Source organism: Pelophylax lessonae, assembly GCF_965119305.1.
Source record: "Pelophylax lessonae genome assembly, chromosome: 8".
Taxonomy (NCBI): Eukaryota; Metazoa; Chordata; class Amphibia; order Anura; family Ranidae; genus Pelophylax; species Pelophylax lessonae.
The window spans coordinates 142,589,353-142,854,188 of record NC_138775.1 but is presented as its reverse complement, the minus strand read 5'-3'; the positions used below and the strand labels follow the sequence as shown (position 1 = coordinate 142,854,188).

Sequence of the window (264,836 nt, the reverse complement as noted above, 5' to 3'; positions counted from 1 at the left end):
GATAAACAATATTCAGGTTTTGTTTTAGCTTCGATGTACACAAGTAAGAATGTGCGCTCATTCATGGATGGGTTAATTTAAGGTCTTTGGCCTCTTGGTGAATTAACACACCGGTATGCCTCACTGCCAATACAGAAACTATTTTAGCTGGACACACATTATTTGGTCAAATCATATAGAGTTTTTTTTTTATTTTTTTTATTCTAGATTTTATATACAGTCAGGTCCATAAATATTGGGACATCGAAACAATTCTAATCTTTTTGGCTCTCTACACAACCACAATGGATTTGAAATGAAACAAACAAGATGTGCTTTAACTGCATACTTTCAGCTTTAATTTGAGGGTATTTACATCCAAATCAGGTGAATGCTGTAGGAATTACAACAGTTTGATTATGTGTCTCCCACTTTTTAAGGGACCAAAAGTAATGAGACAGATTAACAATCATAAATCAAACTTTCACTTTTTAATACTTGGTTGCAAATCTTTTGCAGTCAATTACAGCCTGATGTCTGGAACGCATAGACATCACCAGACACTGGGTTTCATCCCTGGTGATGCTCTGACCGGGCCTCTACTGCAACTGTCTTCAGTTCCTGCTCGTTCTTGGGGCATTTTCCCTTCAGTTTTGTCTTCAGCAAGTGAAATGCATGAGCAATCGGATTCAGGTCAAGTGATTAACTTGGCCAGTGCATATCATTCCACTTCTTTCCCTTAAAAAAGATTTTGGTTGCTTAGCAGTATTCTTCGGGTTATTGTCCATCTGCACTGTGAAGCGCTGTCCAATGAGTTCTGAAGCATTTGGCTAAATATGAGCAGATAATATTGCCCAAAACACTTCAGAATTCATCCTGCTGCTTTAGTCAGCAGTCACATCATCAATAAATACAAGAGAACCAGTTCCATTGGCAGCCATACATGCCCACGCCATGACACTACCACCACCATGCTTCACTGATGAGGTGGTATGCTTTGGATCTTGAGCAGTTCCTTTCCTTCTCCATACTCTTCTCTTCCCATCACTCTGGCACAAGTTGATCTTGGTCTCATCTGTCCATAGAATGTTGTTCCAGAACTGTGAAGGCTTTTTTAGATGTTGTTTGGCAAACTCTTATCTGGCCTTCCTGTTTTTGAGGCTCACCATGGTTTACATCTTGTGGTGAACTCTCTGTATTCACTCAGGTGAAGTCTTCTCTTGATTGTTGACTTTGACACACATACACCTACCTCCTGGAGAGTGTTTTTGATCTGGCCAACTGTTGTGAAGGGTGTTTTCTTCACCAGGGAAAGAATTCTTCGGTCATCCATCACAGTTGTTTACCGTGGTCTTCCGGGTCTTTTGGTGTTGCTGAGCTCACCGGTGCGTTCTTTCTTTTTAAGGATGTTCCAAACAGTTGATTTGGCCACACCTAATGTTTTTGCTATCTCTCTGATGGGTTTGTTTTGTTTTTTTCAGCCTAATGATGGCTTGCTTCACTGATAGTGACAGCTCTTTGGATCTCATATTCAGAGTTGACAGCAACAGATTCCAAATGCAAATAGCACACTTGAAATGAACTCTGGAACTTTTATCTGCTCCTTGTAAATGGGATAATGAGGGAATAACACACACCTGGCCATGGAACAGTTGAGCAGCCAATTGTCCCATTACGTTTGGTCCCTTAAAAAGTGGGAGGCACATATAGAAACTGTTGTAATTCTAGTAATGTAATTCTGTTGTAATGCTAGCAAATGTCTGCCTATTCATAAACAGGTTTATTTAGGCAGAAAAAATTGTGCTGTTAGAGGCATCTGGCACTTTATTTTGTGCCCATGAAAGTAGCTCTAGGTTATCTAATGTGCATATGCATATTGTGTTGTTTACCGGTGTATTTTAGAGCAGAGTTCAGGGACATAAAAAAATTGCCCCAAACCTGCGTTCAGAGAGTTTTCCAGCATAATTACACATAAATGCACCTCAACGTGGGCCTGTACATTTATTCTAATGCATGGAATAAATGGATTTTTTAATACATACTTACCTGTAAAATCCATTTCTTGAAGTACATCACGGGACACAGAGCCATATATCATAACATATGGGTTATATAGCCACCTACAGGTGAAGGACACTGGTAACCAATCAGAAAGGATGTCCCCCTATATAAACCCCTCCCAAACAGGAAGTATCTCAGTTTTGTAGCAAGCAATAAAGGCCCCATAGAAGAGGGGAGGGACCTCTGTGTCCCGTGATGTACTTCAAGAAATGGCTTTTACAGGTAAGTATGTATTAAAAAAATAATTTTTTCTTTTCGTACATCACAGGACACAGAGCCATAAATCATAACATATGGGATGTCCCAAAGCAATGCATCTGAGGGGAGGGGGACACCAACAAATACAGCCATCCGACCACAAAAAGGATTACACCGTTGCCTGCAGAACACTGCGGACAAATGCAGATTCCTCCTGGGTCCCAACATCCACTCTACAGAAACGAGTAAACATATGCACCGACGACCAGGTCGCAGCCTTGCAAATCTGAGCTATAGAGGCCTACTCCTCTGGTAGAATGTGCCTTTACAGGAAAAGGTGGAACCTTCCCTTCTAAATCACACGCCTGGGTAATAACCTGGCGAATCCAATGAGAAATCGTAGACTTAGATGCTGCCAACCCCTTCCTGGGCCCTTCTGGCAGCACAAAAAAGATCTCGGTCTTACGAATCCAAGCTGATCTTTCCAAGTAAAACTTAAGTGCATGCATTACATCAAGAGAATGCAATAACTTTTCCTCCTCTGAGTGAGGATCTGGAAAAAAGTAAGGTCCTGATTCAAATGAAAGGCGGACACCACCTTGGGCAAAAAACCTGGGTGTGGACGAAGAATCATCCTATCTTGATGAAAAATCAAGAATGGCTCTTTACAAGAAAGAGCTGCTAGTTCCGATACCATTCTAGCCAAAGTTATCTCACATTTAAAAAGACCAGTTTCTTGGTCAGAAGAACCAGGGGAACATGTCCGATGGAATCAAAAGGCTGTTTTTGTAAACTGCCAGCTCCAAATTTAAATCTCATAATATGACATAATGGTGGCTTCACAGGTAGAAGCAAACGTAAGAATCCCCGGACGAAGGTCTGAACCAACGAATGGGAAGCGATCGGCTCTTGGAAGAAAACCGATAAGGCTGAAATTTGCCCTTTAATAGTGCTCAAGGCTAATTTCATATCTACCCCTGCTTGAAAGAAAGCTAGAATTCTCCCGATGATATATTTGCGGGGATGCCATTTCCTGGCTTCACACCAGGTAATGTAGGATTTCCAGATCCTGTCAAAAATGTTTCTAGACACTTGTTTCCTAGCATTTATCAGGATATAAACTGCAGGGCCAGATACGCCCCGCTCCTTCAAGATTAAGGCTTCAATAGCCAAGCCGTCAAATTTAGAGCCTGTACAGCAGGGTGGAATATTGGACCTTGAGAGAGTAGGTCCGGACACAGTGGAAGGGCCAAAGGCCTTGTCACTGCCAGCCTTTGGACTTGTGCATATCAAACCCTCCTTGGCTATGCCAGCATTACCAGGATTATTGGTTTCCCCTCTAGCTGGATCTTGCAAAACAGACGCGGTATCAGCTGTACTGGAGAAAAGGCATAAATCAGGTAATACTCCTTAAAGCAGTCATGTCCAACCTGCGGGCCGCATGCGGCCCGGGACCGCAGGCAATGCGGCCCGCCGCCCGCGCTGCCGTTATATTTTTTTTAATGGAAGGAGGAAGTCAGGCCAGGGCCACGGCGGCCGCCTATTGCATTCTGGGAGTTGTAGTCCGTCCATGCGCGCTCAAGCTTTCAGTGAGTGGAGAGCAGCACAGCTAGCAAACTACAACTCCCGAATCTCGGAGGCAGGCCAGGCAGAGGAAGGGCACGCCAGGGAGTCGGGACACATGTGACTGGCTCGGGCTGCTGGGCTGGCTGCTGGCTGCAACTGTACTTGACCCAAGGACAGGAGCATCAACCCCCCCTAGGACTGGAGGAGGCCGTGTAAGTACCTGGCACTGAGCTGGCAGCTGCCATACCCGATTTCAGAGACCCTGACATCCCCAGCTGACCCCTATCTACATGATCATCCCATCTATCTCCCTCCCCCATTTACCCTGCCCCAGTGCCCACCCAGTAACCTCAAAATAGCCCTCAACACTGTGGGTCCAGCTGGCCGCTAGCCACGGCCTGTGGGTCTTGCTGGCCGCTGGCCTGTGGGTCCAGCTGGCCGCTAGCCACGGCCTCTGGGTCACAGTCCATGGCCAGTTCCCAGCAGAACCTACAGGCCAGCGGCTAGCGGGACCATCCGATTAGTGACCAGCAAGACCCACAGGTCAGTGGCTAGCAGGACCCACAGGCCATGGCCAGCAGGACCCACAGGTTGGTGACCAGCACGACCCACAAGTCAGTGGCCAGCTGGAACCAGAGACCGTGACTAGCGGCCAGCTGGACCCACAGGTCAGTGACCAGCAGGACCCACAGGTCATGGCCAGCGACCAGCAGGACCCACTAGCTGTGGGTCAAGCTGGGAGCTGTCTGTGGACTTTTGGGTCTTGCTTGCCACTGACTTGTGGGTCCTGCTGGATGCTGGCCATGCCCTGTTTCTTCTGGAAGCTGACCATGGCCTGTGGGACCTACTGGCCACTAGCCTAGGGTGACCAGATGTCCCTAGTTTTGTCCCGCTTTGCAGGCTGATCCTGGGCATGTGCACCGCAAGCTGGGGCCCCCAGGGCCAACCCTACCATGGGTCCCACTGGACCCATTGGGCTGTTTTGGAGGGGAAGGGGGGGGGGGTGAGCACCGCCGGATTACACAGAGCGGGGATCTTCCGCTTACCCGGAGGCTGCTGTCATGCAATGTCTCGCCTCCTGGACTGGCTCCTATGATAGACAGTACTCTGTGTAATCCAGCGGCTCTCCTCTCTCTAATCCCCATGCACTGAACAGACTGCATTTATGGACACTGGTGATTCTGAGCTTATGGGCACTGATCAAGCTGCATTGATGGGCACTGTTGGGCCTGCACTGATGAGGCTGAGCTGATGGGCACTGATGAGGATGAGCTGATGGGCACTGATCAGGCTGCATTGATGGACACTGGTGAGGCTGCATTTATGGACACTGGTGAGGCTGCATTGATGGGCATTGATGGGCCAGCACTACCTGCCAGCAGTAACCGCCAGCACTACCCACCAGCATTACCCACCAGCAGTAACCACCAGCAGTACCCGCCAACACTACCTGCCAGCAGGAACTGCCAGCACTACCCACCAGCAGTAACAGCCAGCAGTAACCGACAGAAGTCATCAAAATAAGTAGAAAAGGTATGTGCATTAGCGTCTGTAAATTGTTGCAATATGTTTTTTAGTTGTGTTGTGTCATAATATGTCATGTCCTTGTTCATACATGTATGAATAAGGACATGACATTTTCTGGCTGCCTAAGTCACTTGTGCTAGGGGTGCACCTATCCCCCAGCACATAACTGTATTTATCCCAGCATGTGCAGTGTTTCTGACTCCTCCGACCATCACCACTTCAAATCACTGAAGCGGTCATGGTGGTTAGAGTGTACCATTAATATCTCTCAGAAGAAGTAAACTTAAATACTGATTTAATTTCATTTGATCATCCTCTAGTTGTGTTAAATGAGCGCGCGGGGGGGGGGGGGAGGGGGGTATCGGGCGGCGTTTTATTACTTATATACCTTAACTATAGTATATATTTTATATGCGGCCTGAGAAAATTTCTCTGCACTCAATGTGGCCCAGAGAAGCCAAAAGGTTGTACACCCATGCCTTAAAGCATCCACTCCGACTGAGAGTGGATCCCTGGTCCTGGACACAAATCTCTTTAACTTGTGGTTCAACCTGGATGCCACCAGATCTATGTGTGGAACCCTCCAGCGTAGGCAGATTGATTGAAAAATCTCAGGATGTAAGGACCATTCCCCCGGAAACATCTGTTGAGGGCTCAGAAAATCCGCCTGCCAGTTCTCTATTCCTGGAATAAAAACTGCTGTCAGGCATGGCACAAACTTCTCTGCCAAGGACAGGATGATATCTACTTCTTTCTGGGCTGACTGACTCTTTGTGCCTCCTTGATGGTTGATATAAGCCACAGCCGTGGAATTGTAGGATTGCACCCTTACATGGTGACCCCGAAGTCTGGACGTCCAGTATTTCAAAGCCTGACTGACTGCTCAAATTTCCAGAATGTTGATGGGGAGATCTAACTCTACCCAAAACAATTTTGCCTGTACAGTGGCTTCCCTCAGAACCACTCCCCAGCCAGAGAGACTGGCATCTGTAGTCACCACCTTTCAGGTTACTGGAAGAAAGGATTTCCCCTTCTCCAGATTTCTGGTCACCAACCACCAATTCAGAGTCTGACATACTCTTGGTACCAGAGACATGGACCAGTCCAGAGACTGAACCCTTCCGGTCCATGTAGACAGAATGTTATTCTGTAAGGGTCTTGCATGGAATTGAGCATAGGGAATTGCCTCGAATACGGACAACATCTTCCCCAATAACTTCATGCAAAGACGTACGGAAGGATATCTCAGCCTTAACACAGACCAGATCCTTCAAGTCTGACCTTTCTTGTTGGCAAGAATATTTTTGCCTGTACTGTGTCCACAAGAAGACCCAGATATTCCATGAGCTGGACCAGCTGTAATACTGACTTACAATCATCCAATTTTCCTCGTTGTTTCATGGCAAGTTGGACCTGAGCAAGGAAATAGTGTACGAAAATGCTTCCACAACAAAAACTTTTTTTCTGTTGTTTATAGTTTCTGATCAAGAGTAGTCTTTAGTTTCTGACTTTTCTCGTATGAAAATCGCACGAAAAGGATACACATTAAATGAAAATGGTTCGGTGTTCCCTACGAGAAAAATTTTGGCGTTTGTCCCTTCTGAAATTTTAGTTTGGAAGGTTGGAATCGGCTGTTGAAAGTTGTGTACACACTATCAGAAAATCATACTATTGTTCCTTGGCTGAAAATGTTCGCCCGATTTTAGTATAGTGTGTAGGAACCTTTAGGCTGAATATGTTCGTCAGGGCTGGGTGTGGAGAGAAGTGAGCAGGAGAGTTGGCCATGGAGCACAATAGCTGACCAGGGTAAGACCCTGTTCACATGTGGCGATTAGTTGTGTGGCATGCAGGGCCATGTGTTACCGGTATGGGGATGCAAAGATGTTCTGTACCCTACATTCCTGTTCCGGCAGTCCTTTAGATGTGTATTGGGACATGCAGCTGCATGCTGTGTCCCAAAGTGACATATAGTATATTGTCAAAAGTACTGGGACACTTGCCTTTACATGCAAATTATCTTTAATGGCATCCCAGTCTTAGTCCGTAGGTTTCAATATTGAGTTGCCCCACCCTTTGCAACTATAACAGCTTCGACTCTTCTGGGAAGGCTGTCCACAAGGTTTAGGAGTGTGTCTAAGGGAATGTTTGACTATTCTTCCACAAGTGTATTTGTGAGGTCAGGCACCAATGTTGGACGAGAAGGCTTGGCTCACAGTCTCTGCTCTATTTTATCCCAAAGGTGTTCTATCGGGTGCAGGCCAGTGGAATTCCCCCCCCCCCCCCAAACTCGCTCATCCAGTCTTTATGAACCTTGCTTTGTGCACTGGTTATTTGGTGTAGGGGCGATTATGGTGTGCGGTTGTTTTTCAGGGGTTGGGCTTGGCCCCTTAGCTCCAGTGAAGGGAACTCTTAGCATACCAGGACATGTTGAACAATTTCATGCTCCCAACTTTGTGGGAACAGTTTTGAGATAGCCTTTACTGTCCCAGCATTCCCAAAAGAGTTGAAGCTGTTATAGCTGCAAAAAGTGGGCCAACTCAATATTGAACCCTATGGACTAAGGCTGGGATGCCATTAAAGTGTGCGTGTAAAGGCAGGCTTCCCAATACTTTTGACAATATAGTGTACATGAGGGTGCGGGTGTTGGGCCCCGAACACACCCAGGGTGAGTTCGGGGACACAGGCCTGCACCCTCATGTATGTCACATTAGGAAACAGTGGCTGTATCCATGTAGCGGTGTGTCCCACTAGAAATCTATGGGACTGTGGGCACAAGGATGCATGCAACATCTGTGCATCCCAGTGCCAGTAAAAGAGCTTTTTTTAAAAAAAAAATTTTGTCGTACGACTTTTGTCGTACGTTTTCTGCTCAAACAGCAGCTCTCCGCCCCTATTTCAGCAGCACTCCACACCTTTTCCATGATAAACACCTGGCAAAAGCTGCAAAAAATGTGCAATTCTGCTCCAAAAAAACATTAAACTTGAAAAATACACTTGCAAAAACTTTGAAAACATGAAGCTTAGGTGTGAATGTAGCCTAAAGGGCCATACACACTATAAGATTTTCTGAAGACTTTTTCCTTCAGATTTACCTTTTCTATGTAGTGCAAGGGCCTGCCAGATTGCATACAAATTGAAAGTGTTTAGGTTTGACCTCATATTATATGGTTTTGGTAAGTCTAAAGGAAAAAGTCTTCAGAAAATCTTATAGTGTGTATGGCCCATAAAGCTCTGTACACACCTGGGCATTTGCGACTGCAAACATAATCGTCGCAATTCTGCCCCTGATCCCAAAGCACTCTGCAAAACTGACACATTACACCACGCCATTCATTTTCAAGGGCGCCTAAACACAGGTGCAATTGTGCCGCGATACATCACACTTCTATCGCAGAAAACTGCTCAAAAGGAGCAGGATCTTCGTTTCGGCGACAAGCTTTGTGCGATGTGGTTTGCAATAAATGCAGCGCGATAGTCACGGCAGAACTGCACCTGTGTTTAGGCGCCATTGAAAATGAATGGCACCTGAACAAGGGCGGTGCGATTTGTCAGTTTTGCAGAGCATTTTGGGATTGCTTAGGGAGACAATACAAAACAGGCACTCACAGATTTATTACAACTAGTCATAAAATTTCCCTTTTGCTGCTCAAAAGTAACACTGAACTTATATAAAAAATGGCCTGACTATTCCTAATTGTAAGTATGTTTCCAGTGAATATCGTTTAGGTCCTTGCATTACTGTCTTAGATTTCTGCACATAGGCAGTTGTAGTCGTCTCAGAATTGCAGGCGTATTATCCACTGCGTGCCCTTTTCAAAATAGGAGTAATTTGGGTTTGCACTAAAAAATGCTTGATTCTCTTGGTAACTTGCTTTATAAATTTGCCTCTTTAACATCTTTGTTGTTAGAAATATCCTATAATAAAACAGACTCCCGGTTAGTGGTGGAGACCAGAAACTACTAGTTTCAAAGTATGGACTCCTGTTTCAGGTTCTTGGGATTTTACCCATACAATTGCCATACCAATAGTTAATCTGTCATAGGTAACAGTTCTGTTCTGTGTCACCAATGGTAGCTAGAGGCAATTTTTGGCTACTTCAAAGGCCAAAGTCTAAAATGTCAGTCACTGGCATTACAAAGGTTGAAACTTAAGGCCCGTACACACGTACCGATCGTCGGCATACAAACGTCGGCGGACGAAAGATCTGCCGATTGTACGCGTGTTAGTATGGTGCCTCCGACAGATGTCTGCGCACAATCCGCGGACAAAAGTCTTTCGTGCAAACATGAAAATTTTTGTCTGCGGACACCAGAACGGACGATTGTTCGCCTGTCAGTACAGAATTCGGCCGACAGACCGCAGATTTGCAAGACTGGGCATGCTCAGAAAATTAAAAACACAGGAAAAGTTAACCATTACATTACATCACTTCTGCAGTCAGCTGAAGTCTGCAGACAAAATTCTTGTGCTGTCCTTGTGCTGTCTTTGCACTTTTCAACAGACACCGACATCCCGGGGAGAAAAGACGAACATTTGTATGCCGACGATCGGTACGTGTGTACGGGGCTTTAGCTGCACGGTTGTGTCCCTTGGTATGTCTCCAATGGTGAAGGATAGGCTATTAAGAACAAAAAATAACTGGACTTGTATAAAAGATATTGGAGAAATAGTAAACAAGGAAAACATGGAAATATGAGCATAAGTACAGAAACCAATAAATGTTACTGTAACAGTACTGGTGGGTAAAGAAAAGGTACTGCAGACCTGAAAGAAAGAGCAAGGGCCATGTTACACTAGCAATGCTATTGTTGGCAGCAACTCACCAGCAACAGGATTACTTAGATAACACTGACCTGCTCTTACCATGTTGCTTTTTGGCTGGCCAAACTAGTGAATTCTGTAAGGCCCCTTACACATGGGACAGGCTCTGTTGGATTCTGTCTGCTGATCCCCACTGAGCAGGCAGATAACTGGTCCGTGTCCACTCTGCTTATGCAGAGCAGACACAGCCCACTGTCCTCTATAGGCAGTTTGATGTAAATGGACTGCCTGTCCAATTACACCCGAAAGCCATCCAATCTGGTCCGCTAGACCAGTGGTCCTCAACTCCGGTCCTCAGGGCCCACTAACAGGCCAGATTTGAAGTATTACCTTGGGGAGATGCAGACTAGAGTACTGCAATCACTGAGCAGCAAATTATATCACCTGGGATGTATTTCAGTTATCTTGCAAACCTGGCCTGTTAGTGGGCCCTGAGGACGAGGGTTGAGGACCACTGGGCTAGACAATCCCCATCCATCTGTTTTGGATTGGATGTCGGTGGGTGCCAACGGACACATGTCTGTTGACACCCGCTGCTGCATAAAGATTGGAGGGTGGTCAAAAACTGATGGGCAGACCGTGAAAGGGCCCTAAAAGTAGAGCCATGCTAAAGTAAAACCATAGGACCAGTTGAGCACTCTGTCAGTGATCCTGTTGCTGGTGGTAACATAAAGGCTGGTGTGACATGACCCAAAGGCTGGATACAAAAGAGACCCTAATCCAGAAGCAACTGAAACAGTGCAGCTGTTTAAATGAGACTGGAGAACGAGTCCAGTAGGTTAACGCAGGTGAGCAAGACAGCAGGGGAACTGCTTTTTCCCTAAGAACTGAGAAGTGGAATAGGAGGATCCTTTAGTAATAGATTCAGGGGAAGGATGAGGTATGGAACTGAAATGTAAAGACTAGAGCTCATCATCAGGAACCTGGAGAAATATAAGAAGCCATTTAGTGACTGAAGTATAACTAAAGACAAAACATTTTTTTTAGTTTTGGAAAGGGTGGAGAGGGATAAAAACACCTATACGTTTTTTTTTTATTGCTGTCTGTGCCCCCATTCGGGAGATTCCCCATCTATATTTGCCCTGTTTACTGTTATCACTGAAACTGAAAGTAAAAGCAAATACTGTATTTTGAGTTGTCCCCTAAACTGTATTAGAAATGGAATCTTCCAATGGGGACACTTTGGAGGAATTTCTTCTCACGCAGGAAATTAATGGAAATTTCCCCAATGAGACACAGATGGCAAAAAATAAAAGGTCAGGGGCTATAACCCTTGCAAAATGAAAAAAAAGTTTTGCCTTTAGTTCTACTTTAAGGGTGTAAATTAGGTTCAGGAGGGCAATATTTTCAATAAGATTAAAAATGAATCTTAGAATTATTAACTTTTTGAAAAAGTAGTTGATGCTTTCAATAGATGTAGTGAGTCAGTCAACAGTAAGCAGAGTTGTATAAAGTACTCGAAACCCATACTTGAGTAAAAGTACAAGTGCTCGATCAAAAAGAGACTTGAGTAGAAGTGGAAGTGCTCGATCAAAAAGTGACTTGAGTAGAAGTACTAAAGTATTCAACATTTTTTGTACTTAAGTATTGCAAGTATTTTTTTTTTAAATTTTGCTACTCAAGTACTGAAAGTAAAAGTACCAGTAGTTTTGGAAAAAAAATTACTACTCAAGTACTGAAAGTAAAAGTACAAGTACTGTGTTATGTAGTTATTAAAGAAAGAAGTCAAAAGTTTGAACATCATATTGTTTTTTATTATTTCAAATGCAGCTTTTATTTATACATACAGTAGCATTTATTTTCTTATGCGCTGATAATACATATGTTTTGAGCTTCATGAAACCTGCCATCTACTGTTCTGGCAGTGGTAATTTTTATAATTGTAACTATGCAGCACAAAAAAAAAAATATCTGAGTAGAAGTATTGAAATCATTGAAAAAATGTAGTGAAGTGAAAGTGGAAGTAGGAGAAAAAAATTCTACTCCAGGAAAGTACAGATACCGCCTTTCGGTACTTAAGTACAGTAGTGAAGTAGTTCTACTTAGTTACTATACATCTCTGGCAGTAAGTGAACTCAAACATGCTTTGAACAAACATAGTTTTGTCGATAAAAAGGTAATATACTGTATACTGTATATCCTTATTTCCCAAAAAACATCCATACACATCTACTGCTTAACCACTTAAGCCCCGGAAGATTTTACCCCCATTCCGACCAGGGGGTATTTTGCGATTCGGCACTGCGTGAATTTAACGCACAATTGCGCGGTCGTGCGACGCTGAACCTAAACGAATTTGACGTCCTTTTTTTCCCACAAACAGAGCTTTCTTTTGGTGGTATTTGATCACCTGTGCGATTTTTTGATCACGCGCTATAAACAAAAAAAGAGCGTCAATTTTGCAAAAATAGCAATATTTTTCACATTTTTTTATATGAAATTCCCCCAAAAAAAAATGTAAAAATCAAAATTTTTAAAAATTTTCGGCCAATTTGTTTTATGCTACCTATGTTTGGTAAAAAAAATCGCAAAAAGCGTATTTTGATTGGTTTGCGCAAAAGTTATCGCGTTTACTAACAAAGGGAAAGATTTTTGTCATTTTTGTTGTTTTTTTTTTTAACGCGTAATGGCGGCGATCTGCGATTTTTTTTGCGGTACTGCGACATTGCGGCGGACAGATCGGACCCTTGACTGACATTTTTGACACTTTTGGGGTTACCAGTGACATTTCTACAGTAATCAGTGCTATACATATGCACTGTTACTGTAAAAATACACTGGTAGTGAAGGGGTTAACTTTATTTGGAAGGGAGGGGCTGTGTGTGTCCCTAGGGGCGTGGTTTCTACTGTGATTGGCTGTGGCTCTAGCTGTAAGGACACTGATCAACGGATCTACATACCAGATCCGTTTTATCAGTGTCTTTGCAGCGAGGAGAATGACAGGCAGTTTGTTTACACAAGCTGCCTGACATTCTCCCTCTCCCCCGCCGATCGCCGAGTGACCGGCGGACATCGGGTCCGCTGGTCACACGCGCGGGGGGGTCCGTGACCACGCGGGAGCGGGAGCGCGCCCCCGGGGGCGCGCGCTCGCTCCCTAGACCCTCACAAGCAAGCAACGTAGCCCTACGTTAGTTTGCCTGTGAGGGGCTGACCGCCGACGTAGATAGTCGTGCGGCGGTCGGCAAGTGGTTAAAGCGGTAATAAACCCCAAACCAAAAAATTTAATATATTGCAATTTACCTATCCACAGATGCAGTGGCTGTATTAGTTTTCCTTTTTTAGGCCTTTTCCCTTTGTTTTCACTTGGTGATCTGGCCTGTAACACATCTCCTATATTAGAGTGCCTACACATGAAGGAGCACAGGGGGCACCTTTGGATAACAGCATTGTCAGTCTGGGGGAGTGGAGTGTTAAACGGTTCGAATTTCAGCCATTTCAGCAGGAACCAGCCGAGACTCAAACCGTGTGTGGGCACGCTGAATGTACCAAATTAATCAAGTGGGCAGGCTTAATGTACCAAGTTGATGGATTGATTTCTACATCCTTGATCAGGTCTGTGTTACTCATTATCAGTAGGTCTAGTAACACATTGTTTCTTGTTGGTGCATTCACCATCTGACCCATGAAATTATCCTGCAAAACATTTCTAAAATGGTGAGCCTTAGACGAATGTGCAGTTCCTTCTGCCCAGACTATATCTGGATAATTAAAATCCTCCATTATAATGATATTTCCTATCCTTGCCGCCATTCCAAGCTGTGATAGGAGGTCCGCCTGCCCCTCCACCCGCTGGTTAGGGGGCCTATAGCATATGCCCAGAATTACTTTCCCTTAAGTTTCCTCTCTTTGAAGCTCTACCCATAAGGATTCCACCTCCTCCCTAGTTCCATTAGTGATACCGTCCCTTATATTCACTTGCACATCATTTTTGATATACAGTCATACCCCTTCCCCTATTTTACCCTCCTTATCTCTGCGATAAAGGGAATACCCCTAAATAGTTGCCAGCCAATCATGAGAGCTGTCAAACCAAGTCTCTAATTCTCAAAAAATCGAAATCCTCTTCATACATTAGCAGCTCCAGTTCTCCCATCGTGTTAGCCAGACTTCTAGCATTGGTAAACAAGCCTCGTAATTTTGTCCGGTCGCATCCTATATCCTTCTTAGATGCTATGAGGCTGCAATTTGGATTTGTCAACTTACTTACCTTGTGTTTTGGAATTCTGTTCACCCTACCACTAATGCCCTGAATATTGCCCACTGGACCCTGCTTGATAGCTCTACATCTGGACGCTCCACCCATCACCTAGTTTAAAACCCCCTCTAACTTTTTGGCCATCTTCTCTCCGAGTAGGGCTGCACCCTCCCCATTTAGGTGCAGTCTGTCCCTGATAAAGAGCCAATAACCGACTGAGAAGTCGACCCAGTTCTCCAGGAACCCGAACCTCTCCTTTCTACACCAGCTCCTCAGCCACTTGTTAACTTCCCTAATCTCCCGCTGCCTCTCTGGCATTGCGTATTTCTGAGAATACTACCTTCGAGGTCCTACTACTTCATTTTGCTCCTAAGTCCCTGAAATCATTTTTAATGACTCTCCATCTTCCTCTAACTTTGTCATTGGTACCCACTTGTACCATGACAGCTGGGTCCTCTCCAGCCCCACTCAATAGTCTGTCCTCCAGACCTGTGATGTGCCGAAACCAAGCGCCCGGTAAACAACATACAGTTTGGCACTTAGGGTATTTCTGACAGATTGCCCTCTCTGTCCTTCTAATAATTGATTCCCCTACCACCAGAATTTGTCTTTCCTTACCCTAAGTCTCGCTCCCACCCTCACTGGAGGAGTTCTTCCCCTGGCAGCTTGGGGCGTCTGTCTGCTCCAGGAATGCTGGTCCCTGACTGGTTTCTCCAACATCACACAACGGGGTGTATTTTTTTGGGATGTTCCAGCCCAGGACCAGCCTCCTTAACTCCTTCCCCTCTACCCTTTCTGTCACCCAGCTACTCTGCTGTGGTGCCTGCACCCTTGTATCTCCACCTGCCTATGTGCTGGCCCCTTCCGGCACCTGCCGGGTACGTTCCCAACTGTCCTTTAGTATGGAAATTCTTCTCAGAATTGCTTCCCTAGATTCAGGACCTGGGCTTCCAGGTAAGCAACGTGTTTACATTTTGTGCAGCAGTATTCGCCCTTGATCGGATGATCGAGGAACGCATACATGCCACAAGATGTGCACCGAGTCGCATCTCCACACCCGCAAGGCATCGTACCCACTAATTTACCCTAGGGGTACTACTAGGGGATTAGGAATTTTACCATGTCCAATTAACTGTTAACTAGCTTCCTGACTCTAATTTGTCAGCACCCAGTAACACAGTTACTCCTAGTGACTCAGCAGTACTCAGTTACTCCCAATCACTGAGCCCAAGTTGTCTTGCTCCCCCCCTCCCGCCCCACCTCCCTACCTGTTAAGGGACAGTGAAATGAGAAGTGGCAAGTGATGAGCTTATCTCTTTGTGGCACTTTTTTCTCTTTTTTTGAGCATGCTTCTTGTCAGCACAAGAACATATTGGCTCCTTGTGCTGCCTCATCCGCCCCCTACTGACACCATCCACTGCTCTACTGACACCATCCACTGCTCTACTGACACTGTCCATTGCTCTACTGACACTATCCATGTTTTAATACATTTTAAAATGTTTGTTTACCTTTATTGATAATATCATCAAAAATGTATTTATTTCAGTAATTTAATTTGAAAAGTGAAACTCATATATTTTATATACAGTGCTTTGCGAAAGTATTCGGCCCCCTTGAACTTTTCGACCTTTTGCCACATTTCAGGCTTCAAACATAAAGATATAAAACTGTAATTTTTTGTGAAGAATCAACAACAAGTGGGACACAATCATGAAGTGGAACAAAATTTATTGGATATTTCAAACTTTTTTAACAAATAAAAAACTGAAAAATTGGGCGTGCAAAATTATTCAGCCCCCTTAAGTTAATACTTTGTAGCGCCACCTTTACAGCTGCAAGTCGCTTGGGGTATGTCTCTATCAGTTTTGCACATCAAGAGACTGAAATTTTTGCCCATTCCTCCTTGCAAAACAGCTCGAGCTCAGTGAGTTTGGATGGAGAGCGTTTGTGAACAGCAGTTTTCAGTTCTTTCCACAGATTCTCGATTGTATTCAGGTCTGGACTTTGACTTGGCCATTCTAACACCTGGATATGTTTATTTGTGAACCATTCCATTGTAGATTTTGCTTAATTTTTTGGATCATTGTCTTGTTGGAATACAAATCTCCGTCCCAGTCTCAGGTCTTTTGCAGACTCCATCAGGTTTTCTTCCAGAATGGTCCTGTATTTGGCTCCATCCATCTTCCCATCAATTTTAACCATCTTCCCTGTCCCTGCTGAAGAAAAGCAGGCCCAAACCATGATGCTGTCACCACCATGTTTGACAGAGGGGATGATGTGTTCAGGGTGATGAGCTGTGTTGCTTTTACGCCAAACATAATGTTTTGCATTGTGGCCAAAAAGTTTAATTTAGGTTTCATCTGACCAGAGCACCTTCTTCCACATGTTTGGTGTGTCTCCCAGGTGGCTTGTGGCAAACTTTAAACAACACTTTTTATGGATATCTTTAAGAAATGGCTTTCTTCTTGCCACTCTTCCATAAAGGCCAGATTTGTGCAGTATACGACTGATTGTTGTCCTATGGACAGAGTCTCCCACCTCAGCTGTAGATCTCTGCAGTTCATCCAGAGTGATCATGGGACTGCATCTCTGATCAGTCTTCTCCTTGTATGAGCTGAAAGGTTAAAGGGACGGCCAGGTCTTTGTAGATTTGCAGTGGTCTGATACTCCTTCCATTTCAATATTATCGCTTGCACAGTGCTCATTGGGATGTTTAAAGCTTAGGAAATCTTTTTGTATCCAAATCCGGCTTTAAACTTCTCCACAACAGTATCTCGGACCTGCCTGGTGTGTTCCTTGTTCTTCATGATGCTCTCTGCGCTTTAAAGGGACCTCTGAGACTATCACAGTGCAGGTGCATTTATACAGAGACTTGATTACACACAGGTGGATTCTATTTATCATCATTAGTCATTTAGGTCAACATTGGATCATTCAGAGATCCTCACTGAACTTCTGGAGAGAGTTTGCTGCACTGAAAGTAAAGGGGCTGAATCATTTTGCACGCCCAATTTTTCAGTTTTTTATTTATTAACAAAGTTTGAAATATCCAATAAATTTCGTTCCATTTCATGATTGTGTCCCACTTGTTGTTGATTCTTCACAAAAAATTTGTTTTATATCTTTATGTTTGAAGCCTGAAATGTGGCAAAAGGTCGCAAAGTTCAAGGGGGCCGAATACTTTCGCAAGGCACTGTATAAGTGATTTATAAGGCATAATAAATTATGACAATTGATTGATCAACGAATATAGCAAGCACCTTCAGCAACCTCGATCCATACATCTAAACTTCTCACACGTAAGGCGGAACTTTCCAGGTTTGTCATAAAAATGAATGGAAAGGCTGATAAGTGCGTTATCCTTTAAAAACACTTTACTGAGATAAAAGGTTGCGCTTACATGGAGATAGATGCTATCCAGCCTTTGTACATAACACAGACAAGAGAGCCCTGCCGCCTGCAGTGTGGGCTGAGCACGATGACGATGTGGCTACTCCACCCAACGCGTTTCCCCCCAGAAGGCGTCAACTGGGATTGGAGGTGTTTGCTACATTCCTGAGGCTCAGCCTATCCTATTATATAGGACATATATTAGCACTGCGATTGCTTGGTTCTGGTAAGCAGCCACCAATTTGTTTGATCACTGTGGGGGTGCATGCATCACTTGATCCCACCAGCTGTGTTCAGTTCACTCACTGTTCACCCAGCAATACCAGCCGGACCCAATATGAACTTATTCATTTTATTGTATTTTGCTTATTCATTAATTTTTATTTAATCCTGAGCACCATTTGTGTTTTATGCACCTAAGTCGGTGGTTTGTGGACTCTCTTAGCATTTATTTTTAAGAGCAACAGTCACATTATTTTTCTGTCACTTTTTTATGTCAATCAATTGTCATAATTTATTATGCCTTATGAATCACTTATAATCAGAGCGCACTAGTCTATTTTTAACTGATTACTGTAGTAATGTCACTGGTCCCCCCAAAAGTGTAAAGAATGTCAGTTAAGGGTCCTGTCTGTCTGCCGCAATGTCGCAGTCGCCACCATTACTAGTAAAAAAAAACAATAAAAATGACATAAATCTTTCACTAGTTTGTGGACACCATAACTCTTGCGCAAAAAAATCAAATTGCGATTTTTTTTACCAAAAATATGTAGCAGAAAAAAAATTGGCCTAAAATGATGAAAAACTTTGATTTTTACATTTTTTTTTTGGGAATGTTATATAGCAGAATGTGAAAAATATTGTTTTTTTTTTTTCAGAATTGTCACTCTTTTTTTGTTTATAGAATAAAAAATAAAAATCGCACAGGTGATCAAATACCACCAAAAGAAAGCTCTATTTGTGGGGAAAAAAGATATAAATTTTATTTTGGTATAGTGTTGCATGACCGTGCACTTTTCCGTTAAATTAATCCAGTGCCGAATCGCAAAAAATGGCCTAGTCATTAGGGGGGCAAATCCTTCCGGTCCACAACTGGTTAAAGTACATTCTTCGGCTACAATGGATGCACAGCTAAAGAAAGTGTCCCTGGAAAATGTTTAACCACTTTAGGGCCGTTCACAGTGGCAGCCCTGGGTCCATCGACGTAGACCTAAGTCGCTGGACTCCTAACGGTCTCGGCGGCGCGCACATGTTTAGACACAGCGGGAGTCGGGCCAGAGGAGGAGAGGCGGCAATCACTGCCTCTCTTCCCCAATTGTCGGGGAAAGTGTGAGAAGATCCGCCCGCTTGTGTAAACAAAGCAGGCAGATCTTCTCTGTGACAGACAGGGAGAGATCACAGGGTTCAGCATTGCTGAACCTGCAATCTCTGTCTCTGTCAGAGAACCCCCTCCCCCCACACATGTCAGTAAGCATGAGGCATACATTTAACCCCTTGATCACCAACAGTGTTAACCCCTTCCCTGCCAGTGTCATTATTACAGTAACAGTGCATATTTTTAGAACTGATTACTGTAGTAATGTCACTGGCCCCCCAAAAGTGTAAAAAATGTCAGTTAGGGGTCCGATCTGTCCGCTGCAATGTCGCAGTCCCGCAAAAAAATCGCAGATCGCCGCCATTACTAGTAAAATAAAAAAAAAACAATAAAAATGAAATAAATCTTTCCCGTAGTTAGTAAACACGATAACTTTTGCGCAAACCAATCAAAATACGCTTATTGCGATTTTGTTTTACCAAAAATATGAAGCAGAAAAAAAAATTGGCCTAAAATGTTAAAAAATGTTGATTTTTAAATTTTTTTTGGGGAGGAAGTATACCCTCCTTTGACACTTTTACCTATAGGTAGGCCTATATTAAGGCTTACCTATAGGTACTGTAAATATCTCCTAAACATGTACCGTTTAGGAGATATTTACCTTACATGCAGCCAGTGACGTCACTGGCGCATGCGCTCTGAAGGAACGGCCGCTGGTGCCGTTTCTTCAGAGCCCCGTGCCGTGACTGTCGGCTCCCGCACGCGTGCGCGGGAGTGACGTCACCGCGGCTCCGGACAAAGAGATGGCCGGATGCCACGATCCCAGAAGACGGGCGACCGGACATGTCATTTTTGTTGTTTTTTTTTTAACGCGTAATGGCAGCGATCTGCGATTTTTTTGCGGTACTGTGACATTGCGGCGGACAGATCGGACCCTTGACTGACATTTTTGACACTTTTGGGGTTACCAGTGACATTACTACAGTAATCAGTGCTATACATATGCACTGTTACTGTAAAATGACACTGGTAGTGAAGGGGTTAACTTTATTTGAGAGGGAGGGGCTGTGTGTGTCCCTAGGGGCGTGATTCTAACTGTGATTGGCTGTGGCTTGAGGTGTAGGAACAGTGATCAACGGTCCTACGTAGTAGAACCGTATGATCACTGTTCCTACACAGGAGAGAATGACAGGCAGCTTGTTTACACTAGCCGCCTGCCTTTCTCCCGCTGTCACGGACGATCGTGAGTGAGCGGCGGACATCGGGTCCGCCGCTCACACGCAAGCGGGGGGGGTCTGTGACCGCGCGGGAGCGCTCGCTCCCCAGAGCCTCACAGGCTAGTGACGTACCAGTACGTCACTTTGCCTGTGAGGGGCTGACCGCCGCAGTATATGTACTTGCGGCGGTCGGCAAGCGGTTAAAGTTACGCAGTGCCGAATCGCAAAATATGGCCTGGTCAGGAATGGGGTAAAATCTTCCGGTCTTAAAGTGGATAAAAATACGCTCATTGAGAATTTTTTTTGTCAAAGACATGTAGCTTAATACATTTTGGCTTTAAATATGTAAAAAATGTAATATATTGGATATTTTTTAACAGTCAAAGTAAAAAATGTCAATTTTTCGCAAAATATTTGTTCTTTTTTTATTAATATTGCAAAAAATAAAAAGCGCAGAGGTGATCAAATACCACCAAAAGAAAGCTCTGTTTGTGGGAAAAAAAAGGATGTAAATTTTGTTTGGGTACGGCGTTGTATGACCGCGCAATTGTCAGTTAAATTTGCGCAGTGCCAAGTTGAAAAAAGTGGCCTGGTCATTAAGCAGCAAAATCTTCCAGGGCTAAAGTGGTTAAAAAAAGTTGGCAACTATGCATTCCATTCCCTATGTGTACTCTGCTGGATGTGCCCGTCTCCAGACTGCTGATATCACCAGGAATGTGGAATGGCACAATGTACAATATCCAACAAAGACACACACTTCCCTTTTTTCCTATTACATACGAAGACTTCCCCGGCTCATTGTTACACCTTTGCCCTAGAACATTACAGTATCCCTGACATTAGTTTCCTGTCACTTTGATATACGATTGGCTAAGTGGGCAGAGCGCGCAAACTTCACCGTGACTGGAACGTGTTCCGCGCCACGGATTGGTCAGCAGAGATGACGGGCTGCTTTATGCCCCGCCTCCTAAGGTAGCTCCCTCCTAGCTGTGGGCGGGATCATCCGGCCGCCTCCCTGCTTCAAACCTACATCGCTGAGGAGTTATAGTTGGTTCCCCGGCTTCTTCTGAGGTGGCAGCGATATTGTTTAAGTCTTCGGAACTCTCTGTGGCTCTTCTCCCCGGCGCCTCGTCTCAGGTACGGTCCGTGCTGTCCTCGGCTCGGTGTGCACAGTCATACCTCAGCTCATGGTTCCGGGCGCACACCTTTCCCGTGTCAGTCAGGGGGTTGGCTGGAAGTTGTATGAAGTAGCTGGTGCTGTACTTCTCCCTGGACTGGGGACGGGAGCGGCCACTCCTACAGTGGGACTCCAGGTGCTGCTCCTTCCTGAGGGGGGTGCAGAACAGTCATGGCTGGGTAGTATGTATGAGGAGGAGCGGGTAACCCGCCATGCTGCACAGCCGCCCTTGACCTCTATATGGAGGTCGTGTAGGATGGTAATGTCTCCACTTATAGAAGTGTAAACTTCATGGTGTGGCGTAGTGTTGTGTGGCGCCACTTCCTGCTCCTGTACTGTGTATGGGACGCCGTGTATGAGAGGAGGGTGGGGTGCCGGCTTCCTGTGCTCTGTCTGTGTGGCCTCAGGCTCTTCTTTCTTCTCACTATCTGAGGAGCCATCTCCACCCCAACCTCCTTCTACATACACATACCTCACTGAGGAGCCATCTCCACCCCAACCTCCTTCTACATACACATACCTCACTGAGGAGCCATCTCCACCCCAACCTCCTTCTACATACACATACCTCACTGAGGAGCCATCTCCACCCTAACCTTCATCTACATACACCTCACTATCTGAGGAGCCATCTCCACCCTAACCTTCATCTACATACACCTCACTATCTGAGGAGCCATCTCCACCCCAACCTTCATCTACATACACCTCACTATCTGAGGAGCCATCTCCACCCCAACCTCCTTCTACATACACCTCACTATCTGAGGAGCCATCTCCACCCCAACCTCCTTCTACATACACCTCACTATCTGAGGAGCCATCTCCACCCCAACCTCCTTCTACATACACCTCACTATCTGAGGAGCCATCTCCACCCCAACCTCCTTCTACATACACCTCACTATCTGAGGAGCCATCTCCACCCCAACCTCCTTCTACATACACCTCACTATCTGAGGAGCCATCTCCACCCCAACCTCCTTCTACATACACCTCACTATCTGAGGAGCCATCTCCACCCCAACCTCCTTCTACATACACCTCACTATCTGAGGAGCCATCTCCACCCCAACCTTCATCTACATACACATACCTCCAATAGCTGAGGAGCCATCTCCACCCCAACCTCCTTCTACATACACCTCACTGAGGAGCCATCTCCACCCCAACCTTCATCTACATACACATACCTCCAATAGCTGAGGAGCCATCTCCACCCCAACCTCCTTCTACATACACCTCACTGAGGAGCCATCTCCACCCCAACCTCCTTCTACATACACCTCACTGAGGAGCCATCTCCACCCCAACCTCCTTCTACATACACCTCACTGAGGAGCCATCTCCACCCCAACCTCCTTCTACATACACCTCACTATCTGAGCCATCTCCACCCCAACCTTCATCTACATACACATACCTCCAATAGCTGAGGAGCCATCTCCACCCCAACCTCCTTCTACATACACCTCAATATCTGAGGAGCCATCTCCACCCCAACCTCCTTCTACATACACCTCAATATCTGAGGAGCCATCTCCACCCCAATCTTCATCTACATACACTGCTATGTGGTGCCCGGCCTGCCCTGGCGGTGGGGGTGACCAGACTAGATTGTGAGCTATGGGGTCACCATGCACTACACCATAATATCTGGGTGTGTTGTCCATAGGTTTCTGTACAATTGGGGGGGGGGGGGATCATTCCGAATTATTGTTCTTAAGACTGGATTTTCCATACAAACCAATCAGAATAATTTCCATTTTTAAATAAGTCGGTTTTGCAAAAATTGATTTGTATGTGAATTCTGATATTTCGGAGATCTGAGTTTGTGAAGAATCGTTTGGTCAGATCATTACCTGTATGACCACCATTAGACTCTTCATATACAATCTAATTTTTAGCTCTAGTACAAGTGTCTTCCTGATATTTGATTGGATTGTTTGTATTCGTTTTAGTAAATCTGGCCATAGATTTGGTTTTTTTTTTTTTATCCTCCAGCTGAACCACTCTATATCTCGGTGCCATTGCACACAAGTTGAATGCTAACATTCATTGTATAGTCTTGGAAACTGAATAACTCAGTAAATCTCTTGTAAAGCTGCCAGATAGCTAATTGAAATAAAGGATTCCCCCATCCACATATTTGAGGTGGGTGCATTAATCCTCTCTGCTGTGTCATTGTATTCTGACATCAGGGACTCCTCTGCTGCCAGACTACGCTGATCAGTGCTCTAGCCAATGGGCAGCTGATGCGCTGATCAAACACAGATTTTCCAATAGCCCCATCCCAGAGGATCTGATCACTAGGTCGATTCCTCTTGAATAGGAATGGCCATAGATGGTTTAAAATTTGGTTGGGCCCCTGCTGTACCAGGTGAATTTCAACCCATCTATGGCCAGCTGTAGTCTGAAGGTGATTGTATAAAGATTGTAAAGTGTATGACCAGCCTATATCTAACCATAATGTAGTAAAGATGGCCTACCTTACTATAGATGCAAATTGAGTGGCTCATTTAGGTAGAACTTCTAACATTGTTTTGATCTGAACAAGATTGATTAGGGATTACACCTATAGAGCTACCACAGCTGTGTATTGGAAAGCAATCCATTTTAATTTGTATCCAGGTAGGTTGTCATACTAAATTGTTAGATCTTAGAGGTCAGCAAATGTGTAGTAGTCTTGCCATACAAAACTCTTAGATTTACCAGTGTTATGTTATAGCAGGAACTAAAGCTGGCTACACACTATACAATTTTCTTGCACTACTTCTAAGGCTATTTAAAAGTATACAGTAGTTTGTACAATCTCCTTTAGATCTGCCCTCAGATTGTAACATGTGTTCAGTCAGATTGCAAGTTGCATGACCCTTTTTAGTTCCTATTGAGTCAGGCTAGGTACTGGCCGATTATTGCTCCATAGTTTAATTTCTACAGTGCTCTTCATTTGCTCCTGTTTTCTGCAGTGGGAGTAAAGTGGCTTTAAACATTTAAAAATGGGTTAATGGAATTGCAGAAAACCTTGATATATGGACTCGTTAGATGATTATCACGAAGTTGTCTTGGAAAGTATAGTGTGTAATCAGTTCTCTGTGTACACGTCCTGCATAGAGAGCTCAGCTTGTCTACCTTTTGTGAGCACTTCCTGTAAGCAAGGTTTCCTCTACAAGCTGCCACACCCAACTTGAGTCTAAAAGCACAAGCATGACTCCTAACTATCCTTTATTTAGATGGACTGACCCTCTTATCCAAACTAATTCCTCTCCATCTTCCCTTCTTAGTTTGTCCCTCTTCTTGTAAAGAATTGACCTTCATAAATAAGTGTATTAACTACAGAGTGTTTTGTATTGCACTAAGCAATTCATCCAACCGCTGAAATATTGTATTTGATATTTTAAAGCCAGTAGAAAGGAACATGGGTATGGAAAAAAAATAGTGTGGTTAGCTATTCTTGTTGTGCTTAACTTTTCCTGGTTGGTGTAACTCAAGGCAGAGAAGGGCTGCATCCTTTATCTCCATATCTTGCCTAAAAGCCATCTATCTTTCTCATCTCAGAGTTGGGGAATTATGCATTTGCAGTGTAACTATGGACTTGTATTGTTTAGTCTGTTTTTCATTTTCTTTCTAATTTGGTAAATTGATTTCTATGGGTATCTAGTCTGTGTTCATTTTCTTTATTTTAGTAAATTGATTTGCTAGGGTAATCTAATTGTCCAGTTTGAGGAACCACACCCAGACAGCATGACCCCCCTACATAATACCCTGCTTCTAAGCTTCTCTCTAGCTCTGTAATTAAAATCATCAACTTCATTTCATCCAACCCCTTTTAAGCTCACAGGCAATTGTAATAAGGTGGACAGAAGTGCAGACAGTACTTTGTATTTTCATTATCTTTTATGATATGGGTAATGTTGGTCTTTCTGCATTCCCTTTAGGGTTCCTAAAGCCCAACTCCAGCTAGCTGGCCAGTTCATACCAGCTGGTTTCACTTTGGTTTGTTGCATGGGCTTCCTAACATTCCTAAAAATGCACCGAAAGAAGATTATTTATTTTTTTCTGTAAAACTATAGCCACCTCCGGACCTGCCATAACCCCAGTATTTTTTTTACACAGCGAGCAGTCCGCTTTAACATAAGTGGTCCCAGTGGCTGATTCGCCACCGGATCACTTTTATGGGTGGCGGGAGAGGTGTCCACTCCCCTCCTGACGCTTCCCGTTCATTTTTCCTCGCTTACCGAAGCCATCGGTAGCGGGGGAAGAGGATCAGATTCCGCACTCCTGGTGGGCAAGATGGCCCCCACTCAACTCTATGCCCTTGCAGTCAAACGTCATATTCACCCAACAGGCTTAAAGGGCCAAACTTGTCTCCTGTTTTTTTCTTTTTATTGCTTTTAAGTGTAAATGTGAGATCCGAGGTCTTTTCGACCCCCCCAGATCTCACATTCGAGGAGCTGTCCTGCTTATTTCTATTACAAGGGATGTTTACATTCCTTGTAATATAAAAATAAGTGATCAAAATATATATATTTTTTTTAAAGGGACAGTGTAAAAAATAGAAAATAAAGGAAGACAATTTAAAGTGCCCCATCCCCCGAGCTCGTGCACCGAAGCGAACGCATACTTAAGTCGCGCCCACATATGTAAAAGGTGTTCAAACCACAGAGTTATCACTGCAATCGTTGGAGCAAGAGCAATAAGTCTAGCAGTAGACCTCTGTAACCCTAAACTGGTAACTAGTAGAAAGTTTTAAAGCGTCGCCTATGGAGATTTTTAGATACTAACGTTTGTCACCATTCCACGAGAGTGCACAGTTTTAAAGCATGACCTGTTGGCTATCAATTTACTCGGCGTAACCTTATCAGAAAAATTGGGCTAACTTTACTGTTTTCCTATTTTTAATGAGAGTTTTTATTTTTTTCCCAAAAAAATTGCATTTGTAAGACCACTGTGCTAATGTGCTATGACAAAGTATTGCAACAATCTCCATTTTATTCTCTGGTGTCTCTGATTAAAAAACATTTTCGGGGTTCTAAGTAATTTTCTAGCATAAAAATACTGATTTTAAACTTGTGTCAGAAATAGGCCTGGTCCTTAAATGGTTAAAAAAAACAGCTTTTGCTGCAATACTCACCTTCTCTCCCACACTGTCCTCCATAGACTCTCTTCTCCACCCACTAGGCAGCCACTGCTGTTCTAGGTTTGACTGGTGCCAAGCATAGTTGATATGCATCTGTGATCACAGGCAGTCAATGATTCACCCCTAGGATCTGAAGTAGACAGTGACTCGCCCCCCTCCTAGGGCTTGCGTCATGGCACAGCCTGGGCTCACACTAAAATGCCATTTCCCATTAAGCTGCAAAGGCTCTCAATGGGGCTGTACATATGCTGCATCCAAGATGCCAAGTTGCATCGTAACAGTGAAAATCCCTTTTCGGGGGCTAGTGCCACCTGCTGAACATGACCTATTCAGCTGAATGGGGCTGTCTGCAACTGCATACAATGCAGTTAGTGTTGTGGTGCAGGGGGAGTCAAAACAGGCAGTTTTTTTATAGTCTCCTATGTTTTTAAGGTATTTTTTTTTGAGAATTTGCTAAAATTATGGGGAAGGAATGCTGGGGGGAGGGGTTAACTATGATTCTTTAAATATGCTCCTTGCCTTCTCCGTTAACCTGTATTAAAAAAAAAATGTACTTTTTTTTTTGGCTGGCCATGCGCTCCTGCAGTTCTGTGTTTGGAAGCACTGGCTTGTGGCTCTGAATTCTAGAAGCTGTGGTGTCACCAATAGCTCCCACAACCCAATTGCTGCTGGCGCTCCCTCTTCCCTGCTGCTGCTTTCTGACACATGATCCGAGCGAAGCTGAATAAAAATAGGGAAGTATAGAGATTTCTTCCTTTCTCCTCCAGGTATACAGGTTAGGCATGATAGGAGTGGGAGGGAACATTTTTAAAAATAGGTTTTTCTTCCACTTCAAACCTTCTGTAAATAGAATCTGGTGGTATTCTTTCAGACATAAGCCAATAATGACTATGGTTTAACAGGTTACTTATGAGCAAAGATGCTGGGATTTTGAGTTCAGCTAATTTCTTAATAGTGGGTTTATGTTAGTAATTTCAATTGTCACACTGCTTTAATTTTACTTTGCCACCCTGCCAGTTTTATCCCCAATACAGAGATGTATTAGGCACGCTGTCACCCCCCCTGGGCTTGTGCATCTGTGGCATACTTTCAGTTCAATCCTGGGGGATCCTAACAGTGCGGTTAGTTTAGAGGCAGGCAGCAACCATGGGCAGTTAAGACTGAGCTTATGAGAAGTTGAATAAACAGATATTGGATTAAGGCCGGGTCTCCAAAAAAAAAGCCTTCGGTATCTCGCACCATTAACAATGTTGATCAGCACAACACTTATTTCATTCTTTTAGATCAGTGGTCCTCAACCCTGGCCCTCAGGGCCCACTAACAGGCCAGGTTTGCAAGATAACTGAAATGCATCCCAGGTGATATAATTTGCTGCTCAGTGATTGCAGTACTCTAGTCTGCATCTCCCCAAGGTAATACTTCAAAAATATGGCCTGTTAGTGGGCCCTGAGGACCGGAGTTGAGGACCCCTGTTTTAGATCAAATGAATGTCTGTCTGGGTAGTTTAACCTCTTGTTGCTGGTTCGCTCATGCGATGCGGGAACCCTGCAAATCCACTGCAGGTTCCCGCATTGCACTCGACTCGAATTGTTGGGTGTCAATACAAAGTTAACGATGCCGCTGGATCAGTTCGCATATCGCAGTTCGAACTGTCAGTTCAGACATGAATTGGATTGGGTAGGTGTGAACACACATGCGATCAGATTCTGGTGTGGACCAAAAAAGGGTCCTGTGCGACTTTTTTATTAAGATAAAAATGTATTCCCTGAGGAAGCCACATGACCGTGACAATATGTGTCGGGATGTCAGACGATAGGCTAAATCCGGGAGTGCGGGCTACACAGACGGTGCAACACGGATGCCACTGGCGTTTGCTGTCTACTGAGATGTAAGGTACTACCTTTTTATCTTAAAAAATTTGAAAAAACACTTACACTGTACGGCGTTCCCTGTTTGTGTCTTATCTATAGTAGATACATATTCGCCAGCACACGAAGAATCTTGCAAAAGCAGTCCAAAAACTTTATTCCAGAGAAGATCACATCAAAAAATATATAGTGCAACGTTTCGGAGCCGCGCAGGACCCCTTCGTCAGGAATGTCTTATCTAACTGGAGTCTCTAGGACGTTTTATCCATCTGGAATTTACCCTAGAATTGCCAGAGTTTTCACTTCATGCTGTTGCCTTACTCGTATTGGCATATCACTCAAGTTCTATACACTATTATATATATTTATTCATCTAACTTGTATGAATTGGATATGATGCACTGTTTACCTTTATCACCTTAATGGACCATGTTTCTATGCTATTTATTCACTATTCATCATTATTGTTTGGAGTCAATTTGCTGATCAACCCGGATAGTGCTCATGTGAAAGGGGCTTATCAACTAAATAGCAGGTGCTGCTCTTTCACGTCAAAATATATTAAAGTGCAACCTGCTTAGTTTTGAAAGTAAAATAAAATTTCTATACTAATCCTAAATTGCAAAAAACCTACACAAGAGATCTTAAGCCATGACAAGAAGAAAGTAAATCCCAAAGTGAACAACCAGATGGTAAAATCAACAATGTTGCAACAAAAGTATCCAAATATCATTCTAAAGTGTTTCCCCCCCACCAACAAATATGTGCTATTTGTGTTCCTTTTTAGATCACCACTGACAATATTTGACTGCAAATTGCTACTCTTACGGGTGCTCCCACAAATACCTCTTTAGAGGGCAATGAACTTTTAGAAAGGTCCAAAGTGTTAGAGGTTGTAAACTCGTTTAAATTTTTTTTTTTTTTTTTTTTTTTTTTTTACAACCTGAAAGACACACATAATGAGCTAGTATGCATAGCATACTAGCTCATTATGAAATGCTTACACAACGAGCCCCCGCCGTGCCGCTCACTCACCTGTATGACGGGCGACATGTTCAGTCGCCCGTCTTCCGGGATCGCGGCATCCGGCCATCTGATTGGCCGGAGCCGTGGTGACGTTACTCCCGTGTGCGAGAGCCGACGGTCACTGCACGGGACTCTGAAGGAACGGTACCAGCGGCCGTTCCTTCAGAGCGCATGCGCCAGTGACGTCACTGGCTGCATGTAAGGTAAATATCTCCTAAACGGTACATGTTTAGGAGATATTTACAGTACCTATAGGTAAGCGTTAATATTAGGCTTACCTATAGGTAAAAGTTACAGAGGAGGGTTTACTTCCTCTTTAAGCTCAGTTCCAGATAAAAAAAGGTTTTCTCATGCGGTGCCTGCACTGCATTGGTCATTGGCTCGTTTTTGTCTAGGGAAGAGGAGTTTGGATGTACTTGCCTAATATGCTGATCCTCCCTGCGAAAGACTTGTGGCTCCTGCCCAACATCCACCACTGCCCACTTGTGTTGTGCTGAGGATTGTTCTGGCGTCATCACACCTGCACCCTTAGACCTGCTCTGGACGTAAAGACCGCTGGATTGTGGGGAGTGCCATTTGCTGGTGGAGTGGAGGATTCTCCAATCCCCCCCCCCCCCCCCATATAAAAACAAGCAGTTGACCCAGTGCAGTGCAGGCACTTTTCTTTCTCTGCCTGGAGCTGGACTTTAAAGCATAACTAAGCACAAAATCAATGTAGTATTGGCTTATCAATCCTTAGATGTGATGGCTGCATTTGTGGGTTTTTTTTTTAGGCTTTTTAACCTTTATTGCCTTGGTGATCCAGCCAGTAGCACACTGTCTGTCTTATGGTAGTTAGACTTGCTGCACTGTTTCTAGAAGAGGCCTCATTCACAGGGGTGTACTTAAGAGTCACTCAACTTGTAGAGAACCCCCCCCCCCCCCCTTCTGGGCTATCAATACATTGCTTCAGAATCCTGTATTTTTTTTGTTCTTAAAAAGCTGACCACTTCATGTCATTGGATACTGATTATGAATAGAAGGGACTGTCATTTTAATCTGCTGATTTTTCTTGTGGCTCTGATGGGAAAGCTGCAGTGTCTGCATCCATTTAGAAAGGATTCACCCTTTTCAAGCATCTTGCTTGTGAAGCAAATGTCTAAGCGATATATAATTGCTATATTTTTCCCCTCCAAAAGTGAAGTTGCCCTTTAAAGGAGTTGTAAAGGCAGAGGGCTTTTTATCTTAATGCATTCTATACATTAAGATAAACCTTCTGTAGGAAGCAGCCCCCCTAATACTTGCCTGAACCCCATCTCTATCCAGCGATGTCCATGAGTCCCTCGCTGTCTGGGACTCCCCCCCCCCCCCCCCCCCCCCTCCTGATTGGCTCCTGCTGCTGTCAAAATCTGTTTGCCAATACAGAGGGGGGGGGGGGGTTTGCTGAACAGCAGCTCTGTGTCTGAATGGACACATGAAGCTGCAGCTCGGCTTGGGTGCACCCATAGCAAGCTGCTCGATGTCGGGGTGTCCAACAGGAGGGAGGGGCCAGCAGCAGCAAAGAGGGACCCAAGAAGAGGACTATCCAGGCTGCCCTGTGCAACACTGTACAGAGGAGGTAAATCTAACATGTTTAAAAAAAAAACAAGACGTTACAATCACTTTAAGTGTACACCTCTGTGAGAAGCGTGTTTGTCAGCATGGAATGCACAGGTATTCTGTGCATCTACGTGTAGGCAGTCTCATTCATAATCAAGTCAGATGCAGAGACAGCTGCTGCTCCCAATTTGACATCTGTGTGGAGGCATACACCTGCATGCAACCAAACTCCTTGTCTGGGTACACAGATGTCAAAGTGAGCAGAGGCTGTGCCCGTGTCTTATTTGGTGTGGATGCGCAGAACATCTGTGTGTCCAACAAAGGCTTTAGAGGGAAGCAACAAAATAAAGCCTACCTCCATCTAAGACTTTGTAAGCAGTTGCAGGAATTTTTATTTATTTTTTTTCTTCCTATTGGGTGAGTGTTTTAGCCAAATAAAAAGCTGACAGTATGTTCCCATGTTGGTGTTAAAGGCGAAGTTTTGTGAGCATGTTTTACCTGTTTTAGGGTGGAAAATGTAACTTGTTCCCACTCCTGCATCATCTCCCTGATTAGCTGCATCTAGTGATATCCCCCCCCCCCCACTTGCTGTCACTATTTAACCACTTCTGGACCAAGTTTTTGCCCCCTTAATGACCAGGCCATTTTTTGTGATCGGCACTTGCATTAACTGACAATTGCACGGTTGTGCAACGCTGTACCCACATAAAATTGATGTTTTTTTTTTCTTTTTTCTCCACAACCACAAATGGAGCTTTCTTTTGGTGGTATTTGATTGATTGTGTGTGTGTGTGTGTTTGTGTGTGTGTGTGTTCTGCGATTTTTAGCCAGATTGCGGTGGACAGATCGGATCCCTAACTGACATTTTTGACACTTTTGAGGGGACCAGTGACATTACTACAGTAATCAGTGATAAAAATATGCACTTACTGTAGTAATGACACTGGCAGTGAAGGGGTTAACCTATGGGCAATCAAAGGGTTAAGTGTGAGCCTAGGGGAGTGTTTTCTAACTATAGGGGAGGGACTTGTGGAATCAACACAGGGACCTGTGACTAAAGAAAGAGGTCCATGTTTCTTCTTGGCATAAACACAAGGTCTCCATTTTCCACTCTGGCAGAACGGCGGTCTGCCTTGTTTACATAGGCAGACCACTGTTCTGTCTCTCCCAACAATTGCTGGGTTCCTAGTGGACATTGCGTCCGCCGGACCCACTGACAGGCTCCCGCTGTAACCAGAGCCGAAAAATAATCATGTAAAGGTACATGATTTTGTGCTTGGGAGCCACCCTGCCACAGTATATGTACATGGGGTGGTCCCTAAGCTTTTAAATGGTTTATCACAACCACCTAACTGCTATTTGTGCTTCAGTTTGCCTTATTTTCACCTGTTATGCTAGTCAGCAAGCCTTATTTTTTAACTTCTTATAATTAAGCTGTTCATCTAAAACTAGTAAATTGCAATATAAGGCCCCATGCACACAGGGCGTCATAAAAAGGGGCTGCAAAGCTATTTTTGACGCCAGGAAATAGGGGCCTCAAACGCACCTCAAGCAGCATTTTACATTGGCTTCATAACTCGTTCGGGCACGTTGGCGCTAACCAGCTTTTTTTTTTTTTTTTAAATACAACCCTCTTCTATTTGTGACAATCACATTTTTCATTTTCCACATTTTAAAAAACGCCTGATGCTGCTAAAAGCCTGATATACAGCATTTAAGCAGAGTTTAGCAGCATCTGGCATTTTTACAGCTTAACGCTGCAGCTCCAGAACGCACTGGTCCTGGGTTTTTTTTTTTTTCGCAGCTTAAAAACGCCTATGCCACTTGGAGCTCCTAAAAACCCTGTGTGCATGAGGCCATAGAATAACATGGAGGGGCTTTTTTAAGCTGCAAAAAAAAAAAATGCATGACGCTCCTAACAGCAGCTGCAAAAACGCCCTGTGTGCATGTGGCCTAATGGTTTTGTTTTTGAGTTTTTTGAGTTTAGTATTCTCCATTTATATTGAATGTTTGGAATAGTGCAGTAATTAAAATAAAGTAAAGCTTGTCAAATATTCAACACACAATCATGGATAGAAGTGCAAAGCATATTGGGTAAAATTCCGAAGGACGTTGCATATTAGCATGGGGGCTAAAGGGGAAAAATAGAGATTTGTACTTCAGAGTTTACAATATGAATGATATTGGAGTGGACAATTAACTTTCCATATAGAAAGATAATGAATACCAGTACCACAGCTTGTTAAACAGGATCAATTTGCCAGAGTATAGCAAACCTGAAGAAATGCAGTATTTTTTGGGGGTGATCCTATGGGTGACAAGGCATACCATTGTTTTGGGACAATGGCTCAAATGAGAGTACAGGAGATCAGTTGTCTTCCAAAAAAGTTGGCAGCTACAAATACTGTAGCTAGACAAAGACCAAAAAAATAAAGGAAAATCGTTGCCAGCATATTCAGCCCTTCAAACAAAAAAAACGGCGTGTGGTCTGCAGCAGGAATATCTGTGGAGACAAAACTGATATTGCAAAATGTAAATTGTCCAGCGCAATGAATACCTATAGCACTGGCCTTGACAATCCTAATAGAAACCAATAAAGTGAATAGGGAAAAAACATGGGACTTCTCAATGGTGATCAAGCTCTGGTTTGCTGACCAACTGATTTGATAATTATCTGTCTGTGAGCACCAAAGTCTGTGCTGAAAGGTTAAGGATCCATTAGTGATCCCAACTAAATGGTTAGTGTATTCCAGTGGAGACACTCAAGAGTATACAATTGTTTAGATTTGCTAATGACCAAGATGAATAAAATGGCACAGCAGAAAGTTGCATATGCAGGCAAACATAAGGGCAGTGAACAGACCTGGAGGGAAGTGTCCTCGGACCCTCTCTTGGCCAGGGAGATGGGAGGCCGCTTGAGCTGGCAGGCTGTCTTGATCCCTGCGGCTGATGGGACTGCATGCTGGCAGAGGAGCTCTCTGTAGAGCTTATGCGTGTAGTGTCACAGGGGAACCCAGGACAGGAGATCCGACAGCTGGTGCTCTCAGCCTCATGTCTTGGACAGCCTTTTAACCACCCTGGTTTGCCTACAAATGCAACTTTTTGCTGTGCCATTTTATTTACCTTGTTTGCTAGCAAGTCTTTTAATAAAACAATTGTATACTCTTGAGACTGTCTCCACTGGATCGCACTAACCATTTAGTTGGGGATCATCACTAAGGGATCCTTGACCTTTCAGCACAGACATTGGTCTGTTTGCTGAGTGACTGATTGGATAATTTTCTCAGTCTGTGAGCACCAGAGTTTGGTCACCATTGAGAACTCCCATGTGTTTTTTTTTTTTTTTTTTTTTTTTTTTTTCATGGCACTGACATGTTTAGTGTGGGAAGCTGGCTCCCTGTAGCTTGAAGGCTGTGCCCAGGGGGGTTCTAAACTTACTGTGGAATCAGCTAGGCGGTCTGACCATAAGTGGAAGTGGTTACCTACCAGACTACATGTTGTCATCCCTCCTTTTCCAAAAGGAAAGCAGGGTTGAGGACATATAGCAGAACGTCCACTTTATTGTAACATTCCACTTAAAGAATGGAGAGATGCGATTTGCTATTAAGACTGTTAGAAGACAAACTATAAAATCTTGGATCAGATGTCCTGAAATTTTTATCTGGTTTATCCTTAACTGCTTAGTGTGGGACAGCCAGTCTGTTTCTGGAATCTTGAGTCTTAAGCCTCGTACACACGTACCGATCGGCCGTCTTTTGTCCGGTGCTGTCCTGTCGGTTGAAAACTGCAAAAGACTGCACACGAATTTTGTCGGCCGACTGCAGAAGTGATGACATGTGATGGTTAACTTTCCCTGTGTTTTTTCTTCTCTGAGCATGCCCAGTCTTGCAAATCTGCTGTCTGTCGGCCAAAATCTGTACTGACTGTCGAACGATCGGCCGTTCTGGTGTTGGCCAACAAAAGTTTTAATGCCTGCACGACAGATTCTGTTCGGCCGAAAATGCGCTGTCGGAAGCATCATACTAACAAGCCTACAATCGGTCGTTGGCCGAATATTGACAATTGGTACATGTGTACAGGGCTTTATACTCTTAAGTGTTTAAGATCGTATGACAAATGTTTGTACAATTTAAGGGAGTAATGGGGTATCATGAAAAGGGTGGCGAAGAGGAGTACAGTAAACCCCGGCTCCATCGCATTTCAGTTTTTGCAGTCCCGGTATATTGCGGTTTGTTCTGTAATGTTTTACTATATAAATCATTAAAAATTAAATGGTTTTGTTTTCCACAGCTCTTGCTATGTCTCTCAGTGTCTTTTTGTGTTTAAATGAGTTTCTCTTGTTTTAAAAGTGTTTGAAGACCTTAAAATGCTTTTAAAGTGCAGTGACGGTAAAAAAAACATGCCTACAGTGTATTTTAATAGGGTTTTTTATTTCACGGGATTTTCACTTTTCGCGGCTGGGTCCAGAACGTAACCCCCGCAATGGAGGGGGGTTTACTGTATATTGGATGGGGGTTTCAATCGGTGAGGAGAATTTGTAGCACATATCCTGGGTCTTGGAGTTAATCGAAGATTCCGGGGAGAGTTCAACAATTTTCTGAAGTCGAGTTGGTGTAAACTCTGACCCCAATTCTGCCTCGGACTCCCGCACAAAATATGGGATTAGTTGAGTGACTAGCAACCAGAAGTTTATTTACGTCTGATAAGATGTTGGGGTGTCCCTGCTTGAGGCACACAGATTGACCACTTCACTTCAGTCCTGGAAGGTTTTACCCCCTTAATGACCAGGCCATTTTTTGCGATGCGGCACTGCGTTGCTTTAACTGACAATTGTGCAGTGCTGTACCCAAATAAAACTGTCCTTACCCCCCCCCCCCCCCCTCCGCATATAGCTTTCTTTTGATGGTATTTGATCAACAGTTTTTTTTTCTTGTGCTCTAAACAAAGATTGACCATTTTGAAAATTAAACAATGTTTACTTTGTTATAAAACCCATCCAATTTTAAACAAACATCAGTTTAGCCAATTTGTATTTTGCTATATATTTTTGGTAAAAAAAATCCCAAAAAGCGTATTTTGTAGCGTTTACAAACTATGGGATAGATTTATGGACTTTTTCTTTTTCCTATAAGTAATGACAGCAATCGGCGTGGTTTTTTTTTTTTTTTTTTTTTTCAGAGGCAGGTGGCTGTTCTGTCATTCTCCTTCATAATTTTGGGTTGCCAGCAGCTGCTGGACCCGCGGACTGGCACGGCTCTGGCGGCTCACGCCTCCCCTAGAGCTCTAAAACAGAATCGTGTGTATTTTGCGCTTAAGGGCCACACTATATGTGGGGGCGGTCCTTAAGTGGTTAGGGTGTCTGAGGGATAAAATTTGGGTTTTGGTGGAGAAAGTCAGTCAATTGCCTAGTTTAGGTATACTTTAAATCAAATAGTCCACCCAAGAGCCTCTGTCTTTACAATCTTCATCTCCTAAGCAATATCATAGAAAAAAAACCTTTATGAAAACTACATGTATTTTAAGACCAATGCAATCTCACCAGTGCTGTAACTTGCACTGAATTAACCCTTTTAATGCCTCTGACATAAGGCTCACGTTGAGAGTGGGGCGTTTTACACACACTCCCATCGTTTACCGCAGTATGCATCTTTCACAAGCTGACTGCCTGCAGCATGCTGAGTAAGCTGGTCAGAAATCTGGGTGAATCCTGACAATATTGTTGCTGGTCAGAAATCTGGGTGAATCCTGACAATATTGTTGGGATCCTGGCATAACCTGGCTTGAACCCTTTATTGGCTGAATCGGGGTCACAGGAGTGCAGAAATGGGGAGGTGGGAAATAGTTTAGGAGAGAAGAGTGTGATGGAGTTTTTTGTAAGGTCCAAACAAGTGCTTAACTATCGGCTAAATGGGAATAATCCTTATTTTATTAAGTCTTACCTTTTTGCTAAAGGTATACTGCTGCACTGCTTTTCCTTATGTGTTTGTAACACTAACAACATATTGCAAATCAGTATTGCTGTAACTTAATTGTCCACCTATTACCTATATCAAATGATACTTCCTTAATTGTTCCTGTAGCACTGCCCCTAGAGAGCTGCTTGAGATTTACTTTCTGGATTCCACTGGGTTACCCTTAGCAACTGGTAGCAGACAAACAGCCTTGAAAGTCCTTGGCTCAGTCAATAATCAATCCAGGGGATGTATGTTTTTGTCTTTTTATTTTGAACTGGGATAGGCGAAGGGATGAGTGGGATACTCAAACTATGCACCATCTTGAGGACGACTCACTGTAGAATGCGGCAAGGCCGCTGCTTCACCTTGCCACTGAAGTGAAGATAAGATTACTGTTCCTGCTTGAATACTCTCTTCAGGGTTATAACTTGGCACCCCCTGTCTGCTCACTCAAGCCACTGGAGTGGTCCCCTTCCTGGACAGACCCCTTGGCAAGCGTCCCTTTACTCAGACCCGGTTCTTCCAGAGTTGCTCTGCACCTCCAGTCAGCTGACCTCTGGGTTCAGCCACACTTTCCGGTCCACTAGGCCAACCGCCTGTGACCACCATCTACAGCAAACGGGAGGAGAGACAGCCGTCGCCCTGATCCTGGAACCTTGCCACATGTGCCCTTGGCTTTTATAACCTATCTGGGGATGCACCACTGTCTGTGCCAACCCCCTGGGACAGTTACAAAGCCTGTCATTGGCTGGGTTTCCTCCACTGTCCCAACAGGCTCCCCTACTGGATACAGTGGGGACACTCCCTCAGACGAGATGAATCACACATGGGACACTTGCAACAGGCCTGACTAGAAATCCTGCTCCTCTAAAAAGCAGAAGGAGATAAACTAGGTTTTAGCTGCCACTCTCCTCATAAGCATGAACATTGGAGCAGAGCACACGGTTTTCAGCACAGTTGGTGCTCTTTCCAGCACAGTTGGGGGGGGGGGGGGGGGGATCGATCTGCAGGAGGGTGACAGCTGTGCGAAGACACAGCTGTCAGTTCCCCATACATCTCTATGGGGGAATCGGATGGGAACGGACCGTCGGTCCGTTCTCATCCGATCCGCTGGACAGAAAATAGGATTTCCATCCGTCCAGATTTGACTTGTAGGATATCAGCGGACATGTCTCTGCTGACATCCGATGCCCCATAGAGATGCATGGGGGGACCGTTCAGATCCGCCAAAAAAACTCTATCAGCGTCTAAAAGAACTGACCATGCAGTGTTCTCCTGCTTGGTATAGGCAGCAGAGGGGGACTGGCAGGAACACCAGGGATTTTACACAAAGGAAATAATACGAGAACAGGATACTTTCTCCAAGTACACGGTACAGCAGGCATTATCAGGAACATTAAATGTTGGGTTTCCATATTCTTTCAAGTGATATTGGTGCTATAATTGTTTTAAAAAAAAAAAAAAACCAAAGCAAACCTGTTGTACATGCCTGCTCTGTGCAGTGGTTTTGCTAGAGCAGCCCTTATCCTTCTACTGTCCCCCCTGCTGGTGGTCTTGACTCTACGTACTTGAGTAGAGGACTGGGGCTTGGCCCTGCTTCCTCCTCACTGGCTGTGATTGACAGCTGTGGGAGCTGATTTATTCTGGCCCTTTCTATGAACGCTCAAGTGCTAAATGCGCCTACTGTTTAGGCACGTTTAGCTGTATTTGGCGTTTTTTATGACTAAAAGCTCCTCTCCTGAATGATCTTCTGCTTTCAGAAGGAGCTTTGGCTACCTCTAAACCAGGGCTCAAAATTTCAAGTCGTGAGCTACTAGCCAGGCCTTAAGGGTTACTCGCCACCAGTTGCCCCACCTATAGGAGACGCCTCCCATCATGTGACCATAAATAAGACATGTGCCTTGTAGTCCTATGAGACCCCCCCCCCCCCCCAATCATGTGGCCATAAAGACATGCTGTGCCTTGTAATCCTATATTAGACCCCCCCTCCAACCATGTGACCATAATTATGGATTGCAGCCTCAGCTGTGCAGGAGAAGAGAGGAAGAGGAAAGGCGGCCGGATAATCCGAGCGGGGATCGCTGCACTGTAACATCTTTCATTTGAATTGCCGGGTGCTCAGCTTCTCATAGTCCCGCCTCCTGCCTCGGCTCCTATGATAGACGTCACACGAACCAGCGGTGTTCTCTCTATCAAAGGAGCCGAGACAGGAGACGTGACTACATGTGAAGCTGAGCGCCCGGCAATTCAAATGAAAGATGTTACAGTGCAGCGATCCCCGCTCTGATTATCTGGCCGCCTTTCCTCTTCCTCTCCTCTCTTGTCCTTGCCCGCAATAATTTTCCACTCGCAAAATGAGAGCAGGTGAGTGGAAAATGTGAGGGCTGCTCTAAACCCTACTGCACCTAAACTCCTCTAAAAGCTGTTCGTGTTGTTTTTTTTTTTTTTTTTTTTTTTTAATGTTGTTAATTTTATAAAACTGTTTACATAGCACAACGCAGTGTGCAATGTACAAACACTCAAAAAAAAAAAACCCCATCAATAAACAATTTCTCTCTCCGCTCCTCTCCCCTGCAAGGTTATCCTGTGTGCAGTTTAGTCAGCAATTACAAAGAATGTACACAACTTCGCCTACAGTTTCACCATAAGGGCTCTTTCACACGGGCGATACGATCAGATATGCCTGTCAGTTTTTTAGGCGGATCTGATCGGATCCTCCATGCAGCTCTATGGGGCAGCGGATGTCAGCGGAGACACCTCCACTGACACCCGCTGCCGTCCGTATCCGATCCTGCCTGTGAAATCGGGACAGATGGAAACCCTATTTTTCCATCCATTCAGGGATCAGATGAGAGCGGACAGGTGGTCCGCTCTCATCTGATCCCCCATAGATAGCAGCGGGAGCTGTGACACCTCCCTCTTTGCACTGAAAGCGGAGACGGAGCTGTCATCCGCCGGCTCAGCGGGGATCGGCGGATCGATCCCCGCTGAGCAGCACGGATCCGCCTACGGAGGCGGACCGTGTGAAAGAGCCCTTAGTGTCCGTTCACACTACCGCAGCACGTCTTCAGGGGCGACCTGTGAAGTCACGTGCACCGCGACTTCGGCGTGACTTGCACGGACTTCACATAATTGAAATCAATGCAAGTCGCTCCGATGTTGCCCCGAAGTAGTACAGGAACTATTTTCTAAGTCAGAGCGACTTGAGTCGCTCCTATTGGAACGGCTACCGTAGCACAGAATGGGCCGCGACATGTCAGGCTGACAAGACGCCGTAGTGTGAAGCGGGACTAAGCAAGTATGCCATTTGTCAAAGTGTGACGTATACACATTTTTATACCTGTGGCAATTCAGGAGTAATGCCCCGTACACGCGTGCAGATTATCTGAAGACTTTTGTCTGTAGACTTACCAAAACCATATAATATGAGGTCAAACCTAAACACTTTCAATTTGTATGCAATCCGGCAGGCCCTTGCACTACATAGAAAAGGTAAATTTGAAGACAAGTCTTCAGATAATCTGCACGTGTGTATGGGGCATAAGGGTCAGAGGATAGGCAATCCAATGATCCCATATTTTGTGAAATGTTTGTTCTTTTCCTCTTCTCAAAGGTGAGCTTATAATAGCGGAAGTGAGTCATTGGCCAGTTTTAACCACAGACATCTTAAAGATATTGATCCCTTCCATGATAATAGCAGGGACTTCTTTGCAAAAAAGTAAAGAATACGGAGCAATCTCTTAGCAATCTCTTTGGCCAGATCCCCCCAAAGATACCCAGCAGACAGTTTGTAGGGTTCACAATGTTTGGCAGGCCCAGTGCAGATGAAATGAAGATGTTTCTCTCTCCAGATCTCCTGGACTAAAGGACACGTCCAGAAGCAGCGGGGAAAGTCGGCATCCCGAACCGCAACCCCTGTTTTTTTTTTTTTTTTTCCCCTGTGGAGCTGCGACATTGCGGCGGACAGATCGGACCCTTAACTGACATTTTTGACACTTTTGGGGGTACCATTGACATTACTACAGTAATCGGTGCTAAAAATCACATGGCCTCTGTCATTACTTCAGGGAGAATGACGGACGGCTGTTTACATCAGCTGTCCGTCCTTCCCTGTCAGCGGCGGGAGATCGCGAGTGGCCGGCGGCCATCGGAGCCGTCTGTCACACGCACTGGCTCCCCGGCTGACGAGCAGCTGGTGGCGTGCGGTCGCCCCCTAGAGTCTCCTGAGCGAGCGACCTAGTAAATCTGCGGTGTGTGGTCGTCAAGTGGTTGATTCTATGTACGTCTTCACACTGGTCTATTGCGTTGTACCACATCCCCAACTGAAATGTATTGAAAATGTGGCAAAAGCAGTGCTGCGTTTTTGTCACATGACCTATGGAAATTGCAGCAAAATTGCTCACATTTTTTTTATGGCTGTTATCGACACCTTTTTTCTCTATCAGCAAAATGCTGATCATTTTTGGCGGCTGATGCATCTATTCATCCCAAAAAAAGCTCTAAAAATGTCAGGCTAGGAGCTGCAGTGTGCATGAGGCTTTTAGCTGAAGTTTAGTATATACAGTAACTCACAAAAGTGAGTACACCCCTCACATTTTTGAAAATATTTTATTATCTTCATGTGACAACACTGAAGAAATTACACATTGCTACAATGTAATGTAGAGTGTACACTGTACAGCTTGTCTTAACAGTGTAAAACACAGCCATTAACCACTTTACCTCCGGCCACTGTGCTGCTACTGCGGCACAGTGGCTCGTTATCGTCCAGCGACGTAGACCCACGTCGCTGGACTCCTCCCCCTGTAGGCGGCGCTCGCGCGCCGCCGGAGGCGCGCTCCCGCTGTTTTCATTCACAGCGGGAGTCGGGCCAGGGGAGGAGCGGCGGCGATCGCTGCCGCTCTTCCCCGATCGTTGGGGAATCTAGTTTGGAGACCCGCCCGCCTGTGTAAACAGAGCGGGCGGATCTCTTAAGTGACGGAGTGACAGATCGGAGTGTTCAGCATAGCTGAACACTCCGATCTGGCTCACTCAGTCACCTCCCCCCCCCCCCCCACACACGTTAGTAAGCACCAGGCATACATTAACCCCTCCCTCTCCAATAAAATTAACCCCTTCCCTGCCAATGTCATTTTTTTTTTGGCCAAGCATGTCTCCACACCTAAACCCTACTGAGCATCTGTGGGGCATTCTCAAACTGAAGGTGGAGGAGTGCAAGGTCTCTAACATCCACCAACTCCGTGATGTCATCATTGAGTGGAAGAGGACTTCAGTGGTAACCTGTGAAGCTCTGGTGAACTCCATGTCCAAGAAGGTTAAGGCAGTGCTGGAAAATAATTGCAGCCACAAAATATTGACACTTTGGGCTCAATTTTGACATTTTCACATTTTCACTTATGGGTGTACTCCCTTGTTACCAGCGGTTTAGACATTAACCACTTTACCACCGGAGGATTTTGCTGTCTTACGTCCAGGCCACTTTTTGCGATTTGGCACTGTGCGACTTTAACTGACAATTGCGCGGTCGTGCGATGCCGTACCCAAACGAAATTTACGTCCTTTTTTTACCACAAATAGAGCTTTCTTTTGGTGGTATTTGATCACCTGTGCGATTTTTACTTTTTGAGCTATAAACAAAAAAAAGCGTTTATTTTGAAAAAAACAATATTTTTAACATTTTTTTTTTTATATGAAATTCCTTCCAAAAAAGTAAAAATCAAATTTTTTTTCTTCTACCTATGTTTGTTAAAAAAAAAAAATCACAATAAGCATATTTTGATTGGTTTGCGCAAAAGTTATTGCGTTTACTAACTAAGGGAAAGATTTGTAATTTTTTTTTTTTTTTTAACGAGCAATGGCGGCGATCTGCGATTTTTTTTTTTTTTTTTTTTTTTTGCAGGACTGCGACATTGCGGCGGGCAGATCGGACCCTTGACTGACATTTGACACTTTTGGGGGTACCAGTGACATTACTGCAGTAATCAGTGCTATATATATGCACTGTTACTGTAAAAATGACACTGGCAGGGAAGGGGTTAATTTTATTGGAGGGGTTAATGTATGCCTGGTGCTTACTGACGTGTGGGGGGGGAGGTGACTGAGTGACACAAGGACAGATCCAGGGTTCAGCTATGCTGAACCCTGCAATCTGACCCTGCCTGTCACTTCAGAGATAGTAAACACAGTGGGCGCATCTCCAGACTCGATCCCAGACGATCGGGTAAGAGCAGCGGCGATCGCCGCCGCTCCTCCCCTGGCCCGACTCCCGCTGTGACTGCAAACAGCGGGAGTGAGCCTCCGGCGGCGCGCGCGCGCCACCCACAAGGGGCGGAGTCCAGCGACGTAGGTCTACATTTGCTGCAGTAGCGGCAAAGTGAGCGGGGGTAAAATGGTTAATGGCTGTGAGTGCGCTTGCTGTCCCCTCAATAACTCCGCTATAAAAGCTGTACACTCACTACTTGTAGCAAACTGTCATTTCTTCAGTGTCACATTGAAAGATATAATAAAATATTTACAAAAATGTGAGGGGTGTACTCTTGCAAGATACTGTTTTTTGGGTGGGGGGGGGGGGCTATACAAAAACACGTTGGTTAGGTGTCATGCTGTGTATCATCATATTACTTGCAGGCAGCTAACTTATGCTAAGTGGGGAGTGGGTGAGCAACACAGATTTTCTCAGTATTAAAGCTGATTCCCAGGTTCCTGTTACTTGGACCAAGCGGGTCCAAACAAACTTATTTCCTTCACAAAGTGCTGCATTGGCTCAAAGTGACAATTTTTGACAATTCAATCACCGACAGACAAACCTCTGTCCTTTAGCACTTGGCGTTCAACAGCCAAGCCGTCAAAGCCAGCGACTGTAAAGCATAATGGAAGATTGGTCTTTGGGACAGCTGATCCTCTCTGAGAGGAAGTCCAAGGAGCATCGCCGACCAGCTGTACCAGATCATCATACCAAGACCGGAAAGGCCAGTTTAGGGTCACTAGAATGAACGGAATCCTTTCTGCCTCAATCCTGTACTCGAGTCGTGGCAGGAGTTTGAGAGGAATGGAACTAATCGGCAGCCCACCTGTCTGGGTTGACAGACAAGTCTGATCGTTCAGAGTTCCAGTACATTATTCGGCAGTCTGGACTCTGCCAGAGTCAAGACCCCCCCCCCCCCCCCCCAAGCACATCTGTTCTGAGGATGCCTCCCCACTCGGACAGGCTGGCATCCGTGGCAACGACCGTCCAGTACAGGGGAGAAGGATTCTCACACCCGCTTGTGCGCCATTTGTCATAATAGCTTTAGTATTGCTATTACAAAGCAGTTTTTCAATAGAATTAAGTGTAGGCTAGGACTATAAACCCCAGCACGAAGGCCTCATGCACACTGGATGTTTTTACAGCTTCTGTTTTTGGCTTAAGGTGTTTTTTCTACAGCTAGTAAACTCACCAGCATGTTATCCTGTGTCCATCCACACACAGGCTTTTATCAATGATTTTTTTTTTGGCAGGAATGTTTTTCTGACTGGGGAAAAAACCCAGATCTAGTGGGTTTGAACATGAATTTTTCAGCTGTAAAAATGCTCTAACTCTAAATGCTGAGAAAAGCTGCAAAAAATTGAAACGCCACTATTCTGCGTTTAGAGCGTTTTTGAGCCATATGCTTTTTGTGGGCGTTTAGTTTTGCTAAAAAAAAAACTTAGAAATGTACAAAGAGCAAATGACTCCTGCGCTTAAGGGGTGGCCTTGCGGCTGGTATCCGGAAAATGCGATTCAGGTCAAATTGTAGTAAATTCAGGCTGTGCTGCCACTCAACGGGTCGTGGTAACCCAAAGAAGATACTGGAAAAGAGAAATGGACAGAGGGCGCACCAGCCTAGCGCATTATCTTTAAAACAATTTATTGCAATAGACATGTATACACATTATACTCACAAAATGATTATGAAACACGGGCAATAAGCAATGAGGGACCACCAGGGGTCTCCACTGGGCATCCTCAGCTGCCGCAGGCCATGGAAGGATGTAGACCTCCCAAAAATGCTTACGTATTTCGGGGTGTCCCCCTTCATCAGAGCTAGTTGGGGGAATAAGTGATGGGGCTTTTGTATATTCCAAAAGGTCACATGATCAAGTCCCAAAGCTCCACCCTTTGTGGGTGGGTCAAGAACAATATAAATGTAAAGTATTTTACTAATGACAATAAAAGCATAAATATAGAACCAATGCATATGCAAAGAAATCAATAAGATGATTACCACAATACATGACAATATGACCATGGAAGAACCAGCCTGCATTTATGCTTTTATTGTCATTATTAATATACTTCTTTACATTTATATTCTTGACCCACCCACAAAGGGTGGAGCTTTGGGACTTGATCATGTGACCTTTTGGAATATACAAAAGCCCTATCACTCATTCCCCCAACTAGCTCTGAAGGGGGAACACCCCGAAACGCGTGAGCGTTTTTTTTGGAGGTCTACATCCTTCCACGGCCTGCGGCAGCTGAGGATGCCCAGTGGAGACCCCTGGTGGTCCCTCATTGCTTATTGCCTGTGTTTCATAATCATTTTGTGAGTATGTGTATTCATGTCTATTACAATAAATTGTTTTAAAGATAATACGCTAGGCTGGTGCGCCCTCTGTCCATTTCTCTTTTCCAGTAAAAAAAAAACATAGCCCTGGGTTAATATAGACAGCTTGTCCTTGGCATTATAACAAAATGCATACATTTTAACTTTTAAGTGGTTTGATGTCAAACTTCCAGACTAAAAGGGTAATAGGACTTTTTGTCCCAAAAAGGCACTTCTGAATGTTTAGGATTTCTCTAGGTTGGATAGGCAGGCTCTAGCAAAAGATCTTTAATTGCTGTAGCTCTCTGGTACTCTTCCATTCCTTAAACCAGCTACAAGACTGCTACAGCACAGATCTATAGTTTTGGGAGGGCATCCATGGATGTCCTCCCAAAACGCTCCCCTGATGAGTGCGCTGTGACTGCTGTCCCTTGGATACAGCTGATGGTGGTAAAATGGCAATCTCTGCGGCCCTTTACCATGTGAATAGCTGTGTCAAATCGCATGTAAACAGACTTGCGGGTTATCGCCAGTCATTTCCTCACATGCTGTCTGTGAGTAAAGGACAACCGATACCTGACAACGCTGCTCCCTGCAGACTGTGTGGACCACCTAGAGAGGCATTACGCCAAGATTCCATTGATGTCCTTACCCTGTGTTGGATGCTGACATACATGTGCGATCTGGTAAGCGCTTGGTGTATCTAATGCATGCAGCACTAATCGTGGATGAAGTCACACTAATTGGTGGTGGATTATTTTCCTGCACCCTACACTGGATTCTTGCTATTTTTGGACATTTACTTTATTATATTATATTACTATTTAACGCTTAATTGCGTTATCTCATTGGGACATTCATCACTGAATACTTTATATAATTTAAAGCGGAGTTCCAGCCTAAACACACTCACCTGTCCAGTGATGCGGCCCCTGAAGCCTTGCTTTTCTCCCTCTGTCTGCGGCGCCGGCATCACTGGTGTGGGCACCCAGCTGTGACAGTTGTCTGCTTCACAGCCGGGTACGCACTGCACATGCGCGAGTTGCGCTACGTGTCATGATTGGCTGGCAATCTTCTGGGACCTCTGACATGTCCCAGAAGATTGCAGGGAGGTAGGGGGAGAGGAGAACTTCTGCAGCGCTCCGAACGGAAGTGGGAGCGGGTACCTGTCAAAACTAGGTACCTGCTCCCCCCCCCCCCCCCCCCCCCAAAAAAAAAAAAATTGACATGCCAAACGTGGCATGTCAGGGGGGTTAGAACTGCCTAAAGCGGAAGTTCCACTTTTGGGTGGAACTCCGCTTTAAGTTTACACTTTATTGGTTGATGTAATCACTGGTATTGCTTTATGCAGGTTGATTTATTATCAATACCTCAATTTAGCGCAGCTTTTTCTTTATACAAGCCTTATTATAGGCTTACCTGTAGGTAAGTCACAAAAATGAGTATACTACCGCTTTATCACTAATTGTCATTCCTCTACAAGAACTGGAAAACACCCTGTGACATCCTGAACTCCTGAAGAATGACAGCTTTTCAATTTTGGAAGAGGTTTTGTTACCCAATGGCTTAGTCCCACAGACGATGCTCCAGTAATCTGCCTGAACATCCCAAGCACCAAATGGGTTCAACGTATGATCTTTTAATGTTGAATGTCTGCCGCTTTGCACTGCTGTGGTGGACAGGTGCAAGCATCAAAGTGTCTCCTTCCTTGGGGTTTATATAAGTTTCTTGTGAAGAGCTTTTCAGCTACATTCCTGGGATCCTGCCGATTCATCCAAGAATATTTCTTGGCTATCTTTCAAGGAAAAATTCACCTTTTAGTTCGCATGACATTAGCAATGCCACTGATGCAAAGATTAGGAGGTCCTTTTTCATCCGATCTCCCTATAGAGGAGAGCAGGACTTGGACCTGTCATCCGCCTGCTCTACAGGGATCAATGGAGCAATAAACAATAAGGTGTGACCACCCTCCTCCTGCGCTTGGTATCCAGGCCCCTCGACCACACTCCTCCCGGGACTCACAACTGGCTTCTTAGATGGCTTAGGTCTTGCTGCCCATAACGGACTGGGGTAGTCCACCGGTACTGAAAGCAAAGAAACAAAAAAGGGCGCACCGACCTAGCGCATTATCCTCAATAGAAGGCTTTATTAAAGTAACATTAAAAAATGGCTACTCACAGACGTAGATAAAATAAATCATATCAAGCTCAATTGCTCAAACGTCCGGGTGTAGTCCATACAATCGTTCATAACTGATGAGTTGACGGCTGACGCGTTTCGAGGCCCAGCCTCTTCCTCAGAGTCAGCCGTCAACTCATCAGTTATGAACGATTGTATGGACTACACCCGGACGTTTGAGCAATTGAGCTTGATATGATTTATTTTATCTACGTCTGTGAGTAGCCATTTTTTAATGTTACTTTAATAAAGCCTTCTATTGAGGATAATGCGCTAGGTCGGTGCGCCCTTTTTTGTTTCTTTGCTATCAATGGAGCAATCCCTGCTGAGCAAGTGGAGTCGGTCCAAGTTGATTCCATCCATTGCGAGTACTCATGAAAAAGGGTAAATTTGTTTGCAAAATAGGATAAACTATGGTTGTGTAGTCAATATAAAAAGACTCGTGAAGAATCGCCTAGTTCTTGCATAGTCGTTTGTGGTAAGTTGCCTGGGTGGCTGTGGGAAATTTCTCCAAACCTTCAAAGACTTGTCCACATTTGACAATGGATGCCACCACAAATCCAAATATCAGAAAGCTAGTGTATTTGTGTAATTTTATGCTTTAATGAAAAGCGGGGGAACACAAGATGGGAGAATGGGTGCAAGAAAGTGAAGTGGGGTGTTGGAATGATACTCCTGTATGCCACATCGGCATGCTGGCTGGAGGTAAAGACAAACTGTAGCTGTGACGTGGATAATGCCATTTATTTTCCTCCTGAAGCATGACTAACTCAGAGATGGCATCATCCCAACCTGCCTTGTTGCTAGGATGTTAAGACACCCAGCCGTTACTGCTCACCCTCATCGCATGAGTAAGCTCTCAAAACCCCATGCTTGTGTGGTAAGCTCTCAAAACCCCATGCTTGTGTGGTCTACTCTCTCCTCTGTTGCAACATTGCTGAGCTCAGAGCTACTGCGACATGTGGAAAAGGGAGCTGGGAGTGTCTTGGCAATAGCTCATCCTGCCTTGTTGCTAGGATGTTGCCATCTCTCATGGCTCAGGCTTCCTGAGGTATATAAATGGCCTACAGCTTTAATCAAAGATGCAGTTCTACCTACAGGCACATCTTGCCTGCATAGACAGTTTTTTGGTAAAGAAATACACCTTTTAAAGCTGTTTTAAATTAAGCTAGGCAGAAACAAAATGTACGCTGTCTCTTGCTTACCACTTGGGTTAAAAGTTTCATATGGAAAGAAATGATGTACTGAACAGAAAAAAGCATGCTACAAATGACTTTGGAAAAGCAGGTACTTGAGTCACTGACATGTAGCAAGAACAATGTGAAGACCGCATTCCTGATTATGCTTGGGTCAGGTCAGTATCTCAAAAGTATCAGTATGAATGCCAGGCAGAAAGCATTTTCAAGTGGGGGGTCAGAAAAAGCTGCCCATGTTTCTGCCAGCAGTTTTTCCTTAAAGCCTTAGTGATACTTCAGTGTTTGTGGAAAAAATGTATGCTTCATTTAACAAGGCACACGGGAATCTAAAGAATGCAGCTTCAAAACTTCACATGGATTAAAAGGTAGAGATGAGATTCTGTACGGTGGAAGTGAAAGATTGATTTCAGGTTGTGTGTTTTTTTTTTTTTTTTTTTTCTGCTCTTGCATAGCTCTTGGATTGCATAGCCAGCAATTCCTATAGGCATGCAAGTTTAGAGGTGTGTGTGTGTGTGTGTGTGTATATATACCTTAAAATTGTTTCTAAAGTAAATCTGTTTCTTCGACCATTTCTATCATTGTGAGTTTTACATTAAACATATACATTTCTAGGGGATCTGCTTCCCCCACGGTCGCCCAGTGGCGTGCGTTGGTGGACTCAGCTCTTCCGTTATATAAACTGACCTATATGGGACGTCAATGCCCCCAAAAGTTTGGGAAGATATAAGATCCGTGGCTTGGGGCCAGGTCCTTGCAGATGTAGATTCTCGGGGCTTACCTTGGTGGCGAGGATGCTGATCTACTACTGTCTGTTTTCTGGGCAATGTGCCAATTTGAACTCCCCTGGGGGAATGGGGGGGGGGGGCGTGCCACTGTTGTGGTACCCCCTTCCCTGGCCCTGCACCCGCTCCTCCCTAGGGGACCCAGAGTATCTGTGGGTTTGGGACCTGGCTACTGCTTAGTTTTGCTCATGTTTGCCACTTTTTTATGATATACTGCGTTCGTTCCTGATGCTTGCATACCATACCAAACTCTGTGCACCCAATTTTTGTTTAGACTGGTCTGTTTTTGGATAATGTACCTTGATGGTTGTATCTGATCTCTTGTTTTATATCAAAACTTTTCTGTTAAAAAAAAAAAACTATAAATGTCTGTTCATTGACGGACGTAGTCCTCTGATGCATATCAGTAGGGTAATACCGCCCCCTACAGGAGTAGGACACTAGGCAGAATTTCTGGATACGCCTATAGGCAGTCCCTGGGGGTATACCCTCTATTCCTGCATAGGATGTCCCCTTTAATCTGCCAAGTCAGGAGTAAGGACCTAGTTCCTTGCTGGGATCTTTGGTCCTGGCATAAAAGTAATATTTTTTTATGTAGATTTTTTTTTTTCCCTCCACGTTTTTCCTGTGAGCTCTTCAAGCAGTTATGCCGGGCTGGGCGACAGACTGGACCCCCATATCCAGTGGTCACCCCAGTTTGGCCATCGAGCGTGTGCAGGCATTAGCTCCGCACTGGGTCGGCCGCGACAGTCCCACTGGACGGCGATTGGCCCAGTGAGTTAAACGTCTCGCCAGGACGCACTCAACAGGGTCTAGGCTTATGTTGCAGCGTTACTGTTTGGCCGACACCCCCCCCCCCCTACTCCGGTGGCATGGGGTCCTGTCATGAGATGGTGCCCGCCTGTGTTTCTAGTATGGTGAGTACACGTTCTCCCCCCTCCCCTTCCCTGGTGGATTTTGGGGTGGATGCGGGCCTTCTCCCTGGGATGGTCGGACCCTCACTCCAGGGTTTCCCTCTGTCCTGTTGTGACCCCCCCCCCCCGTTTGGGCTGGATGGTATAGTAGGGCTTGCAGAGGGGGGGGGGGTCCCTGTTGGGTGCTTTTGCCCTATGGGCCGCCATTTTGTTGTAGCCTTGTCTGCAGTTATGGCGGTGGCCATCTTGGGGGTGGAGGGTATTTTTCGGCCATTTTGCAGTAGATTTTTTTGCTGGGAAGGCCCGCGGGTGTGCCTGGAGGCATTTTTTCAGGGGAGGAGCCCCTCCCTTCCGCCCAGGAAGCTCTCGGCTCACTTTCTTTTCATGAGCCACCTCTGACACGAGCAGACCTCCCTGATCAGATTGCTGCATTCCAAGGACAGTGAGTTGCTGGGGGCTTATTCTCTCCCTTTCCCCCTCCCTCTCTGCGGGGGTCTGTAGCGCGGGCCTGACCTCCAGGGGGCGCAGTGGGGAAGTTCCTTTTTTCATACAAACTTTTCTTTTCTGTTTGCTGGCGGGTTCTATTAGTGCAACATGGACCAACCCCTCAGACCATGTCCCCCACCTGACCCCCTCACGGAGGCCGCAGGGCCATCCAGATCTCACCTGTCCACTGATGTGATTTCAGCGGTCCTGGAAGCTTGTGTCCCGGAGTCCTCAATCTGGACTCCTCTCAGGGAGTCTGGTCCTTGGAGAAATCTCGATTGCCGATCAATGTCCTGGAGCTGAGATCGATCCGGCTTTGCCTGACTCACTGGACCGACCGTCTGGAGGGTTGTCCAGTGCGCATTCAATTGGACAATGCCATGGCCGTGGCTTACATCCATCACCAAGGGGCCACCAAGAGTGTCCTTGCGGCCTTGGAAGTGGCAGACATTCTCCGGTCCACATTCCAGGAGTGGAAATTTGGAAGGCGGATTACCTCAGCCGCCAAGCTTTGGATGCAGGGAGTGGTCCCTGCATCCGGTGGTTTTTCAACAGCTGTGCCTTCATTGCGGCTCTCCGAACATTGATCTGTTGGCATCTTGAATCAACGGGAAGGTACATGGGTTTGTGGCCCGCTCCTGGGACCCACTGGCAGATGCACTGGTGGCCCCCTGGGGCCAGTACCGGCTCATGTATGCCTTTCCTCCTCTCAAGTTGCTGCCTAGACTTCTTCGCAGGATAGAGGCAGAAGGGATTCCGGTCATTCTTTTGGCTCCGGACTGGCCTCGTGCTTGGTACGCCGACCTGGTCAGGTTTGTTGCAGATGCCCCGTGGAGACTTCCCCTCAGGGTGGATCTGCTTTCTCAGAGGCCAATCTTCCAGCCTGCTTTACAGTCGCTGGCTTTGACAGCTTGGCTGTTGAAAGCCAGGTACTGAAGGACAGGGGTTGATCTGCTTCAGTGATTCCCACTCTGCTAAAAGCAAAGAAGGCGACTTCCAGGAAGATTTATCATATGTGGAAGTTGTACATTGTGTGGTGCGAGTCCCTTGGGACCCACCCTCGCTCCTATTCAGTGACTTGGTCTTGGCTTTCCTTCAAAGGGGAGTTGATCAAAAGTTGGCCTTGAGTACTATCAAGGGTCAGGTCTCGGCCTTAGCTATTTTACTCCAGAGGCCATTGGCCATCCATTCCCTGGTGCATAGTGTCATCAAGGGGGTGCGACACTTGGTACCTCCAGTGCGGCCTCCACTACCGCCATGGGATCTTAATTTGGTGCTGTCGGTTCTCCAGAGGCCTCCCTTTGAGAATATATTCGGGAGGTCCCTCTACTTAACTTCTCTCAAAAGGTGGCTTTCTTGGTGGTGGCTATCACTTCTGCGCTCAGGTTGTTGGAACTGGTGGCACTGTCCTGCCCTCCCGATCTGGTGGTTTACAAGGACAAGGTGGTTCTTGAGCCGGATCCGTCTTTCCTGCCGAAGGTGGTTTCCAGTTTTCACCTGAATGAGGACATAGTGTTACCTACCTTGGGCTCTAAGCCTAAACATCCTAAGGAATTTGCTCTGCATAGCCTGGATGTTCGGCGATCAGGGTGTATTTGGTGTCTACCGAGGTCTTTTAGCAAGTCTGACTTGCTCTTTGTGCTCACAAATGGCCCGAAGAAAGGGCTGCCTGCATCTGCTGCGACTATTTTTAGATGGATCAGACACAGTGGTGCAGGCTTATTCCATTAAGGGTCAGGTTCCACCTTTCCCTGTCAAGGTGCACTCTACTTGGGTGCTTAGTGCTTCCTGTGCCTTTTGCCATCAGGTGTCTGTGCTTCGGGTGTGCAAGGCGGCGACTTGGTCTGTTCACACCCTTACCAAATTTTATAAGGTGGATGTGATGGCATCTGTTGATGCCTCCTTTGGCCCGCAAGGTTTTTCAGGCTTGGCCAGCCTTGAGGGTGTTTTTTTTTCAGTTTTTTAGATGGACCTCATCTGATGTGTTCTGATGTGTCCTGTTGCCTGGTTGGCCTTGGGGCTTTTTTTTTTTTTTTTTTCCGTCAATGGACTTACCGTAAAATCCTTTTCGCTTAGGTTCATTGACGGGACGCAGTACCCGCCCCTCTAATTTTTTGAGTGGGTTGGTGTGCTTTTCTGACACTGCTTTGATACAAAACTGACATCCTGTGCAGGAAGAGAGGGTATACCCCCAGGGACTGCCTATAGGCGTAGCCAGAAATTCTTTCTTCCTAGTGTCCTACTCCTGTACGTGGTGGTGGTATTACCCTACTGATATGGATCAGAGGACTGCGTCTGTTAATGAACCTAATGCTGGCCATACACCTGCCAAAAAATCGTTCGAAAATCTCATTTGGTCCAATCGTCTGTTTTTTTTTCCTCCAGTTAATGGGCACAAATAGAAAATAGTTCAACTTTTCAGAGCTGAAAAATCGAAGCAAGAAAAGTTTTGAAAATCTGGCGGCCGATCGATAAACGAACGATAAATTGAAAGGTTAATGTGTTTCTCGGCCGACCTGTTTGCACTAGGTTTATGTGACAAACTGAATTCATTTATGTCCATTGAACGATTTATCGTTTGAAATTTGGTCATTACATGATGGCATTTTAACAGGCTTGTTGCTTTTTCCTGAAAGTTTGCACACCTTGAGATCAGATTTTATGTGTATCCAGTGGAGTGCAAGTTTCAGCATCTGTGAAAAGCTGTTTGCTACAGTTTCCACACACTTGTCTAATTATATACAAAGTCACTATGTGGTTTCAAAGAAGGGGGTAAACATTTGTATGCAAATGAGGTTTTATCTTTTGTTTCTAGTTTGAAAGGCATGGCCTTCTCTTGCTATCACCAAAAAAGGAAATTTCAGCTATGCTTCACTTATAGGCAGATGCCGGAAATGCTGTAACACAGTTAATATGTGACTGTCAGATTGCCAAGTGTTGAAATATTTGCCAAAGAATTGTGTGTGGTGTGTTTTATGTATTTTCTCCAGCACAAATTTGAATTTTTAAACTGCATTTTTACTTTTATGGTTGTAAAGTAGATTGGACTGTGAATTAAACATTGCACTTTGGCCTTGCTGCAGCCATTTGTTCAAGATTTGGCTCGTAAATTGCATCCCTGGGGTTGGATCAGGGGTTTTTCCATGGTGTCCTAAGAGTTATTCTAGAAGTCTGATCTAGCTGGGTGCCCCATCCGATACTTTAAAATAGTGTACAATTTGGCTGAGATTATGGACCTTTTTTAGGCATGTGCACACAAAATGGAAGTACAAATTAATAATAATTTTAATACAATCATGTAAAATAAGCAGCTAATCAACCACAAAGTGTGTGTAGAGACTATCCACACATCTACGAAGTGACAACCGCATGTATGAAGTTTAAACCCCCTGGGGTTTCGTCTACTTGCCTAGACCTCGGATCTTTTTGATAAAAGACTCTTTTGCCCATGCTGTCACAAGGGATGTTCAGCAATAAACTGGCTTTTTTTTTTTTTTGTACGTTTAGAACATTTGGCGAGGGCGACTGGCAGTCTCAACCAGGTACTTCAGATGGAAGAGGTGCATAAAATGGAGACTAGAATTTATAAAATCTACTTCCTGTATGCGATCACACAGTGCATGTTGCCCTAAATTTGTTCTATTTTTGTTGATGGGGAAGAGAATGTGGTTAAAGGGTTAACCCCCAAATTTTAATTACAGAAGCATACCTTGGCACTACATTGTGGCTTCTTAAAGAGGAAGTAAACTGGCTGGAAAAAAATGTGAAAAAAAAAAAAACCTGTAAAGACAAAGGCATAATGAGCTAGTATGCATCCCATACTAGCTCATTATGAAGTACTTGCCTAAAAACGAAGCCCCTGCAGTTTGCGACAGGATGGCCAACATGTTCGGCCATCCTGCTTCCTGGATCGTGTCCTCCGGCCATCTGATTGGCCGAAGGCGCAATTACATCACTCCCGCGCATGGGCGCAGGAGCCGCCGTTCACGGCACTGGGCTTTGAAGGAACGGCACGGGTGGCCGTTCCTTCATAGCGCATGCGCCAATGACTGCATCGACTGCATGCACTGTAAATATCTCCTAAATGGTGCATGTTTAGGAGATATTTATAGCACCTATAGGTAAGGCTTAATATAGAAGGCTTACCTATAGGTAAATGTCAACGTAAGTTTACAACCACCTTAAAGTGGTTGTAAACCCACTTTGACACTTACCTATAGGTGCTATAAATATCTCCTAAACATGCACCGTTTAGGAGATATTTACAGTGCATGCAGCCGATGACATCGGCGCATGCGCTCTGAAGGAATGGCCACCTGTGTGCCGTTCCTTCAGAGCCCAATGCCGTGAACGGCGGGAGTGATGTAATCTCGCCTCCGGCCAATCAGATGGCCGGAGGACGCAAACAAGCGGGCATCACTGCGAGGGCTTCGTTTTTAAGGTTAGTATTTGATAATGAGCTAATATGCGATGCATACTAGCTCATATTATGCCCTTGTCTTTACAGGTTGTGGTGTGTTTTTTTTGGGGAGGGTGGGGGGTTTACTTCCACTTTAAGTGAAACTTCACTCTTCCAATCAACATTGACTATTGATAATGCTGCTAGCATTAGTAAATGGATCAAAGTATATCATATTTACTTGTATTCCACTTCTTTTCTTTTTTTTTTTTTTTTCTCTCCATCAGTTTCTCATTACAAATGATGTCCTACATCCCAGGAGACTTCAGGAGTGGTTCTCAGCTAAACACACTCCTGCCTGCATACCTAAACTAAGAGCAGATGGATTCCAGGAATAAATGCTATGCAAATCCATTGCCATTACGATGGTCACGGCCAGGGTTGCTAGTGGGTGGTTTTTTGAAAGTGATTTCTCAACAAGCTTGCCTGCCTTAAAGATCTGGTCTGCAGGTCCCCCACCATAGGTTTCCTCTTCCTGGGTGGCTCTATTGCCTTGCATGGTCCAATAGAGGGGCCCTTGTGCACTCCCAGGAGAGACTTCAAGCACACTCTGGGCCATCATGCATCCGCATCAGAAATGCCTGGATGGGATATGTATGCACAGTGGTGCTTGAAATTGAGAGTTTGTCCAAAGGAGGGAGATCTGGGGGCTTTTCTCTGTAACAAAATGCTCATGAGAAAAAACCCATTCCAATGGTTCTGAGATGGGTGGTAGACGTGATCATCCGGTCTGTGCAGCCGTCCTACTGAGACTGAGCCCTCCTCGCTCGCTGTGGCCGACGGTAACGGCGGAGCTGGAAACAGCAAAGAAGCTCATAGTCCGTCAGTGGAAGCGAGGCTTGGTTCACCGTCGGATAGAGATGATGTCATGAAAGTGCGACGCTTTTCCGAGCATGTGTAATGCCGGGGGAAGGCAGCCGCGCTCCTTCACAGCAGAAAAAGAGGCAAAAGGGTCCATTTTCTCATGAGCACTTTGTTACAGATGTGAGTGCTTATTTTTATTAATAAATGTGTTTATAAAGTCTACATTTAGAGGCGCCTCTATTTTCTCTTTGGGCAACATCACTTGACTGGTGCTGTAGGGATTCTATTTATTCATGAATGACAGTTACTGGAAGTTTTAAAATTGCCACCTGGTTAAAACATGTGTTTAGCACAAAACCTTGCTCTTGGTGGTCATTCAAAAAAAAAAAAAATGGTCCATTATGTACACAGGTCTTTAATGTTGTTCAGTTCCTATGTGATGGAGGTCCTTTTTTGCACCTTCTTGAATACAAGTCTAAGGGCAGACTTGTTAAAAACTCTTCACTATGGGCTTATGTGGTTGATTTATCTGAGAAGCTGTTAAGGAAATCCTGTTAATATGAAGGCTGTCATTTCAAGCTACTTATTCTGAACATGCTAGTTATCTGACTGTCATGCTGGTACACGCATGGAGATCAGTTTTGCCTGCCTTTTATCATTAGGAAATTCCAGAAGAGCATCGTGCTTCTGTGTTTGGTGTGTTGTGGTTTACAAAAAAAAATGTGAAAAATTGAACAAAGTGTGGCTGGCTTATGATAACCAATGGATTGGAAATGCCGTCCTTGGTTTATTACAGGCATAGCATATATTAAGGTGCCTGCATGGCGATAAAGTACACCTGAATGGTATGCCATCTCCTGCAGATCACTGCTGCTAGTATGCGAGGAGCTGAAGAATGTTCAAAACCAAATGGAGGATGCAAGTGTAGGGTCATCTAACCATTCTAGACAGATAATGTAAGTGCTGCGATTGTGGGTTGATATAGGTCAGGCTTTTAAATTGGAGCCGAGTTAACTTTTTCCATCTACTAGTGGCAGGTGGAGAGTATAATCAGTGCTGTGCTGGCCAAATACTGGGTTCTGTGCACTGCAGTTTCCAGTTGAGGATCATTACAGGGGAATTCCAAAATACCCAGGAGTACATGGTAGGCAAGATGCTCAAACTGTCCTGATAGTTTTTTTTACCAGTATCTTCCAAAACAAGCACTAATTTTCTAACCCACGTTTTTTATAGATTGGTAATTAACCACTTAAGGGCCAGGCCTATTTCTGACACTTGTTTACAAGTCAAAATCCTGTATTTTTTGCTATAAAATTACTTGGAACCCCCCAAACATTCTAGAATTAGCATAGACTAGTTTCTAGTTATATAAACATTGGAATACAATGGAGATCAATGCAATACTTGGTCACACCGTATTTATGCAGCAGTCTTTACAAACATACTTTACTTTAATTTTTCTATATTGAGAAAAGTTCGCCGGGTAAATTTATACTGAACATGTCATGCTTCAAAATTGCGCACATTCGTGGAATGGCGACAAAACGTTAATCTCCATAGGCGACGCTTTAAAAACTTCCTACAAGTTTAGGGCTAGAATTATTGCTCTCGCTAATGATCGTGGCGATACCTCACGTGGGGTTTGAACACGTTCACTTCTGTGTGTAAGCTCAGAGGGACAGGGCGCTTTAACTCTTTTTTTTTTTTTTTTCCTATTACAAGAAATAGAAACATCCCTTTTAATAGAAATAAGCAGGACAGGTCTTTAATGTGAGATCTGGGATTAAAAAGACCCCAGATCTCACATCTACACTTAAAAAGGACTCCCCGCCCCCCCCTCTCTTTTTAGGCCGTTGGGAGGAGGTGAAGTATGACGGTCCCCCAAGGCCATCTTGCCCTCACTTGACTTCCTGGCCAGTACATCAGAGGACCGGATCTATTTATTTATTCCCCCCCCCCCCCCCCCGACTACTGACTGCTCTGGTAAGTGGGGAAAATGACCGGGAAGTGACGGGAGGGGGGTGGGCACCTCTCCCACTGCTCATGAAAGTGATCCTGTGATCTGCTGCTGGGGCCACTTTTATGCGAAAGAGGACCTCTGGGTTTATGGCAGCGATCTGCTGCCATTACACTAGTATTTAACATCAAAGTACCGACCTAAATACACGGTGGGCTGTTCGGAAGTGGGTTAAAGTACTAATGCCAGTGTGAATTTGATTAAAATCCTTCTTTAAAGCGCAACTGTCGTGCAGCAGCTCCTCCGACCTGCTGCTGACTTACTGATCGTCCTATTCACAATAGGATGTCTACTGATGTGGCAGCAAGTGAGTAGATGCCCGTTAACACGCGCTGCCACGATGGATCTGAAATGACAGGTGCTCTTTAAATGTAAGGACTTATTTTTGCTGAGAGTTCGTATCTTTAATATTTGCAAACAAAATGAAGGTTTCCTATTTGAAATAAGCTGTCAGGTTAGTAAAACAGTGATATCAGGACCAAGTCAGTCATGCAGTTTGTAGTGAACATAATGTGCAAAACCATTGGATAAAGCAATATTCTTGAACTTTGTTTTATCACAGTTACTGTGAAATTGTGTGAATGCATCAATGCAGTGCAAGTTATCTTAGCTTGCAGAGCTTGGATTCATTAAATGAGTTTACCAAAAATGTAAATATTTCAGACTATACAGCCTCATGCTGCATAACTAAGCTCCATTTCATGCTGAATATATTTATGTATCTTGAAAACTATATTTTTAGATTTTTTTTACTCCAAGCATTTTATTAAAATTGGATAAAAATCTGACTTATTAATTTTTTTTTTTTTTTTTTTTTTTTTTAAAAAAAATCATTGATTTTTATCCTCCCTGACTAATGCCAAGGAAGCTTAGTGGTGGTTGGGAGAGCGCTCAGTAGCAGATTCCATATTTCCCTCCAGTGTTGGCTTCAATTGGAAAGAGAGGCAGTTATTGAATTGGTCCCTTTACTGATAACCCTCTACTGGTAATTCTACACATCTTGATTGTCTACAGTTAGAAAAGACTAAGCATGCGAGTTCCATCAAAAATTTAAGATATACAAGAACTGTATTGACAATATATTTGCATTTGTGTTCACTGCAATAAAAATCTAAAGGTTCTAAATGTGTTTTTTTTTTTTTTTTTTTTTAATGCAGGTCCACTGTCCTGAAAAACCATGGCGCAAAAAGATGTAGAAAAGTATCTCTATGTGGATCGTAATTTAATAAACAATCCCTTGGCACAGGCAGATTGGGCAGCAAAAAAACAAGTATGGGTACCCTCAGAAAAGCATGGATTTGAAGCAGCCATTGTGAAGGAGGAGGCTGGAGATGAGGCGGTTGTTGAATTGGCGGAGAATGGAAAAAAGGTGAAGGTGAATAAAGATGACATCCAAAAGATGAACCCTCCAAAGTTCTCTAAAGTTGAAGACATGGCAGAGTTGACATGTTTAAATGAAGCATCCGTCCTTCACAATCTCAAGGAGAGATATTATTCTGGACTAATTTATGTAAGTATATATTCATCTGTTAATTTTTAAATATTTTCTATTCTATAGCTGAAAATTATCCATAAACTATGGACTTCAGTGAGGGACTAAATGATAGCTAAAAAATGTAATTTGGGATTGATCAAATTTCTGGCTTTTGATATCCTATATCTTTTGCTTCATCACTAAAATATATGCAGAATACAAACATGCAAGCAGAAGGGGGTAGGAAGGCTATATTGTAGCAGAGCAAACAAAATCTCTACCTGAAATATCTATAGGTCTTTCCAAAATACCTGTTTTGATACCCTGAAGACCATTACATACCTGTCTTGCAGATCCATATCAAATATGGCCCCAGAAGGGGATATACTTGAAACCCAGTGCAAGACCAGTATACAACCCTCGGAGGTTAAAGGACAAGGGTTGGTTAGTAATCCCAAGTCGATGTTCATGATAAAGTTCACCTAATTAAATGATTACACTGTTGGTGTCAGTCTCTCCAAGGGAGTTTCCCACCAATAGACATGATAAAACCGGAAAAGGCACCACTATCTAAGACCCACATTCACACCTGATCGTATTGGAATCACGGGAAGAAACTTGTGCTTTTTCCTGTAAATCCAGAATTGAAACAAAACGTGTGATGCGCTTGCAGTGCCATTATTTCAAGCAGAGCATTTCTGCCGTCATTGTTGTGCGACAAAGCACTCCACGCCAAACGCACCTGGCTCATTGCCAAAATTTGGTGCATGAACTGCTTGGGTGTGTTTGTGTGGCGGAAGCCCATTCAAAATGAATGGTGCCGCTTCAAAAACTTGCCACAAAAAAGTGATGCGACAGCGATTGTGTGGATGGGGGAATGGAGCCATTTTTCTTGTTCAACCCGCTGGTTAAAAGAAGAAAACAAATCTGTTGGCTGCTTCAGCTGGAGCTATATATGGCTTGCGTTTTGGCAGATTCCTGGAGAATTGGCAGAAATCCAACCAGTCGGCCCTACAAGCACCGCCCAATTTGACAGTTATTTACTACCAGTGCAAGTTTGCGTTGTGTGGGATGTTTTTTTTTTTTTTTCTCGCACTTTGTTTTTTAAAATTTTAGGTCAGAAAAGTTCCAATTGCTCAAGTTCATCAATGGTCACAGCAATCAGGACTATAGGGTTATATCCCCTCTCTGCAGGAGTAGGACTGGGCAGAAAAAAAAAACTTGGCTACGCCCATGGTCTGTCCTCATCTGGTAAATAACCCCCGGTCTGCTATAGCTATACCGTTTTTCTGTCTAGTCAGGAGTAAATACCTAGGCTCCCCACTGGGATCTTTTGGTCTTAGCAATTTTTGCTTTCCTCCTTCCATACATCTTTTTACTTATTTTTTTTCCCTTTCCTTCTGGAAGACTGAAAACCAACTGCTTGGCTTGGATAATCTAGATCCAGTGTTTCCCCAGTCTGGCCAACGAGCACATGCAGACCGCAGCTACACGCTTGGTCTGCCGTGACATAGCCTCAATGGACGGAGGCTGGCCTGCGAGTTAATCATCTCACAGGGTCGCATACGACCAGGCTCTGGTCCAAGTCGCAACACTGTGCCCCCCGGCCGACAGCCCCCACTTAGGTGGCGAGAGGCTCTGTCTGGAGCCATTCCCGCATCCGTGGAGAGGTTAGTACATTCCCTCCTTTCGGTGGGGTGGACGCGGATACCCTCATCCCATCCTAAATTCCTAAGTTGAGCTTTTAAATGTTCCCCAGAACAGGAGTCTGGTGGGGGTCACAGTGCAAAGGGTGCATCTGAGACCCCCCGGGTGTCTCCCCTCTGTAAAGCTCATGGGGTGATGCAAGTTCTGCCTTGACAGTATGGGGTGCAGTATCTGGGGTTTGCTGGGGGGCCCAGTGCAAAGGGCACAACAGATCCTGTGGCAGTCTGCCATCGTTTTGCAGCGTTCATGTTTGTGTAGTCTGCGACAGCACAGCAGCCATTTTCCTTTGGCTTTGCTCAGTCTGCGGCCGGTGGCCATGTTTGTGTAGTCTGTCAGAGCGGCCGTTTCCCTTGGTCCAGTGCGACTCTGGAGATGCCCAGACAGTGCCAGGGCCTCCGGCCTTCCTTTTCCCTCCCTGGATATATGGACTGGCACACATGGCGAGCTTGATAAAGGAAAAGGAATTGACTCAACCTGGAGTGCTGCCAATTCCTTTTCCTTCATCAAGTTTTCACGGAGGCGAGCCGGGGCATGCACCGGTGTGAGTCATCAGGCAATTACACCACCTTGAGCAGTAAGTCCTTGTCTTTTCACACATGGCGAGCTGCTGAGTCCGAACGGTGCTCCTCTGCATGGTAGTGGTGAAAAAAATTCTGCCACAGTCTAGGAAAGGGAAGGCTCCTCCATAAAAATGTGTTGGTTTCTGGGACTACAGATAGGTGAAATGGGGAATAGATCTTTCAAGTCTTCCCTGGGTGGTTCCAAGCAACCTTGTTCTGGTAAGCCTGGAGCTGGCTTTTCTGGACCCGCAGACAACTCATTCAGCATGAAAGTTTGCTCTCACCCATAACTGAGGTGGGGGGAGGGGGGTTACATCTTCACTGGGTTTCTGGCCTAATTATTCGGTAGTGTCCCAGTATGCAGATATCTGCAGTACTGTTTGGCTTGAATGGAGAATCTATCAATTTCTTTCACCTCCTTGGGCTTAAGAGAAGATCAAGCATTGTATGGCCAGCTTTACTTTAGTCGTCTGCAGTCCTAGTCGTCTGCAGTCCTAGTCGTCTGCAGTCCTAGTCGTCTGCAGTCCTAGTCGTCTGCAGTCCTAGTCGTCTGCAGTCCTAGTCGTCTGCAGTCCTAGTCGTCTGCAGTCCTAGTCGTCTGCAGTCCTAGTCGTCTGCAGTCCTAGTCGTCTGCAGTCCTAGTCGTCTGCAGTCCTAGTCAGTACACATGTGGGGTTACCTAATGGCTGTTCTACTGCTCTTAATTTGTTTTTCATTCGTATTTGCATCTCATGGTAATCATGAAAACACATAATCTGGGGGGATGTTTACTGGTCTTACAAATTTATTATTTATTTTTTTTTTTCTCTAGACTTATTCCGGTTTATTTTGCGTGGTAATAAACCCATACAGGAATTTGCCAATTTACTCTGAAGAAATCGTGGATATGTACAAAGGCAAAAAGAGACATGAAATGCCACCTCACATTTATGCAATCACAGATACTGCTTATCGAAGCATGATGCAAGGTATGTTTACAAAATTAAAATTAAATTTTCGGATTTCCAAACTGCTGTCTTTAGGAGATGTTTGAAGTGGAACAATTTTTATTCTGGTTTTTTGTTGGAGTGAGGGAAATGATTCCCCCTGAATGTTAACTGCTCTGTTCCCCCAAGTACTTCCTTGACCACCTGGGCTTTCTTACAATCTGAGGTTCTTGTATGCTACTTTGTAAAATCCACTAGGGTCTCATTTGCCTAGTTAGTGTAGCCCAGCACCTTTCCACCATATGCAGTCTTCTGTTGATCAGTAAATGAGTAGTCTGGTTAATAAGGAAAGTGCATTTCACAAAGGGTGGGGGGGCTACACATTATCCATGCAAGCACTGGTCTAAATTTTCTTTAGCACAGAAGCCTAGAAATTCAAGCTCATGGGGCAGTCTCCAAAAGAAGCATGCTTAGTATTTGAAGATGAGACAAGCTGCACAATTAACTGTGGACCCAAGCCTAACGTGAAGTGGTTTTAAAGGCAGAAGGGTTTTTTACCAGAATACGTTCTATGCATGAAGGTAAAAAACCTAGGTGCAGTTTCACCCCCCTTATACTTACCTGAGACTGATCCTAATCCAGCGATGTGCATGAGCAGCGTCTTTCACAGCCAGTGGGGCCGAGCAAAACTGTGAATAGGCAATATCCCTTCACAGGAGTAAATCTTGGGAGCATACCTGCTCGGATACCCCCATAGCAAAGAGGCTTGCTATTGGGGGCACTTAGCAGGGGGGAGGAGCAAGAGCCACCAGCAGGGAACCCAAAGAGGATCGGGGCTGCTCTGTGCAAAACCACAGAGCAGGTATGTATAACTTTTTTTTTTTTTTTTTTTTTTTCTTCTTAAAAAAACAAAAAAACCTTTTTTAATTTGGTGTGCTGAAGCACTACGTGTCAAACTTTTACTGTGCAAAATTCTTAGGCGGGTCTGGAAAAATGCTGTAAACTGGGAATGATTTCAGAAAAAGTGTTAATGGTTTATTTTTAGCAGTTAACATGGGACTATAAATGGACAGGAGAGATATCCAAATCCAATGTTTGGTGTGACCACCCTTTTGCCTTCAAAATGGCATAATATTCTTCAAAGTACGCTTGCGCACAGTTTTGAAGGGGGTAGGTTGTTCCAAACATCTCAGAACTAACCACAGATTGGATGTAGGCTGCCTCAAATCCTGGGGCTCCATGTAGATCCAGACATACTTTTTTTGAGATCGGGGCTCTGTAGGGGCCGAGCCATCACTTTCAGGACTCCTTGTTCTTTATGCGAAAGATAGTTCTTATGACCTTGGCTGTGTTTGGTCCCAAATTGATTTTGCAGCAGGAAAACCCCAATCGCATGCCTGCATGGATAAAAATCTGCCACTGTTGCCAGCAGACACTCATTGTAGCACTATCCAACCTTTCGGCAAACAATCTACCTCCTGCTACAGCCAAATATTCCAAAACGTGATTCAATCCAGAGCACCTGCTGCCATTTTTCTGCACGCCAGTTTGTTTTCTTGCACAGTTGAGTAGTTTAGCCTTATTTTCTCGTTGGAGAGATTGCTTTTTGGCTGTAATTCTGCCATGAAGACCACTTCCGGCCTGACTTCCCCAGACAGTAGATGGGTGTACCTAGATCCCACTGGATTTCACCAGTTTTGTGCTGCTTGCATTGCTGGACATCTTCCGAGGTCGAAGGGAATGTGTCTTGATCTGATGAATTGTTTCTTTGGGCCGACCACTTTACTGTCCTCAACTTTGGCTGTTTCTTTCTTTTGTGCTTCAAAAGGGCTTGAACAGGACATCTGAAACCCCAGTCTGCTTTGAAATTTTTTTTATTCACACTTGCCAAAATCGTTTGCGCAGTACTGTGATCTTTAGCCTCTGGGCAGCTTTGCCATCCTGTTGGTGCATGCTGCATAATGCGCATTGAAATGTATTTATTTTCCCCTCTGTTTAAATGTGACCGTTTAACAATATAGGAACACAATTGGGAAAAGGACTGAGCTTTGTCCGAAGCAGGTAGTGCAGGACATTGGTCACAAAATGGTATTTTGAGTATTGAAAATGGTTTACCAGACAGGAACTGAGGGAAAAATCTTCAACTGCCGTACGTGCAAAAATAAAAAGCTTACCGGTTGTAAAGTCAGTTTTTATCTTAATGCATTAACCCCCCTGGCGGTATTCCCGAGTGTGGCTTCCGTACCAGAAGCGGTAACCCCTGAGCCACACTCGGGATTACCCCAGAAGCACACTCACCTTTCCTGCAATCCCCCTGCCATCCTCCCGCAGTTCTCGCTCTCCCCGCTCTGTGCTTGGCACTTGCCTTCCGGTTCCCTTCCCTGCAAGCGTTCCAACGCAGTGGGGTGAAACAGGCGGCAATTTAAAAAATGTAAATACACTAAATGACATGATACAAAGTTGTGATCCTAATGGATTACACTGGATCAAGCAATTTCAGCACAGGATTGCACCTGGAGACTTTTCCAGTGCCCTGCCTGTACTTTTAGAGAACGACCATGGCGTGCAAAAAGCGTTTTTGTTTGCGCAAAAGCACTTTTGACGAACTGGAAAACCAGCGACAGCGAAACGGAATGACTTGAACTGAGCGATAACGATTCGTGGGGAAATTCTCAGGTAGGGAAAGTGACGACCGCAACGATTCTGACACAGCTTGTGGAATTTTGGTAAGGTATATCAAAAGATTCTTCAGAATTTCCAACAGAGCTATGTGCCAGAAAGGGACATCAGAATCGTCGCTGTCACTTTCCGTACCGGATGACAAATTTTTCCCACATATCGCTATCGCTCAGTTCTTCCGGTAACACTTTTTCGCTGTCGCTGTTTTCCAGTTCGTCTAAAAACGCTTTTGCGCAAAAAAGCTTTTTGGATGCCATGATCGGTCTCTATTTTCCAGGCACAAAGAACTGGAAAAGCACAGGCCAGGGCACTGGAAAAGTCACCAGGTGCAATCCTGTGGTGAAATGGCATGATAGTGTTATCCGTTGGGTTCACAACTTTGTATCATGTCATTTAGTGTATTTGCATTTTTGAAATTACCGCCGTTTCAACCCCCCTATTTCACAATGCTCCCAGGGAAGGGAACTGGAGGACAGTGGGGGATCACAGGGGAAGGTCAGTTTTTTTAAAATGTAAAACATTTCCATGCAAAACAATGTACAGCTTTTTAGCACAGAAATCCTGACATAATCAGACCGCCAGGGAGGTTAAGAAAAAAAACTTTTTTAAGCAGCAGCCCCCCCCCTAACACTAGAGGTCCTTCGCTGTCCAGCGATGTCCATGGGTGTCTCAGCCACCCTTGCCATTTAGAAGAGGGGGCGGGTCCGAGTCTGAACAAAAACGGGGAGCTGTTACTCTGCTCGTGTGCCACCAGAGCTTGCTGTGGGGGCACTGAACAGGAGGGAATGGCCAGGATCACAGAAGAGGGACATGAGAAGGCTTGGGGATGCTCTGCAAATCCACCAACAGAGCAGGGCAAGTAGAACATGTTGGTTACTGGAAAAAAAAAAAAAAAAAAAGGGACTCTACAATCGCTTTGCTATTCTAATGGAAGAATGTCTTTGTTGCGGTTTTACCTCACTTCGTGTCTGGTGAAACCATTGCCCCCTATATTTGTAAATCTGGGGAAATCTCTTAACATAGCAATAAAAAACCTAGCCAGTGTTCTAATTTTTACCCATTCTTTAGAAAACTGAATTTTTGCTAGCTACTGAGAAATCTGCCAGGCAGTGTTAATTTTGGCAGCAAATTTCAATTTAGTTTTAGTCTTAGTCTTAGGACTATAATGGCATTTTAGTTTTAGTCCCATTTTAGTCTTCAAGTGTTTTTAGTTTTAGTCGTATTTAGTCGACTAAAACTCCAGTACATTTTAGTCGACTAAAACATCTTACATTTTATATTTTAGTCGACTAAAACTCAAACTCCAGTACATTTTAGTCGACTAGAACCCATTTTAGTCATCTATAATCGAATGGGTGTAGTTCAATTGTAATTTGTAATGCATTATTTAAGCATTTCTCTACAATTTCCAAACTCATTATATACTACTGCTGGTCCTGGAGTGAAAAATCGAATGTTATTATTTATGATATTAAGCTTTGAGCATGCACCAGTATTAATTTTTGGCAGCGAATTTCGATTTAGTTTTAGTTGTAGTCTTTTGACTAAAATGCCATTTTAGTTTTAGTTGTATTTTAGTCGTCTGAATTGTTTTAGTCATATTTTAGTCGACTAAAATTGTGTTAATTTAGTCGCCGAAAACGTTTTAGTCGGTTTTATTAGACGAAATTAACACTGCTGCCAGGAAGTGCAGTTTCATCAGTCTACATGTCCATAGAATGTATTGGAAAGTAGTGCACAAAGTCGATGTTTGTGGCTTTAGAAAAATATATTTTAAATCTGAACTCTTGAGCACAGAATAGTTTACTAGAGAAGTATGGGGTTTAAAAAATATTAGGTGGATGCAACATCGATTTGATACTGCATCTGTCTCCTGCCGCTTTGAAGACTAAAGCTGCCTACACACGATACAATTTTATACAATTCTCTTGTACAACTTTCCTTTATATTTACTAAAACTGTATAATATGGGGTCAAACCTGAACGCTTGTAAATTGTATGCAAACAGGCAGGCTCTTGCACTACATTGTTGAACGTAATTCTAAAGGAAACTGAACAAAAAAAATTGTGTCCAGGAAAAAGTGGTTACATAATTAGTGAGGCTGAAAAAAAAACATCATTCCATCCTATGATGTGTGTTTGCTGCTAACCCAGGGCTTGACAAATTTTCCTGAAATCTAGGAGACAGCTAAAGTTAGGAGCCAGTTTTTTTTTTTTTTTTTTTTTTTTTTTAAACTAACAACCAAGCTTTATTTAATAAAACGGATACTAAATTTACACATAAATACGACTAGAACCCCACTCTCCTCCTATAGTGCAATTGGATGAAAACAGACTGTCTCTTTCCATCCGATGCCATCTGATCCGATCCACGGGATGGATAGAAAATAGTCTGCTTTTGGCGGACAGGATGAGATGGCGGCAGATTACTGCTCCATAGAGGAGAATGAAGGGTCCGATCAGGTCTGCCTGAAAAACTGACAGGCGGACCTGATCAGACAGCCCGTGTGAAAGGGGCCTTCGGCTGTGGCATGGCGATGAGGAAAAAAAAGATAGATGGATAGATATAATTTTTTTTTTTTTTTTTTTACATTTAAAAAAAATTAAATTAATAACCACACTCCCTGTCCAAAGTAACAAACTGGAGGGGGGGGAGATGGTAATGCATTGAGAACAATGTCATTACCATCTCCCTGTCCAGTTATGCCTCGTTTCCACTGAGCGGTTCGGGTCGGTTCGGTATGCTAATTTGAGTGTTTCCATTATGAAAGTGGCCCATACAACCAAACCGCACCATTCCTGGTCCTGCTTCAGATGTAGGGCCATAGGAAATGGTACGGTTAGGGCTGAGCGATTGTTTCCTGTCCGCCAATCACTGGAATCTTATCAATGCTCACGTCAAATGAGAGAGCAAAGCAAACGCCTCATTTGGTGTAAACCCCGCATGGTCCCTGGTGGCCCGACTTGCAGTGGAAACGCTCACCTGAATAGACCGGTCCATTCTAACCCTTCCAAACTACCAACCTGAACCGTTCCGCTCAGTGGAAACGAGGCATTAGTTACCTTTCCAATGCAATGGTAACAGTCATTACAACAGTCATTACTCCCGGCCACCACAAGAGGGCGCCAGTTCCCCATTGGAAGCCTCTCATCTCAAGTAGGCCGAAAAGCCGAGGCCTCAATTTTCGGACGGCGCGGAAGTCCGTGCACGGAAGTCCGTGCAAAAATGACAGGACACCTTTCTGCAGGGCACCCCAGGCGCCAGGTCGCTAATTCTAGTCGCAAATGCGACCTGGCGCCCTGGTTTTGTCGAGCCCTGTGCTAACCGAAACCTGTATACCCCTGTATGTTGTGGTCTTTAAGGTGACTGTCTAATAATTTTTTTGGAACTATCGATGCTCCCTACTGATACGACTGCTTGTGGAAGAGATCCGCATCCCCACTGCTGACAGTGAAGAACCCCTTACATTTTAAGGTTAAACTGTTTTTCCTCTAGTTTTAGTGATTGGCCACGTGTCTTATTGTATTCCCTTTCTCTGAAGAGTTTGTTCCTTATGCTAGGGTCACCAGTACAGTATTTGTACATTGATATCCTATCCCCTCAAGTGTCTCTTCTCCAGAGAGAATAATAATGCTTGTCTTTCCTCATAGCTTAGATCCTCCATTCCCCTAATTGTTTCTGTTGCCCTTCTCTGTACTCTCTCTCCAGTACCAGCACATCCTTCCTGAGGACCGGTGCCCAGAACTGGACAGCATACTCCAGATGTGGCAGGACCAGAGTCTTGTAGAGTGGGAGAATAATCTTTATTTCTGGAGTGAATCCCCTTCAATACATGCCAGTGTTTTATTGGCTTTGCTTGTAGCAGCTTGGCATTGCATGCCACTGCCAAGCCTGTTGTCCACTAGGGTCCCCAGATCCTTTTCCATCTTTGATTCAACCAGAGGTCCCCCCCCCCCCCCCCTAGCAAGTAGCTTGTGTTCTTGTTTCTGATGCCCAAGTGCATTACCTTACATTTTTCAACATTAAACCTCATCTGCCATGTAGTTGCCCACCCCATTTTTTTTGTTTAGGTCCACTTGTACGGTTTACACATCCTGTATAGATACTATTGCCCTACTTAGTTTAGTATCATCTGCAAACGCCAAGATTGTGCTAGATATCCCCACCTCTAGATCATTTATGAATAAATTTAACAGGATTGGTCCCAGGACAGATCCTTGGGGGACCCTATCCACACCTGCCATTGGTTCCCACTGCTGTCAGCCAGCCAATAAATGGAGAAAAGGGGCAGGGCTTGGCCTGCAGCTCCTTGTCTGAATGGATAGAGGGAGCTGTGGCTCTACTCAGGTGCCCCCACAGCAAGCTGCTTGCTGTGGGGACACAACAGAAGGATTGACGAGGGACCCGAGAAGGAGGATCTGAGCTACATGCAAGTTTTACATTCTTGTATTTACTATAAAAAACGACTTTAGTATTCCTTTTAAGAACGGAGATTGGACTGCTGATGACTCAGTTCTCAGTCTTCACTGAGCAGAATGCCGATTACTGTCAGTTTCAGATGGAAGAATGCTGGTTTCATATTGGTTTGTTTTTTAGAGACTAAACATGTGGACAGATACAACAGAGTTGCACAAAATGTATGACAGTGGAAATCGCATTACTTTCAACTGTGGATGTTAACATCCGTGCAACTTGGCAACGGCCCATTATGGAATATGTACTATTTTAGTGCGATTTTAGATTTTCTAAACTAAGAACTATAGGCAAAACTTTTTTCTCTTACGTCCTCCGACAGTCGCCGCCCCTTCATATTCATCACCAATGGGTTATGTCCTCTTATCCGTAGGAGTAGCTAGGCAATAGAATATGTTAGTACAAAGACTTTTAACATATCCCACCCCCAGGGGGTGGTCCCCTCAGTACATAACCCTCCACTTCCTGTATCCAACTCAGTTTCATTTGTCTAGCTGTCAGGAGTGGCTGGATGTTTCTGTGCTGGGACACCTTGTCTCAGCTCTTTCCTTTCTTTGGATTTTATTTGAGTTTTTTCTCTCTTTCTTGTTAGCTGTTATTTTTATCAGCGTTAGTTAGTTCTTCGGAAGAAGAGGATCATGCGGGCTGCGTCTCGGGCTGACCCCCCTGGTCGCAGGTTGTGGGTCAGTGGTTTCTCAGCCCGCCATCGAGCGTTCAGTCAGGTATCGCTCCTGAGTTATCTGAACGACCCATCCCTGTTCCGTGCAGGGATGCCAGGTGAGGTGGCTACCTCACCGGACGCTGTGCGGTTTCTCAACCCACCTTCTGATGCGTCCTAGATGCGACTCTCCCTGCCTTATGTTCAGCGGTTTGTTCGCCTGTGCGGGTTCCCCACGCCATGTAAGAGGTAAGTGTATGTATGTGGGGACCTGTCTGTCTGGGGGGTGTCAGTCTGGGACTGTGTTACCTTACCCTGTGTTCACAATGTTACTGTCTCCCTATCCCTCGTATTGCATGCTGTGGGCTGCAGGAGGGGGGGTTGTGCTGCACTCTGTGTCAGTTTGTATGTGAACGGCTGTGTGCTGTGGGGCTTGAGTTTCTCATGCTTGGGGCACATTACAGCGCCGCTGCAGCGGTTTAACATGTTTATTCCTTTTGCTGGGCAATTGGTGTGTTTTTATACTTCACCCTCATGGGGTGTGGGAGCGGCGGTTTCGGCGCCAAACGGCGCCATTTTGGCTGCGATCGCTCCGGCCGCATGTTTTACATGCATGGCGGCCATTTTCTTGTAGCCTCCATAGGCTTTAATAGAGCGCCCTGTATACCAGCACTTTCCTTTCCTTCAGAAGCACCGCAGGCAGCAGCAGCGATCTCCAGGTTCATTTCCCTCTATTCCCTGTGTCCTGCCTTGGTTCATTGTCCCTGTGGGGGTCCCTTGTGTGGGGGGTTTTTGTGTGAAGTGGGCTACGATCGCAGCGCTCTCTTAAAGGGGCGGTCACCCATTTATTTTTCTGCTACAGGGGCATGGATTCTCAGGAAAACAAATTTCCTACAGCCTTAGTGGGAAGCCAGGGGTCTGCACTTTCCCCCCCCGGGGGGGATTTGGCTGCGATGGTGGCTAGCCTTGCGACTCAGGTGCAAAAGCTGGTGGCTGCTCAATCCACAAAAAGGCCCAGGGTGTCAATTTCCTCTGATTCAGAGGGTGATGGTGCTGGGGCTGCTGTGGCTGGGGTCTCCTTATCGGGGTCCCGTTCCTCCCTGGACCTTATCGGGTCAGAGATGGAGGCTGAGGTGGAGGGGGTTGATAATTCTCCCCCTGGCTCGTCTGAAGAGCTTGCACTCATGGATGAATTGGTTGCTTCTATCAAGCAAACACTGCGGTTAGAGGAGGAATCATGTCCTCCAGCTGCCTTAGCGGCTTATGGAACGCAGAAAAGGCGCAAAGCGTCGCAGGTGTACCCCTGCACTGATGATTTCCAAAACGCTGTGAAAGAACAGTGGCGTAATATACGCAAACCATTTGCTGTACCTAGTAGGTTTAAGCTACGCTATCCCTTTACGCCTGCTACTGATGAGCGCTGGTGTATTCCACCGCCGGTGGATCATGCGATAGCGGTTTTGAACAAATCCACTGCGATTCCGGCTGAAGACACCCCGGTGTTCCGGGATGCCACGGACAAGAGAATGGAATCTCTTGCCCGTCACACCTATTCTATTATGGGTTCTATGTTAAAAGCCTTATTTGCTTCTCTTATGGCGGCCCAGGCGGTCGCGAGCTGGACGCAGGTGCTTAGGCGGGTCCTGGTGGCTGATTCTGCCCCCCAGGCGACCTTGGATATGGTGGATCGAATCCACCAGGGTGTCATGTATTTGTGCGATGCGGACCTGGATATGGTTCCGTTGGCTGCACGTGTACACAGTGTGGCGGTGTTAAATCGCCGCCTGGTTTGGTTGAAGTGTTGGTCTGTGGATCAATCTTCCCGTAAGACTTTGGCCAATCTGCCTTATGATGGTTCTCGCCTTTTTGGCGAATCCTTAGATGCACTGATTAAGGGAGTCACGGGTGGCAAGAGCACGCTCTTGCCTCAATCCCACAAGCCCAAGGCGGCTCCTGGTAAGAAGCATGCTTCCTTTCGACCCCATCAGGGGTCCTTTCGTGCCTTTCGGTCACACTATAGGGGCAAGCCGTCAAAGGGTCAAGGCTCCCACAAGAAGCCGTGGGCAGGTAAGCAAAAGTCCGGCCAATCCGGTTCTGCGGCCCACAACAGTGCGGCCTGAAGGGGCGCCCTCACCCGAGTCTGGGGTGGGGGGACGCTTGCTCGGTTTCTCTCGGCCATGGCTGTCCCGGGTTCGGGACAGGTGGGTTCAGGAAATCGTTCGCTCTGGCTACAAGATCGAGTTTCTCTCTCGGCCGAAGAGCAGATTTTTTCACTCAAATCTTTTGTTGTCCCCGGAGCGTTTGCGGGACCTGCGCCTAGCGGTGCAGGACCTGACGGCTCAGGGAGTGGTAGTCCCGGTGCCTCATCGGGACAGATTTCGGGGGTTCTATTCCAATCTGTTCACCATGCCCAGAAAAGAGGGCAAGGTACGTCCGATTCTGGACTTGAAGGCGCTAAACCGCTTTGTGCGGGTGCGCAAGTTCCGCATGGAATCCCTGCGATCGGTGGTGGCTGCCCTGGTTCCGGGGGAATTCATGGCTTCCATCGACTTGAAGGATGCGTATCTTCACATCCCCATCTTCGAGGGTCACCGGAGGTACCTTCGATTCGCCATAGCGGAGGATCATTACCAATTTGTGGCTTTGCCTTTCGGTCTCGCCTCGGCTCCGAGGGTGTTCACCAAAGTGCTGGCTCCGGTTCTGGCCTTGTTAAGAGCCCAGGGCATATCGGTCCTGGGATATCTGGACGATATTCTGGTTCGGTCTGCGACCAACCAAGGTCTGGTGAAGGATCTGTCCGTCACGTTACAGACTCTGCAAGAGTTTGGTTGGACGATCAATTTCCCAAAATCAACATTGTGCCCGTCGGTCCGCCTCCCATACCTGGGAATGATTCTGGACTCTGTCCAGGCGAAGGTCTTCCTACCGGACGACAAACTCAGGGGTCTTCAGGAGGGTGTCAGGTCCCTCAGGGACAATCAGTTCTCGTCCGTTCGGACGTGCATGCGGTGTCTGGGATTGATGGTCTCTGCTTTCGAGGCGATTCCCTTCGCCCAGTCTCACACTCGGGGTCTCCAAGCGGAGATATTGTCCAAGTGGGACGGGCGACCGCACTCTCTGGATCTTCAGGTATCCTTGAGTTCTCAGACCAGAAGGGATCTTCTGTGGTGGCTTCGGTCCCCCTCAGTGTCGGGGGGCAAGTCTTTTCGTCCCTTTTCATGGACGGTGATCACCACGGACGCCAGCCTGTCGGGCTGGGGTGGTGTTCTGGGCGTTCTGTCCGCCCAGGGTGTTTGGTCGACGGAGGAGTCTTCCCTTCCGATCAACATTCTGGAACTGCGAGCGATACTCCTCTGTCTTCGCCGTTGGACGGACAGTCTTCACGGCTGTCCGGTCAGGGTGCAGACGGACAATGCCACGGCGGTGGCTTACATCAATCACCAAGGGGGCACCAGGAGTGCCCAGGCGGCTCGAGAAGTGGCCGCGATTCTGTCTTGGGCCGAGACGCATGTCCCGGCGATATCAGCAGTTCACATTCCGGGGGTGGAGAATTGGCAGGCGGATTATCTGAGCCGCCAGACCCTGGACCAGGGGGAATGGTCCCTTCACCCGGATGTCTTTCAGATGTTGTGCGCGAAGTGGGGTCTCCCGGAGGTAGACCTGTTCGCGTCTCGTCTGAACAACAAAGTTCCACGGTTCGTGGCAAGGACGTGCGATCCTCGGGCAGACGCGTCGGACGCGTTGGTTGCCCCGTGGCATCAGTACCGACTGATGTATGCGTTTCCACCGATTCAATTGCTGTCCAGGTTCCTTCGCAGGTTGCACTCGGAACCAACTGCGGTGATTCTTGTGGCACCGGACTGGCCTCGCCGGTCCTGGTACGCAGACCTCGTAAACCTGGCAATCGACGTCCCATGGCGTCTGCCTCTTCGAGAAGATCTTCTGTCGCAAGGACCGATCTTCCATCCTGCTTTACAGTCGCTGGCTTTGACGGCCTGGCTGTTGAAACCGAGGTCCTGAAGAACAGGGGTCTTTCCCCTGAGGTCATTCACACCTTGATCAATGCGAGGAAGTCTTCCTCGGGGAAGGTTTACTACCGTACTTGGAAGGCGTATTTTGCCTGGTGCGAATCCAGGGGTTTTGCTCCTACCACTTATTCAGTGTCTAGGGTGTTGTCCTTCCTTCAGACGGGTGTTGAACAGCGTTTGGCGCTGGCTACGATCAAGGGTCAGGTGTCCGCTTTGGCCGTTCTGTTTCAACGTCCTGTGGCATCTAACGCTTTGGTTAGCACTTTTGTGCAGGGGGTACGTCATCTGATCCCTCCTAGGAGGGACCCTCTTCCCCCTTGGGACTTGAATCTAGTCCTGTCTGTATTGCAGCGTGCTCCTTTTGAAAGGATCAGGGAGATCTCGCTGTCTTTGTTATCCAAGAAGGTCGCCTTTTTGGTGGCTATTACCTCGGCTCGTCGAGTGTCGGAGCTGGCAGCCTTGTCCTGCAAATCTCCGTATCTGGTTGTGCATTTGGACAAGGTGGTCTTGCGACCTAACCCTTCTTTTCTTCCAAAAAGGGTTTCGGACTTTCATCTCAATGAGGACATTGTCCTACCTTCGCTCTGCGCGAAGCCTAAGCATCCGACGGAGGTGCTGCTTCACTCCTTGGATGTTGTCCGGGCGATTAGAGTCTACTTAAAATCGACTGAGTCTTTTCGCAAGTCGGATGCCTTGTTTGTTCTTCCGGAAGGTCCTCGGAAGGGCATGGCGGCGTCGGCTTCTACCATCGCCAAATGGATCAGACAGACCATTGAACAGGCCTATGCTTTGAAGGGGAAAGTTCCCCCTGTACCTGTGAAGGCGCACTCTACCAGATCTCTGAGTACGTCTTGGGCCTGTTGTCATGGGGCCTCTGTGGCCCAGGTGTGTAAGGCGGCGACTTGGTCGACCGTTCACACTTTCACAAAATTCTACAGAGTAGATGTTCAGGCATCGGCTGATGCTTCCTTTGGCCGCAAGGTTCTTAGTGCGGCAGTTCCCTAGAACCCTTGTTGCGGGTTCTCTGACTGTTTGGGACATTTGTTTTTCCCTGGGTTTTTCTTGCTCCTGTTGAGCGAGTGTTTTGTTCTCATGCCCAACTGGTTTCCTTCCTTTGGTGAGGTTCCTTTCTCTGATGGGGAGACGGCGTTGCCTTGGGCGCGGCTGCGTTCTTCCCACCCCTCATGTTTACACTGCTTTGGGACATCCCATTGGTGATGAATATGAAGGGGCGGCGACTGTCGGAGGACGTAAGAGAAAACGGAATTTTTGTAAAATCTTACCTGTAAAATTCCTTTCTCTGAGTCCTCCGACAGTCGCCGCCCCCGCCCCTCTTTTGGGGTTTTGATATACTCTCTACTGCTATTCCACTGAAACTGAGTTGGATACAGGAAGTGGAGGGTTATGTACTGAGGGGACCACCCCCTGGGGGTGGGATATGTTAAAAGTCTTTGTACTAACATATTCTATTGCCTAGCTACTCCTACGGATAAGAGGACATAACCCATTGGTGATGAATATGAAGGGGCGGCGACTGTCGGAGGACTCAGAGAAAGGAATTTTACAGGTAAGATTTTACAAAAATTCCGTTTTTTTTCTCCCATGTTTGATAGAGTAAGGGAGGGTTTTTTGTCAGATTTTTTTTTTTCTCCGCAGTTTCTGCCCCATTGTGGAGATTTCCCTCTACTTTCTGTCCCATGGCCAAACAGGAAGTGAGAGGAAATTAAGGGAGTTCCTTGGGGACCCCCAGTTTACCAGAACTAGTGTCCCCATTGGATTGCCCCTATCACTTTTCTGGGGACAATCCAAATTTGGGGATTTTTTTACTTTGAGCTTTTAATGATAATGGTAAACAGGACAAATAGAGGGAGAATCTCCCCAACGGGAGCACAGACAGCAAAAAAAAAACTGACCAATGTTCTAATCGGTCTCCACTCCAAAACAAAAAAAAATTTGCGTTTTTTATTTGTTATACTTTAACCACTTCAGCTCTGGAAGGTTTTACCCCCTTAATGACCAAGCCATTTTTTGCGATTTGGCACTGCTTTACTTTAACTGACAATTGCGCATGTGACGCTGTACCCAAATACAATTGATGTTTTTTTTTTTTTCTCACAAATAGAGCTTTCTTTTGGTGGTATTTGATCGCCTCTGCAGTTTTTAGATTTTGCGCTATAAACAAAAAAGAGCGACCGTTTTGGAAAACTATTTTTTCATTTCTGCTATAAAACATTCCCAATAAAAAAAATTTTTAAAAATCTATTTTTTTTCCAGTTTAACCGCTTCCATACAGAGCAGTTAGACCCCCTTCCTGCCCAGACCAATTTTCAGCTTTCAGCACTCTCACACTTTGAATGACAATTGCTCAGTCATGCTACACTGTAACCAAACAAAATTTTTATCATTTTTTTTCACACAAATGGAGCTTTCTTTTGGTGGTATTTGATCACAACTGGGTTTTTTTTTTTTTTCGTGATATAACAAAGAGCAAAAATTTTGCAAAAAAAATTAATTTTTCTTCATACATTTGTGCCAAAATTTATACTGCTACATATCTCTGGTAAACTTAATCCAAATTAGTGGATATTTAGTCTGTGTGAAAGTTATTGAGTCTAGAAGCTATGGTACCAATTACTGAAAATTGATCACACCAGATGTACTGATGGCCTATCTCCTTTCTTGAGGCCCTGAAATGTCAGGACAGTACAAATACCCCCCAAATGACCCCTTTTTGTAAAGTAGACAGTCCAAGGTATTTAGTAAGAGGCATGGTGAGTTTTTTGAAGTTATAATTTTTTCCCACAATTCTTGGGAAAATGAAGAAAAATTTTTTTTTTTGTCTTTTCCCAAAACGTTGTCAATTTAGAAGCTTTTTCTAACACATAGCATGTACACAGCAAAAATGACACCCCAAAATTCATTCTGCTACTCCTGAGTATGGTGATACCACATGAGTGAGACTTTTACACAGCCTGGCCACAAAAAGAGACTCCACGTCCAAGTAGCACCATAAGGCGTTTTAGGAGCATAAATACACATAAAACTTTCTTACTACCTATCACACTTTTCAAGGCCCTAGAGCACCAATACAATGGAAAAGTCCACAAAATGACTCCATTTTGGAAAGCAAACACTCCAACGTATATTCTATGAGGCATTATGGGTCCTTTAACCACTTGCCGACCGCCGCACGCCGATCTACGTCGGCGGTCAGCCCCTCACAGGCAAAGTGACGTAGGGCTACGTCACTAGCTTGTGAGGGTCGGAGGCGCGCTCCCGCGTGGTCACAGACCCCCGCCCCGCGCGTGTGACCGGCGGACCCGATGTCCGCCGGCCACTCTGCGAAAGGCGGGGGAGAGGGAGAAAGTCAGGCAGCTTGTGTAAACAAGCTGCCTGTCATTCTCCCCTCTGTATGAGAGCTGATCATATGGATCTACTATGTAGATCCGTTGATCACTCTGCATACAGCTGAAGCCACAGCCAATCACAGTTAGAATCACGCCCCTAGGGACACACACAGCCCCTCCCTCTCAAATAAAGTTAACCCCTTCACTACCAGTGTATTTTTACAGTAACAGTGCATATATATAGCACTGATTACTGTAGAAATGTCACTGGTAACCCCAAAAGTGTCAAATGTCAGTCAAGGGTCCGATCTGTCCGCCGCAATGTCGCAGTACCGCAAAAAAATCGCAGATCGCCGCCATTACGCGTAAAAAAAAACCAACAAAAATGACAAATCTTTCCCTTAGTCAGTAAACGCAATAACTTTTGCGCAAACCAATCAAAATACGCTTTTTGCGATTTTTTTTTTTTTTTTTTTTTTTTTTTTTTTTTTTTTTTACCAAACATAGGTAGCATAAAACAAATTGGCCGAAAATGTTAAAAAATTTTGATTTTTACATTTTTTTTGGGGGGGAATTTCATATAAAAAAAGGGAAAAATATTGCTATTTTTTGCAAAATTGACGCTTTTTTTTGTTTATAGCGCGTGATCAAAAAATCGCACAGGTGATCAAATACCGCCAAAAGAAAGCGCTGTTTGTGGGAAAAAGATGCCAAATTCGTTTAGGTACAGCGTTGCATGACCGCGCAATTGTCCGTTAAAGTCACGCAGTGCCGAATCGCAAAATACCCCCTGGTCGTTTAGCAGTCAAATCCTCCGGGGCTTAAGTGGTTAAACATGTCATTTTTTTTTTCCACAAGTTTTTGGAAAATGTGGGAAAAAATAAAATTTTTTTTTTTTTTTTTACACAAAGTTGTCAATTTATAGGATATTCCTAACACATAGCATGTACATAGCAAAAATGACACCCCAAAATACATTCTGCCACTCCTCCTGAGTATGGCAATACCACATGTGTGAGACTTTTTCACAGCCTAGCCATATAGAGGGGCCCAACATCCAAGGAGCATCATCATGCATCCTAGCCACTTGCCTAGGCCTATTTTTGACATTTGGTGTTTACAAGCTAAAATCAGTAGTTTTTGCTAGAAAACTACTTGGAACCCCAAAACATTATATATATATATATATATATATATATATATATATATATATATATATATATATATATATATATATATATATATATTTTTAGCAAAGACCCTAGAGAATATAATGGAGATTATTGCAATATTTTTTATCACACCGTATTTGCGCAGCGGTCTTCCAAACGCAATTTTTTGGGAAAAAATTCACTTTTTTGAATTTAAAAATAAGAAACCAGTAAAGTTAGCCCAATTTTTCTCCATAATGTGAAAGATAATGTTACGCCGAGTAAATAGATACCCAACATGTCATGCTTCAAAATTGCGCACGCTCACAGAATGGTGACAAACTTTGGTACTTAAAAATCCCCATAGGCGACATTTTAAAAATTTCCACAGGTTGCTATCTTAAAGTTACAGAGGAGGTCTAGGGCTCAAATTATTGCTCTTGCTCTAACGATCGCGACGATACCTCACATGTGTAGTTTGAACACTGTTTACATATGTGGGCGGGGTTTCCGTATGCATTCGCTTCTGCGCGCGAGCTCACGGGGACAGGGCGCTTTAATGTTTTTGTTTTTTTTTACTACTTATTTTATTTATTTTTTTATTTTTACACTGTTTTTTTAAAAAAAAAAAAAAAATTGATCATTTTTATTTCTATTACAAGAAATGTAAACATTACTTGTAATAGAAAAAGGCACGACAGGACCTCTTTTTTGTGAGATCTGGGGTCAAAAATTCTTCAGATCTCACAAGTACACTAAAAGATAGAAAAAAAATAAAAATAAATAAAATTGAAAAAAAAAAGGGACCTTTTAAACTGGTTGCTAGGCAACGATGTTTGCCGTAGCTCCGGTCCTCCAAGACCATAGAGTTGAGTGAGGGCAAGCTTGCCCTCACTTGACATCCTGTCTGTGAGGATCCGGGACCGGATCGTTTTCCCCGCTGCCGGCGTTTCCGGTAAGCGGGGAAAAGGACCAGAATGCGGCGGGAGGGGGGGGGGGCACCTCTTTCGCCACCCCGGAAGGGTGATCCGGTGGCGATCTGCCGCTGGAACCACCCTTATCGGAAAGCCAACCGTCCACCGTTTAAAAAAATACCAGGGTTATGGCAGCTATCTGCTGCCATAACACCGGTATTTAGGTTTAAACGGAGGACGTATATAAACCTTTTTGGACTTGGACATGGTGGCTGTATGAAGGGTGACAGGTACTCGGGTACTTTGCTGGGAAGGTGACAGATACTCTGGTACTGATGAGCAAGTGGCAGGTACTAGAGTACTCCGATAGGCAGGTGACAGGTACTCGGGTACTCTTATGGGCAGGTGACAGGCAGGTGATGGGTACTGATGAGTAGTACTGATACTGATAGGTGATACTGATACTGTACTGATGGGTACGGATCAGTACTGATACTGATGGGTACTGATGAGCAGGTGGCAAGTACTCGGGTACTCTGATGGGTAGGTGGAAGGTACTCGGGTACTCTGATGGGTAGGTGGAAGGTACTCGGGTACTCTGATGGGTAGGTGGAAGGTACTCGGGTACTCTGATGGGTAGGTGACAGGTACTCGGGTACTCTGATGGGTAGGTGACAGGTACTCGGGTACTCTGATGGGTAGGTGACAGGTACTCGGGTACTCTGATGGGTAGGTGACAGGTACTCGGGTACTCTGATGGGTAGGTGACAGGTACTCGGGTACTCTGATGGGTAGGTGACAGGTACTCGGGTACTCTGATGGGTAGGTGACAGGTACTCGGGTACTCTGATGGGTAGGTGACAGGTACTCGGGTACTCTGATGGGTAGGTGACAGGTACTCGGGTACTCTGATGGGTAGGTGACAGGTACTCGGGTACTCTGATGGGTAGGTGACAGGTACTCGGGTACTCTGATGGGTAGGTGACAGGTACTCGGGTACTCTGATGGGTAGGTGACAGGTACTCGGGTACTCTGATGGGTAGGTGACAGGTACTCGGGTACTCTGATGGGTAGGTGACAGGTACTCGGGTACTCTGATGGGTAGGTGACAGGTACTCGGGTACTCTGATGGGTAGGTGACAGGTACTCCGGTGACGGGTACTCAGAGTACCTGAGTACCTGTCATGAGAGTACCCGAGTACCTGTCATGAGAGTACCCTATAAGCTGGTGACAGGTACTCGGGTACTTTGATGGGCTAGTGACAGGTGCTCTTTATTGGGGGGGGGGGGGCGGGTGCAATCAGTGTGGTTGGGTGCACTGTACTTGGTAACTAGCTGTTACCACAATCTCCTCCTCACACAGGATCAGTGTGTGAGGAGGAGAACACGGTGACAGCTAGTTACCGTGTTCTCTGTTGACATTTGTGACCGGCTGTGATTGGACACAGCCGGTCACGTGGTAAAGAGCCAATTTCATTGGCTCTTTACCTAGATCGGGGATGGGCTCTGTCCGAGGGACGAGCCTCGTCCCCGGGGGCGCGCATTAAGGAACGAGCGGCTCGCGCTGGAGCCGCTCATGTGATCGGCTGTGATTGACACAGCCGATCACGTGGTAAACAGCCAATTTCATTGGCTGTTTACCTTGATCGGGGTTGGGCTCAGTCCGAGGGACGAGCCTCACCCCTGATCGCCGCGCTGCGCGCCCCCGAGGGCGCGCATTAGCGGGGAGATCCGGGCGCCGCCATATGACGTCCGCCCGGATCGAGAGGATTTGTGCTGACGTCATTTGACATGGCGCAGTAAAGAAGGGGTTAAGGGGTTGTATTCTACATATTTTTGGTAAAAAATAATCCCAAAGAGCCTATATTGGTTTGCACAAAAGTTATAGCGTTTACAAACTATGGGATAAGATTTTTTTTTTGCGACATTGTGGCAGACAAATCTGACACTAAGTGACCCTTTTTGGGGACTAGTGACAGCAATACAGTGATAAGTGCTAAATAAAATGCACTGTTGTATATATGACACTAGCAGGGAAGGGGTTAATCTGGGGGGTGGCAGGGAATGGGTTAATACTGGGGGGGTGATCAAGGGGTTAAGTGTGAGCCTAACTGTGGGGGGGGGGGGGGGGCAGGGCTCTGTGAAAGGCACACAGATCAGTGTTTCAGCTTAGCTGAGACACACAGCTCACTGTGCTTGTATGACAGGAATGCCGCCTACTTTGTTTACATAGGCAGGCGGCTCTCCTGTCAGTTTGCATAAAGATTGCAGGAGGCCTGCGGCGATCGAGCCTGCTCCTTCCACGGTCTGGCTCCCACTGTGTCTAACCACAGCAGGAGCGTGACACCGGCGTCGTGCATGCGCCATAGAAACCACATGCATATAAACTCATAGATGTACGCAATTATGCGCAGCCGAGCCATCCTGCTGCAGTAAATCTGCATGGGGTGATTGGCGAGTGGTTAAATATGCTTTTAAATTGGATCAGATTGAAGCAGTATGAACTTGGGATTACTGTATAAGTCACAAACAGCTACTGTTTCACAGCTAAGGGTCCTTTCACATGAGCGTTGCACCCGGCGGACTCTTTCTTTTTTTTTTTTTTTCTCAGCCTGATTGATCCATCGAGCCCAGCTGAGCAGGCAGATGACAGCTCCATCTCTGCTTACTTTGCAGAGGTGGTTCTGTCAGAGCCCCCCTCTCCTTGGGAGATCAGATGAAAACAGACCGCCTGTCCGTTTTTTCATCCGATCCTCCAGATGGACGGAAAATAGGGTTTCCATCTGTCTGGATTTCACTGATCGGATAGCAGAGGGTGTCAGCATACATGTCTCCGCTGACATCCTCTGCTCCATAGATGTACATGGAGCATCCAATCAGGTCCGCATGAAAAAACTGACAGGCGGACCTGATTGGAAAGCCAGTGTGAAAGGTGCCTAAGGCCCCTTTCACAGGCGGACCGTTTAGATCCGCCTGTCAGTTTTTTTGGTTTATCTGAACAGTCACTCCATGCATCTCTATGGGGCATCGGATGTCAGCAGAGACATGTCCGCTGACATCCGATCCGTCCTATCTGGACGGGTGGAAACCCTATTTTCCATCCATCCAGCGATTGGATGAGAACGGACAGATGGTCCGTTCCCATCCGTTTCCCCCCTAGAGATGCATGGGTACCTGACAGCTGTATCTTCGCACACAGCATGGAGAATAGCTGTCAGTGGGGGAACGGTGGATCGATCCCCACTGAGAAAAACTAAGTCCGTCCGACGGACTCGTGTGAAAGAGCCCTAAAGCCCCTTTCACACACGGTCGGTTCGGTTCAGTCACGTCAAAATGTGTCCGTCTTGTGTCCGTCTACTACCAATGCAAAAACGGATGGAAAAATAGGGCATTCATCTCTTCCAAAAAAGACATTGACAGAAGCGGATGAAAACGGATGATGATCCGTTGTCGTCCGTTTTTACATAGAGATGCATTGATGTCTTGTTTTTCATCCGTCAACGGATGGATGAAAAACGGGCCTAAGGGTTTAAGTTCCTCATCTAATCACCTGGAGCTGTGATAACAATCACCTGCTGGTATTATGAAGTTCCCCTTCAGGTTGATAACTTTTAGTGCTCTGATTTGAATGGTGCATTTCTGTTTATATACTCTGAATTGTGAGAAGCTGCGTTTTAAAGGAAGTGAAACCCATTGTATTTTAAATGCCAGGTTTGATTAAGAGCTATTTTGGCTTAAAATGTTGCTGTTACTTTTAAGATGGGACACACAAGACCTTCAGAAGGCATTAGACATTTCTCTATCGTTCGACAGACGCAGCTCTACCTATTCATAGACTCCTAGGTTCTAGGGATGGACACTAGGTGGAAAAAAATATGTGCCTATGCGGGCTGTCCCAGCAGGCATAACCCCTCAGGCTCTGCTATTCTTAAACAGTTTTTTTGTTCTGCCTAGTGTTAGGACCTAGCTGAGCAGGTTATAGTCCACCAGCGTGAGCAGGTTATAGTCCAGAACTAGGCCTCGCCACGACAGTGCCCTGATGGATGAGGACGAGCCTGCCAGTGGATCGTCTCGCCGAGATGCAAACGACCTGTAACACCCGGAGTTGCAGCTTCCCCTTGGCTAACAGCACCCCTATCCCGGGTGGGAGGTAATCTGTTTCGGAGTGGCACCCACCTGGTACCGTGGTATGGGTAATATGTCCCACCAAAACCCCTGGAGATTGTGGGGGACACCCAAGATCAATTTATGCTTCTTGCCCCACCTAGACGGTTCAGAGGTTCGTAGCCAGGTCTCGGGATCCTCTGGCCGACGCCACAGATGCACTGATGGCACCTTGGGGTCAGTACCAACTGATTTATGCCTTTCATACTTTGAATCTCCTGCCGAGACTTTTACGCAGGATGGGGGGGTAATTCTGGTGGCCCCAGACTGGCCTCCCTGGTCTTGATACGCAGATCTGGTAAGGTTGGCCCCTGATGCTCCTTGGAGACTTTATCTCAGGGAAGATCTGCTGTCTCAATGCTCAATCTTTCATTCTGCTTTAGTCGTTGGCTTTAACGGCATGGCTGTTGGAAGCCAGGTGTTGAGGTCTTTCTGACTCTGATTCCTATGCCATTGAAGGCCAGGAAGTCCCCTTCCAGGAAGATCTATCATCGTATGTGAAAACCGTACATTTCATGGTGTTCAAATGCCTCCTTTTGAAAGACTTCAGGGGGTTTCTCTGCTGTCCTTTTCTCAGAAGGTTGTTTTCTTGGTGGCTATCACTTCTGCCCGCAGAGTGTCTAAATGGTGGCATTATCTTGCTGATCACCTTATCTGGTGGTACATGGAGATTAGGTGATACTTTGATCGAATCATTCTTTTCTTCCTAAGGTGCTTTCTGTTCATCTGAATGAAGACCTTGTATTGTCTTCACTTTGTCCTAAACCTCCGCATCCGAAGGAGCATGCTAGCATTCTTTGTCTGTGGTTCGGGCAGTCAGGGTCTATTTAGAGACCAAGTCCTTTCAAAAATCGGATGCTCCTTTTGTCCTTTGATGGACCTTTGTAAGGGTATGGCTGCGTCTACTGCGACCATTTCCAGATCAGGCAGATGGTGGTACAAGCCTATTTTACTAAAAGGTCAGGTTCCTCCTTTTCCAGTGAAGGCTCACTCTACGAGAGCGCTGATGCCTCTTGGGCTTTTTGCCATCAGACTTCGGTGTTAAGTTTGCAAGGTGGCAATTTGGTCGTCTGTGCATACATTTTACTAAATTCTACAAGGTAGATGTGTTGGCATCTGCGGATGCTTCCTTTGGCTGCAAAGTTGTGCAGGCTGCAGTTTAAAAGAGCATTCCTTTTTGTTTCTTTGAGGGTCCCATTGTTTTTGGGTGAGCTCCAGCTGTTCCTGGTTGAACTCTATTTTTTTTTAACCTGGTTGGCTACTTAATAAAGTTTTTTTTTTTTTTTTTTTTTTTTTTTTTATTAAAGTTAGCTCAAATTTTTGTTGTATAATGTGAAAGATAATGTTACGCCAAGAATCGTGATCTTTATTCGAAGAAAAATAATTTCTCATTTTTATCCAAAATCGTGCAGCTCTACTGCAGCCTCCCTTATTTCTCTTTCCCTGCAACAAGGTGTGCATGTATGGCTTTGTATTTTTAAATGTCAACTTCTTCTTTTTTTAATCCTTGTAGTGTGGGCACAGCCCCACTTTTGGGGAAAACATTTGTTTTCCTGGAGTTCAGCTTTAGATCTAGGTGTGGACTAAACCTTGGTGCATGGGAAAAATGTTGGTGTGTGTTTTTATGGGAATTGTGGTGGTTGATGCATGACATAAGCACACAATGAGAAATATGGAACTGCTGACCTATGTATGAACATTATGCCATAACATTATTTTAAAGTTGGGGTCTATTTTAGAAATGTAGCTGTGTGCCTGTTAAAACAGACATAGCGGAAGCTGAGATTAACTAGAAATGAGTCAGCGTTTAGTTGCATCACTGTACAACAGCTTCATCTTTCTTCCTTTTATGGATCATACTGTGTAAGGAGGTGGGGCAGGCTTCCTGTGCTTTTTTTTCTGTCTGTATCGAGTGCCTCGTGCTTAGATGTAGTAATCCTGTTGTAACTACCTATTGTTGCTTTGTATTGAAGGGTAGTTTTATCATATCTGCCCAATCTATTTTTACTTGGTAAATGGTATTTTTTATTTTAGGTTAACCCAATAAAATGCAGAGTAGATATAACAGACTAATTTAAAGAGGAAACCTTTATGTAGTTTTAATGCAATTCAATGAAAAAGCAGTGACAGAACATTTTGCTTCATACAGTTGTAGAGTTCTTAATATACTTTACAGCAGTGGTATGCTAATATTTATTTTTTATAAATATCCCATGGTATAGGTGAATTATATAAACATGTAGTAATAAAATCAGTGCAATCTTACGTGACTTAACTGTACCCCAATGGCTGCATGCATTCAGTGTCTTCACTCAACACAAATGAGACAAAATAAATAATACAGCGCCAAAGGTACAATAGTGATAAATACCGTGACAATCGCATACAACCCAAAAAGTGAAAGGGTTAATAAACTTGAGGGTAAAAATATTATTGGATACTAAAAATAGCCCTCGTACACCTTAATCTCATCAATGACCATAAAACATAAATAAATATCTTCTGCATATAAATTATTAGAAAATTACGTCCAAAGTTAAATATATAAATAATCCTTCTGTGCTGTGCAATAAATAGTAAAAAGTGCTGGTTCTTCACTCCACACACAAGTGCTCTGTTTCAATTCTGTGCTCTATAGCAGCTCACTTTATTCTGAATCGTATATTTCAATGAGTCAGATATGCTGTTACACTCAATGGTGTCAGGGTATGTAAAGATGACCTTCTCCCCCCTTCTTGCTAAGGACTTGGATAAATAAAGGCCAGGATGCCATTTATACATGAAACAGAAAAAAACTGAGTCCTCTCTGAATTACTTTATTAAACCACAAAAACATAGGTAGCACACTCACATTTCAATGCACTTTAGCAGTGCAGGCTTTCACAGGTTCGTCTAACTGGAAGTGTGGACGATCGACCTGGATACGGCGTCCGTGCGCTGGCTTCTATCCTGGCCTTTATATACGAGACCTTAAGCAAGAAGGGGGAGGTTGTCCTCTTTACAGACCCTGGTACCTGTCAAAATCGGTTACGCCCCCGCTCCTCAAAAGTGCCAATTGTGCAGGAAGAACTGGGGACGCGTCCTTAAAGTGGAACTTCCCTTTTTGGGTGAAGTCCCGCATTAACCAGTGACAGGTGGGGATGGGGTGTACAGAGACATGCACACTTGACTGTACACCAAGTTAGTGTTGGTCTTGATTATCTTAAATTTTTCACAAACTGGAGGCAATTTTATAATTTTATGCATGAAGTACATAAATTTGCAGCACATTACAAAGGGTACTGAAACTAACAGCAGGGTTTTTAAATTTGGAGGAAGCCATTTGTGTTTTGGTGTGTGCATCTCATAAATTTAGAGTATCAAAGTGAATTTATTTCAGTAATTCAATTCAAAAAGTGAAACCTATTTTAAATAGATGCATTACATACAGGGTGATATATTTCAAGCATTTTTCTTGTAATTTTGATTATGGCTTACAGCTAGTAAAAACCCTAAACTCCGTAGCTCAGACAATTCAGAATATTACAAAAGACCAATAAAAAAAGGGATTTTTAATACAGAAACTTTGGCTTACTGAAAAGGGTGTCCGTGTACAGTATAGTATGCACTCAATACTTGGTCGGGGGCTCCTTTTGCATAAATTACTGCATCAGTGCGGCGTGGCATGGAGGCATTCGACCTGTGGCACTGCTGATGTGTTATGGAAGCCCAGGTCGCTTTCAATACCGGTCTTCAGCTCGTCTGCATTGAGTCTGATGTCTCTCCTCTTCCTCTTGACAATGCCCTACAGATTCTCTATGGGGTTTAGGTCAGACGAGTTTGCTGGCCAATGAAGCGCATTGATAAAATGATCATTAAACCAGGTATTGGTACTTTTGGCAGTGTGGCAGTCGCCAAGTCCTGCTGGAAAATGAAATCCACATCTCCATAAAGCTGGTCAGCAGAGAAGCATTGAAGTGCTCTAGAATTTCCTGCTAGAGGGCTGTGCTGACCTTGGACTTGAAAAAACGCAGTGGACCAACAGAAGATGACATGGCTCCCCAAATCATCACTGTGGAAACGTCACACTGGACCTCATGCAGCTTGAATTCTGTGCTTCTCCCCTTGTCCTCCAGACTCTGGGACCTTGATTTCCAAATGAAATGCAACATTTTCCACTGTCTATGATTTTGGGGAGCCTTGTCATCATCTGGTTTGTCCCCTGTGTTAAGTCTGGTTTGTCCCCTGTGTTTTATTAAGTCTAAAGTCAGCGCAGCCCTCTACCAGGAAATTCTAGAGAACTTCCCAGCTTTATGGATATGCCGATTTTCCTTTTCCAGCAGGACTTGGCATCTGCCCACACTACCAAATGTACCAATACCTGGTTTAATCATGGTATCGCTGTGCGTCATTGGCCAGCAAACTCGTCTGACCTAAATCCCATGGAGCATCTGTAGGGTATTGTCAATAGGAAGATGAGACACCAGACCCAACAATGCAGACGAGCTGAAGGCCGCTCTACAAGCAACCTGGGCTTCCATAGCACCTCGGCAGTGTCACAGGCTGATCGCATTCATGCCACGCTGCATTGATACAGTAATTCATGCAATGACCAAGTATTGAGTGCATACTATATACTTGAACATACTTTTCAGTAAGCAAATTTTTTTTTTTTTTTGATTGGTTTGGTTTATACTGAATTTAGGGTCTTCACTAGCTGTAAGCCATAATCAAAATTTAGAGAAATGCTTGAAATCCCTGTGTAATGCCTCTATATATGAGTATATATGAGTTTCACTTATTGAATTACTGAAATGTAACTTTTATCTAATTTTATGATGTGTATATAAATGGATATCCAATCACAAAGTATAACCATTTGAATATTTTTGTTTTATTCCAGACAGAGAAGATCAGTCCATCCTTTGCACGTAAGTATATGTGCATTTTTTACCTCTGGTCTTGGGCTCAGTTGCACTAAGATGATCGATGGGACATGCCCTCTTGAGATGCTTCACTGATTTACACTTCCTGTAAGGTGATATGTAAAATTCAGGTGTATCTCCAAAATGAGAATATCTAAAAGTAAATTTTAGTAAAATTTAAAAAGTAAAACTCTTAGTTTTATATAGATGCGTACATACAGAATAATCTATTTCAAGCATTTTTCTTTAAAGTTTGATAATTATGGTTTACAGCTAGTGAAAGCCCAAAATCATCTCAAAAAGTTAGATTACATAAGACCAATTTAATACAAAAATGTTGACTTACTGAAAAGTATGTCCATGTACAGTATAGTATGCTCTTAAAACTGTCTGGGGCTCCTTTTGCATGAATTACTGCATCAATGTGGTGTGGCATGGAGGCACAGCCTGTGGCAATGCTGAGGAGTTATGGAAGCCCCGGTTCTTGGATAGCGGTCTTCAGCTCGCCTGCATTGGTGGGTCTTGTCTCATCTTCCTCTTGACAATACCCCACAGATTCTCTATAGGGTTTTGGTCTCAGGCGAGTGTGCTGGCCAATCAAGCACAATGATAAAATGATCATTTACCCAGTTATTGGTGCTTTTGGCAGTGTGGGCAGGTGCCAAGTCCTGCTGAAAAATGAAATCTGCATCTCCATGAAGCTGGTTAGCAGAGGGAAGCATAAAGTGATTAGAATTTCCTGGTAGGGGGCTGTGCTGGCTTTGGACTAGATAAAGCAGTGGACCAAACCACCCAATGACATGGCTCCCCAAATCACTGGCTGTGGAAAATTTTGCATTTGATTTGGAAATCAAGGTCTATTAGTTTGGAGGAAGAGTGGAGAGGCACAGAATCCAAATGCCACCGATTTGCTTGGTTCTTGGAGCTCCCCTCGCTGCCAGGCTGAGCTGGGTGCCGGTCCAGGCATATTCCGACTTCATGATCCGTCCTGTGACATGAGCTTCAGCCTGCTGACAATGGGTTACAGGAGTGCAGAATGAACTGCACTCTGATTAATAAGGATAGCGAGCTTTGGCTGTACTTTGCTAAGGAACAACTTGGAAGGCCAATTTTTTTTTTTTTTTGATTAGTACTAATTGGTGGTAGCAGCAGCTCCCTGTGGGTTTTTCTCGTTTTTGGAATAACCAAGCACACCATAAAATGGCATCAATAAAACGAGAGAAGGCCTAGAAAGCAGAAAGGTGCCTCAGCAGGGGCCATTAGTATAGGGAGTGTAAAACAAATAACTAATGAGCAGTGTGGGAGAATTTAACATGACAGGCTCAGTACTATGGTAACATTCTAGCCTAAATATTTTAGTGCAAAATATCCCATAGATAAAAAGTAAAATGAGAACCAGAACAGACTAGAAAATGTAGAAAAGGACTACTGCCATGTTCCAATCCCTCAGTAACCACCCCCTCAGTAACCACCCAACTACCAAGAGGGGGGTGCAAATGCAGAGGGATTCCATTCAAGGGGGATCATAGTTCCCAGATGAGATTATGGGTCTCCAATTTATCTCCTTGTTTTTTGATGTTGGATTATACTACCATTAGAAGTGATCATAATATCACAGGCATTTTATTTAGGACAGTGAATTTGGCTTCCTTAGCGCTGGAGAGGAGTCGTATGTTGAACAGCTAATCAATAATATTCTAAATTACACTAAAGTCATGTTTCCTTAAAACTGGGTAACTATGTAAGCCTTCTTACTTTACAGGAAACCAGAAGGTGTAATTGGGGGGTAGGAGCTTTAAAATAAAACTGATAAATATCTGTAAATCTATTATTTAATCTATAGCTTGCCTAGGTGACATATGCAAGTTTTAAACAAATTTTTTTTTTTTTTTTTTACCTGACGCCCTTGGTTTAAAAATGCTTGCTGAAGTGACGTGGATTTATTTTGTGCTTTTTTTCCAGTGGAGAATCTGGTGCTGGCAAGACAGAAAATACTAAAAAAGTAATTCAGTACCTGGCTTATGTTGCAACCTCACACAAAGCCAAAAAAGATCAGGTTAGTAGGAGATGCCTTTTTTAAATTAAGTGAGAAATTGTATACAGTACTTCTGATATTCCTCTGAATTTGTTACAGGGACTTTCCCCTTAGAAGTGGCAGTGTAGTTTTATTTTACCTTTTTGTCTATGACATGGGTGTGGATGTTCCGGGGGTGGCATCAGGCCCCAATCCAGCTGGCTGCCTCTCTACCTGCCTGTCCTCCTTTTTCTTCATATCCATATGTATATGGAGAGCACTTACCCTCCATTCTGTTGATCCGCTTGGTACCAGCACTTATGTTTAACCTCCTTGTGGGTTACCTCTTCCGGATTAGGCTCCATGACAAAGGTCAACATTCACATTGGTTTATTCCAGAAGTTATACTTAACCCTTACTCCAGCATGTGTACATTTATTTTCATGTCTATAAATTCTGTGGATGGGAGTCTAAGCTAATGGTTGCATACACTTGCTGTATTGCATTAGTTGGGATAACCAGAGCTGTTTTTCCATGCTTAGGTCTCATAGTGTGTAGAGGATGGTGTTGAAGCCTTGGTCAATGCATAACTCATACACCATTGTGGATATGTTCTATTTGTTTTTAATTGTATTTGTGCAACACTATTAACCACTTCAGGATCAGGCCTATTTCTGACACCTGTTGTGTCCTAAGTTAAAAATCTGTATATTTTGCTAGAAAATTACTTGGACCCCCCCCCAAAAAAAATTTATATATATATATATATATATATATATATATATATATATATATATATATAATTTTTTTTTTTTTCCGCAGTGACCCTAGTGATTAAAATGGAGATCGTTGCAATACTTTGTCACACCATATTTGCGCAGCGGTCTTGCAAACACGTTTTTTTTTTTTTTGCCACAAATACTTTTATTTTATTAAATCAAAGTTAGCCCAATTTTTTTCTATAATGTGAAAGGTAATGTTATGCTGAGTAAATAGATACCCAACATGTCATGCTTCAAAATTGCGCACACTCGTGGAATGGCGACAAACATGTGAGCTCGGAGAGACTGGGCTCTTTCAATTTTTTATTTTTAATTTTTACACTGTCCTTTTTTTTTTTTTGTTTTATCATGAAAAAAAATTGGCTCTTTAAGGCCGTTGGGAGGAAGCGACTTATGTCGCTCCGGTCCTCCCAAGACCATAGTTGAGTGGGGGGCCAGCTTGCCCTCACTCGACTTCCTGCCTAGGAGAGCAAAGGACCGGATCGTTTCCCCCGCTACTGGCTGTTCCGGTAAGCGGGGTAAGCGACCAGGAGGAGGAGACGCCACTCCCACCCATTAAAGTGATCCTGCAGCGGATCCGCGGCTGGGACCACTTTTATGTGAAGGACTGCCGGCCCTGCGCAAAAATACCGGGGTTATGGCAGCTATCTGCTGCAGTAACCCTGGTATTTAACATCAAAGTAGTGACCTAAAACTGCCGGGCCATCCAGAAGTGAGTTATTCTATTTTTTCAGGTGGACCCGATCAGGCTGCCCATTGACCTATATGGGGAGGTGGATATCTGGGGACATGTCCGCTGGCATCTGCCTGGCATCCGATCTGAGAAGATTTGTTGAAAACAGACAGATGGTGATGCGTTTGCCATCTGTCCAGCGGGTCAGATTGAATAAAAACGGACAGGCTGTCTGTTTTTCATCCGGTCTCCCATAAAGGAGAGCAGGACTGACAGGTCCATCTCTGCACAGTGGAGAATACCTTTTCGTAACGGCTTCAAGAGGAAGTAAACCCTCCTCTACAACTTGTACCTATAGGTAAGCCTATGATAAGGTTTACCTATAGGTACTGTAAATATCTCCTAAACATGTACCGTTTAGGAGATATTTACCTTACATGTCGCCAGTGACGTCACTGGCGCATGCGCTCTGAAGGAACGGCCGATCGTGCCGTTCCTTCAGAGCCCCGTGCCGTGACTGTCGGCCCTAGCGCGCGTGCGCGGGAGTGACGTCACCGCGGCTCCAGCCAATCAGATGGCCGGATGCCGCGATCCCGGAAGACGGGCGACTAGACATGTCGCCCGTCATAGAGGTGAGTTAACGGCACGGCGGGGGCTCATTCTGAGGTAAGTATTGCATAATGAGCTAATATGCGATGCATACTAGCTCATTATGTCTTTTGCAGGGTGTAAAAAAAAAAAAAAAAAAAAAAAAAAAACTCAAACGAGTTTACAACCTCTTTCAGCTCTGGAAGGTTTACCCCTGCGTTACTTTAACCACTTCTGGACCGGAAGGTTTTTCCCTTAATGACCAGTTTCCGGGACTGCGGTGGACAGATCGGACACCTGACATTTTTTAAAACTTTTGGGTGGACCAGTGACATTACTACAGTAATCAGTGCTAAAAATATGCAATTGCTGTACAAATGACACAGACAAGGAAGGGGTTTTCACTAGGTTCAAATCAAAGGGTGAAATGTGCCCCTAGGGCAGTGATGGCGAACCTTGGCACCCCAGATGTTTTGGAACTACGTTTCCCATGATCAACTACACTGCAGAGTGCATGAGCATCATGGAAAATGTAGTTTCAAAGCATCTGGGAGTGCCAAGGTTTGCAATCACTGCCCTAGGGGATGCTTTCTAACTATGGGGGATGTACTTGTGGAATGAACAGAGACCTATGTTCCTAAATAGGAGGAATACAGGAGCCCTGTCAATTGCGGTCTGCCGTGTTTTTCCCGTTCTGTCTCCAAGGGAAGCGATCACGGGTGCCATGCGGCAGTTGTGGCCGCTGGACCCGCAGATCAACTTCCTCCATGGCAAATAGGCGCGCTCCCTCGAATCGACGTACAGTTGCGTCCTTTCACGGAACAGAGCCGACCTGCCGCAGTATATGTACTGCTGGCGGTCGGCAAGTGGTTGGCTGACAATTGTGCGGTCGTGCAATGCTGTGCCCAAATAAAGATTGATTTTTTTTATTACCCCCCCAAACACCCCCCCCCCCCCCCCCCCCCAAGTAGTGGTTTCTTTTGGTGGTGGTTGATCACACCTGCAGTGTTTTTTTTTTTTTTGCACTATAAACAGACCAACCATTTTGAAAAAAATGCTATAAAACATACCCAATAAAAAAAAGTAAAGTCTAATGTCTTTATTTTAGGCCAATATGTATTCTACTACATATTTTTAATGAAAAAAATCCCAATAAGCGTATAATGATTGGTTTGCGCAAAAGTTATAGCGTCTACGAACTATGGGGTATTTTTATAAATTTTTTTACTAGTAATGACTGCGTTTAGCGACTTGGAGGGACTCCCATATTGCATTGGACACAACTGATGCTTGTGATGACACTAATGCAGTGATCAGTGTTAAAAAAAAATAAAAATATGCACAATCACTGTACTAATGACACTGGCAGGGAAGGGGTTACCATCAGTGGCAATCACAGGGTTAAATGTGTTCCTAGGGAGTGCTTTTAACGGGGGGGGGTAAAGATTCATGTTTCTGCTTGGCAGAAACACAGGATCAGTACATTTCTTCTGACAGAACAGAGGTCTGCCTTGTTTTGTTTATATAGGTAGACCGTTGTTCTGCTTGTCTCCTGAATGATCGGCAGGTCCCGCCAGATCCGCAGGTTGGCTCCCACTGTGTCCAATCACAGCAGTAGCAAGTTTTAGGCAGCTTGTGCCACAGACCCAGAAGTGTAAGATCACATACTAGGTATGCGATATGGCACAGGGCGACCGTCCTAATGCAGTATATGTACGTGGGGCGGTTAAAGCAATTGCCTATTAAAAATTTCTGTTTAATTTCATTTAGCTGTATAACCTAATATGAACAAAGAGTGCTGCTCCATAGACTAAGAGTAACGGGCTAAACCCTTAAAGTAAACCTGTTTGCCATTGGTAGGACAAAGCCACATGGTCACTGCACCTTCCTTCCTCTGCTTTTCCTTGGCTCCCCTGTCTCTCTATTTGGCTACAGGGAAAAGAAGCTTCCATGGGCTAGCTAAGAGTCACTCCCGATGTAGAGTAACTAGGGCTATGTTCTCTCCCAATGTGTTAATGTTGGTGCTTAGGAATTGTCTTAGTGCCATCATAGGCACCTCCTGTGTTTTGGTTTTGTAGCTCAGATGTTTGGTGGGTGTAAAGCTGAACCCAAAAAGTACTTCAATATTGCAGCTTACCAGCCTAAGACAAGGTGGCTAAAAAAGATGTGGTGGTTTTTCTCAGGTTTTTTTTTCCCCCCAGCACTTGGTTGGCTACTTACTCCAAGATCTGTGGTGGGGGAGCCTTGGCTGTCACCGGGCTGGACTTCAAGCACATCTTTCAAATACTTAGGCCTGCCATATACTGAAGTTTGGCTGTTACCTGCTGAACCATTTATGGGCAGGCTGAATACACCAAGTTGAACTTTGGTATCTAGCCTGCCAGTTTTGCTTGTGATTATCGCAAGGTGCTGCTTTAGCAGGTAGCCACAATCATTGTCCTCTCCCGGTGGGGATGGCTTCCCCTGCTGGGAGAAGACAATTGCTCAGCAATTCCCTGTCTGTGTTGTGATATATGCAACTTTCTTTTGGTTGCAGGAAAAATGGTCTATGGCCTGTCTGAAGCCTTGTACACTTCTTTTTTTTTTTTTTTTTTTTTTTTGTTTGCTTAAACCAAGCAGGGCTAATGGGGGGAAAAAAAACCTGGCTCCCCTGCTGTTGTGTTCTGACAGGGGGGACAGCCTGAGAGCACTGATTGGGAGCCGATCGGCAGACCTCTGTCATGCCGATCTGTTCAATCTGTCGGACCGAGTCCAGTACACACAGGCCAATGCTGCCCAACATTTGGCCTGGGTGTACTAGGCTTTAGGCTGGTGTGGGGATTAGTGATTTACAGAGGAGAGATGACCTTGTTTGGTGTCCTTAGCTCACAGGCATTGAAAAAGGACTTTAATTTTTTTCAAGATTGTGTACCTGCTGAAAATGTTAACCAGATTCTTGAAAACACACCTATTTTCTTTCGTTCATTGATGCTCATATGCTGCCCTCTACAGAAGTAGGGCACAAGGCAGAGAAATGTTTGACTACGCCTATAGAGCAGTCCCAGAGGGTATATTCCCATGTCCTGCTATGGTCTTCCATTTTTTTTTTCTTTTTTTTTTTCTGCCTAGTCAGGACCTAGTTCCTTGCTGGAATCTCTGGTCCTAGCATTTTTTTTTTTCCCTTTTTAACTGGTTGCCGACCGCCGCAAGTACATATACTGCGGCGGTCAGCCCCGGCCAGGCAAAGTGACGTACCGGTACGTCACTAGCCTGTGAGCCAATAGCGGGCGCGTGCCGCCGGAGGCGCGCTCCCACCCTGGCTCGTTCACGGACACCTCCGTGCGTGTGACCGGCGGACCCGATGTCCGCCGGTCACTCGCGATCGTCCGCTGTGAAGGGAGAAAGGCAGGCGGCTAGTGTAAACAAAGCCGCCTGTCATTCTTCCCTGTGTAAAAGCACTGATCTAACGGTCCTGCTATGTAGGACCGTTGATCTGTGCTATTACACACACAGCCACATCCCTGCATAGTAAGTAATGTCACTGGTACCCCCAAAAGTGTCAAATGTCAGTCAAGGGTCCGATCTGTCTGCCGCAATGTCGCAGTCCCGCAAAAAAAAATCGCAGATTGCCGCATTACTCGTTAAAAAAAAAAACAAATGACAATCTTTCCCTTAGTTGGTAATCGCAATAACTTTTGCGCAAGCCAATCAAAATACGCTTATTGTGAGTTTTTTTTTTAACCAAACACGGGTAGCAGAAAACAAACTTTTTTGTTTTTTTTTTTGGGGGGGAATTTCATATAAAAAAAGTGAAAATTTTTTTTTGCAAAATTGTCGCTTTTTTTGATTATAGTGCATGATCAAAAAATTGCACAGGTGATCAAATACCACCAAAAAGCTGTTTGTTGGAAAAAAGGACGTCAAATTCGTTTAGGTACAGTGTCGCATGACCGCTAAACTGTCCGTTAAAGTCACGCAGTGCCGAATCGCAAAATACCCCCTGGTCAGGAAGGGGGTAAAATCTTCCAGGGCTTAAGTGGTTAAACAATTTTTTCTGTTCCTGTATGAACTATATCAACTGCCGGATTTGGCGATGGACTGGATATCCTAGATCCTTACGGTCTTCCCAGTCTGGCCAGCGAGCGCGACCCGACCTTAGCTCCGCGTCAGGTTGGCAGCGACATAGCCCTACTAGACGGGGGCTGTCCGGTGAGTTAGGCATTGCGTTCCTGCAAGGCATTTAAGTCGCGGCATGCCTCTGGCCCACAGCACCCCCATTCCAAGATGGTGCGATGGTCTGACTGGAGCTGTGCCCGCCTGGTCCCAAGTTGTGGTGAGTAGTGTTCCCCCCCCCCCCCTTCTGGTGTTTTTTCAGGGTGTACATGGGCCCCTCCCTGGGCTTACTGTAAAAAAAATTTCTGATGTTCCTTGACGGACACAGCACCTGCCCCTCTATTGAGTTGGGTTTTATGTTCTTCTGACACGGCTTGTTACAAAACTGAAAACCTATAGCAGGAAATGGGAGTATACTCCCTTGGACTGCCCTATAGGCGTAGTCAGACTTTCTTCCACCTATAGGTGTCCTCTAGGGGGCAGCATAAACCCAGTGGTCAAGAGGATCTGGAGCTGTCCGTCAATGAACATCAGAGAAGGATTGTATGGTAAGACAAAAATCCAGTTTTAGTCCACATGGGCACTTTTGCTTTAAACGCTGTGCCAGCAATGCCGAATTCTGATAAAACTTTATTGCATTTTGCAGTTACTGAAAAAACTTTTCATAATTTTCAAAATTGTTTCAGGGTGAACTGGAGAGACAGCTGTTGCAAGCTAATCCGATTCTCGAAGCCTTTGGAAATGCCAAGACTGTCAAAAATGACAACTCCTCTAGATTTGTAAGTAAACTTGCTGACTTATGTGTTTTTTTTTAATAAAAAAATTAACATTAATTTCCTAACTTATTTGTAAGAGGTCAACCTATGTGGGCTATACATTTTAGATTGTTATGTGTGCTCAGAGTTGGAGGTTTAAACATGATTGGTTACAATCTAGTAAATTTTGGTTGAATGGTATGCGTGTACAAATGTAAAAGTGAGAGGAAATGGTACATTTTTACTGTCCCTAGAATTGTTTAGGTCTAAGGAAGAAAATTATCAAATTTATCCAGTCACTTTTGACCTCCATGCAAATTTTATTAATGCTTCGCATCCAATAATGACCTGCTCACATTTAAGAGTCTGAAGAGTTATGTCTAAATATACTGAATTTAGAGACTAATTGACTGTCCTAAAGAACATGTCAGACTGGTTATTAGGCTGAAGCTACAAACCACTGCTATTTGTGCCTGCCCTGAAACTAGTGCCTGTTTGGGAGCTCGAACGTGGCAGCCTCCAGTACTGCTGTGGATCACTCAGTGTTGCAGGTTCTTAATAATTTGAAAATGTATATGTGCGTTTGTTGTGTTTTTTTTTTTTTTTTTGTTTAAATTCTGACATGGCCTTTCCTGTCTAAAAAATGTATTTGCATAAAGTATAACATTTGCTGTGTTGTGTTTTTTTTTTTTTTTTTTTTTTTTTTTTTTTTTTTTCCTTTTAGGGTAAATTCATACGCATTAACTTTGATGTCAACGGCTACATCGTGGGAGCAAATATTGAAACCTGTATCCTTAAAATTTTTCTCAGGAGAAAGCTTCTCCTGGCAGACAGAAATTGTTCAGAAATGCTTTCAGCACCAGTCTGTTCAGAAATGCTTTCAGCACAAGTCTTATCCAGAGGACAGGTTAGGTTTCCTCTTATCAAAGTTCAGTCCAGGGACCAGCTTCTAAATCTTTAACCCTTTGGAGCAATGGGTTGGTTTACTAAACCTGGAGAATGCAGTGTAATTTCAGTTCCCTTAAGTTTTGACTAAAACACCTGGAAATTGATTGGTGTCCATGCTGCACCAAATTGTAGCACTTCACGTTTAGTAAATCAACACCAATGTTGGGATGTGACTGGCGCAATATAGAAGAAATAAGGTACAAAGGAACATTTTTGAAAGTTTAGGCTACGTATCGCTTTCTATTGCTAATTGCATGTGAGTAATGAGTTTTAGGCTTAGTTTCCACTAGTGTACTTGTCATGCCACTTTGGACACAGTCACAGTCGCATAACAAGTCACTCGGCTGTTATTACAAGCTATGGGAACAATGTCCCTCCTCTCGCCTGGGTGCTCCGTCCCACCGGGAGACCCAAGCGGAACATCCAGAATCTGCTTTGATTGGGTCTCGGATATGGTAACTCGGTAACCAACGGCGCCAGTTTTCAAAAATTGAAAAGTATTAAATGCAGAGCTTGGCATTTTGAATGCTTTGAAGTGCAGAGAAGTGGCTTGGGGGTCTTGTAGACACCAGATCCATAAAGAGTACCTGTCACGTGGATGTTTACATTCCTTGTGACCACAATAAGTGACAAAAAAAAAATTAAAGGGACAGTGTAAAAAATTAATAGAAGAAAAATTTACCAAACGCATATGTCATGCCTGCATGTGTAAACAGTGCTCATACCACATGTGAGGTATCGCCGTTATGAGCATTAATTCTATCGCAAGACCTCCTCTGTAACTAAACGGGTTACCTGTAAAATATTTTTAAAGTCTCTTATGGAGATTTTTAAATACCGTATTGTCACAATTTTACATCATGACATGTTTGGTATCCATTTACTCTGCGTAACATCTTTCACAGTATACAAAAAGTTTGGACTAACTTTTCAGTTTTTTTTTTCCTTTAAATGTTTGTTTTGTTTATTGATGTACACAGCGCCTGAGAATTTTGACCAGTGGGTTATACTGCCCCTTACAGGAGTAGGACACTTGGCAGAAAACCTAGACATGCCTATGGGCAATTCCAGGAGGTATACTCCCCTTTTCTGGTATAGGTACACTTGTTTTTTTTTTTATGTTTTTGTTTTTTTTTTTGTTTTTGTTTTCTGCCTAATCAGGCATAAGGACCTAGTCCCTTGCTAGGATTTTTGCCCTGCCAATTTTTTTTCTTTTTAGATATATATTTTTTTTCCCCCTGTGAGATCTACATTCAACTGCCGGACTGTGCGACGGGCTGGATAATCTAGATCCAGTGGTCACCCCAGTCTGGCCAGCGCATGCAGACCACAACTCTGGGCTAGGTCAGCCACGACAGCCCCACCGGACAAGGTCTGACCTGCGATTTAAAATTAAAACGCCTTGCAAAGTCCCATGCGACCAGTCTTGGCCTGTGTCGCATCATTCCTCCTGGCTGACAGCCCCCTATTTTAAAGACAAGGAGGTTGTCTGGAGATGTGCCCTCTTGGTTCCTGGTATGGTGAGTAGCTGTCTTCAAAGACCCCCCCCCCCCCCCCCACCCACCCAGTCCGTGACTGGCTGAGGGGGTACGGTGACACTCTACCTGGTGGGGGTACCTGCCCAGTTCCCCCTCACCCTTCTGTGCTTTGTCTGGGCCCCAGGGATCCGTACTGGGAGCCTCGTTGAGCCGCCATTTTGCTGTGGCCTGTATTGTGTATAGGCAGGCAGCCATGTTTGTGTAGTCCAGTGGCCATTTTGCTTTAACCCGGCATTGGGATCAGTGGCAGCCATTACAGTGGACCCTTCTGGGCGGTGACTTCGGCAGTGGGAGCTTCTTTATCCCCTGGTACTGACCCCTGGCTCTCTTCCCGTCTTGGACGCCGCACGCGTGGTGCTGGTGCTCTTCCTTAGCAGTGTATTTGCACATTTATGTGGGGGTCCCCCTATTCCTCATGTGGTTCAGGTGGGGAAATGTGCTCCAGAGACTGCGGTGCCCTCCGGGTCCCAACCATCCATTGATGCACTGACGACTGTTCCGAGTCCTTTTTGTGTCCCTGGGTGGAGGTGGCTTTTGGGCGGCGGGCTAGTAAAAAGCCCCCCCCAAATTTGTCTCCTCCGATCCTGAATCTGATTTGGCAGATGTGGCCCACCCTGAGGGGGTCTACGGCTATGCGCCTTGATTTTTTTCAGATAGTGATTCCTCCGCTTTGCCGTTTGGATAGGAGCATTATCCGTTTGTGGCATTACCCTTTGGTCTCGCCTCTGCTCCTTGGGTCTTCACAAAAGTGTTTGCTCCGGTGCTGGCATTGTTGCGTCAACGGGGATCGCAGTGCTGGGCTACCTGGACAACCGTCTGTGAGTCCCCTACTGCTCTGATGGACAACTTGGAAATCACGATATGGACTTTGAGGGAGTTCGGCTGGCTTCTGAATTATCAGAAGTCTGCTCTAGCCAGTCCAACTTTGTGGAAGGAAACAGAGTCCAAGGTCAGACAGTGTTCCTTCCTCTGGACAAACTCTGTGAATTGCATGCTGCTATTCATTCCCTGCTGTCCAGCAGGTGGTCTTCCCTCTGGGCTTGCATGAGGTTGCTGGGACTGATGGGGTCTACTTTCGAGGCAGTCCTGTTTGCACAGTTTCATTCGAGGTCCCTGCAAAGGGAGATCTTTGCCAAATGGGACAAGTGCCCAAAGTCCCTGGACAATCTGATCCAGCTGAGCCAGGAAACAAAAGGGTGTCTGGTGGCTTCACTCTTCGGCTCTTCACCAGGGCAAATCCTTTTCCCCCCTTGTATTGGCAGTGGTCACCATGGATGCCAGTCTGTCTGGGTGGGGAGGTGTCCTGTGCCGGCACTTCGCTCGGAGTCCAGACTCCTGATCAATGTCCTGGAACTCCGAGCGATCAGACTGCCTGAATCACTGGACGGATGGCCTTAGGGGCATCCGATACGAATTCAATCAGACAAAACCATGGCCATGGCTTATGTCAATCACCAGGGTAGAACAAGAAGTGTTGGCAGCTCTGGAGGTAGCGGGCATGCTACGGTGGGCAGAACTCTTCGCTCCAGCCCTCACCGCCGTACACATTCTGGGGTGGAAAATTGGCAGGCGAATTAGCTCAGTTGGCAGGTATTGGGCCATGGCGTGGTCCCTTCATTCGGATGGGTTTCATCAGTTGTCTCTAGTGGGGCATCCCTGAGATGGATCTGTTGGCGTCTCGGCTCAACAGAAAGGTGCAGAGATTTGGGACATGGTCACAGGTTCCTCTGGTGGCCCCATGGGGCCAGTATCGTCTGATTTACACCTTCTCTCAAGCTTTGGCCAAGACTCTTGCGCAGAATCAAGGCAGAAGGGATTCTGGTGGCTTTGGACTGGCCTCGCTGGTCTTGGTACGCGGACCTAGTGATACTGGTCGCAGATGTTCCTTGGAGACTGCCTAGAGCCAAGGACCGATCTTCCATCCTGCTATACAGTCACTGGCTTTGACACCTTGGCTGTTGAAAGCCGGGTGCTGAAGGATAGAGGTTTGCCTGGGTCGGCAATTTCAACACTACTAAGCTAGGAAGTCTACCTCTAGGAAGATCTACCATCGTACGTGGAAAGTGTACATTTTGTGGTGAGTCGCTTGGTATTCAACCTCACTCTCGTGGCTCGGGTCTTGACCTTTCTTTAGCAGGGGGTTGAGCAGAAGTTGGCTTACCAAATTAGTACCATCAAGGGCCAGGTGTCGGCCTTGGCTGTCTTCTTTCAATGACCCTTGACCATGCACTCCCTGGTGCGTACCCTTTTTTTTTTTTTTTTTTTTTTTTTTTTTTATTTAGGGGGTTTGACATTTGATGCATCCAGTACGGTCTCCGCTGCCACCTTGGGATCTCGACTTGGTGCTTTCTGTCCTCCAGAAGCCTCCCTTTGCAAATCTGGAGATTTAACTGCTTACGCTGTCTCAGAAGGTGGCCTTTTTGGTGGCAATCGCCTCTGTGTGCAGGGTGTTGGAATTGGCGGTGTTATCCTGACAAACCCATTACTTGATCCACAAAGATAAGGTGGTTCTTCGCCCATGTCCTTCATTCCTTCCAATAGTTGTCTGATTTGTATGAGGACATTGTGTTGCCTTCCCTGTGTCCCAGGCTAAAACATCCTAAGTAAATTGCGTTGCATGCCTTGGATGTGGTTTGGGCAATTTGAGTGTACCTGGCAGCAAATGAGTCTTTTTAAGAAGTCACGATTTGTGCTCACAAGTTGGCCTCGACCACTGCGATTCAGGCCTATTCGATCAAGGGTCAGGTTCCTCCTTTCCCTGTCAAGGCACACGCTACTCGGGCACTCAGTGCTTCTTGGGCCTTCTGTCAGAGGTCTGATGCTGGTGTGCAAGGCGGCTACCTGGTTGTCGGTGCACACTTTCACAAAATTCTATAAAGTGGATGTGTTTGCATCTGTGGATGCCTCTTTTGGCCGCAAAGTTTTGCAGGCTGCTGTTTAGAGGGTCTGCTCCCTCTTTGGGGGGGGGGGGGGGGGGTTATTTTCAGGTGGGCTCCCAGTTTTTTGTTGAGCCCCTGTTACCTGGTTGGCTATGGTGTAGCTTTTGGATTTTTTTTTTTTTTTTGGCTATTCCCACCCCTCAAGATTTGACACTGCTTTGGGATGTCCCACTGGTCAAGATTCTCTGGAGCTGTGTCAGTCAATGAACGAAAGAAAATTGGATTTTTGACTTACTGTAAAGTAACTTTCTTTGATGTTCATTGACAGACACAGAACCCACCCCTCTATATGGAGTTGTAATACTTCTGACACTGCTTGTGATGAAACGGAGTACCTATATCAGAGGGGGGGGGGGGGGGGGTAAACCTGCTGGGACTGCCTATAGGCATAGTAAAGTCCTTTTTTTTTTTTTTTTTTTTTTTTTTTTTTTTCCTCTGCCTAGTGTCCTACTCCTGTAGGGGGCAGTAAAACCCACTGGTCAAGATTCTCAGCTGTGTCTGTCAATGAGCATCAGAGAAATGGCTGTTACGCAAGACAAACATTTTTTTTCCCAAAAAAATTGCATTGGAAAAACTGCTGCACAAAATAGTGTGGTGTAATATTGCAACGACTGCCATTTTGTTCTCTACTAAGAAATAGGTTTGGGGGTTCTAGTTAAAAAAAAAAAAAAAAAAAAAAATTTGGCAAAGAAAATGCTGATTTTTAACTTGTCAAAAAAAAAAAAAACATGGTCTTCAAGTGGGTAAAAATTGCGTTTGCAAATACTTGACAAAAAAAATTGCAACAATTGCCATTTTATTCCATAGGGACTCTGCTAAAAAAAGTGTAATGTTTGGCAGTTAGAAGTTCATTATTTCTAGCAAAAAATATGATGTAAACAAAGTGCCAGAAAAAGCCTAGTCTAAAGTAGTTAAGGTTGCTGTATCAGGTCAGTACACTGTGCAATCAATTTATGCCCCTAAATATTTACATAAAGAGAACCTTTTTACTACAAATCTTATGTTGTGGTAGAAGTAGTTGAAGCCTAAAACCGAATTCAGGCATAAGCATTAAATTTGGGGTCACATTGGCATCTGTTAGGATTCCTCAGTATTTTTTTTTGGCCAGGTTCACATCTATTTATATTTTGCTTTATGTCTGGGTTTTATTTTTTGTCATTTGGCTTTTAGAAAACCATTTACTACTGTAATAAAAAATATGCAGAAATTGCTAGGGTGCATGCCTTTAAATCTAAGATACCTTTTGGTTTCAAATCTAAATGGTGGATAAGTGCACTTTTAGCACTTGTGCTTTCTGCCTCCTCTGGCAAAATAGGCTTTACATAGTACCTGCTGTTCTTGGACCACATTGGCATTACTTGGTTCCATACATTCTTAAGCTAGTATACTTGTATTCTCAGATGTATATTTGAATTTCCCCTTGACTGAGTGCCAGACTTGCTGGAAAAATCCCGTGCAATTCGTCAAGCCAAAGAAGAACGAGCATTTCATGTATTTTACTACCTAATGTCTGGTGCTGGAGAACACTTGAAAAGTAGGTATTTTCTCACTGCTGTTTGTAAATGTCTCAATGATTGCCTATAATCTTTTTTGGCTTTTTCCATCTTGGGTCATGTGACAGGCGTGTGGGTGTGTCCCTGCACCCCCTGCGTGCTAATAGACTTAAGTTGGTTGTATGCGGGGGGAAAAATTGCTTGTTCACGGTGTTCTGTTCTCACTACACGTATGCCCCAGGCGTGTGCAGCTCAACATACAGTTAAACCTTTAATCCTGCAATAACCAGTCCTTTTGTAACTTAAGGCTTTATTCCAGAGATAGAATAGTGGTCACAGGTTACAAGTCAGAATAGATATGCGAATAGGATTATGAATATGGAGTCAGGACTGATTAGATAGGATTGAGAATATGGTGAAACTGGAAATGAACAGACAAAGCATACAGTCAGTATACAAACATTAACAAACATATGCATTGAGTATATAACTGACAGTTCTGAGCATACCAGCGATGCTACAAAGGGGGGTTCAGAAATCCTTCCACAGGAACCTCAGATGCTTTCTGCTCTTTCCTGAGGTAAATCTACACTGGCATTCTCCTCAGAGAAGGGAGGAACTAATCCAGCAATAGAGTACAGGAAGTATCATAAAGTGCTGTATAACAGTCTGTCCCAGTGGCATCTTGTGGACAAGATTGGTAATACAAGTTCCAATAGAATTAATTCTGCTGGAGGCATGACACACGGGTTCTCTTTCTAAAAGTACAAGTGTCTTGAAAAGTATTAAAGCTGCTGAACTATATATTCAAGTGGAGGATATTTGGATAAAGTATGCAACTTGGGAGCCCTGATGTCTAACGTTTTATAATCTGCAAGCTATTTCTCGGTCATTTTAAGTTGCAAGTCCACTGTAGGTCCAAATTCACCTGTCAAATTCTGCCCAAATCATTGTTGGGGCCTTTGTTAAAAGGAAGGTTTTTTTTTTTTTTTTTTTTATGCTCTGACAAAAATAAGGGCTAGTATGTGGCAACTCAAAAATATGCACAGTAGTATCTCCTGTAAATGGTAAATAAGCCTGTTTCCCCCATACAAAATCGTAACGGGCACTATACTTAAAGTGGTGTAAAGGTGAGCTATTTTTACCTTAATGTATTCCCTGCATTAACCACTTGCTGCCAAATCATGTGCTTTTACCGGGGTGATGCTTGCCGTTGCAGGTATTGCCCCAGTACATTTTTCTTTTAGAACAAACAGTTGGCTCTCGTCATAGAAATCTCAGTGGCTAACTAGCCACTCAATTGCCAATACGAGCAGCGGAAGGGGGCAGCTCTCCTGTCCCACTGGGGGACTCAAGCTACCCGCCGGCTGGCTGGAGACCCATACAAAGACCAAGTCTGCTTTGACTGGGTCTCCGCTGTGGTAACCTGGAAGCGATGACGTGACATCACTTCTGGTTTACCTGGCTGTCAACAGCACCATTTTTTTGAAGCTTTAAAAACCGATCTTGGCTTTTTGAATGCTTTCAAGTGCAAAGGAAGGATTTGGAGATCTTACAGATCCCAGATCCCTCCATAAAGAAGTTGCATTAATCACTTACCGCAAACTGACGTATATATACGTCGGCAGACTTTGCGGGGTTATACCGAGATGATGCCTCTAGCTAGAGGCACCATCCCGGTACCGTGGTTTACAGCAAACGGTCGGCTCTCCGTCCGTAACGACCGATGCTGCTCAGGAGCCGCTCGATCGTTACCCGGGTGAGCGGGAGGGGACGCACCCCCCTGCCTTCTGTGACTTTCAACAGGCCTCCCGTCCCACCGGGAGACCCGAGCACCCAGCCGGCACGTCCGCCGGCTGGATGGAGTCCGGCTTTGATCGGGTCTCCGATGACGTAACCCGGAGGCGGTACTGGTACTGGCCCAGGCATTGGCCTGTTGCACTAAAAAGGGATTGCGATCCTGGGATATCTGGACGATCTTCTATTGAGAGCGGGTTCTCACTCGGCTCTGTTGGGTGACCGGTCAATTATAGTTCAGACCCTTTGGGAATTTGGGTGGACTATCAATTTAAAAAAAATCTGCTCGGACTGCTTCAGTGAGGTTGGATTATCTGGGGCTGGCTCTAGATTCCGCCTTGGCGAGGGTCTTTCTTCCCCTGGAAAAACTTCAGAAGTTGCAGGGAGTGACAGGTTGCAGGGAGCGATCTGCTTGATGTTGATCAAGGAGAATTGTCCCTTCATCCGGAGGTTTCATCTCCCCTCTCCTATGTGTCCGGTGATTTCCATCTAAATTAATACATTGTGTTGCCTTCACTCTGTACTAAGCCTCAGCATCCCGAGGAAATTGAATTGCACTCTCTGGATGTGATTCGGGCGGTCAGGGTTCACCTGACGGTCACTTGAGTCTTAAAGCGGAGTTCCGGGCACAAAATGGACCCAATTGATTTTGTGCCCATCCGCTGGATCTTCTTCACCTGAAAAGGAATTGGATAGTTGGGTATATTTTTTTTTTTTTTTTTACCCACCTTGTAATTGTAGATAGAAAATACTCACCTCTTCTTCACTTCCTCCCTCTGTGCCGCGGCTCCGCCGTCCCTTCCTCCTTTGCGAAGATTCCTGGGAGCTGAACGTCATCGCTCCCAGGAATCAATGCGACGGCACCGGCCCCGCTCGTCACTTCCGGGGCGACGCCGCATTCCCTGCTAAACAGCTTCTGGGCATGCCCAGAAGCTGTGGAGGAATGCGGCGCCACACCGGAAGTGACGAGAGGGGCCGGTGCAGGCGCATTCTGGGAGAAGACACGGAAGAGGATGTGGAAGAGGATCGCGCGGGCTTCAGCTGCCCACAAGAGATGGCAACGCTGGAGAAGAAATTTTATAAGTGAGTATTTCTTCTTGCAGGTAAGTGTGAACTGGGACAGATCAGAGGCTAGCCATTGTGGAATGTACTAGCCCGGACTGTCCCGGGGGTATGTCTGTTGAAAAAACGTTTTCGTGCCCGGAACTCCGCTTTAAGAAATTGGATGCTCTTTTTGTCCTTACTTAGGGATCTCGTAAAGGTTTGGCTGCGTCTGCTGTCTATATCGAGATGGATTAGGCAGACAGTGGTTCAGGCTTATTTCATTCAAGGGTCATGTTCCTCCTTTCCCTGTGAAGGCGCATTCTATTAGAGCACCTCTGTGCTTCTTGGGCTTTTCGCCCTCATACCTCCCAGTAGTGCAAGTTTGTAAGGCGGTTACTTGGTCGTCTGTGCACACTTTTACAGAATTCTACAAGGTAGATTTGTTGGCATCTTCAGATGCATCCTTTGGCCACAATGTTTTGCAGGCTGTTTAAAGTGCAGTTCCACCTTAAATTTAACTTCGGTCCATCTTCTTTCTCCGGGTCAGCTGAAAAACGGATAATCGCAATTTTTTTTTTTTTAACTTGTTTTATAAGAAAATATACTCTCCTTACCTCCACTTCCTCCCTCTGCTGCCACGGCCCGTCGTCACTTCCTGGCTTGCAATGATTCCTGGGAGCTGAACGTCATCGCTCCCAGGAATCCATGTGCCTGCACCGGCCCCGACGTCAGTTCCGGTGCAGGTGCGTCATACCTTGCTAAACAGCTTCTGGGCATGCCCAGAAGCTGTGCAGGGATAACGCTGCAGCTCCGGAAGTGACGGCGGGACTGAAGAGGATGGAAGAGGATCGCGCTGGCTTCAGCTGCCCACACCTGAGATGGCAGCGCTGGACAATACATTTTCAAGGTAAGTATTTCTTCTAAAAGGTAAGTGCAACCTGGGACAGTTCAGAGGCTATCCATTGTGGAATGCTCTAGCCCTGACTGTCCCGGGGGTATTTTTATGTTTTTTTTTTTTTTTTTTTTTTTAGGTGGAACTCCGCTTTAAGACTCTTAGGTTTTTTTCATGGGTGAGCTCCTGTTCCTGGTTGTGCTTTGTTACCCATTTGGCTAAGTTTACGTTAACTATTTAGTTTGAATTCTTCCCACCCTTTATGCTTACACTGCTTTGTGATGTCCCAATGGTGTAAGAAGCTTAAGAGCTGCGTCTGTTAATAGACGATGGAGAACTGGATTTTTGTAAGAACTTACCGTAATCCTTTTCTCTGAAGTCCATTGACAGACACAGCACCCGCCCCTCTGATATGGGGATGGTTTTGTTGATATGGGGATGGTTTTGTATCTTCTCACTGCCTGCAACAAAACTGGTGTATGCTGGAGCAGGGTGTGGGGATATGCCTATAGGGACAGCCCCCATAGGCGTGGTAAACTGTTTTTATTCCTGCCTAGTACTACTCCTGTAGGGGCAGCATAACCCAATGGTATAAGAAGCATAAGAGCTGCGTCAGTCAATGGACTTCAGAAAGAGATTTTACGGTAATTCTTGCATCGGTTTTTAAAGCGTAACCTGTTTGGTATCTATATTTACTCAGTTTTATATTTTACAAAGAAATTGAGTTCATTTTTTTTTTTTTACATAATTTCTAAGTGTCGCGCCCCCCCCCCCCCCCCCTCGAAAAATTGCATTTGAGCAACGTGACCTAAATTGCTAAACCCACCCTTTCTTTAGGGCCTCTGCTTTAAAAAAAAAAGTTTGGGCATCTGTATACATGTGAAAATCTTTTTTGCTAATATTTAAAGTCCCAGAAAACACCTGGTTTTCAAGTGGTTAAGGTAAAGTCCCAGTAGTTCTATTGCCCCCTTACCTCCCTAAATATTTTGAGTCCTGTAATGATCCAGCACTGTGCCTGTCTGCAGTAGCACTGGTTCTTTCTCCCCACCAGGCACAGCAGTGGAAGCCATGCTGTCACTCAAATCCTGTGATGAGGGGGAAGGGCCAAGCAGCACAGTTTTTGGACACGCACAGTCCAGCTCAGGATTGAGCCCTGCAGGTGTACCATCATTGCAGCTTTTATGGTGGCGCACAGAAGAGGGAGCCAAGTGCATCGGCAGGGGAACCCCAGAAGAGGTGGGTCTAGGCTGTTCTGTGCAATAAAGTGGCACAGAGCAGGTAAGTATAACCTGTTTTTTTTATTTAAAGTTTAACCTTTACAACCATTTTAAATGTGAACTTCAGTCAGCTGAACTCTACTCACAACATTGAAAGGAAGCAATGCTTGCTGAAGGTTAAACTTGTACCCATATAACAGGATTAAAATTTCTACTGTGTAAAAAGCACGTGTAATGATTTAGGAACGATTAAATTTACCTTTACCATTGCAGGCACAGCTGGAAAACTCCTTATGGACAACTTGATATTGCTCTCCCAAGATATTATTACATTATTTTTAATATAGTAGGAATTTGCCTAAATTTGAAGCTAGAATATATTTCCCAAAACTCCCATTTGCAAACTCATTCAACTCCTTTTATACTACTATAATTTGGAACATTACATCTTTTCAAGTCTGTGTTCAGTGTGTGTATATAGTGTGCGTGTGTGTCAAAACCTAACTAAGCTAAAAGCCACCCCCTTAAGGCTATTCTATCTACCCTGTAACCGTTAAAGATGTCTTGCTTACCTATTCTGAAGTCGGTCTGATCACACAACTAACTTCCAGCGCCGGCTTCAGTGTAGGAGGGACAGCCCAAGACAGATGCCCCAAAGCAAGCCTGTGGGTCACATTGCTCAAGCTCTGCAGCTGTTGGCCATCTCTCCTCTACATTGAAGATGGAGAGATCATGTGACTGGACCAGAGCTGCTTCAGATTTGGCAAATATCTATACCTATTTAAAGGGTAGAAGACATAATCATGGGATATGTCATTTCTTATCAAGAAGTGTTGGGTCTCACACTACAGAGGTCACGTATTAACCTGTGACAGTAATGTGGAATGCCACGCTTCAACACTAAATGCTCACACGGGAATGTGAAAATTTACTCTACTATAGGATGTGTTTGCAGGGCAACAACTAACACCATGAAACTGCATAATCAATGCACATTTTATGCAGGTGAAAAACACAAGGTGCAGCCAGAGATGTTTACTATGCCTTTAAGGTCCCATAGCCCATATTTGTTTTTTTAAAATCCCTAAACAAATATAACTGGTGCTTTAGGCTCTGTTCACATGTAGGCGTTTTGGGGCGTTTTTCTGCTCTAGGATCAGCTCTCAAAACGCCCAACAAGACGAATCCTATTCATTTCAATGGCCCCTGTTCACATCTGAGCGTTTTGACTCTGTGAGCAAAACGCCCAACGCTCAAAGTACTTGAGCTTCTTTTTGGGCAGATTACAGGCGTTTTCCACTGGTCTCTATTCAATCTAAAACCGCCTGCACAAACGCCTGTAAAATCGCGGTAAAAAACGCCACGCTCAGGTGTGAATGTAGCCTTAGAAAGAACACAATTTGCATTACTGGTAAGAGCACTCTAAATATGATTTATGTAAATTTTAATAGCTCAAACTAGCAATGGTAAGGCTATGTATACATAAAATGGCTTTCACACTTTAAATTATCATTCATGGAAAAGGATTGTTAAACTGTATTTATCTTTACTGCCATAAAATTTGCGTTTGCATGCAAAATTCACATGCATCTGTGGCAGGTAATGTTGAAGTGCTGCTGACCGTGCGCATGCATACTGTAAGGATCTTTATGTATATGGGGGAAAATAAGATGGTTCGTCCACTGAAAATGGTCTAAAAATTCCAGGTCTGACTTTAGTTTTTTTTTTTTCCTCCTTTGGTTCATACAAATGATTAGCACCTTTTTATAAGAAAAGCGAATGATTGGCTGAGATTTGCTTTAGAGAATACTAGTTTTTTCTGGTACTGGGCACTTATTGTATATCCATAGCATGTGAGTAAAACATTAGCATGTGAGCAAAACATTCACAGTATTGCTTTGCTTTAATCGATCTACTGCTTAACTATACGCTTTTTGGTCAGCAGTAGTAGTTTACTGATCATTGTTGCATTGTGCCCCTGGCATATACTTCCCTCATAACCCAAACTATAGGTAAACTGTTCTTGTTACTAAAGTTTGCAAAATACTTCTTGTTCTAAGCTGCAACTTGCAACTCTCTTGCAGATGAACTCCTTTTAGAGCCATACAATAAATATCGTTTCCTTTCCAATGGCAACGTTACAATTCCTGGTCAGCAAGACAAAGATCTTTTTCAAGAGACTTTGGAAGCAATGAAGATCATGGGATTTCCTGATGATGAGCAAATTGGTAGGTGTTCATACATGATGTACAGTTAACCACAGGGCTTTTGATAAGAGAACATTAAATAAGCGCCCAATTAAATACTTGCCCAAACACTTCAAGTATTTGTAAACCTACTAAAACTTTATTTTAACATGTTTAACAGATTTTCTAACCACTTTTTTGAACCCTTTTAAACTACAGCATTCATGGAAAAAAAATACCTGTTAATGTTGCTATTGGTGTTACTAATCCCAAAACAGTAGAATCAGTCTGTATATGATGTAAAGCATGCTTGTTATATTCACCCAAGAGGTTATTCCTGCGTATTGTATAAAAAGGCTGTTTGACCCTGTGTTCACTGTTCCTTGCCCCCTTCCACTGTCCCCAATCCATCTCCTGATGGAACACAGCCTTAGAGGCACTCTGCACATTCTCAATTTTGTGTGGATTGCTAGTTTTTTTCCTACTGTCCAGGCAGGCCAGGCAGGAAGTAGTTAAAACACGCCTTACTCAGGCATGTTCACTGTGTCACAATCTAGAAACCTGACCTTAGACATGCCATGTAGCCTTTGCTGAAGTGCATGTAAATAAATGGTTAAGAGGCTGCAGGAGATTAACAGCACTAATGTAGCAAAGAATGACAAAGGTGGATGAGTATTCTCTTAAAAAAAAAAAAGATGGCCTTTTTTTTTTTTTTTTTTTTTATGCAAGCCAAATGTCAGCTTTTCCTCAAGTAGCTTTTCCTCAAAGAAAAGATTTGATCTATTAAAGGCTAATTCGGAATTCAAAAAAATTCTTCTTCCCTACTGAGCTTACACAGAACGGTCCAATAGCTCTCCCATTTTGGAAGTCCTCCTCCATAAACATTGCAGGTAGACCACGCCTCTTCTCCCTCACAGTAGAGTGAGGGCAGCAGAGCCATAGGCTCCACCTACTGTTGATGTCTTCTATGACACCAGGAAGAGGAGAGCGGTGAGCAGTCTGGGACAGTGCTGCAGCGGTGAGAGAAGGTAGGTGTTTAGAGAATGGGCAGGCAACAGGGCAATTTTTTACCTTAATGCAGGAACTGCATTAAAGGAAAAAAAACAGGATTTCTCTCAACTTTATAGTGGTTCTAAAGTCACTAACACTTAACCTCCTCCCTTAACCTAACTCAGATTTGTTCAGTAGATGGGAACTGTAGTTGTATGCAAAACTGGCCCCATCTTTTAAATCTCCCTACTTGTCCTTATGTGTTAGCTGGCCTTGTGAACTAATGAAGCTCAGTATCTTTTTTTTTTTTTTTTTTTTTTTTTTCCCCACCAGGGTTGTTGCGAGTTGTGTCTGGAGTCCTGCAGCTGGGAAACATTTCATTTAAGAAGGAGCGTAACACAGATCAGGCTTCCATGCCTGATAACACAGGTATGGGGCTCTTAAATTAGTGTGGCTGTGGGTTGGATATTAAAACAAATGCTACTGGAAGTCTTGTCATCTTTATCTTGCCTATTTCTAAAACGATATCTGGAGACTTCAGCTTTTTATTTATGCCAGGAGGCAAGAACACAAACCCTCAATGGGAAATTCCAACAAACTAATGTTAATGTCTTGGAGACATATTCTCCAATAAGTTACTCTACATTATGGTGAATCATAAATCATAGATGGGTAGAATTTTGAACAAAAATTCTCAGTAAAATGTGTAAAGTTTTTTTTTTTTTTTTTGTTTTTTTTTCTTCCCGCTTAATGATTGGTCATATTGACGTTTGTTTTCGACTGCAGTGATAAAATTTAAGGAGCAGGGTGAGAAATTTCTTTAATGAATACAGTGGGTACGGAAAGTATTCAGACCCCCTTAAATTTTTCACTCTTTGTTATATTGCAGCCATTTGCTAAAATCATTTAAGTTCATTCTTCTTCCTCATGAATGTACACATAGCACCCCATACTGACAGAAAAACACAGAATTGTTGACATTGTTGCAGATTTATTAAAAAAGAAAAACTGAAATATCACATGGTCCTAAGTATTCAGACCCTTTGCTCAGTATTTAGTATAAGCCCCCTTTTGCTCTAATACAGCCAGGAGTCTTTTTGGGAAAGATGCAACAAGTCTTTCACACCTGGATTTGGGGATCCTCTGCCATTCCTCCTTGCAGATCCTCTCCAGTTCTGTCAGGTTGGATGGTAAACGGTGGACAGCCATTTTTAGGTCTCTCCAGAGATGCTCAATTGGGTTTAAGTCAGGGCTCTGGCTGGGCCATTCAAGAACAGTCACGGAGTTGTTGTGAAGCCACTCCTTCGTTATTTTAGCTGTGTGCTTAGGGTCATTGTCTTGTTGGAAGGTAAACCTTCGGCCCAGTCTGAGGTCCAGAGCACTCTGGAGAAGGTTTTTGTCCAGGATATCCCTGTACTTGGCCGCATTCATCTTTCCCTCGATTGCAACCAGTCGTCCTGTCCCTGCAGCTGAAAAACACCCCCACAGCATGATGCTGCCACCACCATGCTTCACTGTTGGGACTGTATTGGACAGGTGATGAGCAGTGCCTGGTTTTCTCCACACATACCGCTTAGAATTAAGGCCAAAAAGTTCTATTTTGGTCTCATCAGACCAGAGAATCTTATTTCTCACCATCTTGGAGTCCTTCAGGTGTTTTTTAGCAAACTCCATGCGGGCTTTCATGTGTCTTACACTGAGGAGAGGCTTCCGTCGGGCCACTCTGCCATAAAGCCCCGACTGGTGGAGGGCTGCAGTGATGGTTGACTTTCTAAAACTTTCTCCCATCTCCTGACTGCATCTCTGGAGCTCAGCCACAGTGATCTTTGGGTTCTTCTTTACCTCTCTCACCAAGGCTCTTCTCCCCCGATAGCTCAGTTTGGCTGGACGGCCAGCTCTAGGAAGGGTTCTGGTCGTCCCAAACGTCTTCCATTTGAGGATTATGGAGGCCACTGTGCTCTTAGGAACCTTAAGTGCAGCAGAAATCTTTTTGTAACCTTGGCCAGATCTTTGCCTTGCCACAATTCTGTCTCTGAGCTCTTCAGGCAGTTCCTTTTTAACCTCATGATTCTCATTTGCTCTGACATGCATTGTGATCTGGAAGGTCTTATATAGACAGGTGTGGCTTTCCTAATCAAGTCCAATCAGTATAATCAAACACAGCTGGACTCAAATGAAGGCGTAGAACCATCTCAAGGATGATCAGAAGAAATGGAAAGCACCTGAGTTAAATATAGGAGTGTCACAGCAAAGGGTCTGAATACTTAGGACCATGTGATATTTCAGTTTTTCTTTTTTAATAAATCTGCAACAATATCAACAATTTTGTGTTTTTGCGTCAATATGGGGAGCTATGTGTACATTCATGAGGAAGAAGAATGAACTTAAATGATTTTAGCAAATCGCTGCAATATAACAGAGTGAAAAATTTAAGGGGGTCTGAATACTTTCCGTACCCACTGTAAATCTAACGGTACATGTTTATTTTTTTTTGTCCATATTTACTTCAAAATCAAATGTCAAAAGATTTGCTTTTAAGTGACATTTGAATGTTCGTTCAAAATTATATACATCTAGCCATTTTTGCTTATGCCAAATAAAAGTGGTGCTTTTGTGCAGCTCAGAACATTGAGGAGATCTTGTTGTGGTTTCAGTGTGTGATTCATTTAGTTTACCAGCATCTAAGTATAGCTGAAATGGCTGTTCTGGATAGTTATTTTTATCCACAATACTTTGCTTGATTTAAAGTAAATCTACTTAATGGGTGTAATGTTTTGTCATATGTTTAATTTGTTATCCTTTTGGGATCATTTAGAGATTTCCCCTAGAGCACTGTCCTAGTTGATGACTGTTTCCACGGGCAGAAAGTGAAAAGTGAATCTCTAAAAGCAGCTCGGTGTGCTGTGTTGGTTCTCGGGAGTGCTGTGTCCTGTTGCAGATTTTTTTATTTGTCATCACTGCCTGTTGAAACTGACACTAATGGTGATGGAGAAAACTCTAATCTCCAAATAAACCAGGAGGGCTGCTGATCCTTCTACACTATATCCATGTGGCGTTTGATCTGTTAATCGTTTTGATACCCTTTGTCCTTTCATTTCCTGGAAGTCTTCCACAAACCTACATGCGTCAAGAAAACATACCTGGGCATTTCCCCCCCTTCCTCCAAATGGGGTGGGGGACTGCTGCCAGGTCCTCACCCCCCCTTCCCGCCTTTACCTTGCTTTTGGCCCCAGGGATGCTTTGTGGAGCCATGCGGGGCTGCCATATTGTTGTGGCCTGTAATATAAATACATATATCTATATCTCTCTATCGTCTCTCTCTCTCTCTGTCTCTATCGTCTCTCTCTCTCTCTCTCTCTCTATCGTCTCTCTCTCTCTATCGTCTCTATAATCTCTATCGTCTCTATCTCACGGCCTTGTTGGTCCAGCATTGAAAACAACGGCAGCCATGGCGGAGGAGCCTTCTGGGCTGCAATTTTGGCAGTGGTAGCACCTTATCCCCTGGTGCTGACTTCTGGGTCTTTCCTTCTGGAACCACACGTGGAACACACTGCATTCTGGTGCTGCCGATGCCTGCCTGGTGGGGTGGGCCTTTCTCTCTGCTGCAAGATCGTGGGGTGCTCTGTTGCTGGCGACCAGGTGGTGTTACCAGTGTGGTGGGGGTGTCCTTTTAGCAGTGTGTTTTGCACATTCTGTGGGGTCCCCTTATTCCTCATGGAGTCTTTGGAGCACATTTCCTCACCTGACCTTTCAGAGGCCTCTGGGGCTCAACCATCCATTGATTCACGGACGGTCCTGGAGTCCTTTTGTGCCCCGGGTGGAGTTGTCTTTTGGATGGCGGGCTAGTAAAAAGACCCAGCCTTCCCCTGCCTCGTCTGTCTCCTCAGATCCTGAATCTGATTCTGCCGCTGCTGCCCATCCTGTGGGGTCTGCGGCCACATGCCCTGAGTTTTCTGATGGTGATAATTCCTCCACACCTGTAGCCACGCACGTAAAGGCGCTGGTGGCCATGTCTGTGCATGGTACTTTAAAAATGGAGGACGCAGCTGAAGCTGCGACGGAGGCACTGGTTCCCTTTGGCACTCACAAGTCGTGTTCGCTGGTTCCCGGACCCCTGGATTTCCCTGGTGAAAGACAAGTAGGTCCACAAATTGATAGGCTCCTGCTACAAGATCGAGTTTCGTTCTTGACCTCCGGAAAGGCTCTTTCAAACATGCGTCTGTCCCCGAACTGATAACAGGCTCTTTGGGGGTGATGCAAGACCTTTACTTCAGGGAGGTGATTGTCCCGTTTCCGACCTTGAATACTTTCAGGGGTTTTATTGTAACCTGTTCATGGTCCCAAGGAAAGCGGGCAAGGTGTGTCTAATTCTGGACCTCAAGGCACTGAACTGCTTTGTGCAGATACTGAAGTGCAGAATGGAGTCCGTTCACACAGTGGTGGCATCCCTGCATCAGGGGGATTGCCGCTTTCAACATCAAGGATTTTTACTTGCACATTCCAATGTCTGAAAATGCTCCTTCCACAGCAAAGCGGAGGAAGTGCTGGTAATAGTTTGTGGCATTGACTCTTTGGTCTCGCCACCGGTCTTCACAAAAGTGTTGGCTCCAGTGCTGTTACGCCAGCAGGGATCGCAGTGCTGAGCTTTTTGGATGACCACCTCCTGCGAGCGGAGTCCCCTACTGTTCTGGTGGACAACATGGAAATCACTATACGGACTGAGGGAGTTTGTCTGGCTTCTGAATTATCAGAAGTCTTCTCTGGTTCCTTCAACAAAGTTGGACTATCTGGGTCTGACTCTGATCTAGCCAGAGTGTTCCTTCCTCTAGACAAACTCCAGAAACTGCTGCAATTCTCCTGCGGTCCAGCAGGTGGTCTTTCCTCCGGATTTGCATGTAGGTGCTGGGCCTGATGGTTTCTACCTTCAAAGCAGTCCCGTTTGCACAGTTCCATACGAGGTCCCTGCAAAGGGAGATCTTGGCCAAATGGTATAAGTGTCTGAAGTCTCTGAAGAGTTAGATCCGGCTGAGCTGGGAAAAAAAAAGGGGTCCCTGATCTAGTGGCTTCGTTCTCCGGCTCTTCAACTGGGCAAATCCTGTCTCCCCTTGTATTAGGCAGTGGTCACCACGGGATGCCAGTCTATCTGGGTGAGGTATCTTGGGCCAGGGTCAGCTCCGCTTAGGGGGTCTGGACACTGGAATAGTCCAGCCTAACGATTAAATGTCCTAGAACTCCAAGCGAACAGGCTGTGCCTGGATCACTGGATGGATCATCTTGAGGGGTGTCCAGTGCAAATTCAGTCGGACAACGACACAGCCGTGGCTTGTGTCAATCACCAGGGGGGCACTAGAGGGTAGTCTGCATTCTACGTTGGGCAGAACACTTTGTTTTGGCCCTCTCTGCCATGCACATTCTGGGGGTGGAAAACTGGCAGGCAGATTATCTGTCGGCAGGTGTTGGATCAAGGGGAGTGGTCCCTTCATCCGGAGGGGTTTTTCATCAGTTGTGTTGGGGCACACCGGAGGTGGATCTGTTGGCGTCCTGGCTCAACAAAGGTGCAGAGGGTGGTGGCACGGTCACAGGATCCTCTGACGGACGCCACAGATGTGCTGGTGGGGCTTCCGCTGTCCCAGAAGGTGGCCTTTTTGGTAGCAATCCTCTCTGTGCCCAGGGTGTCCGAATTAGTGGCATTATCTTGTCTCTCCCCTTGGCGGTCCAGAAAGAAAAGGTGGTTCTTCGCTTGTCAGTCGTTACTTCTAAAAGTTGTCTGATTTCCATTTGAATGAGGATATGTGTTGCCTTCCCTTTTGTCCCAGGCCGAAACATCCTACGGAAGTTGCGTTGCATGCCCTGGATGTGGTTCGGGCAATTTTGGTGTACCTGGCAGCTTAGGAATTCAGACTCCCTATTTGTGCTTACGGATGGGCCTCAAAGGACTGTCTGCTTTTGTAACCATTTACGTATGGATCTGACAGGCAGTGACTTAGGCCTATTCAATCAAGGCTCAGGTTCCTCCTTTCCCTGTCAAGGCACGCTCAGTGCTTCCTGGGCCCTCTGGCGTCAGTGACGCAGGTTTGCAAGGCGGCCACCTGGTCGTTACTGCACACTTTCACAAAATTCTACAAGTGGATGTGTTGGAATTCCGCGAATGCTTCTTTTGGCCGCAAGGTTTTGCAGGCCACTGTTTAGAGGACCTGTTCCCTTTTTGGGGGTATAATGTTTTCAGGTGGGCTCCAGTTGTTTGGTTGAGCTCCTTGTACCTGGTTGACCTTGGGAATTTTCTTTGTTCCCACTCCTCATGTTTGACACTGCTTGGACGTCCCAATGGCAACAAAAGTACACCTCTAAGCCCAAATGTCGAAATTGGGCCCACTATGTCACAATTTTTTGTGGCCGCCATTATTTTCCAGCACTGCCTTAACCCTTTTGGGCATGGATTTCACCAGAGCTTTACAGGTTGCCACTGGAGTCCTCTTCCACTCTATGGTGACATGGAGCTGGTGGATGTTGGAAACCTTGCTCTCCTCCACCTTCCATTTAAGGATGTCCCACAGATGCGCAGTAGGGTTTAGGTCTAGAGACATGCTTGGCCAGTCCCATCGCCTCGGTGGCTTTAGCAAGGCAGTGGTTGTCTTGGAAGTGTGTTTGGGGTTATGTTGGAATACTGCCCTGGGGCCCAGTCTCCGAGGGGAGATCATGCTCTGCTTCAGTGTGTACACAGCACATGTTGGCATTCATTGCTCCCTCAATGAGCTGTAGCTCCCCAGTGCCAGCAGCATTCATGCAGCCTCAGATAATGACACACTTGCCACCATGCTGGACTGTAGGCATGCTACTTTTTTGTCTTTGTACTCCTCATGTGGTTGTCGCCACACACTTGACACATCTGAACCAAATTTTTATCCTGGTCTCATTAGATCACAGCACATGGTTTCTGTAATCCATATCCTTAGTATGCTTGTCTTCAGCAAACTGTTTGCAGGCTTTCTTTTGCATCATCTTTAGAAGAGACTTCCTTCTGGGACGACAGCCATGCAGACCAATTTGATGCAGTGAGCGGCATATGGTCTGAGCACTGACAGACTGACCCCTCCACCCCTTCAACCTCTGCAGCAATGCTGGCAGCACTCATATGTCTATTTCCCAAAGACAACCTCTGGATATGACACTGAACACCTGTTCGGAGTTGAACCTCTGGTAAAACTTGATTGTAGTCACTTTTGTTGCCAGCGGTTTAGACATTAATGGCTGTGTAGTGTTGGTTTGAGGGGACAGCAGATTTACTCATACAAGCTGTACACTAACTACTTTTACATTGTAGCAAAGTGACATTTCTTCAGTGTTGTCACATGAAAAATAATTTTACAAAAATGTGAGGGGTGTACTCACTTTTGTGAGATACTGTACCGTAAAATCAATCTCTTCGATGTTTGACTGACAAAAACTGAGTACCTATAGAAGAGGGGGGGAGTATACAGTTGTGCTCATAAGTTTACATACCCTGGCAGAATTTGATTTATTGGCCATTTTTCAGAGTATGAATAACACACTTTTCTTTCACTCGTGGTTGGTGTTTGGCTGAAGTCAATTTATTATCAATCAACTGTTTACTCTTTAAGACTCGGTCCACACTACCGCGACTTGTCAGCCTGACAAGTCGCAGTCCATTGACTGCTACAGGACCCGTTCTAATAGGAGCGACACAAGTCTCTCCGACTTAGAAAAAGGGTCCTGTACTACTTCGGAGCAACTTGCATAGACATTCATTATGTGAAGTCCGTGCAAGTCGCGCCCAAGTCGCGGTGCACATGACTTCACACGTCGCCCCGAAGTAGTACAGAGTCATGTCGCCATAGTGTGAACCGACTCTATAAGAGTCTATGCAAGTCGCTCCGAAGTAGTACAGGACCCGTTTTCTAAGTCGGAGCGACTTGTCGCTCCTATTAGAACGGGTCCTGTAGCAGTCAATGGACTGCGAGGGACCGCGACTTGTCAGGCTGACAAGTCTCCTGACAAGTCGCGGTAGTGTGGACCGAGTCTAAATCATGACGACAACTACCCAAATTACCCTGATCAAAAGTTTACATAACCTAGTTCTTAATACAGTGTATTGCCCCATATTGTGGTATGTGGATGAGGTGGGTTTAGGAAAGATCCTGGCGGCATGCTTCAGTCAAGGAAAGGGAAGGAGCCTCGTAGACCGGGGCCCTCCTTAGCCCATAGAAAATTATTTTGTGCTACTGGAATGGAGAATAAGGGAAATGGCAGATCTTTTAAATCTTCCCCAGGAGATTCCAAGCAACCTTGGTTGGGTAAGCCTAGAGCTAGCTTCCTCGGACCAGCAGACCAGACTCCTTCAGCATGAAGGTCTGCCCTCACCCATTATTGGGGTGGGGGGGGGGACATCTTCGCTGATTTCTGGCCCTGTGGATGACTTTGGTGACAAGATCCACAAAATATTTAGTTTGGGGTTACCCATAAAGGGGGACAGCTTGTCCTTTCGGGTTATTTTTTTTTAGGTCCTGATTGATTTACCTAGGTCTGATTTTAAGTCTGACCAGGGTGGTTCTTCCTCTGCACCAACTTCAGGGACCCCAGGCCGTGATTCGCCGGCTGATGTCCATCCTCCCCAATTTTGCATACAGGTTCTGAGTCTGGTGGTATCCACCTTCAAGACAGTTCTGTTTCAACAGTCCTACATGCAGCTCCTTGAGCAGGTTTTGCTCCACAGGAGGATACCGAAGTTTGTGACAAGGTCACAGGGGCCTCTGGCAGACACCTTAGGCTTCCAAGGGCCAGGATAGGGCCAGTATTATCCTCGGCTAAGGCTTCTTCCGTAGTTCCTGCGAGGAATCGAGAGCGAGGGTCTTCCAATCATCCTGGTGGCTGTAAACATCCCTTGGGGGCTTCCTCTCAGAAGACCAGTTGTCACAAGGGCTGGTCTACGATCCTGCTTTAGTCGCTGGTTTTAATAGCTTTAACTATTGAAAGCCAGTTACTGAGGGGTAGAGGTTTGTCTGGATCAGTGATCTCTACTATGGTGAAGGTGAGAAAGTAGTCTTCTAGCAAGATATAACATCGTATGTGGAAAGTGTAGATTTCTTGATTTGGGTCGATTGGTGCTCGTCCTCAATCCTCTTTTGTGGCTCGGATCTTAACCTTTCTTCAACAGGGCGTTGATCAGAAGTTGGACTTGAGTACCATCCAGAGCCGGGTGTTTGCACTGGCAATCTCCCCACTCCTTTTCTGTGTCTCTCCTTTTCTGTCTACAATTGGGTGTAGATCAACGTTTGGCTCTGGGCACCATCAAGGGCCAGATTTCCGCCTTGGCTATATTTTTTCCAAAGGTCATTGGCGGCAGAGTCCTTGGTTCACTTTTTTGTGCGGGGAGTGCCATCTGCCTCCTCCAGTGTGATCCCTGGTGCCACTGTGGGATCTCAATTTGGTACAGTCGGTGCTTCAAATCCCTTTTCCTTGGAGAATATTTGAGAACTTCCTCTGCTCACTGTCGCAGAAGGTGGCTTTCTAAATAGCTATTCGACATGTCATGTGTCTGAGTTGGCTGCGTTCTGTCAGTCACCTTACCTGGTGATTCATAGGGACAAAGTGGTGTTGCGACCCTGTCAGGCGTTCCTTAATAAGGTTGTCTCTGGGTTTCATTTGAGTGAGGATAGTGTTATCAGGGTTCGTACGGTCATGAAATTCCTGGAAAAGTCATGGGATTTTGACATGACACTTTCCAGGCCTGGAAAAGTATTGGAAAATGACTGAATCCCACAAGGTTTTGGAAAAGTCATGGAATTGGGAAAGGCACCACTGCAGTGGAGCAGATGCTTAATTATTTTATTGACAGTGACATAGAGCTGCACGATTTAAAGTAAAAAAATCGCGATCTCGATTCTCCTCCCGACAATCTTAACATGACCTTTGCTGCATTGTTTACATAGCTGTGAGATAGCAGAGATCGGCTCTCAAAGAAAAAAAAAAAAAGCCTCCTGTCTATTAACATCAGTCTCCCAGTTCAGTACTATAAACACAATGAAATACAATGTATCTTTTCCTTCTGTCTGCCCAGAGGAGGGAAATTTAACTTCTTAAAGACTAAACCTTTTTTGACACTTGTTGTTTGCAAGTTAAAATAAGTATTTTTGCTAGAAAAGTACTTGGAACCCCCAAACATTTATATATTTTTTTTTAGCAGAGACCCCACAGAATAAAATGGTGATTGTTGTAATATTTTATGTCACACTGTATTTGCGCAGCAGTCTTTCAAACGCAATTAATACACTTTAATGAATAACAAAAAAAAAATGAAACAGTAAAGTTATCCCAATTTTTTTTTTTTTTTTTATAATGTAAAAGATGTTACGCAGAGAATCGTGATCTTAATTCCAAGCAAAAAAATTGTGATTCTCATTTCATCCAGAATCGTGCAGCTCTACAGTGACATGACATTTTACATTGTGTAAGCGTCTATCTGCATAGGAGCAGGGTCGGTGCTACCTATAGGTAGGCGTATAGCAGTCAGGGGCAGTGCTAGGGCTGCTGAACCGCCCCTTCAGTGCTGTGCTCGGTCCCTATCCGCCCAGCGGGGAGGCGGGCAGCTTTACATTGATTTGTGGAGGAGCAGCGCAGAACCACCACTACTACTAGGTTTGAGGGGCCCAGGAGGTGAGAGCTGTGAGGGCATTTTTTTCTTTAAATGGAGGAGCAGCGCAGAACCACCACTACTACTAGGTTTGAGGGGCCCAGGAGGTGAGAGCCGTGAGGGCATTTTTTTCTTTAATTTCAGCGCGCAGGTGGATAAATCGGGCGCCGCATGTCCTGATCCTGAAGTTATGATCTGGCCGGCCACGGCAGCCACCATCCTTTCTCTTGCAGAGTGATACTCTGAAGAGTCTGTGCAGGAGTAAGAGGTGGCTGCAGGAGCAGGTGGGGGATTCCAGCGGCGGGTGCACGTGCATGCATAGTCAGGCAGCAGGACATGGAAGGTACAGTGATTACACATTACAGCCTCAGTACCAACATATTAGGCCACAGTGTTCCTACTCTATATGGCTGTATATATTGATTCTGGGCTGTACTTTATATACTAATACTGTCTATGTGTTATATTCTGACACTATGGCTGTACTGTATATACTGATTATATGGCTGTGTATTCTGATACTATGGCTGTACTGTATATACTGATTATATGGCTGTACTTTATAATCTGATACCGTGGCTGTAGTGTATATACGGATTCAATAGCTGTACTGTATACACTGATTCTGTGGCTGTAGTGTATACACTGATTCTGTGGTTGTAGTGTATATGCTGATTCTGTAAATGTAGTGTATTTACCGATTCTGTGGCTGTAGTGTATATGGCTGAGTATTCTGATACTGTGGCTTTTTCTGTATATGGCTGCATATGCTGATACTTATCAGCATATACAGTACAGACACAGTATCGGAATATAACACACAGACACAGTATCGGAATATAACACATAGACACGGAATCAGTGTATACAGTACAGCCACAGAATCGGCATATAAAGTACAGCCATATAGCACCTACTGTACTATGATCATCATAATGATCATACTGTAAACATAGTGAGATGCTTCTGCTTAGGCCTTGTTTACACTTGTATTTTGGAGGGCAGTAAAAATGTGCAGCTGAGCTGCTTTTTTTTTTTTTTTTACCACCCCCAACAACTCTTCCCTAGGGCCCTTTTCACACAACCTTTCCAACCAGGGTCGTCTTGTCTCTTTTTCAGGCAGGCCTGATCATGAGGTCCATGCAGGTCTATGGGCAGGCTGATGTAAATAGACTTGTCTGTTTACACCTACCCCCTTTTCATTCATTCAGGTCCAGAAACAAAGGGAAAAGGACTGCATGTAGGGTTACCACCTCATCCCTTTAAACCAGGACACATATTAATGACACAGGTTCTGTGGCTGATTAAGGTGGTAATTAAACTCACTTGGTACCTTAGGTGCATTAGCCTCAGAACCTGTGTAATTATTATGTGTCCTGGATTAAAGAGATGGGGTGGTAACCGGTTTCAGAGCATGCATGCGTTAGTTAACATGTATACATAGACCTTTCATGAAACATTAGGTCATAAATATTTACGTGAAGTCATGGAAAAGTCATGGAGAAGTCATGGAAAAGTCATGGAATTTTATTGGTGAAAATGTGTATGAACCCTGTGTTATTGTCCCTCTGTCCTAAGCCGAAACATCCTAAAGAAATTGCCTTACATTCCTTGGATGTAGTAAGGGCTATTTGGGTGTTCCTGGCGGTGACTGGACAGATTCAAAGATCAGATTCCTTGTTCTTAAGGATAGACCTAGTAAGGGGCAAGCCACGTTTGCTGTGTCCAATTCCAAGTGGCTTAGGCAGATGGTGGTGCAGGCCTGTTCCATTAAGGGTCAGGTTCCTCCTTTCCCCTTTTTTTTAAGCGCATTCTATGAGAACGCTAAGTGCCTCCTGGGCCATCTGTCATCAGGTGTCAAGGCGGCTATGTGATCATCTGTACACACATTTGTGACTGACGTGGGTATCCTATCCCTGTCCTCCTCACTAACTCGTGACAAAGGACCAACCAATCTCACACCCCACTGTCACTTGCGTAACAATGCTACACTCGGCTGCATCCTGCAAAGATTTTCAAGCTTGTGGGACCACTATCTAGGTGCCAGCAGGATGAGAGCAATTGTCACAAGGCTAGTTAAGCAATTAACCCTTTACGTACCACCACCTCCGTTTGGCCTGAGCTGGAGGAAGCTCGTAATTTTAGAAATACCAATTATGATTTTAAAATCGTCTGACACACACACACACACACACACACACACACACACACACACACACACACACACACACACACACTTTATCCCATACAGTAGCATTCTTCAAAAGACAGGTTCTTTGTTAGCTTGCATTAAGAGCTTAGGGACAAGGTTAACACTTTTCAAAATAAGGTTTTAAAAATGAAAAGGTCAAAGTTGGTGTGAATAAAATGTTTAAAGAAAGTGTTTCAAAGCAATAGAGACCGAATTCAGCAATTAGAAAAATAAGGTAGTTGAGGCGGAAGAATACTTGCAGTCAATGTCCTGGGTATTATCAATCAATGAGCCAGTTGTGATTGGTTCTCAAACTTTAGATGTTCCTGCTTTGATCTTACCCTGAACTCCTTGCTGGTTAGTCTCCCTTTTTTCTCTGGGATCAAAAGGGGTGTTGACAGATGCCCCGTACCAAATAAAAGAGTGGCCATGGGCTGTCCTGGAGTTATGACCATATCAGGACCCTCCTCTTTGGACCGTTTTATACCACTATTAATATCTTGAAATTATTGGTTACAATCTTTAAACTGATATCATTCAGCATGTAATTTTGCATCCAGGTATAACAAACTGAATCTCAGATAAACTTGTCACCAAGGGAATATCTGACATCTATTTGTGATAGGGTGGTCATCCATGATCTTCGTTAAGTATGACATTTCTCATCCAAATATATACTTAATACAAAAACAGTTGCAGTATGGGCCACACCCCTACATAATAAAAACCAAGGAGCGAGAAAAGATGGGGTTTTGTAGGCTCAAATGAGGTGGTCAAATTATCCAATGCCACACAATAGTAAGGTTAAAATTAGGGATGCACCGAAATTTCGGCCACCGAAATTATCGGCCGAAAATGAGCCTATCCCATTTCGGCCGATAATGGGTTAACATTGCCGAAAATAATGGCCGCCGTGAGGAAGGAGGAGGGCGCAGCGCAGGTTTTAAAAGTCCCGCCTCTGGCCGGCCGGCCGCATCTCAGTGACGTCCCTACTACTAGATGTGTGCATGAATGGACATACTGGGCGGGGCGAGCAGCCGCTATAGATACTAGAACTGTGATCCATCCCTGTCAGCTCAGCGCGACTGTGAATGAGAAGTGACCTGACACCGGGTGGGGGGAGCGGCCGCTAATAACTATAACTATGTGAGCCTTCACTGTCAGGCATCTCCTCTGACAGTGAAGGCTCACATAGTTATAGTTATTAGCGGCCGCGCCCCCCCGCCCGGTGTCGGGTCACTTCTCATTCACAGTCGTGCTGAGCTGACAGGGATGGATCACATAGTTCTATCTATAGCGGCCGCTCGCCCCGCCCTCCCGCCCGGTATGTCACTTCATTCAACACAGATCGTAGTAGTGACATCACCGGGAGGCGAGACTTTTGAATGAAGGACACCCGAGGAGGGACGCTGAGCCAGAGGTGGCGGGGGGAGGGTGTACTGCCGAGGGGGACGCTGAGGCAGTGGGGGGGGGGGGGTGCTGAGGCAGCTTACCAATGATATTAGTATTATGCAGCATGAGGGGTTAATGTATTGTCACTGCTGGTCACTCATCTATTAGTGACCGACCAGTGGCGGGTAATTAACCCCTTTGTGCTGCAATTAGTGCAACCAGTATCAGTGTTAATTAACACTGGTTGCACTGATACTGGTTGCACTAATGCAGCACAAAGGGGTTAATTAACTGCCACTGGTCGGTCACTAATAGATGAGTGACCAGCAGTGACAATACATTAACCCCCTCATGCTGCATAATACAAATACCATTGGTAATTAAATTAACCTCTTGCCAACCCATCACAGTACATATACTGTGACAGGGTGGCAGCGACAGGTGTACGTCGCTGCCTGTTTTAGGTGTATGCCCCTGTTCTATCCATTTTACATTTTTTTGGGGGAAAAAGTCATTTTCGGTTTTCGGCCAAGGGCATCCAGCATTTTCGGTTTCGGCCCAAAATTTTCATTTCGGTGCATCCCTAGTTAAAATATTTATTCATTTGGTTAGCATAAAAAACATGAAACATGCCTAGAAGACACACATACAAATAACAAATATAAAATAAAATGAAGAACACAAGGTAGGTAACCAGATAGTGGAGTCTGTCAAAGGATGGATATGGTCCCTGTACAGCCAACGCGTTTCGCTTGACTTCGCTTCTTCAGGGCTTAAGAGACCAGAGAACCAGCTAGTGTTCCCAAATGGTGCGGACCCATGGGCCAGCCAAAGCTCATGGATAGCAATTGTCTAGTAGACGTGGACCATATATCCAAATTGGAATAATAATCACCTTATAAGGCGTACTAGTGCATATACTGTAAAGGTATCTATACGCTTCTATATGATATATATATATTTTGCTTTATTGTATCCTATAGGTCCGAATGCACTAGTATGTGATTATTCAGACGCCACCATAGGGAGAGAATATGTAGCTTCCTTTGTATTAGAATGTGCACAATGGATTAGGCAGGTGATCATATGAATGGTATTCCCAGACCTCCAGGTCATATCATAGTTTATCAGAGAATATTGTGTTCAGTAATCTTAAGTGTCCTTTTTGTAAAGGGGAAGCATAACCCATTTGCTTCTCTCCGGTAGCATAACCTGCCATATACTTATTAATATGTTCCAGTCTGAGTTTATGAATCCTATGTATGATCGCTATTTACAACCCCCATTAGTTCTGGTTATCTTTAGTAGATTTGTTATCTTTAGTGGATTTGGTCAAAGTTTTATGATGGGCCTGGACAGAAGAAACAGACATCCATCCAGGACTCTGTGATTTATGTCTGAGCTCTTTTGAAGCGTAAACCCTATGCATTCCATTAATTAAATGAGGTGGGATAATATTGCTGCATGTGTAACTGTTCTGCCAGACGTGGCTGACCTATGACTGAACAACCGCTTGCTACAGCTTTTCATATGTCCAGTGCGAGACATCATTACAACATTGTTTTTTTAATAAGGAGTTTTGCAGGCTGCGGTTGCAGAGGCTTCCGCTTCTTGAGGGTGAGATTTTCTTCTTTCCTGGTGGTGAGCTCCTGTTATCTGGTTGGCTATGTTTGGCCTTGTTGGGAATACTGCGTATTGCTGTTTTTTCCCACCCCTCATATTGACACTGCTTTGGAACATCCTAATGGTCTGAACATGGAGCTGTGTCTGTCAGTGAACGAAAGAACTGGATTTTTGTCTTACCGTAGAATCCTTTTCTCGGAGGTTCACTGATGGACACAGCACCCGCCGCCCCTCTGTTGGGTTGTGTTCTGTTCTTCGGACACTGCTTGTTATAAACTGAAGTCCTTTAGCAGGAAGTGATGGTATACCCTCTGGGACTGCCCCAGGGGTGTAACCAAAAAAGGTTTCCGGCTAGTCCTACTTCTGAAGAGAGCAGCATCAAGCAATGGTCTGAAGACATGGAGCTGTGTCCGTCAGTGAACATCAGAGAAGGATTTTACGGTTAGACAAATCGTTTTTTTTGCATTAAATTAGTGGGGTTTTTTCCTGCATGAATTTGCTCTAGATCTTCATTGAATACCCCAAAATAAACATACAATACATGCCCAACTCAAGTTACACATTTTGACGTACTGTATATAGATATGAATCCTTCCTAAATCTTTGTAGAATGCCTAAGATTGACAAAGATTTGGGAAGTGTTCACTCCATAATTTAAGGTTTAGGTTAATTTCATGTGCAAATTGCTTCAGCTACAAAAAAAAAAAAAAATCCATGGTCTGATGTTTGGAAGTCCTGATTTTGTTTTTTGTTTTTTTTTTTTTTTTTTTTTTTTTTATATAGCTGCCCAGAAAGTTTGCCATCTTTTGGGCATTAATGTGAACGATTTTACACGAGCGATCCTCATGCCCCGTATTAAGGTTGGACGAGACTATGTACAGAAAGCCCAGACCAAAGAGCAGGTGAATGTTTTATCCAGTTAGAATGGGTCAATATAGTTGTTTGGCTTACTTTTTCAGTTTGTTTTAACTGTACATCCTTTTCTTTAGGCGGACTTTGCAATAGAGGCTCTTGCTAAAGCAAGTTATGAGCGTATGTTCCGTTGGCTTGTCATGCGTATCAACAAAGCTTTAGACAAAACAAAGAGGCAAGGGGCTTCATTTATTGGCATTCTGGATATTGCTGGATTTGAAATATTTGAGGTAAAATGTCAACTTCCTTTATACCTTACCTGGCATGGTGGCTGTTCATACAAAAAATGTATTTGAGAATCTGCATTTGCGATTGAATTGGATATCCCTTGGGCTTTACTTGTGGGATTTTTAAGTGGTTGTACACCTAGAAAAGTGTGAACTATCTAATCCTATTGTACAAAGATTATTTTCATTGAGCATGTGAGCTTAGTCTGACATCTAGAAGTTCTCCCTCTTGGCCCAACACCAGGAAATAATATAGGGACAACCATCCCCTATTTCAGTGTCAAACTGTGGAGAGGATACACATGCATAAACTTGCCTCCCTGTATTGCTTTGCAAAAGGTTTTCTCCACTCCCTTCTGCACTCTCTCCCTCCTTAGCTGAAAGTCTGGCACAGTGAATGTCAAAAACAAAGTGAAAGCAGGTGGAGGGCGTGTGAAGCTGCCGGAAGTGTGAAATTGCGTCTCTGCCTACCAAGTGTCAACCCTAAGCTTAGACCGGCAGTTTTAAAGTGGTTGTAAACGTCAATCACTGACTTGTACCTATAGGTACTGTAAGTCTCCTCCTTTAGGAGATATTTACACTATATGCCAATGTCTCCTGTGCTTGCGCACTGAAGAAGCGACCACCCGCACCGTTCCTTCAGAATCCTGTGCTGTAAATAGAAGCCCACCCCCCCCCCACGCGTAAGCAGGTTTGACGTATGCCAGTCAAACTGAGTTTGCCTACCCGAAAGGAAGACTGGTAAAGATGGAAGTGGCATCGATTGAATGCTTTGTTTTCAGGTAGGTTTCACATAATAGGCTAGTATGTGCATACTAGCACATTATGGCTTGGCTTTGCACGTCAGCAAAAGAGGCACCCAGTGGTTTACAACTGCTTTAAGAGGGCTGATGCAAGCTAATGGAGTTTTGCAGAAATAAATTCACTGCCATGTTTAGAAGTACATTACAATCTATTACATGGTGCTTCAGAGCTTGTTTTTTTATATTGACAACCGCTTTTAAGTTTTTCACACTAGTCTAAGCATAAAAGTGATGGTTAATCAGTGTGACCTCTTCACCTATGTTTCCTGTAGCTGAACTCATTTGAACAGCTTTGCATTAATTATACCAATGAGAAACTACAGCAGCTCTTCAACCACACTATGTTTATACTCGAACAAGAGGAATACCAGCGGGAAGGTATTGAGTGGAACTTCATTGACTTTGGTTTGGATCTTCAGCCGTGTATTGACTTGATAGAGAAACCAGTGAGTATATTGGGGGGTATACATTTATTTGTTTTTTTTTTTTTTTGGTGATGATAATCAACCTGTTTATTTACAGGCTGGCCCCCCAGGCATTCTGGCTCTCTTGGATGAGGAATGTTGGTTTCCCAAGGCTACCGATAAGAGTTTTGTGGAGAAAGTGGTACAGGAGCAAGGTTCTCATTCAAAGTTTCAAAAGCCCAAACAACTTAAGGAGAAGGCTGACTTTTGCATCATGCACTATGCTGGGAAGGTAAGGTGTCATGGTTTTTGAATTTCCTTTTATGTAAAATGGGCTATTTTGTAAACTGTACAATTGATTAAAGGAGCTCTAATGCAATTGTTTTCACCCCACAAAATATTAACCAATATTTGGCTCCTAGAATTACTTTCTTACTGTCTATTCACGATAATAAAACAGGCTTTATCCAACTATTGATATCTGCAGGACCCAAACTGTGACTCAACTGTCTTTTTGCATCCCAGATGTGTGTCTTAGCTAATTTAGACCGTGGCCCTTTTTTATCTGCTTGTTGGGAGTACTTTTTTGCATAGACCAAAATTCTGAAAATGGATAGCAATTTCTATACCCCTTGTGCTAAACATGTACCAGGGCAAGAAAGGAAACATCCACAGTGCCAGCTGATTCCTCTGCAGCTCTGCTGTTTAACCTTAAGGCTTGGATTAAAAAAAATGTTAGTTCCCTTGCCAGAAAAAGGCACACATAGAGCATTTTTTGTACACAGTTGAGACTTTCACATTTTTCTTGCCAAAAATCTCAAATCAGAAATGCAAACCAGAAAGGTGTTTTTTTTTTTTTTTTTTTTTTCTCCTCTTGCCTCTAAATGTTAAGCTTAAAATATGGCTGTAATTCTCCTAATGTGCATGGACACATAGGATCACAATGAGCGGCTTCCACAGGCAGAACACAACTCCTGTAGAGGTGGCGATTTTTAAGCCAATGTGCAATGGAGCCTTAGGTTGCAGTGGCTTAGCTTTTGCAGACAGCCCGGAAATCCACAACCTGTTAGTGTAGTGATGTCTCATGGCTGCCCCTCTCCTGCCATGTCTCCTGGAACATATGTGAGACTTCTGTGTAGGATGAAAGGGAAATGCATTCTCCATCTAAAAGGGAAAAATCACTGTAGTGTTAACTGTGACCTCAGTGTTTTTATGGAGAGTAACTCTTCCACAAAGCTCCCCTAGAATATACTTTAACCGCTTGCCGACCGCCGCAAGTAGATATATACTGCGGCGGTCAGCCCCTCACAGGCAAAGTGACGTAAATAAACGTCACTAGCCTGTGAGCCTCTGGGGAACGCGCGCCGCCGGAGGCGCGGTCACGGACCCCCCCCCCCCCCCCCGCGGGACCGGCGGACCAGATGTCCGCCGGTCATTCTGCGATCGTTGGGGGAGAGGGAGAAAGGCAGGCAGCTTGTGTAAACAGGCTGCCTGTCATTCTCCCCTGTGTAGAAGCACTGATTATACGGTTCTACTATGTAGGACCGTTGATCAGTGTTCCTACAGCTCAAGCCACAGCCAATCAGTTAGAATCACGCCCATAGGGACATACACAGCCCCTCCCTCTCAAATAAAGGTAACCCCTTCACTGCCAGTGTAATTTTACAGTAACTGTGTGTGTGTGTTTGTGTGTGTGTGTGTGTGTGTGTGTGTGTGTATGTATGTATGTATGTATGTATGTGTATATATATATATATATATATATATATATATATATATATATATATATATATATATATATATAATCACTGATTACTGTAAAAATGTCACTGGTAACCCCAAAAGTGTCAAAAATGTCAGTCAAGGGTCTGATCTGTCCGCCCCAATGTCGCCGTGCCGCAAAAAAATCGCAGATCGCCGCCATTACGCGTTAAAAAAAAAATCAACAAAAATGACAATCTTTCCCTTTGTTAGTAAACGCGATAACTTTTGCGCAAACCAATCAAAATACGCTTTTTGCGATTTTTTTTTTTTTTTTTTTTTCCCCCCAAACATATGTAGCATAAAACAAATTGGCCGAAAATGTTAAAAAAAATTAATTTTTACTTTTTTTGGGGGGGGGGGAATTTCATATAAAAAAAAATGTGAAAAATATAGTTTTTGCAAAATTGACGCTATTTTTTTGTTAGCGCGTGATCAAAAAATCGCACAGGTGATCAAATATCACCAAAAGAAAGCTCTATTTGTGGGGAAAAAAGGACATCAAATTTGTTTAGGTACAGCGTCGCACGACCGCGCAATTGTCCGTTAAAGTCACGCAGTGCCGAGTCGCAAAATACCCCCAGGTCTTTTAGCAGCCAAATCCTCCGGGGCTTAAGTGGTTAACAAGCAGCATCATATATTCATGCCCAGTAAAGGGGAGAAAAACTCAATGACTGTTCCAGTGTTAACTTAAACACTAACACTCTACATCTAGAGTTGCCTGGGGCAGTTGCTGCAATTTGAAATGCACTTTAATGCAAGTGCATTTGGGATTCCACAAAAAATGAATGGCACTGCAACACAGTGCATGGCCAATTGAGAAACTGGTACCTCTCATTTTAAAGGCTTAACTTGTATCTTCACTGCATCTGAGCACCACAAACACTATTTGACGGTGTTTGCTTTGAATACTAAAAATGAATCCGAGGTACAAGCAATGACCGGAATACAATTGTAAGCAGATGCAGGTACATAGTTGCTAAGGTTTAGATTTAATGTTTTTTGTTTAGATATACTTAATATATTGCAGCTTGCCAATTCTCAAACATGGTGGCTATATTTTTCTATTTCAGGCCAAGTAAATTTTCTGCAAGTATAGAAAATTACCCATTGATTCTGCCATAAATCATGTGCAGTGAACTGAAATCTTAAACCATGTCATCACTTTCTCAGTTATCCTTTGCTACAAAGCACACCCCTCAAGGGATGGAAATTGAGAGCAGCATGTTGTAGTCCAAAGTCAGGGGAGAATCTAAGTTGTAAGCACTTTTCCATAGATACCATTCGGAGTTATCTCCACAGGGCAGGAGGGGTGTTCTGGCAGGATCACCAAGTGAATAAAGGAGAAAATGGAAACTGATGAGGTGGCTGCATTAAAGAACTTGTGATCGTCAGTATTTAAACATTTTGGTTTGCACTTTAGGAAGCTGTGCTTTTCTTGAATAGATGTGTTATGTGCATGCACACATTGGATAGGATTTACTGCTCCTGGTACTTGTGTGCATATAGGATATGCGTATAGTTTGCCTCCCCACATTAAATCGTGTTGGATTTCTTCAGCAGTCAGCATTATTGTATATCTAAAGCCAACTTGTTTTTGTGGTTTTATTTTTCCCCCTGCTCTTAGTTTTCATGGGAACAAGTATGCCCATTGGAAGATTACCTCTATTCCTGTTCTGGTGGCATTTTCAAATTTTGGAGTTACCCTCCGTATCATTCCGGTCTTAGGTTTATTATTGCTGTCTCCAACTGCCCCAATCACTGACAATTTTAACCCCTCACAACACCAAAACAGTTTGCCTATACTTTAAGTACTTAAGTATTGCACAACCTCTGTTACCAGTGACCTTTCTACCGGTCGTGTTTCCCCCCCCCCTTTTTTTTTTTTTTTTTTTTTTTTAAGCGTGCGATTAAACCCTCTTCCCCCCCCCCCCTCCCCCTCCAGTTGGGTGCTGGCATCTGTACCACATACATGCAGCATTTGTTTTGGCATCCAAATCTGACCCCCAACTGTAGCCTATGGGTAAGATGTAGCAGCTGCATTGACACTTGTCGTGTGTCAAAGTTGACTGAACCTGTCTGAAGGAGGCCTTACCTGGTTGGGTTATTTCAGAATTGTCTTTGATTCTATAGGATAGCCTATTTCAAGAGCACTTTAATCTGCTAGAAAAGCCTTTGTGACTGGTGTTGCGATTTATGTGTGTATATATTCGTTGACTAGGGTAAGGCTTACAAGGGTGCACAAATTGCATCCTTTAGTCCTCTAATTGCTTTATAATAATGGCTATGGTCAGACTGGATTTTTTTTTTTTTTTGTGACAGGCCTGTTGAACATGTGCAATACAAGATATGTGTACATGTTGATTTTTTTTTTTCCCCCTCCCCCCTTTTTTAGGTTGATTACAAAGCTGATGAGTGGCTGATGAAGAATATGGACCCACTGAATGATAATGTTGCAACACTTCTTAATCAATCATCTGATAAATTTGTTTCTGACCTATGGAAAGATGGTAAGTCTTTGTAAGAGGGATGTTGTTGAAGGGTTCTATATCGTAATCTTCAACTTTGCAGCTGGTGTACCTGCTGCAAAGTCTTTGAATCCCCTCTTCCAGCTCAGTGGTCCAATCTTTTTACTTCTGTTAAACGTTCTTCATACCTCCTTATTTCCTCCCTATTAGATCTACGGAAATGGACTCTGTGCACCTACAGGTGAATGAAAATAGCAGGTATTGTGGTGCATGGTGTGGCTACTCACCTGTCTAATAAAGTTTGCTCACAAAGCTTCAAACACCAGTCCCTGAAGGGCCTTTAAATACACCCATTGCACAGTGTTCCAATGTAAACCACTAAATCTAGAACACATGATGAAATCATTATTTGATATATTAAGTTATTTTGTAAAGTGTGTGTGTGTGTGTGTGTGTGTGTTTTAGAATTGTAATATCTTGATCGTATCTGTTCCTGCGGGATGGGGGTAGTACCTGGCTTTACGTAAAATCTTAAAGCATTATTAAACACAAAATCAAGCTCAAGCCTTTTATTATATTGCAAGCTACCATTTCTTAGATGTGATGGCTGGATTTACTTTTTAGGATTTCTTTATCTGGTGATCCAACCAGTAAGTGTTTTTTTTTTTTTTTTTTTAAACCGAAAAGCTCTTGCTGTTTCAGGGATGACACAGGAGATAACCCTGATTTTGGGCTTAATACTGCTTTAACTTATCCAGACATGACATGAGTAGGGTTAACTTTTTTGGCTGTTTTTAAACCAGATCAGGAATCATGTTTGGATCTCCCCAGGGATACTGGAAGCTGCTGTAAAGAGCAATAAGCAGGTTAGCCTTTAGGGCATCATACCTGCAGACAACCCTCTTAACTGTCAAGTAAAAATAGTACTGTAAGACATACACCACTATGGTGAATTAAATCGTCACCATATCAAATCTACTAGTGGTGGGTGAATCTTCAGCATCCCTCTACTCCCAGCTGCTACTCCAGTGCCTCTCTAAGTTGAAGGGACATACAACTTCAATGCATCCAATGCACCCTCCAGTATCGGATGCTGTTGAATCCATCATAGCTTACAGCTTTGCAAGAGAATAAGGATTTGATTAACTGGAGGCAGTACTGGTGAGTATTGTGGATATATTTTACCTCAATTTTGTTTACTATTAAAGTCCTTTTTAAAGTCTTAACACCAGCCAAAATGGTTTACTTGGTTTTGAATATAGCAGGAAAAGGAGCCCTTTTCAGATTTTTGTTGCATCTGTTCTTTGGGGTGGGTGTGTTTTTTGTTTTGTTTTTTTTTTCTCCTCCATTAATTTCTTTTACGCAAAGAAAGGTTGTTTTCATTGTCTCTCTTCCTGTCCTGATCACAAATTTTGTATGGGCATGCACAGGGAATGAGGGTAATCTCCCCAGTGGATGCAATGAGAAATTAAACTCTTCCCATTTAGTCTAAAACTAAATTTTGGCTGAAGTTTGGCTTTAAAGTGTGTGTGTATATATAGTCACATTTTAAGGTTTTAGTGTATGGAAGGGTTTAAACCCCTTGCCAGGTGGTTTTGTCTGTGGATTGAGGAAATTTCCCTTCACTTTTTGATCTGAGAAATACTAAAGTTAGGGGGAATTTCCTCCTAGACCGTAGCCATTGGAGCAGGTGCCCCCAGTAGACTTCCCTTGCCTATTTTAGGGACACAGAAAACCTTTACATTTTGACAGGGTCTAACGCTTCACCACCATAGGATTAAAAAAAGTTTGCTGCATTTTGAAACGCATAAGCAATGTTAACCTCTGTTAATTATATTTGCAATTGTGTCCCAAGGGGAGATTCCCCTTCAATTTCTGCCCCATAGTGAAAACAAGAATTGAGGAAATCCCTCCAAAGTGAGGGAGTCCTTGGTTGTCACCAGAACTAGTGGGTTTTTTGGCAGATTTTTCTAGTCCTATTCTGTGACAGCTCAAAATGTTACTTTTTAAGCTTGGTGGTGATGGGACAAATGGGGAGTGCATCTCGCTAATCGGTATTAAACCCAAAACCAAAAATGTAGTATATTGCCGCTTACCAATCATTAGATGTAGTGGCTGTATTAGTTTTGTTCTTTTCCCCTCTGTTTTCACCTGGAGATTTGGCCAGTAACACCTTTCCTGAATTGGTGCCCCTGTGTTCCTTAATCCAGAGCAGTCAGTCTAGGGGTAAGGAAGTGTTTGGGTACTCTAAGCCAATAGAAGCCAAACACCAGCTCACATTGCAGTTAAACATGCAGTGCCACAGTTTTTTTTTTTTTTTTTTCCCTTTTCTTTTCTTTTGGGATAAAGCTTTTACATGAATAAACACTGGTCATTGTTGTAAGACCCCCCCCCCCCCCGTCAGTGGTAAATGTTTGTTCTCATTCCTCGAACTGCTACATTTGTAGGAGAACTTGTTCTGTTGAACAGATTTACTGGCCAAATTGCCAGGTGAAAAATAAAAACTAAAAACGAAACTAAAAAACCTTAATGCAGTCATCTCTAAGAATTGGCAAGCTTCAATGTTTTTTCTTTTGGGTTTAATACCACTTTAAAACCTGCCAGGTGTTCTCACCCCTCTTCACTATCCAAAACTAACTTTTTTTTTTTTTTTGCCTTTTTAGTTATACTTAAGTTTTAACAACCTTTTGTAGAATTGTCCCACCAAGGACATTTGCAGATCATAAAGAAAAAGAAAATGGCGGAACTCACCAATTCTAGCAATAGTACTTCTAAGTTCTGATAAGATCTAAAAACTTTTTAGTACATTACTGAATTTTATGGCATATGTTAGTGATTCCATTTTTTTGTATACAATTTTTAATTGAGAAATGCTCAAAAGAATATGCATTTGCTTTGCTAGCGATTTCTAAAAATCTATGTATACTAATTTGGTTTGAATCCCAAATTTGTTTTTATCTAAATTGCCTTTTAAAATGTTCAACCTCTAAGATCTCTTAAGAGGTGAATAGCTGGCTGTTATCTGATGTCCAGTTTAAGCTATTGGAGCAAAGATTGGTAGTAACGTATGTGGATCTTATTGGCCGTCACTTTGCCGGCAAATGCGTTTTAAGTGCCCAAGCTAAAGTAAAGGTATCAACTTTTTTTTTTTTTTTTTTTTTTTTTTTTTTTTTTTTTTTTTTTAACTGCCTCCCACAGACTTTTGTAACTCCCACTGTGAATGAATGAATCTCCAAAGTTCAGAACTGAGGCACTCCTATTGCAGCTCCTCTTCCCTAATCTCTGATGGCCTACCAGCCTTCTAATTTAAATAGCAGGCACTGTAAGCTGTTGGAAACTGACTGAAACCAACTTGGGACTCTTGTGATATTTATGGATTCATGAATCCACAATTCCTGCAGTTTAAGAAGTCGCAGGACTGGTTTCAAATATTTTATTTTTTAACCGTATATAATTGGTAAACTAGGCACAGGTGCACTTTACTTTATACTATACAAGTAAAAGGGCTCTGTCATGTGAGCATATGGTAAAACAGATTTACTCAGCAGTTTGACTCCAGGGCACTGTAACACAATTTTACTCCATTGTGCAAGAGTCCCATTTCACTTTTTTTTCATGACCATAGCCTGTTTTTGTTTTGTTACTTACACAAAATCACTAGTAACTATTTGGAACAGTATAACCATACAGGTTAAGGCTCCTTTCACACTTGGGAGTCCGTCAGCGGACTCCGTTTTTCTCAGCGGGGTATCGATCCGCCAATCCCCCGCTGAGCAGGCGGTTGGCAGCTGTCTCCGCGCGGTGTGTGCGGAGACAGCTGTCAGGTCCCCACTGTTCTCTATGGGGGAATTGAATGAGACCAGACCGCCTGTGGATGACACCGCTGACATCCGATTTTGCTTCCTTTTCTGTTTGAACGGAGGAAAAATAGGGTTCGGTTCGTTCCAAAAAACGGAACAGAACTGAAAGGAAGAAAATCAGATGTCAGCGGATGGTATTCCGCTGACATCCGCAATGCCATTGACTTACATTATGTCCGTAAATCAGCCGCAAAAAAATAGGATGATTTGTGGACATACGGAATGCCCGTGTGAAAGGGCCCTAAGGCTTTTTGGAAGAGAAGTTTGTTTCTCTTAGACCTTGTTTTTGTTTGTTTTTTTTTTCCCACAAGAATGCAAAATAAAATGGTATCTCACTGTTAATTGCCAATATAATTTTGTCATGTTTTCACCCTTACAACCAACCTTAGCTGGTTAATTGCTATCTCTAACCCTTTGGCAATTTTGCATACATTTACCACATTCTTACACCTACCACTTTAATGTAAGCTCCATTACGCCTCTTCTGGGGACGATCCCCATACCAATCACCTATGCCCATAGAAAAATCCAGCTTTAGATGAAGATGCATTCTCCAAAATAACCACCAGAACCCACAGTAGTAATGTGGTGAACATTTAAAAAATGCCATATTCCCTGAGACTGGTAGCCATCATTTAGTGGTTGGTACACAGAAGATATTTTCTGTTTGCATACAGCAGTGGGAGTAATGCAAAAGTAGGAAAGCAGATTTAACCTCTGTTGTAGATCCCATACAGGAGTTTTTCTTCTGGATAGAGCCCCATCGCATAAAACGCCAAACAAAAGATCATACATTTGTACATTTTAGTTCAGCCATACCATTGAGGTGGTTTTAGTTTTGTTCATGTTTGTGTTAATTTTCACTGAACTAAATGTGATGAATTTTCTTGACACTCTTGCGAACAACCAAATTGTCTAAATTTTGTGTTTTTGTTTTATTTTATTACGGTTAAAAATGAAAGTTAATTTCTCCAATAAAACGTATAACCATTATTTATACCTGTTGGTGCTCATGTGCTTATTTCAACTTTAGTGGATCGCATTGTTGGCTTGGATCAAGTTGCTGGCATGAGTGATGCTGCTTTGCCTGGTGCATTCAAGACTAGAAAAGGAATGTTCCGTACTGTGGGTCAGTTATATAAGGAGCAGCTTTCTAAACTTATGGCCACACTGAGAAACACAAACCCAAACTTTGTGCGCTGCATAATTCCCAATCATGAAAAGAAGGTATGTCATGATAAATTTTGATATTCAATGGTTTCTAGTATTGTTTTTTTGTTTCTCCCCAACTTTTAATTTTCTTTATCTTGTAGTCTGGAAAACTGGATGCCCACTTGGTGCTAGATCAGTTGCGCTGCAATGGTGTGCTGGAAGGAATTCGTATTTGCAGGCAGGGCTTCCCCAATAGAGTAGTCTTCCAGGAATTTAGACAAAGGTATGTAAATGAAAGTGTGTGTGTGTACACTGCATGTAACCTGATCCTTTAAGCAGACAATACCAGTCTCCAATATACAAACAAAGGGGGGCGGTTGCTTCGCTGGTTCCCGGACCCGTGGACTTCCTTGGTGCAAGACAAGTGGGTCCACGAAGTAATACGGTCCGGCTACAAGATAGTTTTTTTTTTTTTTTTTTTTGTTCTTAGGCTCCGGAAAAGGTCTCTCCTTTCCATGTGCGCTTGTCCCCAGACCGCTTACAGGCTCACCTTGAAGTACCAGGTCTTGTACTGCCCCAAGGGGTGATCATCCCAGTTCCGACCTTGGAATATTTTCTTTTCAAGGGTTTAATGCAAACCTGGACCTCAAGACACTGAGCTGCTTTGTGTGGCTACTGAAGTTCAGAATAGTCCATTCGCACGGTGGTGGCATCCCTAAATCAAGGGGATTTTATTGCCTCTATAGACATTAAGGACGCTTAACTACACATTCCAATATGTGTAGGTCAACAGCGCGTTCTCCGCTTTGCTGTGGGAGAGGAGCATTATTAGTTTGTGGTGTTAACCTTTGGTCTCGCCTCTGCTCCTTGTGTAGAAGTCTGCTCTGGTTCCTTCCACGAAGCTGGACTATCTGTGTCTGACTCTGCTCTAGCCTGTGTTCCTTCTTCTGGACCAAACTTTAGAAACTGCATGCTGCAATTAATCTTCTGCGGTCCAGCAGATGGTCATCTCTCCAGACTTGCATGTGGGTGCTGGGCCTGATGGTTTTTACCTTGAGTTGGTTCCGTTTGCACTGTTCCATACGAGGTCCCTGCAAAGGGAGGTCTTGGGCCAAATGGGGCACGTGTCTGAAGTCTCTGGACAATCAGATCCAGCTGAGCTGGGAAATAAAAGGGTCTCTGATCTGGTGGCTTCACTCTCCGGCTCTTCGGTAGGGCAAATCCTTCCTCCCCTTGTGTTGGACAGTGGTCACCACGGATGGCAGTCTGTTCAGGTGGGAAGGTGTCCTAGGCCGGAGCTCTGCTCGTGGTGTCTGGACACTGGAAGAGTCCAGACTACGGAACAATGTCCTAGAACAATGTTACCTTAGATAAAGGTAAGCCTGTGGATGTGGTGTATCTGGACTTTGCAAAGGCCTTTGACACCGTTCCCCACAAACGCTTACTGTACAAACTAAGGAAGGTAGGTATGGACCATAAGGTGAGTACCTGGATAGAGAACTGGCTCCAGGGGAGAGTACAGAGGGTGGTGATTAATGGGGAGTACTCGGATTGGGCGGGTGTGGAAAGTGGGGTCCCCCAGGGTTCTGTCCTGGGACCAATCCTGTTTAATTTATTCATAAATGATCTAGAGGAGGGGATATCTAGTACAATCTCAGTATTTGCAGATGATACTAAATTAGGCATGCCAATATCTTCTATGCAGGATGTGGAAATCTTGCAAGCAGACCTGAACAAAATAACGGGGTGGGCAACTACATGGCAGATGAGATTTAATGTAGAAAAATGTAAAGTAATGCACTTGGGGGCCAGAAACCAGAAAGCAAGCTACTCACTAGGGGGGGAACCTCTGGGTGAGTCTAGGATGGAAAGGGACCTGGGGGTACTGGTAGACAACAGGCTTGGAAGTGGCATGCAATGCCAAGCCGCTGCAAGCAAAGCCAACAGAATACTGGGTTGTATAAAAAAGGGGATTCACTCCAGAAATAAAGAGATTATTCTTCCACTCTACAAGACTCTGGTCCGGCCACATCTGGAGTATGCTGTCCAGTTCTGGGCACCGGTCCTCAGGAAGGATGTGCTGGAACTGGAGAAAGTCCAGAGAAGGGCAACAAAAATAATTAGGGGAATGGAGGACATCGGCTATGAGGAAAGACTACAAGCACTGAACTTGTTCTCTCTGGAGAAGAGACGCTTGAGGGGGGATATGATATCAATGTACAAATACTGTACTGGCGACCCTAGCATAAGGAACAAACTATTTAGAGTAAGGGAATACAATAAGACACGTGGCCACTCACTAAAACTAGAGGAAAGGCGGTTTAACCTTAAAGTGCGTAAGGGGTTCTTCACTGTAAGAGCGGTAAGGATGTGGAATTCTCTTCCGCAAGCAGTCGTATCAGCAGGGAGCATTGATAGTTTCAAAAAACTATTGGATGGACACCTTAAAGACCACAACATACAGGGGTATACAATGTACGGTTAAAAGCAAACACACACACATAGGTTGAACTGGATGGACTTGTGTCTTTTTTCAGCCTCACTAACTATGTAACTATGTAACTAGAACTCTGAGCCATCAGACTGTGCCTGGATCACTGGATGGATCGTCTTCAGGGGTGTCCAGTGCAGATTCAATCTGACAACGCCATGGATTATGTCGATCACCAGTGGGACACAAGTGTCCTGGCAGCTCTGGAAGTAGCCAGCATTCTACGGTGGGCAGAACACTTCGCTCCAACCCTCTCTGGCATGCACATTCCGGCGGTGGAAAACTGGCAGATTAGGTGGATTAGCTCAAGGGGAATGGTACCTTAATCGGTTTTCGTCAGTTGTCTCCTGTGGGGCAACCCGAGGTGGATCTGTTGGTGTCTCGACTCAACAGAAAGGTGCAGAGGTTAGTGGCACGTTCACCAGATCATCTGGCGGATGCCACAGATTCACTGGTGGCCCCATGGGGCCAGTATAGTCTGATTTACGCCTTGCCTTCTCTCAAACTCATGCAGACCCCTACGCAGGGTCGAGGCAGAAGGAATTCTGGTCATTTTAGTGGCTTCAGACTGGCCTCGCCAGTCTTGGTATGCCGACCTGGTGTGCCTGGTCGCCGACGTCCCTTGGAGACTACCTCCCAGAGGAACTGCTGTCCCAGGGGCCAATCTTCCATCCAGCTTTAGTCGCTGGCTTTTATGGCTTGGTTGTTGAAAGCCAGGTGCTAAAGGATAGAGGGTTTGTCAGAGTTGTGATTCCAATGCTGTTAAATGATCGGAAGTCCACTTCTAGGAAGATCTACCATTGTACGGGAAAAACGTACGATACATGGTGTGAGTCTCTTGGGGGTTCTTCCTCTTTTTCGGTGGCTTGGGGTCTTGTCCTTCAACAGGAAGGAAGAAACTGGCTTTGAGTACCATCAAGGGCCAGGTGTCAGCCTTGGCAGACTTCTTTCAACAACCTTTTGGCCACGCACTCCCTAGTGCCTTTCTTCAGGGTGTTCTACACTTCGCTCTTCCGGTGCGGCCCCTATTACCACCCTCAGAACCCAAATTGTTGCTCTTGGTTCTCCAGAAAGTTCCCTTTGAAAATCCCTGATTCTCCTGCTTACACTGTCCCAGAAGGTGGCCTTTTTGGTGGCTAACACCTCTGCGCACAGGGTGTCTGAATTGGCAGCATTATCTTGGCCACCTTGGTGATTTAAGAGATGTTTCCTCGCCCCTGTCTGTTCCTTCCAAAGGTTGTCTCTGATTTCAATTTGCATGAAGACCTTGTGTTGCCTTCCCTGTGTCCCAGGCCAAAACATCCTACAGAAATTGCATTGCATGCCCTGGATGTGGTTCGAGCAATTCGGGTGTACCTGGCAGTTAAGGAGTCTTTAGAGATGGGTCTGACAGACGGTGACTCAGGCCTATTCAATCAAGGGTTAGGTGCCGCCTTTCCCTGTCAAGGTGCACTCGGGCGCTCAGCGCCTCCTGGGCCTTCCGTCAGGCGTCAGTGATGCAGGTTTGCAAGGCGGCCACCTGGTCGTTGGTGCACACATTCAAAAAATTTTATTAAGTGGATGTGTTGGCATCTGCGGATGCTTCTTTTGGCTGCAAGGTTTTGCAGGGTGCTCTTTAGAGGACCTGTTTCCTCTTTGGGGGTGCAATTTTTTTCAGGTGGGCTCCAATTTTTTTTGGTTGAGCTCCTATTACTTGATTGGCTACGGTTTAGCCTTGAATTTTTTCTCCCTTTTCCCACACCTCATGTTTGACACTGCTTTGGGACGTCCAAATGGTTAAGATTAGGAGCGGTGTCCATCAATGAACGAAAGAGTAAATGGGATTTTCGGCTTACTGTAAAAAAAATGTAAAATACATTTCTCTGTTTGACACACACAGCATCCACCCCTCTGTGGTTGTAATTCTTCTGACGTGGCTTGTAACAAAACTGAGTACCTAAACCTGAGTGGGAATATACCGCCAGGGACTGCCCATAGGCTTAGTCAGTCTTTTTTTTTCTGCCTAGTGTCCTACTCCTGTAGGGGGCAGTATAATGCAATGGTGAAGATCAGGAGCTGTCAATGAACATCAGTGAAATGGATTGTAAGGCAAGTCAAAAATCAATTTTTTTGCGATTCAGCACTGTTTCTTTTATAATTGTGCGTCATGCAAAGCTGTACCCAAAAAAGACACCCCCCCCCCCCCAAATAGTACTTTCTTTTGATGGTATTTGATCCCCTCTGGTTATTTTTTACGCTATAAACAAAAATTGACAATTTCAAAAAGTGTATTTTCTCTACCGTTTGATGGATGCAGTCCTCTGATCCATATCAGTAGGGCTATACTGCCCCCCTACAAGAGGCAGTCTCGGAGGGTACACCCCTCTCTTCCTGCATAGGATGTCAGTTTACTGTTTCAGGTGGGCTTCATCTTTTGTTCTGATGAGTCCTATGTTGCCTGGTTTGCTAAGTTTAGCCTTGGGGACTCGTTCTTTTCTGCTGTTCCCACCCCTCATTTTAAAGCACTGCTTTGGGATGTCCCTACTGATATGGATCAGAGGACTGCGTCCGTCAATGAACAATAGAGAACTGGATTTTTACCGGAAAATCCTTTTTTTTTCTCTTATGTTCATTGACGGAAGCAGTACCCGCCCCTCTATTTTGAGTTGGGTTGGTGTTACTTTTCGGACACTGCTTTGATAGAAAACTGACATCCTATGCAGGGGGGGGTGTACCCTCCGGGACTGCCAATAGGCGTAGCCAGAACTTTTTTCGGCCTAGTGTCCTACTCCTATAGGGGGCAGTATAACCCTACTGATATGGATCAGAGGACTGCGTCAGTCAATGAACTTAAGAGAAAAGGATTTTAGAAGTCAATCCAGATTTTTTTTTTTTTACTTTCTGCTATAAAACATCCAGTTGCAAAATCAAATTTTTTTTCAATTTAGGCCAATATGTATTGTGCATATATTTTAGGTGAAAAAAATCCCAACAAGCGTATATTGATTGGTTTGTGCAAATGTTATAGCGTCTAGTAATGGCAGTGAAAAGTGACTTATAGCAATACTGCAATATTGCGGCAGACAAACACTGACACTTGTGCCACTTTTTTGGGGACCAGTGACATTAGTGATCGGTGCTAAAAATGTGCATTGTCACTATGACACTGGCTGGGAAGGGGTGATCGAAGGGTTAACGGTGTGCCTAGCTGGTATTTACTATACAAGTGATCAACCTACAGAGGGCTGAATTTAGACACCCCCGAAAATCAAAGTGAAAAAATTGGTGCAGCATGCTAGTCCATTTTGCTGAAACTTCATTACTTGCATTCAGTAGTTTGGCCCCCACATGCTTGTATACATGCCTGACATCGGGGCATGCTGGTAATGAGGCAACGGATGGTGTGTGTATATGTATGTGTGTGTATATGTATATGTATGTATGTGTGTGTGTGTGTGTGTGTGTGTGTGTGTGTATATGTATATATGTGTGTGTGTGTGTGTGTGTGTGTGTGTGTGTGTGTATATATGTATGTGTGTGTGTGTATATGTATGTGTGTGTGTGTATATGTATGTGTGTGTGTATATGTATGTATGTGTGTGTGTGCAGTGGTAGTCTTGGAGGTGTTTGGGGGTCATTGTGTTAGAACACTGCCCTGCCCTGCGGCCCAGTCTCTGAAGGGAGGGGGGGGGGGGTACATGTTGGCATTCATGGTTCCCTCAATGAATTGTAGCTCCCCAGTGCTGGCAGCCTCAGACCATGACACTCCGCCACCATGCTTGGCTGTAGGCAAGACACTTGTCTTTGCACTCTTCACTTGGTTGCGGCCACACAAGCTCGACACCATCTGAACCAAATAAGTTTATCTTATCGGACAACAGGACATGGTTCAAGTAAATCATGTCCTTAGTCTGCTTGTCTTCACAAAACTGTTATCGGGCTTTCTTGTGCATCATCCATAGAAGAGGCTTCCTTCTGGGACGACAGCCATACGGCCCAATTTGATGCAGTTTGCAGCATCTGGTCTGAGCTCTGACAGGCTGCCCACCCCCTCAAACTCTGCAGCAATGCTGACAGCACTCATACGCCTATTTCCCAAAGACAACCTCTGGATATGACGCTGAGCACGTGCACCCAACTTCTTGTGGTTGATCATGGCGAGGCCTGTACTGAGCGGATCCTGTCCTGTTAAACCACTGTATGGTCTTTGTTATCGTGCTGCAGCTCAGTTTCAGGGTCTTTGCAATCTTCTTATAGCCTAGGCCTTCTTAATGTACAGCAACTTTTTTTTTTTTTTTTTTTCCAGATACTCAGTTTTTGCCATGAGGTGCCATGTTGAACTTCCACTGACCAGTATGAGAGAGAGCAATAACGCCAAACTTACCACACCTGCTCCCCATTCACACCTGAGATCTTGTAACAGTAACGAGTAGCATGACTTCGGGGAGGGAAAATGGCTATTTGGGCCCAATTTGGACACTTTCACTTAGGGGTGTTCTCACTTTTGTTGCCAGCGGTTTAGACAATGGCGATGTTGTTTTGCGGGGGACAGCATATTTACACGGTTATACACGCTGTACACTCACTTTACATTATCGCGAAGTGTCATTTCTTCATTGTCACATGAAAATATATAATACAAGATTTACAAAAGCGTGAGGGGTGTACTCGCTCTTGTGAGATACTGTGTATGTGTATCAGTGCGGTTAGCAAGTGGATATACACTGATTTGGGTTATTTTTCACCAAAGAAATGTAGCCATTTTCATTTTGGCATACATTTATCAAATATTTTATTTTTAAAATGGTATAACCGAAATTCACTTTGCTGTGATTTAAATTCCACCAAAAGAAAGCTCTAGAAAAAAATCTCATAAGGGTACAGTGTTGCATGATCATGCATTTGTCATTCAAAGTGTGACAGCGCTAATGAGCTTAATTGACCTAGGCAGGTAGGGGGTAAAACTGTCTGTCTGGTATTGAGGTGGTTTAAAAATCAACTGGTAATTCAAGACTGGGGATCGAAAAGAGGATTTGTTTTGGGTTATCCTGTCCTTTTATTCTGAGTGGTCTCCCCCATGTGATATAATCCACGTGGTTCATTAAGAAAATAGATTACATATGCATGCTGATGTGTTGAGTCCCTTACAGTGTTTCACTGAATGGGGATTTGTGAACGAAGTGACCTTGATCATAATCTAGCTCTGAGCACAAGAAAAAACAGGGGAAAGGGCCATTCCTTTTTTGGACCTTTAAAACATTGGTACTCCCATCGCCTTTTCACCATGAAACTCTTGATTGAGTTTTAATAAGTTATAGATGGATGTATACATGGATTCCTAAGGGTAGCCACTGCACTCTGTTTGGATTTTTTATAGGTGAGCACTTGGACATTTACCTCCCTCAAATACAAAACTAGTATACAGGCACTCAGTGGGACTCTGGATTTAGTGGTCTGCACTCTTTCATGTGATAGTGTCTTGAGAGAAATGGACTAGACCTCGAAATGCCGATAACCAAACAAAAATGCTGTTTTCATCTACCTCCTCTGCAAGACCAGTAAATGCCTCTATGCTAGTTTTGTATTTATATTCTATTTTGCATTCAGCATGCACATTAATGTATTGTATATGTTTTGATGGGCTTATTCAAATTATTTTATATTAATGGAACTACTTTTATTTCCTTTTTTAAAGGTATGAGATTCTCACCCCAAATTCTATTCCCAAAGGTTTCATGGATGGAAAGCAGGCATGCGTTCTAATGGTAAGATTTAGGATGCATATGATTTAGCATGCTGTAGGTTCTGTAATTTATGCTTTCTATAGTCAATGAAGTGTGTAAAATAAAAAATGCGTGTCTTCTACAGATAAAAGCCCTTGAGTTGGATTCCAACCTTTATCGCATTGGTCAAAGCAAAGTGTTTTTCAGAGCTGGTGTCCTAGCTCACCTTGAAGAAGAGCGGGACCTGAAGATTACAGATGTGATTATTGCCTTCCAGGCCTGGTGCAGAGGCTACTTAGCCAGAAAGTAGGTAACTGTAAAATTGTATTTGCAGTTTGTGTAAGCGATTTTATAATTTTACTCTTCCTAATTAAAGGTTTCAGTAAAATGTGTAGAGTATTTCTAGAACAAAAAATTCTGATCCAGCTAGAGTCATTAGCACAAAAAAACTAAGCGTTTTTGTAAGTGAACAGGACAGAAACAAACTGCCACGCAGAGACTATGTTTTTCCCTTTCAACATAAAACCGAAAACACCATGAGGTTTCCAAATGCAAATACAACAGATCTAATGCCAATTTTTTTGCTTATCTCAGATCAGGCATTTGGGGTTTCTACATTTTTTTCAGGGACCCCCACGCCTGATGACAGTTCACCATAAATGTTTATATGATTGCCTTTTAAAATGAAAACATGAGCACACATTTTATACTTGAGCACCTGCAGTAATGTTCACAAAGCTGAGAAGTCATGTGAGGAAAAGCGATTACACGCAGCTGTTATGGACACAGATTTGTTATAGTAATTACCCTACCTATTGGTAGCAATCCAAAAGGGGTAATTTATTTACTTTTTTATGTACTTAAAAAAAAATCTGTCCAGCAAAACCTGTCAAATGGCATGCATACAGATAGATTGGGTTCTACTATTTGTCATACAGCAGAAGTAAGAGAGAGTTGTCTGTCCCATCACACAACACCATAAATGTAGTTGTACACAGACCCGAGTACAGTGCTTGAGCCCCCTCATAGTATTGCTGTTTCTACTCAGATGCAAAGCCATTGGTCTGTTTAAACTGTCAATTATGAATGCACGCCATGGCAAAACTGCTGTTGAGTATGGCTTATGAAGTTTTTAAAGCCACAATAGAGCTGTGGTACAGGCACCTTGCAAATGTGTTTTTTTTTTTTTTTTTTTTTGCATCAATTTTTCTAGTTCCTTAAGGCCTAGGTTGTACATGGGCAGAAGTTAGAGCTGCTCGATTAATCGTTAAAAGATCGCAATCGCTTGCTTAACTGATGACTCGTTCGGCTGTCAGAGCAGTTCCCCCTGCTCACAGCGGTCAAAGGCAGCCAGCAATATTTATCAGCATTGCTCAGCCACCTGAAAGACGTATATCTGCATAAGATCAACTTCGACAGAAGTCACCTAGGATCTGATGCTGTTCTGATTTGAAGGCTAGCATATTGCCTGGTGTTAAGATGCCTGATTTTCAGCATGGTTACCTAAGAAACATTTTGTGCCTGGTTAATTTTGTAGGTTTTTACTGTAATTGACTTTATGTATGTTTTAACTATATTCAGCTTTGTAATGAGATGGAACTATTTGCTAGACAATTTGTTGAGCAAAAGTATGTTTGCCAGCCATTAGACTAGATCAAAAAGCCCCAGGGTTTTATATATTTGACTATGACCTTTTTGAATTTACCTGCTGCTTATTCTCAGGGCATTTGCAAAACGTCAACAGCAACTCACTGCCATGAAAGTGATTCAAAGGAATTGCGCAGCCTACCTTAAACTCAGAAATTGGCAGTGGTGGAGGCTTTTCACAAAGGTTTGTATTGATTTTTGTTTTAAAAAAAATATAGCATTTCTAATGGCTTTAATTACAAAGTATATGTGAATGCAGACTATTTACAAACCGCACAGGAACACGTGGCACTCCCATGTTTAATTCAAAAAAGTACACGATCGTTAAAAGGTTTGGTGTCACTTGGAGATGTCCTTGTATTTGAAAGAAAAGCACTTTTTTTTTTTTTGGTCCATGAAGAGAACATTAAATTAATCAGAAATACAGTCTAGACATTAATGTGGTAAATGACTATTCTAGCTGGAAATGGCTGATTTGTAATGAAATATCTACTAGGGATGCACCGAAATGAAATTTTTGGCCGAAGCCGAATAATAATGAAATGTTTGGCCGAAGGCCGAATACCGAACGCGGTGTTTCGCATTTTTTCCATTTATTTTGCCAATTTTTTGTCCTCTCTTGTCCTCTCGTGTGTCTCTCTCTCTTGTCCTCTCACTCTCTCTTGTCCTCTCATGTCTCTCTCTCGTGTCTCTCTCTCTCTCTCTCCCTAAATGTTACTGTAGGGAATGGGATTCAGTGCACACTGCAGCCTTTTACCATAGGGTTAATGTTAGTGACACTGTAGGGATTGGGAAGGATGCTGGGAATGGAAATCAGGAAGCATGCAGGCAGCCTTGTAAATTTTAATTGCAGATACAGGGCACTGGGCAGGTCAGGTTTAATGTGGTAACATCAATTACTCAGTGACAGTCAGTCAGTGTCAGTGTGGGCTCGATCAGATTATACAGTGACAGTCTCTCATAGTGGTGGTAGTAGGAGGCTGGAGGTTGACTAGTAGGAGCCTGGAAAGGAGCACAGCCGCATACATACATTACTCACTCGTGCACTGCAGCCCGCCCCACACATTCAGTGAGTCTTACTCTCCTCCCTAGTTTTTTCAATGGCACATTCAGGAAGCCAATCACGCCGTGAGTAGCGGCACAGCGGAACCAATCAGGTGTGCAGGCACGCGTGATTGGTTCGCTGTGCAGCTAATCTCGGCGTGATTGGCTTCCTGAATGTGCCATTGAAAAAACTAGGGAGGAGAGTAAAGCCCCGTACACACACGCAGATCGTCTTCATACAAACGTCTGCGGACGAAAGATCTGCCGATTGTATGCGTGTTAGTATGGTGCCTCCGACAGATGTCTGCACACAATCTGCGGACAAGAGTCTTTCTTGCAAACATGAAAATTTTTGTCTGCAGACACCAGAACGGACAATTGTTTGCCTGTCAGTACAGAAATCAGCCGACAGACCGCAGATTTGCAAGACTGGGCATGCTCAGAAAATAAAAAACACAGGGAAAGTTAACCATTACATGACATCACTTCTGCAGTCAGCTGAAGTCTGCAGACAAAATTCTTGTGCTGTCCTTGTGCTGTCTTTGCACTTTTCAACAGACACCGACATCCCGGGGAGAAAAGATGAACATTTGTATGAAGACGATCTGCGTGTGTGTATGGGGCTTAAGACTCACTGAATGTGTGGGGCGGGCTGCAGTGCACGAGTGAGTAATGGATGTATGCTCACCGGTGAAGTGTCCCGGCTTCACGGAAGTCTGTGAGTCCTCCTCCGAGTCCCTTCCCCCTGTAAATATCGTGACCTCGGCGATATGAATATCGCCTACGGCCACAGAACGATAGTCGATATCATATCGACTATCGTTCAGCCCTATTGTTCGGCACAAAATTATGCGGCCTTTTGACTTATTCGGCCGAATACCGAAAGTGCCATTTTTTTCTATTTTCGGCCGAATAATGTTCGGCCGCCGAATATTCGGTGCATCCCTAATATCTACATAGGTGTACAGAGGCCCATTTCCAGCAACCATTACTCCTGTGTTCTAATTGTGCATTGTTAGCTAATCGTGTTAAATAGCTAATTGATGATTACAAAACCCTTGTGCAATTATGTTAACACAGCTGAAAACTGTTGTGCTGATTAGAGAAGCTATAAAACTGGCTTTCCTTTAAGCTAGTTGAGTATCTGGAGCATCAGCATGGGTTTAATTATACTCTCAAAATGGCCAGAAAAAGCACTTCAACTCGACAGTCTATTCTGAGAAATGAAGGCTATTCCATGCCTGAAATTGCCAAGACACTGAAGATTTCCTACAACGGTGTGTACTGCTCCCTTCAGAGAACAGCACAAAGGGGCTCTAAACCAGAATAGAAAGAGGTGGGAGGCCCAGTGCACAACTGAGCAAGAGGACAAGTACATTAGAGTCTCTAGTTTGAGACGCCTCACAGGTCCTCATCTGGCAGCTTCATTAAATGGTACCCACAAAATGCCAGTCCAAACGGCCACAGTGACGAGGCAACTCCAGGATACTGGCCTTCTAGGCAGAGTGGCAAAAAAAAAGCCATATCGGAGACTGGCCAATAAAAGGAAAATATTAGGATGCGCAAAAGAACGGACATTGGACAGAGGAAGATTGGAAAAGTGTTTTGGACAGATGAATCTTAAGTTTCAGGGGTTTGGATCACACATTTTTGAGATGCAGAACATGTTAACAGATGCTGGAGTGCCTTACGCCATCTGTCAAGCATGGTGGAGGTAATATGATGGTCTGGGGCTGCTTTGGTGCTGGTAAAGTGGAAGATTTGTACAAGGTAAAAGGGATTTTGAATAAGAATAAGGAAGGCTATCACTCTATTTTGCAACGCCATGCCATACCTTGTGGACAGCACTTCATTGGAGCCAATTTCCTCCTACAACAGGACAATGACCCAAAGCACACCTCCAAACTATGCAAGAACTAGGGAAGAAGCAGTCAGCTGGTATTCTGTCTGTAATAGTGGCCAGCGCAGTCACCAGATCTCAACCTTATTGAGCGGTTGTGGGAGCAGCTTGACCACATGGTACGTAAGAAGTGCCCATCAAGCCAATCCAACTTGTGGGAGGAGCTACAGGAAGCGTGGGGTAAAATTTCTTCAGATTACCTCAACAAATTGACAGCTAGAATGCCAAAGGTCTGCAAGGCTGTAATTGCTGAAAATAAAGAAATCTTTGAAAGCAAAGTTTTTAAAGGACAAAATTAAGTTTAAAAAAAAAAAAAAAAAAAAAAACATTCTAGCCTAGTCAATGTCTTGACTATATTGTCTATTCATTTTGCAACTCATTTGATGAATAAAAATGTGAGTTTTCATGGAAAACATGAAATTGTCTGGGTGACCCCAAACTTTTGAACGGTAGTGTAGATATGCTTAAGCCTCTAGGACTAATTCTGAGCCTCCCCCATCCTTTGGCATTCCCTACCCCAATCGGTCTATCTCCAACTCCATATACTTTTTAGGTGAATCCCTGTACACTTTTCTCTTCAGAGAAGCCTATCCTGCCTCCATGCCTCCACCTAACTTTTTTTTTTTTTTTTTCCACCAGCTCATCTCCCAGAGTGATTACCTTTTGTATCATTGGACCCTCCCTTTTAGATTGTAAGCCCTAACAAGCAGGGCCCTCTGATTCTTCCTGGTATGGAATTGGAACTGTCTGCCCTCGCGTTGTAATGCGCTGCACAAACTGGTCTATATAAATCCTGTATGATGGTGTCCTCCATCTATGTGCGGTCATTTCCAAAAAGGCCATCTCTGAAAAGCTGGGAACACAGTGCTCAAAGATGGTTTAATTTTTTTTGTCAAGCCTTTGAATTTAGTGGCTGCAAGAAAAAAAAAATATTTTTACTGGCTAATTCGTTAAGAAAAGCCCAGACACCGGAAATACACATTTAAAGGAGATTGCTGGGAAAGCCAAGTAATATTGCTTTTGAGATTTGTGAAAGTTACTGTGTATCACTATCTGATCTAACCAAAATAAAAATGTAATTGTTTAGGTTAAGCCACTCTTACAAGCTAATAGATTTGATGAAGAGCTGCAATCAAAAGAAGTAGAACTTCAGAAAGTTAAAGAACTTCAAACTGCCTCTGAACAAAAAGTTTCAGAAATGGAACGCCTGCAGATACAGGTGAGCTCCTTGCATCAAAATGTTTGAATAGGCCTCTACATGGCCCTTATGTTTTCCAACATGTTGGCTCCAAAAAAAGCTAAAACCTGACTCCTAATTAGCAAGACCTATTTTTTTTTTATCTGCTTTTTACTTGTTTATTTTGAGACTGACTTTATGTAGATCTCATGTTTTTAATGAACTTGTCGGTTTTAGTACGATCCTGTATTTTGTTTTGCACTAAATGTTTATTGAACATGTCCTTTTTCAGGAAAGGCCTGGAAGAGGTCTCCTGCATTCAAGTAAAGCTTTTGAAAGCCTGTCCTGGGGAAAAAAAAATACTGTTTATGCAAATAACTACTTTACTAAACTGCTTTTTATTTTCCAAGGGCTCAGGTATGGCTACAGTCCTGATAAGTTGGGAAGCTCAGTATTGTAGTAAAAAAAAAATTCGTATGTATATGTAACACTTTTTTTATTCAAAATATAGCATCTAGCCAAGTAAACTCCTGTGATATTGATCTGGTCAGTTAAGTTTATCAGTTTCAGCTGCTTTGATCAATTTAACAGGTGCACTAGATGAGCACCGATGAGACTACCTCCAAACAGAATGGTTTTAAAGGTGAAGGCCACTGACCTTTTCTCTTTAGTTCGTTGACTGAGACAGCTCCTGAATTCTTGGCCATTGGGTTAGCCCTTCCTGTGTTCTTCCTCCTCCTTGTGCTTTCTCCTTTGTCGGCTTCCCTCCTAAGTTGGTGCCCATCTGTCCCCTGTACCGCCCCCCCCCCCCCACCGAAATGGGCTGCATGGTGCTGGGCTGGAGGAGCGGTGGGTGATGCCACTGTCGGCTCCCTTTTGGGGGTGTCTGTACCTGGGTGCTGCTGGGGGGGGTCTCCTCCTGGGGTCTTAACTTTCCGTGGGGACCAGGGTCCCGTGCAGCACCACGTGACCATTTTGCCGTGGTCTCTCTATTCCCAGCTTCGGCGGCCTTGGAGTCTGTTCCCCCCCCAAATAGTTTCAATGGCATAGTTTCCTGTAGTCTGATGCAGTGCTGAGGCTGTGGGGCTCTGGTCCGGTACCTGACCACCTCTTGGCCATAAGCGGGGTCCTTTTTCGGCTGACAAGTGGGAAGGGCTCAAGATCCACCAATAACTGTTATAGTTAGTCAGGTTGAAAAAAGACACAAGTCCATCCGGTTCAACCATAAAAAAAAACAGTATTGAAACATCTACCATACAATCCAATATACACAATCCTATACCCGCTGTTGATCCAGAGGAAGGCGAAAATAAACCCCAGCAAAGCATGATCCAATTTGCTACAGCAGGGGAAAAAAATTCCTTCCTGATCCCCCGAGAGGCAATCTGATATTCCCTGGATCAACTTTACCTAAAAAATTTTAGTACCTATTTATATTATGTACACCTAGGAAAGAATCCAGGCCTTTTTTAAAGCAATCTAGTGAGCTAGCCAGAACCACCTTGGAGGGAGTCTATTCCACATTTTCACAGCTCTTATGGTGAAGAAACCTTTCCGTATTTTGGAGACGAAATCTGTTTTCCTTTTGACGTAAAGAGTGCCCCCTTGTCCTGTGTGTTGACCTTAAAGTGAACAACTCAAACCCAAGTTCACTATATGGACCCCTAATGTATTTATACATGTTGATCATATCCCCCCTTAATCTCCTCTTTGTTGGATTCTCCAGAGACCCTGGAATGGTAAGTCCAAAGTGGGCACTTCTGGTCTGCAGACAAGCCTTCCCCAAATCTGTTTACAGTTCCCAGGAAGGAAGGCAAAGTTTGTCTGATCTTGAATCTCAAGGATCTGAGAAGAGCACGTCAATTCGCGGCGTTACCTTTTGATCTCGCCTCAGCTCCTCGGGTGTTCACAAAAGGTTTTGGCCCAAGTGTTAACTTAGTACCGCAATCCCCGTCTGCCATAACCACCATGTGCCACCTGGACGATCCGCTTCTGCATGTAGTGTCTTCCTCAACTCCAGAAGCCGACTTGGATGTTACGGTGCGCACCCTGCATGAGTTAAGGTGGACACTGAATTTTCAGAAATCGACACTCTCTATTCACAAAGTTGGACTACTTGGGTCTGACGCTGGATTCAGCGTCAGCCCCGGTGTTTCTTCGTCATACAAAACTTCTGAAGTTACAGGATGCGGTTTGGCTCCTGTTGTCCAACCATCAATCATCTCTCGGGACTTGCATGCCAGTGCTGGGGCTGATGGTCTCCATCTTTGAGGCGGTTCCATTTGCACAGTTCCACACCAGACCCTTACAAAGGGAGATTCTGATCAAATGGAACAAGGATCTGCTGTCATTGGACAAACTGATCCTGTGGAGTCGGGGCTCGAGGGAGCCGGTCTCCTATGGTGGCTCTGCTCCCCAGCCCTACGTCTGGGAAAATCTTTTCCTCCCCTGTATTGGACTGTGATTGCCACGGATGCCAGTCTGTCTGGATGGGGAGGTGTCTTGGGAGAGTGTTCCGCCCAAGGTGTCTGAACTCAGGAGAAGTCAAAGTTGCTGATCATCATCTTGGAAATTCGGGTGATCACTTTGTCTCAATGGACGGGTCGTCTGCAGGGATGCCCTGTATGGCTACAATCGGACAGTGCTATAGCTGTGGCATATGTCAATCAAGGAGGCACAGAGTGCCCTGGCGGCACGGAAAGTGTCCGGCATCTTGAGGTGGGCAGAACAATATGTTTCGGCCCTCTCTGCTGTGCACATTTTGGGGTTAGAGGATTGGCAATCGGACTTTCTCAGTCGGCAGACGTTTGATACAGGAGAATGGTCTCTTCACTTAGAGGTATTTCATCAACTGTCTTCGTTGGTCCCCCAATGTGGACCTGCTGGCTTCCCATCTCAACAGGAAGGTGCAGAGATTTGTGTCAAGGTCTTGGGATTCTCTGGCCGCCCCTTGTGGTCAGTATCGTCTGTTGCACTTTTTGTCCAATACAACTTCTGTTGAGACTGCTACGCGGAATCGAGGTAGAAGGAATTCCAGTCATTTTGGTGGCACCAGACTTACCTTGCTTGCACCAGTGGCCGGACAGTTGATTGTGCTTGGGAGGGATAGGATCTGGTGGGAGCAACTGCCAGGGCCCCCCATCCTTCCTGGATCTGTCCTGAGACCTGGTCCCCTCCCATTCTAGGTCCCTTTATGCCTACCGTGCCACCAGTTTTGTTGTAGTCTGTTTCTATACATGGTGGCCATGTTTGTGTAGTCCGGCAGCCATTTTTTGGTGGTTTACCATTGCAAATAGTGGTGGCCCTCACAGTGAAGCCCTGTGGGCGGTGGGAGCCCCTCCTTATCCCCTGGTGCTGCCTCTTGGCTCATTTACCTTCCTGATCGCAGCATGTGTAGAGCAGAATTTTCTGGTGCTTGCAGGTGTCAGCGAGTGAATCTGGTGGGGGTCCTCTCCCTCTCTGCTGAGTATCGCTCTGTGCCTTGTGCTTCGCGACTGGGTTGTGCTGCCGCCAGCACGCTGGGGATTGTCGCTTAGCAGTGTGAGACACTTTTGTGGCGTCCCCCTGGTGACTCATGGAGTCCTTCCAGCACGTTTCCCCAGCTGATGCCCTCTGAAGCTGCAGGGCCCTCTGGGTCCCAACCATCCATCCATGCATGCACTGACGGCGGTCCTGGAGTCTTTTGTGTCCCAGGTGGAGGTGACTTGTGGAGGACGGGCTGGCAAAAAGCGCCACCCCCCCCCCCCCTGTCTCATCAGATCCTGAATCTGATTCGGCCGCTGAGGGCGTGTGGCTTATGTCAATCACAAAGTGCCTTCGGCGGCTCTGGAGGTAGCCAGCATCCTTGGTTGGGCAGAACGGTTTGTTCCAGCTCTCTCCGCCATGCACATTCCCAGGGTGGAAAATTGACAGGCGGATTATCTCAGTCGGCAGGCGTTGGACCAAGAGGCGTGGTCCCTTTTTTTTATCTGGAGGTGTTTCATCAGCTGTGTGTTCGGTGGGGGCCCCCCGAGGTCGATCTCTGTTCAACAGAGGTGCAGAGGTTTTTGGCTCATTCGAGAGATCCTCTGGCGGATGCCACAGACGCCCTGGTGGCCCCGTGGGATCAGTATCGTCTGATGGATTTGCGCCTTTCCTCATCTCAAGCTTCTGCCAAGACTTCTACGCAGGATCGAGGCAGAAGGGATTCCGGTCATCTTGGTGGCTTTTGACTGGCCTCGCCAGGCCTGGTACACTGACCTGGTGCTGTTGGTCGCTGACATTCCTTGGAATCTTCCTCTCCGAGGATCTGCTGTCCCAAGGATCGATCGTCAACCCTGCTTTACAGCTGGCTTTGACGGCTTGGCTGAACGCCAGGTGCTAAAGGATAGAGGTTTATCGGAGTCGGTGATTCCTACTGTTAAAAGCTTGGAAATCTACTTCTAGGAGGATCTACCGTCGTATGTGGAAGACGTACATTGCGTGGTGAGTCTTTTAGGATTCATACTTGCTTTTCCTCGGTGCCTCGGATCTTAACCTTCCTTCAACAGGAGATTGAACAGAAATTGGCCTTGTGTACCATCAAGGGCAAGGTTTCGGCTTTGGTTTTTTTCCAGCAACCTTTGGCCACACCCTCCCTGGTGCATACTTTTCTTTAGGGTGTCCGACATTTGGTTCCTCCAGTGCGGGCTCAGTTGCCTCCATGGGATCCTAAGTTGGTGCTTTCAGCTCTACAAGCCTCCCTTTGAAAATATTCAGGAGATTACCCTGCTTTCGCTGTCCCAGAAGATGGCCATTTTGGTGGCTATCACCTCTGCATGCAGGGTGTCGCAACTGGCGGTGTTATCCTGTCCACCTTATCCGGTAATTCACAAGGATAAGGTGGTGCTTCGCCCCAGTCTGTCATTCCTAAGGTGGTCTGAATTTTATTTGAATGAAGAAATTGTGTTGCCTTCCTGTGTCCCAGGCCTAAACATCCAAAGAACATTGCCTTGCATGTGATCTGGGCAATTAGGGTGTACCTGGCAGCTACGGAGTCTTTCAAGAAGTCAGACTCTATTTGTGCTAACTGATGGCCCTCGCAAAAGGGTTGTCTGCTGCTTCTTTGACCATTTCCAGATAAATCAGAAAGACGGGGTTCAGGCCTATTCCATTGGGGGTCAGGTTCCTCCTTTCCCTGTCAAGGCGCACTCTGGCGCTTTAGTGTCTCCTGGGCCTTCCATTAAGTGTCAGTGACGCAGGTTTGCAAGGCGGCCACCTGGTCGTCAGTGCACACTTTTTTTTTTTTACAAAGTTTTATAAAGTGGATGTGTTGGCATCTGTGAGTGCTTCCTCTGGCCGCAAGGTTTTGCAGGCTGCGATTTAATAGGACCTGATCCCCTTTTGAGGGTGTATTTTCTTCAGGTGGGTTCCATTTGTTTTGCTTGAGCCCCTGTTACCTGGTTGGCTGTTTTAGCCTTAGGAATTATGCTGTTTCCCACCCCTAATGTTGAAGAATGGTCAAGAATTGACAGCTGTGTCCAATGAATGAAAGAAAAGGGGATTTTTGACTTACCGTAAAATCAATTTCTCTGATGTTCATTGACGGACACAGCACCCACCACTCTGTGGAGTGATAGTTCTCCTGACACTGCTTTTAACAAAACTGAGTGACTATAGCAGGGAGTGATAATATACCCCCTGGGTTTTTTTTTTCCTGCCTAGTGTCCTATTCCTGTAGGGGGCAGCATAACCCAATGTTAGAAATGAGAAGAGATGTTGTCCGTCAATGAACATCCGAGAAATAGATTTTTACGGCAATTCAAAAAATCCCATTTTTTTTTTCCCCTTTCCTTACGCTTTTTTTCTTCTTCTTACTGTTACTAGTTTAACATTTGGCTAGGGTCAGTGTCACAATGGTAGCATGAGGTGATGCCTAGACCCTTTAGAAGTTGCACAGGCAGTCCAACTCCTCCAGGATAGCACATTAATATGTGCCATTGCCAGATTTGCTGTCTCCCAGCACAGGCAAGTGCATGGAGGAGATTCCAGGAGACAGGCAGTTACTCTAGGAGATAACCCATCAGCAGGACCAGGATGAGCACTACCAGAGCCCTACGAAATGACCTCCATCCAGCAGGCCACTGGTGTGATTGTCTCGGACCAAAAAAATCAGACTTCATCAGGGTGGCCCAAGGGCCTGACATCCTCTAGAGTGGGCCCTGTGCTCACTGCCTGGCACTGTGGAGCTCGATTTGCTATGGAACACCAGAATTGGCAGGTCAGCCACTGGCGCCCTATGCTTTTTATAGATGAGAGCAGGTTCACTCTGAGCACATGTGACAGACGTAGGGTCCTGTAGAAGCTGTGGAGAACTTTATGCTGCCTGTAACCTCTTTCAGCATGACCGGTTTGGTGGTGGATCAGTGATGGTCTAAAAAGGCATATCTAATGGAGGGAATAAATAAAAATATCTGCGCTTGGTAAAAAAGCTAAATGGAGGCGGCCAGCACCAATAGGTAAGATTGTAACTCAATAAAATAGTAAAACGGGGTGCAATGCCAAAAATACCAATCCTCAGTCCAATAAAGGAATGTCCATAAATAGAATAGGCGATTTCCCCCCCCCCCCCCAAACACCAAATGCTTGCTAATCTTGAAAGCACACGTCGCCACTGTGTCGGAAGAAAAGATCCTGCTTACCAGAGAGTAATGACCCTCAAGTCAGAGTGGTCAAAACGAGTGTGTGAAAAGCCCATGAGCTCAATCTGCATTTGGAGCGGATTGACCCTGTATCCTCAATGCTAGCAATCGATTCACCTCTTCTCCAAAAACTAGGCAGATCGCACACCAACAGGCAATCAAACCCACCTGTCCCGCAGTCTGTGACCGTCTCCTGATGACCCCCAGCAGGCAGAATTGCAGTTTGTATGTTGGGTTATATATGGTGATCTTGTCAGTACCTGGGTGACTTCTGTTTCCTCCTCCCTCACACTGTCAGTGTTCTGAGCTGTCATTCTTAGGACACTGCCTTGGTGGGCCATACAGGCCAGGACTCCCAAGTCCACCCGCTACATTGAGCAAAGAGGAAATGCATCACTGCTTACTGGAGAAAGAACTAGAAGTAGGCTGTTGCAAGACCAGTGCCTGGAGAAATACAAGGCATAGCTGCCAGCGATCTTACAAATGTGAAATCACTGAGAATTAAGGGTTAATTTAGAAATAAACAGGCTTTCTCTTTCGTTCACTGACGGACACAGTTCCATGTCTTCTTAGACCCTTGGGCTTATGCTGCTCTCTTTAGGATTAGGACTAGGCAGAGAAAATTTTGGGTTACCCCCCTGAGGCAGTTCGAGGGGGTATACCATCACTTCCTGCTATAGGACTTTTGTTTGTTTTTTTGTTTTTTTTATGCCAAGTCAGGAGTAAGGACCTGCTTCCCTGCTGGGAACTGCTGTCCTGGCATTTTTCCTTTTTTGAATGGAATCTTTTTCTTTTCGGTTTTTTCTGTTCCTGTGTGAACTACAATCAACAGCTGGGCTGGGCGATGCACTGGATATCCTAGATCCTTATGGTCTTCCCAGTCCTGTGAACGCGATCCAACTATTAGCTCCGCGCTAGGTTGGCCGCGACATAGCCCCACTGGATGGGGGCTGACCGGCGAGTGAAACGCCTTGCGAGGTCGCCCTGGTCACAACAGCAGTCACGATCAGTCGCAGTGTACCTCGCGTTTCTCTCCCCCCCTCGCGTTTCTCTCCCCCCCCTCGCGTTTCTCTCCCCCCCTCGCGTTTCTCTCCCCCCTCGCGTTTCTCTCTCCCCTCGCGTTTCTCTCCCCCCTCGCGTTTCTCTCCCCCCCTCGCGTTTCTCTCCCCCCTCGCGTTTCTCTCCCCCCTCGCGTTTCTCTCCCCCCTCGCGTTTCTCTCCCCCCTCGCGTTTCTCTCCCCCCTCGCGTTTCTCTCCCCCCTCGCGTTTCTCTCTCCCCCCCTCGCGTTTCTCTCCCCCCCTCGCGTTTCTCTCTCCCCCCCTCGCGTTTCTCTCTCCCCCCCTCGCGTTTCTCTCTCCCCCCCTCGCGTTTCTCTCTCCCCCCCTCGCGTTTCTCTCTCCCCCCCTCGCGTTTCTCTCTCCCCCCCTCGCGTTTCTCTCTCCCCCCTCGCGTTTCTCTCTCCCCCCCTCGCGTTTCTCTCTCCCCCCCTCGCGTTTCTCTCTCCCCCCTCGCGTTTCTCTCTCCCCCCTCGCGTTTCTCTCTCCCCCCTCGCGTTTCTCTCTCCCCCCTCGCGTTTCTCTCTCCCCCCTCGCGTTTCTCTCTCCCCCCTCGCGTTTCTCTCTCCCCCCCTCGCGTTTCTCTCCCCCCCCTCGCGTTTCTCTCCCCCCCCTCGCGTTTCTCTCCCCCCCCTCGCGTTTCTCTCCCCCCCCTCGCGTTTCTCTCCCCCCCCTCGCGTTTCTCTCCCCCCCCTCGCGTTTCTCTCCCCCCCCTCGCGTTTCTCTCCCCCCCCTCGCGTTTCTCTCCCCCCCCTCGCGTTTCTCTCCCCCCCCCTCGCGTTTCTCTCCCCCCCTCGCGTTTCTCTCCCCCCCTCGCGTTTCTCTCCCCCCCCTCGCGTTTCTCTCCCCCCCCTCGCGTTTCTCTCCCCCCCCTCGCGTTTCTCTCCCCCCCCCTCGCGTTTCTCTCCCCCCCCCTCGCGTTTCTCTCCCCCCCCTCGCGTTTCTCTCCCCCCCCTCGCGTTTCTCTCCCCCCCCCCCCCCCTCGCGTTTCTCTCCCCCCCCCTCGCGTTTCTCTCCCCCCCCTCCTCCCTAGTGCGGTTTCCCCTGCATTGGTCGTCCTCACCTTCCCCCTGTCCCCTCCCATAGTGCCCTTTTGGGGTGGGGGCTAAATTTGTACTGGGCCGAAGGGCGGTGAGTGTGCCGCTGGCGGCTCCCTTTTTAGGGGTTCCTGCACTTTTGCGCGGGGGGTCCTCTGGTGGGCTTCCCTGGGGTCCAGAGTTCTGCGTGCCGCCGTCATTTTGCTGTGGATGGTTTTCACTAGCCTTAGCGACCAGGTTTGTGTAGTCCGGCAGCCATATTTTGGGTTTCCCTTTTGTAATCTAAAGCGGCGGCCATTTTCTTGTAGGGCAGTGATGTGCAGCGGGGGCCTCTAGTGTCAGCGTTGGCTCTTCCTCTTTGATCAGTGTGGCAGGCTGTTTGGCGCTCTCCAGCTCTGGGGTGGTGAGTCTCTGTGGGTATACAATCCTTGCTCTGCTATATACAGGTCCTTCTCAAAAAATTAGCATATTGTGATAAAGTTCATTATTTTCTGTAATGTACTGATAAACATTAGACTTTCATAGATTTTAGATTCATTACACACAACTGAAGTAGTGCAAGCCTTTTATTGTTTTAATATTGATGATTTTGGCATACAGCTCATGAAAACAAAATTCCGATCTCAAAAAATTAGCATATCATGAAAAGGATCTCTAAACGAGCTATTAACCTAATCATCTGAATCAACTAATTAACTCTAAACACCTGCAAAAGATTACTGAGGCTTTTAAAAACTCCCAGCCTGGTTCATTACTCAAAACCGCAATCATGGGTAAGACTGCCGACCTGACTGCTGTCCAGAAGGCCATCATTGACACCCTCAAGCAAGAGGGTAAGGCACAAAGAAATTTCTGAACGAATAGGCTGTTCCCAGAGTGCTGTATCAAGGCACCTCAGTGGGAAGGCTGTGGGAAGGAAAAAGTGTGGCAGAAAACGCTGCACAACGAGAAGAGGTGACCGAACCCTGAAGAAGATTGTGGAGAAGGACCGATTCCAGACCTTGGGGGACCTGCGGAAGCAGTGGACTGAGTCTGGAGTAGAAACATCTAGAGCCACCGTGTACAGGCGTGTGCAGGAAATGGGCTACAGGTGCCGCATTCCCCAGGTCAAGCCACTTTTGAACCAGAAACAGCGGCAGAAGCGCCTGACCTGGGCTACAGAGAAGCAGCACTGGACTGTTGCTCAGTGGTCCAAAGTACTTTTTTCAGATGAAAGCAAATTTTGCATGTCATTCGGAAATCAAGGTGCCAGAGTCTGGAGGAAGACTGGGGAGAGGGAAATGCCTGAAGTCCAGTGTCAAGTACCCACAGTCAGCTGCTGGTGTTGGTCCACTGTGTTTTATCAAGGGCAGGGTCAATGCAGCTAGCTATCAGGAGATTTTGGAGCACTTCATGCTTCCATCTGCTGAAAAGCTTTATGGAGATGGAAGATTTCATTTTTCAGCACGACCTGGCACCTGCTCAGTGCCAAAACCACTGGTAAATGGTTTACTGACCATGGTATTACTGTGCTCAATTGGCCTGCCAACTCTCCTGACCTGAACCCCATAGAGAATCTGTGAGATGTTGTGAAGAGAAAGTTGAGACGCAAGACCCGACACTCTGGATGAGCTCAAGGCCGCTATCGAAGCATCCTGGACCTCAGCAGTGCCACAGGCTGATTGCCTCCATGCCACGCCGCATTGAAGCAGTCATTTCTGCAAAAGGATTCCCAACCAAGTATTGAGTGCATAACTGAACATAATTTTTTAAAGGTTGACTTTTTTTGTATTAAAAACACTTTTCTTTTATTGGCCGGATGAAATATGCTAATTTTTTGAGATAGGAATTTTGGGTTTTCATGAGCTGTATGCCAAAATCATCAATATTAAAACAATAAAAGGCTTGCACTACTTCAGTTGTGTGTAATGAATCTAAAATATATGAAATATCAGTACATTACAGAAAATAATGAACTTTATCACAACATGCTAATTTTTTGAGAAGGACCTGTACAGCGCTGCGGGTCCGCTAATTATGGTGCTCAGAGCAAGGTGCGGGTTTTTTTTAAACCTTTTTGTGCACAATGCGGCTTCGATTTAACCATGGAGCCCCAGGAACATGTATCACCACTTGACCCACTGCTTGAAGCTGTGGGGCCCTCTGGGTCTGTCTGCCCTGGCGGCCATGACGGCAGCCCGGCAGTCACTTATGTCAAAAGTTGATAGGGCCCTGCAAAGGCGGCCTAGCAAGAAGCGCCCCCCACCTTCATCTGTATCCTCTGCCTCCTCAGTCTGAGGTGGATTTGGCTGCCGCAGACGCGAGTCAGCCCACTGGATCTGTGTCCACGCACTGAGTGCTCGAACGGTGAGGATGAATCCTCCTCTGCAGCCACGCATGAAAACGTTGGTGGAGGCATTGATTGATTGGGTCAGTGCGGGAAACTTTAGTTGGAGGATTCAGCGGAGTTGGCAAAGTGACTAAGGTGTTCCCTTTTCCTGCCTATTTTGACGAGATTGTCAGCAATCAGTGGGTGTGGCGGTGTTGGGTATCAGACCCCTGGTTTTCTCATCCAACTCGTGACCAAGGACCAAGCAATCTCATACCCTGCCGTCACTTGCGTAACAATGCCACTCAGCTGCACCTGGCACAAAGATTTTTCCAGCTTGCAGGACCACAATCTAGATGCCAGTAGGCTGAGTGCGATTGTCAGCGGGCCAATTAAACAACCCTTTCTCTGCCACCACCGCTACGTTTGAGCCCAGCGGACGCTCATAATTTTAGAAATACCAATTATGACTTTAGAATAATCATCTGTAACACGCGCTGTCACCGCAAACAGGAATGTCCAGAGGATTTATTCTAGACAGTAGCGCTCTTCAAGAGACGGGTTCTTTGGTTAGTTTGCGTTAAGAGCTAAACAAAATTAACACTTTTCAAAATAAGGTTTAATTATAAAAAAGGTTAAAATTGGTGCAAATAAAAATATTTACAGAAAAATGGGTTACAAAGAAAATAGAGACACAATTCAGCAATTTAGAAAAACGAGATAAAGAATTGAAATAAGAATACTTGCAGTCAATGTCCTTGTATTAGCATTTCAGAAGCTGAGCCGGTTCTCAAAGTGCTAGGTAGATGTTTCTTCTTTGATGTTACAGGAGAACTGAGAACTGATCTGCTTCTCTCCTTTTTTTTTTTTTTTTTTCTCTCTGAGACCGCAGGGGGTGTCACCAGAGGTCCTTGACCAATAAACACAGTGGCCATGGGCGGCCCTAAGGCTCAGACAACCGCCCGTTTTAGACAGATTTATAACATAATTCATATCTTCCAATATCTACCAGCTGCCTTCTAGAAACTGATAGATTATTGTGCGTCATTGAATGAAACCTCCATAGATACCAGACACGGATTATCTCCAAGTAACCTCTGACCCGTAAGGCATCTGACAGCTAGCTTGTCTTCCATAGGAGCGAACATGATCATGTATCATTTTAATTCGATCGGTATTTTATTTCTCATCCAAATATATACTTTGTTCATGTGTCATGTTCCTGTCTGCATTTATGAATTGGGTATAAATTGTTAGATGTATGGGTACATCTCTAATTGAACAGTTGTCTGAGGAATTTACAAATCAGCTCTGGTTAGCCCTAATGAACGTCTGCTCCGTTTGACCCGGCCTGTCCTGTCCTACACATCTGTCAGGCTTCCTGCTGATAAGGTGTTCTTTGAAGCTCTGCATACTAACATTAATTGGGGTGGGGGCTGGTGAATGTGTGACCCTTTATGGGTTAAAAACTGTCATGGCTGAGCTCTGAGACACAATGGTTGCCTGCGACAGCTTTTCAGGATAACCATCGCAGGATACCATTACAGTGGGGTTCTCCCGAAACGCATGGTTGGAATACCTAAGCTTTTCGCTAGGAGATCCCTTTTGAGGAGTGTCTCCTGAAGAAGCGAACGGTTCCACCATCGGAATCTCAGGTTTCCAGGCTATATAAGGGCACACTTTTGCCAGTGGAGGATTCTCCAGGATCCTGTGGACAAGAGAGCTAAGGCTCTGGTCCATTACGTTTTTTACAGTGCCAGGTTTTAATGTTGAGGCCGGTGTTTGCTAACACCTAGGTATCCCAGGCCTTAATGGAATGGGCAAATCAGGAGGTAAGAGTACATTACTTCTGCAGGTTGCTAGGGGCAAGGAACCTCGTCGTAAACTTGGTCTTTTTTTTTTTTTTTTTTTTTTTTTTCTTCTCTCCTCTGCTCACAAGCTGCCCTTTCATCCGTCTGGTTTGCAGGAAAAGGGTTCAAGATCCACCCATAACTTTGTGGGTGGCTCCAAGAGACCCTGGAATGGTAAGTCAAAAGCAGGCACTACTGGTTCCGCAGACAAGCCTCCCTCAGCATGAAGGGGTTCCCCCACCCACATCTGGGGTGGGGGGACGTCCTTGCTGCTTTCTGGACCCATGGACCTTGCTCATTCAGGACAAATGGGTACACGAGTTGGTTCGGCTACCAAGATCGAGTTTTGGTCTTTGCCTCTGGCAGAGTTCTTTCCTTCCAACTTGTGCCTCTCACGATTGGCTGCAGGACCTGTTAGAACAAGGAGTCATTGTGCCAGTTCTAGAGTTGGAACATTTTTCAATGTTTTTATTCAAATCCGGTTACTGCTACCAGGAAGCAAGGTACCGTTTGCCCAATCTTGGACTTCCAAGGCTCTGAAACTACTTTGTGCGGGTTCAGAAATTTCAGATGGTGTCCATCTGCACAGTAGTGTCTTTCCTTCATCAAGAGGATATTCTGGCTTCTAGCGATCTCAATGACGCTTACTCTAATATTCCAATATATGTCAGGCATCAGTGTTTTTTTCTTTTTGCCGTTGGCAAGGAGCATTTCAATTTGTGGCATTACCTTTTGGTCTCGCCATTCCTTTTGAGTCTCGTTTGTTGGAGTTTCTGCAACTAGGTGTCAACGTTTGGCTCTGGGCACCCTCAAGGGCCATATTTCCCACAAAGGCCCTTGACGGCGAAGTCCTTGGTTCACACTTTTGTGCAGGGAGTTCGCTATCTGGCTCCTCCTCTGCAATCCATGGTAGCCGTGGGATCTCAATTTGGTACTGTTGGTACTTCAAAAGCCTCCTTTTGAAAACATTTGTGAACTTTTGCTCACTCTGCAGAAGGTGGCCTTTTTGGTTGCTATTACTTCTGCGCATAGGGTGTCAGCTGCGTTGTCCTGTCAGTCACCCTAACTGGTGGTTCACAGGGACAAAGTGGTGTTACGACCCTGTCAGTTGTTCCTTCCTAAGGTTGTCTCAGAGTTTCATTTAAATGAAGATATTGTGTTGCCGTCCTTATGTCGAAGCCGAAACATCCTAAAGAAATTGCTCTATAGTACATTCCTTGGATGTAGTTAGGGCAATTCGGGTTTACCCAGTTGTGACTGAGTCGATTCGGAAACCCAATTCTTTGTTCCTCCAGATGGACCTCGTAAGGGGCAGGCCGCATCTGCTGCGACCATTTCCAGATGGATCAGGCAGGATGTGGTGCAGGCCTATTCTATGAAGGGTCAGGTTCCTCCTTTCCCTGTCGAAGCGCTATCTACAAGTGCGCTTAGTGCCTTCTGCCATCAGGCGTCAGTGGTTCAGGTGTGCAAGGCGGCTGCGTGGTCATCTGTACACACGTTCACAAAGTTTTAGGTGGATGTACTTGCATCTTCAGATGCTGCTTTTGGCTGCAGAGTTTTGCAGGTCGTGGTTGCAGAGGCTCCTGCCTTTTTGAGGGTGTATATATTTTTTACTTTTTATTTATTTTTTTTTCCTGGTTGAGCTGGTTGACATGGAGCTGTGTCTGTCAGTGAACGAAAGAAGTGGATTTTTGCCTTTCTATAAAATCCTTTTCTCTGAGGTTCACTGACTGACACAGCACCCACCTGTCCTGTAACAGGAAGTGAAGGTATATCCTCTGGGTCTGCCTCAAAGGTGTAGCCAAAATTGTTTCCGCCTAGTCCTACTCCAGAAGAGAGCAGCATAAGCCCAAGGGTCTAAGAAGACATGGAGCTGTGTCAGTCAGTGAACCTCAGAGAAAAGGCTTTTACGGTAAGACAAAAAAACAGCAACTGAGTGAACCAGAAGATGGAATAACATTCAGTGAAGGTAGGCAAGCAGCAATAATGACACGTTAAAAGGTTTTGCCTGGAGTTCTGGTTTAAAGTAGGTAACTGTCTATTTCGACATTATACAAATCTAAAGGCTTGTGAATAAATACTGACGTTTAGCACAACAGGTGTTCGACCCAACAGTGAACCATGTATAGGCAGTGTTCATCACTAACAGATCTTTCCAGGTCATCGATCGTAGGCTGTTAAAGCATATTATATATTCACATTGTAAATGTTTAAATCATTTTTCTGGTTTTAGCTTCAACAAGAAAAGATGCAACTGCAAGAACAGCTACAAGCAGAGATTGAACTATGTGCGGAAGCAGAGGAAATCCGAGTTCGTTTAGCAGCTAAAAAACAAGAATTGGAAGAAATCTTGCATGATTTGGAGTCTCGGGTGGAAGAAGAGGAAGAAAGATGTCAACTTTTGCAGACGGAGAAGAAGAAAATGCAGCAAAATATTGGGGTATGCCAGATGTGATTTGACTTTTTAACATTTTTCTACAGCATGAATTCTTGATGGAACTCTCCTGTAAAGCCCCTTTCACACTTGTGCAACCTAAAAGCCGTGCAGTTTTTTATATTTTTTTGGCTGTACTTTAAGCAATGCCCATGTCTGTGGACCTCAGGACCTCAAAACCTATCTGACCAAAGTAATTCAGAAACTACTTTGAAGTCGCACAGATATGAACAGCACTCATTGGAAATGATGAATTACGACTTGTCATGCGACTTTGCAGTCCCAAATCGCAGGACAAGTCGCATAAGTGTGAAAGGGGGCCTTTAAAGCTTGATTACTGGGTTTAAAGGGTAACTACACTTTCATGGGGGAATAAATGGCAAAGAAAAAGAGTATACAGTTGCGACACAAGTCGTATTGTAATTGAATGTTGTTAAAAATGACCTTTACTTTTTAATCTGCAATTTTCTGAAAATGCAATATTGCTGCTACCTAGGGCTGTTCTGTACACAGAATGTGTACTGACCACACCCCAGAAACATTTCCTGCTTGTGTGATTGGCTCACCAATTTTCCCAGAATTCTGCCTTAGATAAAAGTCAGATTTCTGACATCCCCTGAAACAAATGTCATTTTTGATGAGATACTCCCAATAGGAACACATCTAAAGAATGCAGGCCCATCAGCTTTCCTCATTAGTGCTCTGCAACTGCCACAGTTGGTTGGCAATTATAAAACCCCTCCCATTAGACCCACTCGGCACAGAACAGAGGAACAAACATGGATTTCTTCAGAATAACAAAAGGTTGGAATCTGCACCAAGTTTGTCAAAATATTTGTAATGTATACAGATCACTCGCAGGGAATTATTTTATTTATTTTTTCTCTACAAAAGTTGTTACCCTTTAATTGTACACATGGATATGAGATGACAGCTGTTGGAGCAAGCAACAATTTACCATTGGATTTCTTCCGAAAAAAAACTGCATGCTTCTAGGGGAGAGACAGTTGGTTAAGGGAATCAAGAGAAACCGATTTGTTTCCTCAAGTCACCTGCCACTCTGTTCTGCCACCTTTCATTAGAATTTGCTTGTAAGCTTGACATGGGGGAAAAAAGTGGATGAAGGTGGAATGCTGCCCTTAGTGATTTTGAGGTGAATAAATGTGAAAAGTATATAAAGTGCGCTATCCTAGAAGATGCAATTGTGACATTGCATAACTTCAATGAAGAGAAAATATAAAAATAAATGAGGAAAGTGTGATAAATGCATAAAAAAATATAATACACAAATAATATAGACATGGTGGGGAGAGAGGAGGGGCTAAAAGGCACTTAAGGGTACTGTCTAATCAATAGTATAGGAAAACAGGATAAAATTTAAAAAAAACATACATTTTTATTACGCACAACATTTTTTATAAATATAATTGCAAAGTGTACACAGACAATACATCGTAAAACTGTTTATGTAGATTAGGACAGCTAAATTGTATATTGTACACAGACTACATCAAGCATGAGCCCTCACTGACTCGGTAGCATGGTAAGATGGGTGTAGCTGCTAAGATGCCCAGAATGCCTAACATGTTTCGCGACGGCACCTGAAAGTGGGGAAGGGTAGGAACTCTGCTTTAAGGCCAATGTCAGATGAGTGATTCTTTAGCAACACGACAGTCACTAAGGTGCAGCAAACAACCGTAACTTTCGCACTAGCAAGGGAGACCTCTTGTATTTCCAGTCAGCAGGACAGGTGAAGGATGTAGTCAACGGAAAGTTCTTAGTGATGGCTGTTATCAGGTTTGCTTCAAACAACTGAATGACCCAAGTGCTCACTCGAATGGGAATTATAGGCGTGCTGCTCTCCTCGGGGAAACTCAAGGACTGAAATCACAAAAAGGAGGCGCAAGCACCTAGTGCATTACCCTTGGACACCTTTAAAATTTATTTAGAATGCCAAAAACATACTTCCAAACCTGAAGAGTAAAAATCTCAATGTATGGACCAGCTCTGAGGAAGGGAACGTGTCTTCTGAAACGCGTCAGCCGTCCTAACATGGGGATAGGCCCTTCCACGTCGAGGTGGACTTATTTTATGCAATTTTTACTCTTCATGTTTGAGTGTTTTTGGCATTTAAAATAAGGTTTAAAGGTGTCCAAGGGTAATGCACTAGGTGCTTGCAAGCCTCCTTTCTTTTATGATCAGGTTTGCTTGCCTGACATGGCCTGAAATGTTTTGAGTTTATGCATGTCTAACTAATTTCTGTCAGGGTCATGTGAATAAATAAAGCTGCAAGTGTGTACGCGCTACGCTATTACCATTTGTTTGAGTAATCCCGGTCTGTGAAATGTTTTTTCTGATTTGACGATTGCTGAAAACACATCAATGAATCATAAACAAAAGTCCATATAATTGTGAAAGTGCTAGTCTCCTACAACTTGTGATGTATATCTAGAGAGATGGAAATCTCTTGGGTAAGTGCTGCAAAACATGCAGGTAGAAAACACCATGAATCCCTTTTGGGCAAACTTTCTTCTCACTGTATTGACCCCCAAGACAAAGGTCCAATATGCGCTACAATAAGACTCCTTTTCCTTCAGAACCCCAGCAGCTTAGGTGGTTGGATGGACATTTCAGTGTGTGTTTACATTTTTTTTTTTTTTTTTTATATTTCTTTATTAAATTTTCCAGGTAAAAAATTATTTACAACACTCCAATCGCTGGAGAATTTTTTCATATACATTTTACACATATTACCTTTTATCCCTTTTTTTTTTTCCCCCCCTCCCTTCCTTATCCCTCCCCCCCCCCCGTCTCTTCTTATCATTCGACTCCTATTATTTCTCTGTATTCCCTTGTGTCCTTAAACTCTTGCCACTCATCCCAAATCTCCTCTTCATTCCCCTGTTCTTCCTCCTCCCAGGTCCTCAGCTGCTCCAACTTTCTTATTTTCTCTACTTTTAACAGCCATTCTTTCCTGGAGGGGGCCTCTTCTTTTTGCCAATTAAAGGGAATCAAGCTCTTAGCTGAGTTTAATAAGTGAGGGAGTAATGTTTTTTATATTGTTTCACTGACATATGGGTTCCATGAAACATGCATTTCCAAGGATCCAAGGGAATATCTATTTTAGTAATTTTACTTATTAATTCTATAACTTCACTCCAGAATACTTTAATTTTTGGGCACTCCCACCATATATGGGCTATAGTCCCTACCATCTGACATCCCCTCCAGCAAAGTCTTGAACTCTCTACCTGAATTCTTCCCATCTTATCAGGAGTGTTGTACCACCTTGTGATCAATTTATAGTTCATCTCCTCCGTGTTGGTGTCTATCGCGGATTTATGTACTAATTGAAGGCTCCTATCCCACTGTTGTTACTACACGGGCCGAGGTCTCTTTCCCATTTTTCTTTTAATGTTATTCCTCTCTCTTTTGTTATTGTTAATAGTATTTTATACACATTCGAAATATTGTTTATTATCTTATCTTTAAGACATAATTGCTCAAGAGGGCGGAGGTCGTTTTTATCTCTCAATGGCTGCGGTAGTGACAATGTGAAGTGCTTTAGTTGGATATACCTCCACTCATTTATCTTCCAGTTTTCTTTCCGTGTGTTTACATTTTAAAGGACAAAAGTCTATGTAGTGCTCACGGCCACTTGCATGTATTAAGAAGACCAGACAAAATTCCGATCTGCAACCGTCTGGGCTGATGGCAATGGATTGGATCCTTCAATCCATTTCCATCTGTCCTGACAGTTGCAGGCTTATGTCTGGTCCTAATACATGAGTGGCTGCCTTTTTATGGTTTTGCAAATAACCGTGAGCACGATATAGGATTTCTTGTCTTTTTAACATGTAAATACACACTAAATCATCCATCTATCCACCCACCTGAGCTGCTGATATTCTCCGAGGGGCAGAGTCTGTTGATTAAGAAGGAAAGGAGTCTGTTGGGCACATATTGATTTTTGACGTGGGGGTCAATACAGTGAGGTGACATTTTTCCCAAAAAGGATTCACTATGGTGTTTTCTACCTGCATGTTTTTGCAGCGCTTAGGGATTTATATCACAAGTTGTATGGGACTACCACATTTACAATTGTATAGACTTTTCTTTTGTTTCATCGATTGGTATTTTTTTATTTGATTGCTGAAAACGCACGCACATCACTTCAGATGATGGCTTTTACTTACTGATAAACTATTGGTCATGGCGCAGCATTCATTTTGTTTTTCTTAAGCCAAAAATGTACCTGTTTTTCCAGAAGTATCTGAAGCACAGTTTCTGAGCTACATGTCTAGGAGGCAGGGCACTCTAAAAAATGTGAGGGTTTGTTTATTTTTCTTAGAGCATACTAGGAGGGAAAAGCCTTCATTTTGTCATGTCTGGATGGTTGCAATGTAGCTTTACATATTTAAAATTTTGTGTAGGAGTTAGAAGAACAGCTAGAAGAGGAAGAAGCAGCCAGACAGAAGCTACAGTTGGAAAAGGTCACGGTTGAGGCAAAACTTAAGAAGATGGAGGAAGAAGTACTAATTCTGGAAGATCAGGCAAACAAATTGAGCAAGGTAAGGACCTACATGTAGTAATCTTAAAAAAAAAAAAAAAATATATATATATATATATATATATATATATATATATATATATATATATATATATATATATATATATATATATATATATGTGTGTGTATAGTTAATTTAAACAGCTCATATTTGTAAATCCATGGCAAATTATTTTTTTTTTTTTTTGTAGGAGAAGAAACTTTTTGAGGACCGTATTGCAGAATTTACCACTAATCTAGCAGAGGAGGAAGAAAAGTCTAAGAGCCTTGCTAAACTCAAAAACAAACATGAAACCATGATCTCTGACTTGGAAGGTATAACAAAATTTGAGACAGCGTTTTTATATCCATTCTATTGTTGAATATGTTCAGTTATAGTTGTCTGCATTTTATGTAATAAATTTAAGGTCAACCACTCAGTCACAGATCAACTGGACAGGCAGGCATCATAATTTTAATAGGAGGCATTCAGTAATCAAGACATGGTTTGGAAGGTGGAGGGTTGGTAATTTTTTTTTTTTTTTTTTTTTTTTTTTTTTTTTGACGAGCACCACAAGGTGCAATTCAATTGGTCTTTTCTTATGACACTCAGGATCTCACAAGGAGCTTCCCATTTTGTTTTTACTATGGTGGTTTCTTTTTATTTACAGTACATTGTAAATTAAAAATACAGTAAAACCTATCCTAAAGCAGACTACTCAACTTGGAAAATACATTTAGATACACATTTACAATGGCAGTATTAAAGTTTTTTTTTTTTTTCACTGCTTTAACATCAAACATGTTATACTTAACTGCTCTGTCTAATGGTTTTGCACAGAGCAGCCCCCCCTCCATGATTAACCTTTTTTTAGATGTAAGATCTGAGGTCTTTTTGACCCCAGATCTCACATTAAAAACGACCTGTCCTGCTTATTTTTATTACAAGGGATGTTTACATTCGCGCCCACATATGTAAGCGATGTTCAAACCACACATGTGAGGTATCACCGCGATTGTTAGAGCAAGAGCAATATATATAAATGTCAAATTTGTGCATAAAGAACTTCTACTTGATAAAAATGTTTTAGTTTACATATCTGATTAGGATTTATTTATTTTTTTTTTTAGTTTGGAATACATTTTGGTAGCTTATAATAAAATATATTTGCAGAGCGCCTTCGCAGAGAAGAGAAGCAGCGTCAGGAGCTAGAGAAGACACGTCGCAAGTTAGAGGGAGACAGTACCGATTTACATGATCAAATTGCAGAGCTGCAAGCACAAATTGCTGAATTAAAGCTACAATTAGCTAAAAAGGAAGAAGAGCTGCAGGCTGCTCTAGCAAGGTTAGTAACATTTGCAACAGATGTTCTTATGAGATGGAATAGGGTAAGTGAGCAATGTCTGCTCTATAGGCATAGAAAAAACCCAGAATCCACTCCATGTACAAAGATGTTGAATCTGCATGATCAATTCTTTGATTTGTTGGGTCGCTTCTGATACCGGCATTTTGCAACATTTCATTCTTGTGAGCATGACTTTTATTCTCTGGCTGTTGCTGTGGAGATGGTTTCCTTCGCCCAAATAGAAGATCTAATTTTGCTTTTGTTCATCGATGGACACATCGCTCCATGAATCATAACTAGTGGGTTAGATTTCCTCCTCCAGGAGTAGGACTAGGCAGAACAAAAAACACCTGGCTAAGCTACGCCCATGGGCCCTCCTCAGCTGGTATATAACCCCTCTTTGCTCTAGGTAATCAGTTTAATCTGTCTAGTGAGGACCTAGGCTCCTGGCTGGCATCTCTCTGGTCCTAGCAATTTTCTCCTTCCTTGCATCTTTTTTTTGTTTTCACTCAGGGGATCTACAATCAACTGCCGGACTGGATAATTTAGATCCAGTGGTCCCCCCCCCCCCCCCCCAGCCAGCGGGTAACCTCCAGGGACGGTCGGACCTGCCTGCAGGTTCCATCCTCCCATCCATAAATCCATCGCTGAGCTGGGCTTCCCCCCTCTCCTCCCATCCCCCCCTGTCTGGACCTAGTCTGGTGGGGTCCCAGGGCAGAGAATGCAGCAGAGACTCCTGGGATCTCCCCCACTATCCCCACTCTGTAAGAGTCCTTGGGATAGTGTGTCACACCCTGGTAGTCTGGAGGGGTCCCGGTGCGGGAGACCCCTAGCTGCATGCCCTGCTGTTTGCAGTGTAGGTATTGTGCAGGGGGGGGGTCCCAGTGCAAAGGCTGGTGCAGTGTCCCCCCCCCCCCCCCCCTAAATGTGTCCTACCTTTTTAGGGGCGGGTCTACTGTCAGAGGATGCAGCATTGCAGAGGGTGCAGAAAAGATCCTGGCAGCATGCTTTAGTGTTTGTATCTGATGTTAAGCTCCTCATAGTGTAAAAAGGTTTTCAAACCTTTATTAAACTCAAACCTTTTTTTATGAAGATTGATGTGCTTTTTTGAGTTTAATAAAGGTTTGAAAACCTTTTTACACTATGAGGAGCTTCTCTCTCTTTCTTCTATGCTGAACGCACATCCATACAAAGGAGCAGCAGAAAAAGCGTTTTAGATTCCTATTGGCGTACGCCATTGGAATCCACACCTTCTGGTAAGTGTGCTACCTTACCCTTTGGCACAGAGTGATGGAATTCAAGGATCACCGGCACGCACGACCCCAACCTCACATTAAGAGACTTTTGAGCACGTCCTTGCACTTTCCTATTTGTGTTCACTTCACGGACTATTTTTCACTGGATATTTTTTATCAATTTTTGCTTATTATGATTTGTCATATAATTGTGTAGCCATAAGCACTTTATAGGTATATCTATTGCTTACACGTTCGCACGTGCACTTTAGTGGTAACCCACTCATTGTTTTTATCACAGTGATTTATTATAGATGTTTTTATTACTTTATATCAGCAAGTAAGGATATATAGCAATCGAGTCCGCCGGTCACACGCACTGACTTGTCTGTGAACGAGCCGCGGCGGGCGCGTGCCCGCCCGCAATTGGCTCGCAAGTCAGTGACAGGCGAGTGACTTATCCATACGTCACTCTGCCTGGCCGAGGCTGACCGCCGCAGTATATAGTCGTGCGGTGGTCGGCAACTGGTTAAGGACCTAGCTGACAAAGCGGAGGCTGTGGCACGCAGCATGTTTACTATGGCTGGTTCGGCGTTGCGGTCATTCTTTGCCTCAGCTCTAGTGTCCCAAATCCTAAGTGAATGGGCCGAGCTTTTGCGCCAGGGCCAAGGGGGTGAGCAGGTCCCCGCTGCTTATGTTTTAGCGGACCAGTTGGCCCATGGGCTGCAGTTTTATTTGTGATGCAGCTTTGGATACAGCTCCCGTGCTGTCTTTGTTTTAGCGGTGATGATTAAGTGTGTGCTGTTGGTCAAAGAATTGGCCCGCAGACCATGGGGGGGGGGGGGGGGGGGGGTAGGGAGCAGAGTACCTTCCTGCCAGTCAAGGAAAGGGAAGGAGACTTGCCGCACACAGGGGCCCATCTTCTCAGCCCATAGAAAATTATTTTGTGCTTCTGGGACGGAGAATAAGGGAAATGGATCTTTTTAAATCTTCCCCGGGAGGTTCCAAGCAATCTTGGTCGGGTAAACCAAGAGCTAGCTTCCCTGGACCAGCAGACAAGACTTCATCATGAAGGTCTGCCCTCGCCCATTTTTGTGGTGGGGGGACATCTTTGCTGATTTCCAGTCCCGTGGACTACTTTGGTGAGCATCAAGGAGATGCACAATGTTTCTTTTGGGGGAAAGGGGGACTAAGCTTGTCCTTTGCAGAAAATCCGGAGACTCGGGATTTAAAGAAAAACCTGGGAAGGTTCAGGTGATGTCTGAACTACCGAAGGGTCCCCCCCCTATCCTTGTCCAGGGAATTGATTTACCTAGGTCTGATTTTTTAATTCCTACCAGGGTGGTCCTTTAAACAACTTTCAGGAACCACAGGCTGTGATTAATGGCTGCTGTTAGAACCTGTATGCAAATTGGGAGAGAGAACTGTCTGAGTCTGGGGGTATCCACCTTCAAGACAGTTCTGTTTGCATAGTCCTACATGCAGCTCCTTTAGCAGGTTTGGCTCCACAGGAGGATACTGAAGTTTGTGACTAGGTCATAGGGTCCTCTGACAGACGCCGCAGGCATCCAGAGCCAGTATAGGGCCAGGACCCTCCTCGGCTAAGGAATCTTCCGCAGTTCCTGCTAGGAATCATGAGCGAGGATCTTGCAATCATCCTGGTGGCTGTAAATGTCTCTTGGGCTTCCTCTCTGAAGACCAGTTGTCCCAAGGGCTGATCTAAGATCTTGCTTTGCAGTCGCTGGTTTTAATGGCCTAGCTTTTGAAAACCAGATACTGAGGGATAGGTCTGTCTGGATTAGTGATCCCTACTATATTGAAGGCAAGGAGGTCGTCTTCCAGGAAGATATTCTATCGTAAATGGAAAGCGTACATTTCTTGGGAGTCGTTTGGCACTCATCCTCTATCCTTTTCTGTGGCTCGGATCTTAAACTTTCTTCAATAGGGCTTTGATCAGAAGTTGGCCTTGTGTACCATTTTTAAGGGCCATGTGTCTGCCTTGGCAAACTTTTTTTTAGCGACCCCCCCCCTCTAGCCATGCACTCTTTAGTTAGTACCTACATTCAGGGGGTTAAACATGTGGCTCCACCTGTACGGTCTCTTGCTGCCATGGGATTTAAATTTAGTACTTTTGTTCTCCAGAAACCTCCCATTTGAGAATATTTGGGAGATTCACTTGCCTATGTTTTCCCAGAAGGTGACATTCTTGGTGGCCATTACCTCGGCCCTTGGTGGCATTATCCTGTCATATTCCCTATTTAGTGGTCCATAGGGATAAAGTGGTTCTTTGTTCCTGTCCATTCCTGCCCAAAGTGGTCTCTGACTTCCATTTGAATGAGGACATTGTGTTGCCTTGTGTCCCAAGCCGGCTCATCCCAAGGAATTTGCTTTGCATACCTTGGATGTGGTTTGTGCAAATCAGGTCGATCTGGCAGCTACTGAGTATTTTCGGACGTCAGACTCGCTTTTTGTGGTTACGGACAGACCAAGAAAAGGGCTGGCCGCTTCTTTGGCTAACAACTCCAGATGGATCAGACAGATGGTGGCTCAAGCCTATTCCATTAAAGGTCGGGTTCCACCTTTCCTTGTCACGGCGCATTCTGCTTGTGCTTCTTGGGCCTTCTGTCAATCGCAAGTTTGCAAGGTGGCCACTTGGTCATCCATACATACCTTTATACAAAATTCTAGAAGGTAGATACTTTGGCATCTGTGAATGCTTCTTTTGGCAGCAAAGTTTTGTAGGCTGCTGTTTAAGTGGAGCTGTTCCCTCTTGGGGTGTTTTTTCTTTAAACCTTTATTTTTCAGTTGAGGCTCCAGTGACCCAGTTAAAACTCCTGTGTCCTGGTTAAGGGCGCTTATGTTTACCCTTAGGTTATTTTCCCCACACCTCACCTTTTTTTTTTTTTTTTTTTTGCACTACTTTTGGACGTCCAACTTGTTATAAGTTATGGAGCGCTGTGTCCGTCGAACGAAAACAGGGGATTTTTGTACTTGCTGTAAAATTAATTTCTCTGAGTTTATCGGCAGACACAGCACCAACTCCTCTATGGAGTTTTGATACTTCTAATACTTCTTGCTACTAAACTGAGGACCTAGAGCAGAGAGGGGGTTTATAGAGGAAAGCCCATGGCCGTAGCCAGGTGTTTTTGTTCTGAATAATCCTATCCCTGCAGGAGGCAATATAACCCTCCAATGATTTATGTACTGCTGTGTCCGTCAAACTCCGAGAAATGGATTTTAGGGTAAGTCCAAAAATCACATTTTCTCAATCCTACATTGCAGAATACAGGGTTCTTCATATTCATATCTATTTGGCTTTTGCTTTGAATTGTGAGTGCCTCTGTCGTGAAGCCAGAGTTTGTTTCCCTGTGAGTGTCCCTTGTGCATTGAGGAAGCTCTGACTGAATTCTGCATGTGGAGCGATACACCACAGTAGCGGTTTTTAAAAGGGGCAGAATGGTGAGGCTACCGTGTGGACTGCGCCACTGATTCTCGCGTATTTGCAATGCCTGGAACTTCAGCCCCTTTTGCGGGATTATAAGCAGTCTGAGGAACATCCTCAGGATCAGAGATGAAGAGGAAGCTGTCAAGGATCAGGAATCTTTTTTTTTTTTTTTTTTTTTTCCCCCCTCCCAGGTGGAATCTCCTGGTCCAAGCTCTCGGACGTGGAAGACCACAGTGGTCCTTCTGACAAACATGATACAAACTTAAGTTATTACTTTGCGTACTCTCCCTCAAGTCACTGCATTTGGGTCCTGGCAGCTGCCAAACATCACAAAATGTTTCTAGTGCCCACTCACAAGTTTTTTTTTTTTTTTTCACCATGGAAGAGACTCACTCCATAGTACGCCATGGAAGAGCAATTCAAGAAAATGGGGTTCTCCGGCTGTCAACCTGGTCATTTTCCTACCTGAATGAAGCCCTGCAGGTCCCAGTAAATGAGGTCCCAGTCTTTTGAAGAGCTCTAACCGGTTTTCCGTGGCATCTTTAATCGCCCATCTCTGGTAGGAATGGCTTCGCAGCCTTTGGTGGGAGTTTTCCAAGTCAAAGTTCCTGCCAGAGCCTTGAGTTTTGATTTGGAAGCCTAAGTGTTCATCGCGTTATTTGGGGTCTGGTTATTGAGGACTTTGGGTATCCCTATTGTGTAGGATACCTGAAAGACCGGTTTCTCAGAGCAGACCGCTCGGACCTCAAATGTCAAGCAGACGTTCTAGAAAGGTTTGGGTTGGATTTTGAACTTTCAGAAATCGTGTAACTTAATTGACTGCTTGAGAGGTGGAGATTTTTATATTTTCTCATGTTTGAGGTGCCCTGTGTTCTGTTATGTACTCCAAGGAATGGATTTTACAGGTAAGCTAGTAATCCTAATTTACGAAGGGTTTGTTTCCCTTTTCCATTGTTGCACGGAGTGTGATTTGCTAAGAGGGGAAATGGACTTTGTCCTAAATCTCATACATGAAGCATGACTGTTCATAAATGTAAAAGTCCTATTTGTAATGAGCTCCATTGCTGTGCCCAGTTTGTATTATGGCTGCTGCAGAAAGCTTCACTTTAGACAAAGGAAATATCATTCCCCCCCTTTATTTTAAGAGATGTTATAGGTGGCACAAGGCATGATTTACCTATCCATGTTTTATTTCTCTTCTCTAAACTTGTCTGCGCTATTCCTAGGGTGGAGGAAGAAGCTACACAGAAAAACATTGCCATTAAGAAAATTAGAGAGTTAGAATCTCAGATTAGTGAACTGCAGGAAGATCTTGATGCTGAGAGAGCTGCACGCAATAAGGCAGAGAAACAAAAGCGTGATCTAGGAGAAGAACTTGAAGCATTAAAGACTGAACTTGAGGATACCTTGGACTCAACAGCCGCACAACAAGAACTCCGGTATTAACGTTTAGAAGTATTAGTACATTTTGAGGCTAGATTCAATCTGTAGATGGGTAGTAACCCTTTTTATTTTTTCCCAGAACAAAACGTGAGCAGGAGGTATCACACTTGAAGAAAAATTTGGAAGAGGAAGCTCGGCTTCATGAAGGCCAAATTCAGGAGCTCAGACAGAAGCACGCACAAGCTGTTGAAGAGCTTTCTGAACAGTTGGAACAGACAAAACGGGTAGGTCAAATAAAGTGATTGCCCTACAAAAAATGGATCCTGTTCCCTTCAAGCATGTTATACAGCACAGTGTTTGTGCTGCGTAGTTTGGTCTGTGTGTCCGTCACCTGCTGTCTCTCCTCTGTCCTCCCTCCCCCTCCTCCATACCTGTCAGCTGTGTCAGTACCTGCCCCTTTCTGCCTGCTGCAAAAAAGTTTTCCTATTTCCTGTGTTATAGTAAATGCACTAGTGTATGTATATTAAAGAAAAAAAAAATATGCCACTTCATACCAAATTTCAGATTGGTGCTCATGTGATTGACTGCAGCTCATCTCCTGGCTGACATCAGCCGGGTATTCTCAGTCCGCTGTATCTTTCGGATCAGAGAAGACAGCGGTGGGCGATCGCGAGAGCGCGAATGTTTATTTAAAAAAAAAAAATCAAAGTATATGCCCCAGTGTATAAAACAGGTGATTATAGGAAGAAAAATCACCACTCAACAAAATAATTAGGGGAATGGAGGACATCAGCTATGAGGAAAGACTACAAGCACTGAACTTATTCTCTCTGGAGAACAGACTATTGAGGGGGAGATATATCAATGTACAAATACTGTACTGGCGACCCTAGCATAAGGAATCTATTCAGAGAAAGGGAATACAATAAGACACTTGGCCACTCACTAAAACTAGAGGAAAGGCGGTTTAACCTTAAAATACGTAGGGGGTTCTTCACTGTAAGAGCAGTAAGGATGTGGAATTCTCTTCCACAAACAGTCATATCAGCAGGAAGCATCGATAGTTTTAAACTATTAGATGGGCACCTTAGACCACAACATACAGGGGTTTACAATGTACGGTTAACAGCAAACACACGCCCATCATGGGTTGAACTGGATGGACTGATGTCTTTTTTTCAACCTCACAAACTATGCATGTCAGCAGGGCTGCTCTACATGCCCATTTTCAGCTAAGGAACTAATTATCAGGAGCAAAATGTCAGCTGAAAACCCTTCTATTCCCCCAGTAAAGGTTTTATTTAGGACTCTTTTGGGTACCCACATTAGAAGATCTTTTGATTTTACGCTGTTTAGACATAATTTTCAGATAATTGGGTCAGTGCCTATAAAGTGTATTACACCATGGAAGTTTTTCTTAATTTCATAGAACACAAACACTTTTTTGTACACGGATTAACACAGTAGGTCTAAAGGGTCCCCCCCCCCCCAAAAAAAAGGTTGTTTTTAGCCTATAGTGTTAGACTATTTTCTCTTTTTTTTTTTTTTTAATATTCTTTAACGCTTTTGGATAAATGCTCAGACTCCCAAAACCAACCCCCCCCCCAGAGTTGAACGTCAGAGAATTTTGTATTCACCCAGCAAAAGACCACAAAAAGGAACTGACCTTTCATACATATTCCAAACCTTATAGGTATTTGTGGCAATCGCATTAATGCTGAAATTTTTTATAAATTGCTGCGAAGTGGCTATATAAGCAGACTAGTGAGAGAGGCCAACAAGAGACCTATGGACAATTTTGAAGTAGTTACAGGCCTTAATGGTGACTTTTTTGGGTGCTTAATTAGTCACGACTTAATTTAGAAGTGGAAAAGGAAACCTCTCAACTAGAACTCGCATGATATCTCGTACAGTTTGCCAGAAGGCTCATGAAAGACTGAAGGTAACAGAAGGTTCTTTGGTATGAGGAGATAAAAATGAAACCTATTGGCCATACACGCTGCTTGGCGCAAGACCATTTCTGCATAGTGACATAAGCCAAATGTTCTCAATATTAAGAAAAGTGACTTAACAACCACTTTAACTTTATGGGAGGCAATAGTTCTAATTTGTCTTTTTTTTTTTTTTTCCTTTTTTCCTCATCTCCCCACTAGGGAGATGCTTTCTGTTCTGCTGTCCATTGCCTCTGGAATGTACAACATTTTGAGATGTGTCACAAATAGAGGGGACAACTTCAATGGGATACTTGTTCCAGTGACCTCTAATGGAGGGTTTTTGTTTGGATAGATTTTTCACTTCTGTTTACCATTTTGTTTTGTTTGAGTCTTGCACTGCCTGTTGCAAAAATAAGTTTTGTGTGCAGTAGGTGTGGCTCAACAGTCATGGGATCTCTAGAGATATTGTTACCAGTTTAGGTAGCTCACCATTGTAATGAATTTGATACTTGTAAAGGTTGAATTGTATTAGCAGGGCACTATGCAAAAGCATGAAGCACTACTACAGGTCATGCTGGCCTATCATTAAAAAAATCAACAGGATATTGGAGGAATGTGCAAACTAAAAATATAAACTAAAAACCAAGTTATGCTTTAAGTGCAGACCTATCCTTTTTTTTTTTTTTTTTTTTTAAATACCCTGCAATTCTCAGTCTACAAAGATGGCACACACGACTGAGTTGGCTTCACATTGATCTGTACTGTGGTTAACACCTGTTTTTTCCTCATAGGTAAAAGGAAACTTGGAAAAGGCCAAACAAGCGCTTGAAAGTGAGCGTAATGAACTAGCCAATGAGGTGAAAGCTCTCATGCAGGGCAAAGGAGACTCTGAACACAAGAGAAAAAAAGTAGAGGTACAGCTTCAGGAATTGCAAGTCAAAGTATCAGAAGGTGACAGATTTCGTGCTGAGCTGTCAGAGAAGGCAAACCGACTGCAGGTACAGTGCATGTGTATATATTGTATTGCTGAAAAAAGATTGATGTGGGGGGGGGGGGATGCACAAACTGTGAGAGATGGGGGGGGGGGGGGGGGGCTGCAGAGACCATAACAGATGAGGGAGGGCTGGACAGTGAACATTATTTACTTAATTTTGGTGTATAAATTTGTCTTTAGGTTGAGTTGGACAATGTCACAAGTCTTCTTTCTCAATCAGACAGCAAATCTAGCAAATTTGCCAAAGATTTCTCTACCTTGGAATCACAGCTGCAAGACACTCAGGTATGTGTAACATTTTCTAGTTTTGTGTGCAAATATACTCAAATCAATAGTCACTAGGGACCATGAAATTAGCATAAGTAGCGCAGATAGTACATGAATCATGCATCAAAAAAACAGAAGAAAAAGAGTCCTTTGAACGTTCATATATAAATACACAATAAAATATATGAATGCTTTCACATATAAACGTCCATCCTTGGATGTATAAGGGTTAAGAGGATTACAAAATCCAGCAACAGTCCACTTCACCAAGCAGGAGTCACCACTGTGTGTCGGGGTCACCAAATAACGAAACCTCCACCGTTGTGATAAACATAGGGGGGTGGCAACTCACCAGAACAAATGGCCCACCTACTCTCATAGGATAGGCACACAGGCTTGTGTATAAATCTCCCTCTTGGAGTCGGATTTCGCTGCAGATAAACATATACCTCTGATGGTCTCTCATATATTAGCGTGCGTCCCTTTTTCCTCACATGAAATCACCCGTCCAGCAAGCATAGAGGAAACAAAAGAGGAACCGCACTAGCGTAATATTGCTTAAACCATAAAAACTTTATTCCAAAGAAACCCAAATACAATGCACTCACAAAACACAAGATATCAATGAGCCTTCATAATCTTAAAGTACCGCGGGTACCGTAGTGGGCAATGTTGGTCCAGCTCACCCTCTCCACGCTGGTGTCCCAGACCTCAAAAGCCTCCGCTCGTGTCCCCCATGTACTTCCGGTCGCCGTGAGGTTAATGCTCTGACGCGTTTCGTCATTTCCGATGACTTCGAAGGGCGTGAACCTCACGGCACACAGATATATAGACGCCTGCTGACAATTTTGACGTACAAGGAACATTCCGCCCCTTTATGAATTCAGCCGCAGCATGGCTGCAAAGACTTCTGCCCACACTAGACTGAAGACCGGTCCTACACTCTTCCGCCCGTGCCCATACTAGGGTCCTAATACCGTAAAGGCGGCTCCAAGCTGCCAAAATGATTGCTATAAGTCTTTACTACATAATATGGGCGGTAGTGCAGCTGTAGACCTCTTGAAGTTACTTTTCCTCATGTCAGCAATCCTCTACTACAATTCACCAACAACAAATGTCAATGCATTGCATACAAAAAAGTGAACTAATAAAATGCATAAAATTAGAACACACATATATGTAATACACTATACACTGCCAATTCATGTAAAAACTCAGATAATAAACCCAATAATAATTAGGTATCAGGATCAGGTAAGAATACATATATAAGACTTCTATATGTCATAATGACCAATCTGAGAAAAAATAAGATAAATTAAAAAAAAATGGAGATCAAATATTCCAATGTATTCTTCAATACAGTTTGTTTTGGATGGGAACCCCTAAATATTGCCAAATAGAAGATTCAACCATACCATATATAGAGAACCCGGATCATAAACAAAAATATAAATATATAAACATGACCAGCATGGGTTTTAAATAATATAATAGAATATAATTCATGAATAAAAATTAATTCATGAATAAAATATTATTCATGAATAAAATTGTATATAAAAATGATTAAAAGTAGATAAAAAGACAAGGATAAACTAGCTTAACATAGAGTAAAAATGGGGACACCCCATCTTCAAAGTTCAATGGATCTATAAATTTTATAAAGGAATTTCGTATAAAATTCTATCAAAAATGAAAATCAACAAAGGCCACACAAACAAATCTAGAATGTCCCTCACAGATCACAAAAGAAACAATTGAGGTCCAAATCAATATTTAATCCTTTGGGGACCAAGGCCTGGGTGAGAAATATCCATTTGGTCTTGAACTTGGATAATTCTCTTACCCAGTTTGCCCCCCTCCAAGAGGGGGTAACCCTTTCTATCCCCCAAAAGTGAAGACCACAAGGGTCCTGGTTATGGTACCTCCTAAAGTGCTCGGAAACACTGATACTTGAAACCGTTCAGAATGTTTGAGATGTTCTCCCACCCGTTTCTTGACGGTCCGTTTCGTTCTGCCGATATAGGTAAGATTGCAAGGGCACATCAGAGCGTATACCACATATGTGGTATCGCACGTCATCAAATTTTGGATTTTAAAATGTTTCCCTATTGCAGGGACCCCAAATTCATCTTTTCTTTAAATTAGACTTTGTAAAAGAACAAGCTCTACATCGTCCACACGTGTGGAAGCCTTTTCTATCCGGAAAAAAGGTTACATTTGGGGGATCCAAGACCTTCACCACCCTATCACCAAAATTGGGGGCTTTACAATATATGAAGGAAGGATTAGCCAGTAGTACTGGACCAAATACCCAATCTTTCTGGAGCATAGGCCAATGTTTTCTAAAAATTGCCTCAACATTCTTAGTCACTCGAAAAATCGGATAAAAAGCTCCATTCCTTCGTATTGTGTGTGGTTTTAATTTTATTTTTCAAAACCTCTGACCTAGGCAGATCAAGAATCTTCTTGATCTCTTGGTCCAGACATTCTTCTTTGTACCCTTTCGTAAACCTATCCTTAATTATTGCTGATTGTGTCAGAAAATCATGGTCAAACGTACAATTCCGCTTGACCCTCATAAATTGACCCCTTGGTATATTTTTTTACCACATAGGGTGATGGCCGCTCATGATAGATAGGTAGCTATTACGGTCTGTTTGTTTTAAAATAAACCTTTGTTGCAAAACCATAAAAACATCTAAAAATTGTATATTAGTTCTGTCCCAATGAAATTCCAACTTAATGTTGTTGGAATTTGAATTCAGATGGGACATGAAAGACAAGAGATTCTTCAGAGCCCTCCCAGATGAACAAGATGTCATCAATGAATCTTTTATAATCGCAATTCATTTTTCCGCTGATTAAAAACAAATTTGTCCTCCCATTCGGCCATGAAAATGTTTGCTAGACTGGAGGCAAATTTGGCTCCCATGGCCACCCCTGTCTTCTGGCTGTAAAAACAATCATGAAACCAAAAATAATTATGTGAAAGACCAAAATCCAGCGTTTTATTCATAAAAAAAAAAAAAAAAAAAAAAATCTTTTGTTCAAACGGAATTTCATCCCTTTTACTAAGAGCCCAATTAAGGGCCAAGAGGGCATCATGCTGGATGATGGTATAGAGTGAGGACACATCGCCCGTCGCTAAGAAGGCCGAGTCCTCACTCAACCAGTGATATCAATAAATCCTTTGTATCCTTCAAAAAGGCCTTGGTGGTTATCACACTCAGTTGAAGGAATTTATCAAGATATTGGCCTAAGCTAGCGGTCACGGAACCAATACCGTTAACTATAGGACGTGCTGGAGACACTTCACATCCTTATGTATCTTGGGGAGCGTATATATTGTGGGAATTCTACACACACTCGGGGTCAGGTACCTTTTCTCCTTCTTGGTTAAGGCATGCATTTTGTAACCAAAGTTAACCAGACCTCTAAGTTCCTCATCAAACCTGGAGGTCGGATCAGCGGATAACTTGGTATAAGTGTTCACATCACTTAACATACTAGTCAGTTGTTGATGGTAAAAACTCTCGAGTATGACTACTCCTCCCCCCTTATCTGCTGGCCTAATAATAATTTCTTTCCTTTTCTCTAGGGATTCAAGGCCTTCAGTAATGCGTCTACTGCTATTTTGAATCTTTTTATTAGGTATCGGTTCTTGTAAATCCTCCAATACCGAATTTTTAAACACCTCAACGTAATGATTATTATTTACCTGGGGGTTCATGATAGATTTGTTTTTTAAACCGCTATTCAACATGCCCCCTCCATTCACATTACTTACAGAGGTGATTGGATTCTTCAATAAGTACTTTTTCAAATTTAATATTCAAAAAGTACTTTTTCAAATTTAATTTTCTGATGTACTTATGGGTATCGATGTATACATTCAATTTGTTTAGCACGTTTCGGTGCACACTTTAATCCTTGGTCCAAAATATACAGTTCTTTCTGAGTAAATTCAACTTGGCTCGGATTAAAAATGCCCTGATTCATTGTTCCCTTCTCCTTTTTCTTGTATTGGACCCTTCGTCCAGCTCGGACTCCTTGTATGAGATTTTCCCCAGGTCTTCCCATTCCCCTTTGTGCGGATTCGGGTAGGGGCGGCGTCTCCCCCCCGTCCCCTCCCTCTCCCTAAAAAAAAGGACCCCCTCTTGAAGTTTGGCCATTAGACGTTCCATACTCTGCAAGGGGTTGGTAATAGTGTGTACAAAATTGGGATTAGGGTAACCACCACTTTGTGCATAAGTGGTTGATCCTAATTTACCCCTTCTCCCATTACCAAATCCTCTAGTAGATTTTCCCCTTTGGGGGACCTCAATCCACTGTTTATTTTCTCTATAGTCTGAATTCTAATTTCCTTGTTGCTGTCTCCAATTAGGAGTAGCATCCCTAGATTCCCACTGATTTTTGGGTGGTCTTCTAGGTGTGGCTCTCCGGATAGGTGTATCTGGAGCATTAATTGATGCCCCTGTAACCACCGTATCCTCAATCTGGACTTCCGGTCCTTCACTATTGGCGGTTTCCACCTGCCATTTATAAATGACTTTATTTTCAAAATCTCTTGTCTCTATTATATTAACTTTCTTTTTCTGAATATCCTTGTCTATTTTATCCAATTTCTTTTGTGTTGCTTCATTAAAATCCTTCAAATCACTAGTTCCCACCACATTATCTATTTTTTCTAGTTTTATTAACCACCTCCTTTTGTAGGAGAATTGAAGGTTTTAAATACAGAAAAGTAGAATTTTTGGGGGGAGCAGGTATGCAACCCACCTGGGGTGGGGTTTGAATGCCTGCATTGGCCAGGGAGCAGCAAGCTGCCAGTATAAAAACATGAGCCACCAGGAAGGCAAATATAGATGCTCTTCTAAAGGCTGGGTGGTTTTTCCAAGTAACCTTTGGTGACGGGGTTACTTTAAACGTTGTCAGGTCTCAGCATTGACTGTATAAATAGGACATGTACCCTTTTGTACTCTACAGCCCATTTGTGGATAGATTGGCATCTGCAATTACCATTTTCATATATTTTAATGTTGGAACATCTTTGTAAACGAGTTGTGGCAGGGCTGAGGGTGATTGAATCAAAGATTAGGTACATTTTTTAGACCAGAAGATTAGGCCTGAAACTATCTTAACTGATATCTGCAGATTCCAGAAAAGGAAAAACAAGTATCTGGCATCTGTCACAAACTCAAAAAGTATATTTTAAATTACAAGGATTTCTGTACCAAATTACAATACAAAATCCTTTCTTTGCTCTTTTTTTTTTTTTTTTTTTTTTTTTGTGTAGTCTTGTTAATTTTGTACCTTAACCTCAATACTGGGCACTTTTACCCCCTTCCTACCCAGGCCAGCTTTCAGCATTGTCACACTTTGAATGACAATGGTGCGGTCATTCAACGCGGTATCCAAATTATTATATTTTTCTCACAAATCCTTTTGGTGATATTTGATCACCACTGGGTTTTTCACTTTTTGCTAACCTGAAAGATTTGAGACATTTTAGTTTGTCAGAAAATGTTGTCAGTGAGGCAAGGAGAGCAGATAACCAGCATTGCCTTGTTTAGCTGTGATTGGACACAGCTGATCACATGGGTAAAGAACAGCATCATCGGCTTTTTATCAAGATGGAGGTTGCGCCGTGTCCCAGGGTTCATGATCCGGTGGTGAGACTGGGGGCGCGCATCCTGCCTGCTGTTGGTCTATACGGTGGGCGGGAGTTAAGAGCTCTCCAGAGTCTTTTAAAAGTAAAATGACATCCAGATGTGTTTGACTGACTGAATCCATTGAGTCCTCAGACTTTTTTATTTATGATCTTCATCTTTTATTTAATCTAGGAACTCTTACAAGAAGAGACACGTCAAAAACTGAGCTTTAGCACAAAACTCAAACAAATGGAAGATGAGAAAAATGGCTTCCTGGAACAATTAGAAGAGGAGGAGGAAGCAAAGAAAAACCTATCGAAGCAAGTCTCAACACTGCAAGCTCAGGTGTGTTTTAATGACTTAGAATGGAGTAGGGATTGTTCTATTTTTGTCTGCAAGGGGTATGCTACATGCATGGGTAGTTCTTCCCTGAAACTTGAACTTTACACTTAACATAATGTAATAAATGGGTCAGTGTGTGTATATATGTGTTTGTGTATATATTTCCTAGAATGGTTTTCCATTTGTATACTGCTTAGATTACTTGCACAAAATCTTTAAGAAACAACCTGTCTTTAATTGTTTTAATTTCACTCTTGAAGTTTAGTTATTGTGACTTTCAATATTTGTATTTCTATAGGGATTCACTATTAATGAAAGCAGGTATTCTGCAAATTTTTAGCTTTATATGCAGCAAAAGTTTATGGGGTGGGGTGATTTCATGTCCTTGTCTATTTGCAGATAGCGGATATGAAAAAGCGAATGGAAGAAAGCGTTGGTTCGTTAGAAAATGTTGAAGAGGTGAAAAAGAAACTGCAGAAAGACCTTGAAGCTTCTAATCAACGCTATGAGGAAAAGGCAGCTGCTTATGACAAGCTTGAGAAGACAAAGACAAGACTTCAGCAGGAACTGGATGATCTTGGTGTGGATCTTGATCACCAGCGTCAGATTGTGTCCAACCTGGAGAAGAAGCAAAAGAAGTTTGATCAGGTAAAAATAAACATTAATCAAAATGGTAATTGTACCTTGCACTGTGTGGGATAATTGATCTGATCTTGGTGAATTAACCTTTTTATATTCTTTAGAATGGTTCCCTTAAAGTGATGGCTAAAAATTTTGAAATGCCATCCTAATTAACTAGCTCCCACCCTTCGGTTCTCTTGGATAACCACCTCTGTGGGGCTGCCAAAAAAGTATGTATGAGACTATCCAATTTACCTTCCTGAAATCTGTTACCCAGATGCAGAAGATGACCGTAAAAACATTAAGGGCAACACTAACCTAATTAAATTGGGGTGTACCACTTATACTGTCTAGGGAACATTTGAACTGTGCCAAAGGTGTTCCCCTTTCCCGCCTATTTCGACAATATTGTCTGTAGTCAGTGGGGTTCCCCCAAACACAATATCGGGATCCCTAAGTGTTTTGCTAGTAGGTATCCTTTTGCAGAGTCCCTGCTAAAGAAACTGACAGTACCACCTGTGGTGGACTCGCAGGTTTCCAGGTAAATAAAGCCACCTTCCGGTGGAGGACTCTGTCCTTTAAGGACACTTTTGATAAGCGCTGAATCTCTGGTCCGATACCAGTTTACCATTTCCGGTTCCATTTGGCGGCCGGTTTTCGCCATAACCTTGGTTTCCCAGACCTTGATGTAATGGGCCAAGATCCTGCACCAGGATTTGGAGGGGGGACAGCCGCCTCCTGACCTGGCAGACCAGTTGGTCCAGGGGTTGCACAACTGCTGTGATGTCTGTCTCTGCATGCAACCCCCTCCCCCCCCCCAGCCTGCGGACCAGGCTTCCAAGAAGGTATTGACGGATTTCCCTTTTGTAGGAGACCGCTTGTTTGGAGCTTCCATGGAGTAGCTTATTAAAGGTCTTACTGGAGGGGAAGAGTACTCTGCTTCCCCAGACTGCCAGGAGTCAAGAGGCTCATCGCAAGAGTTGCCCTTCTCAGCACATAAGCAGTCCTTTCATCCCTAGATCTAAGGACCAGGGATCAAAATCTACCCGTATCGGCTCCTGCTGTTTGACCAGCAATCATCCCTCAGGACTTGCATGCAAGTGCTGGGCCTGATGGTTTACGCCTTCAAAGCGGTTCCATTTGCTCAGTTTCATACCAGGTCTCTACAGAAGGAGATTCTTGCCAAATGGAATAATAAAGTCTCCGGACAATCTGATCCAGTTGAGCCAGGGTACGAGAGGGTCTCTGATCTGGTGGCTCCGCTCTCCGGCACTTCGACAGGGAAAATCCTTTCTCCCGCTGTTCTGGACGGTGGTCACCAAGGATGCCAGCCAGTCTGGGAGGGGAAGTGTCTTGGGCACATATCCGGCTCAGGAGATTTGGACCCTGAAGGAGTCCAGTCTGCCGATTAATATCCTGGCAATTCGGACATCCAGGCTTTGCCTAACCCATTGGACAGATCTGCCGGGGCACCCAGTAAGGCAGGGGCATATGTCAATCATCAAGGGGGCACCAAAAGTATCCTAGCGGCTTGGTAAGTAGCCAGCATTCGAAGGGGGGCAGTACACGTTGTTCCAGCCATCTCATATATATTCCAGGGGCGGTTAATGGCAGAGAGATTTGACACTTTGGTGGGGGGGGGGGGTCTAGTGACCTTACTACAGTAATCAGTGCTAAAAATATCCACAGTTACTGTTCTAATGAAACTGGCAGGGAAGGGGTTAACACCAGGGGCGATCAAAGGGTTGTGTCCCTAGGGGGTGCTTTCTAACTGTGGGGGGGCGGCTTGCTGAATGAACAGAGACCTGTGTTCCTAAATGGGAGGAACACTGGATCCCTGTGTTCATTACTGACTGAACAGCGGTCTGCCGTGTTTACAACAGCAGACTGCCATTCTGTCTCCAAGGGGAGCGCTTGCAGGTGCCCGGCGGACATCACGGGCGTCAGACCACTGATTGGCTCCTCCTGTGGCCTATCAGCGTGGTGCGTAATTTCTTGTTACAGAGCCGACCTGCCGCAGTAATTCTACGGCGGCTGGTTGGCAAGCGGTTAAGCTATAACCTTTTGACTGCCATTACAAACTTTATACACTTTGGCAATCAAACACACTTGTCAAAATAGAAGGGGCTTCCCAAACTGATGTCCTTATGTTGACTCTGTCAAAACTGTATTTAAAATTTTAGAATTTTAGAACTTGGAGTCCATTAAACTGCTGTAAAAATTAGATTTTTAAATAAAAAAAAAAAATAAATGTAAAAACTGAGAACGAAAGGTTTTTGTGAATCTGTGTTAAATAAGTGTTTTACTCAATATTTGAATTACTTTAATAGATGCTTGGTGAGGAGAAGACTGTTTCTGCAAAATATGCAGAAGAACGTGACCGTGCAGAAGCAGAGGCTCGTGAGAAAGAGACCAAAGCCCTGTCCTTGGCTCGCTCCTTGGAGGAAGCTCTAGAGCTTAAGGCTGAACTAGAAAGAGTTAACAAACAGCTGCGTACAGAGATGGAAGATTTGGTCAGCTCCAAGGATGATGTTGGGAAAAGCGTAAGTTAATTTAGATCTATTAAATTTGTGATCTCAGATTATACATTTTTAAATAGGTTTTTGCATAAATAAACTCAGTTTTAATGATTGGAAATCAATTTCCAAACTATTAAAGTACCCCAGTTCACAAAGCTTGAGGTGTGGAATGATGTCTTAGGTTTGTGCATATGTGTAATATAGGGCTTGACAAATTTTCCTGAAATCTAGGAGCCAGCTAAAAAAGTTAGGAGCCAGTTTGTTTTTTTTTTTTAAACTAACAACCAAGCTTTATTTAATAAAACGGATACTAAATTTACACATAAATACGACTAGAACCCCACTCTCCTCTAGCGCAATTGGATGAAAACAGACTGTCTGTCTCTTTCCATCCGATGCCATCTGATCCGATCCACGGGATGGATAGAAAATAGAACCACCATCCGTCTGCTTTTGGCGGACAGGATCAGATGGCGGCAGATTACTGCTCCATAGAGGAGAATGAAGGGTCCGATCAGGTCTGCCTGAAAAACTGACAGGCGGACCTGATCAGACAGCCTGTGTGAAAGGGGCCTTCGGCTGTGGCATGGCGATGAGGAAAAAAAAAAGATTATATATTAATATAATAATATATATATATATATATATATATATATATATATATATATATATAATAATTGGAAAAAATATATATTTTTTTAATAAAAAAAAAAAAGAAAAATATTAAGTTTTTACATTAAAAAAATAAATTAAATTAATAATAACCACACTCCCGGTCAAAGGTAACTAACTGGACAGGGAGATGGTAATGCATTGTGAACAAACAGTGGAAACAGTAATTACAACAGTCATTACTCCCGGCCACCACAAGAGGGCGCCAGTTCCCCATTGGAAGCCTCATCTCAAGTAGGCCGAAAAGCCGGGGCCTCAATTTTCGGACGGGCCGGAAGTCCGTTGCACTCCGTGCGCGGAAGTCCGTACAAAAATGACAGGACACCCTCTGCAGGGCACCCCAGGCGCCAGGTCGCTAATTCTAGTCGCAAATGCGACCTGGCGCCCGGGTTTTGTCGAGGCCTGGTGTAATACAAAGTTTTTGTTTTTGTTCTTTCATTTAAGCATCCTAATAATTTTTCCCCAGGTTCATGAGCTAGAAAAGTCTAAACGAGCCTTAGAACAGCAAGTAGAAGAGATGAAGACTCAGTTGGAAGAACTTGAAGATGAATTACAGGCAACAGAGGATGCTAAACTCCGCCTGGAAGTTAACTTGCAAGCCATGAAGGCTCAGTTTGAGAGAGATTTGCAAGGGCGGGATGAACAGAGTGAGGACAAGAAGAAGCAACTTGTTAGACAGGTGGGTTTTTTTTTTAAATGTTGAAATTAAGTTATTGCATGAAATGTATGGATGTACGTTATATGATTAACACTTATTATTCAGGTGTGATTTAAAAATACTTTTATCATACAGTCTTTTTTGGGTAATCAGCTAATGCAAGGTGTACAGACCAACTTTTATACAGCTTCTATCGTTCTTTTTTTATTCCAGGTAAAAGAAATGGAGGCAGAACTTGAAGATGAGAAGAAACAACGTTCGTTGGCGGTAGCAGCTCGAAAGAAGCTGGAGATGGATTTGAAAGACCTAGAAGGACAGATTGACTCTGCAAACAAAAACCGAGAAGAGGCCATCAGGCAGCTTCGTAAATTGCAGGTACACTAATATGTAGAGCTTTGGGAAACCTTAAGGGCTCTGTATTTATAAAGCTACAAGAATATTTATCTTGTACAAAGAGCACCAGACCAAAAACTTTCAATATTTTTTTGGACTGTCCATTGGCCTAGGGCTCGATTGACTTTGTAGATGTCATTTTTTCCTGGTTTTAAGGTGCACTCTGTCTTGGGTTTGAAAGCAGCCCCACCAGAGCCATTGTGCCTTACATATTTATTTGAACCCCACAATCTATGATCCACTGATAATTTGAATCCAGCAACTCAGTTACACATTTTAGAAATCTGTCGTGTGAACATCATTGGTAATATATATTTCTCTGTCGCTCATTGACAGACGCAGACTTCTTGATTAATAGCAGTAGGGTTATACTGCCCTGTACAGGAGTAGGACACTAGGCAGAAAAAAAGTTCTGGCTACACCTATGGGCAGTCCCAGAGGGTATACCCTTTCACTTCCTGCTATAGGATGCCAGTTTTTTTCTGCCTAGTCAGGAGTAAGGACCTAAGTTCCTTGCTGGGATCTCTGGTCCTGGCAAGCCTTTTTTTAGATAATTTCAGTCATCCCTACTCTGCTCACACTACGGAAAGTGACTTCTAGGACGATGGATTATCGTACGTGGAAGTCATATATTGCGTGGTGTGCGTCTTTTGGGGTTCCCCCAAGCTCTTGCTCCGTGGCTCGATTGTTTGCCTTCTTTCCATGGGGAGTTTATCAAGGTTGGCCTTGCGTATATCGAGGGTCATGTCTCGGCCTTGGCAATATTATTCCTCAGGCTATTGACCATTTTTTCCCTGGTGCATGCTTCATCCAGGTGGTGCGACACCTGCTATCTCCGGTGCGACCTCCGTTACCACCGTGTGACCTTACTTGGTGATGTCGGTTCTTCAGACCCCTCCCTTTGCAAATTTTCAGGGGATTCCCCTGCTGACTTTGTCCCTGAAGGTGGCTTTTTTCTTTGTGGCTATTGCTGCTGCGCGCAGGATGTCGGTACTGACGGCGTTGTCCTGTCCTTCCTATCTGATGGTGCATAGGGATACAGGATACTTCATCCGGGACCGTCCTTCCTTCCGAAGGTGGTTTCCGTTTTTTACTTTGCATGAGGTCGTCTTATTTGCCTCATGTCCTCAGCCTACACATCCGAAGACTTGCATACATGCTTTGGTTGTGGTTCGGGCATTTTGGGGGTACCTGGCAACTATTGAGTTTTTTTTTTCTCAAGTCAGATTCCTTTTTTGTGCTCACGGATGGCCCTGGGAAGGGTTGCCTGTGTCTGCTGCTACTGTTTCCAGATGGGTCAGGCAGACGGTGGTACAGGATGGTTCAATAAGGGTCAGGTTCCTCCTTTCCCTGTGTAGTGGCTTTCTGCTCGAGCTCTTAATTCCTTCTGGGGTTTTTTGCCATCCGGCTTCTGTGCTTCAGGTTGGTGAGACGGCTATCTGGTCGCGCCTTTCCTAAGTTTTATAAAGTTGATGTGCTGGCATCTGCGGATGCCTCTTTTTGCCGCAAAGTTGCGGGCTGCTGTTTAAGGGGGCCCTTAGTCTCCCTTGAGGGTTTCTGTTTCTCAGATGGGTCTCGATGAGTCCTGTTTTACCTGGTGGGCTATGTTTAGCCTTGTGGATTTGTTTCTGCTGTCCCACCCCTCATTTATGGCACTGCTTTAGGACGTCCCTACTGATATTAATCAAGAAGTCTGTCAATGAGCGACAGAGAACTGGATTTTTGACTTACCGTAAAACCCTTTTCTCTTAAACTCATTGACAGACGCAGTACCCGCCCCTCTGTTTTTTTGAGTTGGGTTGGTATGATTTCTGACACTGCTTTGTTACAGAACTGGCATCCTATAGCAGGAAGTGAAAGGGTATACCCTCTGGGACTGCCCATAGGCGTAGCCAGAACTTTTTTTCTGCCTAGTGTCCTACTCCTGTAGGGGGCAGTATAACCCTACTGATATTAATCAAGAAGTCTGCGTCTGTCAATGAGCTTAAGAGAAAAGGATTTTACGGTAAGTCAAAAATCCAGTTACCTATAGTTTTCTTACATAGTTAAGGTTGGACAGTCTATCCAGTTGAACCTGAGTGTCCATGTGACTACTGTTAAAAACATACCCACAAATATTGTTCACTAAGACCAACAGATTTTATTTCTTTTTTTTTTTTTTTAACACCCAAGATTACCACTGGGAAGTCAAGGCCTTTTCTGGAACTTTGTTTAAGGTTTAAATTGGTATTTTTGCTAGAAAAATCTTTACTAACATTTTAGTGTATGTATGTATGTATATGTGTGTGTGTATATGTATATATTCTCAAAATGAAACTCCTGTTTTTTTACATAGATGCATTACGCACAGTGTGATATTTTTAGGGCATTTCTTTCTTCATTTTGATTATGGCTTACAGCTAGTGACAACCCAAAATTCTCAGTATCTGAGAAAATTTGAATATTAAATGAGACCGATTAAAAGATTTTAAAACTGAAATGTACTTACTGAAATGTATGTCCATGTACAGCATAGTATACACTTAATACTTGGTCGGGGCTCCTTTTCATGAATAACTGCATCAATGCGGTGGGGTATGGAGGCGATCAGACTGTGGCACTGCTCAGGTGTTATGAGGCCAGGGTTGCTTTGATAGTGGCCTTCAGCTCATCTGCATTCTTGGGCCTGGTGTCTCTCTTCTTCCCTTGACAATACCCCACATATTCTCCATGGGGCTTCGGTCAGGCGAGTTTGCTGACCAATCAAACACAGTGATACCATGATCATTTAACCAGGTATTGGTACTTTTGGCAGTGTGGGCAGGTGCCAAGTCCTGCTTGAAAATGAAATCGGCGTCTCCATAAAGCTGGTTAGCAGAGGGTAGCATGAAGCGCTCTAGAATTTCCTGCTATAGGACTGCACTGACTTTTGTGTGAGAACAATAGTTCTATCACAAGGGCTCCTAGTTACCTCTAAATTGATGCGCTGTGATGGCTTTTAAACCACTTCTGGATCGGAAGATTTTCCCCCCTTATGACAGGCCATATTTTGCGATTCGGCACTGCGTTGAACGGACAATTGCGTGGTTGTGTGACGCTGTACCTAAAAAAATAAAATTAATTTTTATCTTTTTTTTTTTTTTTTTTTTTTTCTCTCCCACAAAGCATTCTTTTGGTGGTATTTGGTCACCTGTGCTGTTTTTTTTTTTTTTTTTTTTATTTTTATTTTTTGTGCTATAAACAAGAGCGACCATTCTGGAAAAAACATTCCTCTGACAGTCGCAGCCCGTTCAGTATTCCTTCACCATTGCGTAATGGCGCCCTTTGCAGGAGCAGGCTAGGCTGTCCCTCGAACATTAACCTTAGCCACTCGGTGCTGCTCTTAGGTTTCTTGCTGTCTAGCTTAGGAGTAGGTCTAGGTTTCCCAGCTGGGAATGCGGAGAGCCTGTCTTTGCCTGGACGTCTCAACTCTGGAACGCCCTGTGTTGCAGCGTCCTCCCCTTGGCTGATGTCACCCCCACTCCGGGTGGGAGCTGGTCCATATCGGAGCGAAGCCTGTGGTCCGTGGTATGGGGAGTGATGCTAACGCCCCCCCGTGTCCCTGGGACAGTCATCTGAAGGGGAGGTTATGTGGGCCCACTCCATGGGGATGGCAGGACATGCGGTCTCTGTAATATCCCCCCCCCCCCCCCGGACGGTCCCTGCCCCCTTTGTGGGGCGCTCTGCGGTAAACGCTACATGAGGAGGGGTGTGGGGGGTCCTGGTGGATTCCCGTGGTGGCTAGGTTCTTTCCTGACAAATTGGCACGGTTTGTTTCGACTGCCATTTTGGGTGAGGGCAGCCTGGCTGACTCCCTGTAAGGGCAGCAGCCATTTTTTGCATTTTGGATGTGGGCGGCCACCTAGTAAGAGCAGCAGCCATTTTGCTGGTGCCTTTTCCCCATTTACTTCTATTGCATCCATTTTTCAATGGCTCTGGGCGCTGGATCTGCCTCTAGTAGATGAGGGCACTTCCTTTTTGGCTGCTTCCTTTTTCCTGCAGCAGAACGTGAGGTGGTCTGGTAACATTACACTGTGACACTATGGGGGCTGTTTTCTTCCAGTTTTTTAGGCATTTCACTTCAAAACTGTTTTCCTGTTTCTATTTCTATCTAAAGGGGGGGGGGGGGGGGGGAGACTCTGATGGCGGAAATTGCCGATTTAAAGGGCCAGTGTCCAATATTTTAGTTCACATAATAATGGAGTCTCAGGATACCAAATTCCCCCACAGATCTGGTTGGTGCTTCAGGAACTCCTGAAACAACTTCCATAGCCTCTTTATCTGCTGCTCTTGCGATTTTGGAGTCAAAGGTTGATCTGCTGATGTCTCAAAGTACTGTTCAAAAATGGCCTGACTCAGAGCATGATTTGGTTGCCACAGACAATGTCCCCCCTGTGGAGTCCCAGTCCTCACACTCAGAAGGGGAAGAGGAGGAGTCCTCCGGCATGGGAACGCACTCTGGTTGAAGCACTTCACTCCATCAGGGAGACCTTACATATTGATGAGCCCACCCAGTCAGGTAAGATGGTTTCCTTCGGGTCCCGCAAAGGCAAGAAGTCGAGTCAGGTTTTCCCCTGTTCCGAGGAGTTTCACGAAATCGTGGACGAGGCACCTCTGGTTGTAAGGTGATCTGTGGTTGGGGTCGCACTCCGCCGCATGGTTTGGTTGAAGAGCTGTTCGGCTGAGCATGCCTCCAAAAAGACTGTCTGATGTCCCTTATTTGGGGGAATGGCTTTTTGGGGATCCCTTGGATGCAATGGTCAAGGGTCTCACGGGGATAAGAGTACTCTTTTGCCCCAAAACCGCAAAGGCAAATCACCCCGCACTTGGCGGGGTCCTTCTTTCAAGGCTCATCGAGGGGCCTTTCCTGCCTCGGGCACAGGAAAAAGGTAAATCCTTCACGAGGTCGTGGTCTGGGAAGCCCAAGGCCGGTCAGTCCGGTGCGGCGGCCCAGTCTTCCTCAGCCTGAAGGGATGCCCTCACCAGTTTCAGGGGTGGGGGGGGGGGGGGGAATGTCTGTGTTGCTTTCTGAAACCCTGGTTGTCCCAAATCCAGGACAGGTAGGTTCACAAATTGATTCGCTCAGGGTACAAGATCGAGTTTCGATCTCGCCCCGCAGACAGGTTATTTCCATCAAATCTGCCTCCCGATCGTTAACGAGATCTCAAGGGGGCTGTGCAAGATCTTCTTGCCCAAGGAGTTATACCAGTCCCTCAGCGGGACAGGTTTCGCGGGTTCTATTCCAACTTGTTCACGGTGCCCAGAAAAGAGGGCAAGGTGCGTCCGATTCTGGACCTCAAGTCCCTGAACCGCTTGGTGCAGAGGTGTTCTGGATGGAATCCATCCGGTCGGTGGTGGTGTCTTTAAATCGAGGAGATTTTCTGGCCTCCATCGACCTAAAGGACGCGTATCTGCACATCCCTATCTGCAAGGGTCATCAGTGGTTCCTCCGTTTCGCAGTGGCAGAGGACCATTTTTAATTTGTGGCATTACCCTTTAGTCTAGCTGCGGCTCCCAGGGTAGGGTATTCACCAAGGTTTTGGCCTTGGTGCTGGCTTTGCTGTGCAATAAGGGGATTGCGGTCCTAGGTTATCTGGACGATCTCCTATTAAGGGCGAGCTTGTGTGCCACTCGGTGTCAAGCGATCTGGCGGTCATGGTTCAGACGCTCCAGGAGTTCGGGTGGACCATCAATTTCCAGAAGTCAGCACTGACCCAGTCAGTCCGCCTGTGTTACCTGGGAATGGTCTTGGACTCCGCTCAGGTAAGTGTTTCTCCTGGTAGATGAACTTCGGACTTCACAGGGCGAGATCAGGTCCTTCAGGGACTGCGATCTCTCCTCTCTACGGGCCTGCATGAGGTCCCTGGTGCTGATAATCTCTGCCTTCAAAGCCATCCCACACGGGAACTCTGCAAGCAGAGATTCTTGCCAAGTGAAACAAGGATCATCAGTTGGACAGGAGGATATATTTGAGATGCCTCACGAGGACAGAACTTTCGTTGTGGCTCCTGTCACCCACTCTGAAACAAGGCAAGTCCTTTTTGCCTCTGTTGTGGATGGTAATCGCCACGAATGCGTTCTGGACACCCTGTGTGCCCAGGAGACATGGTCGGCGGAGGAATCCTCCTTACCGATGTCTTGGAGCTCCAAGCAATCAAGCTATGCTATGCTTGTTACATTGGCCTTCTTGGCTGCACAGTCACCCGGTTCATGTTCAAACGGAGGGGGACTCCGGACGTGGATCTGTTCACGTCCCGTCTTAACAAAAAGGTGGGAAGGTTTGTGGCCATTGCCCGCGATCCTCTGGCAGACACCACGGACGTGTTGGTGGTGCACTGGTATTGGCTGATTTATGCCTTCCCTCCAATTCAACTGTTGTCCAGGTTCCTCTGCAGGTTGGTGTCGAACAGGTGCAGGTAATTCTGGTGGCTCCAGACTAGCCTTGTCGGTCTTGGTATGCAGACCTCGTGCAGATGGTCGTCAAGCCTCCCTGGCGGCTTCCTCTGAGAAAAGATCTACTGTCTCAAGGGCCGATCTTCCATCCTGCTTTACAGTCTCTGGCTAGCTGCTGCATCGGATTAGTCCCAGGCTTTACCAATCCGTTAGGTATGCCGCCTCTTCCACCGCGTGTAAAAAACAATCAAGCGACTCACTCATTGTGCACTGTTCATATAAAAGAAGGTCCTCCTTATCCTCAAGAGAAAAAAGTTACTTCCTCATGACAGGAAACTCATTTACCTCACATTAGCTCTTAAAATGGTGGTCCTACAGAAATGTGGCCAGTCATTTTGTGTTTCCTCCGTCCAGAGTAGGCATGTTGCCTGTAGCAACCTGTGCTTTTTTTTTTATTTGTTAGGAGGGACTCCACTTCTCAGGGGCTGCCCCCCTCACCTGCATGCTTTTTGGAGCCTCGGATTCTCTCTGCAGTGCTATTTGGAACGCTTTCTCCTCTCTCCAGTGCCCAGCGAGAGAGTTGGGTGGAGATGAGACCATCCTTGGCGGCCTTTGGGGAAAAGGGTGGAGCGCAAGCATGCTGTGCTCACTTCCCATGACCACTAGGCAGGTTGGTGGCCATATGCCAATTTTCTAGCTTGAGGACACCCGGTGTTTTGTGACTGAGGGATATTGTCATCTCGGTGCAGAAGGTTGTGGTTTCCGACCTTTGAGGCACATAGGGCTGGGCTGGTGCCAATAACTAGGTACCAACAGCATGGTCTAAGTGCGCTGGACACCAGAGGATGCAGGGGATATCATGAAGGCTTCATCCCAGGGTCTGGGTGATGCAGGCTCTGGAGGCACACAGGTAAGATAGCAGGAGGGTATCATTCTGTGTTTTTTGGAGGTGGATGGCGTCAGGACTGGTGTCACCAGAGCCTTCTTGGGGGGGGGGGGGAAAGTCTCCAAGGGTCCACTTAAACTGTTCTTTTGGCTCAGGCTGCCTTGGGTGCTGGGATGGCGCAGTTTGTTTTAGATACCGGTCTTTAACAAAAGCCCCCTTTTGCCTCTTAAAGCTTAGGCAAAGGAGAAGTCAGCAACAATGTCAACCAGTTGTGGTTCCATAGTATCAAATTACGACAAACATGTCATCAGTGTATTTCCAGCCTGTTGAAATCTAAAGCAGATTCTTCTGCCAAATTTCTAATTTAATTTAAAGAGGAAGTGCAGTCCACTTTCTAGGCCATTTGGAAGCTGATTTTTGATGTTGGGTGTCTTCCGGTTCATCCAGTCAGCAGCCAGAGCATGTGCCACCTTCCCCCTCTTCCAAATGCTTCTTGTTTTGGTGGAGGCAATAGCGTGGCAATTTAAGCCTGGGAGTTGGTAAATCAGTTCAGGAATGGTGTCGCATGGATACCGGAGCTTAAATGAGAAGCTTCTTAATTTTTTTTTTTTCCTGTTCACAAGATAATGTCAGACATGATTCTGAAGCAATTTTGCATCATAGCAGATGCCTCGGTTGAGTCAAACGATCTGCAAAGTCTACAGCCTTGTCAGTAGCAGCCAGATCAGTTTGGCTTAAGACTTAGGTGGGGGATACTTTGTCTAAATTGTTTGTGCACTGAGTTAGGTGCTGTTTTTAAGCAGGCGACTGATAGGTTTCTTTTTATTGGAAAAGCTTTTCCTTTCCCGGAGAAGTTTTTCTCCCTTTCAAAGAACTTCCCAGAGAGGGCAAGATGGGGAACCTAAGAAACATGGGTCAGGACACAAGGGAAAAACCAAATGGAAACCTTTTAACCCTCCCACCCAGGGGGGACAGTCTCAATGACTGTGTGGGAGGAAGGCTGGAGGGATTCCTTCCACAGTTGAAAGAAACCACCTCCAATAATTTTTTGTTTAGTATAATAGAGGCTCTGCACTGGAGTTCGAGGCAAGTGCTCCCGTAAGATTCTTAGTTACAAGGTTGCCAAAGGATCCAGTATAAGCACAGGTCCTTCCTTCTGATCCACTTTCTACCAGAAGAAACGGATCTAGTTCATGTTCCAAAACAGGAACAAGGGAAAGGTTTTTACACGTGTTTGTCATGAGAAACCCTTCAGAAAAATGGCTAATTGTGAATCTCCATCCACTGATTTCAGACATTCCCTACAAAACGTTTTGGATAGAGTAGATTTATTCAGTCAGAAATTGACTCCAAAAAGGCTTCTTCATGATCACTATGGATTTAAATTGTACCCCCCCCCCCCCCCCCAAAAAAAAAAATCATGCTCATGTCCCCTTTAAGGCACGAGCTATAGCAAGTTGATTCTGCCTGGTCCTGACTACCTACCCCCCCTCCCTGCCATGAGCAGTCCACATTTATCGTGGCTGTTGAGCTAGGAGATTGTGGTCAGGATATGTTTGCAGAAGTGTTTGCAGATGTCACTTCCTGTTATGGGAAAAAATTAAATGGACCTATTCACAACCAAGAAAAATACAAACGTAGACCTTTTCTCAATTCAGGGGATCATCTTTTAGCAGTGTATGTGCTACAGAGCCCTTGGGCCTTTAAACTGCTACCAGTTAAACATTTTCGCTACATTGTGCTTCTCGTACAAAGATGGGTCTCTTGGGCATTTTGGAACACCCCTGTGATGACCCTCGCTTGGAAAAAGCAGTGAACAGAATGTTGGATTTGGCTGGGAAAATCTATTACACCAGTGGACAAAAAAAGTAAACCCCATTTAAATGTAGAAAGCGTAATCAACACTTAGAAGTAACTCAAAAATGTAAGATGGCAAGAATGGTTTGACCAACTGTTGCCCCGCCAACCTTAAAGGGTAACTCCACTTTTATGGGACAAATATTGGCAAATTTAAAAGTATTGCGTATACAATTGCAACTCAGGTCAGATTGTAATTGAATGTTATTAAAAATGACCTTCCCTTTTCAATCTGCAGCGCTGTAATTTTCTGTAAAGCGCAAACCAAAAGGGCTACCTGGAGGCGTTCTGTACACACAGTGTACAGAACACATACACACCCCCTTTAGAAATGTAATTTCCTTTTTGGGTGATTGGCTCACTGATTTTTTTTTTTTTTTTATCCCAGATGTTTTCACTCAATCTGGGAAGACGCAAGCCAGTTTTCTCTTACGTCCTCCGACAGTCGCCGCCTCTTCATATTCGTCACATATGGGGTATTAGACTTTGCTCCGAAGGAGTAGCTAGGCAACAGAATATGTTAACAATAAAGCTTTAACATATCCCACCCTCAAGGGGTGGTCCCCTCAGTCAATACCCTCCTACTTCCTGCAACCATATCTCAGTTTTAATGTCTAGCTTGTCAGGAGTGGCTGGCTCTCTCTGTGCTGGGACTTTTTGTCCCAGACTCTTTCTTCTTTTTAATATTTTGTTTGAGTTTTTTCTCTACCTTTACTTAGCTGTTATTTTTGTCAGCATTAGTTAGTTCTTCGGACGAAGAGGATCATGCGGACTGGGTCTCGGGCTGATCCCCCTGATCGCAGGTCGTGGGTCAGTGGCTTCCCAGTCTGCCATCGAGCGTTCAGCCAGGTAACGCTCCTGGCACAGTGAACGACCCATCCCTGTTCGGTGCAGGGATGATTGGTGAGGTGGCTACCTCACCGGACGCTGTGCGGTTTCTTAACCGCCATTGTGTGCGTCTTGAATTGCGACTCTCCCTGCCTCATGTGCAGCGGCTTGTTCGCCTGTGCGGGTTCCCCACGCCATGTGAGGTAAGTGTATCTATGTGGGGACCTGTCTGTCTGGGGGGGGTCTCAGTCTGGGACTGTGTGACCTGCCTTTAATCACACTGCTTGTCTCCCTATCTCTCGGCTGCATGCTGTGGGCTGCAAGGGGGGGGGGAGCTGTGTGACACTGTGTGTGTCAGGCTGGGCAGTGTGGGAAGCTGTGTGCTGTGGGGCATGTTTTTATGGCATGTTGGGGCATATACAGCGATCGCTGCGGCGATCTAACATGTATCCATATAATGGGATAAAATTGTGTGTGTTTTTATGCACTATGGAGCGGCGATTTCGGCGCCAAACGACGCCATTTTACCGGCGCCCGCTCCGGCCGCATGGTTTACATGCACGGCGGCCATTTTCTTGTAGCCTCCATAGGCTTACATAGAGCGCCCTGGCAGCATCACTTCCTCTTTCCTGGAACACCGATCGAGGCAGCAGCAGCAGCGGGGTCTCCTCAGGTTTTATCCTTCTATTCCTGTTTGCCATTGCCTGTATTCAGTCTGTATATTCCCTGTGGGGGTCTCATTGTGCCTGAGTGTGGTGCGGTGGGCTGCGCTTGCCGCGCTTGCTGAAAGGGGGCAGTTAACCCTTGGTTGTCTGGCATACAGGGGCAATGGATTCTCAGGAGGGCAAGTTTCCCACAGTACTGGTGGAAAGCCAGGGGACCGCTGTTTCCCCCCCAGGGGGGGATTTAGCCACTATTGTGGCTGGCCTTGCTGCCCAGGTGCAAATGCTGGTGGCTGCTCAATCTACTAAACGGCCCAGAGTTGCTCTGTCCTCTGATTCTGAGGGTGAAGGTGATGGGGCTGTTCTGGCAGGGACCCCCTTATCGGGGTCCCGCTCCTCTCTTGATCTAGTGGGGTCTGAGGTGGAGGCTGAAGTTGAGGGGGTCGATAATTCTCCCCCTGGCTCGCCTGAAGAGCTTGCAATCATGGATGAGTTGATTGCTTCCATTAAGCAAACGCTGCGTTTGCAGGACGGAGTGTGTCCCCCCGCTGCCTTGGCGGCTTATGGGACGCAGAGAAAACGCAGGACGCCGCAGGTTTTTCCCTGCAATGCTGATTTTCAGCGCGCTGTTAAGGATCAATGGCGCGATCTGCGCAAACCTTTTGCGGTACCAAGTAAATTCAAGCTGCGTTATCCTTTCTCGCCTGCCACTGATGAACGGTGGTGTGTGCCTCCGCCAGTGGATCATGCAATTGCGGTTTTGAACAAAGCCACTGCGATTCCTGCAGAGGGTTCCCCTGTTTTCCGTGATGCCACGGATAGGAGACTGGAGTCTCTTGCCCGTCATACTTATTCTGTTACGGGTTCTATGCTTAAGGCTCTGTTTGCTTCTCTCATGGCGGCCCAGGCGATCGCAAGTTGGACGCAGATGCTTAGGCGCGTCCTAGTGGCCGACTCGGCCTCGGCGGCGACCCTGGATATGGTGGATCAGATCCACCAGGGTGTCATGTATCTGTGTGATGCGGACCTGGACCTGATTCCGTTGGCTGCACGTGTGCACAGCGTGGCGGTGTTGTCTCGCCGCCTGGTTTGGTTGAAATGTTGGTCGGTGGACCAATCTTCACGTACAACCTTAACCAATCTGCCTTATGATGGGTCTCGCCTTTTTGGGGAGTCCCTGGATGTGTTGATTAAGGGGATCACCGGGGGTAAGAGCACTCTCTTGCCCCATTTCCCCAAGGCTAAGGGGGCTTCTGGGAAGAAGCATGCAACTTTTCGGCCCCCTCAAGGGTCCTTTCGTGCCTTTCGGCCGCACTACAAGGGCAAACCGTTCAAAGGCCAAGGCTCTCAGAAGAAGCCCTGGTCTGGGAAACAGGAGTCCGGCCAATCCGGACCTGCGGCCCATAACAGTTCGGCCTGAAGGGGCGCCCTCACCCAGTTTTGGGGTGGGGGGACGCTTGCTCGGTTTTCTTCAGCCCTGGTTGGCCCGTGTGCGGGACAGATGGGTTCTGGAAATCGTTCGATCTGGTTACAAGATCGAGTTTCTCTCTCGGCCGGAGAGCAGATTTTTTCCCTCAAATCTACAACTGTCTCCAGAGCGCCTGCGGGATCTGCACCTGGCGGTGCGGGACCTGAGGGCTCAGGGTGTGGTGGTTCCGGTACCTCATCGGGACAGATTTCGGGGGTTTTATTCCAATCTGTTCACCGTGCCCAGGAAGGAGGGCAAGTTTCGTCCGATTCTGGACTTGAAGGCTCTGAACCGCTCTGTGCGGGTTCGCAAGTTCCGCATGGAGTCCCTGCGCTCGGTGGTGGCTGCCCTGGTTCCGGGGGAATTCATGGCCTCCATCGATTTGAAGGATGCGTACCTTCACATCCCCATATTCGAGGGTCATCAGAGATACCTTCGATTTGCCATTGCGGAGGATCACTACCAGTTCGTGGCGTTGCCCTTTGGGCTCGCCTCGGCTCCGCGGGTCTTCACCAAGGTGCTTGCACCGGTTCTGGCATTATTGAGGGCCCAGGGCATTTCTGTCCTGGGGTATCTGGACGACATTCTGATTCGGTCTGCGACCAGTCAGGGTCTGGAGAAGGACCTGTCTGTCACAATGCAAACTCTGCAGGAGTTCGGTTGGACGATAAATGTTCCAAAGTCGACACTGAGTTCGTCGGTTCGTCTTCCCTATCTGGGAATGATACTGGACTCGGTGCAGGCGAAGGTCTTCCTGCCGGAAGACAAACTCAGGACTCTTCAGGAGGAAGTCAGGTCCCTCAGGGACGTTCCACACTCGTCTCTGCGGGCGTGTATGAGATGTCTGGGATTGATGGTCTCGGCCTTCGAGGCGATTCCTTTCGCTCAGTTTCACACGCGGGGTCTCCAGGCGGAGATCCTGTCCAAGTGGGACGGGCGACCTCAATCTCTGGATCTTCAGATCTCGTTGAGTCATCGCACCAGGGAAAACCTTCTGTGGTGGCTCCAGTCCCCGTTGGTGTCCGGGGGCAGGTCGTTTCGTCCGATCTCGTGGACGATAATCACTACGGATGCCAGCCTGTCGGGCTGGGGTGGTGTTCTGGGCGTTCTGTCCGCCCAGGGGACCTGGTCGGAGGGGGAGTCTTCCCTCCCGATCAACATTCTGGAATTACGTGCGATAAGGCTCTGTCTTCATCGCTGGACGGACCGGCTGCAGGGCTGCCCGGTTCGGGTGCAGACGGACAATGCCACGGCGGTGGCCTACATCAACCACCAAGGGGGCACCAGGAGTGCCCGAGCGGCTCGAGAAGTGGCCGACATTCTGTCTTGGGCCGAGACTCATGTCCCGGCGATAACGGCGGTTCACATTCCGGGAGTGGAGAACTGGCAGGCGGACTATCTGAGTCGCCAGACCCTGGATTAGAGGGAATGGTCTCTCCATCCGGCTGTCTTCCAGATGTTGTGCGCGAAGTGGGGTCTTCCAGATGTGGACCTGTTCGCGTCTCGCCTCAACTACAAGGTGAAGAGGTTCGTGGCAAGGACGCGCGACCCTCGGGCAGACGCGTCGGACGCGTTAGTGGCCCCGTGGCATCAGTACAGGCTGATGTACGCTTTTCCACCGATTCAGTTGCTGTCCAGGTTCCTTCGCAGGTTACACTCGGAACGCAGCACGGTGATTCTTGTGGCACCGGACTGGCCTCGCCGGTCCTGGTACGCAGACCTCGTGAATCTGGCGGTCGACGCCCCCTGGCGTCTGCCTCTTCGAGACGATCTACTGTCTCAAGGCCCGATTTACCATCCTGCTTTACAGTCGCTGGCTTTGACGGCCTGGCTGTTGAGACCGAGGTCCTGAAGGAGAAGGGTCTCTCTCCAGAGGTCGTTCATACCTTGATCAACGCGAGGAAGTCTTCCTCGGGAAAGGTTTATTACCGTACTTGGAAGGCCTATTTTGCCTGGTGTGAGTCCAGGGGGTTTTCACCCCGCACGTACTCCGTTTCCCGTGTGCTGTCTTTCCTTCAGACGGGTGTCGATCAGCGTTTGGCGCTGGCCACGATAAAGGGTCAGGTGTCTGCGCTGGCCGTTCTGTTTCAACGTCACGTGGCTTCCAACTCCTTGGTTGGTACTTTTATTCAGGGTGTGCGGCATCTGGTTCCTCCTAGGAGGGATCCTTTGCCCCCCTGGGACTTGAATCTAGTTCTTTCTGTGTTACAACGTGCTCCTTTTGAACAGATCAGGGAGATCTCGTTGTCTCTGTTGTCCAAACAGGTCTCCTTTTTGGTGGCGATCACTTCGGCTCGCAGGGTGTCGGAACTGGCGGCTTTGTCCTGCAAGTCTCCGTACCTGGTTGTTCATTTGGATAAGGTGGTCTTGCGACCTAATCCTTCTTTTCTGCCGAAACGAGTTTCGGAATTCCATCTTAACGAGGATATTGTTTTGCCTTCGTTGTGCACGAAGCCTAAACATCCGAAGGAGGTAAGATTGCACTCTCTGGATGTTGTTCGGGCGATTAGGGTTTACCTTAAATCGACTGAGTCTTTTCGTAAGACGGACTCCTTGTTTGTTCTTCCAGAGGGTCCTCGGAAGGGCATGGCGGCTTCGGCCTCTACCATCGCCAAATGGATCAGGCAGACCATTGAACAGGCCTATGCCTTGCAGGGGAAGGTTCCCCCTGTGCCTGTGAAGGCGCACTCTACTAGATCACTGAGTACGTCTTGGGCCTGCCATCATGGGGCTTCTGTAGCCCAGGTGTGTAAGGCGGCGACTTGGTCGACCGTGCACACTTTCACAAAATTCTACAAAGTAGATGTTCAGGCATCGGCGGATGCTTCCTTTGGCCGCAAGGTTCTTAGTGCGGCTGTTCCATAGGGTCCCTTGTTGGGGACTCCTGGCTGTTGGGATATCTTCGTATTCCCTGGTTTTTTTTTTGTCTTTTCCTGGGTTGTTGCTCCTGTTGAGCACTTATTTTTGCTGTTGCCCAGCTGGTTTCCTTCCTTTGGTAAGGTTCCTTTCTTTGATGTGGAGACTGCGTTGCCTTTCGGCGCGGATGCGTTTCCCACCCCTCATGTTTGCACTGCTTTGGGACGTCCCCATATGTGACGAATATGAAGAGGCGGCGACTGTCGGAGGACGTAAGAGAAAACGGAATTTTTGTAAAATCTTACCTGTAAAATTCCTTTCTCTGAGTCCTCCGACAGTCGCCGCCCCCGCCCCTCTTTTGGGGTTTGAATGTATGCTCTACTGCTATTCCACTAAAACTGAGATATGGTTGCAGGAAGTAGGAGGGTATTGACTGAGGGGACCACCCCTTGAGGGTGGGATATGTTAAAGCTTTATTGTTAACATATTCTGTTGCCTAGCTACTCCTTCGGAGCAAAGTCTAATACCCCATATGTGACGAATATGAAGAGGCGGCGACTGTCGGAGGACTCAGAGAAAGGAATTTTACAGGTAAGATTTTACAAAAATTCAGTTTTTTTGGCATCCCCTTCAACATAAATTTTTTTTTTAGTGAGATCCCAATGGGAAATCCTGTCTAAAGGGATGCAGGCTCTGCCACTTTCATCAGAGCATTGCAGGTGCAGCAGTGAAGCCACTCCCATACAGATTCACTTTGCACCTGGACACACACCACTATTTCTTCAGAACAAAGTTTGTTAAAATCCCTGCAATGTACATTGCCCAGGGGGAATTTTTTTTTCTATCAACAGAAGTAGTTACCCTTTTATTAAGTCTTAGGGGTTTACAGACCCCAGAATATAATGATCTGTCCCTCCTTACCCTGCCCTTCTATCCCCTCTTCCACTTGTATCGCTAACGTAATGAACACCCAGACCACAATTTATTGCAAATTTATTTTTGTTTTATCTACTCAATAACTGCAACACTCTTCTCATGTAATCAGTTTACTGATATGTTGTACTTCTGGGCTTAATTTAGTTACTTTAGATGTATTCCCCTACTAAAACTACTTTTACCAATGGAAACTTTTTTTTTTTTTGCTAGTAAATACCTTATTTTCTTCTTTATTCATCGTCTCATCACTTCCGGGTCCGGCCTCAATACAAACCGCTCAGCTCCTGTGTAATAATGCGAGATTTCATGCCATCCCAGCACCCCCTGCAAATCGCCGAATGACTTAATTGGCGGCCGGACTCGGAAGTGAGGAGGGGATGAATAAAGAAGAAAATAAGGTGTTTACTAGCAAAAAAAAAATTTCCATTGGTAAAAGTAGTTTTAAAGGGGATTACATACATCTATGTAATCCAAGTTATTAAAAATGGGTGGAACTCCACTTTAACTTGCAGTCCATACAAGCTGTCTGTAATCCATAGAATAAAGACAGCATTTCTAACTCTTCAGATGCTGTAAGCCAAATTGCCCTATCCCGGTCTGTTCTTTCTGTAATCACAAAAATCTGCACATTGAAGAATGATGTTCTCAACTTACTGATGGGTTAAACAAAAAGTGTATTTTCCACAGGCGCAGATGAAGGATTACCAGAGAGAGTTGGAGGAGGCAAGAGCATCCAGAGATGACATTTTAAGTCAGTCCAAAGAAAATGAGAAGAAACTTAAGAGTTTGGAAGCGGAGATGATCCATATGCAGGAGGTAATGCCTCCCTATATATTCATTTATCAGTTTTTTATAAGCAAAATTCTAACTGAGGACTTTGCAGAACCATAAACCTGTAAGACCCATTTTAGTTTATACCCAATTGTCATATTTTTAAGTTGGGTAAAGTATAACCTTAATCTTATGTTTTTTTATGTGACAATATTTCAATATAATTAATAACAATGCAGCACAATGGCAGTAACCCCAATTGAAGTTTAGAGATGCCAAGATTAACTTCCTGTGTAAGCGTACACTAGCAAGTAGGTTGTAATCTTCCATGCACTGGATTTCCAGCAAAATGTGTTCAATTAAATCATCCCTTGTACCGCTAAGTCTTTCCAATTCATATGTTTTGTAGGATCTTGCTGCTGCCGAGCGTGCCAAACGCCAAGCCCAGCAGGAGAGAGATGAACTGGCGGAAGAGATTGCAAACAGCAGTGGCAAAGGGTATGACTGCAACTTTCACTGCCATCAGCATATACACTTTAATAGAGCCTTTAAAGGGTTAGTTCACCTTTTAATGACTTTTTGCCATAAACCTCCCTATGCATTCATTACACATTCTGCAGTGTCCTTTTTTTTGTAAATTCTTTTTCTCTTTTGTTCATTGACTGACACAGCTCCAAATCTTCTTGACCCTTGGTTTTATGCTGCCCCCTACAAGAGTAGGACACTAGGCGGAAAAAGTTTGACTACGCCTATAGGGAGTCCCAGGGGGTATACTCCCACTTCCTGCTATAGGTCTTCAGTTTTTTTTTTTTCTGCCTAGTCAGGAGTGAGGACCTAATTCCTTGCTGGGATCTCTGGTCCTAGCATTTTTTTCCTTTTTTAAACTGATTTTTTTTTATTTTATTTTTTGTTCCTGTGAACAACAATCAACTGCTGGACTGGGAGACGAACTGGATATCCTAGATCATTATGGTCTTACCAGTCTGGCCAGCAATCGGGACCCGACCTTCGCTCCATGCTAGGTTGGCCGCGACATGGCTCCACTGGACCGGTGAATTAAACGCCTCACGAGGACGCATAGCCCTTGTCATGACCTGAGTCGCAGCGTGCCTCTGGCCCGCAGAACACCCATTTCAAGATGGTGCAGTGGTCTGCCTGGAGCGGTGCCTGCCCAGTCCAAAGGTGTGGTGAGTAGTGTTCCCCCCTCCCCCCCCCTCCCTTCTGGTGGGGTTTTTTTATTTCCAGGGTGGATGTGGGCCCATCCCTGGGTAGGTCGGACCCTCGAGTGCCCTTCCCTACATGTAGCTCCCCCTCACTATCAGGGTCCCTCTGCGGACCGCCTCCCAGTCAGCCATGCCTAGCTCCCCCCCTCCCAAATAGGGCGAGCAAAAAGTGTCCTCCGCCTTCACCTGCATCCTCTGTCTCCTCAGACTCTGAGGTTGATTTGGCCCCACGGACGCGAGTCACCCTACTGGGTCTGCGTCCACGTACCCTGATAGTGAGGATGAATCCTCTTTCACTACAGCCGCGCATGAAAAAGCGCTAGTGGATGCACGGATTGTATCAGTGCAAGGAACTTTGACATTGGAGGACGCAGCGACCGCTGCGCCTACTGTGCCTGTGCAATTTGGTACCCGCAGAGCCTCCAAAGCGACAAAGGTGTTTCCCTTTCCCGCCTATTTCGACAACTTTGTCGCAGGTCAGTGGGGTTCCCCCTAACGCACTGCCAGGGTCCCTAAACGTTTCGCTAGAATGTATCCTTTTGAAGAGTCCCTGTTAAAGAAACTGACAGTTCCACCTGTGGTGGACTCAGGTTTCCAGGTGGAATAAAGCCACCCTTCTTCCGGTGGAGGACTCTCCGTCCTTTAAGGACTGTTTTGACAAAAGCTGAACCTCTGAATACCTTTTTTTTTTTTTAACCATGGCCGGTTCCATTCTGAGGCCAGTTTTTGCTATAACCTTGGTTTCCCAGACCTTAACAGAATGGGCTAAGCTCCCGTGCCAGAATTTTGGAAGGGCGACCAGACCAGTTAGTCCAGGGGTGAAGTTTCTTACTGAAGGAAAGGGTACTCTGCTTCCACAGATTATTAAAAGCAAAGAGTCTCGTAAACGTGGCCCCTTGTTCTCTGTCCATAAGCGGTCTTTTCGTCCCTCGGGATCTAAGGACGAGGGATCAAAATCCGCCCTTAACACTGCAGGGGGTTCCAGGAGGCCATGGCCTGGTAGGTCGAGAGCAGGTTCCTCCGGGACCACAGACAAGCCCACTTCTGCCTGAAGGGGCGCCCTCACCGTATCTGGGGTGAGGGGGGGGGGGGGCGTATTCGCTGCTTTCTGGATCCGTGGACCTCCTCGATTAAAGATAAATGGGTCCACGAGTTGATTCGGTCCAGTTACAAGTTCCAGTCCTTGCCTCCTGCGTTTGACCCTAGATCGCCTACGTGGTCTTCTTAGGGCAGTACAGGATCTCCTTTCACAAGAGATCATTGTACTGGTTCACAAGAGATCATTGTACTGGTTCCAGAATCGGAGTGCTTTGAGGGGTTTTATTTAAAACGATTTACTGTTCCTAGGAAGGCAAGGGGTGTCCAATTCTGGACCTCAAGGCAAGGCCTTGAACCGCTTTATGCGGGTTCAGAAATTTAGAATGGATTCCATCCGCATGGTAGTGGCATGCCTTCATTGGGGATTTCCTGGCCTCTATCCATATCAAGGACGCTTACTTTCATATCCCTATATGTTGGGCATCAGCATTTCCTTTGCTTTGTCGTGGGCGAGGAGCACTATCAATTTGTGGCGTTACCCTTCGGTCTCGCCTCTGCTCCTTGGGTGTTCACAAAAGTTTTGGCCTCGGTGTTAGCATTGGGATTGCTGTACTGGGGTACTTGGGCGACCTCATTCTGCGAACAGTCTCCGAATGCCTTAAAAGACATTTCAGTGCGAATTCTGCAAGAGTGCGGATGGAATCTGAATTTCCAAAAATCTGTTCTGGTCCCATTCACCAAGCTGGACTATCTGGGCCTTACCCTGGACATGGCCTGAGCCCAGGTGTTTCTTCCAGAGGTGAAAGTCCAGAGGTTGCAGGATGCGATACGGCTCCTGTTAAGTCGGCAGTCAGCTCTCAGGACTTGTATGCAAGTGCTGGGCTTGGTCTCCACCTTCAAGGTGGTTCCGTTTGCTTAGTTCCATACCAGATCCCTGCAAAAGGAGATGCTAGCCAAATGGAACACAAACCCACAGACACCAAACCCACAGTCTAGACAATCTGATCCTGTTGAACCTGGGTACGAGGGGATCCCTCATCTAGTGGTTCCGCTCTCTGGCGCTTCGACAGAGAAAATCCTGGGTGGCTATCACTTGTGTCAGAGTTATGCCCCGTACACACGTGCAGATTATCTGAAGACTTTTGTCTTCAGATTTACCTTTTCTATGTAGTGCAAGGGCCTGCCGGATTGCATACAAATTGAAAGTGTTTAGGTTTGACCTCATATTATATGGTTTTGGTAAGTCTGCAGACAAAAGTCTTCAGATAATCTGCACGTGTGTACGGGGCATTAGGGTGAATGACCAGACAATGCAGCTATCTAGTGGTTCACAGAGACAAAGTGGTGCTTTGTCCCTGCCATTCGTTCCTTCCTAAGGTGACTGAGTCGTTCCGAAAATCGGATTCTCTTTATCTTTACAGATGGACTTTGTAAGGGGCTGGCCGCGTCTCCTGCGACCATTTCTAGATGGATCAGACAGACGGTGGTGCAGGCTTATTCCATTAAGTGTCAGGATCCTTCTTTACCTGTTAAGGCGCATTCTACAAAGGGCGCTTAGTGCTTCTTGGGCCTTCCGTTATCAAGCGTCGGTAGTTCAGGTGTGCAAGCCGGCCACCTGGTCGTCCGTGCACACTTTCACAAAGTCTTATAAGGTGGATGTTTTGGCATCTGCGGATGCTTCTTTTGGCTGCAAGGTTTTGCAGGCCGCAGTTGGATAGGATTAGTCCTCTGAGTGTGTTTTTTTTTTTTTTTTTTTTTTTTTTTTTTTGTCAGGTGAGCTCCAGTTGTTCCTGGCTGAGCTCCTGTTTTTACCTGGTTGGCTATGTTTAGCTTTTGGGAAGTGTTTTCCTGCTGTGTTCTTCCCACCCCTCATATTAAAACAGCTTTGGGATGTCCCAGGGTCAAGAAGATCTGGCGTGCTGTGTCCGTCAATGAACGAAAGAGAACTGTTTGTCTTGCCGTAAAATCCTTTTCTCTGATCATTGACGGACCCAGCACCTGCCCCTCATTTGGGTTTTATGTTCTTCTGACACTGCTTGTTACAAAACCGAAGACCTATAGCCGAAAGTGGCAGTATACCCCCTGGGGACTGCCCTATAGGCATAGTCAAACTTTTTCCACCTAGTGTCCTACTACTGTAGGGGGCAGCATAAACCCAAGAGTCAAGACGTTCTGGTGCTGTCCAATGCACATCAGAGAAAAGTATTTTACGATAAGACAATCTAGTGTGTGTTTTTTTTTTTTTTTTTTTTTTTTTTAGCACTAGATGTTAATGTATGGAGGACACTGTAATGCATAAAGAGGTTTGTGGCAAATGTCCACAAAGGTGAACAAACCCTGCCCAGGGGATAAACTTGCAAAATGCAATAGCCGCCCCCCCCCCCCCCCCCATTGGGCGTGGCCACTGTTCACCTCAGTGAACACAAGGGTTTCTGATTGGATGAGGTGGAGAGGCAGGGTTGGGGACATTGCTATCTTCCCTTTGTCTAATCAGAGAACTTTGTATTCATTGGGGGGGGAGAGAAAGTGAATGGTGGCCTAGTAAGCAAAACTACATCCACTTGTCACAGGGCCCAGAAGACCACAGTAATCACTCCAGTATTGCCAACTTCTACAGTGATTGTCTACTTTTGTGGCCGTCACTCAGGTTTGGAATATGCATGCTTTACCTTGGTCCAAGCTGGACACTTGTTAGACAATGTAATTATGGAAGAGAACTTGTGGAGTATGTATGCAAAAAAGCAGTTTGCCAATAATAGCCTTGGGGTTAAGGCTACCTGCAGTGCTAATTGCTTAATATTCAATGCTATATGCAATGGACTATAATTACTATATATTATAAATAAATGTGCAATAAATCCGGTTAAAAAAACAATATATATCAAGGCAAAAAAACAAAGAATAAATTGTGCAATATTCCAATATAATGTTGCAAAGATGCCTGGTAATTTATAAGAAATAAAAATATATGGTGTGTGTGTGTGTGTGTGTGTATGTGTGTGTATATATATATATATATATATATATATATATATATATATATATATATATATATATATATGTGTGTGTATATATATATATATATATATATATATATAGTGTGTGTGTCCGGTGCAGATTTAATTCCAGTCCATAAATATGACTGTAGTTATTAGAGTCCAAATTTTCCTATGTGCAAATGCTCTTCCGGACTAATCAAAAGTGCAGGTGCTCAATGTGAATCTTTATCCAATTCGACTTGTGATTTATAAGTGGCATAGGTTCCTTTTTCCACAGTGGTAAGGTAAAGATGGGTGACTTACCAGATATAATGGGTCTCATGTACCATATGGCACTAAGACCAATCACACTTGTAGGCCCCCAGGGCCAAGGTAGGTTCCCTCGTGCCGTTCCAGGAGTGGGGTAATGTTAGATTCCTCCTTCCCTTTCCTCACATCAGTATAGGGCCAGGGTATGAAAAGAAAATGCTCCAATAGTGTAGTATATTCAATAAAAGATTTATTTCCCATCCATGGGTTTAATAAAAACAAAAGGTAAACAGGATTCGTGACAGTTTATTCAGGCCCTATCTTTGAGAACGTCACAGAAAGTGACGAAACGCGTCAGCTTTTGGAACGCACGGCGTGACTGCAGCTTGCAGGTGAAATGCAAGCCGGAATTCTCCCCTCACCACTCTGCATGTAGCTTGCACTGTATATACTGTCACGAATCCTGTATACCTTTTTCCTTTTATTTAACCCATGGATGGGAAATAAATCTTTTATTGAATATACTACTCTATTGGAGAATTTTCTTTTCATACCCTGGCCCTATACTGATGTGAGGAAAGGGAAGGAGGAATCTACCATTACCCCACTACCAGAGCGGCACAAGGGAACCTACCTTGGCCCTGAGGGCCTACAAGCGTGATTGGTCATAGTGCCATATGGTACATGAGACCAATTATATCTGGTAAGTCACCCATCTTTACCTTACCACTGTGGAAAAGGAACCTATGCCACTTATAAGTCACAAGTCAAATTGGATAAAGATTCACATTGAGCACCTGCACTTTTAATTAGACCGGAAGAGCATTTGCACAAAGAAATTTATTTGAACTCTGATAACTACCGTCACTATATTGATGGACTTGAATTAAATCTGCACTGGACACTCACCTTTATTTATATATATATATATATTTTTTTTTTTTCTTATAAATTACCATGCATCTTTGCAACAGCTGTTTATTATATTGGAATATAGTTATTGCACAATGTATTCATTGTTTTTTTTTTTTTTTTTCTTTTGATATAATTTGGTTTATAAGCTGTATTTATTGCACATATTAATACAGTAATTTATTATATTCAATTGCATATAGCATTTAAGAATATTAAGCAATTGGCAAGCGCTGTAGGTTAACCCTAAGGCTATTGACATTCCTATTCCCTATTTCTATAGCTGCTGCCTTATTCTCAATTAAACTTTACATACACCATTAGGTGCGGGGGATACACCACAGGTGTGCTCTTTTTTCCAAAAAATCAGTTTATTATTGGTTTTGATATTTCTTCATATTCCATCTTTGTCATTTTAGTGCTCTAGCTGTAGAAGAAAAGAGACGTTTGGAATCGCGCATTGCTCAGCTTGAAGAAGAATTAGAGGAGGAACAGGGCAACACAGAACTGGTCAATGACAGACTGAGGAAAGCAACACTTCAGGTTCAGTGGCTTGCTTTTTGTGGATATTTATCACCTCTCAACATTGTATAGCTTTTATGGAAAAAGTACTGTTTAAAGATGAATATAAACATTTTAACATCAAAAACCCTTAGCATTAACTATCATAAATTTGTGTGTGAATCAATGTCCGAAGTTGGCAAACCATATAAAGATTTTTATTTTCATAATTTCTGTGGAGCATGGCATATTTATTTTTCCATTTTATTTAAGATTGACCAGTTGAACACTGACCTGAATGCAGAGCGCAGCAATGCTCAGAAAAATGAAAATGCTCGCCAGCAAATGGATCGCCAGAATAAAGAGTTGAAAACTAAGCTTCAGGAGTTGGAGGGATCTGTTAAATCAAAGTTTAAAGCTTCAATCACTGCATTGGAGGCAAAGATTGCACAACTGGAGGAACAGCTTGATACAGAAACAAAGTATGTATAATGCTGAAGTGGGTAAAATGGTAATCACTGTAACCGCTTTATTACCTGTTGATTTTGCCAGTAAATCCATTACTTTTCTACTTTCTGGAACAGCTCTGAAAGACAGCATTGTCACCCTGTAGACCGTGTAGTCTCAGTTGGATGTAGTTTTATTTGACTTTCGGTGACATACTTGTTACAACTTGGCTACTGGCAGTTTTGAAATTTTTTACATGTAAATATCTGCCATTTTTTTTTTCTAGAAAATTACGTGGAATCCCCAAACATACATTTTCTGAAAGCAGAGGCCCTGGAGAAAAAGATGGCTGCTGCAATTTTGTCACAGCATTTGCACAGCCATTTATCAAATGCAAATATTCTGAAATGCACCTAAAATGAGTTGGTGCATGCAGACAGTATCTACTACCTAATTTATTTGGTAAAATAAAATTAGTGGTGTAACTAGATACCAAACCTGTCGATTTTAAATTGTGCACGCCTGTGAAATGGCGACAAGCTAAGTTTTTCCATAGGCAAAGTTTTAAAAGCCTTTAACAGGTTATCAATTTAGAGTTAAATGTGAGCTATGGTGCTAAAATTATTGCTCTCTCCATTCGTGGCAATTCCTAACGTGTGTGTGCGTTGCAAGCATCATGTATATATGCGTGCCAGACTTGCGCGTTTGCATTCGTGCTTGAGGGAATGGGAGTGATTTGGGCAGTGACTGGTACGTTTTATGGAGACAGGGTTTTCTTTCCTTCAAAGCATCTGATCAAACACAGATCTGTTTGATCAGATTCTTCCCTAGCTGTACCAACCAGGGAAAGACCGATCTGAAACGAGGAGTGATGAAATAATTTCCAGCTTCATTCGTTAGTCTTCCATCTTAGTGCGCAGCCATCCTGACCACTTACAGCGGTTCCATTCTCCCCTGTGTAGGGAGAGAACCCGAGAACTGCATTGAGAGTGCGTAGGGGGCCCTTCCAATTGCTGTGAAAATGATCATGTGGCTGTAGTCACTTGGCATTTACTGGAAAGGCGATTGCTGGTTTTAAAAATGAATAAAAATACCAGAATCATGACTGCAGCCATGATGTGAGCACCCCTAGCAGTATTGGGCCTTGTTCAAATGGGAGTGGTTGGGGGTGGTAAAAAGCTGTTGGTTGAGTTGTGGTCTTACCACCCGCCTAAAAGATAGTATGCAGCCGCCCAGGCCTGTACACATGCTATGGCAAAAATTGTGCCCCTGTCACAATCAACCTGTAGTACCACTGGCAAATGACTCATTCAAGCGAATGGCGCACGTTGCAACTAAACACTTGGCTTGCACCGTATCTACAAACTCCCCATTCAGCTCTCAGAAAAAGCAGGAATTTAGGAGGAGGAAGTATCGCCTACTGAATGCCTGGCAGCTACTAGTACCAGAATATAAATTCCCTTCAGTCCAGAGTGGCAGAGGGGAACAAATGCAAAGTCTGGTCTGGTGACAGTAGCAATTGTAGGGATAATGCTAGGGATGCACCGAAATGAAAATTTTGGGCCGAAAATGCAGGGTGCCCTTGGCCGAAAACCGAAAATGACTTTTTCCCCCAAATAATTTTAAATTGGATAGAACAGGGGCATACACCAAAAACAGGCAGCATTGTACACCTGTCGCTGCCACCCTGTCACAGTATATGTACTGTGACGGGTTGGCAAGTGGTTAATTTAATTACCAATGGTGTTTGTATTATACAGCATGAGGGGGTTAATGTATTGTCACTGATACATTAGTGACCAACCAGTGGCAGTTAATTAACCCCTTTGTGCTGCATTAGTGCAACCAGTATCAGTGTTAACACTGGTTGCACTGATACTGGTTGCACTAATGCAGCACAAAGGGGTTAACTGCCACTGGTTGGTCACTAATGCAGCAGTGACAATACATTAACCACCTCATGCTGCATATTACTAATACCAATGGTAAGCTCGCCTCAGCTCCCCCCCACCTCAGCGTCCCTCTTCTACTCACTCAGCTCCTCCGGTGTCCATTGTTCAAAAGACGCGCCTCTGGCCGGCCTCCCGGTGATGTCACTACTACTACGATCTGTGCATAAATGAACTGACACGGCGGGAGGGCGGGCGAGCGGCCGCTAATAGCTGTAACTATGTGAGCCTTCACTTCCCTGTCAGCGGCACGATGTACATGAATGAACTGACACTCCGGGCGGGAGGGCAGGGGGAGCGGCCGCTAATAACTATAACTATGTGAGCCTTCACTTCCCTGTCAGAGGAGATACCCGCATGACAGGGAAGTGAAGCGCTTACATAGTTAGCGGCCGCTCCCCCAGCCCTCCAGCCCGGAGTGTCAGTTCATTCATGTACATCATGCCGCTGACAGGGAAGTAAAGGCTCACATAGTTACAGCTATTAGCGGCCGCTCTCCCGCCCGGTCTGTTAGTTCATTAATGCACAGATAGCAGTAGTAGGGACATCATTGAGAGACGGGCTGCCGGCCAGAGGCGGGACTTTTCAAACCTGCGCTGCGCCCTCCTCCTTCCTCACGCCGGCCATTAATTTTGGCATTTTTAACCCATTTTCGGGCGAAATGGGATAGGCCCATTTTCAGCCGAAAACTTCGGTGGCCGAAATTTCGGTGCATCCCTAGATAATGGGGATGGTTTTAACTGACAATCATTGCTGTGTGACCTTTACATCAGCCTTTTTCAACCAGGGTGCCTACAGGTTTCTTCAGGGGTGCCTTGGCAAAAGGCCCAAAAATTGTATACAAGCCAACGTGTGGATGAAGCCCGTCTTTTAGTTACACAAAGCCACAGGTTTTCTTTGTGCACTATTACAACCTTGTAGATCCTAAATATCAGTGGTATCAGTTGATATGGAGGATGTCCGTTACTTGCACAGTATCCTTGTTTGACCCCTCCCCTGCCCCTCTCCACCAGCGTTGAGGTCACATTAGCTGAGTGGAGGTGGAGTGGGGAAGAGAAACACTAGTCAGTACAAGTTTGTAAAAGTGTATTTGCTTTGGAAGAGTAAATCACTTTGAGCGTTTTGGTGTCCTACTTGTGTGGATGTTGCTACAATGGGTAAAATTATTAGAATACTTTTTACATTTTAGATTGGGGTGCCTCGAGACTGTTGTCTTTTAAAGGGTGCCTTAACTGAAAAAAAGTTGAGAACACTGCTTTACATAATTGAGGTTGAATATGATTTCTTTCATGGTAAGGAATCCTATGTTTGTGTCCATCACAGGGAAAGACAGAATGCAAGCAAGCAGGTGCGCCGTACAGAGAAAAAACTAAAGGATGTCTTGATGCAGGTGGAGGATGAAAGGCGCAATGCAGAGCAATTCAAAGATCAGGTAAGAAATTAAATCCAATTATTCTTTTGAACAGTTTAGTTCTTGAACAATGTTTAAAAATATGTATCTTGCTACCAGGCTGAGAAGAACAATGTTCGAATGAAACAGTTGAAACGCCAGGTGGAGGAGGCCGAAGAAGAAGCACAGCGTGCAAATGCAATGCGCCGCAAACTGCAGCGTGAACTTGAAGATGCCACAGAAACGGCAGAAGCCATGAATCGAGAGGTTAACACTCTTAAGAGCAAGCTTCGGTAAGTCATTGCTTAAACCTAAAAGCTACAGCAGACTTGCTCTCAACTCTTGGTACACTGCAGCTCTGTTCTTGATAGTTGGCCAGGGTAATGCATCAGTCTTGTGATATAACTGGATATCTTGTACAGGACATGGAACAAGGTATTCCTAGACCCTGGGTTATAGGCTTGTACCTTCAGATGATTGGACACTGGTAAACTTCTGAGGATATGCCCACTGAGCATCTTCCCCTATCATCCTACCCCATTCCTTTGAGACCTGAGCTTTGTGCCTGTGGTTTGATGTGATGGGCCTCTTCTCATTTATGGTGAAATCATTCTTGGCCTAACTAGTTTATTTTATTATTTTTTTTTTTTGTCTTCAATTTCTTCCAACTCCTCACTGTCTTCTAGTAACAGTGCATCCGTATCAGCACAACCTCGGTAAACCTTGAAAACTGTACCCAGACCCCATGCTGTGGTGCTGCTTTGGGCAGTGTGTCCTGTATGGGCACTCACCTTGGTGCTTAGTGCAATGTGTTTAGTCAGCCAGAGTGCTATACAAATCCAGGCCTGTAGCTTGCTTGGTATCCCTACTGAACCCAGTCCCTGAAGACCCCTTCAAGGCTAAGAGAGGCCAAGCTTGGACTTAATGTACAGTCCAGCATCATGGACAGGTAAGAGTCACCCTGTATGCTTCTGACCATGATTGTAAAAGACTGGGGCAAGATTTCAGTTATATTCACTACAGTATAAAATTCAAATTTGGTGCAAAAACCACTTAGAGCTTAGTCTTAGGTGGATGACCTAGTGTTGCATCACACTGTAAGTTGCACACTTTACCACTTCTGCCTAGATCTCTTATAAGATATTCAGGCACTTCCTCCGACCCTTTCACTATGAGGATTGACTACAGAATGGTCTACACCCAGGTTTCTGCATTCTGCTAGACCCACTTACCCTATATTGTGCCCCCCCCCCCCCCCCCCACGCAGAGTACGCTACAGGGGAATACCCTCTCACATTGCTGTGGTGGAAACCAAGTGGAATAGAGCCGTTTCAAAACTGCAGGCGAACATTTACTCTGCTGAAAGCCCACTCAAACAATTAATCTCAGAGTGGCAATTCGACCCTTGCGCCAAAGCAGGAGACAACTCTACCACTGGTCTTTAGATGCAATACTAGCTCTTTCAGAAACTCAAGTGGCCTATTTGGCAAAAACAGAATTTTATGCATCTGTCAATTTCACTGACGAATAATTGTTTTAACACAGCTCTCTTTGCCCAATGCTCAAACGCCACTCTTCCACCCCTCAATAATGCTGCCTTAGATGAGGTAATCACAGAAGGGGAAAGAGGACATGGAAGACCATGTTGGAGGAAGCTGCAAAAGCGTTTTCTTCCTCAATTCACTTTAGCAAGCATGTTGCATGATCTGAGGCGATCTATCTCACTGCTGCCATCCGCCAAATCCTTGGTTTGTGCAACACAATTCTCCATATCGCTATGCCCATTTTGGTTTCCTTTTTAACCTGTTTCAGAATCATGCTTTCTCTTTTGTTCACTGACAGTTACAGCTTCAAGTCTTCAGACCATTGGGCTTTAGGCTCTCTATCTCTAGGAGTAGGACTAGGCGCAAACGTTTCTGGTTACGCCCCTGGGGCATTCCCAGAGGGTATACCATCACTTCCTGCTGTAGAACTCCATTTTTTTTCTGCTTAGTCAGGAGGAAGGACCTGGCTCTCTGCTGGGATCTGCGGTCCTGGCATTTTTTCAGATTGTAATGGAATTATTTACTTTGTAGTTCACACAGGAACAAAAAATAATCAACAGCTGGACTGGGCAACACACTGGATAGCCTAGATCCTTACGACCTTCCCAGTCTTGCCTGTGAGCGCGATACAATTATTAGTTCTGCGCTAGGTTTGCTGCGACCTAGCACCACTGGGATAGGAGCTGACCGGCGAGTAAAGAAAGAGAAAAAAAAAGCCTTGCGAGGGTGCATTGCCCTGGTCACGACCAGAGTCTCAATGGTGCAGTAGACTGCTGGGAGTGGCACCCACCTGGTGACCGTGGTATGGTTAGTAGTTTCCCCCCTCCTTTCCTATGAAATTGCTGGGGTAGTCATGGTATCTAAGCGTTTTGCTAGGAGATATCCCTTTGAGGAGTCTCTTCTGAAGAAACTTACGGTTCCACTGTCGGTGGATTCTCAGGTTTCCAGGCTAAATAAGGCCACTCTTTTGCCGGTGGAGTATTCCCTGTCTTTTAAGAACCCCGTGGACAAAAGAGCTGAAGCTCTGGTCTGGTATCTCTTCACAGTGGCTGGTTCAATTTGAGGGTGGTGTTTGCGATCACCTTGGTATCCCAGACTTTTAACGGAATTGGCTAATATTTTGTGCCTGGAACTGGAGGGGAGTCAACAAACCTTCTGAGCTGGCGGACCAGTTGATCCAAGGGTTACAGTATCATTGCATCCCTGGATGCCGGCAGGGTTTCGGTAACGACTGTGACCCTTGCCCTCATGATCTGGTTGAAGTACTGGTCAGCTGACTAGGCTTTTAAAAAGGTTTTGACTGATCCTTCCTTTTGTAGGTGACCATCTGTTTGGTGCCTCTATGGAACAGCTCACTAAGGGCCTTGCGGGAGGCAAAAGTACATTGCTTCTGCAGGTTGCTAAGGGCAAGGAACCTCGCCGTAAGCGGAGTCCCTTTTCGGCTCACAAGCGGCTCTTTCATCTGTCTGGTTCGCAGGAAAAGGGCTTGAGATCCATCCATATCTCTGTGGGAGGCTCCAAGAGACCCTGGAATGGTAAGTCCAAAGCGGGCACTTCTGATTCCTGCAGACAAGTCTTCGCCTGAAGGGGCGCCCTCACCTGCGGCTGGGGTGGGGGAATGTCTTTGTCACCTTCCGGATCTGTGGACCTTGCTTATTCAGGACAAGTGGGTCCACGAACTGGTTGGTTCGTTTACAAGATCAAGTTTCGGTCCTTGCAGTTTCCATTTGTGCAGTTTCACTGCAGACCCTCTCAAAGGGAGATTCTGATCAAATGGAACAAGGATCTGATGTCATTGGACAATCTGATCCCGTTGAGTCGTTGCTCGAGGGAGTCTCTCTCCTATGGTGGCTCTGCTCCCTGGCCCTACATCTGGGAAAATCAATATTTTCCTCCCCTGTATTGGACTGTGATCACCACGGATGCCAATCTGTCCAGATGGGGAGGTGTCTTGGGAATGTGTGTTTGGCCCAGGGTGTCTGGACTCGGAAGGAGTCCAGGTTGCCGATCAACATCCTAGAAATTCGGGCGATCAGACTGTCTGGACGGATCGTCTATAGGGATGCCCTGTGCGGATACAGGGCTGTCTGAGTCAGTGATTCCTTTGCTGTTGAAAGCTAGGAAATCTACTTCCAGGAAGGTTTATCGAGTTTGGAAGGAGTACATTACTTGGTGTTAGTCGTGAGTGGTTTCTCCCCGCTCCTTTTCTGTCTCGCTTGTTGGAGTTCCTACAATTGGGTGTAGATCGTTTGGCTCTGGGCACCATCAAGGGCCAGAATTACACATTTGCTAGTTTTTTTTTTCCAAAAGGCTGTTGGTGACAGTCCTTGGTTCACAGGCTCCTCCGGTGTGATCCCTGGTACCTCCGTGGAAACTCAACTTGGTCCGGTCAGTGCTTCAAAAGCCTCGCTTTTTTAAAATATTCGAGAAATTCCTCTGCTCACTGTCGCAGAAGGTGGCTTTATTTTAGTAGCTATTCCGCACATCGTGTTTTGGAGTTGGCTGCGTTGTCCCGTTGGTCACCTTGGTGATTCATAGGGACAAATTTGGTGTTGTGACCCTGTCAGGCGTTCATTCCGAAGGTTGTCTCTGGGTTTCATTTGAATGAAGACCTTGTTACTGTCCCTATGTCCGAAGCCGAAACATCCTAAGGAAATTCCCTTGCATTTCTTAGATGTGGGAAGGCTGGTTCGGGTGTACCTGGCAGTGACTGAACCGATTAGAAAATCCAATTCTGTTTTTTCTTACGAATGGACCTCTGTAAGGGGCAGGCTGCATCTGCTGTGACCATTTCCAAGTGGATCAGCAGCGGCTTCTGCTTCTTAAGGGTGAAAATTTTTCCTTGTGGCGAGCTTTGCTAGTTGAGCTCCTGTTACCTGCTTGGCTATGTTTAGCCTTGTTGGGGAATTCTGCGTTTGTGGTGTTTTTTCCCACCCCTAATGTTGACACTGCTTTGGGACATCCCAATGGTCTGAAGACTTGAAGCTGTCTGTCAGTGAACGAAAGAACTGTTTTTTTTTTTGTCTTACTGTAAAATCCTTTTCTCTGACGGACACAGCCCCTCTTTGGAGTAGTTATGTTCTGACACTGCTTGTTACAAACTGGAGTCCTACAGCAGGAAGTGATGGTATACCCTCTGAGACTGCCCCAGGGGCGTAACCAAAAAGGTTTCTGCCTACCCCTAGAGAGAGAGCATAAAGCCAAATGTTCTGAAGACTTGAAGCTGTCAGTCAGTGAATCTCAGAAAAGGATTTTACGGTAAGACAAAAATCCAGTTTTTACCATAGCAATTACCTTCTGCTCTACTTGTTTATGTGGATGCCCAAGAACATTTCATTAAACAAATTTCCAGTATGGCTCTATTCTCCATGAAAATGTCCAGAATCTTGTGGCGAAAAAGTAAGGATCGACCGATTATCCACAAAGCCGATATATTGAGGGCCGATATGCACTTTCCCTGACTATATCGGAATCTGCCACCGAGGTGGCCGATATTTCGGAAAGTGCTTGTACCGGAGTGATACCTGCAGCTAGAGGCATCACCCCGGTATCTGCGTCAATAGCCGACGGTCGGCTGCCTTGTAATGACAACCGATGCGGCTGAGAAGCCGATTGGCTGTCATTACAAGGTGCAGGCCTATCGCGGCTCGCCCAAACAACCAGCCTGCACGGCCGCCGAAAACCCGATCTAAGCCACATTCGGCTCTGATCGGGTCTCCATGCAAAAACCTGAAAGTGATGTCATGACATCACTTCCGGGTACTCTGCGCCAGATTAAAAAAAATTACAACATTCAATGCTTTTAAGTGCAGAGGAGGGGTTTGGGGTCTTTTAGACCCCCAGATCCCTCCAAAAGGGTACCTGTAGTGATAAAATTAAAAAAAATACATTTTTTAAATGTACGAAAATATCGGCCTATACCGATATGCAATGGCCAAAATATCGGTATCGGTCGATCACTACTAAAAAGCCCCTCCCTGCTTCATTGCTACTAAAACCCAGAGCATATAATTGCTTCAGCTTCCAACCTATGTTCAGCCCCTCCTTTTGGCACAAGACCTGGGTTACAAAGCCCAAAGAGTCCTCAAGGCCCTCTTCCCAATAAAAGGGTGCCCACATTCCTAGGAATGGGGGGTACATCGGTTTGCCTCTTTGGGACACAGATGTCTCAGACCTGTGGGTTCAAGCAGTCTCTTCAACGCTTGCTTCTCTGAGGCCCCATTCACACCCACCAATTTAAAATCGTAGCAAAACCGGGATATAGGTGCCATTCATTAGTGGCTCCCCAAAAGCGGTGTGATTTTACCACAATTGTCACGTGTACATTGTAGCAAAATGCAGTTGATAAAATTGCATGAACCTCATTACCCAAACAAGTGCATTAATTGACTTTTGAGCGACAACCGCACATAGGGAAGCCCATTCAAGGTAATGGGCTGCTCTGTGTGTCTCGCTAGGCAAGATGTGAACAGGATCTCAAATCAACCAAGAACTTGGCCAAGGAGAGTCAAATTTGCAAAATGCCCTGACCATCTCTTGTCCCAGGGAGTAGTTGGTACCCCCCACAAGACTGGTTCAAAGGATTGTATTCAAACCTGTTCATGGTACCATTCCCAAAGGGGGTTTTCGACCTATTCTGGATTTGGTGTATTTCCACTTTTGCAGACAAATTGTAACAAATAAAGTAGGTATTCTCCCATGTCCTTGTTCACATAACATAACTTAAAAAAAAAATAACTGCAGCTGACCTTTTTTAGATGCTGTATTCTGGACCCTCCCAGCAAGGAAAAAAAAACCTTGGGTAGTTAATTTGAGGTGGCTGGGCAGCGGCTTGCCCTATATAACCCTGTCTGTACTGAAAAGGCATTCATTTTCAGTTGCAACTAGATTTTGAACACTGTCCTAACAGGCCCGCTCTTCTTGCATTGTATAGTAATGAGAGATCAGGTATTCAGTCATTTAGTCGTGTCCGACCCTTCGTGACCTCATGCATTATAGCGCGCCAGGTTTCCTGTTCTCCATTGCCTCCCAGAGCTTGCCTGACTTCATGTTTATTTTTTCAATGATGCTATCTATCGATCTTGTCGACGTCCTTCTCCTTTTTCCGTCCATGTTTCCCAGCATCAGGGTCTTTTCCAGTGAGTCCTCTCATCGCATTAGGTGGCCAAAGTATTCGTGTTTCAGCTTCAGGATCTGTCCTTCCAGTGAATATTCAGGGTTGATTTCATTCCAGATTGACTGGCTTAATCTTCTTGCCGTCCAAGGGACTTTAAAGAGTCTTCTCCAACACCATAGTTCAAAAGCATTCTTCGGCGTTCAACCTGCCTTATGGTCCAACTTTCACAGCCATAGGTTACTACTGGGAATACCATAGCTTTGACTATACGGCACTTTGTCGGTAGGGTGATGTCTGCTTTTTATAATGTATAGGTTTGCCATTGCTTTGCTCCCAAGAAGCAAGTGTCTCTTAATTTCATGGCTACAGTCACCATCTGCCGTGATCTTGGAGCCTAGGAAGATCAAATCTGCTATGATCTTCGTTTTTCTTAATGTTCAAATAGAAGAAATGGAAACCGTGGCAATTTCAGGCCAGCTTTTGCACTCTTTCACCTTCATTAAGAGACACTCTAGTTCTTGACTTTCTGCCATTAGTGTGATATTGTCTGCATATTGCAGGTGGTTGTTTCTCCCTGCGATCATAATTCCGGCTTTGTGATTTGTCGATCCTAGCATTTCGTATGATGTACTCTGCAAATAAGGTAAATAAGAAGGGTGAAAATATACATCCTTGTCACACTCCTTTCTCAATTTTGAACCAGTCAGTTCCATGTCCTGTTCGAACTGTTGACTTGCATACAAATTTTTTTAGAAGAAAGGTGAGGTGGTGGTCTGGTATTCCCATTTCTTTCAGGATTTGCCACATCTTGTGAACACAATGGAAGGCTTTACTGTAGTCAAAGCAGAAGTAGACATTCTTCCAGGACTTTTTTTTTTTCTCCATGATCAAGTGAACGTTGGCAATTTGATCTTTATTTCCTCTGCCTCTTCAAATCCAGCTTGTACTTGTGGTAGCTCTCAGTTCACATGCTGCTATATCCTAACTTATAGAATTTTCAGCATAATCTTGCTAGTGTGTGAGATGAGTGCAATCGTACGGTAGTTTGAACATTCTTTGGCACTGCCCTTCTTTGTCAACGGAATGTAAACAACCTCTTCCAGTCCTTTAGCCATTTTGGAAGTTTTACAAATTTGTCATATTGAGTGCAGCACTTAATAGCATCATCTTCTCGGATTTTAAATAACTCACCTGGGATACCATCACTTCTGCTAGCTTTATTAGCAATGCTTTCTTGACTTCACTCTCCAGGATATTCAGATCAAGGTTAGTGACTGCATCATTGTGGTTATATGGGACATTCTGATCTTTCTTGCATAGTTCTGTGTTTTTATCTCTTCTGCTTCTCAGGTCCTTGCTATTTTAATTTTATCTTCTAGTCTGTCTTGCTCTCTTGTTTTCTTCTTTGCATTGATTTGATAAAAGGTCGTTTTTTTTCTCTTCCTCCTATGCTCTTGAAGTCTGAATTCAGTTGGGTATATTTTTCTCCATTGCCTTTTGCCTTCCTCCTTTGTTCAGCTATTTGTATGGCCTCATCAGCCACTTTGCTTTCTTTCATTTCTTCTTCTTTGGAATGGTTTTCATTGTTGCACACCTCCTTCCATAGTTCCTCAGGCACTCAGTCTATCAGATCTAATCCCTTTTAAATCTGTTAGTCACACCTACTGAGTATATTACAAGGGATCTGATTTAGATCATATCGGAAATGCCTAGTGGGATTTCCCACTTTTTTTAAATTTAAGCCTGAATTTTCCCATACGAAGTATGGTCTGAGCCACAGTCAGCTCCAGTCAGTCAAGACCAGGGATAGGCTCATTCTATTATGTTCAAAAATACCTTGCAGTCAGCCTCCTGAAAAATCTCTAAAGTAAGAATTTTTTTTTTTTTCTCAAATTGACTGCAAAAGTGGAAATGTGCTTTAAATCTCTCTACCAATACCCTTCAAATTCCCAAATTTCACATGAAGTCTACAAGGGTAGTATTTCTGTCCCTAAGAAAAGAATAAATGGCATCTGTAGATCTAATGCTTGCTGCGCTGTGGAAGACAATCCCTTTGTCACCTATCCTCTGCTCCCCACAGTAATCGCTAAGATCATGCTTGAGAAATGTGGCAAGACGTCTCATGATCAGATTCTTAATGTTCTAGGCCCTGTACCATTTGCCTGGTCTCATTCGAGAAATCGCCAACACCGCATCTTGTTGACTGGAACAACCAAGCCCCTTCTCTTGACCTACCAGTGTTCCTATCCAGCAAAGCAAGAAATCCCCTAACTTGCTGGATCTCAGTCTTCGTTCTGACAATAGGAAAGTGTTTCCTTAGCTATTACTGGAAAGTGATAACAGATGCCAGTCATTCAGACTGGGGAGGAGTGTCCTAATCCCTCATGGTCCAGGGAACATAGACACCTGGGGAAGCTCCCTGTTGACATCCTGGAGCTCAGCAGTTTGGGCAGCTCTGCAACACTGGGACCCCAGTTCTGTGTGGAAACCTAATCTAGTTTGCTTCCTTTAAGGCTACACCCAGAGAAACTCATGAAATGAAACTTACTGATTTGAGGGGACTGGGGCCCTTCACCAACACATCTTCAGTCTGACATGTCGGAAATGGATGACTTGGGATGTAGCTATCCTAGCCTCCAGATTCAATAACAAACTACCTGCCTGCATAGCCAGGATCAGGCATCCCTTAGCATTAGCCTCAGGTGCCTTGATTATTCCTCTGTGCTTTGTTCAGGCTAATCTACGCCTTCCATCCAGTGCAAAATTGGGCACTGTTTGCTCAGAGAGCAAGAGTAAAAAGGTTGATTTTCATTATACTGGACTGAAAGAACCAGGTCACAGACCTATGCAGTATAGTAGATGACCCCCTGCCTCCAAGGCCACATCTGCTTCTTGTTTTTTTTTTTTTTTTTTTTTTCTTTTTTGAAGCACGTCTTGAAGATTATTGGGGTCTCCCAAGTCTGTTCTTGCCGTGTTAAAAGCAAGAAAAGCCACTTCCTGGAAGACTTGCTGTTATACCTGGAAATCCTTTTGCTTTGTATAAACAGAGGCACTTCAGTCCCAGAGATTACCCTGTGCCTTGCATTCTGGCCTTCCAACAATCAGATCTTAACCAGAACTTGGCCTTAAAGCAGAACTTCATTCTCTCAATCATTGACTATTTCTAATTTTTTTGCTGCTAGCATTAGTAAATAGACAAAAAAAAATCAAATTTGCTTATTTATTTTTTTCTGGTTTCTTCAGTTACTTCTGGAGTTCCAGACCTAGACAAATTATATCCTACATCCTAAGTCTTCAGGAAGGAAAGGGTTTTTTCTGCATGCTTTGACTAAGGGTAGATGGATTCTAGGAAGTAAATGCAACAAGAATTATCCGCCCTTATGCAAGATGGCCATGGACAGAAATACTAGTTTGTTTTTTTTTTCAAAGTGATTTCTCGGCAAGATAAAGCATGGAGGACATGACTTCTGTAAAGTAGCCTTTTGGTTGCTGTCAGATGTCTGTGTTGGTGGCTTTCTTCTGTAAGGAGCCCTTCCTCATACTCGCAGAAAAACAAGGTTGTCTTGCTCCCAAAACAATTCTTTCTTCCGAAGGTGGTATCCATCTTCCACCACAGTGAAGATATAGTCCTACCACCCTTATGCCTTGCTCCTAACTTTCAATGGATATCTTTCTTCATTGTTTCTACAAAGTCAGAGCCATTTGTGTACCTTAAAGCTACAGTTTTGATCAGATTTGATTCTATATTTTTCCTGTCTTTAGGACCTTAAAAGGGTCACCCTGCTTCCAAGTCCATTGTGAGATGGATAAGAGATGTAATTGCTCAAACTTATCTTGTGGACAAACCTCTTGTGTTTTTGCGCACCCATTCCACTAGTTCACTAGTAGTTTCCTAGGCATTTCGGCATGTCCTCAAAAGCTTTGGCAGTGTCCAATAATGTGAAGATACAAACATATTGCACAGGGTCTATGAATACTTTCTGGCCTGTACTGTTTCCAATGTATGAGATTTAACAGGCAAGTCAAAATTCCTCTTTGTCGGAACATTTTACAGGGCAGTTCAGAATGAATGTTGAGGTTTTCTACTTCAGTTTTCCTTGTAAAACAGTGAGCAAATGTGCATTTTACTGGGGGATTGTATTTTTGCAAGGCCATATTATGAAAGGAATGTCTTGCTTACCTTTTTAAAGTGTTACTTTTTAGTATTAAATATTGACAAAGTTATTGCCCCATAAACAGGTTCATAGCATAAATTTAAAAATTGCTTTTGGTGCCTGGGACATCTTGGTGCTATGTACAGTCACCTACAGACATGAATAGGTGGAGGCTGGCATATGCAGCTTTCTCTACATGTATAAAGTGGCACATGCACACAGGCGTTACTGTCCTGAATGCACACTACCTGCATTCTGAACCTTCCTGGTCATCCCTGTACACAACTAGCAGTCTCAGTAGCAATCAAAAGGTTATCGTTGATAATAGGAACTAATAATTTTTAAGGCCGGAAACGGGCCGGCCAGCTATTTGACAAAAAAAAGCACAGTAGTCCTTTAAGTTATAACTTGCTTTTCTGAGGAGGTGGGGGAAAAAGCTGTGCTTTAACATAGATTTTGCTGAGCTAAGCTTCCTTCAGTTAAGTCTTCTATGATATTCACAACTTTTTTGGACATGGGTTTATATGCCCTGACCGCAAGATTTATCCCCAGTTTTGGAGTTTGCGGGCAGTCCATAGATAAAGTGGTTTTCTTGGAAAGAAAACCACTCGATTCCCCCATCAACAGTCAGTGTTGATGGGGGTATCCCTCCCATGGAGCCAATTGCATGTAAAATCTGACAGGCTGGTTGTACTTAAGTTGATTGATCAACTTGGGATAGATTCGGCCTGCTCATGCCTGGTTCGAATCTCGGCTAGTCCCTGATCAACAGCCGAGATTTGAACCGTCTGTGGTTGGCTTTACTTTGTATGCATTTTGCATATGGTGTTTAATAAGGCACTGAGCAAGGTGGGAGGGGTGTGCTTTAAAGTAGGGTTTTTTTTTTTTCTATGAATGTGTAGCATGCCCAGTGTCCACAAATGCCTCGTACACCCATTCAGATAATCGGACGACTTACTGTTTGCATTTTGTTGTATACTATTATCGAATTCAACAATGCGTACTAAACGTAGGAATTTTTTTTTTGTACGATTCTGGAAAAGCTTCCTGGTTGCATAGCTATGTGTCGGATAATGCAAAACAATGGCAGGCTTTTTTCCAGGTTATTTTCGGGTTTCTGATCATGCGTGATCTTTGTCTATCGCTTTTTAGCGATCGGCTGTTGAAAGCTGTGTATTAACGATCAGATTATCGTGCGATCAGTTGGAAAGCAATTTTTTTTTTTTTTTTGGATAATTATCGGATTGTGTGTGCGAGGCATAAATCACATTAAAGTTGTTCACCCTTGAGACTATATATATATATATATATATATATATATATATATATATATATATATATATATATATATATATATATATATATATATATATATATATATATATATATATATATATATATATATAATCATGCACAACAAATCCTCCATCTTAACCACAATTCATTTTTAATTTTTTTTTCTTTTTTTTCCCTCCTTTTGGCACAGACGTGGTGGTGGTGGTGATGTACCATTTGTTACAAGACGTGTTGGAAGGAAAGGTGTTGATGAAGCTTCTGATGAAGATCTGGATGGGAAGGCAGATTCTGGAGATATAAAATCTACTGACTAAGAATTTCACTAAGACATTTCATCTTGCCCTTGTGTAATACAGGAATTGCTCAGTCAATTAAAAATTGCCATATTATTCAAAGCCTGTTAAAGGGGGGAGTTTTTCTCTTTTGTCATTAGGGGAAAAATGAATGGGGCCTTAAACCGAAAGAAACTATGTCTTCCTTTAAGATACCAAAGCCATAGCTTTCATCATATTTGTAATTATCATACATTTGATCATGGCTTGTGGTTATAGCGGTTTCACAGTTTTAGGCAATGTCTGTGCACTTTCTATTGTGACAGCCAGAATGGATTTGTAGACTTTAAGCACTGTATCACTTTTTGATCTTGACTGTTCTGAATTTCAGTCTTTGAATCTCTTGCTGCCTTTTACAGTTTTGCTTATTGCCACTTTCTGACTGGATGCATTTATTCTTGCTATCTTTAAGATTAGTATCCAGAGGGCAAAACCCACTGGCTGTTTGGGAAGAATTTAGTTAAGGACCAAATTTATTGATCATAAATATGGATCACGTTTTTACAAGTATTTTTTTATACTTGTATATCTAGAAGATATAAATATGTAACTGGAGAATTGTACTGCGCCATCTATATGAACTGTTAATCTGCACACACCTAAATGTATTGGTCAAGTGGTTTTTGAAATGGATTTTTTTGTATCACTGCCTATTTAGGGTGCTCATTTCAGATGAGCTTTATTCTAATGGTTCATCCTGTGTATTATAAGTGCCTTTTTACTGCTGCCTGGTCATGTTCAGAATCAAGATCTCATAAACCAGGAAAATGTTGCTGTTGCTTTACATAATAAAATATGATCAGTGCTGCAAAAGTTGTAACCTGTTTTTTTAGGAATCCTTTGAACATGCATTCAACAAACTGTCATTGCCAATATCTTCGTACCTGATGACATAATTAAATCAACAACTGCAAAGAATACAAGAGATTTGTTCCCATCTATACTGCAGAACATGGGTGTTCTCAGTAGCACTTATCCAGCTTCATGTTTAAAATCAAATGCATCAGACACAGGAAACTTCTCAGCCCGGGCCTGTTAAAAGTGCAGGCTCAGCGTGTGTGTGTATGTAGTTTTAAAGTAGTGAGTGTACAGCTTGTATAACAGTGTAAATTTGCTGTCCCCCTCAAAACACACATCCATTAATGTCAAACCGCTAGTAACAAAAGTGAGTACACCCCTAGGTGAAAATGTCCACATTGGGCCCAAATTGTCATTTTGTGTGGCCACCATTATTTTCCAGCACTGCCTTAACCCTCTTGGGCATGGAGTTCACCAGAGCTTCACAGGTTGCCACTGGAGTCCCCTTCCACTCCATGACGACATCTTAGAGCTGGTGGATGTTAGAGACCTTGCGCTCCTCCACTTTCCAATGAGGATGGCCCCACAGATGCTCAGTAGGGTCTGAAGACATGCTTGCCCAGTCCATCACCTTTACCCTCAGCTTCTTTAGTAAGGCAGTGGTCATCTTAGAGGTGCGTTTGGGGTCATTATGTTGGAATACTGCCCTGCAGCCCAGTCTCAGAGAGGGGGGTCATGCTGTGCTTCAGTATGTCACGGTACGTGTTGGTATTCATGGTTCCTTCAATGAACTGTAGCTCCCCAGTGCCAGCAGCAATCATGCAGCTCCAGACCATGACACTCCCACCACCATGCTTGACTGTAGGCAAGACAAACTTGTCTTTGTACTCCTGTTGCTACACACGCTTGACACCATCGGAACCAAATAATTTCATCTTTGTCCCATCAGACCACAGGCAACGGTTCCAGTAATCCACGTCCTTAGTCTCCTTGTCTTAAGCAAACTGCAGGCTTTCTTGTGCATCATCTTTAGAAGAGGCTTCATTCTGGGGTGACACAGTAAGGGGGTTGAATATAATCAATGCATCGCAATTCAGACATTTGCGATTCTGCTTTGATGCGGAGAGTGTGCCGAATCGATTGCCAATGTCATCTGGCGCTCTGTGCAGTGCTCTGCCTCTCCTGCAGAAACAGGCATAGCCTGCCTGGTGACCAAAGCACCCCCCCCCCCCCCCCCCGATCCTTCAAGGTGGACACTGGAGCTGAAAGTCAGCTGATAAGCTGATTGCCACTAGAGTGAAGGAGGAGGAGCTTGAGAAGACCCCACGTCAGCAGAAGCATCACTGGTGGCAGGAGAGAAGCATAGACCCACAGAGGGGGAATCTACTGACACTGAAAGCGAGTGCCAGTGTCACTGATCCCATTCCCCCCCCCCCCACCATCCCTCTACCTGATCCCACCCCCCCCCCCCCACCATCCCTCTACCTGATCCCACCCCCCCACCATCCCTCTGCCTGATCCCATCCCCCCACCACCATCCCTCTGCCTGATCCCATCCCCCCCCACCACCATCCCTCTGCCTGATCCCATCCCCCCCACCACCATCTCTCTGCCTGATCCCATCCCCCCCACCACCATCCCTCTGCCTGATCCCATCCCCCCCACCCACTATCCCTCTGCCTGATCCCATTCCCCCCCACCACCATCCCTCTGCCTGATCCCATTTCCCCCCCCCCCCACCACCATCCCTCTGCCTGATGCCATTCCTCCCCACCACCACCCCTCTGCTACTTATATTTGGTGCCTTCAGGACAAACGCATTACAGGTCTTTGTTTTTAACAGTCTGCTGAGCAACCCAGAACTAGTCAGTCTATTCCACTTTCACAGCTCTTTATGGCAAAGAAGCCTTTCTGTTTTTCCTCCTAGGTGTAAAGAATGCCCCTTGATTCTCTGTAATGAACTGAATGTAACTTGTAGCCCTGTTTTGGGATTATGAGAATTACCCTCCCCAAATACGATATTGCCCTTAGAGAAAAGTACATTAAAAAAACAATTATTTTTTGGGAAAAAATTAAGGGCATTAATCGTGATGCATTGTGGAATCAAATCATTGATGGGAATGTGAGACCAGTAAAGATGTGCACCAGCCCGTGTGTGTCTAAAAAAATTAAAGGAACACTTTGAAATTGCATCAGATCTTAGTGAGGAAAATATGCTGGATATCTATACTGATATGGACTGAGTAATGTGTTAGGAAAAAGAGGATGCCACGTCATTTCATGGAAATGAAAATTATCAACCTACAGAGGGCTGAATTCAAAGACACCTTGAAAATCAAAGTGAAAAAAATGATGCAGCAGGCTTGTCCATTTTGCTGAAATTTCATTGCAGCAACTCAAAGTGGTGCTCAGTAGTTTGTATGGCCTGCACATGCTTGTATGCATGCCTGACAAAGTCGGGACATGCTCCTAATGAGATGGGTGGTGTCCTGGGGTATTTCTTCCCAGATCTGGACAAGAGCATCACTGAACTCCTGAATCAGACTGGAGTTGTTCTATTGGATTTAGGTCAGGCGAGGGTGGGGGCCATTCAATGGTATCAATCCCTTCATCCACCAGGAACTGTCTGCATACTCTTGCCACATGGGGCTGGGCATTGTCATGCACCAGGAGGATCTGACAAAGGGTCCAAGGATTTTATCCCGATACCTAATGTCAGTCATGTTGTCATTGTCAAGCCCAGTGTTTCTCAACCCCGGTCCTCAGGGCACATGAACAGGCCAGGTTTGCAAGAAAACTGAAATGCGTCACAGGTGATATCAATTGCTGCTCAGTGATTGCAGTATTCTAGTCTTCATCTCCCCAAGGTAATACTTCAAATCTGGCCTGCTAGTGTGCCCTGAGGACCGGAGTTGAGAAACACTGGTCTAGCCTGTAGAGGTCTGTGCTTCCCTCCATTAATTTGCCTCATCAGACTATCACTGACCCAGCACAAAACTGGTCATGCTGAAGGATGTTACAGGCAGCGTAACATTCTCCACAGCTTCTCCAGACCCTTTAACATCTGTCACGTGTTCAGGGTGAACCTGCTCTCATCTTTTAAAAGCACAGGGAGCCAGTGACAGACCTTCCAATTATGGTGTTCAATAGCAAGTGCCAATTGAGCTCCATGGTTCCGGGCAGTGAGCACAGGGCTCTCTAGAGGACGTGGGGCCCTCAGGCCACCCTTTTGAAGTCTGTTCATGATTGTTTGGTCAGACATTCACACCAGTGGCCTCCTCAAGGTAGTTTTGTAGGGCTCTGGCAGTGTTCATTCTGTTCCTCCTTGCACATAGGAGCAAGATACCAGTCCTACTGATAGGTTAAGGACCTTATACGGCCCTGTCCAGCTCTCCTATAGTAACTGCCTGTCTCTTGGATTCTCCTCTATGCTCTTGAGACTATGCTGGGTGGCACAGCAAACCTTCTGGCAATGGCACGTATTGATGTGCCATCCTAGAGGATTATGACTGCCTGTGCAAACTCTATAGGGTCCAAGTTTCGCCTCATGCTACCAGTAGTGACATTGATCCTAGCCAAATGCAAAACTAGTGAAAAACAGTCAGAAAAGATGAAGGGAAAAAAATGTCATTGGCCTCCACCTGTAAAACTCATTCCTGTTTTGGAGGCTGCCTCATTGTTGCCCATCTAGTGCGCCTGATGTCATGAACACCAAAGCAGCTGAAACTGATGAACTACCCCCTCTGCTACTTAACTGACCAGATCAATATCCCAGGAGTTTACATGACTTGATGCTATACTCTGATTAAAAAGAGTTTCTCTGTCGCTCATTGACAGACGTAGTCCTCGTTGATTCAACACACTCGGGTTATGCTGCCCTCTACAGGAGTAGGACTAGACAGGAAAGAAAACACTCTGGCCACACCTTAGGGGCAGTCCCAGAGGGTATATCCTCTCTCTCTGCTGCAGCAAATCAGTTTTTTTCTGTCTAGTTAGGAGTAAGGACCTAGATACCTTGCTGGGATCTTCGGTCCTGGCAGGATTTTTTTCTTGGAAAAGATTTTTTAGACCGCTTTTGTTCTCCAGTGTTCCTGTGAGATCTTCAAGCAAGAAAGCTGAACTGGGCGACGGGCTGGATGTTGAGATCCAGTGGTCACCCCAGTTCAGCCTACGAGCGCGTACAGGCCATAGCTCCGCGCTGGGTCGGCCGCGACATAGTCCCACTGGACGGGGACTGACCCTGCGAGTTAAACGTCTCGCCGAAACGCCTAAGACCATGAGTCACGGCATCCGTACTGGTCGACAGCCCTCCCACCTCGGTGGAGAGGGGTACTGTCAGGAGTTGGCGCCCGCCTGGTTCCGTTATGGTGAGTAGTATGTTCCCCCTTTCCCCCTGACAGGTCTTGTGGTGAACGCGGGCCCCTCGCTGTAATGGTAAGGATGGGTCTTCCCTCTATCCTATAACATGTCACAGATCCCCCTTTTTGAGTGTGATTTTTGTGAACAAAAAGCCAGGAGGCTTGGTTTGGGAGCTGACAATCTAATTGCAAAGATGTTAAAATGATGAAGTCAGTGGCAGTACTAGAACTTTACTGTGATAGTATAAAGTATCCTACCTGTCAGAAGCCACTGGGCGATGTCTATATATGTATACTGCATTCCAGATCATTCCTCCAGATGCCTCCCGACGGCCACGGACCGCATACGGCCTGCCAGGGTCAGGTACCGCGATCACGCTGACCACCATGAGGGTGAAGGGTTGTGAGGCCGAGATCCTTCTGCAGACATGCCGCTATTCTGTGCAGGCCGCCGCCATGGTCTGGTAGATCGCACGAGGCCGCCATTTTGGCGTAGCCTTGTGTCTCCAGCATGGGGGCGGCCATGTTTGAGGTGACTCAAACACCTCGTGGAGCTAGGGGAGGCGCCGGAAGGCGTGCAGAGGGGCGGAGCCGCCTCCTTTCTTCCCGGGAAGCCAGCCAAGAGACTTCCTGTCTGCTCTAGACAGTGCTGAGACAAGTTGCAGTTGAAACTCTGAGCATCAAGTGGTGAGCCCTGGGGTCTATCTCTCTCTCGCTCTATAGGGGTCCCTAAGCAGGTACACTGAGGGGCTTTGTGGTGCTGGGGGTCTGAAAAAAAAAAAGAAAAAAATGGTTTTATTTTTTTTTGGCAAATTGTTTTTTTACGGGTAGCATCTGGAATTATCATGGACCCTGCCACACAAGTACCCCCACCTGTTTCCCTCGAGGGGGCCGCGGGACCCGCCGGTGCACAGAGTATGGATGCATTTACAGCAGTTTTGGAGTCTTTGGTGGCTCGGGTGGAGACGGCCTGTCAGGAACGGGGGTCAAGAAAGCGACCCCCGCCTACCCCTATATCATCTGATACTTCAGATTCTGAGATGGTCATTGCAGCTGCAGGTCCCTCTGCAGGGGCTGTTGTCTCAGGTAAAGTTCCCTCAGACAGTGAGGAGGACGTTCATGCTTCCGCCATAATTCAGGAAGAAGCATTGGTGGACGCACTAGTTGTGGCGGTTCGGGAAATCTTAAGACTTGAGGTTTTACCGGCAGAGGCAACTGAAACAGAGATTCCCTTTGGTACTAACAAACCCACCAAAACGGTGAAGGTTTTTCCTGTACCCAAGTGTTTTGGTAATAAAATTAAAGAAGAATGGGAGCATTCTAAGCGTACCTTTACTATTTCCAAGCGCATTGCTAGACGCTATCCGTTTGAGGAATCCCTCATTAAGAAATGGACGGTACCACCAGTGGTGGATCCACCTATTTCCAGACTGAATAAAGCCACGGTTATTCCAGTGGAGGACGCTTCTTCCTTTAAGGATCCGGTGGATCAGAAAGTAGAAGGGGAGTCCCGCACTATCTTTTCCCTGATAGGGTCAGCCTTTAGACCAGTAATTGTCATTGGTTTAGTGTCTCAGACATTAACGGAATGGGCGAGATTGGTGCGCCAGGACCTGAAGGGGAAAGATATCCCCCAGGCAACATCTGATTTGATGGAACAGATTATACAAGGACTACAGTTTCTGTGACGCAGCCTTGGATGCTACCCCCCTATTAGGGCATGCATCTATGTCAGCGGTAATTCTCAGACGTGTGCTGTGGTTAAAATGCTGGTCAGCGGACCTAGGTTCCAAAAAGACCTTGACGAATCTCCCCTTTCAGGGGAATCGCCTATTTGGGGCCACCCTAGATGAGATCATTAACCACTTGCCTTCTGTGCACTTAAACACCCTTCCCATCCAGGCCAATTTTCAGCTTTCAGCGCTGTCACATTTTGAATGACAATTGCGCGGTCATGCTACACTGTACCCATTTGAAATTTTTATCATTTTTTTCACACAAATAGAGCTTTCTTTTGGTGGTATTTAATCATCTCTGGGTTTTTTATTTTTTACAAAAAAAAAGAATAAAGACAAAAAATTTTGAAGAAAAAGTTTTTCTTATTTTCTGCGAGTAAATTTTGAAAATAAATTTTTCTCCTTCACTGATGTGCGCTGATGAGGCGGCACTGATAGGCTGCACTGATGGGCACTGATGAGGTGGCACTGATGAGGAGGTACTAATATGCCGCACTGATAGGCGGCACTGAGAGGCGGCACTGCTGGGCACTGAGAGGCGGCACTGCTGGGCACTGAGAGGCGGCACTGCTGGGCACTGAGAGGCGGCACTGCTGGGCACTGAGAGGCGGCACTGATAGGTGGCACTGGCGGATGGCACTGGACACTTGACAGGTGGCACTGATGAGCGGCACTGATGGGCAGCACCATCAGTGCCCACACTCAGTGCCCATAGTGCTGCCAGTCAGTGCTCATCAGTGCTTAGATGAGCAGGCACTGATGGGCACTGACTAGCAGCACTATGGGCACTGATTGTGGGCATTGATGGGGGGCACTGATGGCGGGCACTGAGTGTTTTTACCTTGTGTAATCGGGGCACTGGTGATCGGTGCCCTGATTACATTCTCCTGTGTCCCCGGCGCTGTGAGGCTCCCCCTCCTTCCTCACACTGCAGGCTCCGTGTGAGGAAGGAGCGCCGGCGATGAGAGATGATCTCGTATGTTTACATATGAGATCATTGCTCATTGGACGGCCAGATCACGTGGTGAATGGCCGCTGTGATTGGCCATTCACCACGATCTGTGATCGGCCGTGTCCAAGGGACACGGCCGACACAGATTTTCCCCGCAGCGCGCTCCCGGGAGCGCGCTGGGGGCGTGTCACTGGGAGGCCGTTTAAAAACGGCCTCCCGAAAATTCGAGTCCGCGCTGCAGCCGTATATAGGCTGTAGCGCGGACGGGGGGTGGTTAAGGATGCCACTGGGGGCAAAAGCACTTTTTTGCCACAGGCTGCTAAAGCTAAAGGACCTCGTAACAAGCGGGGACCTTTCTTTACCGCCCATAAAGGGTTCGTTCGCTCAGCTGGAGCAAGCGGGAAGGGCAAGACTCCTCCAGGAGGGTTCAAGAAGGGCTGGTCGGACAGACAAAAGACCGACTCAGCCAAACCTGAAGCAAAGGATTACACAGCTTGAAGGTGTGCCCCCACCCGGCTTGAGGGTGGGGGGACGTCTTCACCGGTATTCAGGGCATTAGATCGAGCATCGACCACTGCTACCGGTGCGATTCTTCCCTTCCAACATCTAAGTACTACTGGGAGCGGTAGTTACCGTTCCCTGAACAGATCATTTTCTTTACCTTTTCCAAAGATTAGCCTCAGTTCCCCACAAGAATCGGATCCGGTTGAACAGACAGACCAAGGAGCCTCTAGCCGGGTGACTTCGGTCCCTGTGGTTCAACCAGGAGAAATCACCACTCCTGATAGGAATCAGGTGTCTGATAAATGTGTGGGAACAGAGTACGATCAGACTTTGTCGGATGGCCGGGGCCAGATAGCTCTAGGGCAGCCTGGTTTGGATCCAGTCAGCGCCAGTTGTCCTGGAAATTCTAGGATGGCCTCTTCAAGCCGGTCTGGCCGACTTGGACATGCTAGTCGCGGACGTTCCTTGGGAACTTCTTCTCAGAGAGTGTCTGCGGTCTCAAGGACCGATCTTCCATCGTGCTTTACAGTCGCTGGTTTTAATGGCCTGGCCATTGAGACCCAGGTACTGAAGGACAGAGGTTTGTCAGCTTCAGTTATTCCTACTCTAATTAAGGCAAGGAAAGCGACTTCCAGCAAGGTCTATTATCGCACATGGAAGACTTATATCGCGTGGTGCGAATCGTTAGGAATTCCTCCACGTACCTATTCGGTGACCCGAATATTGGCCTTTCTGCAAAAGGGGGTTGAGCAGAAACTAGCCTTGAGCACCATCAAGGGTCAGGTTTCAGCATTAGCAATCTTCTTTCAGAAGCCTTTGGCTACAAAATCCTTGGTGCGGAATTTCATCCAGGGGGTGCGGCACCTGGCTCCACCAGTCCGCGCGCCCTTACCGCCTTGGGATCTTAATTTGGTTTTGTCGGTTCTGCAGAAACCTCCCTTTGAAAACATCAGGGAGATTCCCTTGCTGACTTTATCCCAGAAGGTAGCCTTCTTAGTGGCCATCACTTCTGCACGCAGGGTGTCAGAACTGGCTGCATTGTCATGCCAGTCACCATACTTAGTGATTCATAGGGATAAGGTAGTTCTTCATCCTAAGCCATCCTTTCTTCCAAAGGTGGTTTCAGACTTTCATCTGAATGAAGATATTGTACTACCTTCCTTGTGTCCTCAGCCCAATCATCATCGGGAACATGCGTTGCATTCCTTGGATGTGGTTCGGGCAATCGGGGTATACCTGAAAGCTACGGAATCGTTCCGTAAGACGGATTCACTTTTTGTGATCACGGATGGCCCCAGAAAGGGGTTGCCTGCATCTGCCGCGACTATCTCCAAATGGATTAGACAGACGGTGGTACAGGCTTATTCTATTAAGGGTCGGAGTCCTCCGTTCCCTGTTAGGGCGCACTCCACTCGAGCGCTCAGTACTTCCTGGGCCTTCCGCCATCAGGCGTCAGTGGTCCAGGTATGTAAGGCGGCCACCTGGTCGTCGGTACATACCTTTACAAAATTTTATAAGATTGATGTGATGGCATCGGCGGATGCCTCATTTGGCCGCAAGGTTTTGCAGGCCGCAATTTGAGGAGACCGGTGGTCTACCTCGAGGGTTTTTTTCTGTTGGAATTTTCTGTTGAGTCATCTTTGATGAGCATTGAAGACTTCTAGTTGGCACCGGTTGGGCCTTCTAGATTGGATTTAATTTCCATTTTCCCACCCCTCATTTGTGGTACTGCTTTGGGACGTCCCGAGTGTGTTGAATCAACGAGGACTACGTCTGTCAATGAGCGACAGAGAAAAATGGATCTTTGTAAGATCTTACCGTAAAATCCTTTTCTCTTAAGCTCATTGACAGACGTAGTACCCGCCCCTCTATTTTGAGTTGGGTTGGGTTAAATTTTCTAAACACTGCTTTGTGACATAACTGATTTGCTGTAGCAGAGAGAGAGAGGATATACCCTCTGGGACTGTCCCTAAGGTGTGGCCAGAGTGTTTTCTTTCCTGTCTAGTCCTACTCCTGTAGAGGGCAGCATAACCCGAGTGTGTTGAATCAACGAGGACTACGTCTGTCAATGAGCTTAAGAGAAAAGGATTTTACGGTAAGATCTTACAAAAATCCATTTTCTCTAGCGCTCATCGACAGACGTAGTCCTCGGTGATACACCACCTTCGGGTTATGTTACCTCCGCAGGAGCAGGACTAGACAGGAAATTAAAAAGCTCTGGCCACACCCTAGGGGCAGTCCCAGAGGGTATATCCTCTCTCTCTCTGCCTCAGCAAATCAGTTATTTTCTGTCTAGTTAGGAGTAAGGACCTAGATACCTTGCTGGGATCTTAGGTCCTGGCAAGAAATTTTTTTCTAAAAGGATTTTTGGACAGCTTTTTTTCTCCAGTGTTCCTGTGAGATCTTCAAGCAAGAAAGCTGAACTGGGCGACGGGCTGGATGTTGAGATCCGGTGGTCACCCCAGTTCAGCCTACGAGCGCGTGCAGGCCATAGCTCCGCGCTGAGTCGGCCGCGACAAAGTCCCATTAAAGGACTGAACCCGCGAGTTAAACGTCTCGCTGAAACGCCAAAGACCATGAGTCACGGCGTCTGTATCGGTCGACAGCCCTCCCGCCCCGGTGGAGAGGGGTACTGTCAGGAGTTGGTGCCCGCCTGGTTCCGGTATGGTGAGTAGTATGTTCCCCCTGTTTTCCCTGACGGGTTTTTGTGGTGAACGCGGGCCCCTCTCTGTATGGTAAGAAAGAGTTTCTTTCTATCCTATAACATGTCACAAATCCTCCTACTTTGAGTGTGATTTTATGTGTGCAAAAGCCAGGAGGCTTGGTTTGGGAGCTAACAATCTATTGTATACATGTTTTAAAGATGTAATCTGTGGCATTCTGGGAATCTTATGGGCTAAGTATAAGCTACCTACCAGTCAGAAGCCATGGACATGTAGACTGCCTTCCAAGTCAGATCTCCAGCTAATAGCAGGCCTCCCGAACGGCCATGCGGTCCGCCAGGGCCGGTACCGCCAAACACGCCATATCCCCATGCAGAGAGAGTGTTGTGTGCCTGCAGCACACCGCTAGTCAGCACAGGCCGCCGCCATTTTTTTTGCTGGATCGCACGAGCCGCCATTTTGGCGTAGCCTCGTGTCTCCAGCATGGGGGCGGCCATGTTTTAGGTGATTCTACACCTCGTGGAGCTTGGGGGAGGCGCCGGAAGGCGTACAGAGGGGCGGAGCCGCCTCCTTTCTTCCTGGGCAGCCAGCCAAAAGACTTCCTGTTTGTCTAAGACAGCGCTGTAAGCTGTTGCAGTTCAACTCTGAACATCAAGTGGTGAGCCTGGGGGTCTATCTCTCTCTCTCTCGATCGATAGGGATCCCTAGCAGGTAACACTAAGGGGTTTTTTGTGGCGCTGAGGGTCAAAAAAAAAAAAAAAAAAGTTTTTTCTTTACTTTGAATTATATCATCCAGGAAGTAACTGGAGTTATTATGGACCCTGCCACACAGATTCCCCCACCTGTTTCCCTCGAGGGGGCCTCGGGACCCGCCGGTGTACAGAGTATAGAGTCATTTACAGCAATTTTGGAGTCTATGGTGGCTCGGGTGGAGGCGGCCTGTCAGGGACGGGGGTCAAGGAAGCGACCCCCGCCTACCCCTATACTATCTGACACCTCTGACTCTGATTCAGAGATGGTCACTGCAGTTGCAGGTTCCTCTGCAAGGGTTGCTATCCCAGGTAAAGCCCCCTCAGACAGTGAGGAGGACGCTTCTTCTCCTGCTATAATTCAGGAAGAAGCATTGGTGGACGCACTAGTTGTGGCAGTGCAAGAAACCTTAAAACTTGAGGCTTTACCGGCAGAGGCAACTGAAACAGAGAGGCCTTTTGGGACTAATAAGCCCATCAAGACGGCGAAGGCTTTTCCTGTACCTAAATGTTTTGGAAATCAGATTAAAGGAGAATGGGAGCATTCTAAACGTACCTTTACTATTTCCAAGCGTATTGCTAGACGCTATCCGTTTGAGGAATCCATCATTAAGAAATGGACGGTACCACCAGTCGTGGATCCGCCTATTTCCAGGCTGAATAAAGCCACGGTTATTCCAGTGGAGGACACTTCGTCCTTTAAGGATCCGGTGGATCGAAAGATAGAAGCGGAGTCCCGCACTATCTTTTCTCTGATAGGGTCAGCATTTAGACCAGTAATTGTTATTGGTCTAGTTTCCCAGACACTTACAGAATGGGCGAAGATGGTACGCCAAGATCTTAGGGGAAAAGATATTCCCCAGGAGACATCTGATTTGATAGAACAGATCATACAAGGGCTACGGTTTATCTGTGACGCAGCCTTGGACACTACTCCCTTGTTAGGGCATGCATCTAAGTTAGCAGTGATCCTCAGACGTGTGCTGTGGTTAAAATGCTGGTCAGCTGACCTAGGTTCCAAAAAGACTTTGACCAATCTCCCTTTCCAGGGGAATCGTCTATTTGGAGCCAACCTAGATGAAATCATTAAGGATGCCACCGGGGGCAAGAGTACTTTTTTGCCACAGGCTGCAAAAGCTAAGGAACCTCGCAATAAGCGAGGACCTTTCTTTACCGCCCATAAAGGACGCCCGGCTGGTACTTCCGGGAAAGGCAAGACTCCTCCAGGAGGGTTCAAGAAGGGCTGGTCGGACAAGCAGAGGACCAACCCAGCCAAACCCGAAGTAAAGGAGTACACAGCCTGAAGGTGCGCCCCCACCCAATTTCAGGGTGGGGGGACGTTTTCACCGGTATTCAGGACATTAGATCGAGCATCAACCACTACTACCGGTGCGATTCTTCCCTTCCAACATTTAAGTACAGGAAGCGGTAGTTACCGTTCCCTGTATAGATCTTTTCCTTTACCTTTTCCTAAGATTAGTCCCGATACCTCACAGGAATCGGATCTGATTGACCAGATAGGCCAAGTAGCCTCTAGTCGGGTGACTTCGGTCCCTGAGGTTCAACCAGAAAAGATCACCTTGCCTGATAACTATCAGGTATCTGATAAATGTGTGGGAACAGAAAACGACCAGACTTTCTCGGATGGTCGGGGCCAGATACCTCTAGGGACGCCTGGTTCAGATCCAATCAGCGCCAGTGGTCCTAGAAATTCTAGGCTGGCCTCTTCAAGCCGGCCTGGCCGACTTGGACAGGTTAGTCGCAGACGTTCCGTGGGAACTTCGTCTCAGGGAGTGTCTGTAGTCTCAAGGACCTATTTACCTTCGTGCTTTACAGTCGCTGGTTTTAATGGCCTGGCCATTGAGACCCAAGTACTGAAGGACAGAGGTTTGTCTACTTCTGTCATTCCTACCCTTATTAAAGCAAGGAAAGCGACTTCCAGCAAAGTCTATTATCACACATGGAAGACTTATATTGCGTGGTGCGAATCTTTAGGATTTCCTCCACGTACCTATTCGGTGTCTCGAATATTGGCCTTTTTGCAACAAGGGGTTGAGCAGAAGCTAGCCTTGAGCACCATCAAGGGTCAAGTTTCAGCATTAGCAATCTTCTTTCAGAAACCTTTAGCTACCAAATCCTTGGTGCGGAATTTCATCCAGGGGGTGCGGCACCTGGCTCCTCCAGTCCGCGCGCCCTTACCGCCCTGGGATCTTAATTTGGTTTTGTCGGTTCTACAGAAACCTCCCTTTGAAAACATCAGGGAGATTCCCTTGCTTACTTTATCCCAGAAGGTGGTCTTCTTGGTGGCTATTACTTCTGCTCGCAGGGTGTCAGAACTGGCTGCATTATCATGCCAGTCCCCATACCTAGTGATTCATAGGGATAAGGTAGTACTTCATCCTAAGCCATCTTTTCTTCCTAAGGTGGTTTCAGATTTTCATCTGAATGAAGATATTGTACTACCTTCCTTGTGTCCTCAGCCCAAGCATCATCGGGAACATGCGTTGCATTCCTTGGATGTGGTTCGGGCAATCAGGGTATACCTGAAAGCTACGGAATCATTCCGTAAGACGGATTCACTTTTTGTGATCACGGATGGCCCCAGAAAGGGTTTGCCTGCATCTGCCGCGACCATTGCCAAATGGATTAGACAAACGGTGGTACAGGCTTATTCTATTAAGGGTCAGAGTCCTCCGTTCCCTGTTAGGGCGCACTCCACTCGAGCGCTCAGTACTTCCTGGGCCTTTCGCCATCAGGCGTCAGTGGTCCAGGTATGTAAGGCGGCCACTTGGTCGTCGGTACATACCTTTACTAAATTCTATAAAATTGATGTGACGGCATCGGCGGATGCCTCATTTGGCCGCAAGGTTTTGCAGGCCGCAATTTGAGGAGACCGGTGGTCTACCTCGAGGGTTTTTTTCTGTTTGAAAAATTTTTTTGTTGAGTCTCATCATTTAGGATGAGCATTGTAAACTTCTAGTTGGCACCGGTTGGGCCTTCTAGATTGGGATTTTGATTTCCATTTTCCCACCCCTCAGTTGTGATACTGCTCTGGGACGTCCCGAAGGTGGTGTATCACCGAGGACTACGTCTGTCGATGAGCGCTAGAGAAAAATGGATTTTTGTAAAATCTTACCGTAAAATCCTTTTCTCTTAGCTCATCGACAGACGTAGTCCCCGCCCCTCTGTTTTGGAGTTGGGTTAAATTCTCTAAGCACTGCTTTTTCACATAACTGATTTGCTGAGGCAGAGAGAGAGAGGATATACCCTCTGGGACTGCCCCTAGGGTGTGGCCAGAGCTTTTTAATTTCCTGTCTAGTCCTGCTCCTGCGGAGGTAACATAACCCGAAGGTGGTGTATCACCGAGGACTACGTCTGTCGATGAGCTAAGAGAAAAGGATTTTACGGTAAGATTTTACAAAAATCCATTTTTTCTTTAATTTTTTTGAGCAGTGTGTATGTATATGTGTTATGATGGGATGGGGTGAACAGCACACAGCAGTTCAGTGCAAGCAATGAGGCCATCCTACAGGCCATATCTAAAACAGACCTCCTGAGGGATTGCTGCACATAAGTCTTGGAAAAAATCCAAATCGAACGTGTCGGTTTGTCAAAAATACATGCAATAACCATTTCGGGCTTTCATGCTAACCCCCCCCCCCCTTCAGGCAGGAACATTTTTAATGACAATGATATACATTACTATTCAAATACAATGTATTATTGGAACTACCTGTCCTATAAATTAACAATTTAACCACGTTAGCCCCGGAGGATTTTGCTGCTTAATGACCAGGCCACTTTTTTCAACTTGGCACTGCGTGACTTTAACTGACAGTTGCGTGGTCATGCAATGCTGTACCCAAACTAAATTTACGTCCTTTTTTTTCCCCCCATAAACAGAGCTTTCTTTTGGTGGTATTTGATCACCTCTGCGCTTTTTTATTAATAAAAGCAAAAATTATGAGCAGACATTTTCTAACTTTAAAAAATATCCAATATACTCAATTTGTCATATTTTGGCCAAAATGTATTTAGCTACATTGTCTTTGACAAAAAATCTCAAATATTATTATTGGTTTGCGCAAAAGTTATAGCGTCTACAAACTATTGCGCAAAAGTTATAGCGTCTACAAACTATGGTGTAAATACTGGAATTTATGCAGCTTTTACTTTCTGACTGCCTATCTCATTTCATGAAGTGCTAAAATGGTGAGCAGTATGAATTACCACCCCCATTACCACTTTTTTGTAAAGTAGACATCCTAAGGAGTGTCCTGAGAGGCATGTTGAGCTCATTAAATATTTGTCACAGGTGTTTGGAAAAATTACTAAAAAGAAAGAAAACAATGTTTTTTCTTTACATAGTTGTCATTGAAATGAGATATTGCTCAGGCATGCCATGGGTATATGTGGAATTACACCCCAAAATATATTCTGCTCCTCCTGAGTACAGGGATACCACATGTGATTTTTGGGAGCCTATCTGTGTACGGGACCCCGAAAACCAATCCCCACTAGGTTTTCTAATGGTGTAAATTGCTTAACCACTTAAGCCCCGGAGGATTTGGCTGCTAAAGGACCAGGGGTTTTTTTGCGATTTTTTTACTGCGTGACTTTAACGGACAATTGCGCGGTCGTGCGACGCTGTACCTAAACGAATTTGACGTCCTTTTTTTCCCACAAACAGAGCTTTCTTTTGGTGGTATTTGATCACCTGTGCGATTTTTTGATCACGCGCTATAAACAAAAAAAGAGCGTAAATTTTGCAAAAATAACAATATTTTTCACATTTTTTTATATGAAATTCCCCAAAAAAAAAGTAAAAATCAAAATTTTTTAACATTTTTCGGCCAATTTGTTTTATGCTACCTATGTTTGGTAAAAAAAATCGCAAAAAGCGTATTTTGATTGGTTTGCGCAAAAGTTATCGCGTTTACTAACAAAGAGAAAGATTTTTGTCATTTTTGGTGTTTTTTTTTTTAACGCGTAATGGCGGCGATCTGCGATTTTTTTTCGGTACTGCGACATTGCGGCGGACAGATCGGACCCTTGACTGACATTTTTGACACTTTTGGGGTTACCAGTGACATTACTGCAGTAATCAGTGCTATACATATGCACTGTTACTGCAAAAATGACACTGGCAGGGAAGGGGTTAACTTTATTGGACAGGGAGGGGTTAAGTGTGTCCTAGGGGCGTGCTTTCTACTGTGTAGGGACATTCCTATTGGTGTAAAAGCAAAGATCAACCGTTCTACATAGTAGAACGGTCAGATCTTCACTTTTACACAGGGAGAACTGACAGGCAGCTTGTTTACACAAGCTGCTCTGTCTTTCTCCCTTCACAGGAGCGATCGCAGTGTGACTGGCGGACATCGAGTCCGCCGGTCACACGCACTGACTTGCCTGTGAACGAGCCGCGGCGGGCGCGCGCCCGCCCGCGATAGGCTCGCAAGTCAGTGACAGGCGAGTGACGTACCGATACGTCACTCTGCCTGGCCGGGGCTGACCGCCGCAGTATATAGTCGTGCGGCGATCGGCAACCGGTTAAATTACTTCCTCATTTTTTTTTTTCAAAACAAAGTTGTCACTAAAAGATAAATTGTTCACACATGCCATGGGTATATGTGGAATGACCTCTCAAAATATATTCTGCTGCTTCGCCTGAGTACAGGGATACCACGTGTGAGACCTTCAGGTCTTCCAATGGCGTAAGTTGTGCATTTCACTTCCTCACCGCCTATCACAGTTTCAGAGGCCCTGAAATTTCAAGATAGCACAACCGCCCCCCCCCCCCCCCCCCCAATTACCCCATTTTGGAAAGTAGACACTCCAAGCTATTTGAGAGGCATGGTGAGTCATGGAATATTTTATATTTTGCCACAAGTTCCGGGAAAACTATTTTATTTCTTTTTTATACACAGTTGTCACTAAATGATGCTCACCCATGCCATGATTATATGTGAAATGACACCCCAAAATACATTCAGCTGCTTCTCCTGAGTATGGGGATACCCCATGTGTGAGACTTTTTGGTAGTCTAGCTGTGTACAGGACCCTGAAACCTAATCACCACCACCTTCAGGCTTTCCAAGGGCGTAAATTGTTGATTTCACGTCTCATTACCTATCACAGTTTCGGAGGCCATGAAATGCTAAAGCACAAACTCCCCCCAATAGACCCCTTTTCAGAAAGTAGACACCCTGAGCTATTTGCAGAGAGGCATGTTGAGTGTTTTGCAGATATCCCTTTTTGTCACTGTTTTGAAAATTGAAAAAAAGGGAAAAAAATGCATTTTCCTTCATTTTCCAAAATAAATGAGAGCTGCAAAATACTCACCATTCATCTTGGCAAATACCCTGGGATGTCTACTTTTCGAAAAGTGGTCATTTGGAGGGTTTTGTGCTATCTTGGAATTTTTATGGCCTTCAAAACTGTGATAAGGTAGCCGCCCAAAACATCCAAACCCACTTTCTAATGATGGGTATACATGAAAAATTCCATGTAAACCTTTTTTTTTTTAACTGCGGTGGTGAAATCACCTCCTACAGCGCTGCCATCAAAGATTTCCATATATGCTTAGTGCAAACGCTGTTTGTGTCAGAATATATAAAATCAGTGTGGCAGCTAATGAGTGTACCTGCAAGGCAAGCTGGTTAACAATAGAATAGAAATAAAAGATTACATTGGTAACCATTTTTACTTTTCAGGTACCAATGAAAAACAGTAATAAAGTAAAATAGGAAGAGTAGAAGAGCAGAGTAAGAAGAGAAAAATAACTAAACGACAACTATTTTTGGCTTTTTATTTTATATTTTTTGTCATTTATATATTTTTTTTCAACTGCAACATTCCAGCTTAGGGTCTCTCAAAATTTTGATAGCCATTGAACATCTTTCGAGACCCTGTGTTAGTGTGCCCTAGACTGTGCCGTGCTGTACCCTACGCTAATACTCCACTAGTGTGTGGTAGCGTTGGAAACATTCCCCGATGCAGAGACCAGGTTGGTCAGGACAGAAGGGACAATAAGTGCGGGTGTCACGCCTAAATCCGCGCCTGCTACAGACATGACATCTTCTTTGGGTAGGGGTACTCGGGAGGACATGTGGAAAATGCCTCTCATGCAGCCGGCTCACTGCATCTGGTAGGGGAAGTTGGGCAGGAGCACCTCCTGGATACAGGTAGCCACTGATGATCTCTTCCTGGAATTCTAGGAAGGATCCAGTTCATCCTGATGCTTTGTAAAGCACAAAGGTGTTCTGCAAAGTCAATTGGAATAAATAAACAGACACTTTTTTTGTACCAGCGTCTGGCTTTACGGACAATTAAGTACGGCGATGAAAGCTGGTCGTTGAGGTCCGTCCCTCCCATATTAAGGTTGTAGCCATGGACACAGAGGGGCTTCTCCAAAACACCAGTTGCTGTATGAATTTGGACCGTCATGTCTGCGTGAAGGGAGGACAGAACGAAAACATTGCGTGTATCCCTCCACTTCACTGCAAGCAATTTGGCTGTTTTCAAGCAGGCTCTCTCCCCCCGACTAAGATGGGAATCTACAAGCCGTTGGGGAAAGCCCCGGCGTTTAGGTCCTGTGCCAATTTGTAATTCGAGCAGGTAACTAAAAAGTGGCACGCTTAAATAAAAATTGTCCACGTACAAATGGTACCCCTTTCCAAATAAGGGTGACACCAACTCCCAAACTATCTTGCCGCTGCTCCCTATGTAGTCTGGGCAGCTGGGGGGCCCCACAGTGCTATCTTTACCCTCGTAAACACGGAAACTAACTGTATAGCCTGTGGCCCTGTAACACAGCTTGACCCCCGTATCTGCCATGCTTGCAGGGGAGATGCTGCTTAATAGCAAGGCGGCCAGTAAACTTAATCTGGGACTCATCAACCCAGACAACTTGTTGGGGGGTAAACAAGGCTGCAAACCACTCATTGAAGTGGTTTACGAGAGGCTGAATTTTGTGGAGCCGGTCATATCCAGGGTCTCCTCGAGGACGACCGAGTTCATTGTCGTTGAAGTGCATGAACCGCAGAATTTGCTCATATCTCGCCCTGGACATGGAAGCAGAGAACACGCGCATATGGTGAATTGAGTTAGTGGACCAATATAACCGCAACTCACTCCTTTTGGTTATGCCCATGTTGAAGGAAAGGCCCAGAAAACTTTTAAACTCGGAAACCGTATGGGTTTCCAGCCAAATGGTCTGGCAAGGGAAGAATTTGGGTTGGCGGTGATGAATTGACCAGCATATAAATTGCTTTGGTCCACAATAGATCTGAAAAGATCTTCCGTGAAAAAAGTTTTAAAAAAATTAAGGGGAGTAAAATTGTCTGTTTCCATGTGAATTCCAGGTTGGGCTGTGAATGGGGGAAGTACGGGCGCTGTAGAATCAGTGGGCTGCCAATTAGGATATGCCAGCGCATCAGGGAGGGCACTATGGGCTCTACGGGTCTGTCTTCGAATTTGCGGTGGCTACGGGCCACTACTCGTGCTAGCCAGCGCACCAGCTTCAACTGCACTTATGGGACTCGCCATGTCACCAAGTGATACTGCAATGCTTGTATGTCTAGGTCCAGGGTGTACTAGGTCGCTGGTGCTTGCCAGTTCACCAGAAGTGTGAGCGGCACTAGTAGTGGCTCTCTGTTCCATATGAGCACCCTGCAACTCAGCAGAACGTATTGCCTGACCTTAGCAGGGACCCCTCCGTCGTCGGAGCTATCTGTCAGGGAGCAACTGCTGCCTATTGGGGGGGTGGTGGGTATCCTAAGCCTAAAAGTAAGTCGCTAGCGCTAAATGATGTCACAAGGGACACTAATACAGAAATATAAAACCTGCTATATACTGTGTATAGTGCGCAATGTGACAGGGTGTAGAGGTTAACTGGGTGGGTGATTGGGGGTTAAATGTGCCTGTCTACCTGTTTGTGGGTGTGCTTGGTGCAGTACTCACGTTTTGATCCTCTCTCTTCTCTCGATGAAATCCAAAAAGGACCTAGCTGTGCCTGTTTTTACGGTTCACAGGCACAGCTAGGTCTGTGATTGGTCAGGATCGATCAGCAGGTCCAGGCCAAAAATCATTGGCCTGGACCTGATGAATGATCAGTTCTAAACCCAATCAGACCATCGGCGGGGCCGGGGGCGCGCAGGAACGCGCCCCGGAGCGGTGGGAGCGAGTGACGTAGTACTACATCGCTTTGCCCAGGAGCGGCCGCCTGCCGCAGTAAATCTGCGGTGGGCGGTCGTCAAGTGGTTAAACAGACTATCACATGTTGAATACATCATTCGGTAGCCAAGGAAATAGCTTGAGCGGATCACATCAGTCACCCCACACGTCAGGGGCATCCAAATGTCATCCTATTACAAAAATATACAATACATGTATCAAAATTAGATCACATCAATCAAAATAGAATTAAAAACCATCAAAATTAAACCAAAAAACTTAACCAAAAATAATCAAAAAGATAAAGATCCAATCAGAAGTGCTGAGACAGCTAGCAGATACAGAAACATATAGACACATGTCCGGTCTTTTGAGTTCAAGTTAGGATTAAGGAGGTAGTCAACTCAGCTATACGTGAAGGTATTATTGACCATGACAAAGTCTTTTTTGTGTGTATAGAATCTCCGGTGACCCCGGTTTAATGTGTTGCTGAAGATTCAGAAAGATTCCTTAAATCCTCCTGGGCGACCAATAGTGTCTGGGATGGAATCTGTTACGACACTGTTCGCAAAATTTCTTGTTGTTTAACCCTTTAATTGTAAACACTAGATCAGAGGTCTTCAAACTATGGCCCTCCAGTTGTTCAGGAACTACAATTCCCATCATGCCTAGTCATGTCTGTGAATGTCAATGCCTCATGGGATGTGTAGTTCCGCAACAGCTGGAGGGCCGTAATTTGAGGATCCCTGCACTAGATCATATATACGAGTTACGGGGGATTTTCTTCAGAAGATAAGTTAAATGACAGTCCCACTCGATTCCATTCTAGTAACTTGGGATATTGGTAGTCTCTATACAAACATTCCTCATGACTTAAGTTTGGAGGCATGTCATCGCCTCCTAAAATGGTCTGGGGTCTATACGAAAAAAACGGATGTAATTTCTGCTGGAGTTATTAAAGATTGTACTGGAAAATAATTTTCTCTTACGTCCTCCGACAGTCGCCGCCGCCTCTAAGTCATCACTGTTGGGTATTGACTTCCGCTCCGCAGGAGTAGCTAGGCATAAAGACTTAGTCAAAAGAACAAAGGCATTTACATATACACACCCATGGGGGCTGTCCCATCTGGTCAATACCTGCCTGCAGTGACCACTCCCAACTCAGTTTCATTCTGCCTAGCATCAGGAGTAGTTAGGATTCCCTGTGCTTTGGCTACAGTCTCAGCCTAACTTATCTTTTTCTTTGATTTTCTTTGAAAATGTCAGTTTTTTATTACTTTACTAGCTGTTTATTTTGTCAGCTTTTAGTTTTTAGGCGACTCTTCGGAAGAAGATGGATCATGCGGTGCTGGGATTCGGACTGACCGCCCTGGTTCTCCAGGGCAGAGGGTCAGATGGACCCCCAACCCGCAATTCGAGCGTTCAGCCGTGGTTCGTCCTGGCACTATGAACGACCCATCCCTGCGCGCAGCAGGGATGCAGCCGTGAGGTGGCTACCTCACTGGACACATCTGCGATGCTGCAGTGTCATGTCCCTGGCTAACGGCACTCCCTGTCAGATGAGGACAGCGGCTTTCCGTTCTGAGAGGCTCCCCACGCCATCTGGTACAGGTAAGTACTAATGTGTGGGGCCTCTGTCTGGGATGGCAGTCCTGTGTTGCTGTGTGTCCCCCATGTCTGTGCTTGTGTGACTCCCTGATTCGGTCCCTGCGGGGATCGCTTGTGCATGCGCTGTGGTGCTGTATGTTTTTGGGGGTCCCCTTCCCTGTGTCACTTCGGTGCTTGTTGGGGGTGCAGACTGTGTGTGTGGCAGCCGCGGCGGGGTAAAACCGCGCGGTCCGCCATCTTAGGTATGGGCAGGCATGTTTGGCTTTACTATGGGCGATACTACATGCTGTTTTGGCGCCATCCGCCGCCATTTTGCGGTCCGTTCCGAGTCATGCAGCTTATAGTTCAGCCTAGGACAGTGATGGCGAACCTTGGCACCCCAGCTGTTTTAGAACTACATCTCCCATGATGCTCATGCACTCTGCAGTGTAGTTGAGCATCATGGGAAATGTAGTTCCAAAACATCTGGGGTGCCAGGGTTCGCCATCACTGGCCTAGGACATCGGTGGTAACACCCTGCAGGGCTCTGCAGATTATCTCTCTCAATTACTTCTGTATTGTCATTGCTGGCTCAGTTGTTCTTCTCCTGTTTGGGGGTCTTTGTCGCTGTAGCGGTGGGCTGCGCACTCCGCAGCAGTCTTAAAGGGGCAGTACCATGTTTATTGCACTGTTGTGTGTTTTTTTTTTTTCATCTTGTGCAATGGATTCTCAGGACAGCATATTCCCCCAGCTCTAGTGGGGGACCCCTGTTCCCCTGTGGCCCCTCTGAGACCTGCTTTGGCCGCTGTGGTGGTGACCTTGGTGTCCATTATGGATGGCTGAACGTGCTGCTAGTAAGAGGCCCAGATTGTCTCTCTCTTATGATTCAGATGGTGATATGGCTGCTGCTGCGGTGAGCGTGCCCTTTTCAGGGTCTCGCTCATCCTTAGACCCGCTGGGGTCTGAGGGGGAGGCTGAGGTGGAGGGGGTTGATACCTCCTCCCTGGGGTTGCCTGAAGAGCGAGTGACCATGGATGCATTGATAGTTTCTGTAAAGGAAACACTACTTTTGGAGGATGAGCCCAGTCCTCCGGGCATTGTGTCCTAATTTGGGACGCCCAGGACCCGCAAGTCAGCGCAGGTTTTTCCCTGTCCCGCTGAGTTTCATTACACTGTTAATGAACTGTGGCGCACGTTGAAACGTCCATTGCTGGTGCCTAGTTGGTTCAAGTTGCTCTATCCCTTTTCACCGGCTACGGAATCACGATGGTGTGTGCCTCCACGGGTAGTTCACACTATGGCAGTGTTAAACAAGGCTACCTTGGTTCCTTCTGAGGATACCCCGGTTTTTCGGGATCCCACGGACTGGCGGTTGGAGTCTCTGGCCCGCCGTTCCTATACTGTGGCGGGCTCGTTACCCAGACCCATTTCCGCGTCCGTTTTGGTGGCTCGGGGGGTGGCTTATTGGACTAAGGTGCTTAGGAGCAACCTCGTGTCTGATGCTGTTCCGCCTGCCCAGCTGGATATGGTGGATCAATTCCACCAAGGAATCATGTATCTGTGTGATACGGCCTTACATGAGGCTCCTTTAGTAGCACGCCTCTCTGGTGTCTCGGTACTTAACTGGTGACTGATCTGGCTGAAGAGTTGGTCAGCTGACCAGTCCTCGCGGAAAACAGTTGCTGATTTTCCTTGTGCTCGTTCTCGCCTTTTTGGCGTTGGATACCCCGGTGAGAGGCATCACGGGGGGGCAAGAGCACCTTGCTACCCCAGAACCCGAAGAACAAGTCCTTTCGTGACAAGCGGGGTTCTGCATCTCGATCCACTCAGGGGTCCTTTCGTGCCTTTCGGAGCCAATCCAAGGGCAAGCCCTTCAGGGCCCAGAGCAGCCAGCAGAAGCCCTGGACGGGCAAGCAGAAGTCAGGCAGTGCCGACTCGGCGGGTCAGTCCGCCTCTGCCTGAAGGTGCGCCCTCACCCGTTTTCAGGGGTGGGGGGACGTTTGCGCGGTTTGCAGCCGCTACAGTAGTTCGGATGGACCATCAACGTTCAGAAATTGACGTTGTCTCCGTTGGTTCGTCTTCCCTGGGAATGATTCTGGACTCTGCTCAAGCAAAGGTGTTCTTGTCGGAGGACAAGCTCCGGACCTTGCAGGACGAGCTCTGGTCCCTCGGGGACATCCCGTACTCGTCACTCAGGCCCTGTATGTGGGGCCTGGGGTTGCTGGTTTCGGCCTTCTAGGCAATACCATTTGCTAAGTTTCACACGCGCGCTCTCCAGGTGGAGATCCTGGCCAGGTGGGACAGACTGCCTCAGTCCCTGTATCTGAGTGTCTCCTTGAGTCGTCAGAACAGATTGGCTCTTCTGTGGTGGCTCCAGTCCCCGTATCACGTACCTGGTGTAGACCAAGCTATAGAGGGGGCTTCTCTTGCACCTCCTGTCCGACACCCCTGATAGAGATAACAGGAGGTGTAGGACACAGAGTGGCACGAGGGCCGGTGTAGCGGGTGATGTCTTGGCAGAAGACTGATGGCTGTGGATCACCGAATGAACACCTGGAACTCGGTGATGCTGAATGAGAAGGCAGGAGCGAAGTCGGAACACAAGCCAAGGAGTTGTCAACAGCCGGACAGCACGGGTACAGGAACGTGAGACAAAAGCGGAGTCAGGATACAAGCCGAAGTCGGTACACAGTCTGGCAGCAAGGTACAAAGGCATAAGGCAAGGCAGGGTCAAACACAAGCTGAGGTCACCGGTAGGCAGGCAGAAATCCAAGGAGAGTCAAAGGCAAGCCGGGTCAGTATAACGGGAAATCCACAAGCAGGTCAGGGCACAGGTAAACAGGAACACAAGCTGAAAGACCACTCAGCAATGTGCTCCTGTCACCGCTTGGTATAAATAGGCCGTTTGGCGCCAATTGCGTGCGCACGTTGCGTACGCGCGTTCGCGCATCGGCGCATGCGCATTCGCACATTCCTTCCCGTGTGCCTGGGCATGCGCACTGAGCGTCTCTTACATTGCCCCCCCCCCCCCCAATGGGCGGCCTCCGGATGCCCATCTGCAACATCTTCTCAGGATGAAACTGAAAAAAGGTTTGTATTAGATCCGTAGCATGGAGGTTGGCTTCTGGTTCCCATGAATTTTCTTCCGGGCCATAGCCCTTCCATTTAATTAGGTACTGGACAGTACCTCCTCTTTTCCTACAGTCTAATATTGCTTCAACCTCGTATTCTTCGTTGCCATCAATAATTTCAGGCGGAGGTGGATCCGACTCTCGGTCAGGAAATGGATTGGGTCTGGTAGGCTTCAGTAAGGATACATGGAAGACAGGGTGAATTTTGTATGTTTCCGGGAGTGAAAGTTCATAGGCAGCAGGATTGATTTGTCTCTTAACCACTTTACCACCGGAGGATTTTCCTGCTAAAAGACCAGGGGTTTTTTTGCGATTTTTTACTGCGTGACTTTAACGGACAATTGCGCGGTCGTGCGACGCTGTACCTAAACGAATTTCACGTCCTTTTTTTCCCACAAACAGAGCTTTCTTTTGGTGGTATTTGATCACCTGTGCGATTTTTTGATCACGCGCTATAAACAAAAAAAGAGCGTAATTTTTGCAAAAACAAAATTTTTCACTTTTTTTTATATGAAATTCCCCCCAAAAAAAATGTAAAAATCTAAATTTTTTAACATTTTCGGCCAATTTGTTTTACGCTACCTATGTTTGGTAAAAAAAATCACAAAAAGCGTATTTTGATTGGTTTGCGCAAAAGTTATCGCGTTTACTAACAAAGGGAAAGATTTTTGTCATTTTTGGTGTTTTTTTTTTTAACGAGTAATGACGGCGATCTGCGATTTTTTTGCGGTACTGCGACATTGCGGCGGACAGATCGGACCCTTGACTGACTTTTTTGACACTTTTGGGGGTACCAGTGACATTACTGCAGTAATCAGTGCTATATATATATATATGCACTGTTACTGCAAAAATGACACTGGCAGGGAAGGGGTTAACAGTATTGGACAGGGAGGGGTTAAGTGTGTCCTAGGGGCGTGATTCTAACTGTGCAGGGACAGGTCTACTAGTGTAAAAACAAAGATCAACAGTTCTACATAGTAGAACTGTCTGATCTTCACTTTTACACAGGGAGAACTGACAGGCGGCTTGTTTACATAAGCCGCTCTGTCTTTCTCCCGCTGTACCGGCGATCGTAGTGTGACCGGCGGACATCGGGTCCGCTAGTCACACTCCCGCACTCCTCCGTGAACGAGCCTCAGCGGGCGCGCGCCTCAGCGGGCGCGCGCCCGCCCGCTATTGGCTCTAGAAGGAGTGACAGGCGAGCGACGTAGACCTACGTCACTCTGCCTGGCCGGGGCCGACTGCCGCAGTAAATATACTGTGCGCAGTCGGCAACCGGTTAATAGAGAATGGACCGATATATCTAGGCCCCAGTTTCTTAGACGGACATGACAGTTTTAGATTGATGGTGGATAACCAAACCTTGTCTTCCGGTCTGAGGTTTAGATCTCCCCTTCTCTTCCTATCAAAAAAATTTTTGTTGTCTTGCTGTGCTTTGACAATGGCGTCTTGCAATAGCTTGTTGTTGGTTTGCAAAAATGTGGCTCTTTCCTGGACTGCAGGAACCAAGGAATCAGGCATCACATCAGGCATAAAGGCTGGGAAGTACCCATAGTTTGCAAAAAACGGGGCTTGACCCGTGGCTGAATGCACTGCGTCATTATATGCAAACTCTGCTAGGGGTAAAAGTGATGCCCAGTCGTCTTGTGAGAATGATGAAAAACACCGGAGGTACTGCTCCAGGGTCTGGTTTGTACGCTCCATTTGCCCGTTTGTTTGCGGATGATAGGCTGAGGAAAAGTACGTGTCAATTTTCAATGTTTTGCAGAGGTCTCTCCAGAATCTCGAAGTAAATTGCAACCCCCGGTCTGAGGTGATGTTGCTAGGAACCCCGTGGAGCCGAACCACTTCCTTGATGAAAGTTTGGGCAGTTTCCATTGCTGAGGGAGTTCCAGACATAGGGATAAAGTGAGCCATATTTGTTAATCTGTCGACCACCACAAAGATGGTCGTGAATCCTTCAGAAGGAGGGAGCTCAACGATAAAGTCCATGTTTATCATTTCCCAAGGCCTTTTGGGAATGGGCAAGGGCCTTAGTAGACCCCAGGCTTTGGCCTTGTCATTCTTGTTCCGGATGCAGATTCCACAGGTGCTAACATAATTATGGCAGTCGGACCTCAGACCAGGCCACCAAAAGGACCGTTGTACCAGGTCAACCGTTTTAGATATCCCAAAGTGCCCTGCCAAGGGATGATCATGGCACAGGCCGAGAACCTTGGCACGTAGACCTGGAGGTACAAACACTTTTTGGTTATAGAAGAAAAGACCTTCTTGTTCCTGAAGGCACATACCTGATGGTAGAACATCCCTTGTGGACGCCTGCTTCAGCTGTGTTAACAGATCCGTTTGTAAAAGTAGAAAACTTTGGGATGGCAGGATTGTGTCTACTTGGTGACACTCTTCGTCCTCTGGGTACATGCGGGATAGCGCATCAGGTTTGCCATTCTTGGAGCCTGGCCTGTAGGTGATATGGAAGGTAAAACGAGAAAAGAACAGTGCCCACCTGGCTTGACGTGGTTTCAGTCTCTTAGCTGTTCGGAGGTACTCCAGATTTTTGTGATCGGTAAAGATCAGGATAGGGTGAGATGCTCCTTCTAATAGGTAGCGCCATTCTTCCAAGGCCGCCTTGATGGCCAGTAATTCCCGGTCTCCAACATCGTAGTTTCTTTCTGCTGGGCTGAGTTTCCTGGAAAAGAAGGCAATAGGGTGAAGAAGAGATCTCATACCTGAACGCTGTGACAGGATAGCACCTACGGCATTTTCTGAAGCATCCACCTCGAGAACATAGGGCAAAGCGGGATTTGGGTGTCGTAAAATAGGTGCAGTAGTGAATAGGGTCTTCAACTGATCAAACGCAGCTTGTGCTGCTGGTGTCCATTGGAAACGGGTGCCTTGCCTTGTTAGCTGGGTGACTGGAAGGATAATGGCGGAGAAGTTCCTGATAAACTTGCGGTAAAAATTAGCGAAGCCAATGAACCTTTGTGTGCTCTTCCTGTCTGTGGGAGTGGGCCATTCGAGGATCGATTTGACCTTTTGGGGGTCCATGGAGATCCCAGAAGTGGAAATGACGAGTCCCAAGAATTGGATTGATTCCTTTTCAAACTCGCATTTCTCAGCCTTTGGGTATAATCCATGGTCTCTTAGGCGGCCGAGAACCTTCTTGACATGTTCACGGTGTAATTGAATGGAATCTGAAAAGATAAGAATGTCATCAAGGTAGACAATCATAAACAAATCAAGGAAGT

The 264,836-nt window shown here is 45.0% G+C and overlaps 1 protein-coding gene across 1 annotated transcript; it reads left to right on the top strand.

The window, feature by feature from the left end:
- The first annotated feature begins 21,256 nt into the window (after nucleotides 1-21,256).
- MYH9 (myosin heavy chain 9) lies at nucleotides 21,257-236,447 on the top strand. Its single transcript, XM_082266538.1, has 41 exons — nucleotides 21,257-21,410; nucleotides 59,574-59,926; nucleotides 62,969-63,125; nucleotides 89,381-89,408; nucleotides 91,365-91,458; nucleotides 98,238-98,330; nucleotides 99,031-99,094; nucleotides 105,167-105,265; nucleotides 112,259-112,402; nucleotides 113,684-113,779; nucleotides 129,988-130,106; nucleotides 130,194-130,346; nucleotides 131,419-131,592; nucleotides 131,669-131,842; nucleotides 135,707-135,821; nucleotides 140,673-140,866; nucleotides 140,953-141,074; nucleotides 148,957-149,026; nucleotides 149,130-149,290; nucleotides 150,707-150,815; nucleotides 154,663-154,794; nucleotides 169,896-170,102; nucleotides 174,530-174,667; nucleotides 174,858-174,981; nucleotides 175,820-175,991; nucleotides 181,898-182,110; nucleotides 182,194-182,338; nucleotides 184,780-184,986; nucleotides 185,163-185,267; nucleotides 191,099-191,251; nucleotides 191,648-191,896; nucleotides 194,200-194,412; nucleotides 195,527-195,739; nucleotides 195,932-196,093; nucleotides 212,703-212,831; nucleotides 213,196-213,284; nucleotides 219,627-219,750; nucleotides 219,982-220,190; nucleotides 223,428-223,536; nucleotides 223,615-223,787; nucleotides 235,795-236,447. The coding sequence occupies exons 2-41, from the start codon at nucleotides 59,594-59,596 to the stop codon at nucleotides 235,916-235,918; spliced, it is 5,889 nt and encodes a 1,962-aa protein (XP_082122664.1). The 5' UTR covers nucleotides 21,257-21,410; nucleotides 59,574-59,593; the 3' UTR covers nucleotides 235,919-236,447.
- Nucleotides 236,448-264,836: the final 28,389 nt, after the last annotated feature.

Excerpts from the sequence above, each read along its gene's own strand:
- MYH9 (XM_082266538.1), top strand. The coding sequence starts at position 59,594 with ATGGCGCAAAAAGATGTAGAAAAGTATCTCTATGTGGATCGTAATTTA. Across the intron at positions 135,822-140,672 it reads TTCTGACCTATGGAAAGATG|TGGATCGCATTGTTGGCTTG; the intron begins GTAAGTCTTTGT and ends TTTCAACTTTAG. Across the intron at positions 212,832-213,195 it reads AGATGATCCATATGCAGGAG|GATCTTGCTGCTGCCGAGCG; the intron begins GTAATGCCTCCC and ends TATGTTTTGTAG.